Source organism: Scardinius erythrophthalmus, assembly GCF_964197995.2.
Source record: "Scardinius erythrophthalmus genome assembly, chromosome: 1".
NCBI classification, from domain to species: domain Eukaryota; kingdom Metazoa; phylum Chordata; class Actinopteri; order Cypriniformes; family Leuciscidae; genus Scardinius; species Scardinius erythrophthalmus.
Window position 1 is genome coordinate 37,901,269 of NC_138221.1, and position 288,358 is coordinate 38,189,626.

The window sequence follows — 288,358 nt, forward strand, 5'->3', positions numbered from 1 at the left end:
GTTTAGGAAAAAAAAAAAAATTCAATTCAAATTCAAAAGCTCATGTATTGTACAGAAGGCAGTTCATAATTTTTTAATATCATCCAGCCCTCTCCTAAACACAGAATGCGTAACTATCAAGAGCACGGCTACAGCACCAAAGAACTGCTGTCTTGTAGACAATTTCCAAACGAGTTTGAGAGCTTTCAAATGAATAAGCAATGTTCTTCATTAATAGTAAAAGAACAGCATAACATCAAATAACAGATTCTAGTCTCATATGCTGCATACAACTCTTTCAGAGCACCTCTCATCACACATCGCACATTGTGTAATTCTTTTATTTATGACTTTCAAACAGTGGAAGAATGGCTCAGGCTGGCCGGCAGCGGTCCATGGCCATAGGTTTACTGCCATGCCTCGGTTCATTTAGAGCTGAAAATCAGTGACCTCAGAAAGCAGACAAATCAAACACTGATACGCCCTCGTAAACTGTCAAACTGGGGCTTGTCACCCATGCAGCCTTCGGCCTAGCAGATTTATTTCTACTTTATACAAACACATTTCTCACTGAACCTGTATTGTTTTAAAAATAGAAACAGAAAGGTAGGTCTGCTGTGGCTTGCAGTTGTAAGTTTCCTGCGACGTTCTATATGCCAGTGTCTATTATGTGAACGGGTGATGGGGGGTGGGGCTGGCTGAAGGGAGGAAATGTCAGAGCCTGGCAGGGATGAGCCGAACTGCTGGGAGGTGTGAGGAGATGATTAACCACTTCCCTGCTCTGTCCTTAATATGCCTTCAAAGGCCTGGGAACACTGAATGCCAAAAAAAAAAAAAAAAGATTTTTCCTATTCTAAATACCATTCTCTTGCTGAATAGGATTTGTCCTCAAATTCCCCACCTGTCACTGTTTGAAGTTGTGCGTAGGCCAAAGAGGCAATTACTGAGCCCACCAGAGGTTAAATGGGTCCTGCCATGAGATGAATTGGTGTTCTGCTGCAGTGTGAATTTGAAAATCAGAGTCTGATTCTTATATTTGCAACAGATGGAAACACACAACCTTCCCCAGGTGGTGTCACTAGCATACATATTAAAAGCTCATAGGGACTGTTTACCAAAAACTACAGATTGTATTAGCAATTATTTAGTCACCCTTATGTAGGGATGTGCGTTATGTGTCGTTTACTATAATATCGTAATTGTTGTTTTAATGTGGAAGCTGAAAAATGGAGTATGTTACTCACTGCCTTCAGAGTGCACACTTTCAGTGCATGATTTAGCACAGAATGCAGTTAGAATGATCCCAAAATTTAATATATGGGGGCAAAAAATGCCCCGTATGAGTTTTTGTCTTATATTTATATTATCTAGTAAAGAAATATCTCACGAGCGTGCTGTTTTTCCCAAATATTAACAAATTATCCCATTTCAAATGTGATTTTATTTTGATTTTATAACAGTTGAATAAACTAGTGTTGTCACAATACCAAAATAATGACAAAAATATCTCAATACCAACACTGTGAGTACTGATACCACAGTAAAAACCTAAAACAGAAAAAGTAATTGGACAATGGATGACTTAAAATGAAAATGGACCTTAAAAATTCTTTGTTTTACTTATTAATTTTAATAAGATGAGATGGAGATGTTTGTAACATTGACAAACATAAAAAAAAAGTTTGCTCGTCACATAATAAATCACACTCGTTTGTTGCCTATTTGAGAGAATTAGCATTATTTAGGCTAATTATGTTATCAATCATATTTACAGTATTAACCCATCGGTTAGGGGTGGGTGATAAGACCAAAATTTTATTTTGCAAATTATATTTCACAATATAACCTATATATTCACTGGTTTGTGTGTGTGTGTGTGTGTGTGTGTGTGTGTGTGTGTGTGTGTGCGTGTGTGTGCGTGTGTGCAAGAATAACTTTTATATTCTTATTAATATAATTTTTTGTTGATTTACTAAATCAACTATGCACTTAATTAATCGCTTATTGTGAAATTTAGTATACATCATTTGTCTTGTTTAACGCATTTATTTTGTCATCATTTGCCATATCCAGTAAAGTAAACTGATCAGATTGAAGGATCACATTATTTTAATGTGTTTCATTTATTAATGTTAGTTTAGAATGATATGGATAAATAAATGATTATTTGTGGATGAACGGTTCCTTTCAAACTACTTCAAGTAAGTAATCTTATAATATGAGCAGTCCAAATGCACCCCATTATGCACCAACTGTGTTAGAATGTTCATTTGGTATCGCAGGGCAAACACACGTATTCCTGTTTTGTTTTTCTTCCATTCAGAACCAGCAGAGTAGGACAGTGCGAATTAACAGGGTGTGTTCAAGAGAACAGGCATTTAAATATGAAAATGAAATGCGGAGCAGTGTGGCCGTGTCCCCTGTAGATAAAGTCTCACACTTACAGCCGTGAGCATACTATTGGAAAATGGCCCAAGGTTAATGAATATTGACACAGAATAATCTTTCCAGCCAGGTCGCAGGTGCACTCTCTCCCAGTCACATTTAACTCTCTGGATCTGACAAGCACAGAACAAAGGAACACTCGGGCTCAGAGACCGATCAAAACCTGATGTAACACAGCCGCTAAAGGATTCAATCCAGACTGAGGCGTGTTACAACCAACCATCTTGCCAAAAGGAAAATTGAACCCCAAAAAGTTATTTGCTATTCGTTTCTTTTTTGTTTTCTATAAAATGTATTTCCTCAACAAAGAAAAAGCTAGATAAATCGTACTCGGTTACTAATGTAACCTCGGTTCTCTCTAGAAGAGGGAACGAGTATTGCGTAAGTAGCTTACGCATCGGGAAAGTCTTCTTTCTTCGAGATCTGAAGCCAAAAAATTATCCTTAATTTTGTATTCATTGTCAACGCAGTGCAGCAGCCGACAGACCTAGGCAGGCTAAATAAGCGTGCTCATTGGCTGCTCGGCTGCAACTGCTTAAGCCTATCGGTGAGCGCTCTGAACGCGGCAACCAATGAGGGCGCTTCGCGCCCTCCACACCCTTCTAACCGTCAGAATGGGCGTGGCCAGCGTGTATATATTCAGCGCTCACAGGCTAAAATTCTGGTTTTCGCAGTCTGAAGCGCAAAAGCTCGTGGCGCGACACGGCAGGTTACGCAATACTCGTTCCCTCTTCTAGAGAGAACCGAGGTTACATTAGTAACCGAGTACGTTCTCTTACGAGAGGTTCTCTCGTATTGCGTAAGTAGCTTACGCATCGGGAACCCTTTGTCAACGCCGTGTGCGCCGAGCATCCAGCCCATGAATCCCAGGGGAACCGGGGAAAACACTCTGCTGGGAAATGTGGCCGGTCGGAGAGACGGGCCAGCGCAGTACATGCACTTCATGCAGCATATGAAATAGAGCGGCGCGGCCGGTCTATAAACATAACAGTACAAACAGTAGGGCCGGCGGAGCGAGCCCATACAGTACATAAGCACTCATAAGGGTAGGAGAAAACAACATAGTCGGTCTCACATGAAGAGAAAAATTCCCGCGCGGCAGAGAATAATGCGGGCGGCCAGCAGCGCGGGCCAGCACCGATAACAGCGCGTAACGGGAAATAGGAAACAGAACGGATCAGCCGGTCTGAGTCAAACACTTCACCCTGAGTAGTTACCAGAATAGCGCCAGCATATGAACGTAGTCTGCACACGGGAGCTGGGCAGAGCATACATGTCACTTATACTGACAATATTTTTGCCTGTAGGGCAGGAACTTCCAGGTTATAAAACCTCACGAATGTTGACGGGGAGGCCCAGCTCGCCGCCATACAAATGTCGTGGATAGAAATTCCGCTGGACCAGGCCCACGACGAGGCCATGCCTCTAGTGGAATGGGCTCTGATGCCCAGAGGGCACTGCAGGTGTTTGGAGGCATAAGCTGCTGCTATCGCGTCCACTATCCACCTGGACAAGCTCTGCTTCGAGGCGGCAAGACCTTTGGTGCGTCTGCCGAAGGAAACAAAGAGCTGCTTTGAACGCCTGAAAGCGGCGGAGCGCGTGATGTAAACTCTCAGCGCCCGGACAGGGCATAGAAGGTTATCACTGTCCCCACTATCGGATGCTGGCAGAGCCGAGAGGGAAATAACTTGTGCCCTAAACAGGGTTCCAATCGCTTTGGGGATGTAACCGTGCCTCGGTCTGAGAATGACTTTCGAGTCATTCGGCCCGAACTCGAGACATGCAGGGCTAACAGATAGCGCGTGCAAATCACCCACTCGTTTGACTGAAGACAGAGCTATCAGAAAAACGGTTTTAAGCGACAGATACTTTAGATCCGCGGATTCAAGCGGATCAAAGGGAAAAGCCTTTAGGGCCGCCAGGACCAAGGACAGATCCCACGAGGGAACCGAGGGGGGCCGCGGGGGATTCATCCGTCTAGCTCCTCTGAGGAAGCGGATAATGAGCTCATTCCTTCCCATTGCCCGGCCGCGCGTCGTCTCAGCGAACGCTGTAATAGCGGCTACATATACTTTGAGCGTGGAAGGGGATCTGCCCTTTTCCAACAGCTCTTGTAAGAAGGAGAGCACCCGCGGGACCCCGCATGCGCGCGGATCCAGGTTTTGAGTAGCGCACCATTTAGAAAACACCGACCATTTAGACGCATAGAGCCGTCTCGTGGAGGGGGCTCTCGACTGTGTGATCGTGTTCACGACCCCTTCTGACAGGTCAACGGGTATCCGTTGATCACCCATGCATGCAGCGACCAGCGCTCTGGATGGGGATGCCAGATCGATCCAGCGGCTTGGGAGAGGAGATCCTTTCTCACCGGGATCGGCCACGGGGGTGAGTGCGACAGCCTCACTAGCTCTGGGTACCAAGTTTGGTTTTCCCATCGCGGGGCTATAAGCAGCACTGAGTGGTGCGTTTCTCTGATCCTCGAAATGACCTGTGGCAACAGGGAGATCGGAGGAAAAGCATACAGCGGGAGGCTGGGCCATGTCTGGGACAGCGCGTCCTCGCTCTTCAAATTAAAACTTCAGGCATTGAGCATTGTCTTTCGACGCAAAGAGGTCGATTTCCGCTCTGCCGAATAGGCGCCAGAGAAACTGGACTGTCTGGAGGTGCAGAGACCATTCTCCCGGGGGAATGTTGTCCCTGGACAGTCTGTCTGGACCGGCATTCAGGTGGCCCGGTACGTGCGCGGCTTTCAGCGAGCGCAGCGAGCGGTAAGCCCACACGAGAAGGCGTTCTGTCAGCCTGCACAGATTCCTGGATCTGACACCGCCCTGTCGGTTCACATAGGATACCACGGACATGTTGTCCGAGCGGACTAGCACATGGTGATCCCGTATGAATGGGAGGAAGCGCCTGAGCGCGTTCTCGACCGCTATCATCTCCAAACAGTTTATGTGGAGGCATTTTTCCCGGTCTGACCATAGGCCAAAAGCCGGTTTGCCCTCGAACAGAGCGCCCCAGCCTGAGGTGGAAGCGTCCGTCGAGATAATTTTGCAGTGTGAGATAGCTCCCATTGTCACTCCCCGCTGGTACCAGTCGGCCGCTAACCAGGGCTTCAGAGCTGAAACGCAGCTCTGAGTCACTCTGATGCGAATACCGCCGGAAGCCCATGCTCTGTGAGGCACTCGGGCATTCAGCCAGCGTTGTAGCGGGCGCATTCGTAAAAGACCCAGCCGAAGCACTGCTGCGGCTGAGGCCATACAACCCAGTAGCCTCTGAAATGTTTTGAGAGGTACGGTGCTGCCCGGCCGGAGGGACGCGGCCAGGCGTCGAGTGCAGCGCGCGCGCTGTGTCGACAGGTGGGCCGTGTACTGATATACCTGACCGTCGAAGGCGAATCTCAAGAATGGCCTGTGACGGGGTATTATCAGGATCTGAAAAGCACGCGTCTTTTAGATCGAGAGATATAAACCAGTCCCTCGGGCGAATTTGCGCGAGAATTTGTCTGGTTGTGAGCATTTTGAACGGTCTTCTCATAAGAGCCTCGTTCAAACGTCTCAGATCCAAAATTGGTCTGAGTGCTCCGTCCTTCTTGGGAACGAGGAAATAACGGCTGTAAAAGCCCGACTCGCTCATGGAAGGGGAAACCGGTTCCATAGCCCTTTTGCACAGAAGTGTAGCTATTTCTGCTCGAAGTAGATGTGCTACTTCCCCATTCACTCTGGTCTCGATACGCGCTTGAAAGCGCGGAGGGCGGCGAACTGCAGAGTATAGCCCTGTTTTACTGTGCTTAGCACCCGTTCTGATGCGCCTGGAATAGTTTCCCACGCTTTTGCGTGTGCAGCCAGGGACAGAATGGCCTCCGGGCTCCGATCGCCGCGCATCGCGGGCTCGAGAGCTCGAAACGGAGGGGCGGGCGCGGCGCGCGCGCTCTTGGTGCTTAGATACGGCAGATCGCACGCAGCGATAGCTGGCCGTTTTACACACAGTGTCCCGGTGGCTTTAGACGGGGAACATAAAGTGTGAGGCGCGACGCGCGATGGCGGCGTCGGGGCGAAAATGTTCGTTAGTATGTGTGAGCGCTCGAGGGCGGGCACAGGAGTTACATTCAGGGGCGGGCGCGGCGCGCGCGCTCTTGGTGGTTAGATACGGCGGATCGCACGTAGCGATAGCTGGCCGTTTTACACACAGTGTCCCGGTGGCTTTGGACGGGGAACATATAGTGTGAGGCGCGAAAATGTATGTGTGAGCGCTCGAGGGCGGGCACAGGACTCACATTTAAAACATGACCGGTCGTGCGAGGCCGTGTGACAGAGCGGGCAGTGAGTAGGTGTGGGCACGGAGAAGTGGACACGTGACCTACTTTTAACACTAAAGCGGCTTTTGCCTGCTTCATGAGAGTGGGCTCTGTGAGAGACACGGGATGTATAGTGCTTGTGTACAGGGGTGAGCACAGAACGTGGGCACATTCACTGTACTAGAAACACATACGGCGTCAGCCGTGCAACCAGACATTATGCTCTTTTGACATTTTTCTGGGTTGCCGTGAGAACGGCGGATGCGCGCAGGCGAGCAGGTAGATACCGGCTCGTTGACTGCGGGGTAAACAGCTGCAGTAGCCGTGGCAACGGGGACTGACAGAGCGTTAAGCTTCGACGGTGGTCCAGCCGCAGGGCTGCGGGATTTAACCGTCTTTTCTTCTCTCGTGTTTAGACGCTCAAAAAATACTCGAGCACCCTGAGAAGGTGTGGTGCGAGGGGCGGGTTCGCTTTCTGTAAGTAAGAAAGACTGGCCGCGAGCTCGGAGAAGCAAGCAGCATAAATTTTATTTTCCCCGAGAGCTGGGCTCGAACGCGGGTCTCTCGCATGAAAGCGTATGATTCTGCCACTGAGCCACAGGGGAAACACATAAGCTTTCAGTTAGCGCGAGCATATAAAAAGCGACCTCATGTGTCGCGTCGGCGTTCGTTTGCAGGCGAGCGTGTGTTTAAAACAGGCTCGTTTACTGCAATAGTAATATTTCCAGTCGCCTGAACTTAAGAGGGGACTGAGAAATGTGTGAGAATTGGCGGTTGTCCAGCCGTAGCGAGACTAACACACTCTCTTCTCTTTTCGCCGGTGAGTGAGGCGCGTACGCTGAACGCTGCTCGTGACCGTCCGCTTTGTCATCCCTTGAACGGCGCAATCTGCGCGGCCCAACGAGGGAGAGAGCGGGCTTGTTTTCTGTATGTAAGAAAAACTGGCCGCGAGCTCGGAGAAGCGAACAGCATAAACTTTAACTGCCGCGAGAGCGGGGACCGAACCCCGGTCTCTAGCTTGACAGTCTAGGATTCCGCCACTGAGCCACAGGGGAGAATACATTAGTATCATGTCTTGTGACGGCGTTTGGTTGCAGGCGAGCGTGTATTTATAACAGGCTCGTATACTGCAATAGTAACAATTCCAGTCGCCTGAACTTAAGAGGGGACTGAGAAATGTGTGAGAATGGAGGTTATAGTCCAGGCCACGGCGGGACGAAAACACTCTGTTCCCCTTTCACCAGTGACGCGCGAGGACGGAGTAGCTTTCTTGTAACGTAAAGAGAGCTCAGACCGTCCGCTCCTGCCATCCCTTGTGAGCGGCGCAGTTTGCGCGGCTCGAACAGAGGGAGAGGAAACTCGCTCCGAGACCGTCCGCTCCTGCCATCCCTCGTGAGCGGCGTATTGCACGGCTCGAACAGAGGGAGAGGAAACTCGCTCCGAGACCGTCCGCTTCTGCCATCCCTCGTGAGCGGCTCAGTTTGCGCGGCTCGAACAGAGGGAGAGGAAACTCGCTCCGAGACCGTCCGCTCCTGCCATCCCTCGTGAGCGGCGTATTGCACGGCTCGAACAGAGGGAGAGGAAACTCGCTCCGAGACCGTCCGCTTCTGCCATCCCTTGTGAGCGGCGTATTGCACGGCTCGAACAGAGGGAGAGTACGGGTATCTATCACATTCGCCTCATCTCCTGACGCGGCGGCGGCGCGGGCAGAGCCGGCGGTAGAGCGGCCGGGAGGGAGAGGGCGAGAGAGCGCTCGAGGGAGAGGTTCCGGCGAGCTCCTCAGTCACAACAGTCTCCGGTGGTCGCTGCGAGCGGCGCTTCTTATTGTGCGGCCCGGCAGGGACAGGCGGAGCGACAGCTTGGTCGAAAGCTTCAAGTCGAGCCCGCAGGGTCGACATTGAAAGCTCTTCGCACTCGGAGAGTGCGGTGGCGGCGTGCCCGCGGCCCAGGCGGAGAGCGCAGAGAGGTGGCGGTCTCCGTTGCTGAGCGGGGCGCGGCACGAGCCGCAAAAACGAGGCGTTTTTACAAAAACGCCTCGTGCTCTTTTAGAGTACACACAGAAACAGTAATAATGTAAAGGATATGTCGCCGGATAGCGTAGCAGGCACGGATGGCTGAAGGCGGCGAAGACGGCCGGCTTCCTCAGGCGCTGTCCTAAGCTTGCTGGTCGCTGGTTTCAACGGCGGCGGCTCTCAAGATCCAGCGATGCGAAGAGCGTCGCTGAAGACAAGAAAATCAGAATTTTAGCCTGTGAGCGCTGAATATATACACGCTGGCCACGCCCATTCTGACGGTTAGAAGGGTGTGGAGGGCGCGAAGCGCCCTCATTGGTTGCCGCGTTCAGAGCGCTCACCGATAGGCTTAAGCAGTTGCAGCCGAGCAGCCAATGAGCACGCTTATTTAGCCTGCCTAGGTCTGTCGGCTGCTGCACTGCGTTGACAATGAATACAAAATTAAGGATAATTTTTTGGCTTCAGATCTCGAAGAAAGAAGACTTTCCCGATGCGTAAGCTACTTACGCAATACGAGAGAACCTCTCGTAAGAGAACTGACAGAACACACTGGGAAAATGTCTCAAAGTGTGTGTAATTTCTGTGCCCCTAGCGTTACCAAAAAACTGCATACTACTAGAGTACTTAATATTTCTGCCTTATATTTTTTCCATGGTAGAACTATTTTTTTATTTTAATTTGTTTTGTATTTTATTGTTTGTCTGGGGTTTTTGTAGTTTTTTTGGCGATTTTGCTTTTATTGATTGGACAGTCAAGGAAAGACAGGACCACAAAGGACCACAAGCCAGGACTCAAACTCAGGTCACCCGAAGTGTTGTTGCTCTATATGTCAAAGCGCTGCCAACAAGGCTATGGCTCAGACAATAGGGATAAAAAAAAATAAAAAAATAAACCTTTGTTAAAGAGTAATAAGCCATGAACCAAATACCAACCAGGTAAGGTGAACCACAAACTTTGATTTGAAACAAAAAAGTATTGAAAAAAACCTGTCCTCCAACAGACATTCCACTGACTATAAGTAACTTTGTGAGTATGTCAACTTATTCTAACCCTAACCGTACCAGTCTACTGATACTCTACTAACACTCTAGTGAGAGTTAGCAGGCACGAAGGTGCAACATTACTTATAGTCAACCGAATGTGTTAAAGGGACCATATAAAGTGAAACCAGTTGGGGTGATCTCACAACGTACGTATATACAACATATTGAATATTTAAAACAGAAATCCTGATGTGAGGGGGGACACAATCCTGAGGACAAACCATACTGTAAAAAAATATGGACGGCACACTTTCACTCTCTACCATTGTAAAAAAGTGAAGCTGCCAATGTCCAAATATATGGCGCTGACATCTTGAAGCCGGAGTCGGTTAGTACAGTTTTCTGCAGAACAACTTATTATGTCTGTGTGAAATAAACAGTTATGGTAATGTCGAAATTAAATGAAATCTCCTCCCGAAGATCCCGAAAAAAGTCTGTTGATGCCTCAGTAACTACTTTGCTCTGAGAAGCTGTCAATCTCAGCTGTCAATTCCGTCACAATAGGGACTATCGCAACTTTCGTTTCATGCTGACTTAAAAGAAATGTTGAAATAATGTGGGCTGATAGCTTCAACAGAAGTACATACCATCGAATTAACAACCTCGTGGCTCACAGTAGGTCTGTCTATAATGGTTTATATACGTTATTGTTTTCATTTCCCCTAGAAAATGAATGGAATTTTTACTTCTGGAACCCAACTGTTGCATTCTACTGGTTCAATGTCAATGTTCCCTTTGGTCTGATCAGGGCTAAAAGAAACGTCACAACAGTAATTATTTTTTTTATATTTTTATACACCTAAACCTACAAATGGCTTACTGTAGTTGTCTCTGTATAAGGAGAAAATATAAAAATACACACTATGCTAAAGTGTTGTTTACCCAATCGGTAGACCACTGTAGACCAATTACAATATGCCCAGCAATCAATGTGAATTGCAGCATTCAAGACAAAGTGTGTAATCAATTCAGCTAACAAAACAACAGGCCAAACAAGTCCATAATATTGGATGAAAAGATAGTGCCCTCATTAGATGTGGCTAAATTTGTGCTCTTTGCATTGTTAATGTTCCCAGACACGTTGTTTAAATTCATCCGCATATTGGTACACGCTAATTAAACCAAAACAAGGGCATAAATAAGCCAGAATAACTGCGAAAACTACAGGGTGGGTGGCTGGAGAGCAGATCAATTCTAATGCAAATTCACACGCAAACACATATGTGAATGAATGCAAATGGGAATTTGCTAACAACAAGCTGCCTATCCTCTTATGCAAGTCTTAGACGATCTGTGTACCTGACCACGTAACCACCTTTTGTTTTGACAAACCAAAGCGATAGACGGTAACAATACCCATGGGACCTGTTCCCATGTTCTGCTTTCGCATGCAGTCTGGTCAAATTAACCAAAGCCCTCCAGACGGCACTGAGTACACAAATGCTACAAAGGCCATTAATTAAATCCAGGTACGATCTTTGCAAACTGATACAAATAGCTGAGGTGTAGAGAGCACTCAATGGCTACACATACAGCCGTGCAGTGACCGTGCCCAAGGCTTAATCATTAGTTTCTATTAGACTTTTCATTTAGCAGCACGAAGTGGACCCAAAGAGGGAGGCTGTATTTCATATTACTAGTTCCTTTGGTCCTTTGGGTGGGGAGGGGGAACCAGACCACAGCTGTTTTATTACAAGAGCCAATCTGCTGGCGATTAATTAATTTATTTCAAGAGAGGCACAGAGAATCTCTGTGGTGTAAATTAAAGCAGAAAGCAGAGTGGTTGATGAGAGAAATCCCTGTCGATCATATTGTATCCGCTGGGGCAACATCACAGGGGACCTGCAGATACCTAAAGTCACCATGAAATCAAAACTTATTGCGAATATTGCAGCATTTATTATATATGATTTATCTGTGCATATTGTTATTATTAATTATTCATGTCCCCTCATAATATTTAATCAAAATAACAATCCATCTCTCTTGCAGTGACTTCTCTTCTCTGATGACGTGTTTACTGGTGCGAGGGCGGGACAACCTGTCACTCACATGACATCACAGCAATAGCAAACCACCTGTTTTTTTTTTTTATTATTGTTGTTATTGTTAAAGAAGCTGTTATCAATTAATCAGTTGAGTGAATGATTCAATGAATCATTCATAGTCACTTGTTTCGTTATGAAAAAATAAGCGTTTTGAACAAATCCCTTGAAAGAATATTCCCTTTTAATGACAGTCACTTGTCGCCACCTACTGCCATAACAATATAACCTTCTGAAAAATCACTAACAAATCCACTAATACACAGACGGACAATCTGTCTGGTTTAAAAAAATGTAATTAAATTTACATTTACATTTATTTGGAATTCCAAACTTATAAAACAGCAGACTCTTTTATGTGCCGTTAGAACGTAACTTCCAGAAGAGCAGGTTGTGCTGAATCAGTTTAGTCAGGGACAGGATTGACCACTGTCTAATTGGCACAGAACAGAAAAAGGACATAAAAAGGATTACAGCACATCTTTTCTGCTCTTGCATCTAACCTTTGAGCTTCATTGCTGCTCCTTTCAGTGTTAATTTGTGGTGTGTTTACCACAAAAAGACAAAAAGAAGCAGAAAAGAAAAGTAAGGTCAACACAGGAGAGCATTTTCAGGCAGTCTTACCATTCAAAATAGTGTGGCCTTGATTCATTTGACAATGGAAGAAAATAAGACTGCTGGCTGATTTGTGTGACTTTTTTGTAGGAACTGTTAAAATCGAGACACATCTGTGGTAACGTGTGTGTTGTGCGTGTGCACATGGACATCTGTTGAAAGGCTTATTTACACTCTAGGACATTGGCAAAGAGACACCAGACAGTGGAGAGTTGAGTGAGTAGGTCTCTTCACCAGAAACTGGCCAGCTGGAACCACCAGTCTTTGAACTATTGGCCCACAGTCACTTAACAACAGAAATATTGTGGACTTCATCCTTCTGTAACCCTTCTACAAGTTCATACTGAAACAACTGCTCAGGCCAGTCATTCATCCATCCTACATTTTATATTATATAGTTGCATAGTTACATTTCAATGTTATAGACAGATCTATCCATGGTATGCAAAGGTTAATCATTATATGCCGATATATTTTTGGATGTGACCTGCAGTAAAATGACTAGTTGGCCTGCATGTGTACCTTGTGAATGCAATGTTCAAATTTGTTCACAATGACAACATATTGTCACAATACAGAAGGAAACAGACAGGTGTTATAGAGATAACAGTGTTGAGCAGAGTGGTCAGAAACAGCAAGAACCAGACGATGGTGAGAGGATGGTGACTTAGCTGGTGAAGATTGAAGTGGATTCTCTGTGCAGGTGACGAGTGAACAAGAGGACAGAAGACAGAGGACAGAGAACATAAGACAGAAGACAGACGACAGAATGCAGAGGACAGAGGACAAAGGATAGAAGACAGACAGAAGACAGAGGACAGAAGATGGACAGAGGACAGAAGACGGACAGAGGACAGAAGACAGACGGGACAGAAGACAGAGGACAGAGAAAAGAGGACAGAAGACAGAGGACAGAGAACATAAGACAGAAGGCAGAGGACAGAGGACAAAGGAAAGAAGAGAGACAGAAGACAGAGGACAGAAGATGGACAGAAGACGGACAGAGGACAGAAGACGGACAGAGGACAGAAGACAGACAGTGGACAGAAGACAGACAGAGGACAGAAGACTGAAAGAGGACAGAAGACAGACAGAGGACATAAGACAGACAGAGGACAGATGACAGACAGAGGACAGAAGACAGAAAGAGGACAGAAGACAGAAAGAGGACAGAAGACAGACAGAGGACAGAAGACAGACAGAGGACAGAAGACAGAAAGAGGACAGAAGACAGACAGAAGACAGAGGACAGAAGAAAGACAGAGGACAGAAGACAGACAGTGGACAGAAGACAGACAGTGGACAGAAGACAGACAGAGGACAGAAGATGGACAGAGGACAGAAGACGGACAGAGGACAGAAGACAGACGGGACAGAAGACAGACAGTGGACAGAAGACAGACAGTGGACAGAAGACAGACAGAGGACAGAAGATGGACAGAGGACAGAAGACAGACAGGACAGAAGACCGACAGAAGACTGACAGAGGACAGAAGACGGACAGAGGACAGACAGAAGACAGAAGACAGAGGACAGAAGACAGACAGAGGACAGAGAAAAATATTTGCATGCTTTGTCGATTTCAAAAAAGCATTTGATTCTATTTGGCACAACGGATTATATTACAAACTTTTACAAAGTGGTGATGGGGTAAAGTTTATGACATTATAAAATCAATGTATTTGAACAACAAATGTGCAATACGATTTGGCAACAAACATACAGAATTCTTCACCCAGAAAAGAGGAGTGTGGCAGGGCTGTAGCCTGAGTCTAACGCTGTTCAACATCTACATTAATGAACTAGCGGTGCAGTTGGAACAGTCTACGGGCCCTGGACTCACTCTACAGGACAGAAGCATCAACTGTATGCAGGCGACCTAGTGCTGCTGTCACCCACTGCACAGGGACTACAGCAGCACCTGGACCTGCTGGAGAACTACTGCCAGAACTGGGCCCTGGCAGTCAACCTCACAAAGACCAACATTATGGTCTTTCAGAAAAAGCCCAGATGTCAGGAACACAGATACTAGTTCAGTCTAGGCAGCACCGGCCTAGAGCACACGATGCAGTACACTTACCTCGGCCTGGTCATCACTGCATCGGGGAGTTTCAGTATGGCAGTGAATGCTCTCAAAGATAAAGCTTGAAGAGCTCTATACACCATTAAGAAAAAAATCCAAAAAATCTAATTACCAATTACAATCTGGTGTAAAATCGTTGATGGTGTAATTCAGCCCATTGCGCTGTATGGAAGTGAGGTTTGGGGTCCACTCAGTGATCAGAGCTACACTAGATGGGACAGACATCCAATAGAAGCCCTACACACAGAATTCTGCTAAATTATTCTAAAACTACAAAGGAAAACACCCAATAATACATGTAGGGCAGAATTAGGCCGATTCCCATTGATTGTTAATAATTATGCAAAAAAAGATCCCTCAAATTCTGGATACATCTAAAATTAAGTCCCACAGAATCGCTACATTTTAAAGCACTATAAACCCAAGAACTGAACCCTGAAAAAAGTCCCCTCAGTCAGCTGGTTCTGAGACTCACTAACCTGGCTAACTCTACTAACACTAACCAGTCTCAGACAAACATCAAAATAAACCAAATTATCAAACAGTCTAAAAATACACATCTGGAACATTGGGATTAGGAAACTAAAACACAAAGTAAATTGCAAATCTATCGAACTCTGAAATCAAATTATGAATTGGAAGAATATCTCCAGAGTGTGAGAGACACAAAGCATAGACGGATCCTGAGCAAGTACATGCTGAGTGAACGCAGTCTAGCCATCGAGACCGGCAGACATAGAAAGAGCTGGTTATCCCGAGAGCAAAGAGTGTGTGTTCACTGTTAGGACAGGGGAGATCGGGACAGAGACGCACTTCCTCCTTCACTATCACAAATACAGTTCAATCAGAGAACTCTACTTAGGCAAATTAACTGAAGTAGAACAGATAAAGATCCTACTAGGAGAGGGACAGACAGCAGCACTGGCTGCCAGATATGTATCGATGTGCCACAGCCTGAGAGACAGCAGGTGAATGTGTGTGTATGTGGGTGTGTGTGTGTGTGTGTGTGTGTGTGTGCGTGCGCGTGTGTGCCACAGCCTGAGAGACAGCAGGTGAAAGTGTGTGTAATGTGTGGGTCTGACCTCAGTGTGTTTCCCTACTGTCCACCACAGTGACCCTCTGCAATGTTTTTGTGTGTGTATATGTTAAAACACTGTGGTTTCAAATGTTCACAAATATTTTAATTTGTTACACTGTAAATTTGTACATTTAAATTTAAGTTATGTTACAATATTTTATTATTTTGATGTCTTTATAATTACTCTATGTATTCCAAGCAGGGGCGTAGCACCAAATTTTGGGCCCTGGGTACTAGTGTTGTCACGATACCAAAATTATTGTTTCGATACCGATACCAAGTCAAGTATTGCGATTTCGATACTTTTTCGATACTTTTCCTGAAAAGGGAGAAACACTCTCAAATATCATTGCTGTGCTTTATTTTAAATCCGGGACAACATTCTAATCCTATAACACACTAATAAATGAACATATGAACAGCAGATATATTAAACATTTGAACAAAATATGAAATATCAAAATATAAAAAATAAATTAGAGCAATGCCATTCAAGGTAATTTTTTTTTTTATAAATTTAGCAGCATTATCTCATTTATCATAAGAAACATAAGAGCTTTATCTTGATTCTGAACTTTGAATAAAAATATGAACAGCGATTATATTAAACAATGTTTAATATTGGTAACATATGATAAGCCTCATTGGTGATATATTTGACATGTGGGGAGAGAGTTGTGGAAGGCCTATACTTCATGTTAAACATATAGCAGCAAAGACAACGTCGGCAGTGTTCACGGTAAAATAGGCTACAGAACAATTCGTTCTTGTTTGAACCAAACATCAAAATGTCATTTATTAATATGTATTCGTGTCAAAATGACATAGAAACATCTTTTCCTATTCTATTTTGCCTGGAAACTTCCAACACACTTGCGTGTCGTGAAAAATAGGCGTCGGTTCTATTTTTAACATGCACGCGTTTTCCGCGCTCTCGAGCTGCGCCCAGGCGCGTGTGTCACGCAGGCAGTTTACATGGGAGCCGAAATAAAAACGGACACGACACGCAGCCAGTGTGTCACCGGCCTTACAAATCTGGAACGTGGTCATTCTTAGAAGTATCGATACTAATAAATTAAGGAATCGTGACGTTTTTAATTTCCGATTTACTTTTGAAGTATCGGTGCACCGTGCAACAGAGCAAGTTAGGCAACGTACTTCCGTATGTCACTCCTCGCATCATCTTTTTCAACGAGTCGTGGAGACGTGGACCACTTGTGCTCGCACATGCAGCCATCTCGCTGTAGTGTTTTGTCACATGACACTGACAGCGGCAGGTTCTTTGCTGCGTGCATCAGGAAAAAAACACAGACGTCCATAGGGAGGCGTTTTTTTTTTTTTTTTTAAGTATCGATACTGATAAATTTAGGTATCGTGACGTTTTTAATTTCCGAGTATCGCGATACTTTTCAGGTATCGGTACACCGTGCAACACTACTGGGTACAAACCATCTTGCTGGGCCCCCGTACCAAATACCATAGTGATACCAATGGGTGGGGTATTGCATTTTTATCATAAAAACACTTAAAATGTAAACAAAATAAGCCACACTCTGATTAATATATTTTTGTTTTATTGTCAAAAGTACAAGTTAATTGATGATTATTTGTCTGTTTAAAATAAATGCAGACTATAGAATCACAGGGTACACTAACCGCCAAACTAGACATTCAGTCTTTGAATTACGTTTTTAAAATTAGTCATTTTCAATCATTAAGATGTGCATTAAACTGAGAACAATTCTGTACTTAATGTAAGAGCGTGCGCGAGCTAATTTGCATAGCAATGCGGTAAAATAGGCGCTAACGATCTGTGTTTTTGCGGGTGTTAGATTTTGACAACGGAGGGAAATATACAGTGTTTTCATGTAAACATCTGATTTTTGCAGTGTAAGATTACGGTTAACACCTTTAAATATTACATAAATGTATTATTATGTATTTCTATTAAACTTATTGAGTGTAGGCCTATAAATCAGCAGCAAAAAGTAATTCTTGAAAAAATCTGCACAGTAATTTTATCAAATCTACACGTTAATAAAAACAAATTACTATTAGTACTATTAGTATAAAATTCAATTAGGCAATCATACATTTCTCAATTTTATATTTATATATTAATGTCAAGAATTTAGAAGTGTATTTATATAGCCTACGCTACACTACACATAAATAATACACAATTAAATTATGCTTATTTTAAATGCATTGAGCAGGCTAGGTATAAAAAAAATATAGGCTTTTAATAATCTTTCAGTGCGCAAAACCATGATAATATGAAACGCTTCAAAACAGAGCGCGTATGCGCATCGCGGGTGCAGAATGATGTGCTCAAAGCGACATGGAGTCACAGCAAGTGTGCATTTAAAAGTTCACGGCACAAAGCGAAGACATGTCGAGCGCACAAATCCTAGTGTTTATCCGTCCAACAGTTTATTGATCATTTGTTTCTTCAGTTTTAAATTCCAGTTATTGTGCGTTTGATGCCGATTCATAGTCCTTGTGCTGTTTGTGATCTAACAGGCACACGGTAGCGAGTCGTTTAAAAACAGCAACAAACTCCAACAAAATAAAGTCATTTTATGCAAATCCACAGCCTTTTCTCTACAGATCAAGCATTATAATGTTAATATATCATATTGGAGAGAGTTTTACCGTGCATTCTGCTGTAACCGGCAGAGGCGCGCGCGCTGTTTGAATAACGTTAGTTAGCTGTTACTGAATGGAGATTGACAGCCGCAGAGGAGGGAAAACGAGTTTCCGTAAACTTTAATGATGTAATACGACATCTGTCCCTCACATTAAGCTATGGAATGGCCTCAGATGACTTTGTCACCCAAACTGACGTGAAAAAAGCGCGAGGGGGCGAAAAGCGCGCTGTTTGCATCCCTGTGTGATACTATAAAGTATTGGTATATTATTCAAACAGAGTACGAACATAAATGTATGCTATTCTACCTGGAGTAGATATTTATGTTAAAACAATGTCAATGCTCGATGATGCATTTGGAGCTCACCTTTCTTTTAAAAAAACTGAGTGAGCAACTGCTTGCCCTCATTTGCCTTTCTCTCTTTAATCTTCTTTTCTTTTCGTTTTTGAGCCCCTTATTTTCCTTTCTTAAGGAAAAACATGACTCTTCCCCTGTCTTCCTAGTTCCTATCACAGCTCACTCCAGCTCCTCCTGTCTCTCATCAACTGATTCACCGTCCGCGGGTCCGTAGCAGAAGCACCTGACCTGCGAGTCGTACCATTTACATTCATTCGAGAGGGGTGGTGGGGCCCTGCACAGCATGAAAATGACTTCTTTATACCAAACCAGTGCCTAACTACAAGTTTAGTTTTGCACAGGAACTTTTTTATTTGTACATAAATGCTATACAAATGTTAGTGCATGTATATGTATGTATAGAAAACTGACTTCTAAGGCCCCCCCCCCCCCCCCCTGCCTCGGGCCCTGGGAACTCGGTACCCTTTATCCCCCCAGTCCGACGCCCCTGATTCCAAGCTTTGGAAATATTGTGTTATGTACAGTCATGCCAATAAAGCAATTTTGAATTGAATTGAACAGAAGACAGACAGAGGACAGACAGAGGATGGAAGATGGAAGACAGAGGACGGAGGATAGAAGACAAAGAACGGAAGACAGAAGACAGAGGACGGATGACAGAGGACAGAAGACGGAAGACGGAAGACAGAAGACAGAAGACAGAGGACAGAAGACAGAGGACAGAAGACAGAGGACAGAGGACAGAAGACAAGACAGAAGACAGAAGACAGAGGACAGAGGACGGAAGACAAGACAGAGGACAGAAGACAGACAGAGGACGACAGAGGACAGAAGAGGACGGAAGACAGATGACAGAAGACAGAGGACGGAAGACGGAAGACGGAAGACGGAGGACGGAGGACGGAAGACAGAAGATAGAAGATAGAAGATAGAAGACAGAGGACAGAAGACAGAGGACAGAAGAGGACAGAGGACGGAAGACAGAAGACAGAGGACAGAGGATGGAAGACGGAGGACAGAAGACGGAGGACGGACAGACAGCAGACAGAGGACAGAAGACAGAGGACAGAAGAGGACGGAAGACGGAAGACGGAAGACAGAAGACAGAAGACAGAAGACAGAAGAGGACGGAAGACAGAAGACAGAAGACAGAAGAGGACGGAAGACGGAAGACAGAGGACAGAAGACAGAAGACAGAAGAGGACGGAAGACAGAAGACAGTAGAGGACGGAAGACAGAGGACAGAAGACAGAGGACAGAAGACGGAGGACAGAAGACGGAAGACAGAGGACAGAAGACAGAGGACAGAAGAGGACGGAAGACAGAGGACAGAAGAGGACGGAAGAGGACGGAAGACAGAGGACAGAAGAGGACAGAGGACGGAAGACGGAAGACAGAAGACAGAAGACAGAGGACAGTAGAGGACGGAAGACAGAGGACAGAGGACAGAAGACAGAGGACAGAAGACGGAGGACAGAAGACGGAAGACAGGGGACAGAAGACAGAGGACAGAAGAGGACGGAAGACAGAGGACAGTAGAGGATGGAAGACGGAAGACAGAGGACAGAAGAGAACAGAGGACGCAAGACGGAAGACAGAAGACAGCAGACAGAGGACAGAAGACAGAGGACAGAAGAGGACGGAAGACGGAAGACAGAAGACAGAAGACAGAAGACAGAAGAGGACGGAAGACAGAAGACAGAAGAGGACGGAAGACGGAAGACAGAGGACAGAAGACAGAAGACAGAAGAGGACGGAAGACAGAAGACAGTAGAGGACGGAAGACAGAGGACAGAAGACAGAGGACAGAAGACGGAGGACAGAAGACGGAAGACAGAGGACAGAAGACAGAGGACAGAAGAGGACGGAAGACAGAGGACAGAAGAGGACGGAAGAGGACGGAAGACAGAGGACAGAAGAGGACAGAGGACGGAAGACGGAAGACAGAAGACAGAAGACAGAGGACAGTAGAGGACGGAAGACAGAGGACAGAGGACAGAAGACAGAGGACAGAAGACGGAGGACAGAAGACGGAAGACAGAGGACAGAAGACAGAGGACAGAAGAGGACGGAAGACAGAGGACAGTAGAGGATGGAAGACGGAAGACAGAGGACAGAAGAGAACAGAGGACGCAAGACGGAAGACAGAAGACAGCAGACAGAGGACAGAAGACAGAGGACAGAAGAGGACGGAAGACGGAAGACGGAAGACAGAAGACAGAAGACAGAAGAGGACGGAAGACAGAAGACAGAAGAGGACGGAAGACGGAAGACAGAGGACAGAAGACAGAAGACAGAAGAGGACGGAAGACAGAAGACAGTAGAGGACGGAAGACAGAGGACAGAAGACAGAGGACAGAAGACGGAGGACAGAAGACGGAAGACAGAGGACAGAAGACAGAGGACAGAAGAGGACGGAAGACAGAGGACAGAAGAGGACGGAAGAGGACGGAAGACAGAGGACAGAAGAGGACAGAGGACGGAAGACGGAAGACAGAAGACAGAAGACAGAGGACAGTAGAGGACGGAAGACAGAGGACAGAGGACAGAAGACAGAGGACAGAAGACGGAGGACAGAAGACGGAAGACAGAGGACAGAAGACAGAGGACAGAAGAGGACGGAAGACAGAGGACAGTAGAGGATGGAAGACGGAAGACAGAGGACAGAAGAGAACAGAGGACACAAGACGGAAGACAGAAGACAGAAGACAGAGGACAGAAGACAGAAGACAGAAGACGGAGGACAAAAGACAGAGGACAGAGGACAGAAGACGGAGGACAGAAGACAGAAGACAGAAGACAGAGGACAGAAGAGGACAGAGGACGGAAGACGGAAGACAGAAGACAGAAGACAGAAGACAGAGGACAGAGGACAGAGGACAGAAGACAGAAGACGGAGGACAAAAGACGGAGGACAGAAGACGGAGGACGGACAGACAGAGGACGGAAGACAGAGGACAGTAGAGGACGGAAGACGGAAGACAGAGGACAGAAGAGGACGGAAGACGGAAGACAGAGGACAGAAGACAGAAGACAGAAGAGGACGGAAGATGGAAGATGGAGGACGGAAGACAGAAGACAGAGGACAGAAGACAGAAGACAGAAGACAGAGGACAGAAGACAGAAGACAGAGGACAGAAGACAGAAGACAGAGGACAGAAGAGGACGGAAGACAGAAGAGGACAGAAGAGGACGGAAGACAGAGGACAGTAGAGGACGGAAGACGGAAGACAGAGGACAGAAGAGGACAGAGGACGGAAGACGGAAGACAGAAGACGGAAGACGGAAGACAGAAGACAGAAGACAGAAGACAGAGGACAGAAGACGGACAGACGGAGGACAAAAGACGGAGGACGGACAGACAGAGGACAGAAGACAGAAGACAGAGGACAGAGGACAGAGGACAGAGGACAAGACAGAGGACACGGAGGACGGACAGACAGAGGACAAAAGACGGAGGACGGAAGACAGAGGACAGATGACAGAAGACAGAGGACAGAAGACGGAGGACGGAGGACAAAAGACGGAGGACGGACAGACAGAGGACAGATGACAGAAGACAGAGGACAGAAGACGGAGAACAGAAGACAGAAGACAGAGGACAGAAGACAGAGGACAGAGGACAGAAGACGGAGGACGGACAGACAGAGGACAGATGACAGAAGACAGATGACAGAAGACAGAAGACAGAGAACAGAAGACAGAAGACAGAAGAGGACGGAAGACAGAAGACAGAAGACAGAAGAGGACGGAAGACGGAAGACAGAGTACAGAAGACAGAGGACAGAAGACAGAAGACAGAAGAGGACGGAAGACAGAAGACAGAGAACAGAAGACAGAAGACAGAAGACAGAAGAGGACGGAAGACAGAAGACAGAAGACAGAAGAGGACGGAAGACAGAAGACAGAAGACAGAAGAGGACGGAAGACGGAAGACAGAGTACAGAAGACAGAGGACAGAAGACAGAAGACAGAAGAGGACGGAAGACAGAAGACAGAGGACAGAAGAGGACGGAAGAGGACGGAAGACAGAGGACAGTAGAGGACGGAGGACAGAGGACAGAAGACAGAAGACAGAGGACAGAAGAGGACGGAAGACAGAAGAGGACAGAAGAGGACGGAAGACAGAGGACAGTAGAGGACGGAAGACGGAAGACAGAGGACAGAAGAGGACAGAGGACGGAAGACGGAAGACAGAAGACGGAAGACGGAAGACAGAAGACAGAAGACAGAGGACAGAAGACGGAGGACGGAGGACAAAAGACGGAGGACGGACAGACAGAGGACAGAAGACAGAGGACAGAGGACAGAGGACAGAAGACAAGACAGAGGACACGGAGGACGGACAGACAGAGGACAAAAGACGGAGGACGGAAGACAGAAGACAGATGACAGAAGACAGAGGACAGAGGACAGAAGACGGAGGACGGAGGACAAAAGACGGAGGACGGACAGACAGAGGACAGATGACAGAAGACAGAGGACAGAAGACGGAGAACAGAAGACAGAAGACAGAGGACAAAAGACAGAGGACAGAGGACAGAAGACGGAGGACGGACAGACAGAGGACAGATGACAGAAGACAGATGACAGAAGACAGAAGACAGAGAACAGAAGACAGAAGACAGAAGAGGACGGAAGACAGAAGACAGAAGACAGAAGACAGAAGAGGACGGAAGACGGAAGACAGAGTACAGAAGACAGAGGACAGAAGACAGAAGACAGAAGAGGACGGAAGACAGAAGACAGAGAACAGAAGACAGAAGACAGAAGAGGACGGAAGACAGAAGACAGAAGAGGACGGAAGACGGAAGACAGAGTACAGAAGACAGAGGACAGAAGACAGAAGACAGAAGAGGACGGAAGACAGAAGACAGAGGACAGAAGAGGACGGAAGAGGACGGAAGACAGAGGACAGTAGAGGACGGAAGACAGAGGACAGAGGACAGAAGACAGAAGACAGAGGACAGAAGAGGACGGAAGACAGAAGAGGACAGAAGAGGACGGAAGACAGAGGACGGAGGACAAAAGACGGAAGACAGAGGACAGAAGACAGAGGACAGAAGAGGACGGAAGACAGAGGAAAGAAGAGGACGGAAGAGGACGGAAGACAGAGGACAGAAGAGGACAGAGGACGGAAGACGGAAGACAGAAGACAGAGGACAGTAGAGGACGGAAGACAGAGGACAGAGGACAGAGGACAGAAGACAGAGGACAGAAGAGGACGGAAGACAGAGGACAGTAGAGGACGGAAGACGGAAGACAGAGGACAGAAGAGAACAGAGGACGGAAGACGGAAGACAGAAGACAGAAGACAGAATACAGAGGACAGAGGACAGAAGACAGAAGACGGAGGACAAAAGACGGAGGACAGAAGACGGAGGACGGACAGACAGAGGACAGTAGAGGACGGAAGACGGAAGACAGAGGACAGAAGAGGACGGAAGATGGAAGATGGAGGACGGAAGACAGAAGACAGAAGACAGAGGACAGAAGACAGAAGACAGAAGACAGAAGACAGAGGACAGAAGACAGAGGATGGAGGACGGAAGACGGAGGACAGAAGACGGAGGACGGACAGACAGAGGACAGAAGACAGAGGACAGAAGAGGACGGACGACGGAAGACAGAAGAGGACAGAAGAGGACGGAAGAGGACGGAAGACAGAGGACAGTAGAGGACGGAAGACGGAAGACAGAGGACAGAAGAGGACAGAGGACGGAAGACGGAAGACAGAAGACAGAAGACGGAAGACGGAAGACAGAAGACAGAAGACAGAAGACAGAGGACAGAGGACAGAAGACGGAGGACGGAGGACAAAAGACGGAGGACGGACAGACAGAGGACCGAAGACAGAAGACAGAAGACAGAGGACAGAGGACAGAGGACAGAAGACAAGGCAGAGGACAGAAGACGGAGGACGGACAGACAGAGGACAAAAGACGGAGGACGGAAGACAGAGGACAGAGGACAGAAGACGGAGGACGGAGGACAAAAGACGGAGGACGGACAGACAGAGGACAGATGACAGAAGACAGAGGACAGAAGACGGAGAACAGAAGACAGAAGACAGAGGACAGAAGACAGAGGACAGAGGACAGAAGACGGAGGACGGACAGACAGAGGACAGATGACAGAAGACAGAAGACAGAGAACAGAAGACAGATGACAGAAGACAGAAGACAGAAGACAGAGAACAGAAGACAGAAGACAGAAGACAGAAGACAGAGAACAGAAGACAGAAGACAGAGGACAGAAGACAAGACAGAGGACAGAAGACGGAGGACGGACAGACAGAGGACAGAAGACAGAGGACAGAAGACAGAAGACAGAGAACAGAAGACAGAAGACAGAAGACAGAGGACAGAAGACAAGACAGAGGACAGAAGACAAGACAGAGGACAGAAGACGGAGGACGGACAGACAGAGGACAAAAGACAGAAGACAGAAGACAGAGAACAGAAGACAGAAGACAGAGGACAGAAGACAAGACAGAGGACAGAAGACGGAGGACGGACAGACAGAGGACAAAAGACAGAAGACAGAAGACAGAGAACAGAAACAAGATGATAGAAGACAGAAGACAGAGAACAGAAGACAGAAGACAGAGGACAGAACACAAGACAGAGGACAGAAGACGGAGGACGGACAGACAGAGGACAGATGACAGAAGACAGAAGACAGAGAACAGAAGACAGATGACAGAAGACAGAAGACAGAGAACAGAAGACAGAAGACAGAGGACAGAAGACAAGACAGAGGACAAAAGACGGAGGACGGAAGACAGAGGACAGATGACAGAAGACAGAGGACAGAAGACGGAGGACAGAAGACGGAGAACGGAAGACAAAAGACAGAGGATGGAGGACGTCAAGTGGTAATTTTGAATGATAGAATTCATATCTAATGATATTTGACATGAATTGTATAATTTGCTGTGTTGTGTATATGGAAGTTAGCCTGACTACGTCAGACTTCTTACTTCCGCTCAATTTCATTTCGCTTCTGTACTCAGTCTGAGACAGCGTAATAGCTTTCCGTTTTCCTCCGGCCTGAAAACAGCCGGCCAATCAACGAACAGAGGGCGGGCTGAGAGCCGTGACATAGACACTGATTGTACCGTGGATGCGTAGATTTACTTCACATAATCTGCAAAAGTCGTTCACAGCCATGTTCACTCCGGTATTTCGCTCGATGGTTTTGTTTTTACATCAAACATGTGTTTACAGTGGAAATTAGATGCAGCTGAGCATGCGCATAACACACGCCATAACCAAACGTTATGTGATTGGCTTACGGGTAACCAATGATTTGAAACTTCAGACAAGCGCCCCCCCCCGCGAGAAAGAAAACGCTTTTCAATTATGCCATGCCAGACTCTGTCTACGAAGCAAAGCGAAGTAGCAGAGTTTGGTATTACCAGGCTATATGGAAGTAGCCATGCATGGCAGGACTGCTAAAAAGAAACATGCATTAATAAGGAAATACAACCGGGAACTGCTTTAAATGTTAAAAAGATTTATTAAGCGCAATAAACTACGTAAACCAATAGATTATGTCTTCAGTGAAGGTAGTGGGAAAAGGAATCAGATGTGTGCCAATGTCATGCATTAGTTATTAAAGTAACAGCGGCCTAATATACCTGATGCTGTCAGTCCTTAATGTTAAACAAAAATAATAATAATAATAATAATAATAATAATAATAATAATAATAATAATTCACTCACTGCACTTTACTGAATAATTTAGTAGCTTTAATGTGAATCGATGTGTATTTAATTCATACTGTGAAGGCTATGCAGTGTTTTATTTCATATTATTGAATGCTGCTGTTAGATAGACCTGGACCTGAAAACCTAAAACACTAACTATTTTTTTATCTTATATTGTATTTATCTTACTGTTTGTTATTTGTATCTTTGTTCTTGATTTTATTATAACAAAGAGAACTATCATGGATATACTGTATCTTGTTATCGTCTCACAACCTCCCGGATACTGTTGGCAACTAATTTCAGGAGAAGTTGCAAGAGGCAGGTGGATTTGTTTCTAAATGATGTCATTTCGTGGTGATGTCATTACATATAGACAAAAATTTGTTTCAAGAAAACACAATGACATTACTCAAATTGACTGGCCATCTTAATGAAAAATACATTATGATGTGAAATTTGTTGTTTTCTTACATCACATATTTTTATTTGTAAAAGTAATATAAACACAACACATTTTTGTACCCGTTGCTAGGTGCTTTTTGAAAATATGTTGCCATGCAAGGATCATTAGCGGCAGGAGGCGGGATCTGTTATTTACAATATCCATCATAGGCCTACAATTGAGAAACGTAACGCCTTTTATTTTAGAAAGAAAAAGGGGAAAAAACACAAGACTACAAAACATATGCCCCTGCGTGACAAGAATTGAAAGTTTAAAAGCATTGCTCCCAGTAGGTAGCCTAATGTTCGCATATATAGAGCACAATTAATGAAAATCATTACTTCTAATAAAATACTTAAGCTGTGTCCTGCTCTGGCCAAAGTTTCCCACATTAGAGAGAGCCCTTCAAAGTCATGAAGGTGACACATCTCTCCACTGCTCCTCCACTGGGACCATATTTAACAGCTAGAAACATCAACAACACACGTGTAGGTGGGAGTAATGAGTGTATGTATACATGTGCACACACAAAGTTCAAATGTTCACACTGAACTGGGAATCAAAATGTAGTTTAAATCTAGCAATAAAGAAGTTTTAGGTTTTTGAAAAACAGTGCTGCTATCATTACAGCAAAAGAAGTGCAAAAGAAATATTAAGACAGTCTGACATAGTCTTAAAACTACTTAAATTATGCCGAAAAAAAAAAAATAATAATAATAATAAAATGTTTGAACCCTCTGGTATTGTTCATCTGGGGGTCACACTTGTGTTGTTTGCGGTCTAAAGTGACCGAACACCTGAAATTTTACTTCTTTCTTTTTTTTTTTTTAGTCAAATCCATGTAATATATTTTTGTTAAATTTTTTTTTTTTTTTTTGAGAGTTATTATGCAATAATTATGATACATTTTTACCTTTGAAAATATACCAAAAAAAAAAAACATTTTTTTTTTACTTTTCAATTAAAGCAGTATTTCATGTTAGAGACAATGCCTTTAAAATCCAATTTTTGAAGGCAGATAAGTGCCATATGGTGGGAGTAAAAAAAAAAAAGAAAAATGTATGTAATGCTGTGGTGTAACCACTAGTTTCGTACCATTCAGATGAAGAAGCGATTTGTTTAAATTTCAAAACATTTTATTTTCACTCTAAAATGACAGAACAACACCAGAGGGTTAAATAAATAAAAAAAATACAAAAAAAATTATGAGTGCATTAACTGTATTTTCATAATGAATATTACAATTCACTGTACTGTCAAGCATGAACAAAATGTAACATTTTCTGGTGCCTTTTAAAGGAAGTAAATTGACAGTAAATAAATCCTTGAGTGAGTACAAAATCAGCTAAATCAGCAGGATGTTGGTAGACTTTAGAAAGTCTTTTAGACTTTAAAGACATTCTTTATTGGTAGACTCTAAAGAAGTGTCAGAGAAGGTTGTCTCTCTCGATCAGCAAAGGTTGGTTAATATTTCAGTACAGAAATCATTAGTCTGGAAAATGCCAGATGCCGTGAACTTCTCAACCCCTTTTCCCCAAATGGTTTTTCATTTGGTGTAGAAGAGCTTGGTGGTCATAGTGAAATGATATCAGTTAATTATGAGAGCTAGAACTGAAATCTAAAGCAAATGCCCAACAAACTCAAGCCAACATTGTCAACATTTGCCTAGCCAGAGCAGTTTTTATTACTTATCATTGGGCAGTGAAAAAGCAAGAAGAATTAAGAGTTTTTAACTTACTACACGAATATTCAAACCAACATTAGGCTATAATAAAGAACTGCAGACATATCATCATTCCCTTGAGGCTTTTGGAAATTACTGCGGGATCAATACCAATAAACATAAACAATAAATAATGTCAGCAAAATAAAGTTGTGAAAGTATGAGCATTTCCCAGAAGTGATTTAATTTCCGTCTGCCTGTCATTTTGTCGACACTTCATTAAGACGCTGTTGTTTAAACGGACTGTCTCTAGGTCTGATTTATACAGTCCACACAGATACTTGAGACATTTTCCAAGGGATCATAATGTTGTGTTCTTTATTTATTAGCGACATAAACACTGGAATCGCTGCAGCTTCAACAACAATTGCAGATTCTATATTATACATCCGAGACTTATGATATAAAAAAAAAACTTACCAGAATCAGAGTGCAAAGCATTTTACTGTATGGTATTATAATAAAGCATTGAATCACAGAGCAGCGCTGCAGCCTGGTATAGTGCAAATGTGGATTAACTCAAGATGAGGCTGATAATGTGCAGATCTCTGGGATGATAGGGATTTTGGCAAGTCAAAATCCATGCATATGTGAAGATAACATTTCAAAGATAACAAATGCACAGCAATATGAGTTAACATAGTGTTAAAAATTCAGTGATGTGGGAAAAAGGACTTTCCAACATAACAGACTTAGTTATGCAACATTTACAGAAAGAAACAAAGCTATCAGTAAGTCATCGCTATTTCTGTTAGAAAATAGAATTCCGTGAAACAGCATTTTCAGTTTAAACAAACAGGTGCTTTCCAACAAATGTTAGAGTGACTCTTTTATATTGAAGACCTGAATAATTCATTGCTGAGACAAGCCAGAACAATTATGACTTGTAAAGTCCAAAAGCTTGTAAAGTCCAAAATCATTATCATAGTTGGCTCATTTACATAGTGGAAAAGTAGCACTGTGGGTTTATTGCTCAAAATACCCTCCAAATAAAATGTCAACGTTACCTTACAAACAATGGAGGCACAGTGGCATTACAATTAGTCATGTAAATGTGGTTTTAGAATGTGATTGAGTTTTGGTGAAGAAAATGAAAATTATGAAAAGTTGGAAGTCACCCCATTGAAAGTTATCTTTGAAAAGACTTTCCTATTATTATTTTCTTCTTAATTTATGCTGTAGAGAACTGCATTTGCACTTATACTTTCTGTAGGCTTTCACACTTCACCCTACTGGTATTTCCTAAGTAGTCGTAACCAAGACATACTCTATCAGTCAGGCACGTTCGACGTTACGTCAGAACTGAACTGGCGAATTAGGATCCCTATTCCAAAGAGCCACTATTGCTGCCCCTTCCAGCACCCCGTGTAAGCCACCTGATTCCCCCCCCCCCCCTGCTGGGGCGGAAGATAGGACAGGGCTTACGCAAAGAAGGTCGATTGCTGTTGTTCCAGTTGACCCATACAGTAAGACTATTGGATAACACTGGGAAAGCGTGCCCTTTCAAAGCAGAAAGGGACGCTACAGAGGCCACATGCGAGTGCAAGTGCAACATATGAAAGGTCTCTGAGGTAGCTCAGGCCTAGTTAGGGGGGAGTCAATACCGGTAGAGACGGCAGAGCGGACTTTGCCAAGAGAAACCCAGATCAGCTGGACCGCCTGGGTTTGGAGTCCCCACTGTCCCGGAAGCGCAGGCTGTCGTGAGAGCTCGTCGGCTGCACGATTGAGCACGCCCAGAATATGAATGGCAAAAAGCGACCTCAGATGCTTCTGACTCCATAGGATGAGATGGTGGGCGAGTTGCAACATGCGACAGGAGCGTAAACCACCCTGACGGTTGATGTACGCACCGGCCGCAGTGCTGTCAGTTCGGACCTGTACGTGCTTGCCTAGTAGTGGCAATTTGAAGCGGCCCAACGCAAGTCATACTGCTAGCAACTCGAGGCAGTTGATGTGCGAATGCGGTTGGGATCCCGTCCAAATACCCGATAATCAATAATCATGCCCGTTGTACGTGGCACCCCAGCCGGTGGTGGAGGCATCCGTGAAGACAACAGCATGCCTGGACACTTGTTCTAAGGGGAACTCCTGCCCGTAGAAATGCAAGGTTCGACCACGGGCTGAAGGTTTGGCATCAGGCCGGGAGTGATTGTCACCCGGTGTGTGCCACGTTGCCACACCCATCTCGGGATTCGATTGTGAAGCCAGTGCTGAAGCGCCCTCATATGAAGCAATCCGAGCTGCGTTACTGTGCCTGTGGATGCCATATGCCCCAGGAGCCTCTGAAATAGTTTCAGTGGGAAAGCCATCCTCCCCTTGAGCGAGTTCAGGCAGTTCAGTACCGACCTAGCACATTCCTCTGTTAGGTTGTTCGCACAACTGCTCTCGCGACTGGGACAAAATGAGCCAGTCGTCGAGGTAGTTGAGAACGGCGTGTTCTCTCATGGGAACAAGGGCTGCCTCCATGACCTTCATGAAGACGCAAGGCGACAGGGACAGCCCGAAGGGGAGGACTTTGTACTGACTTTGTACGTGTGGGACCCACGGAGGTTGGCTCGGCAGGTAATGCCCCACTGTTATCCTCAGGTCACCCTGGCTATTCTCCGAAGTAGCCCTCTTCTGATTATCAGAACAGGAACTAGATCGGGGTATAGGCGAGGGGACTCCACCACGTAACTTTTAACAAACCATGATATATCTTGTGAGGTGCCACTTTACCCCACAGCAGTTCATGCAACATCAGCAATACATTGCTTGATTTTTTAAAGGAGACATGAAACTCCAACTCATTTGCATTAGGACGGTTGTATGTCACACAACTAGGGAGAGAACCAACTGTTTAACATACAACCTTCATAATGAACAGCTGTGGGAGAATTTGATGTGTTTATACTTTCCATACCCGTTACATTTATATGTTCTCAACATGGTCTTTAATAAAGTTTGCTTTTCATACTAAGAATTCTTTACTTACTATGCCATGCTTGTTATCCTTTCTCGTGCTTTCTTTCATGTAGGCCTACTTTTATTTTACTGAAATGCTGAAACTGACACAGGGACCTGTGGGATCATGGGAGTGTCAGGATGTGCTTTCTCCTGTAACTCAAAGAACACATCAGAACCCAGTTGGCTTCCTAATTAGACCTCTCAAGCATACGCTGAACTCAAAGGATTATTTTTCTGTGTTACTGCATTCCAATTCATTCTAATCTTTTTTTTAGTTTGGTTCAAACAAAATAATGTCTTTATTAAAAAAAAGAATCTGTTAATTGTTGCAGAGAGGAAATATATCAACAGTTTGCTTGCATAATCCACATACTGTTCTAAATGGAATTAGAAATGCTTTGTAATAAAAATACAACATTTGTGTCTACCTGTTCCAGAGAAGCATTAACTGCAAGAAGAAAACTTTGTGATCCATTAGAATTTTGTCTATGATGGCAAGATTTGCCCAGGGCCAAATATGAACAAAGCAACATAGTTATTATTCACACAGGCTAACAGAGAACCGTGATGGAATATGTAACCGTGTTGTGCTAGTTTGCATTTTTACTTTTGAACAGAAAAAGGAAAGATGTACTTATTTTGCTGATCTAAACTGGCTGTTTTCATTGTTCACCAAATTTGAATAACTAGAGGGCTGTTTAAATGGCCCTGCCTTTGTAAAGCACGACTGAAACAGTGAAATGTGTGCTTCATGAGGCCGCTAGAGAAATCACTTTTCAGAAAAGCTTCCATAATCAATTCAAATGGCATTTTGTTCACATTAAAACAGACATTTAAAGGTATTGATGAAGCTTTTTGCACAAAAGATTTAACATTAAAGCCACCTGAAGGCTTTTTCCATGCAAAACGAACTGCTCTAAAAACCACCCTGCTGCATATTGGGCCATTTCAAAGCCACAGACACTTTTGTGCATTTATTTTCCCAGTTTTTGGCATGAATTACCTGGTAAATTCCATGTCAAGAATACATGAACCATATTATAATACTATTTGAAGGGATAGACTAGATTGTTTAAGCAGCAAAACCTAAAGGTAAATACTAATGCAGTTTTATTCGGTATTGACAATCAATATGAAACTATTGAAGCATTTAATGTAGCATTGCTAATGAAATTTGTTTTCTTCTGAGTCTTGTTTGGCTTATTGCTTTGTTTCATTTTTTCATTATGTTGTGCAGTGTGTTGAGATTAATTTTTCTGTACAGTTATATTTCTCGTTTGGTTCCATAAAATAATAAACACAGAGGGAGCCAAGAGAGCAGCTATAGGTAGAATGAAATGCACCAAGAGCAAATTCATAATCATCTATCTATCTATCCATCCATCCATCCATCCATCCATATAAACAAACATTTAATTCATGCTTCAAAACCTAGATATTGTTTCAGTAAATTGGCCAATGGCATCAATGGTTTTTGTCATTGTGTGAGGCACACTGGTCAAAATGTTTAGATATGGTTTCACCATGTAAATATTTGTTATTGTTATATGTAAATGTCATGTTTTTTTATGTTTTTTTTTTTTTTTTGGGGGGGGGGGGGTTACTTTTTTTGTTGACACTAACTTACTATACAGGAATGTCAGTTTTGTCTGTGTATCACATTGAGCATTTTAAATACAGATTCAGACAGTGGGTAAAAATTGACTGGAAAAAAGTCAGTACTGTAGTGCACAAAAATTAAATGAACATTTGTATTTATACAGTACATTTTTATGCAGAAATGTGTTACATGTAAACTGAAAATTCTCAGTTGCTTGTTCATTTTTACACACTCTATTATATATTTCTCTAACACATACATATCTTCTTACATATCTTTCTATTGCTCTTCAATTACAAAAATTCAGTTTACATTTACACATTTCTACAAAAATAAATGTAGCCTCCTATGAAAACAAATGTATTTATACAGTACAGATGTGCAGTAGCTACTGCTGTTCAGAGTTGTGATTTTCCTCCATGTTCAAAAATGGTGGTGATTGTGCTGTCAGGAAATTCCATATATTGGTTGATTGATAAAATTGTGATTCCTGTTCATTACAACGGCAGGCCATTGGCCAATTTAGCAAACATTCCATGTCATAAATATTTTTGGAATATAACGTGTCTGACAGATTTTGATCAGTGAATGGATCATTTTGCATGTGATGGCCCAAAAGATTTTAAAAAAAGATGTTTAGAAGTTGTGAAGAGTTTGACAAGAGAAAACATACAACAACAAACCAGCACAGGACTGAAAACACAGGGAGAATAAACAGGGAGAGCAAACAAAGCAAACAAAACAAAGGTGGGGCAAATTAATCAATAATCAGGTAACAAGATGGGAGGGGCTAGACAATCGACAGGAGAGCACATGGCACAAGGAAACACATGACAAGCCACATGCTCACAACAAAAAAACACACGCACAAGGCCAGTAAAACAAGCCGTGTGTTCACACAAAACAAGACATGAACACACAGCTAATGAAAACACTCATAAGCCATGTGTTCATGACAACATGAAAGCACACAGCAAGTGGAAAACACAAGCTGTGTGTTACACAGCACAAGACAAAACATGACATGAAAGCAAGCGGCCGATGGAAACACAAACCGCGTGCTACACAAAACAAAACACATGTGGACAGAAGAGTGTACTCGAAACTCGAAACTGCACGCTAAGACAGATCGCACACACATGAACGAGTGTAAGCTCATCCTGTGCTCTCATCAAAACAGAGGCCAAACACGTGGAGCATGATAGTCCGAATCCCGACAGAACCGAAACCAAACTAGACAGATGTGCCAGGATACAAACACCACGCCCCGCACATGTAACAAGGCATACAGAAAAGAGAGAGCAAGGCTCAAGAACGTTCAAAGCTGCCTGCGCGACTGCGCGCCCACACAAAGACATGACAAAAGAGCTTAGAGTGTCAGAGCTCTGTCACAAAACCAAGAAATAAACTAGACGGAAGTGATAGAACCCTGACAATTCATGCATTCTGACTTATTCACGCTGTTAAAGATGTTGGATTCTATTTTTGGCCCTTTTTTTACAGTTGGTCTATGGTATGGCCCTGTATGATGTCATAAAGGGCTGAATTCCTTGTATGGGCACTTCTCCCGGAAGAGCGCGTGCATACATCAACTACTGGTGAGAGCCAGAGCACCCATATCAGTGTGCTTCGTTCGTTGCTCGAGAAATATTTTATCATTTTGTTTTTAGACCACGAAATCAACAATGTCACCAAAGAAGTGTGTTTTTGGTTTTGACGGGAAGATAACCTTCCCAAAGAACCCAGCGTTAAGGGAACAGTGAATGCAGTTTGATTTTTTCCGGGGCAGCAACACGTTTTGCGAGTGTGTTTGTCTGTTCCCGGCATTTCAGTGAATAATGTTTTATAAACAAGGCCCAGTTCGACGCTGGATTTCCAGATCGTTTGAAACCGAAGGATGCAGCGGTCCCAGTGATAAAAGGTAGTCCAATGTGGCTTGTCCAACAGTAGTTTTTTAGTAGTATAGTAGTTTATAATAGTAGTTGTTCTCAGTTTATCATTAATTACTAGCTTATTTTTGCTTATTTATCGCTTGAATGTGGATCCTTCAATGGTTAATATGCCCTTACTATATGTTAAGTTAACCATTAATTACTAGTGTATTTATGCTTAACTAAAGCATTATTCTGGACCATTTTAGTAAATATTTATAAGGTAACGATTGCATATTTGTATTTTTATAGTGTGCATGATACGATATGTGACACCCTGTATGTATAGTCACAGGAATAATTATTTTCTTTTGATGTGTTTGATTTATTTTATTATTTTGATGATATTGTTTCAACTACTGTGAGTATGCTCAGAGACAATTAGGTATGCTGTACTGTTGGTGCGTAATACCCTCAGCGGACATTAGGGGGAGACCATGTGCTGAGCGGAAAGTTTGAGGGTAACTTTGAGTCGCGTGGAAGAAGATGCCATTACAAGAGCGACTCGTGGCTAACAACAGCACAACTGTCTGTGTCTCTTTGTTTTAATCAAACAGAACATTTACTGCAGTACCGCCAGCCGGACGGCGGGCGTGCTACAGATTTTGGGGGCTCGTCCGGGATCTAGCGCCACCTGCTGGTATGCAGATCCAATCCAATTGAACCACAGAGCGGCTGAGTGACGGGTGATCAGCGTGAGGACCACAGAGGGCAGCTTAACGGCGGCAGGAGAACCAGAGCACGGCAGTGAGAGGCTTTCCTGGCTGAGGAGTAGTGCGGTGTGGTACGAGCCAAGTGTGAACCTATCAGCAGCTGAATTGTCGACAAGATGACTTCGAGCGAGAGAAAAGCAACGGTTTGGGAAATCAAGAAAAGACTTCATCAACTCACCCATGATGGACTGATCAGCCTGTTGGATTGCCTGGAGCCAACTGCAGCACCCGGAAAGCACAGGTTGGATACAACTGATGAGGAGTGTTGTTTCGAGTACATTGTTGAGTACATGAACAGTGATGTTCTCATGGAGTTAGAAGATGAAGGGTTGTCTCAATTGTTACTGTTAAAAGACAATGTGAATGTGTTGATTCAGAAACAGAGTGTTCTGCAGGACACTGAGTCATTTACACCACAACCACTTGCACACACCCCTGACACACAGACACAACCGATGGAGTATAACAGATTGGTAGACTGCTATGAAGAGTTAGGGCGGAAATTAGCACAATACAAGATTGAAGTTAACCCAAATAGAGCAGAATCTCCCAAAAGTAGCCGTACCTTACCTGTGAATGTAGCTGGTGAGCCCAGTAGTGGAAAAAGGGAAAGTATGATCTCCCTCCGTGACCTACAGCTACTGCCATTTCAGCATAGAGAATTCAAAGTTCAAGGGGGGCAGATTGGTGATAGTACTTCTGATATTAGTTACACAAGTGTAACCAAACAGATAGATGAGGGACTGGCAGCTAACCATAGTGAGAATGACATTATCAGAGGGGTCTTGAGAGTCATTAAGCCAGGAAACTTCAAGGACATGTTAGTGAACAAGGAAGGACTGACAATTCCAGAACTGAAAAGTTTCCTTCAGTCGCATCTGAATGAGAGAAGTAGCTCTGAGCTCTTCCAGGAATTAATGTGCGGTAAGCAGAATGACAGTGAAACTCCTCAACAGTTCCTGTATAGACTGATCGGACTAAAACAGAAACTCATTTTTCTGTCTAAACAAGCTGTCACAGATCTAGAGTACGATGAACAAACCATTCAAAACGTGTTTCTAAGGACGATTTATCAGGGCATGGGTGCAAAGTACAACCAGTTTCGCACTGAATTGAAACCTCTACTTACAAACCGCCTGGTGACAGATGAGGCACTCCTGCGCCAAGTAACCCAGATAGCTAGTGACGAGAGCGAACGACAACGTCGGTTGGGACAAGCTGCACGGCAGAGAGTGTCAAATGCCCTCAGCGCCCAGTGTGAGTCCAGCCGAGGAAAAGAGGTAGATTGTAGCAGACAACGTGATCAAACTGAGACGATTCGTCGGTTGAGTGCACAAATTGAAGCTCTTACAAAGACTGTTGAATCACTTGCAAAGGCGAGAACGACAGAGGATCAGTGCAAAGTTGATTCCCAGCTGCAGCGAAGGCAACGCCGACGAATGTGTCCCAAATGTACTAACAAGGATGTCACCTCTTGCAGTCATTGCTTCGTGTGTGGTGAGGAAGGGCATCGTGCGGTGGGCTGTCTAAGAAGAGAAAAAGCGTCGGGAAACGATCAGCGGCCACTGCAGAGGGGCGACCAGTGACCGAGAAATCACAGTCCCAGCCTAAGGAGAAAGCAGCACGGATGGGTAGGTTTGTTGATCCACCAAACCGAAGACAAAGTCCCTGTGATCGAGTAGCCCAGCTCATTGGGAAGAAAGCCACTCTCAAGTGCCACATTCATGGGTTCGCAGTGACCGCTCTACTAGACACAGGAGCACAAGTTAGTATAATTGACTGCAATTGGAAGAGTAAATACTTACCAGATCAAGCTCTGCGACCACTGTCAGAAATAGTCAATGGGGGCAACGTCAATGTCTCAGCTGTTAATGGAGAACCATTGCCATTCGAGGGATGGGTAGAATTGACAGTGAACCTTCCTGGAAATAATGACCCAAGTATGGCTATTCAAGTACCTTTCCTCGTGGGGAAGATGCCGTTAGAACGACCATTGCTGGGGTTTAATGTGGTCGAGGAGATAATAAGAGGAAAGAATGACACTGAACAGGGTTTATGTGCTTTTGCAGAACTCCTAAAGATGGCACTTGACATCAAAGAGGAACAAGCTAATGCGATAGTGAGCTTCATTCAGGAACTACCCCATGTGAAGCTAGGAGCTATTGTCACAGTCGGCCCTAGAGATGTTGTTGTACCACCCGGTCAGGTGACTCATATGAAGTGTGAAGTTCCGGTTGGCTTGGAATGCACTGAGCCAGTAGTCTTGTTCGAGACCAGTGAGGAGAGTGCATTGTTAAATCAGCTAGACGTGGGAGAAGGTCTAATGGAACTAGAGGGGACAGACCGGCCTTATGTTAGGATTCCCCTGGGAAACCCTACTGCTTGTGAGGTTACGATCAGACGACATACACCTCTAGGGAGTATTCAGCCAATCTCAAGCATTATCGAAACGGAGCAGCAAGACACGGTAAACAGAGACGACTTACCAGTGAACAGCGGAGAAGAACCAGGTTCCCTAGAACATGAGAGCGCTCGCAGGGTAGACAACTTGTGGCACCCGCCAGTCGATGTGATTCATCTTGAAGATGAACAGCAGAAACTAGTCAAAGCCATGCTGTATGAAGAATCCAACGTGTTTGCTCGCGGAGATGATGATATTGGGTGCATCCCGAGCTTACAGATGACGATTAATCTGAAGGACGACATCCCTGTTCAGCGAGCTTATGCCTCCATCCCGAAACCCCTATATAAAGAGGTGAAGGAATACGTTCAGGATTTACTGGCTCGAGGGTGGGTAGTCAAGTCAAAGTCTCCTTACGCAGCCCCGGTGGTGTGTGTTAGGAAGAAAGATGGCACGCTGAGACTGTGCATAGACTACAGGTTGTTGAACCAGAAGACAGTTCCAGACCGACATCCACTTCCCCGGATTCAGGAACTCATTGACACCCTGGGAGGCTACCGATGGTTTACAATCCTGGATCAGGGGAAGGCCTACCATCAAGGATTCATGGCGGAGGGATATCGACACCTTACGGCATTCACAACTCCGTGGGGCCTATATGAGTGGGTGCGCATACCCTTCGGATTGGCGAATGCACCAGCGGCGTTCCAGAGGAGTATGGAGGGAATGCTGGACTCCTTGAGAGATGAGTTATGTATCCCGTATCTCGATGACATACTTTGCTTTGGCAAAACGTTCAGTGACCATGTTCAGGGATTAAGGAGAGTCCTCAGGGTACTGCGGAGTCATGGAGTAAAGTTGAGACCAGCAAAGTGCGAACTCTTTAAGAGAGAGGTCAGGTATGTGGGGAGACTAGTTTCGGAGGACGGTATTCGTATCGACCCAAAAGATCTAGAAGCAGTCACCTCTCTGAAAGACCAGAAGCCCACTACTGTCGGGGAGTTGCGGCGATTGTTGGGGTTCCTCAGTTACTACCGTACTTTTATCCAGGACTTTTCACGAATTGCAAAACCACTGTACGAACTCCTTCAGTACCGGGGATCAGTAGCCTCTGGAGAGCAGAATAAGTTGAGTAAAGCTGAGAAGAGAGGGAACCAGTTACCATCTCGCACGAAAGTAGAGTGGACAAGTATGCACCAATGTGTGTTGGAAAGACTCATTGAGGCTCTAACTACTCCTCCGATACTCGCTTACCCAAACTTCGAACTCCCATTTGTGCTCCATACAGACGCGTCCGAACATGGGCTCGGGGCTGTGCTGTACCAACAGCAAGAGGGAAGGCTCAGAGTTATTGGGTATGGATCCAGAACCTTGACCCCCGCCGAGAAAAGTTACAGACTCCACTCCGGAAAGCTTGAGTTCCTGGCACTTAAATGGGCTGTCTGCGAGAAGTTCCGCGATTATCTGTTCTATGCGCCACACTTTACAGTCTTGACAGACAACAACCCATTGACGTATGTCCTCAGAACGGCTAAACTCAATGCTGTTGGACATAGGTGGGTAGGAGAATTGGCGGACTTCAGATTTGACATTCGTTACAGACCAGGCAAAATGAATGCGGATGCAGATATGCTCTCTCGTTGTCCCCTTGACATCACTAAGTTTATGACCGCATGTACCGAAGTTATCACAGAGGAGGTGGTCAGGGCTACATGGGAAGGAAGTCGGGCTGACCAAGAGAATGAAGTTGCCTGGGTTGCGGCCCTGAATGCACGTTTAGAGAATGCAGAGTACCAGTTTGAAGGGAGTCTCATATCACTTGATCGTTCTGAATTGAAAACCGCCCAACGGGAAGATCCTGTTGTTGGGAAGGTGATCGAATTAAAGGAGAGTGGTGGAGAACTGACATCTGAGATGACGAAAACTGCTAAGGGAGGCCTAAAAAGACTGTTGTATGAGTGGAGAAAACTTTATCTTGAAGAGGGACTGCTCTATCGTAAGACCAACCACAGAGCTCAACTTGTTCTTCCTGCTAAGTTTAAGCAGTTGGCATTGAAACAGTTGCACAACGACATGGGTCATGTAGGGACAGAACGAGTTCTAGACTTAGCAAGGAGGAGATTCTACTGGCCTTTTATGAAGAAGGAGATCGAGCACTATGTCACCCAGCAGTGCCGATGCGTGAAACAAAAGAAACCTGTGGTGCAGATCAGAGCTCCAATGGGGAGTCTTACCTCAAGTTGTCCACTGGATCTAGTGTCCATTGATTATTTGCACCTGGAGCGAAGTCGGGGTGGATATGAATATATTCTGGTGCTGGTGGACCATTTCACCAGATTTGCCCAGGCGTACCCGACCAGAGATAAGTCTGGAAGGACGGCGGCTGAGAGGATATTTAACGACTTTATCCCGAGATTCGGCTACCCTTGCCGGCTTCATCACGACCAAGGCCGTGAATTCGAGAATCATCTCTTCGCGACTTTGCAGCGGTTAACAGGTGTCAGTAACTCCAGAACGACGCCTTATCACCCACAAGCAAACCCGGCAGAACGGTTTAATCGCACCTTGTTACAGATGTTGAGGACGCTGGAAGAGAAGGAAAAGGATCGATGGAAAGACCACCTCCCGAAGGTTGTGCACGCTTATAATTGCACTAAGCATGAATCGACGGGGTACTCTCCATTCTTCCTCCTGTATGGACGTCATCCGCGTTTGCCAGTTGACTTGTTGTTTGGTCTGAGAGCAGAGGAAGACCAATACTCACCTCGGGATTATGCAGAGAAGTGGGCACAACGGATGGCTGAAGCGTATAAACTAGCCTCGGACAACAGCAAGCAAGCGAGCGCACGGAACAAGAAATACTATGACCGGCATCTTCGAGGTGTTGTGCTGCAGCCAGGAGATCGAGTTCTGGTCCGTAACTTAAGTGAACGGGGCGGGCCTGGAAAACTAAGATCATACTGGGAGAGAACAGTGCATATGGTCAAAGAGAGGATAGGTGATGGACCAGTCTACCAAGTGTACCCTGAGTCTAGTGGAGGTGAAAATCCAGCAGTGATACGTACCTTGCATCGGAACCTGCTCCATCTGGTTAATGACCTACCTGTAGACCCGCCACCTCTTGGAGCAAATGACTCGTGTAGACCTAAGGGAAGAAAACAGAGGTTGTTGAGATCAGCAAGGGAACCTGAAGGAGCAAATTCAAGTGATTCATGTTCAGATGACAGCGATGCTCCGAGAGCTTACTACTGGTTGCGGTCCTCTGAACAGCAGAGATCTAAGCAGAGAAGGACTATACCTGACACTTACGAAAGAGTAGGTTGGAGACGGAGAAGTGGTGAGGATGGACCTGCGAGATATGGAGAGATTGCTCGAGGGGTAGAGGAAGAATACTTACCTGAGCCAGTGACAACTCACTCCTTGACTGACTTACCTGCTGCACCAGAATCTGATGGGATGAATGATGAGATGGGAGAGATGGTACCTAGTGAGGAAGAAAGACAAATGGTTAGTCCAATGGGAAATGCTGCAGGAGATGGATATGTCAGAAGATCTAGCAGAGAACGAAAGCCCACACGGGTCTTCACTTACCCCTCATTGGGTCAGCCTAATTATGAACTGCCTACGGAGATAGGGGCTGCTCAACTTATGCAGGCACAGCAGTTACCGTATTATTCTGGGGTACAGGGGCCAGTATATGTAACTTGTGCTCACATCCCACCTACACTGCCTTATCAGATAGGGTCCTATCCTACTTTACAATCTTATGCTGCCTTTAGTGGATACTAGAGAATTAGTACCTAAAAGAAAACAGGGTTAAAACACACACACATATACATTGCGCATTGACACAGAGGTCTTTAAATTGTTTACAATGTGAGGAGAATGTTTGTGTTATTGAGAAAGATGTTTAAGATTTAAAAGGGTCAGTGTTGTTTGGAGCCATTTCTTTTGTCGGGGAGAGTGTGACACCCTGTATGTATAGTCACAGGAATAATTATTTTCTTTTGATGTGTTTGATTTATTTTATTATTTTGATGATATTGTTTCAACTACTGTGAGTATGCTCAGAGACAATTAGGTATGCTGTACTGTTGGTGCGTAATACCCTCAGCGGACATTAGGGGGAGACCATGTGCTGAGCGGAAAGTTTGAGGGTAACTTTGAGTCGCGTGGAAGAAGATGCCATTACAAGAGCGACTCGTGGCTAACAACAGCACAACTGTCTGTGTCTCTTTGTTTTAATCAAACAGAACATTTACTGCAGTACCGCCAGCCGGACGGCGGGCGTGCTACAGATACCTTGTCTGTGAAGCATTTTATAACAGCATATAAGAAAGCATGTGAAATACCCATAAAAGCTAGGCTAGTACTTAAGACAAACTGAGACAAAGTGACTCAGTTACATGTAAGATATTGGAATGCAGACAAAATAGCATGCAGAGTCACTTTATTTACTGTATTCCCTCCAAAACTATTGTTATGACCAGTATTTGGGAAGTTGGTTTCCTCTCTGCATCATTTTGCATTAATATGCAGGTGCTTGATGGGCCTCGCCTCTTGTTGATCAGAACTATTTCATACTGAAAGAAATTGATCTATAGGAAGACATGACTGCTCTGCCCTAAACTTCAAATCATTTTGAAGGGCACATCATTCATATTGCCTGCAGGGTGAAAATTCTAGATGGTTCAATTTATTTATCACTGCAGAACTTTGTTGCTCTGAAATAAACAAATTAAACTGAAATGAAAAAGCCTGCTTTCTTATAAACAGATAAATGAAACAGAAGAAAAATAATGAAGTTTGTTGTTTCTAGGATAATGTCCTTTTCCCATGAGAGCATTGACATTTAGGGTTGTTGTCAAAGACAGTTTTATAGTTTGAGAGTTAAACTTGAAAATTGAAGCATCATCTACAAAATAATGCATTCCACAAATTTTAAGATGCATACATACTATGTTCTTACTGTAACATGTCACATACCTGTATATGTACAGCACCCATCAGAATGTTGTGAGCATTTCTGGAGGAGTGGAGGGACAGTGAGGTGCTGAACGCAAGTCATGTGACTCACAGAGATAATTATGCCCGCTCTGAACAATCTGGAAAATTGCAGTAGTTTTGCCAAGATGACTGATTACAGTGCTGAAGTATGGCCATGGGGTGCCTCAAAATAAGCCAAGCAGATGTTCCTGGCACATTTTGTCTGAGTCAGGATGGTTCTTTTTTTTTTTTTTTTCTTTTTAAGAACAATAGCAGCTATGTGCAGTCGTCATGTTTTTAAGTCTTCTTGTAGCACTTCCCTTTTCTGTCTACTGTCGAACTTAAACATCCAAAAACCTGACCTTTTAAAACATGTATTGATTTTGAATAACATTTTAAAAAGAAAGACTAAAATCTAAGTAATATTCAGTTAAATGCAATTTTCAAATACAATGATGAAAACAATTGTGATGCTTAATATTTTTGTGGAAACCATGATCTTTTTTTAAAGGGGGGGTGAAATGCTATTTCATGCATACTGATTTTTTTACACTGTTAAAGAGTTGGATTCCCATGCTAAACATGGACAAAGTTTCAAAAATTAAATTGTACGTTTGAAGGAGTATTTCTGTTTCAAAAATGCTCCTTCCGGTTTGTCACAAGTTTCGGAAAGTTTTTTTCGAGTATGGGCATGTGTGACGTCAGATGTAACGGAATTTCCTTATACGGGTCCTAAGGGCACTTCTCCGGAAGAACCGCGGGCGCGCGCGCACTCGTAGACCAGAGCAAGAGAGCGAAAGCAGTACGCCCATCAAAGCGCTGTGCTCGGCTTTAGGGAAGTCAATGTCACCAAAGAAGTGGGTTTTTGGTTGCCAGGGCAAGACAACCCTGCACAGATTCCCAAAGAACCCGGCGTTAAGGGACCAGTGGATGGAGTTTGTTTTTTCAGAGCATGACTGCAAGACTGTTTGTTCCCTGCATTTCGACGATGCTTGTTTTATAAACAAATCCCAGATCGACGGATTTGCAGATCGTCTAATGCTTAAGGATCGAGCAGTCACAATGATAAAGGTCAGCGGTCATGCATTGGAACCGGGCGGTGAGTAAAACTGCTTCTATTGTCTCTGTGTGTTGTTAGCTCGGCAGCTTTAGCTCCGCCCACACGGCCCGCCTCCAGCCGCTCGTTTTTTTCCGGAAAGACTCAGTACAGCCTATCTTTCTTTTATAAATATAATAAAACTAAAGACTTTTTGGAGATATGAAGGATGCAATACTACTCTATAGGTACTCAAGATTAACAGGAGATTGAGTGAAAATGAGCATTTCACCCCCCCCTTTAAGAATTTTTTGACGAATAGAATGTTCAAAAGAACAGCATTTATTTGAAATAGAAAAACAGTGCAAAAGGTTTACTGGTAACTTTAATCAATTTAATGTGTCTAAAATACATTAAATATAAAAATATTAATTTACTTCAAAAAATTAAAATATACCTTTCATAGTTATAGCTTATATATATATATATATAAAATACACTACAACCAGAAATATATGCTGACTACCATGTATGTATATACAGTGCTATGCATAAGTTTAGACACCCATACTTAAAATAATTAACTAATTAAAATAGCCCCACATCATCACATAGCCTTCACCATAGAGTTTGGCATGGTTTTATTTCAGTTTGCCTAATAGCTAGTTTGATTTGCATTGAGAGATGATCTAATGGAAAGTACTCCATGCCAATCTCTAGGTATGGTGAAGGCTGTGTGATGATGTGGGGCTATTTTAATTCCAAAGGCCAAGGGAACTTTATCAGGATGCATATTATCCTGGATCCATGAAGTAACTGGCCTTTAAAAATAAAAATCTGCCTGCCTCTATGGGAATTTAACATAGGGGTGTCCAAACTTATGCACCCTGTATTTTAAGGAAGAACATTTATTTATTTATGATACATTATTCATTCACAAAGAAAATTGGTGTCCTTAAAGGTTGGATTTTTCCAAATTTTTTAAATTAAGGCATTAAAGGTGGTATCAGCGATTTCAGGCCCAAACATAAATGATCACATTCATCTAATATTTCGCTAGCTGCACGCCCCATAAGCATGCTGTCAAAAAAACGCGTCTCTCTAGGTAGCCTAGGCTCTGAGATCTGCACACAAAAACAGCTGTTTTCAGTCTGTTTGGCCAAATAATCAAAACCCAAACAAATAGTGTTCCAACCAATCACCGACAGGGGCGGGTGTTGTGAGGTTTTCGCGTACAGCCGTCATAGGCAGCCGTGCACGAGCGCAAAACCTCACAACACCCGCCCCTGTCGATGATTGGTTGGAACACTATTTATTTTGGTTTTGAGTGATGTTGATACCAACTGTTTTTGTGTGCAGATCTCAGAGCCTAGGCTACCTAGAGAGACACAGTTTTTTGACAGCATGCTTATGGGGCGTGCAGCTAGCGAAATATTAGATGAATGTGATCATTTATGTTTGGGCCTGAAATCGCTGATACCACCTTTAAGTTCAATTTCCAAAAGATGATTTTTTATTCCTCTTTTTAGTCAACTTTAGCATGGGTGTCTAAACTTATGCATAGCACTGTATGGTTGTCAGCAATAAAGCTAAAATGAATCACAGTCTAATGTCATCATTGTTCTTGCATTATGAAGTAACAGGACATTTTGTAATATGCGTCGCACTGTTACATAACTTGACAGATGAAGGAGATGCTTTTTATATGTGACCCTGGATCACAAAACCAGTCTTATGTTGCACGGGTATATTTGTGGCAATAGCCAACAAAACATTGTATGGGTCAAAATTATAGATTTTTCTTTTATGTCAAAAATCATTAGGATATTAAGTAAAGATCATGTTCCATGAAGATATATTGTAAATTTCCCACCTTAAATATATAAAACATTTATTTTTGTGAATGGATGCAGCACTATCGCCAATAGAAATGGACAACTTTAAAGGCGATTTTCTCAATATTCCGATTTTTTTGCACCCTCAGATTCCAGATTTTCAAATAGTTGTTTCTCGGACAAATATTGTCCTATCCTAATAAACCATACATCAATGGAAAGATTGTGTATTCAGCTTTCAGATGATGTATAAATCTCAATTTTAGAAAAAATACACATAAGACTGGTTTTGTGGTCCAGGGTCACATATGCAAATTTTCTAAATTTATCGTGCTTTGAAAGCAGTAATGGTCTGGTGACAAGCAGAGGCTTGATGTTCTAAAATATTGCGTTTTAACTATTATCATTATTTTTATTTGTCATTATGCTTGACACATACAGTAGATGTTATTGTAAACAGTTTTAAGGAAGTGCTTTTATGGTGCACTTAGCCATATGCGTCTTTATTTGAACCGGGGCTCTCTCAGCACCCTTAATAGTAACAAACAATCTTGTGAGTATGTTCCTGAAGTCCCTTGAGACCCTCCTTGAATTAATCTATAAAGTTCAGGCTGACAGTGAGGCTCATTAAAACCGGGGAGTCCATCACCTGTGATATTAATAAGGCACTTAGCTTCCCAAAGCTGCACACACAGCGGTCGCCCCACTGTGCATCCAAAAGCCAAAGACCATGAATTATTAAATCAGTAAAACAATGAATGCAGGTAGTTCAATCACTGCATAATTCATCGCAAATGTCACAACCCCCCATTCCCCACGCCGCTGCCGCCGCCGCCACCACCGTATCACACACCGTAAACATTGTAATTATTTTTTTAATCTATCGATTGAAATGGAATTTTTGCCTCAGGAGACGTATGGTGTTTATCAAAACAAGGCTTTCAAAAAATGAAACGCAGCTACAAACTGGCAGACACATACACACAAACTACTGTAGGACCTCTACAAATTGAATCATAAATATCAGTCATAGTGCTTAGCCCTCAGATGTTTAATCTTCTTTTCCTTTCTGGCCAATTAAATAACAGGTTCTTTGCCAAAGCAGGGCAACAGACCCATTGGTAAAAACATCCGGTACCCATTATAGAATTACCAATACCATTAATAAGGAAGTGAGTTGTTGTCAAAATTAATAACCTGGGGAGTAAAAAAAAAAATATTTTTGCATCTACAATGCTACAAAGCTAAAATGTTAATATAAAAGGTAAAATTGAAAAATAATAATAATAATAAAACAATAACAAAAGAACATAACAAAATTGCTAAAACTCATACTAAATTTTAAAATGAAGCATGAAATATATTCAAAAGCTAATTCTAAATATTATAATAGTATGATTAATAGGAAAACAACACTGTTATGCTGTCATATCAACGGCGTATTGAACAGTCCCTTTGGTTCCAACATTCTCCATAATGTATCTTATTATTGTCAGTAAAGATGATTATTACCCGCTGAACCCCGCAGTTGCTTTAAAGTGTTTGTCATCATTATGAACAGATATAGAACAAAATCACACTATTTAAAAGCAAATTTGTGGCGACACCACCTACTAACATATGGAGTTGCCTTTCCCTTTCTCCATCTTTTTCTTCACTTCTCATGTCACATATTGTCTCTTGTTGCACTCCAATTCTTCGTTCCAACCCACAAATCAACACCCACACACCCTCCACCCACCATTTTATAACTTCTAGTTTGCAGCATTCCAATAATAATGCTAGAGATGTGACAAAATAACATTATGATGTAATGAAAATGCATACATATTTCACAGACTTTAAGTTCTTCTCACAAAACATTAAATAAACTTAAAGTAAAAAACTTTTAAAACCTTCTATTAAGAAAACTTTCACATAAATAAATGTATTTTCTTTTGAAAGATATTTTTTAGTGTTTCGTCTGCAGAACAAAATAACTTTAAATAACAGGACAGCCCACTGAAGAGATGTACGTCTATCCTTCACAGCCTCGCTTTCATTCCCGTTAAAAATCAAAGATGGCGCTGCTGCTGTGAATGAGGTCTATATGGACAAACCAGTTGAGAAGCACAATACTAGAGCAGATAACAACATATATTTGGCCTTCCTCTCATTAGCAGTAATATATAACTGTTTGCAGTTTGAAATTGATTAAATCTACCTGTTATTTATTAAGAATGAAGTATGCATCTTTATTTACAGCAATGCTTTTTCATCTTTCGATGTCATTAAAACAGTATATTTTAGTTTTACATAGTCCTGCTCATCAAATTTACCAGCAGTGGTGTCCTGGAAAAATAATTAAGCGACTGTGCACAGCAGAGATGACAGGTCATAAACAAGCCCTTAAAAAGAAAACTATTTTATTCCTGGACTTTTCGCTGTTGCCAAGCACACAACTGTACAAGTTGATTGTTCACTATGTGCTTAAGTCTAGGGCAGTGGTGATAACCTCTTCAAATAATTGCTCTACTTCAGCTGTGATTGCAAACAATAATGCTGCTCTCCCCTTTTTCCCAAGATTAGAGCGATATGAATAAAATATAAACCTCCATTCAGCACAGAGGGTAGTGCAAAGAATAAAGCGCAATGATTCTAAAGTGCCATTTATTGTTTATTTTGTTTCATGGTAGTTTAGATAAGCGTAATTGCCAACAAGTGCCCCCAGGGCTCTACCACTGGCATTTGCAGCAAGACAATGGCTATTGCTGTTTTTCGTTTTCCTTAGAGTTCAGGCTTAGCCATGCAGCCCGATACACACACATTATAGGTCTCGGACCTTTATGTTTCAGTAGGAAACCAACTGGGGCTGTTTCTCTTTGACTCCTCTCAGGTTTGAGTTTATGTTAAAAAGTGTTGTGGTTCTAAAACAGTCATTTTCCAAAACATTCATTCAGGGTAAAATGCAATATCTACGCAGTCAAATTGAGTTATGACCGAAAAAGGGGGTCTCTAAGATTGTGAGCTGAGACAAACCATTTGTATTACAATAAATGGGAAAAGCTGGAAGGCCCAATATGGCAACTCTAATAAAAGAAGTCCCGTAGTTCTAAATAAAAAGAAAATCTGCAAATTGACCACATGGTCTTTATGACAGTGTTTGCAGTGGCAAAGAAACAGCTGTGAAGCGGTTGGTGTCATGCAACTTGTGCTCAGCCTTTGCCTTTGGCTGGACTAGCCTTATCTGAGAGTAAGAAACTGTATTTATTATACAATTTATTTCCAATTTTGTTGCTAATTTGATATATTTAATTAAAATTTTCATGTTTGTCCGAGCCCTGCACGACATGCGGACCAAAAAAATATGTATATCATGTCCACAAATGAGCAATTTGTTCCCTCAACTTAATGCGTCAGCACTTTTTACTAATTCATTCCCTTGTTTTAAGTAAATCGCGTAAACAATATATAATTTATTCCCTCGATTTACTAAATCGTTGCCGTATTGTAATAATTTGTTCCCTAAATCAAAATTATGATGCAGAATATCACTTTACATAATTGTCTACAGGCAGTTTCTAATGAACCTGGGTTGTTTGAAAATAATTTTAGTTTAGCTCAATCGTACACCGAATATGAAAAGTTGTAATTAAAATTGGGTCTAAAAAGTCAATTTCTTAGTTCCAGTTTTGGTGTAATTGCTGTTGCTGTGTCCAAAATCTGATTCTTCCCTACTATATAGTATGAGGAAGAAAGTATGCCAGTAGTATGAGTAGTATGTCCGAATGCATAGTATTAAAAAAAACTTTAAGTGAAAAGTACCTGGATGACCGACTCTGGAGTACACATTCGATTGATTCTTTACTATCCAAAAAGGGTCACGGGAGAGGGTTTGTAAATGGCAGGGAAGTGACGCAACTGACGCTGATAGGTCACATGACAGTGACAACATGTCAGATGTAGCACATCCGAAATTTCATTCAAACTACTCATATTTTTTAACACAAAGTAAATTCAATTGTACCTTCTCAGTATGCGATTCCAGACGCAGCATGTGTTGTACTTTGTAGGGCAGCAATAAAACTTGAATTCTGACATGCATAACCAAAATACCTTGAACTGGATGCATATGATGTTTCAAAGCCTAGAATTGAACTTTTCAAAGAACTGGTACCTACAATGCCCCAAAAATGCTGCCTAAGGAGCTCACTAGGTTGTGAGAACAAACACTACTGACAAATCCTATCGATCAAGTGATCGTCAGGAGCCTGAAGCTAAAGCTGGCCTCCCATACTGAGAGCTATCCGTTCAGCCTTGACAAAATGTCCTTCACCAACAACAGGACGATCAATGCAACAAAATCAAAAAAATTAAATCCAAAAATAAATCAAGGTGAGTTTCCCTTGCAGATCTGTCTTTGTAAGAGTTATAATGAGGGTCCAAGTTTCCTATTCTTTCATAATCAGCACTTTCATACACTAATCAAAAAAGCCTGGCTGTCCATTAACTTTCCAAAATTCTTTTGCTTCAATTAACTTTCATGCCTCCAAAAATGTTGTGGAGTGTAATTGGTCTTAGCTCAACTGCCTTTCAGCATGCATCAAATTAAATAGCAAGATGAAAATCATTTATGGAAGTCTTCAGCATGTCCGCGCTTTTAGCTGTCAAACCCAACTCCTCCTCCTCCTTGTGCACGTTTGGTGAGTGAAAATGTCACAGTACATCTTCCAAGATCACTTTAAGCATGGCCGCGAGCTCTCTGAGGAGGGGGAACTTTCAAACATTATGTTTCCAGACAGAGAGCCAGGTCCGGTTGTAGTCTGGAGATCTGGGCACTTTTGCAGAAGGACATCTCTGACAGACTGTCCGTGTCAGATAGCTGCTGAATGGCCATGGCTGAGCGTGTGCGGCTCCACCGGGAGCTGTCACTCCTTCCCCGCTCCTCTGTGTCACGTTTCTCCTGTTCCTCTGGGACGGCTGACCAGCAGCTCTGTAAGATTACAGAGACCACACAGCAGGATTAAACACACTGTTTATTTTATCACAGAGGCTTTGAAGCCCAATAAAAGAGCAGTTTCATGGTGGCTATAAGTACATTTCTCATGCCTGTTAACTTGAATGAGATATTATGAATGATTTCTTTCAATAAAATTATATATTTTGATTTTTACTGTAAGTCAGTGCAGAGTAAGTGTGCAAATAAAGTTACACTGTGTGATAATAGTGTAAATAGCTATGTCAAGTGTATGGTGTTTAGTGTTGCGTTTCACTGGGAACATCGTTGTCAACAATGGTAACAGGTAATTCTTAGCATAAAGTAACCATGAAATGGACAATTCTTATTTATTTTTTATGGAATATTTTAGTTCATATTTTAAATGATTTATCTTTACACACAGGAATAAGCAAACCACAACGATCCAACTATCCAATCAATTCCTGATGCACAAAATCAATTTTCGCCCCTACATTTTTTTTTTTTATCATTTGGCAAGTCTTTTCTATGGAAGCTTGTTTCCGCCACATAATAAAAAAGATAATTGCGACTTTTTATCTCACAATTCTGACTTTTTAGAATATATAAAAAGATATTATATGGTTACATCACACAATTCTGACTTTTTTAGCTGACAATTGTGACTATATCATGCAATTCAGACTTCATAACTCGCACTTGGGAGAAAATAAGTCAGAATTGTGTTTTAAAAAGTCGCATTTATCTTCAAATTTGTTTTATTCTGTGGCAGAAACAAGCTTCCATGCTTTTCACTTGTATATACATCACAACAGAAAAGAAAAGACTATCTAATTTCCAATCCTTGCTGACTTTAAGGTGTAATTTGTACTTGATCTAACCCTTAAAAAGGATTTTTTTTGGTGCATAATACAAAGTCATGTCATGAAACTCTAGATGGCACAGGCTGATAGGTCCTTAACTCAATCTGCTTGCAATCACAGCTGATTGGTTCCTGCTGTGTCAGTAGCCAATTAACTCACTGCTCATCCTTCTAATACTGGGTCAGAATTTGCTTTCAGAAACCCTCCACCTTCCCCAGATCCACCTGTATAGATCTGCTATAGCATGTACTGTTACATGGAAAAACATGAGGTTAATGATTGACGTTTAAATCTTACCACAACTTGCAATAAAAATGGCAATACTTTTTAACAAAACAGTTAACTAAAGGTGACAAAACAAAAAATATTCATGCCGCAGTGCAAGCTGGGAACCCAGTTACCTAAACAATAATGTGGCCATCAGAGATTAATCTAAAGAACCATAAGACATTTTTGTAATATTCAAATAGAATTAATTAATTGATTACTTATTATTATTATTATTATTACTATTAGTAGTAGTAGTGGTAGTAATAGTAGTGTTTTTTTTTCTAGTGATTTTATAGCAATACAGTATATAATGCTATTAATTCACACTAATAAGCAAGCTGTGCTCTGTGTAAGATGCACTAAACTGATACGTTCAGTGAATGTATAAATTCGCCATGGAAACTCGTTAAAGGTCTAAACATTTTAATGCTTTAATTAGCATTGTCAGTGCGTGTGCAATGACTCCACTCATATCTCAAAAACTGCTCTAGTGAGCCACAACATTTGATTAATCTCAGTCCATCTTTAGAAATAAAAGAGCATATTTTGGTGACAGCAAAATGCAGTTGTAACTGGATCAGCAATTCATCTTTAGGAGTAATTACAAAATTATTATTTTTTTAAATGTCACCATGACTCTACCACACCATCGGCATTTATTGGATGGAATTGGCCAGTGTAGCATCAAGCTGTGAGTTTGACCAGACTGTGTCATGGCTGCTGGAAAACAGGGTGATGAAAGTCTTGCCAGACTCATTAGTAGCTTCTTTTTTCCATTTGGTGCATGACTAATAGAGCTCTCTCAAATCACCTAAGCACAATGAAAAGATTTCCATGCAAAATGATTTTCCCCACGCTTTGAAAAGAATCCCTACCTTCAACAGTCAAGCACTGCTTTAGGCAAAATGGAGATAGACTGTTGTGGTAAATATCTTTCAAGTCAGGTATTAGAGACTGACAGTACAAGCTCTTGAAAAGTAATCCATTTTATTTTCAGTGACACTCTCCATCTGCAAGCTAAAACGAAATGGGGTGGGAAGATAAGGGAAGCATGCTTCAGGTGAACTGGGTAGAGAAAAGATGAATTAAACGTGGGGGTCAATATTAGGTGGGCAATCCAAAACCTGCAAAATTATTCTGAAAATGAAATGAAATAACATTGAAACAGTTTTCATTTTGAAGAAATATGCCACATTTTTATTAAAACCTTCCAGACTTGTCATAAGCTCTGACATCAGACCATAAACATATTTTTCTGTAGAAAAACCTTTCATTCCCAAATCCCAGATGGATTTTCACACATATATCCACAATCTAAAAGTGATTTCCACTAATTACAGAAGTTTTTACCATGGATATGGGACTTGCAGAAATCTCAAGAATGGTTTCTACAGGCGAGCTAGATGATGCTAGCAAATGTTAAAGAAAAGATTTTGCCCCAAAATAAAAATTCTGTCATCGTTTACTCACCTCATTTGGTTCCAAACCTGCATGGCTTTCTTCTGTGGAACATAAAAGAAGATATTTTGAGAAATGTCTCAGTATTTTTGTCCTTACAATGAAAGTCAATGGTCACCAAAACTTTGTTTGGTTACAAACACTCTTTAAAATATCTTATTTTATGTTCCACAGAAGAAAGTCATACAGGTTTGGAGTGATATTAGGGTGAGTAAATTTCCTAACTAGACACCTGTGCTGCAACATTTCTAAGGCTGTCCAATTAATACAAATTATCCCAGTGCACTGAAACATTCACTCCCTAAAAATTCCCCAAATATTGGAGACTCTTGAGCGAATATGCTCTCCTGACAACTCATAATCTGTATAAGGTGGAAAAAAACGTATATCTTTTGATAACTTTTTACTTTTTAAAGAGGTCATATTATGCCCTTTTAGAACATTTTGATTTTGTTAGGTTTGTATGCTTGAATGTTTAAAAAAAAAAAAAAAAAAAAACATTGGTGCAGCACCTCTCTTCCCAGTCTATCAGTAACGCTCAGGGGTACATTTCGAAAAAATCATTGTTAGCTGTTGTTAATGACGGAACTTGCGACCATAGTTGCTTTTGGGAAACACACCCCTGTTTAGTTCCTGTTTCTATGAAGCCCCTCCTTCCGAAAAGCGCAGTGTACCCTGATTGGTCGACTGGACCATTGAGTTTTGATTGGTCAGTCACTTTGAGTGTGTTCCGGAAATGTCACGCCCATTACTATAACCACGAGTCACAGGGGGGGCAGGATCCCAAACCCTGCTGTTTAATCACATGGCCGCCATCCAACCCAAACAGAACACTAGTGTCCAACAATTTCGCTGGACATATTGCACAATATAGCGGATAAAAACCCTGATGACATTTGGGAGCATTGAGTCTCTGTGCATCAGGTTGCAAATCTAGATAAGTAGATAAACCTGTATTCACAAGAGAGACAGGAAAGCAAGGGCATCTTAACTGCCTGTTTAACAGAGATGAGGTGTGTGGTCGCTGTGATAGAATTTAATGGATAGAATTCGCTTTTTTCTTTTATCTGTTGTGATGAGTTGTCTTTAAAGGGAGAGAGTGGGCAGAGAAAGCAAAGCTGTCTAGTCTGCGAGTTGGACGAGATCCACACAATGATTCATGCTCATTGTCCAGTCTAAATGTGCGAGACTCCCTAATTAAAGTGCTGCATATGCTTCCAAATCCAACAGGTCAACAGGCTCTCAGATTTCTCTGGAGCATTTCAAAAGAAAACACTATTTGAATTTACAGCTCTTCTTTATTGCATGAAAAAAGTTCAGAAACAAAGACTTGAAAAAAAATCACACATCACGAGTTGGCAGCACATAAGCGGTGCATATCTTTCGGCACCCATTTTAAGATTGGCACACAATTTACAAGTACGCATAGTGCCCACATTTTTTAATTGATGTGATATTTGACTTGGGCTTTGTAGACTGATTAATGATTCAAAATTATTAGATAATATATGAGCACTTGAATTTTGCTCTGTTTAAAGTGATCGTATCACTTAAGAAGTTGTATGGATTCATTTCATATCACCTTTATGTCCTTTTTGGACGCAATTGACTTGCATTGTATAGACGAAAACAGATAAAACATTCTTCAAAATAACTTCTTTGGTGTTCCCCAGAAGAAAGTAAGTCACATGAGTTTGGAACAACATTGATGAGTAAATGATAAAAACTTCTTCTTTGTTTTTTTTTTTTTGTTTTTTTTTTTTTAGGGTAAATTATCCCTTCAAATCACTTTAATTCAGGCAGATAGAACATGTTTATGTGCCTGTCACTGTGTGAATGATGTAATTTGCTGAAATAAATACATTTCATGTGATGTGTGAAGGTGCCTATACATGTGAAAAAAGTGCTCTCAATAATATTTAATGTGCACTTCTAGTGTACTTCAAATATTAAAATTATATATTTAAAACACTGTACTTGGAGATAATATAATGTTCATGAAATAAAAGGCCACTGAAGTATACTTAAAGAGAGTATATGTATGGCTATGTTTCTTAACACACTTGAGGACATTTACAAAGGGCAATTTATAATGATGTCAAATTAAAAGTTATGACATTAAAAATGACATTAAAGAATAGTTTAGTTTACCATAAATGCATGTCTGTACACTTTAATCAAATACAATTAAAAAAATACAGCTAAATTAGTCCCATCCCAGAAATTACACATAGGCCTGGTTTCACAGACAGGGCTTAGATTAAGCCAGGAGAAGGCATTAGTTAAATTACGACATAAGTAATTTTTATTAAAGTGCATGAGAAAAATAAAAACATTACTGGTATCTTATGACAAAACAATGGCACTGACATATTTCAGTTAAAACTCAAACATGCATTTCTGGGACTAGACTTAAGCCTTGTCTGTGAAACTGGGCAATATATATGTACTTTAGTCCTACTTGGTTCCAAAGAAGCATTATGCTACCATTGGTTTGTAAATGTTGTCCTCCTCCTCGTGCAAAATATATATATATATATATATATATATATATATATATATATATATATATATATATATATATATATATATATATATATATATATATATATATATATATATATATATATATATATATATATATTTTTTTTTTTTTTTTTACATTTGTCTGCTATCCAAGGAAATACTTAATGAAACCATGCAGAAATGCTGTTATTGTGAAAACGTGTACCTGATGTTGCTTTTTTGCAATGACATACAGATGCATGATGCGTGAAACAGGCCAAAGACATGACAAGTGAGCCACTAATTTAAAGAACTGTATGAAAAATGAGATTCAGATACATGACTATCAGCCCCTCAGTGAGGGTCCAATTAAAGGAGGTTTAGTAACAGACAACTCCAAATCTCCTGTCTGTTGATTGTAGCAAGTACCATCTAAAATAGATTCGATGTCACATTAAGGTGACAGCAAAGTATGGATCACACTTACAATACTGCATCAAATAGGATTGTATGGAGGAACAATTTTCCCAGAACTCTAAGTTCAGACACAGAAAGTCCACAACCAATTTTAATTGCAGTCACAGCCAGAGGGAATAATCCATATATCCAGCTAAGCTTCAGCAGATTTTTCCCTATTATTTTAACAAGCCCAACAATGTATTGTTCCTTAAAAGATTTTATTTTGTATTCTTAAGCTTTCAAAGCCAGTCCATCATCTTAAATATTTATGAAAGTGTCACATTAATTTTATTGTCCTATATGGCTGTCTAACATACCTGTAATTGCATTATTCCCATGTGTGTTTGCCCATTTAGTGTGTCTTTATTCCTCTCAACATTCAGATTCCTGTATCTTCATTCATGTGCAGAAGATACAAAAAGCATGTTAAAGGGTTAGTTCACCCAAAAATGAAAATTCTGTCAGTAATTACTCACCCTCATGTTGTTCCAACCCCGTAAGACCTTCGTTCATCTTCGGAACACAAATTAAGATATTTTTGATGAAATCTGAGAGCTGATCACTCCTCCATAGGCTTCTAAGGGATTGAAACTTGAAAAGTTATTAAAGAGATCGTTAATATAGTCCAAGTGACTCCAGTGGCTTAATCTTAAGTTTATCAAGCGGCGAGAATACTTTTTGTGCGCAAAAACAAACAAAAATAACGACTTTATTCCACTATTCATTTCCTTCTCTCTGGGCCTCGAGTTAGTGTACGTAGTGTTTTTGCGCTGCGTGTCTGTGTTGCACGTCATCACGCATCACACACATGACAAGCGTCGACCAATAGTGAGCCTACGTGGTGACGTGCAACACAGACGCGCTATGCAAAAACACTATACGTACACTAACTCGAGGCTCAGAGCGAAGGAAATGAATAGTAGAATAAAGTCGTTATTTTTGTTTGTTTTTGCGCCCAAAAAGTATTCTCGTCGCTTGATAAACTTAAGATTAAAGGCCCGTTCACACCAAGCACGATAACTATAAAGATAACGATAAAGATAACTATATATGCGTCCACACCAGCGACCGATAACGGTCTTTTTACTCTAAGCACGCGCGTGCCCGGATGATCCAGATCCAGAGACCTTTAAATTAGAATGGATTCTGATTGGCTGTCAGTGTTTTATCGTTCGACAGCTGGAAAAAAATCGTTCTGAAAGTGATCCCAACTATATCGTTCCTCATATCTTTATCGTTATAGTTGTGGTGTCGACTCTGTTATTCTTTAATATGGAGAACGATATTTAGAATTATATCTTTATTGTTATCTTTATAGTTATCGTCCTTGGTGTGAACGGGCCTTAAGCCACTGTAGTCACTTGGACTATATTAACGATCTCTTTAATAACTTTTCCGGGCCAGCAAGTTTCAATCACTTAGAAGCCTATGGAGGAGTGATCAGCTCTCAGATTTATTTAAAAATATCTTAATTTGTGTTCCGAAGATGAACGAAGGTCTTACGGGGTTGGAACAACATGAGGGTGAGTAATTAGTGACAGAATTTTCATTTTTGGGTGAACTAACCCTTTAAGCATGAAGCATCAACTGCATGTTTGCTGAGTGAAATTCTGCTGATTAGTGACTCAAAACTGTATAAGGACTCAATAGAAAATATTTCAATAAATAGTTAAGATATTAAGTTATTAATATATATATATTCCTTAAACATTCAACATCAATATGAAACTGTGATACTGTGACACTAAATGTGCAGAACACAAATCAGCAGGGTGTCTTGTTTCTAATAGTTCTTTTTTCTTTAACCGTCTGTTTGATTGAATCCTCAGGTTCATTACAATGCGTTGGCTGCCCTCATCTGCTCCCCCCTGGTCAAAACCCAGAGCCCTCCCTGTCTCTGCAGCTTCCTCGGTGAAGTACACATTTCACAGTGAACCAAGCAGAAACCGTGATTCTTGCTGTTTTATCACCTGCAGAATAGCAGTCATCAAAACACATGCACAAAGGAAAATCTGGACACAATCTGAGCGTTTAGAAAGTCATTTGTTCCCAGACCTGTTGTCAACACAATAGAGCTTTTTTTCTATTCTCCAACTACCACATAATCAGAATCACTCTATGTTTCTGATGTTTTCTTTTTAAAAAAAGGTCGTTGGAAGATCAATTCACTGGGACTCGAACACATGCTTGTTTCAGTGACCCATTTCACTAAATTAGATTCAAGCCATTAAATGTACCAATTATCATCTTATTATGCTTTCAAAGTCACTTTCTCTATGAATTAAACTGTACGACATTAGTGATAGACAAATGCATACGTGGCTTCTCAAGCAGATAATTGTTGGCCTAAGGTTTTGTTAAAATTTGTTCGGTCAAATTTAATACAGTGTTTGTTTCAACAGCATTTTATTTTATTTTATTTTTTATTTTATTTTTTTTTTTAGCAGTGAAGAGCAGTTTAATATTATAATTAGGACATTAGTGCAGTAATTTTTGCAGAATGCAAAGGTTAAAATAACAACTTTATTGTTAGACTTTTCAATTGAGCTGTTAAGCTATGTCTGATTATCTCAAGCAACAAATAAGTTCTTCATCTATGTATCTTCTTATCAAGCTCAGAATAATGGGTTCTTCCCTGAAGGAAAACATGCCACTAGTTTAAACCTAATCTTATTGAACTTGATTTTGGAGAGCTACATTCCCAGAAAAGATGACCTTTTAAAAGGAGAGTTCATTCATAAAAGTCAAAAACAGGGGTTATTTGCCACCTCAGATATTTGAGCCAAGTGCATTTTAAGTTATTATGAAAATTTCTAAGCCTTTCTTTGTCATACAATAAAGTGCGTATCATATGCACGCGAAAACTGTGTATCATGCTCGTAAAAACTAATTTTCGCATATAAATTGCACGATAAACAATGTGTGCTATACAGACGCATTTTCATGAAATCAGGCTTATATATACAGTATATATATATATATATATATATATATATATATATATATTGTTTGTGTGTGTGTGTGTGTGTGTGTGTGTGTGTGTGTGTGTGTGTGTGTGTGTGTGTGTGTGTGTGTGTGTGTGTGTGTGTGCATATAGAAATATATAATATAAACATATAACCTATAATATAAAAGAGCGACATAAAAAATAATAGAAATGGCTAACTGAAATAAATAAAAAGTTTGTTAAAAAATTAAATAAAATACATTAAATAGAAATATAAAAAAGACTAATTAAAATGAGAAAAGTACATAATAAAATTACTAAAGCTTTTGAAGATTTTAAACAATTCAATTATTTTGACTTGAAATTATTTTAAAATTTGAATTTTAACAAATATTATAATAGTATATAAATAACAGTAAAATTGCACTGTTTTGATCTTACCCAGGACTACCACTGGTGCCCCAGCAAAAAAAAAAAAAAAAAATTGCATGACGCCCCTGAAAACAAATGTGCAAGTTTCATTAGGATTGAAGGGCAAGCTATAGAGACTTGTGTACATTCATCAAAATCTCAACTCATCTGAAGCGTACAGACGGCGTCACTCCAGAGAGGTCCTTTCAACACCTCCCAATTAAATAACATAGCGTCCACAGAACGCTGCTCTTGTACATCCTTCAACACAGCCATCCATATTTAGCACTATAAACATTACATCATATGACAGCAGTTCTTGGACAGTGTAACAGATGCTAGTTGTTTGCAAATCTTATCCTCAAAATTGCTTGGGATAGTAAAGAGATAGTTCACCCCAAATGAAACATCCCGCTATTTTTTTCTCATCCTCTTGTCACACAAACCTGTATGCATTTCTTTATTCTGTGGAACATAAAAGGTTATAATTTGATAAATCTATGTCTCAGTGTTGTTGTTGTTTTTGGTCGATACAATGGAAAAAATGTTTAATGGGGATCAATAAAACAGATGTTATGCCCCATTGTGTCATCTGACGCGGCGTCTCGTTCCTCTCTCAGGGAACCATGGTTACATGCGTAACCTGAGACGTTCTGTTCTAGTGATAAAGCATGTTTACGAGCTATAATTTATCAAATTAATTGCATTAATTTCATTACAATTAAATCAATAAAATGATTCCATGAAGGGGAAGGGTCTACATATGAAGTGTCTGACAGAACCCTTTAAGATTCTTAGAACCTTTTCTTAGAGTGTAGCTTTAAGTGTTCGAATCCTTTCGGGGCCAATGTATACAGTATAAGACCAAATGAGATATCAACACTGGTATGCAAAGTAATGATTATGTTGAACTGTATTATTACGGATAGTCAGTTGAGCCTATAAAACAGGTGGTCAAGAGTCATTGTTATCTGGCTCATATGATAGCACATCAACTTGAGCTGTTTGGAACGTGCTATTCGGTTATAATGTGGGAATATTTCATTGCCTTTGTTTACGGTGACAATGATGATCATCTGGTCTCCAGCTGTGTATCTAAACACAACGTATGAGTAATAGCGCCATCATTACCCAAACAATGGACGAGAATGAGCCCAGTCATGCATGTCTTTACAGCCACGCTCTGATAAATATGGATCTGTGCCCGCTGCTCTCAAACGGGTTATTGAAGTGCCTGCCGACCTCTTTGTTAACTTGATGTCACCTTTTAACAATGACAGATTTTCAGCTGTTGGTCTTGCCACTGTGCTCATGCACGAATTTGCTTACCTGGTTTGATCGAACAACACCTGCCTGAGATCTCAGAGGAGAGGGTACAGAGAGGCTTTTGACACATGAGCAATTTGCAGGCACAGAAATCAATTCAAAAATGATGACGGCTTCTGCAGTGAGGTCCATCATGGCAGCTGGCATGGGGGCAACTTGCCCTCCACTGTCAAACCATCTGAAAAGTGAGGGGACACATTAAAAACCTTATCGATATGGCTTATGAATATTAATTTGGTAACTCTCTTAACAAATCTGATTTGACGAAAATGTATGCAAATATTTAACTAAAGATTTTTTTATGACGTGACTAAATAGGACTTTATTTGTGTTTGCCGATCACAATTTCCCTTTTCATTGAGCTGCGTGCTTTTACCAAAACGTTTGCAGTGACCTATACAGCAATGACATTACACCTGCATTTCCATCACAGGTGCTTTCGTTTCAAAGTGCCCTGCGGTTTAAAAAAAACAATTTAAACGGTCGCAATTAATTTAAAGATCTAGCAGAGCTGCTGATTCTGAAGCATACATCTACTCTACCAAGTGTCACAGATGTGGCTACTGCTCTGAAGCAAGTGGTGAGACGTCTTTTTCTAAACTGAAACTAGTGAAAACCTTCCTGAGAAGCACAATGAGCCAGAACAGACTGTATCTTGCAATTCTCAGTATTGAGAGCCAGTGCTTACGTCAGATGGACATAACAGACACTGTGAGGGAATAAAGCTAAGAGAAAGGGTGTTTTCTGGTAAGGTGCTTTATTCTCAAGATTCAATGAATCAAGTAACTTTTTATAGTCAAGTCAAGTCATCTTCATTTATATAGCGCTTTTAACAATGTAGATTGTTTCAATGCAGCTTAACAGAGATAAACGTATAATTTAAGGTAACATAGATTGTTTTGGCTTTATAGCGGTTCTTTATTAATAAAGTTATTTTCCAGCTAAAGTTAGTTTTGATTGATTCGCTTCCGTCGCAATGATCATTTGTTATTAAATTTGGGGCCACTAAGACGACACCATTCTCTCTACGCAGACTTTAAACGCGAACCTGTGAGAAACGCAGATGGCGGTCACATGCGCATTAAGAATTGGTTCTATAGTTATGTGCGTTTGAATATATGTGCGCAGGTTTGGAATTCCCTACAAACCAAGCCTAAACAAAGTACTGGCGTTTCCTTATAATTTTGATACAGAATTTTATTTTATTTAATCAATTCGGGGTAGGTACGCGAATTGAGTTTCCCGACAACGCTTTATCTGTAGAGTGGTAAAGGGATCCTCCATAGGGAGAGACTAGATGGCACTTCAGCACTGCGTTGGATCGGGTTCAGGCGAAGGTCCTTCATCAGATCTGGATACTGCCTGGATCCGGCTGGCTGCGGGAAAACCTCGGGATAAACAAAGACACTAAAATTAGCGTAGATGCCATTCTTCTTATGATGTAACGAGTACATCAGGATTTATGGGAAGTGTGCCTGGTTCCGGCTGACCTAATCTATGCAGCCTAACATTGAATTATAGAAGTCTATAATGTATTATGTGAAAGCTAGGTCAAAGAGATGTGTCTTTAATCTAGCTTTGAACTGACAGAGTGTGTCTGCTTCCCGGACAATGGTAGGAAGACTGTTCCAAAGTTTTGGTGCTAAATAGGAGAAAGATCTACCGCCAGCAGTCGATTTTAATATTCTAGGCATTATCAACTGGCCGGAATTTTGAGATCGCAATAGACGTGAAGGACTATAATGCGTTAAGAGAGCTCGCTCAAGTACTGCGGAGCTAAACCATTTAGTGCTTTGTAAGTAATCAGCAATATTTTAAAATTGATGCGATGTTTAATAGGCAGCCAATGCAGTTTTGACAGAACCGGGCTAATATGGTCATACTTCCTGGTTCTGGTAAGAAATTTTATAGTTAACTTGAATGTAAAAGATTGTCATGAGCACATCCGATCCCTGTTTGTAATAGACAAATTCATTGTTTTATCAATAACAGATAGCCGAAAATATTTGACACCAGATATACCCGTGCAATATATATAACACTTTATTATTATTATAGGTTGTTTTATTGTTGGTATTTTTTTAAGAACCTGAAAAGTTCTTTCGAAGTAAAATAAATGAAATGCATTAAATATAGACTATAGTAAATGCCATGGCACTGGTACATGATTTTGAAGGAAAGGGTGCACGAATCCCACTAATTTGATTATGTGGTGAGGTGCCCCACCTCCACTCTTGCAGGGGGGCCAATGCAGTTTGCTCTACACCACTGCTGTAACGGTCACCAGCTGGAGTGCCCTTGAGAGCCACCAGAGGGTACTCCACATAAGACTATTATCACTCACAAACTACATTTCCCATAACTCACTGCCCGGACTCATCATCACTTATTACTGATCACATTCACCTGTACCTCATTCACTGATTGCATTCACCTGTGTCTCATCATCCTGTTACTCTCAGTCTATTTATACCATGTTCATTCACTCACTGCAAAGTCTTAAGTGTTACGCTGCAATTCTGAGCGGTTTCCCTGGTTTCTTGTCTTTTGGTTTATTTGGATTTCTTGCCCTGTTCCCTGGATTACTCTTTTGCCTCTGGTCCCTGCCTGTTTTGTTTGTTTCTTTGTTGGTTTGTTTGGACTGCCTACCTGTGTTTTGACCTTTTGCCTGTACTCTGGATTACGCCTCTGGATTACCCACAATAAAGCTGCGTTTGGATCTTAACCCTCGTGTCTCGGAGCAGGTTCGTAACAACTGCTCTCGGCCTGTGGTTATAAGTAGGTTCTTGTTAGTATGACATGTGGACAAGCATGCAGTACAATCTTTTATTCCATAAACAGTATATACACAAATTTCATTCTACATCTTTTAGTTTGTCAATAGAATGAAAGCAACGTGTTTGAAAAGTGCACATGTGCGAATATGCTCTAGCATACTGGGGAACCACCAGAGTTTGATCTATGAGGGAACCAATTGAATCAAACATCTGGAAAACAACAGATAAAGCAAAACAACAGAGAACAAAAATATAGCGTATAAGGAGTCCTCATACAGCTTGTTCATTATTTACAGCAATAACCTGCCATTAATTCAATCTCAAACCAATTATTTGGCAGAAGTTATTAGTTCACTACCTGCATGATGTCATTAATGACAGTTCACCGTGGTTCGAACAATGGATGTGCAAGAAAGTTACAATGGTTTTGCTGAAGTAGTCATGCCTAGATAACAATGCATTTTTTATTATTTTACAATGCATTTTAACAATTGCAAGTAAACACACTCAGATGCAGTTCTTATATTGCATGTGATGACCTCATGCAAGGGGTTAATCTGGTTAATCTACATTTGCCCATAGCTGAGGGGGAGTTGGCAAATAAACCCAGCCCCAAGTAACCTTGCAATAGGCATAGCTCACCTAAGAGAGGTCAGCACAGGAACCAATCTTCACTCTCCGCATGGCTTTCAAAGTGGATTTGGACCTGGAACCGCAGACTCAAATAGACATGAAAACAAGTGCAGGCCTGGGGTGATCCTGCTGTCTACTGCATTGTTCCGGCAGGAGAGTGAATGCGCTTGTATGCTTGCATGGTAGAGGGCAATCGTTAATATTCATGGTAAATGTCAACAATACCCAGAACCGCTTCTGTCCTCAAGTCTGTCTGAATATACCTGGGAAGTTTTGAAGCATTTACACATGATTTCAGTGTTTCCTCAGAAAACTCTGGTCTTGTTTTCATGACGAAGATGAAGAAATTCATATAGGTTTAGAATGACATGAGGGTGAGTAAATGAAGACAGAAGTTCCGAATTTATATTTTTGGTTAAACACTAGTCTAGAGCCTGCATCATCCTCTCTGGAGGTTTCTTCAGGATCAACAAAGACCAGAATTGACATCATGAATGATAAATTATGAAAATAGTTACCATTTCTTGATGCGCTCCTGTTTGAATTGAGTTATTGGATACTGGCATGATTACAACATAATTACATGCACAATCACGACCACCAAGGATTAGATTAACTAACCAAAGGCTTAGCAATCAACTATCCCTGTCAATTGTGTACATTATTGTCCATGCTTCATTTGATATGAAATTAATTTAGCACAAAGGTTGAGAGCAGCTTATCGTCTGGTGTTATGATTGCTAGTTAACTTCACTCTAGATGTATAATTTATTGTATCAGTGTCCATCTGCTCACAAAATTAGCTGCTTCTGAGGGGGCATGTGCCCTCTGTTGAATGGGTACAATCCTTTTGCTAACTTGTACATTACTAGAATCCGTGATGGAATGGATTGTTTACCGAATTTGTTCAGTTTAAGCTACACTTAAGAAACGTTAATATTTTTTAGACTGTTAACTGTATATGGCAAATGATATAGATAGGTCTGAATTAAAGAAAGGGAAAAATCACAAGAGCCAAGTTCTTAGAAATGTACTCTTTATATTCATGTTAGATTCAATAAAATTACAAAAGTAAAAAGTATTTTCAAATTGCAACCCGTATATTTTAAGAAATGTACTGACCTGAAAATTTGAAAAAGGCAGTTAGTTTGGTAGTAGAAACATATAAAACCAAATTGTGTGGATGTTGTTTTGTATCAGCTTGTTTTGCAAATGTAACGGCACATTTTCATGTTACAGGGTTCCCCATTTCCTGCTATCAGCGTAGTCTATTGCTGTAATAAACCAAATCGATTGATTTTAAGGCTCTGTGTCGTTCTGCAAAAAGAGAGCATGACTGTCTTCTGACAACACGGGGAGTCCAAAAACAGAAATGCTGTAATCATGAGTGGAGTCATTTACATCCCAGGGCTCTGAATCTATCAGGCATTCTAGCACATGATTGCTATTGTGTTTATGCATTGCGGGCATTGATAATCCGCTGTGCTGCCTGCAGGAAGGAAGAAGCTGCACAAATTAGCTGATTAGGAAAACCTCTGCACTGTTTTTCCAAGCGCACATCTCAGAGTGGAAACAGGTCTATCCAGGATGACATGCCCCATCAGGGTTGTCATTTAAACTGCATCAAATCAACACAAACCTTTCTTCAGATGAACAATAATGCTTACAGACTCTTGAAGGTTTATCTAAAAAAACAGAGTGCCATATAGAACATTGATATTTGCTTATTTTCTTGGTTTCTTTGCATTTTTATTGGACATACCAGGGGGTCAAGCTTTGGTTAACACGGTCCCATTATCCCTGGTCCCATCATAGTCCCATCAAGCTTTGGTTAACATGGTCCCATTAGCCCTTGCTGGTAGATATTGTAACTACACCATCTACCTGCATTGGACATATCATTTATCTGTGCAATTTCTAGGGTAAAAAAAAATGTTCATTGTCAATATAGTCATATAGACTTTTCCAGATTTAGTAAATGTCCAACCATAATCCTAGATGGATGGGCCCTTTTTTAAACACATGAACAAGTAACAATGTTTAACAGTCCCAGATTTTCTCTTGCTGAAAGCTGATTGGTATTGCAAGAGCAGAATTTGCATCAGTATTGTAAATGGAGCATAGTGACTACAACAATGGCAACAAGTCCTGATGGTTTTGCACTCCCAAACCAGAGTAGTTATGGGGGAAAGTGCTGTGCTGGCAGTAAAGGAAAACATAAAACCATTTTGTGCAAGCAACATCTAAAATCATTACAGCACAGTGGATGATTTACCAGTGCCCAATTCACTTTTGGATGGTTATTAAAAGTGAGAAATGTCTAATCAGTGTTGTCATTATGTAATTTTGCTGCCTCTCTAGAGTGATAAACAGCTCAGGTGATCGACTCAAAAGGTTCTGTGGTTTCATAAGATTTCAAATCATGTACTGCCATTTGAGATTAATGGGAATGTCATCGTACGTTTTTTTCCAGGTATTACAGACCTCCGTGGTCAAAGCACAAGAGCACAGACAGAATACAAAACGCAGGTAGACTCCCATCGGTCAGCTTGTTTAAAAACACATTTGCGCTGTATGTGTCAAGCACTGACAAATATCGAACGGGATGAAATCCATTGGGAAACATCACACCCTGGCTCAAAGCTGATATCAAAAGACATCAATGTCGTTCGACATTTCTGTGGTTTCCTGTCAGTTCGAAGTCATACAGAGAATTTCATAGCATTTCTGATTACTTCACGTGGGTGGTGCAGATAGCTCTGCAGTGCAGCACAATGAGGAAAACCTGGCAGGGCTAGAGCTCTCCACAACATTCAATGATTTAGTGCTGTTCCAAACCCATCAGGCACCACTGCCATGATGTACGACCCTCCATTCACGTGCCACTCAGAAAAACCTCGGCTTTTGCAATCCATGCAGAGGCCCTTCTCGCAGCCGGGGTGAATGAATTACGCTGTGAAATATGTTAATAGCCCCTCTGCATGATGTATGCATTCCAAATCCATCGCTGGGTTGTTTTAGGGAACTTGAGGCAAAGCTGTAAACTATACTATTCTAAATTAATCTATTAGCCTCCACGTATTTCTGTCTGTCTGCATTTTCCCCGAGCTCATTAAGCGCTAAGTGCGGGAAGCTCTTCATAATGGCAAGTTCCTTAAAGAGAGCCAAACCGCCTTAACTATACAAAAGAGTGGCAACATTAAAAGACATCTCAGAACAAAACACTTCCCTTTAATGTCATGCTCTCAGGGCTTCGACAAATCCCCAGCCCAGACTAAGAGCCTCATCATTTTGTCCTCACGCAGATGGTTTAACAGCCATGTGGCATGCAGGGTCGATGGTTAAAAAGTAGATATCTTGCCGTTCGAACACCCTCCTCCCAACGCTCTGTATCCATCTAACAAACCTGGTGCTACATACTTGTTAATGCATTAGCCTGCCAACAACAATAACATGTAAGGTGCGAAAGCTATCCCAGGCAGATTGCCGAGGCGTTCTGTGCCGACAAGCTGTCTTTTAGCACTGGGTAGGTGAATGATGGACGCTCCCTGAATAGCAAGATTTGAACACTTTAACGCACTTTGCCTTTTTTTCACTTCCTAACACAAAGAGTAACATATGCGATGATTTACGTGCTGAGAATCATCCATATGACTACAGTCCAAAAATAAAATTGTAAACGTTCTTATAGTGTAAGTGTGAGATCATCTCAGATGTTCCTCCTTCAGATGTTCATTATTTGCTAATAAAGAGGATATGTGGCAATGTAAACAGCCTAGTGAAGAACCTGCTTTTGAAGGAGTTTGGACAGTTTCATTGAATTTTAGCAGAAGTGAAGTACAGTTCAGAACAGTATGGGGGGGTACAGTACAGTCCTAGTCTGTCAGAAACTTCTATGTCTGTGCAAATTTAATCTGTGGATCCATCGAAAGTATCTCTGAATTTGTGCCTCAATATTGTATTGCAGGTTCAATACAAGTTATGCTCAAACAACAGTATTTAGATGCTGATTATTACAAGTACACGTATTGACACATCCATTTTTCTTAAAAAAAAGCAGAAATGTAAAATTTGTAATTTAAAAAAAGCACTTACATCAATTCTACTTTTAAAAATATTGTATAATTTGTACAGTAAAGTCATTTGTACAGTTTTAGATGATGTTGTTGTTTTTTTCCACACATAAATCCTATCAACATGCATGTTGCTTATCATGGCTGTACTATCAAACCTGTAAGGACTTTTACATTAAGGACATTTTACATTTAAAGAAAGGAAGAGAGAAGTAAAAATAAAATGATGTTTTGTTTTTGTGTGTGGTTTTTTTTTTTTTTTTGGTAATCATCATTATCATCATTACCCCCCCCCCCCCAATATTTATACCATGATCACAGGCATACCCAAACTCCAACCCCCCCCCCCCCCAATGTTCAAACCAAATCTATGACCTTGATTTTGAACAACTCAACATAAGCTTAATCAGAGCTTTATTTGCCAAATCACTTGTGACTAAATCAATTGGAAATTATATGACAAATCACATGCAAACGTACAATTATAAAATTATAGTAAAGATGTCCTGTCCCTGTTTATCTGCTCTGTTATAATATTTATAGGAAATTGTATGTAATATTTCATAACTTGTTTACTGCTCTCTGCAACTTGAGAGCAATTAATCGCCATTAAGGAGGAATAGACTCACCTGTCCACAAAGTTGTTGGTATGCAGAACAGCTTAAACGGTCATCTCTTGCAATTTGCTAGTGAGGCTTTAGTTGCAGACAAATACTAGCATATCTTGCCTTTAGGTTCATCACTTAGTTGAAATCTGTGAATGTTTGAAGGGTTGATCTAATCCCAAAGGACTAATGCTGATATTTTAAGAATTTCATAACATCATCAATCAGAATCTTGAAGAGATCAAGACATACAGCAGCAAGAAATGCAGTATGACTCATACATGTTACGAATTGCAGACAATTACTTATGATATTACGGGCACAGAAATTCCATGGCTTTTGTAAATGGCCATGCCAAATTTTAGTTAAATGTATTTTGAAACTCACAAGCCACAGTGTTTAACAATCCCAAAAATCGTGTCCGAATGTTGAATGGTATTACGACAGAGTAAGGACAGCAGAATTGGCATCAGCATTGTAACCGGAACATATAGTGACTACAGCAACAATGGCAACAAGCCCTGATAATGGTTTTGCACTCCCAAACCAGAGTAGTTATGGGTAAAAGTGCTGTGCTGGCAGCAAAAGAAAACATAAAATCAGTGTTGATGGAACAAACCAGTGAAAGAAAGCTGACATGTACAAAGAACTTTGTCGAGGGTGTACTCAAATCCACACTCCAGATTTAACTCAACTGGAGCAACAGACGGCCAAATGCATTTTACATGAGGGAGAGAAGTGGAGTGCTTTGGGGCACATTATCCAAAGCACAAATGGACTTTCAACCAGATGTCAACCTCCTCAAATATTTACAACAGAGATTTTGTTTAATAACTTTCATTATAAACTATGATTGGTCTGGATATGTATGTGCTCAATACCATCCCCTGTGTCTGTACAGTTCATTTTTCCTGAAGAATGAGACGTATCCCCTTGTAATAAGACAATCAAATCTTCATGACTATTAAAATCAGTATCAACCAATGTGGCTATAAGGATCTTGCTTGGATGGGTGAAATGGACCTAAAAGTCTTCATTTTATATATTTCTTTTGCAAGTTTTTCTTAATTTATGTTTTTCATAACCAGGACAGATATTTTTTAATCTACTTCAGTGGTTTTATGAGAAAACCTGCAGAATGCATTAAACATGATAAAATGTGTTAAACAGAGCAGAGTATGCACTCTTATTGAAGATGGAAAACATGATCAAATTATCCAAAATATTTTATAATCGTGTATGTAAGAAGTGTGCAATGTGTGGAGCTTTGTGAATGAGGGCTTTTCAAACTGCAATAAAACACAAGATGCTTCTTAAAAAAACAGCTAAAAAAACAGAGAATTAGGAAAATAATTGTTGTCTGAAGTATCCAAATATCCAATCAAAAATGGAAGCTCTCACACCACAGATGGCAACAAAGCATTTCTATCATGACATGTACTTAATTATATGAGGAAAAGCTGTATTTGCAAATGTTTCTGAGGTGCTAAAGAGTGTTGAGAAACAGATTTTCTGTTTGAAAAATCACTGAAAATCTGTCAGTTGAAAATTGCAAAAAAACAATGACAAAATATATTTAACCCTGAACTGTGCTGTTACATCTATTAAAGTAGGCTATCTTACATGAGACATATGAAGTGCTGAACAAAGATTTACAGATTTTAAATTGGTACTAAACAGGTTAATATTCACCAGCCTTAGTACAACCGCAACCATCACAAACTTTTAGACGTGTTGCCTGAAGGGCACAAACCCAATTACAATCTCATTTAGTGAACTAGACTAGACATTAAGCAAATTTAAGTTTTTGTTGTGATGAACAACATCATGGTTTCAAATGTTTCCATAATGTACAGCTTTCAATTTCAACTTGCATTCTAAACCTAATTCAACCTGTAATGATACCCTCACAATGCCACACACAACAATAAAAAGATAAAGGACTTAAACATACTTTGAAAACCTTGCCTCATGGGCATTTTTCCCTTACCTAGTCATGTGTATGACCTTTATTGAAATTGCTTTTCACTGGAATAGGTCACCAGATTCAAAGGCACGAAATGGACGAAATAATAGGTTGGTCTCTGTTCAGCACACATTGAATACAGCAGGTTGAGCTTTTACTTGGCTTTTGTAAAGCTTTAGGGCCATTTGCAAAGGCCAGCAGCAGGAGTCTTTCTGTGCTCTGCCTGGAAAGAAGCAGGAAGTGAAATGGGTGGCATATGGATAAAAATAAAACAAAGAAGCAGAAAAAAAAAGAAAGAAGTAAGATGTGTATATAAACCTTTATGCATGTACATTAATTGAGGCATTGCTACTACAAAACAATAGCCTGAAACTCGGCAAAATCTGCTTTTTTTATGGAATGTTGTAGTATTTATTATAAACGATTTAACTGTGCACATTAATATATGAATTTGCCCTCATAATTTAGTAAAAAAAAAAAAAAGAAGCTTCCTCTTCCTCTCACAATGACATCTCTTCTCCAATGACTGATGATTGCAATTTCCATTGCGGTTTTTATTTTGTTATTCAACAAAATATTCAACAAATATTCATGCAAAAAATGGGACAGAGCTATATATTGTCACACTGTAGTAATAACACGATGCAAGAGAATCCAAACAAACACTTCTTTATTAATCCACAAAGATACACACAGGAGATCGCAGGAGAAAACACACAAATACATGAAATAAAGACGATACCGGACAATGAACAGAGGAAACCAAGAGAGACATTTGTCTCCCTAAATACAAAGGGAGACAAATGATTGACAGGTAAACATAATCAGTAACCAAGGGAACAAACTACTTATCAGGACTAAACTGAACCACCAGAAACAAACACATGGGAACAAAAAGACAACTAAACATACAAAATATAATCCTGATTATGTTTTTGTTAATTAAAATTAGTTAATTAAAATATGAATTTAATATAAACTCAGTAGAGTATGGCAAAATAATGGCACTGTGTGATTTCAAATGATAGTCAAAGGAAGGTTGGAAAGAGGCATTTGATGCATTTAAAATGAGCTATTTTTCATGATTAATTTTATTTTACATAATAGTTTAAAATATCTAATAGTTCTCCCAAAAAAAATGGAGTTTGAGCTTAAAGTCATAATGAAATCAAAATTGACCATTGTTATGTGGTGGTGCTTTAAATTGCTGAATGTTAATTGTTCTATCTGAGATCGCAGGTGCAGTCATGAATGACGTCATGGGAAACCCCGTATTTAAGCCGGTCCGGAATTGAGGCGGGTCTCTCTCGGTTCTCTCAGCTCTCGGGACGCTCGCTGCTCTAGCTGCCTTCACCCTTCTGATCAGTGACAGCTGGGGTTTCTTGCCTCATGGCGAGCAGTCCACGATCTTCGCCTCGGCTGTTCCAGATCATGGACTGAGTTTTTATTTTGGTTATTTTCAAGCCAGGTAGTGGGTATTTTCTTTAATCACTTTTGTTATTTGGTTAATACAGCGTAGGAAAGCAGTGGCCCGGAAGACTCACTCTGTTTGTTTGTTTCTTCGGGAGCAGATAAGATCTTGCCTACAGAGTTAGATAGTCAGGCTTTCTGTTTTCCTTTTGCTGCCCTACCTGTGCTATTAGTTTGATTTATTGTTTATTGTTGGTGCGCTCTCTCATATGTTTCATTAAAAGAAACGATGTACACTTTGAAACTTCACCCAATCGTCTGTGATTCTTAATATGTACGGTCCTTGTCTTACATGTGTTTTAACGAGCCAAATTAGATAAAGGGCCGTAACAACCATTCTTGTTTTTTTCCTGAATATTGCAGTATTTATTATAAATGATTTATCCATACACATCATTATTTTTTTTTAATTCATGTGCCCTTGTAATCTTTAATCAAAATTACTTCCCCTTCCTCTCACAGCATCATCTCTTCTCTGATGATGTGTTCTGAAAAATTTCTTTTAGACAAGCCCCCAATTTCTCTTACGACCACCAGGGGTCAGCCGTAACAGGAAAAGGAAAGAGTCTCACTATACCAGAGAGATACCAACAATAAAAACGTTTATTTTCAAAAGGGTTTAGCGTCAGGGGCAGACAAGGCCAAAATAACAAACAAAAACTATATATTCTTGTTTTACCTCTACAATTCCTAAAACAAAAATAAAGAAAACAAAATACAATTTAAACTTACCTGCCTCCCTAAACCAAAAACAATGTGAAAAGATAGATATACGAAATAAAATGGCGTCAAACCCCTTCCCTCCCTTAAAGGGATACTTCACCTCTGGAAAGATGAATGTGTATTTAAAATAGGTCATTTATGTAGAAGAAATGTGAAATTATTTTTGAATTTGGAGCTTTCTAGACTAAGAAAAGCCAGAAAATGTATTTTTGGCTTATGTGGATGTAAGATAACAACTCCCAGAATGCACTTGCTTCGCTGCCCTAGGAGGCCACTCCCAAGCCACGCCTACCGGTAAGAGAGGGCAGTTGAAAACAACAAAGCTAAGCTACTAGCGAGTCTCCGTGATGAGTTTGCCCTGGATTTCGAGATCGCCCAAAATGTCCGGGATTCGGCTTTTGCGTTCTACAGTCGCCATTCATCATGTTTACTGTGGCGAGCAGGACGAGGCGCGGGAGAACGGCGCGAGGCTGGTGGCGTCATTACTGATAAGTGACACCTGTGAGACGCACCGGTCTCTCATCTCTCACGGAGGAGCGGGAATTTTCTTAGCAATGTTAAAACGCACATCAACCGATCACTTGTTTAGCGTTCATGTAAACACTACATTCAGATTCACCAATCGGAATGAATTCAGTTAGATTGAAACAAAAGGTGTGCATGTAAACAATGAATGGCGACCGCAGAAAGCAAAAGCCGAATCCCGGACATTTTGGACGATCTCGACGGCTGGACATGTCTGGGAAAAAGAGGATGGCATTGGAAATCAAACGCACTGGCACTGATCTGTGATAGGTCTGTTAGCGCATTAGGTCCAACCCCCGATGGGCGAGTTTGAAAGGGTGGGAACTAGTGCTTGTAGTCTAAACAGAAATCCGCCCCTCTTACACTTCCTCCGACAATGACGCAAAATGACGATTTTTGCGTCATTGTGGGAGGAAGTGTAAGAGGTAAATACGGATTTCTCCCATCTCAGGGGAAAATGAGAGAGTGTTGCACGACCATTCAATAGTATGACTGGGTTTCTAACAATGCAAAGCTTAATGCAAATGGGTGGAGTGTTCCTTTAACTTGGCAGAAATATACACAAAAAGATATTTACAAGAGATAAATGTACAAGTCTGTAGCAAACAATGCAAAATAGAATCCAAAATCGTAGTCAAACAGGCGTGGGTCAGTTAACAAGAATAACCCAGGTCCAAAATCACAACTACTTGCACAACTACTTCCGCATTCTAGTTAGTACATATCGGGAGTTTCCGGTTTGAGCGTTCAGCGCACCTACATACATGCGAATGCAGATTATCACTATGTTTTATGACTGTCAATTGATTAAAAGAATGAATAATGATCTGTGTATAAATTATCTTGAGCCTGCTGAAATGTTCCTATACATACATTTTCTTTCCAACTGTGCATTCTGAATAATAAATAGTCTAAATATGCTAGGCAGCCTGGACACCATGGACCAGATTTTCCCCTCAAAAAGGGAACCAATCACAGAACGGGGAGGGAGCAGCAAGACGATGATGACGTCTATGCGACACACCGAAGCAGTTTGTTTATATCTATGGATCCAACATGGCATCAGACGCGAAGTTACCTTTCGATGCAGCCTTAGATAGTGTTCGAAGTAGTTTAGAACGCAAGTTTATTTTGTCTTGTTCCTCGTCGAATTTCTGCCGCTCTACATACGTCATTTGGTATAATTGAAACGATTGGCTATGAGCTACGTACAGGCGCATTTGATAGACATTCGTAGCGCCCAATAAACGGCTCTGGGCATTCGTAAACCACGCCTCAAATACGAGAAAATGAACACGTGGTTCCCAGACCACGTCTCAATGAGAAGAGGTCTGACGTTAGCCAGGCTACCTTCTGTCAATAAAAATTGCCTTTTTTTTTTTTTATCTTATTGCGGACACTCATTTTAGGTGCTGTTTGTTCAACTCATTGACCACAGTACATTGAAAGTAAATATAACCGGAAATACTATTTTCAAACGGAAGTGTGTCACGAAGCTCAGCGCAAGTGGTCCATAGTGGCCTCTTGTTGAGTGTTTGGGGCGGTCCTTATATCTGGATCAGGTGTGGAGGAGAACCAATCGCAGCCTCCAACAAATTATCACAAGGTATCGCCCACCTGTCACACAAACAAGCACATGCACATACACAGAGATGCGTTTACACTGGCACAACAAATCCGATCTTTTACTCACATCTGACACAGACAGATCGGGATTGGTTGTCCACGTGTAAATACAAAAATCCGCATGAGATCCAATTTTTCCGCATCGATCTGATCCACTTCCAAATATGGTTTTAAATCAAATACATATCCGATATCTGTACATCCGACCTATGTCTAAACATGCATATCCGATTCCCCTTTGAATTCCAAGCCACCACAAGGCGAGGGTGACACGTTTATTCACAAAGATAGCTTTTTAATGTTGTATTATGAGGCAAACATGCCTGTATGCGCTCGCTCACAGCTTTTTATTGAGGTGGGGACTTTATTTATCTTTGTAAAGAAAAGAAATTGCGCAGACACCGAAACATTCAAGAGCTGGTTTTTAACCTCTGCCCGTGACTTTTAGAAACAAAACAGCTTCACTACTGAAAGCAACATTACTGTATATTTCTCAGCAATGAGGTGATAACTTAACGCTGTAGTTACCACAACAAGTTTCACTACGACTTAAGTTTCTCCCAAGGCTCATAACAACTGGCGTGAGGGCAGGGCAATCTGTCACTCACATGACATCACAGCAGTAGCAAACCACAACCATCCAGTCAATTCCCCATGGACAAAATTAAGTCCCGCCCTATACATGTTTTCTTGTTCGAGAAGCCGTTTCACTAGGATATACTTCAATTAGGGAAGAGTAAAGACTTTTGAAACTTCCGTTTCATTCAACTTAAAAAAAAAGAAAGAAAGTAATGAGACACCAAATATACTGTCTTTGTGGTCCACATTCAAAAGACTCTTTAAAAGACAGTCATTCTAGTTAATTTTTTATGTAAAATGGCAAGGGATTTTTGTACACAATGCGTGACATTGTTTTGTCTCACGGTGGAAGTATAATAATGGTGAGAAAACTATAATATACTGTACAGATACGCACAAAGCCCCATGTTTAATTCCATTACACCTCACTGCACAATGGCAGTTCTCCTTGGATTGAAAAAATACCGTTTCATCACCTCCGCGCAGTGAGTGATTGTTCCTGTGGGTCTAGGAACCCATTCAGTTAGCCACCCTTGGGTGGAACAGGGTTTCAAAGTGAGAGATTAAAGAGCCCTGCTAGGACACTGTGCCCTTCCTACCCAAAACTCTCTCTGGATACAAGCCTGCTGAATCTTGCATATAGTACAATAACAAACGCTGTTAGATTTAATATAGAGCAACAAAGCACAGAAACCCAATATGCATTATTCAGGAAGGACATTAATGAAGCCTCTCTGCTATTACTGACCTGCATACAAAAACATTGTTTCATGAAGGGTTATCCTAGGTGACGTTGTCTTAAACTGGGCCTCAAGTATTTTCTCTCTTTTTAAATGATGAAATAAACTTTAAGAAAGGTAATGTTTATTGGTGATTTAAAATGTGAAATTTAAAAGGTTTGGTTAATGCCATCAGACTGACATTTCTGAAAAATAAAGGAGCTCATTAAAGCTAATTAACTGAAAGCCGTGAAAACACTATTCATCTTATTCATTAAAACTAATCTACAAGAGATCATTAAGAACCAGCTTGTATGTTTTAAATTCTGTATCAGTTAACAAAACCAAATCCTTTTATATCATGATTTCTGATCTTTTAGAAAGATGTAAAAGATATTCTTTAGATAATAAATATCTAGCCTATAATAAATAAATGTGGACAGACATGTTTTCTATTTTCTTGGAGAAAACATAAGGCTTTATCACTTTGAATCGATCAGATACCAACCAAAACATGTTTTGACAAGGGACCGAATGACAGAAAGATAATGTGTACCATACAAAAACATTAGATAAGCTCTTAACTGAAAATCTGACACTTGATGGAATTGATTTTCAACTGAAATACAGAGATGTCAGTAATGATTGTTTATCATTTGCTGGCTGCCACTTACAAAAGCCAAAGATGAGTGCACAGGCTTATTCCGATAAGTAAAAAAAAAATCTTTATGACCTGTGGGACTTTGAGAGAGAAACTGTATTTCACAGAAATGTTACATTTCAGTAACACCACAAAAATACGCCTGTCTAAATCAGAAACAAAGCTGAGGAAATTGTGTTTATCCACAGATTAATTGGTTGGTGATTATAGAAGCAAATCTCTCTGGATGCATTTATGTTTTTGAAAATAGCTATCCTGTATCACTGCTTCTGAGTCTGTCACGTTGTAATATGGCAGTTAAATTAGGCTGGTGGGGTAAGTCAATCTCATTATTTTCAATCACAAAAACAATCGTGCAACTAAGGGTACAGAAACAATGGACGTGTCATCCGCTATGCCCTTAGGGGACATTAAACTGAGAGTGGATGGTGCATATGATTTCTACGATCATTCAAAAACACTTTCTCTGTGTCTGATGTCTTTTACGGCCAACATGAACAACAGTATCCAATTAACACCCAGACAGGCCTCACTCAGATAAGAGCACATATTGGCAGAAGTTCATTGAATGTGTGTCTCGTCACATTATTTCCTTTATCCTGTTCAGTTTTGGCTTTCGTCTCAATCCAAGTGAAACTAAATAATGGGGTTTTACGGCAGGAATGTTAAATCAGCAGCCATTGGGAGACTGCAGTCTGAAATATGATAACATTTAAGCAATGAAATTGGTTGACTGCTGAAGTAAACAGAACATTCATTCTTTTTTTTTTTCTTCTTTTTTTTTTTTTTTGCCCTCTAATGTGAAAAGGGCAATTCACTGGATGGAAATGTATTCAAAACCTCTCAAAGTCTCCCCTGAAAATAAAGCATTGTAATGAAAAAGATAGTCTTCACTAATTGGCTGAAGCAAAATTGCAAACAGCACCTCAGACAAGAGTGAAGGGAAATTTGACATGTGACCTTCACAGGCAGTATGCAAGGCATCAAGGAGTCAAACATCTCTTTCAATGATGGTACGGACATGACCAGCTCAGCTTTGGAAAGCTCAAGGGCCCACAACACTGGATCTTTAGCCTCAAGTGCCACACTCCTACACATAGCAATTTTTTAAAATTCATTAGGAGAGGTTGTATCCGAACATGCATGCTTTCAATAAAGTTGGCAAAAATCAGTATGTTAAAAAGTAAAGACTTTAGATTTACAAATCTGCACTCATATTACTTATGAATGGGAGTACGAGCAACGCGCAATATGGTGAAATTAGTCCCGCCTTCTTAATAAAAGAGCCAATCGCTATTTTAGCTGCACGATTAATCGTGTTTTAATCATGATAATGATTTCTGCTTTTCTCAATTAATTAAAAATAATCATCACAATATATGCCCCACTGATAGAGCTGCATATCATTGCTGAATACAACTCATTTTATAGCTGATAAATTTTTCACAGTTCACTGAACTGAATCAACTTCATATAGCAGTAAGCAATAACCTACCTAATCCTGTGAGATTCTGAAGTGCACATCAAATGGAAGCTTTATGAAGCCACATGAGAGGAATTGTGAATGGGAATGAAGCAACGCAACTGATGCCGGAAGTCATATGACAATGACAACATAGCGAATGTAGTACATTCAGATTCATACTACACACATTCATTCTACCAAGAATATACTTTTTTAACAGTTATGAAGTAAGTACTCATTCAAAAGAAATACCTACTTAGAGAGTATACGATTTTAGATGTGGCCCATGTGTGGAGAAAGACCAACATTGTATACCTCAGTAAAACTGTTATTAAAATAACTTGAGGGTTGCATGCAGTTAACATTGCAAGTTATTATATGTGTGCATTGCTTGTTATCACTGTGTGAAGTAACAGACGTGCCAATGAAACGTTGGCAATCAATGGTGGTATACATGGTGAATAGCCTATACTACTAATAGTTTTCCAAAGAATGAAAAAAACTCATTCCTCATCTCTTAAAGGTGCTGTATGTAGGATCCAGCGGCCTCTAGCGGTGATGTTTCAGATTGCAACAACAGTGCTCGTGCGCGTGCTCAAACTCAAGAGCGCGAACTCACTACCGGCGGCCACACTTTTCAACACAACGGAGAAAGCATCACACAACATGCTGGAAACTCATGTAAACTCCCACTGCAACATTACCATAATAGGCTACTTTTATCAGCTTGACGTAGAACTAATGCTCCATGCTCGTACCATGATAACGTTACATTGACTGTATTTTGCCGACATGTGGTGTTATCTAGCATTATTTTACTAACTATTTGTGTATCTTTCACAATCAGCAATGTCAATATAAGGTCAATGAATGAAAACGAAAACGGTTAGTCAACTAGACTGGACAATTTCAGTGTAACAATAAGACAGTAAGTAATATTACTGTACTGAACATGTCTGGAAATGTGTATTATAAACAATATGATAGTAGTGGGATGAGTGACGTTAGTAGATCTAGAACATAAAATAAAAGTTACATCCTAAAGCACCTGCTTTTTGTTATCATGGAACAGTCTTTTGTATTCATTTCATGTCTTATGTATGTTATATTTTACCTTGCTATTTCAAAACGGAGGTCTCTCCACAATTCAAACGCTCTGCCGATGTTGATCCGTGTTTTCGTCCTGAGTCGATCCGATTGACGTTTGGCCTGACGAGCTTCAGCAGATATATATATATATATATATTTTTTTTTTTGGAGTTTGTGTTGGAGTCTGTGTTGTGCTGGAGGCAGGTCGTTTTTTGGTGTTATCAGACTCCATGTCGTTAGCTGCAGTGCAGTTGCAATAGACTGTAGGCTCGGGAGCGCGCATGCACGTCACATCCGGTGGATTTCGCAGAAAATCCGACCCGGAGACTTCACATAAAAATAGGAATACTGGCCTTCAGAGGTAATAGCAAAACACGAAAAGTGGATCAATGTAATGTGTGATTACAACCCCTTCACAGACGGGCAATAAAAAAAGGATTCATTTTATAAAAAAAGTTACATACAGCACCTTTAAGCATGCAATATCATGTTGGAGCACTCTCCTCCTCTGCTCGCTCTCAGCATTAGTATGTAAATAGAAAGTGGATTCATGGATATGACAAGTAGGAACATCCCTTTAATTAACTCTAATCCGCTTTAGACCTGCTTGGCAATCTGTTCCCAGAGTCTGCTACATGCCGCTTCATTCATAACTCAAAGACACCTGCATATTTCCATCATGCTATAGATCCATCCATAAAGAAAGATTTTTTTAAGTGGCATGTGCAATTCTGTCAAGATTTTTATAAGTAGTATTTTTTTGTTTGTTTTTTCAGTAATAGGCTATATCTAATAATTCTTAAAACAAGATTTAAGTTTAATTAAATGTACTTTAAAATATACTTTAATTCAGAAGCAAAAATTGATTTACCCCAAATAGTTCTGTTTTATTATTTTAAAAATATATTTTCTTATAAGCATACATCTAACAAAATATATTGAGGTTTGTGATTTAAACAAAAAAAAATATATACTTATTGTAAGATATATTGTCTGAAAATATGAGGATTTTAGATACTTTGGCTGTAAAGCAGATTAAGAAAATGATTTTACTTGTTTTGCAACACATAATTAAGCCTAAAGTTGTTCCATCTTCATCCCCTCAATTATACAATTAAAAGTGACCTTAAGTTTAATCTTTGCTGTTGTTGATTTCTAAGCTCATTTAAAATTCTAAACCAGTCACCATGCATAAACCGGGCTCTTAACTTCAAAATGACAGGGATACAGCTTTTTCCCTAATTAACACCTCAGTTTTGTAGCCAAAAAGATCTCAGACCGTTAGGTTGGATTGCATTTCATATCCAGGTTCTGTGGTTTCGCAATCCCAGGGTTAAAGTCAGAGGTGAGGGAATTCATAAATGCCTTTCTCTTAATTATATCCTTTGACAACTCCTGGCACCTTGCTGACATTAGGTTATTTAACTGTGAGCAATAATTAGAATATAGCCGTTGCAATCAAGAACGGTGCTGAGGTCTGCCAGTGTGCAATTTGCTAAGAGAATTCATAAATTGATTCCCATGCCAAACATGTGATAGAGCAGGCTATCTTTAGTGAGCAAAATTAGTCTAGCCTGATATCATCAGCATAATGTGCTGTTTAAAAACCACCAGCAAAACAAGCTACTTGCAAATTTATAACCTCATCACATTTAGGCAATAGGCTGTACAAACTGGCCAACTGAAGTCACAAAATCAGACCGATTAAGACTAATGAGATTCAGAATAAAACATTTCAGTGACCCGAATTCTTGAAAGCATCTATGATGAGAAGGATAAACAACACCCGCTAAAAGCACTTTATTTATGGCATGAGTGTTGTGCACAATCAACTGAATAGATATTGACTTGGAACAAACATACATTGATTGAGCTATAAGAAAGTGAAAATGAAACACCATGGCTCATGCTCAATTTGATCACATCAAACCTGAAGACAGATAAAGCTTTTCAATGTTCAGACACATCCTCCTTGGCATGGGCTATAAATAGGGAAGGATGTAGTTCGTATGTGGCAGATAATAACATCTCGGATAATTTTTTTTTTTAAAGTTGTTATATCTCAGAAACAGCTGCTAAAAGCAACTGACATTAACCCTGTAGAGGGTAAGGTTTCACCTTACTTCCATGCCAGAGTTGCAGAGTTGCAAGGGGTGTCGACATTTGTGTAGGAACGGCATACGTCTAAAACTGGATTGTTGGATATGATGATTAGTAGGTATAGTTAACTGATACTAAAACCAAAAACAATGTACTTGTTTCAGCTAGTTACCAAGGCTTGATACACTAAAATAACTAAACCTTAAATAAAAATGAATAAAAACTGTATAGACATATTAAAAAAATACACAAATAAAATGACAAAAGTGACAAAAAAAAATGTAACAAGCCTACAATTAAAATGAAATGACTAGCAGTAACTCAATGATCCTAAAATAAGAATGGTCTTAAGAACACAGGACCACATAATGGACATGTGTCAAAATATTGTATTTGTGAATTACGCACTGCAGTCTTACAGCCTGATACACCTGTTGCTGTTTATTATGTAATTAATATTAATTAAACAATATTGACCAAAACAAAAACAAGATCAATCACTGTTCTTAATGTATTGCTTTGTTCTGTATTATTGACTGTTTAATTAAATTAATTATATGAGAAGCATAACGCAATGTTTACTTAATTGTGAAATATTGCACTCTATGTGTAGAGTGCAATAGAGCTATATCTTCACACACACCTCATCCTTTTCTCTTATAGTGTGCTTAATGAGGAGAAGTTTCTTGATGAACTTTCTTGATGAGTCCCAGTCTGCTGAGAATGCAGAGTACTAGGATATAACGTAGTTAGCATAGTACAGTTAATTTTTTAATGATGTCTGTGTATACCTGGCCCACAGTGACCACCACTACTTTATTACTGTCTGCTGACGTCTAACTATAAATTTGGTGCTATTTTAAACACTTCTTGCTGACGCTTTGAAACAAAGAAAGCTACATGTGCAGAGTAACAAATGTTTTGATGATTGTAAAACTCTAGGTCAAAAGATAAGTTCAGATCAGAATTATTAAAAATACGAGTTTCCTAGTTAAAAATTGGACATGAATGCCCTCTCAAGTCGAGCTTGGGATAATTTTGATACCCAAGTTTCCGAGTTGGACAGGGCATATAAGAATTTACCACCAGTGGTACGAGGAGGGACAAACCACAAACCTAAGTCTCATTGATGCATTAGGGCAAAGACTGCTATCCCGTCTGGTCCAAGCAAAAGGTGTTCTGTGGCACAAGTCACAAAATTTTAATGAGGGTGATGGGAGGAATGTGTCACAATACACAATGCATCGCACTCTGCTGAGAATGGGGCCTATGATGACCCACTGTCGAAAGCGCCCACAATGGGCAATTGGGCGTGCGAGCATTGGAACTGGATTTTGGAGCAGTGGAAGAAGTCCGATGAGTCCCGTTTTTACATCACGTGTACAATTCCCTGGGGAAGTGGTGACAGCCAGATGCACTCTGGAATGACGCCAAGCCGTTGGAGGGAGTGTGATGCTCTGGACAATGTTCTGCTGGGAAACCCTGGGTCCGGCCATTCATGTGGAAGTATATTTGCCACCTGCCACCTACCTAAACATTGTTGCAGACCAGGTACACTCCTTCATGATAATAGTGTCCCCTGGTGGAAAATCAGAACGTCAATAAATTATGGAGAGCCGAAAGGATCTGTGTTAGGCCCTCTGCTATTTCCAGTATATGAAGAGTTCAGATGCAAAAGCCTCTAAGTGCCATCTGAAATTTTCTTCTAGAATGATCATTTTTATCAAGCTTGTATATTTAAGTTCAGTAATTTCACTTAAATGGCCATGTAAATTACCTATTAATTGTCATTTAAGTGTAATTACTGAACTTAAATATACAAGCTTGATAAAAATGATCATTCTAGAAGAAAATTTCAGATGGCACTTTGCATCTGAACTCTTCATATGTATATGCTTCAACTTGGTAAGAAAACATGGAATTAGTTTCCACTGTTATGCTGATGATACACAGTTATATATTTCATCACAACCAGATGAAATCTCTAAATTATCCAAGTTGACAGTGTGTAAACAATATAAAATATTGGATGACTTGTAATTTTCTTCTATTAATTCAGATTAATTACAAATTACTTATTGGACTAAACACCTGTACAGAGTCTCTTAGAATACAATTTATGAACATTTATGCTGTTCATGCAGCTACACTAATTATTTTTCATTTGCTTCTCTGTTTATCTTGGGATGCCCATCCTGAGGTAACTATGTGTCAGCTCCAGTTTGGATCCAGCCTCTTACGAAGACTTCAGATGCCCAACTCCTGCAAGGACTTCAGATGAAGCATACTCTTAATCAGCATGCACCAATGTTACATTTTCTATCTATTCTAATCATTTGTTAACAACATATATTTATTACTTCAATTAGATCATTGTTTCTACCTTAAATTAATACATTGTTAGCTAACTGCGTGATTTGTATATATACATTTCTGAAATGCATAACTTAGACAGTTACCTCTGATGATGGATCACTCTAAATTGTAATGTAGACAATTAATTATTTTATTTTATTTTATTTTATTTTATTTTATTTTATTTTATTTTATTTTATTTTATTTTATTTTATTTTATTTTATTTTATTTTATTTTATTTTATTTGTGGAAGTGGCCTATTTCAGCAGGATAATCCACACTGCACACATTGTTCAGGAATGGTCTGAGGAATATTATGAGGTATTCAAGGTTTTGCCCTCTGTGTATTTAGATAATAAATAAAGGTGGTCATTTGTTGTAGCTTGACAAACACCATCTTAGGGCCCTATCATACACCCTCCGCAATGCGGCGCCATTTTTTGATAGTTTCAGCCCGACGCAGTTATCATTTTCACGTCCTGCGCCACGTTGTTTAAATAGCAAATGCATCCATTTTGCGCCCATAGGCGTGCTGGTCTAAAAACAAGGTGTGTTCAGGCGCATTGTTGGCGCGTTGCTATTTTGAGGCAACTGAAATAGACTATGACATTGACCAACTGAAACCTGGTCTAAAGTCAATGGCACAGTATTTTAGTGCGCACTTTGTCCCGTAGATGGTCCGCTCGCACGCTTTAACCTCGGATCTGTTTTCTCGCTAGAGAAGCGTTCAGTTTTTCCACTTGCAAATTCCGTTAAAATAGGACCCTAAAATTTGTCCTCCACAAACAAGCACAGATGGTGCTTTCCAAGACACATTGCGACACGTGCAGTTTGTGTAATAGGACTAAATGACTTGTCCAATCAATTTTCAATCACATCATGGTTAAGATAAGCCTCCAAAAACACCTGTGAGCTTTGCAGTAGCACAATAAACACATGTGTGCAGCCTAGTTTCCACCAGCATCCTCATGATTTGCACTTTGTCAATATTGCAGTGGGATTGCGTATTCTGTGCTGTGATGTAGGCTGAGCTCATTTCAATTTTGTCACGGATAATGCTGCTTCATTTTCTGCTGTAAAATTCCAAACAAAACATCCATCAAACTCCCCCCCCTACGATATCGTACTTGACAAGGCATTTAAAAACAAAAACACTTTACAATCTGAAGTGGAGGACCACTGGCACAGTGGAGCTCTTGTGGCTGTGCTAGTCAGCGGGCTGCAAAACCACTTTCTTCATGTGCTGTTCTCCATATTAATGCAATTCTATCATAATCCAAGATCATGCTGATCACTGTTGACATTCCATTCTGTTTTTTAGATGACTCTCAATTTGCAGTGTTGCAGCTGAAATAAGCAACTGTGCAAAGTACACCAACAATGAGGACCTATTTTTGGCACAGCCATGTGAACATGCCTAAGTCATGGGATAACATTCCCTCATCAGCTTCACACTACCAGAGAGAATGTGATTTCTATTATTTGTACAGTAACAAGCATTTCATACTGATATGTATGCGTGATGGAGGAGATTTTCAGAGAGATTTTATCAATACATGTGCAAATGCAAAAGTTTGAGTGGATTGTCACTACTCCAAGTTTGAGTGAATTAGACCCAGTAATCCATTCAGCACAGACTGGAGCAGTAATGAAATGGAAGGAGGGCACCGCTGAGCATGTTTCGTGAACTGACACTAATGGATTCTCTGTTAACATTTAACAAACACTGCTTGAAATATAAATTAACCCTATTCCAAACATTTTGCAGAATTAAACAAGACATATAATTACAAGCTATGTTTTTCTAAAACACAATAACAGGTGTACAATTCTGATAAGACATTCTAAGCAAGTAGACAACTTCAGCATATTGTAATTGTGTTATTTATCTTTAAATTGTTGACAGGCGGTGAAAAAATGAATGTGTAAGTACATGGTGAGGCCTAATCTAGACGGACATGGATTTGCTGTGACTTTCCACAATGAGATAAAGCGTTCAATAGTTATCGTTGTAGGAAAGCTGTTAGTCAGTTTTGACTAAGCCCAGTTTTCACGACATGGCAAATTAACTTGTCACCTCTGGTTCTTGCTCTCCATCGATGATTGAAAATCACAAACTCTCTAAAACAGGCAATAACACTTTATATAGATCTTAGCCCTAAAGCTTTCCACAGGAGTTGTTTAGGTCTCTCACAAAACCAGTGAAAATCTCATCAGCTCCAAACTAAATAAGATTTTAAGTTAGCACTTTATTTTACAGTGTCCTTGTTATATATGTTACATGTAATTACCATAGTAATAGCAGAAATGTATGTATAATTACATGCAACTAACCCTCAAACAAAGTTTGAACTTAAATATAATTACACTGTAACAATGACACCTTAAAATAAAGTGTAACCAATTGTAATGCCAAATTCATGCGGAAGCAAAATAAACCAGATTTGTAAACAAACCGTTTTAAAAAGCCATGGGAAGATATGTTAAATTCTGTAAAGCAAGTCAACTTATTGTAAACCAACTGAAATTCTGATAGTGTTGTGAAAGCTCATTATTTATTTAAAGTTCAAAGGCCACTGTGATCACAGCAATGAATAAGGAAGAGAATTGCCATAATTAAAGAAGAATTCTGCTTTTGATTTATGGTTCATCGATAATATGGACAATGTGTCTGTGCCCTCTGATAAACATTTCACTCCATTTCTCATGGGTTTTCTCTCCAGCATGGACTATATCATTATGAGGCTTTTCTGTAGCATCACCAGACATTATAATATGAAGATTTGTGTGCCTATTGTTTCTTGTTTGATGTTCTATATTGGTGAACTGCTCCGGGGAGTCTAACAACAATTGCTATTAGAATAGATATTAGAAACACTTTTTCATCTTTAAGATAAGCCTTTTTAAGTTCCATACTGTTTAATAAAGAGGTTAGAGCTGACTGTTTAATATCTGGGTTCTCTAGACTATTGTACCCTGGTGGGTAACTAAAAAAATGAGAGAGGCTAGAGCGTTCATTAGAAACTGGAAATGCAGTCTATTTCTGGATTCTGATGCGTCATTGATGTACAAATGTCCTGGGCTGCGTTTCTCAAAAGCATTGTGAGCTAAGTTGATCATTGGGACCATTGGTGCCAGTGGTTCTACGATCTACTTACGCCGCCTTCACACTGGCAGTTGAAATCAGCTTCGTAATACGCAATACGCCCCCAGCGGACGTCGTACACAACGGTGAAAAGCGTCGGAAGCACTGATCTATATAGAATGACATTATATATATATATAGCCTATATATATATATATATATATATATATATATATATATATATATATATATATATATATATATATATATATATATATATATGTCATTATGGTCGGAAGCCTCGGAAGCGAGTATATTTAAATATTGAATTATTTAATTGTATTAACTGCCCTAATAACGTTAAAACATCATGAAAATAAAAAAATGACATGACAACTAATCGTTATAAAATCATTATTTATTTTATTAAAGTTAAGAATCCAGGTTTGTTTATCAGTACCATAGCAACGCTAACTTCCGTTGGGATTTTCGGATAGAAACCGTCCGTAGCCTTTCGCAAGAGTTCAATTTTTTGAACGCATCCGGATGGCCAACGGACACGATTTTTTTCGCAACGCACTCGTTCGCACCTGGTTCTGACCCATTCGCATGCGGTCTGCGAATCTCCATAGGAAATGAATGACTTCCGGTCGTTTCGCTGCCGTATCGGAGCTGATTTCAACTGCCAGTGTGAAGGCGGCGTTAGGCCTACGATGCTTTTGAGAAAGGCAGCCCTGGTACAAACCAATGTAACACAGCCAAAAACACATTTGTAGATGATAATTTGAATACAATCATCCAAAACAGATAAAAGTATCCAGCAGAGTTAAGACAGAAATTCCAATTAATTCACAAAAACAGACAAAAAACGAACAAAACAAAAGTGAAAATCAGGAGAAAAACCCATAAAACATATACATTTCAGACAGGGCTGAAAAGTGTGTGAGTATAAACCACAGCATAACAGGAAATAGAAACCAGGTGGATGCAATCAGTTGAATGAATATCGTCAGTGACTAATTCTATTGAGGGCTCCCTATGTTGGGCCGGTGGGTGGGCCGCAGGCTCAGATCTTACAGTCAAGAGGTCATGGTTCGGCTGGTTAGCATGACACCGTTAGTCCCTGGTGGTAAATGCCGTAACTACACCATCTGGACACACTGATTGCCATTCAAAAGTATTCTAATCAACATATAAATCACTAATAAACAGTAATTGCTTATATTATATAAAAGGTTGAACCAGTGCTTGCTGCTGTTTTGAAGGGCTCTCATTGAAAACATAAGACTTACATGTCTTTTTATAGTTCCATTTTATTCCCTGTTGACAGAAATGTATTGATCAAAACATGATAAAACATATGCAGATCAGGTTGTGGATAAGATAAGATAAGTTGTGGCCCCAAGATTTTTCAGTGTTTTTTAAAAAGGTCTCTCTCTTATGCTCACCCAGGCTGAATTTATACAGTAAAAGCAATAATATTTTGAATAATATTTCAATTTAAAATAACTGTTTTCTATTTTAATATATTTTAAATTGTAATTTATGCCTGTGATGGTAAGCTAAATTTCCAGCATCCAGATCATTACTCCAGTCTTCAGTGTCATGTGATCCTTCAGAAATCATTCTAATATGATGATTTGCTGCTCAAGAAAACAGTTGTGCTGTTCAAAAGAACATCATTTATTTGAAACAAAAATATTTTGTTACATTAATAACATAATGTTGCAACAGTGTATCATAATTGTCTTTACAGCCACTTTTTATCAATTTAGTGTGCTTTAGTGTGTTGTTGAATAAAAGTATTAAAGGTCCCATTCCATGGATTATTTTATTATTTTATAATGTTTCCTGGGGTGCCCTTATAATGTTAGTATGTTTTTTAGATCAATTTTTTTTATCATTTAGAAATAAAAGGCATTTTTCCTAGCCTGATTTCATCACCTGATTTGAACTCTCTGTTTGAAGGGGCGTGTCTGCTGTGAGACTTCAATGTAAACGCCCTCTGCTGTGATTGGCTGACATGCTTGCATATGAAATATCTGGCATTACATGTGGAACTATCTGGAAAACTTTTACTATTACAGCTATTATACGTTTTTACTATTACAGCTATCGGGATTAACGAATCGTGAGAAGTTTTTAAGTATTTAGATCTATTTCAATCACATAAAAGGTTGCAGTGATGAGCATTGAGCAGATGACAGCCTGTTGATCGCATGAAAAAAGATCTTATCATTGCAACGCAGTTTCTGCACTCACTAATGATTTCACCAATGCAAACATGAGGTATATAAATACAGTAAGAGATTCGTTGTGCAGTGTAACAGCGTCATTGATTTCATAACGAGTTTTGGCAAGTGTCCAGATAAACTCTCGCTGTGTGATTGACAGCTTGGGCGATTGGAAAGGGATTGTTCTTTGATCGCTTTCTGTATATTAATCACAGTTTAAGTAAGATTATTTTCATCCTAAGAGAAACGATGTGAAGTTGATCGCTACTTCCATAGTAAATCACTACTTACCGCTTGCTGCAATATAGTTGAAATTGTCCCCTTCTTCAGTATGAAACGCTGAGAGAAGCCTGCTTGATATTATCCCAGTTTAGAAAAACAGTCCGTGGTGAAATGGACAGAGCAAAATAACAACTTTGAATTAAACTTTTGCGGTATCCGATTATAGATAAACATCAACCACGTCTTTTGACATTTCGCCATCAATACGCCTGTATTCCTGTGGGCGGAGGTTAGTCTAAACACGGTTTTAATGACGTCATTAAAGAAGGAAGTAGAGGGGTGTAGTCCAATCGAGCCGTTTTTTGTAGGCGACTTCTGTTAAATAAAATATCTCGCTTGGCATTGAACTTTGAGCTTTATAATTTTACAGATATTATTTATACTCTAACAACAACATTACACACTAACTAAAGTTTGAAACATGGGATCACGAAGAACGGGACCTTTAACATTTCTTTAGATATGGTCCTTTAAATAAGGACATTAAGATTTGATTGCCAAAACATGCTCATTTTAGTTTTGTTCAAAAATTAGGAATGCTAATCTTGACAGTGTAGATTATTAATATTTCACTGCCATTAATGGCAATGATCACTTACACACACAAAAAAGAACTTTCATACAAACAATGAATTTGTAAATGTAATCTTTCATTTTCAGATATGCAAGGTTTTTTGATAAAAAAAAAAAAACCTTGAATTAGTTTTTTCCTATCATCAAACCGAAGTAAGAAAAATGCAATTAAAGAGAAATAAAGCCAAGGTTTCCTTTACGTCTTGTTGGAATGTTCTACAAAGAAATCCCATTTCAATTTTGTGCATGGCACCCAAAATGAGTCACCGTTGCGTTGTATTCAAAGAGGGTTGCCTCTGTCAAGAAAAGGTCAGGTCCATTAAAGCAAGATAGGCTAATTACTTCAAAACATTCTCATCGTTAACTGGCCTATACCTGAGACAAATGAGCGCCCACTTTATTGATTTCCCTCAGACAGCTGTTCATTTTGCAGTCTGAGCATGAAAAAGCAGAAAGCCGTGTCAATATTGTTTCATGCAAAATACTTTCTTACTTCTCTCCAAGTGTTTGCCCACTCCTTGTTTAACTTTATCATGTTTATTCCAGACACTGGCACTAATTATCTTTTACTTTCATGCTTCAACAGGGAGAGAGCCTTTGAATTACTTGCTCAACTCTTGTCTGGCTTGGCCTATCAAGAGGCAACAGCATACATAATTCATTTGCACAGATTTCCCTGCAATGTCTCTAAGCCATCATCAGCCGTTCCCCAGTAACTGCAGAAATTACAGAGATGAAGCTGTGTGGCGGTTTTTTAACATTGATCTGAAATACATCACAGTTGAAAATCCATAACCCAGGTGATTATCTGCCACTGCAGTGTCATCAACCTCTATATCAAAAGAGAAGTAATAATCGTTCTTGCTTGAATAGATACAGATTAATTAAGAAAATCTAATTCAGGTCCTTGAATGCATAGTCCATAAAAAAGATTATATTTAAGAATTTGTTCATGGTATTACAAAACAGAGATCCTGTTCAATTCTGTCAATCAATCATTGATTTAAAGACCCATTCACACCAAGATGATAACTATAATAACTTTAAGTATAAAGTTTTTTATATTCATTCTATTTTTATGAAAATATTACCTACTTAGAAGGTAAGTAGCCTATGCATATTCAGATGCAGCCAAGGTCTTTATAAATGAGTCGTTGAATCATTTGTTCAAAAACACTGAATCGTTCAGGAAGAAACACCACTGTTGAGTGTTGCTCGGTGTTGCAAAGTTTTGCAGTGACTTTATTTTCATTAGTGGAGCAAAAACATATAAAAGTAACAGTCAGTATTGTGTCTGAAATGTAAATTACTCAATATTAACTTGTTTATTGAACTGCTGCATACATGCATCACAGTCTCCATCGTACTTTAGCTCTGAATATCAGTTTTAGAAACAACAGCACTTTTGCTCCTGTGATATTTCTAAAAGAAACTATCCATTCATTCGTTTGTTTGTCTAAGGCTATTTTTAATGAAATATGGCAATGACAAGCTTTACCTATAAAAGCTAATTAGAAAATGTAGATATTGACTCATGAAAATTAAATTGTTTTGATTTTCTTTTGATTTTTAGTGCTTTAAAACACATTAAAGTGTTTCCCTATTGCTCTTTAAGTCATTCCTTGAATTCTTGATGTACTTATCTGTGTACCATTATGGCAGTCAAAGACTAGTAGTTGGAGGGTTTGCATCTTCTCGGGCTCTCCCTTGTTTTTTAAGTGATGTTTTCAATTATTTTCCTAGAAATTTCCATAAAGAATCCAATGAGATTGTTGTTAAAAACTGTCAAATCAATCAGGCCACATAAAGATAACTCGGGAATTGGTGTAACACGTCTGTGCCAAAGGCTCTGAAAAATACCGAATTTTAGATGTATTTCCTTCTTATTTTTGCACTCAATTAAGGCTAATTAGCAAACTGCATATTCATGAAGACAAGAATCACCAAGGGACTGCAATCTGGAGAACATCACAGATCTATGTGCAGTATCTGGAAGAACACATTTTCCCAGATCAATGCTTCGTTGGGGAAATAAGGCTGTATACCACTGGTGGCTTGACTTAGATGATAGCTTGACCAAACAAAAGCTATGGTAATTGGATTTAATTATTTAGTTTATGTGAAACTTATTAACATACTGGATGTACAAAACAAGACATTGGCTTACAATATACAGTATTCTTAGTCCAAGACTGAGTGTCTTTGTGGTTTTCACCTGTAGATTTTTAAGGTTTTGTAATCCAAACAAATTCAACAAAATAGCATTCCTGAGGATGGGTTATCCATCAATTTTGGGACATCATTTCTCACATTTTGGCAAAGGAAATTGCATTTTGTTATCTACATTAAGCCATACACCTTTCTTTCACTCGCTCATTGCACAAGGCACAAATCTCATTTTTCAAATCACCAAACACAGACACATTTAGAGCAGATGTCAACACTAATATCTTTTTCTCTTTGTAGTCATTAAGTATATTAGGTCTCATGGCCATTTTATGTTTTTATTTACATCTTCCTTTTCGGATATCCACAAGGAACTGCCTTTTCAGCAGATGGCTGATAGGATTTTTAAATAATCAGATTGTTTTTGTTGCTGCAGAAAATTATCTTAGAGGCAAACAGCTTATCATCTTTTCTTCTGTTCTGTACAGATACACAGGGTCCAAAACTCTGAGACCACACTGAAAAATATGAGATAAAAAAAAAATGAAAATAATGAAATAATTCAAATTAATTTTTAATTAAAATTATGGTAACTCTTTATTTTAATGCTCCACAACAGACATTCCACTGACTATGTAACTTTGCAACTACATGTCAACTTATACAACTGATGCTGGGGCCACACCAAAATATATTCAAAATCTTATAAGATTTTAAAAATGTGAGAGATCACAAACATTAGGGCAAAAATACTAAATTGAACAGTTTTTCTCCTATAGTGTGTAGTGTGCCGCGATGTGAAGAAGACAACTCAACCATAGTGTAAGAATTGAGAAATTAGAAAATGCTGGGCAGTCTGGTTGAGGAATGACCACTCCCCAAGAAGACAGAGGACCTTCCTGGAAATTAAAGGGATAGTTCACTTTGAAATTAATTTTTGATATGTTTTAGCTTACCTCAAGGGCATCCAAGATGTAGGTGTCTTTGTTTCCGCAGTAGTTTCAATTTTGATATTTTTAGGTCAAACCGTTCTTGTCTGTCAGTCATATAATGCAGGTCGATGGTCACTGTCTCAAAACACAAGCACAGAGTCCAAATTAAACAATTCCCCATCGTAAGTACACATTGATGGCCTAAGACACGAAACGAGCGGTTTGTGTGAGAAAACGAACAGTATTTATATCGTTGTTATCCCTTGAACACAGCACACGTCCAAATGATCTGACGGCGCGGGCGGGTATAGATATATACATAGATGTCACCTTGGCTACGGTTTCGTTCCAATGAACTGCAGTAGCCAAGGCGACATCTATTTATATATCTATGCCCGCCCGCGCCGTCAGATCATTTGGACGTGTGCTGTGTTCAAGAGATAACAACGATATAAATACTGTTCGTTTTCTCACACAAACCGCTCGTTTCGTGTCTTAGGCCATCAATGTGTACTTACGATGGGGAATTGTTTAATTTGGACGATGGGGAATTGTTTTAATTTGGACTTTGTGCATGCTCTTTGAGACAGTGACCATAGACCTGCATGAAATGACTGACAGACAAGAACGGTTTGACCTAAAAATATCAAAATTGAAACTACTGCGGAAAAAAAGACACCTACATCTTGGATGCCCTTGAGGTAAGCTAAAACATGCCAAAATTTTATTTCAAAGTGAACTATCCCTTTAACATTTGACTCTCTCTTGAGAAACTAGCATCCCCGAGTCAATTTCCATTTAGAACAGTAAAAATGCTGTTTGACCAATCTAAATTTGGGTGTGTCTTACCTCTGTTTTAATTTAATGTTACGTTAGATAAGTATATGTGGGAAACCATGGCATGATTAATCCAAAGCTATTATAAGAGAAGTAATGTTGGTTGACTTATATCTGTAGTAGTGGCCATACCTCTACTGAAGTAAACGTTACTTTAAATTCAAGTGTATGCGAAACCACGGGGGCTATACCAAAGTATCTTTGATTGTCTAACCGTGAATACGACCATCTCAGATATATAGCCAATTACCTCTGTTTAATGACCAAAAACTGACGAGTTTGTGATCGTGAGACCCGCGTTAAACAGAAGGCTTGAGGACCTCAGAGCAACATAGCTTCCTAATATGAACGGGTAAAATAAAAGTAAAGAGTTGAAAAGAATAATCAAACATTCGCTCACATTTAATGATGCTCAGATATCATTAAAACCTTTTTCATTTATGGAGTCAGATGAAATAACGAGGTAATACATATGAGAAAATGTGTTTAATTTAATCTTGTTGTGTTGCGTGAAAGGAAAAACAGTAACACGCAGAGATCCGTTCTATCGGATACCGCCATTGGACCGATTTAGACGGGCTTACAGTCCCGACTGTGAACACGGGAAATCTCACAAAATCTCTCGAGACTTCAGAATGAACATGGCAGATGATTGATAGTGTTTGGAATGAACAGAACATTGCCACAAATAGACAAGCTGATTCTCTCTCTGGTGTCCATATCCATTTCACTCTGTGTTGCACCATGACTGTGGTTGTTATGCTTCCGTCTTCTGTCAGCTCGCTTTCTGATTAAGCATCGTTTCGTTCCACCTGACAATCAAAAGAGTAGGTGCGTGTTTTTCCCAACTTATCAGGATAACATGTTGAATATTTACGATTCGCGATCCGGGCGGCTCCGACGTTCTTCCAAGCGGGTTCGGTCACTCTTAACACACCTCACACCACAGGAAAATCTGATAAGATAATCTGTAGAGCCATAAAGATGATCGGGATTTCACTTAGGATTGTCGGAAGATGAGAAATCTGCCCGAATATCTTGTGGTGTGGCCTCAACATAACCCTAACCCTCACACCTAACCCTAACTACAGTCTACTACTAATACTCTATTGAGAGTTAGTTGACTTATAGTTGCAAAGTTAGTTAGAGTGTCCAAAGTGTCCAAAGTCTCAAGACTTGTTGACCCTACTGCATGTTGCACTGTCAGCTATACTCTTTAAATTCTTGTTTCAACTGCAAAAAACTATAAAGAAATTCTGTTGGCTCAAAAAGCTGTCTTTGAGTGCTAAAATTTTCCACCAGTAAAGTTTCTTTTTCAAATGTCTAATTGGTGTGCTAAACCCAAACCTGCCTTGATCACTCATCCACATATATTGAGCCAAATGTGGTCTCTAAACAGTGTCAGTCAAGCTAGACCCTCATTTACTCTGGGGGGCTCGTAAATGACATCCCTACCAGTGTAGAAAACAAAGCTGAAGCTGCTTGGCAAGAGAATATAGATAGTAATTGTGCCCCATGGGCTTTAAGAAACCCTGAATCTATATATAGCCAACAGCACTGAATTATGAAAGGCTTCAAACGCAGAATCACTAGCTCCGGCAGAAAGGCAGGAGCAAGGCTTAAGGATGAAAACAATGCCCATGTCATTGGACACAAATGATCAGATATTGTAAATCAGACAATTTGTTTTGGAGTACTGGTCTCAGTCATCCTTTAAGATTTCAAGTGGTTTGTTTTGTCTTATATGACATATTGATGACATGACATTTGACGTTTCCTACTTAACCGGCTGATATGTCAGTTTGAATCTGCCTGGGCACAATTTGCCAAGACTTCTCAACTCCAAACTCCCTGTGCTCTGTTGCTGCACATTGATTGACAAGCTTTCAATATCACAGTTAACAGCTGTTTCAGTGTGTTGCCTGCGGGGAAACACTGTAGGCCCCACATCCTAAAGTGCTGTGACTTCAACCAAGCACTCATTCATTTTCATTCAACCAAGATAATACTCTTTGACTGCTGAATATGAAACCAGACTCATGAGGGACTGCTGAAACTTTTAGGGTGACGATTTCATCCAGATCAGTTGCCCACCCACAACAAAATGTGTTTCAGTTCCAGTTCCTAGGATCTTAGAATGATAGATCACTTTATGTGAAATATTATTCAGAAAGAAAGTTGGAATACTACTTTAAAAAGAAGCAGAGCTGTAAAAAGTACTATGAATTTTAAAATGGAAAAAGTGCAGATATTAAGTAAAAAACTGTTACTCAATTAAAAGTATTTTTTCTTAAAAACTCACCCACTGTGTCTGTCGTTTGCTCCTCCCTTTTTCTTTCCTATTTTAATTCTCAACCTCTTCCTTGCTGTCTGAGATAATCTGTGTCTGTTCTCCCAAAGACATTCTCAATACTGACATGTTCAATAGTTCAACCTAATCCTAATTGAAAAATGAACCATTATAGACAACATATCTCAACATGATAAATGTCAGTCTGATAAGCATGTCAGCAGTCTTCTCATGTTAAGAATAACAATCATTTTTTATTAATTTTCTTATTTTTTTAATTCTTTTTTTGGCAGATACCCAGAGCCAAAGTAATATAATGTCTTGTCTGTTAAACAAAATATTTGATAAAAGCAGATAACCGCTGGTTAAGACTTTATTATGGGACCTGTTATTTTTATACCTTTTATACCCATTTATTGGTTGTGCCAGTTGGAAAATATGATATGATTTATTAAAGATAATGTGTTCATTAACTGAAATATGAGCTCAGTCATGTGCAGCAAACGGGTGATTCCCAAGAGGTTCAAGATTTAGCTGCTCCAACCTTTCTCGCTCATTGTGAAGAACTTAACCTAACCTGTCACTCACTATACAATGGAGCAACTTTTCTCTATTTACGTTTATGACGAGAAACGCATGGGTGAGTGAAGTATGAAGGCAAGTTTCGTACGAAAACCATCCCAGCAGGTCTAAAATGTAAACACTTATTATAGGTTTACTATAGTGAATCAGGGTAAGACAAAAACACGTTTTAGAAGAAGGCTTGATGATGTATTGACTAATTATATAAATTTTGTTATAATTTTGAACAAAAAAAGTTACATTTTGTACCTTTGTTATTTCTGTGGAAACTGATACACTTTTTTCAGAATCCTTTGATATATATAAGAAAGTTCATTGCCGAATAAAAGTATTAATTTCTTGAAAAAAAAATAAAAAATAATAATAATAATAATTTTACTGACCCCAAATTTTTGAATAGTAGTGTAGAAAACTAACCCTGAGGTAGCAAAACGTCTATTGAATCTTGCATATATCGCCAAACTGCATGCATATGGTAATGAGGCACCTGTGAAATTGTGTAAAACCACTCCATATACATTCATGGAATCGTTTCTTTGGATTTTAGATACTACAGTGAAAGTCATTATTAGTGATATTTGTTCATACACTGTGAAAACAGTAACGTGGTACATGGGCACAAATTTTAACAAGTCACTTCAATAAAGATGTCTTGGCACTCAGGATCAGCAGCTCCTGGGATTCCCCGATTATTCTTCAAAAGCCATGTCACGAAAGATAACTGATAAATTTCCAAGTGAAACGTTTCATGAATTTAAATCAAAACATTTAACTGGAAGCTATTTTTCAGTAGCAAGATCAGTCATACTCCTCTTGTGTGTCTTTCCCGCTGTTATCCATCATGAAGGAAGTGTTAGACACTTTGCCAAAAGTCTTGTCTTTGGCCTCCTGCTGGCAGATGAACACTCACTCCTCAGGTGAGACTGCACTTGTCATGAGAATGGCAGCAGCCGAGAGATTACTTTCCCGGAGATGTTGGAAGGCCTGCCGGTTATCTGAATAGACTGCCCGACCCTGTGAAAAGCAAGTGGGAGGTTTCATGGCCTCAATGTGTGACAAACCCAGCTCTCTCCTCTCTAGGACCCCTGTGGACCTGACTACAGCGATGTGTCAAACCATGCCTTCAGCATCTTTAGAAAGATTAATGACCATGTGCTCTAAAAAGACTCCCCAGCCTCCATCAGGGCTCCTTAAGCAACCCGGAGGGGAATTCAGCCAGAACTGGAAATGCTAAGTGGATGTGGTGGACTCTATGGGGTTTGAATTTAGCCGTCATTGAAATTATGAGCCTGCGTGAGGTGATGAACTCTGATCTGATTTAGTGAGATGTTAAAGAAAAGCCTTGAAATGTAATTATACTTTTTCACATGGGCTTCTGGAAATCTAGCACAGGGAATAACAGACTATATGTAGGGTTTCCATGTTTCATGGGGACTTTCCATAGACATAATGATTTCTATACTGTACAAACTGTGTATTATATTCCCCTACCCCTAAACCTACCCATCACAGAAAACTTTCTGCATTTTTTCTGCAAAAAAAAAAAAAAACTTCACTTAGTATGATTTGCATGGGGGCCAAAAAAAAAAATTCCCACAAGATTTTTGGTATTACTATCCCTTACTAAAATGTCCCCACAATAGGGAATCATATGCTTATTCAATGCTCAAGAAACATTTGTTTTTAACATCAGTGTGCTGCTTAGCATTGATTTCAAATATAAATCATCTGTAACATTATAAAAGAATTACTGTCACTTTTGATCAATTTTACTGCATCTTTGATGAATGAAAATATTAATGTCTTAAAAGTATTTAAATCTGTATTCAAATCTTAGTGACCCCAAACATTTGAATTGTATATACATCATATAACATCAGACTGTATATACACTTACTGTATACAGAAACAGAACTATATATTTGTATTAGTATTACAATGATAAATTTAGAACAAATGTAATTCATGCAAAAAAAAAATAATAATAATTAAATCGTCCTTGTTTTATGGTACTCTGCAAACAACAGATAAACCATGTAGGCTACTTTTTGATTGATTGGTTACAAAAACATTTCGTTCTTGTCTTATCCATGAGTCTAGATCATTTCCTCCTGTTTGACAGGTTATAGATTAAATAAAGACATCCCAAAATTACTTTGTGTACCATCATGCATGTCATGCAGTCTCTTGCCATTGTGTCCTATTTTTTAACTTCTTGTTTCTCTGCTGCCCACCTAGATTGTGTTTTCTGATCCCATGCACCAATCCGCACCTGCCCTGCATGATAGAATTAACCAGTTTTGGATGTAACACATTAGAAGTAACACAAGTTCCCTTACGAGAACGTTCTCTCGTACTGCGTTGCAAACGCTGTGGGAAAACTCCTTTTCTCGAGAATATTGAAGCCTTTATTTTAAAACGCATTGCTGCAGCATAAGCGAGAGCATCAGGCTCGCGCGAGCTAGCTGATAGGCTATGCTGCATGCAACTGCACGAACCAATGGCGAGAGAGCAGAGGTGCACGAACCAATCAGAGAGCTTGGCGCCCTGCCATACTCGAGCGCGCCAAATAGGGCGTGGCAGAAGAGTATAAATACAGAGAAATCTCGCCATAAAACAGATCTAATCTCCTTCAGCTTCGAGACTCACCTCTTCGCTGAAATCTCCAGAGAGAAGCCGCTCGTCGTTGAGAAGCCCTTCAGCGGAACAGCTTCAGGTTTTGGCAGATCATCCTCGCAGATCGCCGGCTGAGCGTTTCCCTGTGGCATCCGACGAGTATCCTTTTTGCACTATCTAAAAGAGCATACCGCTGTTTTCACAGCGCGCGAACAGCGTTGTTTCAAATGTCTGTTTGCGAGTCCTGCGGGGTTTCCCTGCATGTGTCTGACAGACACACACTGTGCGCGGTCTGTCTCGGTCCTGAGCACACCGAGGCAGCGCTCACTAAAGGCGGCTGTCCACACTGCGACAGCATGACCATGGCGGTTCTCCGGTCACGTCTCGCCCTCGCTACTTCAGAGGGCGAACCCGCTTCACTTCCGTCTTCGGCGCCCCACGAGCCCCGTAGGAAGAAGCGACGAGATCAGAGGATCCCCGAAAGCGGTGAGGTTGAAGAGCTCACGCCGGGTCTCTCCCCGCGTGCTTCACCCGCCTCCCAATCCCCGGTTCTGTTCGCGAGAAGCGACCAACGCCCCTCTCTCGAAGCGGCGGGACTCGTTTCTTTTGGCGGATCGGCGGATGAGGATGACGCTGTTTCTGTGGCGGCATCCGAGAGCGAGGAATGGTCGGGCTCTGTGGACCCCGCCCCCTCTTCTCTGAGCGATCGTCCTGACACACGTGCGAACATCGACGCCGAACTTTTCCGTGTCATGTCTCGCGCTGTCGACGAACTAGGACTCAACTGGCTTTCCCCAGCTGAACCTGCAAGAGGCCGCCTCGACGAGTGGTACCTGCCGGGCCGCCAACAGGCCCCCCGTCAGCGCGCCGCTCCTTTTCTGCCGGAGGTCCACGAGGAGCTCACTAAAAGCTGGCGCGCGCCCTTTTCAGCGCGAACGCGCGCTTCCGCTTCTCACACGCTCTCCTCTGTCGACGGCGCTGAAGAGAAGGGCTACGTGTCTCTTCCCCCCATCGAAGAAGCGGTCGCCGTCCATTTATGTCCTCCCACTGCAGGCAGTTGGAGGTCTAAGATGACGCTGCCGTCTAAGCCCTGCAGGGCCACTTCAGCTTTGGCCGCCCGTGCCTACGCCACCGCTGGCCAAGCTGCCTCTGGGATTCACGCCATGGCCACACTTCAGGCGTTCCAGGCCAAACTCCTCCGCTCCATGGATGAGTCAGGCCCTTTCCCGGACACCCTGAAAGACCTCCGTAGCGCTTCAGACTTGGCGCTTCGGGCCACGAAGACCACCGCTCAAGCTCTCGGCCGCAGCATGGCCAGTTTGATTGTGCTTGAGCGCCACCTGTGGCTTAACTTGACGGAGATCAAGGACGCAGATAGAACCGCCTTCTTAGACTCTCCGATCTCCACATCTGGTCTCTTCGGCCCATCTGTCAATGGCTTCGCGGAGCGCTTCACCGAAGCACAGAAGGCTTCTAGTGCTATGAAGCACTTTCTCCCCAAACGCTCCAGCTCGGCTTCACGGCGTCCCAAGAGCGCGCCGCGGCCAGAGAAGTCAGTTCCTCAGGTTCATCAGCCCCGCCCAGCGGCTGAGACCGGTCAGCGCTTAAGGCCAGCGAAACGTTACCCTTTCCCTAAGCGCCAGGGACCCAGACCGAAGCTCACGCTCGACCTCGAGCCGAAGAAGCCGTCCTAACCGGCAGAAAGAGGGGTTCATGTCCCGCCGCGGCCGGACCAGCCCCGAAGATCGCTCGAACACTGCTCACAGCCCCCTCTTCAGTTCAGGCGGCTGGAGTAGTTTTAAATGCAGAAATAGGGCCTGCTATCTGTCATGCACCTCTGCACACAAACGCTGTTTTAACAGCGACCCACAAAAAGCACAAATCGAGCAAAATTTCACTTTCATGTCTAGTCGAGCCCCCGTCTCCGGGCGCTCAGTCTTCAGATATGATCATACCTCTGGTTCATCGGGCTCTGGCATGGCAGGCCATACCCGGAGTCTCAGAGTGGGTAATGAACATCATAAAGCGCGGTTACTCGCTTCAGTTCTCCCGCAGACCACCACGCTTTCGAGCGGTTATTCAAACTTCAGTAAGGAGCACACTAGTTCATGTCCTCCGCACCGAAGTACAGGGTCTGCTGGCAAAGGGGGCTATCGAGAGAGTTCCCGCTGCACTATGCGAGTCAGGGTTTTACAGCCGTTACTTCCTCGTTCCGAAGAAGGACGGCGGCTTAAGACCCATTTTAGATCTCAGGCATCTGAACAAAGCCCTCATGACACGGCCGTTCAGAATGCTTACAACCAAACACATCCTGGCGCAAATTCGCCCAGGCGATTGGTTCTTTTCAGTGGATCTAAAAGACGCGTACTTTCACATCCAAGTGAACCCCCACCACAGGCCATTCTTTAGATTCGCCTTCGAGGGGCAGACATACCAGTACACAGTTCTACCTTTTGGACTGGCACTGGCACCTCGTACGTTCACGAAATGCATGGATGCAGCTCTTTCACCCCTGAGACAGCGGGGAATGCGCATCCTGAACTACCTCGACGACTGGCTCATTTAGACTCAGTCAGAGGCGGAGTCCAATACTCACAAAGCCTGGCTTCTCAGTCATTTAGAATGCCTGGGGCTCAGGGTGAACTTCTCCAAGAGTATTCTGTCCCCCAGTCAGCGTATTACGTTCCTGGGAACAGTTCTAGACTCCGTACTTATGAGAGCGTGGCCCACTTCTACCCGCGCTCTCTCAATCCAACAGCTCGCCGCGTCGTTCACGAAGGGCACTCATGTACCCCTTCGAACGTATCAGAGGATTTTGGGCCTTATGGCTTCGGCAGCTTCAGTACTCCAACTAGGTCTACTGCGCATGCGTCCTCTTCAGCTGTGGCTAGCACCTCGGGTACCCCCTCACGCTTGGCGTACAGGTATCCTGAACATCAGGGTGGACCAGCATTGCATTCTAGCACTGGCCCCTTGGATGAACGCCAGCTGGTATCAGCAGGGCGTGAGCATGGGAGTGGTCTCAGAAAGGAGGGTCATTTCGACAGATGCCTCCAACTCAGGTTGGGGAGCCCTGTACGAGGGCAGGCCTGCCTCCGGCCTCTGGTCGAGCTCGGAGAAACGCCTACACATAAACTGCCTCGAGATGAGAGCAGTTTTTCTGGCCCTAAAAACCTTCCTTCCACACCTGGCAGGACACCATGTCTTGGTCCGGACGGACAACATGTCAGTGGTGTCCTACATAAATCGCCAGGGCGGTCTCAGATCCCGCAATCTGCTCGCCATAGCTACCCAGCTGCTACTTTGGGCTCAAACCAATCTGCGCTCGCTCAGAGCAGCTCACGTGCCGGGCACGTTGAATACAGGAGCAGACATGCTCTCTCGGGGCAACGTTCCCCCAGAGGAATGGTCTCTCCACCCCCAGACAGTTCTCCTATTATGGGAAATCTTCGGACAGGCAGAGGTAGACCTCTTCGCCTCAGAAGACAACTGTCACTGCCCAATCTTCTTTTCGAAGAAAAAGGACGCGCTGGCCCACGACTGGCCCAATCGTCCCCTTTACGCGTTTCCTCCGGTCTCGATGCTGCCTCAGGTCATCGAACGGATCAGGAACACGGGGTGTGCGATCCTCTTGATAGCTCCTCTCTGGCGGTCCCAATCTTGGTTCCCAGAGCTGATGCAGCTGTCAGTTTCAGACCCTTGGCCAATTCCTCTGAGGAGCGACTTATTGGCTCAAGCGAACAGAAGGATATGGCACCCCCGTCCCGACTTGTGGGCCCTTCATGCCTGGCCGCTCAACGGCTACCCCAGGACCTCCCAGAGGGCGTCCTGAATACTATTCTGGAGGCTAGAGCTCCGTCTACTAGACGTCTCTACCACCTTAAATGGTCAGTGTTTTCCAGCTGGTGTCAGGCTCGAAACCTCGACCCTCACTCTTGTGAAGTACCGTTGGTTCTTTCCTTTCTCCAGGAGCTGTTGGACGCGGGACGTTCCCCGTCCACACTCAAAGTTTACGTGGCAGCCATCGCGGCTTTTCACGTTTTGGTGGCTGGCTCTTCTCTGGGAAAATGCGACCTTATTGTTCGCTTCCTTAAAGGAGCCAGGAGGCTCAACCCGCCTCGGCCTCCCTCAGTGCCGGCCTGGGATCTTTCTCTGGTTCTACGGGCCCTCAAGGGACCCCCCTTTGAACCCTTGGGGTCCACGGACCTAAAGTCCCTTTCCCTGAAAACTGCTCTGTTACTGGCACTGGCGTCAGTCAAAAGAGTAGGGGACTTACATGCGCTTTCCATAAGCGCTTCCTGTCTTGAGTTTGGCCCCAACGACTCTAAAGTCCTTTTGAAGCCAAAACACGGTTACGTGCCTAAGGTGCTCTCTACTCCGTTCAGAGCGCAGGTAATTTCGCTGTCGGCCCTCCCAGTTTCGGGAGAAGACAGTGATGCTCATACGCTCTGCCCTGTTAGAGCGTTGAGATTATACTTGGAGCGTTCGGCCTCGTTTAGGCAGTCCGAACAGCTCTTTGTCTGTTTCGGGGGCCGAACCAAAGGGTTGCCGGTCACGAAACTCACGCTATCCAGATGGATAGTTGATGCTATTGCTTTAGCATACACCTCACTGGGCCTTCCTTGCCCCATGGGTGTCAGAGCTCACTCCACGAGAGGCATCGCCTCCTCGTGGGCTTGGACTAGTGGTGTCTCTATTGAAGACATTTGTGCGGCGGCAGGCTGGTCAGCTCCGTCCACATTTGCGAGATTTTATAACTTAGAGGTCCCTGCTTTACAAGCACGGGTTCTCTCAATCTAACCTCGGCTCTCCGATCCGGGTTAAATTTCTAAGTTGTATGGGAACTTTACATGGGCTGGCCCCTTTCGCCCTAGCCTATGTACACACCAAGTATCTTTAGACCCGATGTTCTGGTCTGTGGTATTCTGGCTACTTTCTATCCCGGAAATTCCTGGATTAGAGTAGCCACGAGACTTAGCACGGCGTTTTAAAAAGTGTTCCCACAGCGTTTGCAACGCAGTACGAGAGAACGTTCTCGTAAGGGAACGTACTTGGTTACTTACGTAACCTCGGTTCCCTTAGAGATAAGGGAACGAGTACTGCGTTGCCCTGCCGTGCTATCCTCGAACATCAGGTATTTTCGTTCAGTCGATTAGACCTGTTTTATGGCGAGATTTCTCTGTATTTATACTCTTCTGCCACGCCCTATTTGGCGCGCTCGAGTATGGCAGGGCGCCAAGCTCTCTGATTGGTTCGTGCGCCTCTGCTCTCTCGCCATTGGTTCGTGCAGTTGCATGCAGCATAGCCTATCAGCTAGCTCGCGCGAGCCTGATGCTCTCGCTTATGCTGCAGCAATGCGTTTTAAAATAAAGGCTTCAATATTCTCGAGAAAAGGAGTTTTCCCACAGCGTTTGCAACGCAGTACTCGTTCCCTTATCTCTAAGGGAACCGAGGTTACGTAAGTAACCAAGTACGTTATGTAATCAGATTACTTTTTTCAAGTAACTAAAGTAATGCATTCTGAGTTACTTTTTCGAATAAGAAAAACAAGTTACTTTGTTTCTCCACGCATTGACTGACAGCTCTCTTGCCCCCATGTTGAGAGAAATCGTAAGTTACGAGGCGTTGTGTGCACTTTGTGAACATGATGGTTATTGCAGTTCTAGACTAAATGTGAACAGGCATTTACTCATCTCACATGCACAAAAACAGATATAGTATGCCTCAAAATGAATATAAACAGTACAACGCAAACTCTGAATATTACACAAACCTGCAATAATTAAATGAGTGATCAATGATTAGGGCAGGTTATGGTTAAGGATAGAAAATGCAGTGCATCATATTCCGACTTTCCCCTTTTTCTCCTCTAAAATTGTGTAGCTTTTTCTCACATGAAAAGGGATAGATGGATTGTTTCACATGAAATCATAAAAGTTTTTGTTTGTGTTTATATGCAATAAGGCCATTGAATCATTATAAGAGGTCACTGAGTGTAATCGCAAATGTTCAAGAGGAAATTAGATACAGACACACACCTGATTATTTTAGACATGTGCAGCTATATGTGGCAGGTCTAATGAGATATATCCTGCCTGCAGGTGGCTGATTAATTCATTTGAGCTCGTCCTATCAGTGAGCTGTAGTAGCGCATATAAAAAAGCTGGTTAGAGTGTATGGTGCCATGAGGCACCGCCCCTTCTCGTGTCGTCATTCAGGTATGTTGGGTGTTGTGAGCTGGCCGATCAATGGCATACTGTAGCTAACATTAGCTTATTTCCAGGGCGACATGCAAGCTTTCGCGGCTGGCATTCGGCTGAGGTTGTACTCTTGATGGTCAGAGTATGGTTGTTTATACTTCATGTCCGGAATGCTTAGTTATTGCCGACGCGCACGCTGTTCACCTGATAGATGGGATGAGCCCACATGCATGTTGTCTGCCTGACTGAGTTAGTCCCCAGAGATCGCACCTAAAAGGTATGTAGTTTTAAATTTGCGCCTACGTTAAATGGCAATCTGTTGAGAAACAGCTTTTATTAATTGTTAGCAGTTAAATCACAGAGTTTGTCTGTTTATTTGTAAATTTATAGATGTAGTACGGACCAATGGGTCACATCTGCACCACCGATTAGTTTCTGTGCGGTTGACTGCGTGGGACTACTTCTGGAGGCTTTGCTGCTTTGCTGCGCTGCTGCTTTGCTGCTCTGCTGCTTTGCTGCTTTTGCTGTTGCTTTGATCCGCGGTGGACAAAGGACTGAAAACACTGTCCTTTGTGTTTATTTTAGTGTGTGTGTCTCCATGTGAGCCCTTTATTTCGGGGTTGTCTCCGTGTCTTGTGACACCAGGAAAGTTTTCTTTTCATTTGTATTAGTTTTTATTTTGTATTTTGACGCAGAATTTTGTAATGTTTAACGTGAAACTGAACATCTCTACTCCAATTTCTGTCTCTTGGAGTGACAATTCTGAGTGTGTTTCAACAGTGACAATTCTGAGTGTGTTTCAACAGTGACAATTCTGAGTGTGTTTCAACAGTGACAATTCTGAGTGTGTTTCAACAGTGACAATTCTGAGTGTGTTTCAACAGTGACATTTCTGTTCCAGGAGCTGAGTGCACAAAGCAGGGGCGGATTGTTGGTGGTGGTCTCCCTCACGAGTGTGGTGTGCTGAGTGGTGTGAGTGTGTGTACTGGTGTGAGTGTATATGCACAGGCGTACGGAAAAGGTGACTTGTCGTGGAGGCCTTATGTGCCCTTATCCACTGCTCTGCCTCGGCTCCTGTCCTGCTGACTCAGGTCGCTCCATGTGTGCTCGTGGAACCACAAAATTGTCTACATTGAGTGCTGTTGATGTTTGTGCATTTTATATTGATTATTTATCTTTAATAAAACAAATTTATATTTTTGTACCCACGTCTCCTGCCGCCCTACTGTGGACGAACCTGTGTTTCCTTAAATAACAAACTATATTTTATTGTCCCTGGCAAGATTCCAGGGTGGCGTAGTCGTTAGCAGAGATCATTTATGCTTAAAATCATTCTATTCCATCCTCGTGCCGCTACATATAGAAATAAGCATTAATGCCTGCTGCACATTTGCAATCTTGGGAGCCAGGAGCTTCATCAGAAAACCTCTTTGCAATTTAGAGGCTCTTCACAGACAGAGACCTCTCTGAATGTGACTCTAGCAACCTAATGTCTGTGAAGCAATGAATATTCAGACTCATGCTCCACTTCCCATTCTTTCTGACGAGAGAAGGCCTTATAGCTTTGAGTGTGCAAAGCCACTCATTACTAGTGTCACATATAGCCAGACTTAAAACCGCCCACTTAGATGGGAAAAGACTGTCTAAACAACATAAAGCGAACAGCTACAGTCTGTTTAGATTTTGCCTGTCGTTTAGGGGTGAAGTTAACTGTCACAATTAGTCTGTTTTTGGTTTAGTTTTCAAATTCTTTGAGTATGTTTCTCTTTGTTTCCTGTTTCCTTTATTCCTTTTCATTAGTTGTCATGGTTATTCATTATGTTGCTAGAGCACACCCATTTGTATTTGAGTTCATCACCTTGTGTGTTTAAGTCCCTCACCTTGTGTGTTTAAGTCCCTCAGTTTCTTTAGTTCAGGGTCCGGTATTGTTTGTGTCTTTGTGGTCTGTCTAATTGGATTACCCGAGTCCACTTTGTTTAACAGATCCTCAGTAAAGACCACAAGAACCAGACAAGTCCTCTGCACAGACCTATGACCAGCTTTGTCTTCATACTGGCGTGATGAATCCGATCTTTAAGCAGGATTCATCCGACGCTGGTACCGACGCTGATCTGAATTCTGACTTGTGATGCAGCCTGAATCATAATCACACCTTGTTCGTTCATTGGCCAATGGAAAACTGGCACCCTGATTAAGCCTGGTTTCTAAGGTTTTTGGAGTTTGGGTTCCTTGCCACTGTTGCTTCTGGCTTGCTTAGTTGGGGACACTTAATATTCAACAATATTACTGATTTGACTGTACTAAATGATTTTTAACTAAATAAAATGAAATAAACAAATAAAAGTCTTAAACTTTGCATTCGCTCGCAAAACCTTTGCGTTCCCTCACAAAACTTTTGTGTTCCCCCGAGAAACTTTGCGTTCGCTCGCAAAGAACACAAAAGTTTTGGAACACAAAGGAACAAAGTTTCTCGGGGAACGCGAGATAACTTTTCCTCCCATCTCATAGTTTTTTTTCCATGACTATGTCCCTTTAAGGGCTCCATACTCGCTTCCTCGACCATTTGAAACTTGTCATTCAATCATTCCAAATCCTGTCAAAATAATCTGTTTGATTCATTTTCCCATTCAATAGGCCTTCATGACAGACCTGTGAGAAGAAAACTCTCTGAGAAAACATTCTAATCTCTTTCCTCCAGGCTCACAGAAAGCAGATTTGTGTTCATTCAGCGCTGGAAGGTGCAAGTATCTGTTCATATCTGAGAGATTCATTGTCAGACTCTGCAGTTTCATATAGAGCATTACACAGCCGCTGATCAAATAAGCCGGCACTCCACTCAAATGTTTTTAAGCGTATCTTTATTTGTATATCACCAAACAAATCAAGTTTTCAGCAAGTTAACTTTATTTCTGCTAGGCTGGTTTGCATTTTTGCCAGAAGTCATAAGATTAAAAAGCTGATCTCGTTTTCTCATAATTCAATTTTTGGAAGTATACATAGTCTCTGCATATAATTTCTCTTCCTTAATTGACTGATATTTACATACAAGCCACCAGCTGTCTTAACAAAAGTAAATTAACCTGACAGTGCACCATCCCCTTGGAATGCTCTTGGAACAGATTCATTTAATATTGAAGAGTGCAATTCTCACCTGTGCGAAACAGCACGCCAACTGCCAGGGAATTGCTTGATTAAATACAAATATATTTTAGCATTTATTGCCATGGGAGTAGTATCAAATGTGATCAAAACATTAAAGAAGGGAATTAGTGGAGGGAAAGAAGTCTTTTACTCTTCTTATGGTTATTACAATCCTCCCAGAATAATAGACAGCTGTATTTATTTATTTATTTTTATTTATTTTTTTGCAGCTGGGGGGTCATTATCACATTTGCTGGAATGACAACAATTCTCTAAGTTCATAAATGCATGCAAATTCTATTATAAGTTTTACAAACTACACTGTATGGCTTAATCAGACTTCAAACCCCCCTAATTTTGGGGTTTAATCAGATTGCAACAATAGATATTTACTATGTTCATTTGAAGGGCATTTATTCATTTATTCATAGGTGTGTTAATTGAGGATGTTGAATTTAAATTGGGATGACAGGAAAATTAATTTACTGAATTGCTGTTCAAATAAATGTACAACATTGCACAAAAGAGGCATATCATTTATGCAATACTTGCATCATTAAATTTTACTAATTATGCATAAATATTCCCTAATTTAGAGAATACAATTTGGTCAACTAGACATATTTCACTAAACTATTTTAAATACTACAGTCTAAATAATTAACCTCATAATTCTGTTTTGTCATACAGTACCACAAAATGTTCACCACATTGTTTTGTGGTTCACACAAACCCCTTTATCAAAATAAACATTTGTAATTAAATTTTAATTTGTTGATCTGGAGAGATAATTAATTGATTTTATTTCTCTAATCAATGAGTCAGTGTTCTCAAAACAGATAAAACCGTCATCCAAACAGACTGAATTTAGCAGTTTAATTTCACTGCATTGTCTTACTAATGAAGTACTGCATCCTGGGAAACATTTGTTTAAAGAAAATACTGTACCAGTAATACTGGATGGTTATCTGTTGATGTGACCCTGGACCACAAAACCAGTCACATGGGTAATAAATAAATAAGCTGAATAAATAAGCTTTCCATTGATGTATGGTTTGTTAGGATAGGACGATATTTGGCTGAGATACAACTACTGAAAATCTGGAATCTGAGGGTGCAAAAAAAACGAAACATTGAGAAAATTGCCTTTAAAGTTGTCCATTTATGTTCGCGATTGTGCTGCATTCACTCACAAAAAGAAATGTTTTATATATTTACGGTAGGAAATTTAGAAAATATCTTCATGGAACATGATCTTTACTTAATATCCTAATGATTTTTGGCATAAAAGAAAAATCGATAATTTTGACCCATACAATGTGTTTTTGGCTGATGCCACAAATATACCCGTGCCATTTGTGACTGGTTTTGTGATCCAGGGTCACATATACTGTAGACAAGGATGTCAAGTAAGTCTACATGTTGCATATTGCAAAAAAAAAAAAAAAAAATGTGAATATAAGTCACAGTAACTTGACATTGAACTGAACCTTCTGTCCAACCATGTCAACCAATGGTCACTTAGAGTGACTCTCATCTCATTGTCAGAATCTTCTTTGCTCTCCTCCTCTCACCATCTCATCTTGCTCTTTCCCCCACTGTGTTTCTCCCTTGATCTATTCTCAGTGCTACACAACCTTCTGTTTCATTCTCCATGGTCCTCCATTGTTTCTTTACTCTGGGTTTTCACTTTTTATGGACAAAAATGTATGATTGAACATTTTAGTAAATTGCACTTGTGCTGTGTGTATTACAGCAAAAAATCAATGCGACAGCATTTGACAACATGATGTGTATTCAGGCTTTTTATTATAGCTTTGCTTTAGTTTTTCTGTGTTGGCTTGTGGACAGCATGAGCCTTGAATTGGAAACTGATGTGTAGTATGTCAGAAAAACATTGTAATTTGTATCAAATAAATGAAAACGCACAAACTGTTTAAGAAAATTATGAACGGGTTAGATGTCTGCGTTAATAGTTTTGAGAGTACTGGGAATTTATCTTAGTTTGGAGAAATGTGTAAAATTAGTTGAGAAATACTGTTATGATAAACATGTATATCAAAAATCCATAGCCCATTAATTCAGTAATTAAATGTACAATTTGTAACTTTTGGCCCTCTAGCATATAAAAAAAAACATGCATGCATTTTTGCGAAAGAACATTGTTTTGGTTGTGCTTTGGCTCTCTGCGAGTGTGCAGATGAATATGGAGAGAGAGATTATCTTACTGCTCATAAAACATTTACTAATAGGCTTAAGACATATAACCAGTTTAGATGGAAAGGATCTCAAGCTGACTAGCTAAAGATGTTACTGTAGCTTTAGCCATTAATAGACACGGTACTTCCTTAAAATTAAATTCACTGAAATGACCCTTCACAATAGTTAATGCTTAACAATGCACTCTATTAGAGAGATATATGGCAATTTATCTGTCCAATAAAATACCTTATTCACCTGTTGAGTAACAAAACGCCATCTCCGTGTCGCAAACGTTTCAGAACATTTCAAATCCCTCAGTTCTTGCCATTTCCATGAAGCTAATGCAATGTTGATTATTTTTTATTACGAGCTCTGTCTCGTTCTCTTTTTTCCCAGCAGGCTCTCCACTGTTCAGCGTTTTTTTTTAAAGGGGTGGTTTATTATGATGTGTGTATAGTGTGTAATGCTGCTGTTTGAGCATAAGTAACATCTGCAAAGTTACAATGCTCAAAGTACAAAGCAAAGGGAGATATTTGCTTTTAAAGAAATTGCTTTTTAAGGACTACAACAAATGGCTGGTTGGGACTACACGACATTCCTCTCGGGTTAGTGACATCACTAACCCTAAAATTGACATAAACCCCGCCCCCAGGAACGCGATTTAAAGATTATCATGACAGAATATGCTAATCAGTGACTAGAAGATAACTACACATAAGCTACATAAATTCATCAACTAACCATTCAGAAACGTCCTGTTGCTTCTACATGTTGTAACTTCTTCTTGAGTCTCTCCATCATTGTCCGACTCCGGTTTGAACATAAAAGGCTAAAAGTTTTTGAAATTTTCAGTGCATGTCTGTGTGAGGTAAAAGGACACAAGCTGTTGAATAGGGTTGGGTATCGGTTGGGTTTTATCCGATACCAGTACCTACTCGGTATTTTTCAAACGGTTCCGGTGCTTAAACGGTTCTTGAAACGGTACTTAACAAAACTAAACTGCACACACTTTATCAAAAAAATAATACCTCTGTGTGTGTGTGTGTGTGTGTGTGTGTGTGTGTGTGTGTGTGTGTGTTTGATTTTCTGAAAAAGATTTTCTGATTTCTGATTAAATGAAAAAATGTGCCCTTTAAAAGGCTACTGATGTAGCCGAAAAATATTAGACTTATGCGAAGAGGAACACTGGCAGCTGAACTTGAACTTTAGTCAGGCATGTCAGAGGTTTTGGGTTCTAATCCGCATTCGTAGTTTATTTTTTTATTTTTTATTTTTTATGATTATGCTCATCAGTGGTTGTATATCAAGCAGGGACACTTTGTGTCCATTATATTTTGTGATTTCACCAGAATGAATAGATAGGTGTTGTCTAGGGCTTAAAGGGATACTCCACTTTAAAATGAAAATTCTGTCATCATATACTCACCCTCATGTTGTTTCAAACCTGTATGAATTTCTTTCTTCTGCTGAACAGAAAGGAAGATATTTAGAATAATATCAGTAACCAGACAGTTTCTGGTCTCATTGACTTCCATAGGCTAGTAGGAAAAAAAAATACTATGGAAGTAAATGAGACCAGAAACTGTCTGGTTACTGATATTATTCTAAATATCTTCCTTTCTGTTCAGCAGAAGAAAGAAATTCATAAAGAATTGAAACAACATGAGGGTGAGTATATGATGACAGAATTTTCATTTTAAAGTGGAGTATCCCTTTAAATCAAACTTCATTCACGCACATATGAAACCCTTGCATACACATAGGCCTACTAAGTAGTCATACATGTATACTGCTGAATGCTCAAACTAATATGAAATGCTCAACATCACATCTAAAGTCGCTCACGCACAAACACGCAAACTCTACACACACGAGACGCGCGGAACTCTCCGCGCATACTCATCTGAGACGCGAGCACACACACACACACACACACACACAAACTCTCCGCGCACATAATCATATAGACGGCGCCTCATAAATAGATCGATCTCCGCAACGAAGCGCGTGTCGGAGTGACATTGCGGTGGGCGCGAGCCACAAGAGAAAACACTGTATCCGCGCCACTGATCGCAGCGGCAACGAGCACTTTGATCACTTGATTTAAAAAACGCATTTCAGCGCTAGATCGCCTCTTATTTAACAAACGAACTAAATTAATGCTGGCTCTGCTGGTTTACTGGAGATGTTTTATTATTGGATCATTCGTGCCGCGAGATGTTTTATAGGGGGCGGTAAAAAACGTCAGGCACCGAAATCAGGCACCGAAAGTTTCGTTCTTATTCGGTCTGGTTACTACCGTTTACGTCGGAACCGGTTCCCTATTGGAACCGGGTCTCGGTACCCAACCCTACTGTTGAAGCTCCGCCCCCTGTACCAGGAGCAGCAGCTCAATTGCATTTAAAGGGACAGACACAAAAATGGTGCGTTTTTGCTCACCCTCAAAAAGTGACAACTTTAACATGCTATATAAAAATATCTGTGGGGTATTTTGAGCTAAAACTTCACATACTGTACACACTCTGTGGACGTCGAATACTTATTTTACATAATGTGAAAAGGGCATTATACCACCCCTTTAAAGCTGGTGATTCCCCGGAGGTTCGAGATTTAGCTGTTCCCTTTCAGTCAGTCACTAAGAGTTACGTCAGTGACTGACGAATAGGGGTTTCGCTTAGAAGACGAGTTCTTACAAAACGAGCCAATGGCAAGACAATGGCATGGGTCTGCGGAATTTGCATAGCACAACTCCACCCCACCTCGTAGGTATATAAGGAGCTGCGCATGCAATCTCACATTATGTTTCTGCTTCAGAGCCGAGTGTACTTCACTTCTCTCCACTGCATATGGTCTACGAGTTCTGTGAAATACGAGATGAGCGACTCTTCAGCGGTGTTGGTATTACAGCGCGCTACAGCGAGATCACATTCCTGCTGCTGGTCTATGCAGTGATCTGCCAACAGTTTTTCCCTGGTCGCTTCAGCAGTCTTTTTGTGTGTCTCGCCCGTGTATATCTGGGTGTGGTAGACAGATTAATTCTGCTAATGGGCACGAACGCTGCCTGGTGTGTTTGGACTTGAATCACTCTCAGGCAGCATTCGTGGATGCGTCATGTTCTCATTGAGGGAACATGACCATCGCAATGTTGCGATTGAGACTCGATGACCTTTGTAGAGGTAGTGTCCCCTCGGCCACACCCCAATCTATTACCTCCATGATAGGGGACACTTTGGCCGGTGGCCAGGGTCATTTGAGGGTGACGGTGTGGAACAACCTGAATCCTCCTCGGGCCACACCCCTCTCTAGCACATTGCAACCCATGAGGTTTCCGGATGAGGTCGCTGGCCAGTCTTGTGGCAGGCCCAGCGTTTCATTCGGCTCCCCGGCAGATGACATCATGTCTATTGCCGCATCAAAAGGTGGGCTTGAGTCATCTGGAGATGAAGACTCGGCTGTGCTACCTCCTTTGAGGGTGCCAGCATTGCCCGAGTCTGATCAAGAATTGACTGCCATGCTTTCCTGGGCAGCCGCGAGCATCGGGCTTGTGTGCCATGTCCTGAGCGCTCAAGGCTTAATGATTGGTTTTTGGGGGTGGCGCCTGCTGACACCCGTCAGCACCCACCCCCAATTCCTTTCTTCCCGGAAGTGCATGAAGAGGTCATGAGATTGTGGAAGTCTCCTTTGACTTCTCTCGACCACTCAGTGGCCTCCTCCGCCTTCTCTGCCCTCGATGAGGCTGCGGCCAAAGGGTACACTGGGGTCCCCCCGGTGAAACGTTCTGTGGCGATGCAACTGTGTCCCCAGAGCGCCTTCATCTGGCGTGGCGACCCTAAGCACCCCTCCGAAGCCTGTAGGTTTTCGTCCACACTCGTAGCTAAAGCCTGTAGAGCTGCGGGGCAGGCTGCCTCCTCTTTGCATGCTATGGCCATCCTGCAAGTATATCAGGCACGGGCACTCAGAGACATGCATGAGGGCAGGGCTGATCCAGGGCTCATGCAAGAGCTGCGTACCACCACTGACCTCACTCTATGAGTGAGGAAGGTGACGGTGCGCTCCCTGGGTCAGGTGATGTCCACATGTGTGGTCCAGGAACGCCATCTGTGGCTCAACCTGGCTGATATGCGGGAGGCTGAGCGAACATGTTTCCTCAACTCTCCCATATCCCAGACTGGTCTCTTCGGCAGCGCAGTCGAGGACTTTGCCCAACAGTTCTCGGCCGCCCAGAAGCAGACTGAGGCCATCAAACATATTCTGCCCCGGCGGCCAGCTGCTGCCTCCACCTGAGGCTCCCGTCCCTCCCGCCCCGTGGAGGTGGTCGCAGGAAGGCGCCCCAGCCCGCATCTGCCCCACAGCCTGCCAAACACCAGGCAAAGCGGCGCCCCTGATACGGGCTGCTCAGAGATAGACCGCTGTTCTTTCAAGGAGGTGGTTGTAGGGCTACTCCTTCCCCCGGAGGAGGGCCGGGGGAGAATCTTTTGTTCATTTTCGAATGCGTTCATCCATTGGATTGGTTTGCAGTGATCGACCTGAAGGACACGTACTTTCCTGTCTCCATTCTTTTCTCCATTCTCCATTCAGGTTTGCGAGCACAGTGACTTGGTGCTCCGGCACCTCACCCGTCTGGGCCTTCAGGTCAACTGGGAAAAGAGCAAACTCTCCCCCATGCAGAGGATCTCTTTTCTCGGTATGGAAGTCGACTCGTCGCCATGTACGCGCAACTTACGAGTGAGCGCGCGCAGTCACTGCTGAATTGCCTGAGTCAATTCGAGGGCAAGAGTGCGGTTCCACTGAAGTTATTTCAGAGGCTCCTGGGGCATATGGCATCCACAGCGGCAGTCACGCCGCTCAGACTGCTTCATATGAGACCGCTTCAGCACTGGCTTCGCAATCGATTCCCGAGATGGGCATGGCAAAAGGGCACGCTCCGGAGTGCATGCCAGTGGCAGCCTTTCGTGTCAGGCTAGGTGCCTCCGTGTGCATGGTTCCCCCGTTGGGCAACCCCTACATGGGTATTTCCATGGTAAGTCTCTTTGAGCATGTGTCTTTCCCTTGGCAAGACCACCTTGCCACCCCTGGGGTTGAAACTTCCACCCTGCGGGCTGGATACCTCAGTGTTTTCTATATGCATCCCGTTCGCGGGTCATATGTGTATTCTGTAAGACCTCCCTGTGGGCAGGCAGTGTGTTGCATATTTCCACGGGGATATGCTTCCCAGTGTACCTTGGTATTCCTGCGTTAAGCCTTGCCCTTCGTCAGTGCTAGTCTCATGGCAGCGAGCTCTGACTTGCACAGGGCATTGGAAGACAGCCACTGTGGCGTGATTAAATAGGGGCCTCCATTCGTCAGTCACTGATGTAACTCATAGTGACTGATTGAAAGGGAACGTCTCGGTTACGTATGTAACCCTCGTTCACTGGAACAGCCGGGCATTCAGTCTCGGCTCCTCAGCAGGTAACATAATGCGAGATTGCACGCGCAGCTCCTTATATACCCACGACGTGGAGCGGAGTTGTGCTATGCAAATTCCTCAGACCCATGGCATTGCCTTGCCATTGGCTCGTTTTGTAAGAACTCGAAGGTGATAGGCTTCTAAGCGAAACCCCCATTCATCAGTCACTGTTCCCTCCTTCAGGGAACGAGGGTTACATACGTAACCAAGATGTTTCATGTCAACCTTTCTCGCTCATTGTGACAACTAACCACTCCCACGTTTTTTTGAGTTTAAAATAAAATACTGCATGCGAATAGATCCAGCCTTTATTTCTCATCTGCACTTCAACCAGCCATGACACCTTTACCCCCGGTATCACAGACAAGGATACTTAATTTAATTAATCAATCAACAATACTATTGATCAGCATTACCAAACGTGGACGTTTTACACTAGAAACAAACACTGATGTACTATTTTATTTAATACTGTGAAGCTGCTTTGATACAATCTGTATTGTGAAAAGCGCTATATAAATAAAGTTGACTTGACTTGACTTGACAAGGCTTAAGGCTAGTCCCAGACTAAAATGCCAGTTTGAGCTGTCTTAACTGAAAGCAACTTGCACTGATATATCTTAAAATATGTCAGTGCCATTGTTTTGTCTCAAGATGCACACCAGTAATGTTTTTTTTTTTTTTTTTTCTAAGGCACATTTATAAAAGCAATTTAAATGTCCTAATTGAACTAAAGTCTAATCCTGGCTTAATCTTAGGCCTATTTGTGAAACCAGGCCATAGTCATTTAGCTTTAGAGTTATTTCACCATACAAATTAAAAAAAAATGTAACATGAAATTTAATGCTGACATTAAATATCGACAATATTTTAGAAAGGCTGCATTACCAATACCAGACTTGCTTGCTATCAGTTAACATGAACTTATAGACTGCACATCCCTAGCTGCAAGAAGTGAAAGTTGAGCAAGTTATTACAATGTGATGAAAGATTAAGAAGACCATTGTGTTTTTATTCTTTGGTATAACATACAAAGATGAATCATTCGCTAATGAAAGGTGTAATAATAAAGTAAATGGGGTCAATTTGTCAACTGTGGAAAGGAGCTTTCTATACCCAGAGCATAATGGTTTTGTCTAAAATTATATAGTAGTAGGATATTGGTCAGTTGCTTGAACATTATGTTAAGACTGTGTCTTTAAGAACTAGTACAAACAACAAGCAGTTAGTTAGGGGTAATCAGTCTTACTTTAGGGGATCAAAATAAGTGAGTTTTGAACATAGTTTTAAATTCAGAAATAGTATTAACATAACAGAGTGATCGGGGGAGAGAGTTCCTTAGTTTGGGTGCAACAACACTGAATGATCTGCCCCCCACTGAAGCTAGGCGATGCCAAGGGACAACGAGAAGGCTCACAGGTCAAATTGGTAGGAATTTTGCTAGTGAGTGACCAGTAAAAATAATCTCAGTTTTGTCCATGTTACGTTTTAGAAAATCTGAATGAAGCCAATCTTTTATTTCATGCTCACAAGCAGAGATTTTGTCCATTGTGACAGATAGAGCAGGTGTACAGATGGTATATAATTGGATGTCATCAGCGTAAAAAATTGTAATTAAAACTGTGACGGTGGAAGATCTGACCAAGAGGTATTATGTAAATTATGAATAATAATGGTCCGAGAACGGATCCCTGGGGGACACCTTGCTTCAGGGTGACAGTAGGTGAGCGAAAATCTTGTACTGAAATGTAGAATTGTCTGTCAGAGAGATAGGAAGAGAACCAAGAAAGAGCAGCACCAGAAATACCCACATCCGAAAGGCGAGAAATTAGTAGATCATGGAAGACAGTATCAAAGGCAGAGCCGAGGTCGAGCAGCAGGAGTATAGACAGAGAACCAGAGTCACCAGAAAGAAGCAGATCATTCAGTACCTTGACAAGTGCAGTTTCAGTGCTATGAAGGGGGCGAAACCCAGATTGAAAGGGATCAAAGAGATTATTTTCGACCAGAAAAGACTGAAGCTAGGAGGCAACAGTACTTTCCAGTAATTTTGCTATGAAGGGTAGATTTGAAATAGGACGATAATTAGATAAAACTGAGGGATCAAGGTTGGGTTTCTTGAGAACAAGGTTAACAGAAGCAGTTTTGAGTGGCAGAGGTAATGAAGCAGAGGTAAGAGACGCATTGATGACGTGAGAGATAGGTGCAGAGATAAGTGAATGGCAGAGTTTCAGAAGAGGAGTAGGAGCAGGGTCAAGACGACAAGATGAAGGGTTGGATTTCAAAATAAACTCAGACACAGAAGATGGAGTAGTCAGAGAAAAGAAAGTCAGGGACTGACCAGATTAATTCGGCAAATATCTAATATTTGTAGCATCATTAGAGAAGCACTGGTGGACGGCATCTGTCTTTTCTAGCAGGTATTTCAGGAATGAACAGTTTATTTTTTTATTGTGTTAAATAATGCTTTTGGCCTGTTGCTTGATTTGTTAATTGTGGCAGATACTAAACTAGAACGAGCCGAGTTCAGGGCCGATTTGTAATTTCTGACATGTTCAATAAAAGCTAAATAGTGGACAGTCAGTTTGCATAAGAGAGTCAGCCTTCAATACCATGTATTCAAATGTATTGGTGTCGTGAAAGTCAAGTTGCTTGAGTCGGAGGTTATCACAATGGATGAAAGCGAGACCACCCCCTTTACCATGCATTCGAGGTCTAGACAGATACTTATATCCATCTGGTGTAAGTAGATTTAACTGCAGAAAATCTTCAAGAACTTGCCAAGTTTCAGTGAGAAGAAAAATGTCAAGCTTATTGTCAGCGATCATTTCATTGAGATAAGGGGCTTTGCCCGAGATTGATTGACAGTTCAAAAGTGCAAAGTGATGATGCAAGACATTCAAATTAGAGGTATGTTGCTGATCGCTATCAATGAGATAGATCAGAAAGCACTGAATAGTGTGACTGGCAGGCAATTGTCTAGGTATGGACGACAGTCTGTAGTTGGTCCAGATGCATGGAAGAGCATCAGGCTTAGAGCAAAAGGTACTCTTGAGTGCACGCTGCGAGCGGTGTATGTATCGTGGGCGACGGAGAATCTCTTGTCTCTGACAGTATTCATACGTCATCGGATCAAGACGCAGGCGGCAGTTCAAGGCCCTTAGTTGTGATGGTAAATATCCAATATCCATTACAGATGCAAGACAAAAAAATGAGGCAAAAGAAAAAAGAAGAAAGATTTTTTTTTTGCCCAAAGCATGTTGATACCATCTGAAGAGCCGAGTGTGGTAAAGATGTAACAGGGTAGAGAGCTCGCGGCAGCCCGATGGCAAACTTATAGACAATCCAGTTCAGAGATCACCACTGAAAAATGGAGTAATCCAACCAGGTGCGAAGCAGCTGCACAGCATTCTCGAGGTCAGACTTACAGACAGCAGAGGTAGCTAGTAACAACAGTCCAGTTCAGAGATCAGCAGTGAGAAACGGAGTAATCCACACAGAGTTCCGATAAAAATGATTTGACCAAAAAAAATATGCAGGCAAAACATACAAACAATCCTGGTGCGAAGCGGAAGCACAGACATGCACAGCGTACTCGACCCGGAAACGTTTTTTAGCTATGCTATATGTAATATCTTACATTTATATTTGAATTTCAACTTTGAATTGTTTTCACTACCTAAAAACAAATTCAATTCAAATTCATGAATGTAGAAAGCTTTCACATAATTCTGAATGGAGCACAAATCCTAAAATAAAGATGTTGCTATCCAGTATTAACTCTCAAGTCTGTCACAATAATAGACAGCAAATTATTACAGTCCCTGAACTTCGACCTCCGAGAGTAGGTATTTGAGAAGGTTCCAAGAAACCTGAAGGATGTGAATTAACACCAATGAACCATAAAGAAATAAAAAGAAAGAGAAAGAAAACTTTAAAATCAAGTTGATAACCCCTTCAAAAAAGCTATTTATAAATTTAGCACGATCACTTGTATTTCCATATCACTCAGTGTTGCTGAACCCCTGTAGACACTATAGTCTCCACTTTTACAACCGTTAAGAGGCGTATAAAACTAAGCTCTCAAATAAATTCCTTAATCTTCTATAATGAATTCTCCAGGCTCTTTTGACATGTCACTGACGCAGGAGTGGATTGTCCCCCGAACGTACGTTTTTGATACGTCAGAGCGATGATCAAAAACCACAGCATTCAAATTGACCGAAGCGGCACACATTAAACATATTGCTGACACAGACGCTCAGATTAAAGAGTGAGGTTGCAAGAATTTCCATACTGTATGGTACACGCTGCAGCTCAGTCGAATATGAAAGCGCCGGAGCTGCCGGCAGAATTCATTTAGGTATGTTTGAGTCTCTCAGCTGAAGATTCCCTGAGCTTGAGATTAGAGCAATCCAGAGTCGGACCTGACATTCTTTTTCAAGTGCTTTCAAATCAAGCATGCAGCATTCAGTTCAAGCTACTTAAAGTTTTAGAGTTGAGCATTATAGGCAAGGAATGTATAACCATAAAACTCCCAACTCCATGAGGCTTTAGTGATTAATACACTCTGCTCTAACCTCTATGAATCATTAAAACCCCTTTTATTATTTCTAACATTTATATTTCACATTTGAACAAATGTTAGATCTAAACTGTCCACGTTAGAAGCACAAGCTGGATGTCATTCACAGCTGGACTGTAGAAAGAGAGTGATAATAATGTGTCAGGCTAATGTCTGTGAGACTGCACTGCTACAGGGACAAAGGATTCTCATTAGTCATGCTGTCTATAAGACACTTATCCATCCTCTCTGCAGCTCCTCGCTTATAATGAGAGAATGATTGCATCTTTCTATGCAACTGGAAAAACGGTTTTTCGGTATTACGCAAACAATTTAGCTTTCCGGTTAGAGAAACACAAGATTAAAGCATTGTCAAATAAGCCACACTTCAAGAGTTTGCTAAAAATGCAAATGACAATGCAGGATTTTTAATTCTTGAGCACTCGACTCCTAAACGGTCGGGAAAAACAGGGTTCCAAATAACAGCCGGTCCACGCCACCTCTTCTTCAAACTGCTGGGGTGTGTGTGAGAGTGTGTTCAGCTAATTCTGCTGCTTTCGTACTGGCAACTCAAGAGCACCATCTTCAGGCCAAGTGAATATTGGTCAATTCAGTGTTAGAGGGGGAACAAATTCAAGAGTAAAACAGAAATTGTGGGGTACCCAGAGGTGTAAAGAAGAGTAGCCTACCTGAAAACCATACTTGAGAGTAAAAGTACAGATACCTTACAGCGAAAATGACTTCATCACAAGTTACAAGTCACCAATTCCAATACAGCTTGAGTAAAAGTCTTAAGGTGATGATACACAGGGCAACTTTTTGAGCAATGTTGCACTCGACGTCATCGGCCTCAACACCAACTGCAGGCACGTCCTCATCTCGTATATGAAACACCTGCGATTCAGAAACTACCAGCTAATGCACTTGTGTTGGAGTAAATTAGCTTTATTGACAAGTTTGGGTGAGTAAGAGCAATAATGCACAAGATATAATACCTTCAATGCCCTGTAGATGGAGATACTTCGTCTTTTCTAGCAGAAATGAACTGCCTCAGAAAAAGCTAGACCATGCATTACTCATCACAAATGTTTCGGAGTAAAGAGTAGGCCTACATATACTTATTCAAAAATGTAGTCAAGTAGAGTAAAAGTTGCTAATATCTTTTACACTCAGTCAAAAAGATACTAAAGTACAGTAACTGATTACATTTACTCCAGTACTGTGGGAGTACCTAACACCATTCTAACAAATTAAAATATTGACAGCAGTCCACACATAATTTGGCTAAAATCAGGCCGAACACTTACACTGATGGATAAAAGTGAGTGACATTATTTAAGTATTTATAACAACAGGAACTTCGACATGTCATGGGAAGAACCAACTTCCTCAAAACAATGTTTTTAGGGTTTAGGCTACATGTGTACACAATTCATATCGTAAATATGAATCATGAAATAAACTTGATTCTTGCAAGTCTGCCATTTTGTTAAATACATTGCTACTTTTTTTCACTAATAAAGGTTAGCTGGTAAACCCTAAATGAGCCACCTGTTTGTTAGGTCAGCAGTTGGATTGTGAAGTTAGAGAACACAAGCGTAAATTAAAATATTAATGCAAACACAATCAGTTAATTTTAGTCACTTTTAGTCAATTCTAAAGATTTTATTTAGTTTAGTTTTTACACAACTTTATACAAATGCTTCACGGATGGCCATTTGAGAAACACTGATCTAATCCAATAAATAATACATGTTGCACGTAAGGATATAATTACTAATAGGAGGAAACTATACACTATTATAGTGTAAAATATACTATAAATATGAAATTACTCACTGAAAAGCATTTAGATGCATGCCAATCATGTCTTTATAAAATTAGGCCTTACTGATAAAATGAAAATCATATGCAAATCTGACTTCATATTTATTCTGCTATAGCTTTTTTTATGTTCAGGATACGTATTAGGTTTCTAGTTTCTAATGCACTGATCTGGTTGTAGGCAAGCAATAAAAACCCAACTGCTTTCTTTTATTAAATATATATTTATTTATATTTCATATATTACAATGAAAAATACTTCATCCTATCTCATTTTAAACATCCTCGCCAGGAAGAAAAGCTCTGCTGACTCCTTCCTGCTTGCTCTTGGCTTTACGGTTCTTACATCTTGAAACATAGAGGAAAGTCTCTGCTGGAGCTTATGGGCCAGAGCTCCATCCCAGTATTTACAAATCAAAGAGCCCCCGGGACGCAAAACCTTGTCAGCTAAGTCCAGCGCTGATAGACACATGGTGACCAGTCTTTCATGATCCAGTTCCCTGAGCCCACTGGCATTGGGGGCCATGTCACTGAGGATGACATCTGCTCGAGCTTCAGGGAGGAGCCTCTCCAGCGCCACGTGAGTTAAAGGAGCAGTGATGTCGTGATTGGACAGAAACTGAGCTCCATCCAAAGGGGCGATGCGTAATATGTCTATTCCTACTACGCTTCCTTTTGGAAGATCTGCACCTGGAATGAACAAAGGGATGGTGTTTAGGCTATATCAGCTTTGAAAAAAGAATGTAATAAACATTTAATGGCCTGTTCACACCAAGAACGATAGCTATACAGATAACAATAACTATATTTGAAGAGTTCAGATGCAAAAGCCTCTAAGTGCCATCTGAAATATTCTTGTAGAATGATCATTTTTATCAAGCTCGTATATTTAAGTTCAGTAATTTCACTTAAATGGCAATGGAAATTACCTATTACTTGTCATTTAAGGGAAATTACTGACGATTTTTTTGACGATTAAAACGATTTTTAGAACCTTATTTTTACCCATATTTATACACTACTGTCCAAACCTTTGGACTAGGTGAGGCATTTTTTTTAATTAAATATTATTTGAAATGATATATCAAAATACAGTAACAACAGTAATATTGAGAAATATTATAACTGTTTTCTATTTTAATATATTTTAAAACAATTTATTCCTGTGATCAAAGCTGTATTTTCAGCATCATTGCTCCAGTCTTCAGTGTCACATGATCCTTCAGAAATCATTCTAATATTCTGATTTATTATCAATATTTGAAACAGTTGTGCTGCATAATATTTGTTATAACATGTGCTGTGATACTTTTTTCAGGATTCTTAGTTGAATAAAAAGTAAAAAAAGAACAGCATTTATATAAAATAAAAATATTTTGTAACAATATACACTACCATTCAATTCCTTTTTTGAAAGAAATTAATACTTTTATTCAGCAAGGATGTGGTAAATTGATCAAAAGTAAAGACTAATTAGAAAAGATTTCTATTTTGAATAAATGCTGTTCTTTTTAACGTTTTATTCATCAATAAATCATGGAAAAAATATCACAGGTTCCAAAAAAAATATTAAGCAGCACAACTGTTTCCGACATTGATCATAACTGAGTATCAAATCAGCATATTATTATGATTTCTGAAGGATCACGTGACACTGAAGACTGGAGTAATGGCTGATGAAAATTCAGCTTTGAATCTTTTTAAATTGTAATATTATTTCACAATATTAGTTTTTTTTTCTGTATTTTTTAACAAATAAATGCAGTCTTGATGAGCATAAGAGATTAAAAATAGTAATGTTTTCAAACTTTTGACCTGTGCTAACATTCTGATTTGATGCTCAAGAATCATCTAGTTATTATCAATGTTGAAAGCAGTTGTGCTGCTTAATATTTTTGTTGGGACCATTCAGGATTTAAGCTAATTTATTTGAAATATATTTTTTTGTAAAAAAAAAAAAAAAAGGTAAAAACTTTTTACTGATTAATTCATTTCAATTCAATTCAGCAACTCACTTACTTTCTGCTGTTGAATTGACTCTCTGGACGGCAACTTGACTCCACGCACCAGGCGCAGCACCACAATCTATGACGCTTAAACCAGGTTTCAGAAGTCTGTATTTGTCATCTATCTCGATCAGTTTAAAGGCGCTTCTACAGCGGTAATTCTGCAGGTGAGCAGCTTTAACGAAAGGGTCATTTAGCTGCCGCACCAGCCATCTCTGATCAGCAGCACTTCTCCCCTTCATGTGCAGAGGCGTCTTCTTTAGCGAGACCGCTGACACGTGAATGCACGACCTTTGTATACATTTCCACATCATTTACAAAGAAGTGACCTGTAGAGGAAATGAATGAAGAAGTACATGAAAACAAGAAGACACATGTGCGTCTGGTGTCCGCATGATGTCAAAGATGCGCGAACATTGCGCAGAACTTTTCAAATCATTGAGTTATACATTATTGTGCTTTATTTGTCTTCAGGATAACGTGTTAATCATTTAGATTGAATGCATTAACCTATATATCAGATACTCTCACAGTTTTAGATGGCCATCCTTGAATTTATTTCTGTCTAATATGTTTTTCAGTCGAGAATATTTGACTGTTGCACACTACGATGTCCGATTCGTGAAGGACTCGTTCTTTTGAGTCGGATCTTTTCAATGAACTTCATGTGACGGAAATAATAGCCTTTACTAGTCGCATAGCAGAAATGTTACTAAATAATATATTTTGCAAAAACATAAAAAAAACGATTAATTGATTTTTGGTTTACATGTTTTTAAGTTCGTTTAGTTCTGTTCGAAAGAACCGATTCACAGAAACGAGTCGGATTTCCGACCGAGAATATTTCACTGTTGCACTCTCGATTACATTAGGTAGGCGGAGTTTATATATTTTGCAGATCTGGAAATCATCTGTTGAAAAACCTGAATGTGGACGTCAGTCACTATGATGACCAAATTCACTGTTGTCAATCTGAAGCCTCCATGTGATCGCGAGCAACACGCGGGAAACAAGCTCGACCGACTCATTGAACTCTAGTAATCACGCATCTGTCTTATATGTTATTATTTTTTATGTTACATTTTTTTGTCTATACTGATTTCGTTGGACAAAGTAAGCAAATTATTTGGGTAGAATCAACTTAAGAAACTGCACTGTACTGATTTATATTAAGTTAATCATTTAACGTTACCCTATAAGTTGCCATTTGTCGCTTGTTGTTTAACGTCATAGACTCTTAAGAAAAGCTAATCATCTTTTGAATGTTGCAGTGCTAGTGTAAATAAAAGTAAAAACTTGATCTGTACAATGAAATATATTATTTAAAATACAAATCCTCTATATTGCAGGAAGTAATATAATATTATGATGATATAGCCCATATATAAAGACATTGTATTACAGCACGTTGTATTATGTGTACAGGGTGATGATGCTGAGCTCTAAACTGCTGACCCTGGTGCTGGTGGTGCAGCCCGGCCGGGTGTTACTGGGCTTGAAGAAGAGAGGCTTTGGAGCGGGCAAATGGAATGGGTTTGGAGGGAAAGTCCAGACAGGAGAGACCATAGAGCAGGCTGCCCGACGGTGAGGCCAACACACAGTCACTGATGTGTTCTTCTGCAGCAATGCCACACACAACAGTTCAGTGTCCTTCATACGCTATTGTGGATTTTGTTAACATTTTTAATTAGAATTTAATTTTTGTTTTCATTCTAATTTAGTTTGAGTATAGTGTTTGTGTCGTTTTTATTAGGTGTTTTTATTCGTTTTTTTAATGTCTATATAGTTATTTATTACAAAATTTAGTCCTTAAGTTTAAACTAAACACAAATGAGAATTGTTGCTTTGGTAACTAGCTGAAATAAAATAAATTTGAGTTTTTATATTTAATTTTATTTAATGTTTATTTTATTTCAAGTAATGAAAATTATTTTTACTTTATTTTTTTATAATTTGTTAACAATAATAACACCGGTTAATATAACGTGAACAGATTTCTGAAATGGGACCCGTGGACATTTCTTAGTTCAGTGGTTAAAATATTAAGATCGAATTTTTGTTTTTTAATTGTTGTGGGTTCCATAATACTGTTATTATAATCAGTGTTGGGGAAAGTGACTTTTAAAAGTAATGTGTTATAATATTGCTTTACTCCCTAAAAAAGTAACTAATTGCATTACTTGGTTACTTTTTATGGAAAGGAACGTGTTACATTACTTTTGCGTTACTTTTTCTCACCTGGGCTGAGCTAATGAAAAAAAAAAAATATATATATTTTAATAAGACCAAAACGCAGGAGAAGAAAGTTAACACTCTAACATCAGCAATAAAAACAAACGAAAAAGAAACACAAATGTGATGTTTATCTAAAATCATATTTGCTTACAAAAAAGGTTTAATTGGGTCATCGAAGGTTAGCGGCAAAAACATTGGTTAATAAAGTGAGAATAAATGCATAAAGTAAACATTTTTGCAGTGTATTTGTTATAAAGTTAGACATTTCCAGGAACTGGACACCAAAAATGGTCACACATTAATATAATTGCGTTACAGTTCCAACACTGAGTAATAGCAGTGTTTTTCAGGTGTAAAAGCATTAAGAATGGTCATCTTTCTGGTACCAAGAGACTGAAAGTGAAACATACTTTAGAAAAGCCATACTTTTCCCTCCAGTGTCTGTTTTTTTCACTTCCTTGAAGCTACACATCAAAGTTAAACAGTTTGAACCTTGTAACGCTGCGAATGATTGATATTATTTACTTCTCTGTTGAACTTAACAATGCTGTCCGCGATTGGTCATGTTCAATCTTCCCCGCTTTTATTGGTTTCCAGCTGAAACAAAATGCCATTTAATTTGACAGGGAGCTGCTAGAGGAAAGTGGCCTCACTGTTGACACCCTTCTCAAGATTGGAAATATCAAATTTGAGTTTATTGGGGAAACAGAACTGCTCGATGTCCACATTTTCAGAGCTGACGCCTATAAAGGAGAGCCAACCGAATCAGACGGTAATACAGCTCCACATCTTTTTATGATCCAGTTTGTGAGACATGCTGAGACAGAAGGTCTAATAACGTGTCACTGAAGTGGTTTGTTTTGTCTTTCAGAGATGAGGCCACAGTGGTTTGACACAGACAAAATACCTTTCAGCCAGATGTGGGCAGATGATGTCCAGTGGTTCCCAATGATGCTTCAGAAAAAGAAGTTCTTGGGATATTTTAAATTCCACGGTCATGATGTGATAGTGGAGCATAAACTGGAGGAGGTGGACGACGTTTGATTGGGGTTTTAATACCATTGATGGACATTGTCATTGTATCAGTGGAAATGATCCGGCAAAATCTGATGTTCACACTACTGAGTACATGACTCCATGGAGCACGACATGCATAAGAAAATAACGTTATCCATTAGTTTGATGTTTGATTTATATTTTGGTTGAGTCCTCAAATGAATCATGATCTGTATTCTGATTTTTTTGTTTTTACCTGTTTCTTTGTTCCTTATTCTTACAACTGATTTTCCATCAGTAGTGTACATAAAGTTCTTTCATATCCAACTACCTGTCCTCTAAAAAACAAGTTTAATCAGAAGAAAACAGAAGTTTAACTTCATTAAATATTCTGACGTACATCTTTGTGCATTCTTCAATGATTTCAAATTATATATGATAAATATATCTATAAATAAACAAATATATATATTTTTAGGCATACTTTCATATCTAGAAAAAAAACTGGCTGCATAATATGAATCAGTTTCAGAAACATATTTGTTGAAAACAGTTATGCTGCTTTTATTTTTTGTGGGAACGGTAATCTTTTTTTATTTTATTTTTTCATTATTAAAAAGTTGAAATCGAAATGATACATTATGAATGTTACTGACACTTTTGATCAAACTTCTCAAACTTGCATTTACTCTCTGTGCCAGCAGATGGCAGAATTGAATATGCATTTGAGTACAAAACAGTTTCCACTCCTTTATTGCTTTCCCTAACCGAACCATCAAACATGAACAACTGATAATAATAATAAGCTCTGCAAAGGGGTTTACTAGAATGTTCAATAATTAAGACAAAATACGCATGATACATGCGTTATCAACAACAGCAATGTGTCAATCTATACAACATGGAAAAACTGGCAGACATATTTCAAAGTAAAATTCACGTAATAGCTTACAAGCAGTCTTGAGAATTTCAGACCTTTGTGATTGATCAAATGACTGAAAACAGGTCTGGTGTAGGCTATAGAGCAGCTAGCGGCTAACAATTCCATGCTAATGGTAGATATTGCTTCATTTTAAGACCCTCTCGATCCAGGAACAGACTTAGTTACAGAAAATATAGAAAAGAGTTTAGTGTAATAGAATATAGAGTAATAGAAAATACATTTCACATTTTAAAGAACTGTTTGACAATTAATTATAAGTGTGTTTCACTTATATAGCCTACACTACCGTTCAAGTATGACTATCTCACGGTAATGTTTTTGAAAGTCATGCTCACCAAGGCTGCATTTACTTACAGTAAAACCATTTAAAATAACTTTTTTTTTTTATTATTATAAAATGTAATTTATTCCTGCGATGGCGATTCTGAGTTTTTATCAACGATGAAAACGGTTGTGTTGTTTAATGCATGATGCATTTATTTCAGGATTCTTTGATTACAGAAATCCTAGATGTCTTTGCTCCTTACAGTCACTTTTGATCAATTGAATGCATCCTTGATGAATAATTAAGAAATAAATGAAATGAATAAAATACTAACCTCTTTTGAATGGTAGTGTATAGCCTATATATTCCTTAAAAATGATGAAATGTAAAAAACAAAAAAAAAAAACAAAGCTGGAAGCACATGGAGTGCAGATCACAAAATACACAACAGATATCAGAATGGCAGCTGAAACCACAAACAAATAATAATATAGTGCCTTTGCAACTAATAGCATAATCTCTGCATATTTTCTGTGTTTGATATGTATATTCAACTGAACACGGCAACCTCTATCTCTCTGGCTATTAGCTTCTCAGCTCATTTCTTATTGCACCTAAGATAGCGTCTAGAAAAGGTAATTTTTCATGTGTTTTGTACAATGTAAAAATTCTTCTCTTTCAGATTAGCTTACATTTCTAAATAGCAATATCATCTTTGCATAGGCTACATGTAAAAACAGTAATACAGTGTCTTCCTAAAATGATTCTCTACAGCATAGCCATTTATTTTAATCGTCCATTTGCTCAAACTGTAGGAAATCGAGAGCTTTCTTCGCCTCAGTAAGACATTAAGATCTGCTGAATGAACAGATGCAGTTTCCCATAATTCTTTGCAAGGTGCTTTTATATACTGACTATCTGTAACTCCAGTAGAGATCCTGCAATTCAAACCAGGCTAGAGTTCATTGTCTTCTTGAGATTCTGAAGGCACAGAAGGGAGGCTATTTTGGGCTGAGAGGCGGAGACCGTCCATTACCGCCCCCAAAAAGACTTGTAAGCTTGGAATGAAGATCTTGCCACACCTCACCCATCTAGATCAGAGCAAAATAAGACACATCAACAAATATGACAAGGTTTTGTTAACATCTAAGTAATAAAGAAAGCAGCTTTGGCACTTATTGAAAAGAATAACTCTTAACACATATACTGTTGATACTGCATAAAGGATAAGCTTACATCTTTATGTCCCAGCACCTGTGAGTCTACAAATGCTCCCAGGATGAGAGACGTGATGGGCAGGTATGTGAATATGAGCTGGCTCTCCTGGTGCAGGCAGAACAGGGAGAAGTAGTTGCGCAGCTCCATGACCTGAATGGCGTTTTCTTGCTGCCGTGAGTCAGAGATTAGAGTGAGGTCACGGTGCGGTCACATCATCCCACCCTAACTATCATCATCATCTTCCCTGTAGTGACCAATTTCTGCTACTTGCTCACAATGAGCCATCCAGTAGTTAAAACCCACTGGATCATGACATGTTATTTGAAGGTTAAACAGATACAGTATGTGCCTCACATGACTTGGCACTGCATCATGTGACATACTTTCTCTCTTCCTCCAGCTGGCCGGGCTTTTATCATAAAAAGAGGACAAGCCTTTATAAAAGTTATTTTTCTAACAAAATTCAATTGATAAATCCTTAAAATAATTTTAAAAAGTGGTCAAATAAAATAATTGTGCAAAATGGCTACTCAAATGATCAATTAAATGCTTAAATGCAAATCTGGCCAGTAAACATATAGATTATAAACTTGCTTGGAATTACTTGGTTGCTTTTACAATATTTTGAGTGCTCTTGATGCAATGAAATTACATTAGAATAGTGTTTTTTTATTTTTTTATTTTAGTTTGGTTCAATTTTACATCAAATAACTACAATATTTTCTATTTTAATATATTTTAAAATGTAATTTATTTCCTTTATGTATTTTAGCAGTCATCACCCTAGTATTCAGTGTCACACGATCCTTCAGAAATCATTCCAATATGATGACTTGGTGCAAAAACAAAAAAAACAAAAACGTGTTTTATTATTCTCAATGTTGAAATCAGATGCTTAATATTTTTGTGGAAACTTTGATACGTTTTTTAGGATGCTTTGATGAATAGAATGTTCAAAAGAACAGCATTTATTTGAAATAGGAATCTCTTATAACATTATTGTCTTTACTGTCACTTTTAATCAATTTAATGTGTGCATGTTGAATGAAATTATTAATAAATAAATAAAACATTTTACTGACGCCCAATTATTTTTTTTTTGCATTTTTAAATATCTTAAGCTAACATTTTAACTGTGACATCACAAAAAAACATCTAACATATTATTTTATATATTTTTATACATATTCTCAAATCTTTATCTAATATATAAAGATTTGAGTAATATATATATATATATATATATATATATATATATATATATATAACTCAAATCTTTCACAAACCCCTGGTCTAAACCCAAGATGAAATAGAGGCCTCCTGCTAACTCTCTAAAGTGGCATGGCAGAGATCCCAGTTCATATTCCTGCGGCATCCCTAAAGGGATTTTGAGGACACAGATTTTGCTCTAGGGCTTTAGTTTTAAGTCCTTCAGATCAATTTCACCTACTAAATTAAAGAGATGCATCAGCTCCCCTGAAGCTACTGGTCCCCACATTTCCCTTCTGCTGATTGTACCTCACAAGCTGCTATAGCTCTTTGTATTGTGTGTGTGTGTGTGTGTGTGTGTGTGTGTGTGTGTGTGTGTGTGTGTGTGTGTGTGTGTGTGTGTGTGTGTGTGTGTGTGTGTGTGTGTGTGTGTGTGTGTGTGTGTGTGTGTGTGTGTGTGTGTGTGTGTGTGTGTGTGTGTGTGTGTGTGTGTATGTCTGAGTGTTTTAGGGCTGACCTGGACGATGCGGGACTCCAGCTGCTCTACAGAAACCTGTTCTTTAGGCTGCACGGTGGCGCTCAGCATTTGTCTCTTCATGACACTGTACTTCTGTAGCGCTCGCTGATGTTCGTGCAAGACCCCTTTCTCGTGCCGTTCACATAAGTCCTGTATGACAACACACATATTTTTTATTTGAAACAGAATTTGTGTAACATTATAAATGTCTTTACTGTCACTTTTGAAAAATGTAATGCATCCTTGCTTAATAAACTTACCCCAGACTTTTGAATAGTAGTAGTATATCACAGTTTCCACAGAAATATTAAGCAGCACAACATTGATAATAATAAGAAATGTTTCTTGAGCAGCAAATCAGAATATTAGAATGATTCTGAAGGATCATGTGACAATGAAGACTGGGGTAATGACGCAGAAATAAATAAAGGTAAAACATATTAAAATAATATTTGTAATATTTCACAGTATTTCCGTTTTTACTGTATTTTTGATCAAATTAATAAATGAGTTTGTGAACATAAGAGGCTTCTTTCAAAAACATTTAAAGAAATCTTAATTATTCCTAACTTTTAACCAGTAATGTGTAAAAAAAAATCATATTTCAGTTTATTTCCTAAAAATGGACAAAAAAAGAAAGAAAAACTTCTCAGCTGAGACAAAAAATTGAAATGCATCAGTACTCACCCTGTATGACTGCAGCAAGTCCAGAAACAGATTTAGTTTTTCCACCACATCATCCTCCTCTCTTCTGCCCTGTATTAAGCAAACAAATTAAATTCCTCTGTAGCAGCATGCCACCAATTCACGTGGTATGTGTGGGCGGCACAGTACCTGTTGGGCAGCTCTTTCAGACAGAAGTGAGAACTCAACAGAGAGCCCTTTGACAGACTGTCTAAGAGCAGCCCAGGGACTCTTGCAGGACGCCAGGACAGGCACAGGTGACTCATCTGATCCCAAACAACTGGAGTGGAGAGAGACCAAAGCTTAAATCTATACAGCCAATAGTCACAAACATCTGGCAATCAAGCTCTCTCAAACCACTGCAATAATAAATATTACAGTACTTTCTAACTATTCAAACAGTTAATGTTACATGTACTATTGTGTGTAAGAGATGTACAGTCAAAAAGTCAACACTGCAGGGTGATTAGTAGACTTGTGTCAATGTAGGGAGTAGGGGACTCTTTACGAGAAGTGCCATGGGATTTTTAATGACCACAAAGAGTCAGGACCTCGGTTTAACGTCACATCCGAAGGACATTTAGTACATTTACTAATCTCATTCGCACAAAAAAAAAATTCAGTATTCTTCAAAATGAATTAAATCAGTGAAATGCAAAATCAGAATTCTATGCAAACCTCCAATAATTAAATATGTTAAATACAACAAATATTTGTATGTATTTAATCTCACTTTATTGACCAATGTACTTGCTGCTGACCTTCGATGATTCAGTTAACCATAAACAAATATGACTAGATTTTTTTTTTTTTTTTTTTTTGTGAAATAAGTGTTAAACTTTCTTCTCCTGCATCCTTTTCTTCTGCAAGCCAGAATGGCAGCACAGCCCTTAAAAAAAATTACCCTGTCATGATTTCCACTGTGTTTTGTGTTATAGGACCCTTATTTTGATGTTCTGTTGCCTTGATGTTTCTGATGTCTTTTCCAGTGTTTAGAAAGCTGTTTAGCTTCGGCTGTGTCCGAAATCACCCCTTATACCCTTAAATAGTGCACTACATAAAGGGACAGCTATTTGTAGTGAAGTCCGAAACCATAGTGGACGTTATCGAGTGCACTCATTCAATCCCATAATGCACCGCAATAACGAGTGTACAACCAATGTATGCTCAACGGCTATAGAGTACCCATAATGCACTGTGAGTCACACCACGAATGAATTCCCGCGTCTGACCAGAAGATGGTACCCGCATGTTAATCATCCATACATCTATTTTCCAAAATGCTTGTCCAATGTGGGTACAGCATAATATCATACTGGCATAAATTGTTTTTTAAATTGATTATGAAATTGCTCAAGTAAGGTTTATTACAGAGTTCAAGATAAATCTTTTCATTACTACTGGAGCTTCCAGTTTGCTACGTGTCAAATGATTATTAAACGATAAGCACAAACTATGCAAAAGCGGCAGCTCAGTGTCAGAATGTCTGGACTATATTAATGGACTAATGTAAGGAAAAGTGAATGAGGGTATAGGGGGCGATTTCGAGCACAGCTTTTTGTTACCTTAGTAACCCTTTTTAGTCACCATAGCGTTTAATCAGTTTCACCTGTGCCTTGTTATCCTCTTGTGTGTATATAGAAGTCCTGTGTTTGAATCTTTTGTTGTCAGTCATTGTCTTTTTTACATCTCTGTTGTAGAGCTGTTGTGTCTCCTGTTTTCCCATTCGGATTTTGTTTTTTTCCTTTTTTTGTGTTTGTTGAATAAATAATGTTTGTGTATAATCCTCGCCTCAACTGTTCCATGCTGCATATGATATACCTAGACAATTTTAGCAAAACCCTTCACAGTAAATTAAAATGTAAGATTAAACTAATAAAATGATCTGCAGCTCATACTTTCTAATGTTTTGGTGCTGTTTTTGTGAACCATTGGTCTAAGAGACACTGCAAAGATTTAGGCACAACAGTCAGGATAAGTTGGTACCTGAGCTCCTTCCCAAACATCAGCAGATCTGTGGCATTCTCCTTTGAGCGCTCGGCCATCCTCTCTGCCCGGTCTCGTAACTTCTGAAAACTGTTATGGATATTTCTGATGAGCTCCCTGCTGGATGAAAACTGACTTTGGATATCTGCTGGGAGGTAATCCTGGAGGAGAAATCACAATACAGGCAATATTGATAAATAAATTTTTAACAAATGTTTAACATACGAGTAAAATAAAGCTGAATCAAACCTTGGCCTGCGTTGCATATTTACAGGTCATGAACTCATCCCCCAATTTTTTGCAAGCATCTCTAAGCTTAGGTTGGACATCCTGTGGGACATAAATAAGGGAAGGTACAACCTGATGAACATCTATGAAAAACATAAAAAAAATATACATACTGTATATTTTCTCAACCCAAAACTGGCATATCTAATTTATTTTTCTTGCACTATAATATATTATAAAATTCAATCCTGTTTATCTAGAACTTTGAATTAAGTTGGTGTTCAGGTTTGGCAAAAAGTCCATACCGAGCCACTGAAGGTGAGGAATGTTTTCACAAGCTCATCTTCGGAAAAGACAGGGTGTCGTGCCACAAGATTTAGAAACCTTCCCAGGGCTCGTCTCCGCCCTTCAATGAACTCTCGCTCTGACATGGAGGTCAGGACTGCAGCGGGGCCAAAGAACAGAGAAAAGATTAAACTTTTCCAGAAACAACAAAACATAGTCCTTCCATTAATACAACACAGCAAGGAGTTTTCTGGTACTCAGTTACTATGGAAGTACAACTTGCTGAAGTCTGCAGAAAATCAGAACAAGTTTACTTTTTTTAACCTTGGCAGAGCCACGATTGTTTGTCTGGTGGATTCCCAGAAAGCACTGACTGTCACAGCACAGCCTAAGTGAGAGGTGAACAAGACTATAATCTAAAGGTTTGATCACAAACCCTTCACAGGCTGATATTTTACAGTGAATAAAACAACGGCCTACCTCCTTTCAGCGCCCTTTTGGGAGGAAGCGCCGGCACGGCTCTGTAAGCATATCTCTGAAGCAGGAGCTCATGGAAGACGTCAAAGTCGCTGTATCGTCGATAGACCGATACTGTAAAACGCTGGAAAGGGCACATGGCACATGAACTGACATAATGACATAAAAAAGACATACTTTTATCATATTGAAAAATAAAGGACCTGCTGAGGTCCTTATATAATACTAATTTGCACCAGAAATAATTTTCTCTGAAATGGCTTTTCTTTTGTGTCAAATATAGATTTTAATTTCCTCATTTTTCAATAACAGCCTCTTCGCAAAGTCTGGATTACTGTGACAGGATCACAAATCAGTCTGCGCTGAAATGCACCACTGGTTCGCCACATTCCTTTTTAGACTGGAGAGGATATGTTGATTTGCTCATCAAGCTATTTTATATCAAATGATCAGGGAAACTGATCCTTCATTATATGAACCCTTTAAGATACTGCACTCTTGAGAATAAAGGTTCTTTATTAGCATTGATGGTTCCATTTAGAACATTCATGGAACCTTTCCATTCCACAAACAGTTCTTTATAGTAGAAAAAGGTTCTTTAGATTATTAATACATGGTTCTTTTAAAGGGATAGTGTCAGGATTGTTGGTTTCTGTTTCCTGTTTTATTTTGGTAGTCTAGTGCTGCGTTCCAGTCCAAAATTGACATGCCCTTCACTCGCTAACTTCCCTCAATCTCGTTCACTCGGATGTACGTCATTGCTTACGTTGCACGAGTGCCCACTACTGGCGAAAACTGCAATGGGCTGAACTGGAACGTCCTAAGCCCTTGATCACTTGGAATCAGCTAAAGAGTTGATTTATTTATTTATTTATTTTCCCCTTTAAGAATTTGTTTAATGCAGCATCCAAATGTTTATAGGTGTGTTTGGGTTGTTTTAAATTTGAAAAATTAGAATTAATATATCATAGAGTTGTTTTTTGTGCTGGTGATTAGATGAGATCTGTGGGGACGTCACAATCGTACTGCATTGTGGGACTTATAGGTGCCTGAAGTGTACATATGAAGTAGACTCGCTCCCTCGGTCAAAATCGAGGGAACAAGGGTCTGTCCATATAAACTTCCCTCGTCCACTTCACGAAGTGGAACGCACTTCAAAATGGCGGCAGGGGTTCCCCCGAGGGGAAGTGCTTAGGGAAGTTTGCAAGTGCGTGTCTAAAAGTGGACTGGAACATAGCATAGTTCTCTGTCTTGTCTTGTTACTTCCTGTCTTTGAGTTTCCCGCCCTGGTGATTGTCTAATGTGTTTCACCTGTTCCCCAGCCCTAGTGTAACCTGTTCCTTATTTTCTCATTACCAAGTGTATTTAATCTCTGTGTTTCCCTTGTCTGTTGTCAGATAATATTAGTTTCTGTGTCAGAGTGCTGTGTATTAGGCTATGTTTACACAGAAACGATCTGAAGAGAAAACGCAAAAGTGGTGTTGCGTTATCACTTTTTATTCTGTGTTTAGACAAGCGTTATAGGGGGGAAATCTGCATGCATATGGTGACGCAAAAGTGTGTGAAATTCTATGTAGCTTGCACTCCAGGCAGCTAGGTGGCAATGTGACGAGAGCCACCGTGAGCAGATCGGTGCCTTCACTGTCTAGCAGACTTTTGCGGTTTTACCCTTTAGATGGGAACGCGACGGTGGAGCATTTTTAAGATTTCCACTCTGGAGGGTGGTTTCACTTTTTTTGCATTTTTAAGCCCCAAAAACGCCGTCGCCGTCTAAACGAAAGGCATATCTGATAAAATATTTTTACGTTTTCACCCGCGAGCGTTCTCGTGTAAACAGGGCCTTAGTTTGCCTGTTTTTGTTACTTCGTTTTTTGGAAATCCTTGCCTGCTATTTTTGTAAACCTTTCGTTGGATTTTTGTTTAATAAATATTCAAGCTCATCACATCGCCAGCCATCTCTGCATTTGGGTCAATTCAATTCATTTGGATTAGTTTTACAATCTTTTCATGAACTTTTTGAAGCATCAAAGTGGCAGTTGCGTAGCTGTCAATGGAGGACAGAAAGCTCTCCGATTTTATTAAAAAGATCTTCATTTGTGTTCCGAAGATGAACAAAAGTCTTACGGGTTTGGAACGAAATGAGGGCGAGTAATTAATGACAGGATTTTCGTTTTAGGGTGAACTATCCCTTTAAGAACTGTTCACTGAAAGGTTCTTTGGGGACCTAAAAATATTTCTTCAGCAAAAACCCCCTTTTGAAATTTTTTTTTTTAAGAGCGTGATCACAAAGACTCAGTGGTCTCTGTTTACACATTTATTTTAGGGTGTCCACGTGTGATGGCATCACCCAACACGAATGCTAATGCTGAAGTGAGCCATTTTTTTTCAGCTTAATATGGAGAGAAGAAAATGTTAGGCTCATTTCCCCAACATTTTAGTCTGATTTTTGTTTGTTTATGCATCACGGCTAGCATGACACTGCAACAATGACTCAACTAATGGTTTAGGGCCTAAACCATTAGTTAAGTCATTGTTAAGGTGTAGACTTGGACCAATCGATTTTGTCTGATTAATGACAGAAAGCTGTAAACTTGTAATGCCGCCTCTAAACTCACTCACCTCACTGGTGACCTGATACTCCACATGTTTAAGAAACAGTCCCTTCTTCTCAGGAATGAGGTCAACTTTGACGGTGTCCTTCTTCAACAGCTCTGCCAGAGTCACGGACAAGATCAGAGGACTCTCCTGAACCGACTGCATCTTTAGACTCTGAAGCTCCTTCAGCTCTCCAAGCTGAGGCTTTGGGAACTCTTAAAAAAACATGACATACAACACAATGTATTCAGCGTGGTGTGACAGCCACATGTGACTGACTAAACATTACATGTGTGGGTGATCACAGTCTCATAGTTAATCACTTTAAAGAAGACAAAGAAGATGACTTTCTTCCCATATCTGTTTCACGACAGTCTTATGACAGCACATTAATAACACAGCATGAAGGAAATCTCAAAAGCAACGAGAAGGAATGAGAGAAAAACAATGAACAATGTTGAGCTATGTGGCACACCATATTTTTTCCGGTGGATTTCTGTGGTTTGTGTGCCACATTTAGAAAAGAAAATATGGAAAAGGGGAAAAAACAACGTGACTCTGCATAACAAAAAGTTGTCTCAGCAGATTCAAACCAGGATCTTTGCTTTTGTTTGGTAAAATGCAAAAACAACAAAATATCCTTCTTGGCCATTCCATAGAGAGATAAGCAGTTGGCATGCAATGGACGGGAAACTTGCTTTTGCTTAGAGGAGAGAACAGGATACCTCACTATTAAAGTGCACAGTCAACTGTCATACTAGCAACACCTGAAATAACACAAGAGGCCTGTATTGAATAGAAACTTTAACCCTTTAGAGCTGATGAAAAATCATTAAAATAAGCCATCGAACAACCAACCCAACATAATCATAGACCCGAGGAATGTAAATCATACACACATGCTGTAAAGGTGCCCATGACAACAGTGAAAAGTGCTGAAATGTTGAAAGCAGTAATATAAAACCTCCACTTATTAAGCTTTGCTCTTGCGCAAATCACTGCACACAGATGGTGACAGTGAAATGCAGCTTGGATGTAATTCAGTTGGGATAGCATGTGAGAGGCAATACAATATCACGTGATATGTTGAACACAAGACAGTTTTTATGGAGACTAACTGGGGTAACTGACTCTAAAATGACATCTGATTAAGCTACACATTTACTACAGTCAGCTGAGGAATTGATCTGCTTTTGCTTACCTTGTATGAAATTCTCCAGCAGTTTGGGGCTTGGTGGTTTTCCTTGTTGAGCAAGGGCAATGAGAGCCAAGCCTTTATACAGCGAGACTTTACTTAGGAATCCATCACTGTTGTTTACATGTTCAGTTATCTAAAATGTAAATGACATATCTTTCAGTCTATGCAGAATAAGTCATGGTTCCACAAGAGAACCCAACAAAATCATGATATTTATCCTTATCCAGGTCACTGAAAAAAAAGCCTGTGGGATGTAATTTAGCTAACTGTCAGCTACGGTCTTCCTAACCAATAATAAGACGTAATCCTGGTGTAAGTCTCACCTGGTTTTGAACAGTGATGGAAAGAGATGTTCTGCTGAGAACTCTCAGGAATACACTGATTGGCACTCGTTCATCAGTTCTGGAGCAGATGGCTTGATGCACTTCACGATAGTATGAAGGGACGGATCCTAGATTCAAAGGACTGTATGTTAAAGGAATAGCAGTTCATCCAAAAATGAAAATGCTGTCATCAGTTACTCAGCAGCACCATGAGACTTTCTTTAATCCTTGGAACACAAATGAAGATATTTGTATCTATCTTATAAATTAAGATTTCTGTCCCTTCATTGAAAGTCTCACTCAAAACTCAGAGGGTTCAAGAGTAGGCCTAATAGAAATCCATATTAATGGAGTGGTTTAGAGACATGATCGCTTTAAACGATGAACAGATTTAATTAAAGCTTTATTCACATGAAAACATTGATCAGCGAACAAATGGTAAACGGCAGCTCAAGCATGCTTAAACTGTCTGAGTTTTGGGTGAATGGAGGGAAAGAAATCTCTCAGATTTCATTAAAAATATCCAAATGTAGAAGATTAACGACAGACTATGTGTTTAGAATGACTCATTGATGCCATTTAAACATTAAATTGACGACACAGATTTTTATTTTGGGTGAACTATCCCTTTAAGAGCTCTCTTTTAAAATAACAAATTGACAGAAGAATTATGACTAGGAATAAACAACTACGGTCAATTTCATTTCAACAAGAGAACACAGTTGTTGTTTTTTTTTTTTTATCCAAAAAAAGCTTATTGCTAAAACACTGACAGGACATTGTAGTTGCGCAATACATTTGTATTTTTTACAGATTTACTTATTATTTATTTTTTGAATTCAGTAAGTTCTCAATGTATTTGGCAAGTAGTGTAAAATACACAACAGAAACTAAATAAAAATAAAGCAACGGAAATTAAAGGGTATCACAAACAAACATATTAATTTTATTTGACAGAAACCGTTTTAGGGGGCTTTTTAACATTTGATAAAATACATTTCAAGGGGTAAATTGAGTTCCCATTCGAAATTTAAATTGGCCTTCGCAGAGATAAATTATTTGATTGGCTTAAAAGCAGATTCTCGCGGCAGCACTGACAGTCTCTATGGCAACATTCAGCCTATAGGAATGGATATTCACTGCATGCATAAGCATTGCAATCAAACATTATGCTGTGCCAACTCGTGAACAAATCGATACAATGTTGTCACACACACACACACACACACACACACACACACACACACACACACACACACACACACACACAAAACCTATAGCTATAGTATTATAAAGACATGTCAGTTTAAACTCTGAGTCGTCAATCTGGGCAACTTCGATGAACAAGTCAGTAAACAGGAGAAACTGGTGAAACAACAAATAAAAATAAACATTTACGCAACAAGACAACAAAGTAAAACGCATAGCTATAACTCGCGTTAAAGTGACTAACGTTTTTAGTCGCGAATATTTAAAACATCATCAGCGAAATCAAGAAAACAAATTCGCATATAACCGTTCAAATACATATATAAAACAGCATAGTAGTACAAAGGTTCAAATACATACGCTACATAAAACAGACAGCAAAACATTATCTAAAACTGCGATATTTAGCTTAAATGACCGTAATTTCTATTCCCTACCTTCATTGATGTCCCCTGCCATAGTTTAGATGTCATGTGAGAGCGATAGCACCTCCATGTGATTTCCTGCAGAAGAGAGTAGGAATGTCCCTCTCCTTAAAGTTGTAGTGATGTGGAAACACATGGTACAGTAAAGGCTATGTGTGACAGACATGGGTGGGTGGAGCTAGAGACTCATCAGGTTCGACAGGCTCTTTGAGGACAAACACATCTTTATATGACTGGATTTGTGTGGTCAGAATATGTAATTCACCCATGGGAAGTGAGAAAGCAAAAAAAAAAAAAAATTCCCTTCAATATTCTTAAACAAAACATCCATATTAGACTCAAAATGTGTCATATTGTAACATTATACTTACCATTATAATAACAACGTTTTTTGTGTGTGTGTTGTGTTGCCCACCTGCTGCTGCAACTTGCTTATAATTTTTTTGCCCTCTAATACAGAGATTTCTGAATAAGAAAAATGCACAAACAAGGAGCATGAAACCTCTAATCTCTTTCCAAGTTCATTGTTCCTCTTTCAGTCAAAAATATTTTTCTGTTGAAGACAAAACAACACATCCTTAACTAAATCCAACTTAACTTTAAGGAACTGAAAATAGTCATGATGAATTGATTTGTCATACATGATTGAGTTGAAATCAAATTAAGTAAATGTTTTCCCTCTGACGGAGAATGTTTTTTAAGACTTCAAGAATTCAAATGCAACCAAAATAGTGTAATTATTATTATTATTATTATTTTTTATTTTATTTTTTGTGAATACATGACAAAAAAATGTTTGAGGAAAGCTGAGGTCACATTACAAGCAAAAAAATATTTGGAGTCTAACTCTTGATGAATCATTCCTTGAGACATAAACAGCCTTTGTTTTATCTGTATTAACATTGCATTAACATTTCCAGTATAGCATACTGTTGACTAATTATCATCATGTAAGTATACTTGCTCCGTGAAGCTTAAATGCCTAAGCTCAAAATGACTTGCAGGGCTTATGCAAATATCATTTTGATCCCAGTGCCTCCATAGTGGAAGTGAAAGTGAAAAGGTGCAATTATTTAGACTCAACCAAGGCAGTATTTTAAAGTTGCCTGCTGCTACAGCACAAGTTAGTATGCATTGCTGATTATTACCAGATTTACCAGTTTTTGGTTATGGCACTGAAATGATGCAATTGTTGATTCACAAAGTAAAGGTTAATAATTTCACTGCATCATCTGTATTTGCAAGACAGCCTTTTCCTTAAGATAAATGGATCTCTAAAACATGTTTTTACTCCTTAAATCTGTATGTTCTATAAGTTTGGTGTTTCTAAAATCACTTTCATTTATATATTTTTAAGATGCAACTTTGAAGCATTATTTTATTTTATTTATTAATTTTTGCTCATTAGTAGTGATAGAGTCCTTAAAAAGTATATTCAGATAGACTTTCACACTATTTCAAGGGCCAACTAATTAATGATTACTTTGATTACATTGTACATTGACATATTGACTCATTGACATCTTAAATTTAACACCAATTTATTTTGTATTTGTTTTATTGTCAGTGATTATGTCTCATTGTATTGTTCTGGTTCATGGCATTAATAATAATAATAAAAAATAAAAAAAAAACACCAATTGAATTTTTGGGATATATCTTTATGTTCAGAGATGCATTATTTATTCTTGGATAAATTGCATATTCTATTACATAACAGCAGGAACCATCACACAATTTTAGGTTTCATTTAGGCTTATTTTGAGAAATTGTTTTGGTTGTCTTGCAGGCACAGGGACAGAATCCAGATATTCATTTCTTCTGCCATGAACAAGTCATTCACCAACAAACCAGGTTTTGCTTAGGTTTTAATTCCTTAAGCTTTTGGTCAAAGGTCATTTTTATAGTTTCTTCCTGTGAGGATGTGCATTAAAGGGACAGTTCACCCAAAAATGAAAATTCTGTCATCATTTACTCACCCTCAGGTTGTTCCAAACCTGTATGAGTTTCTTTCTTCTGCTGAACACAAAAAAAATATCTTCAAAAGTATCTTATTTTGTGTTCAACAGAAGAAATGAACTCATTCAGGGTTGGAACAACTTGAGGGTGAGTAAATGATGACAGAATTTTCATTTTTGGGTGAGCTGTCCCTTTAAGGGGACTTTTTAAGCACATCAATGTATCATTGTTTGCTGAGGCTGTGAATGCGATGTTTTAACATTTATTTGTCACCTATTACGTATTGGCTACTACGCAAAATATTACGTAAACATTTCGTTTGATTTAATTTTTATTTTCAATTTTATACTTCATTTTAGAAACAAAATACATTTGATATGTATTTCCTCAAGAATGACCATCCTCCTCTTCCTAAGGATTTTATTTATTTATTTATTTATTTCTAAAATATTCATAAAAACGGAATATTCCTAGTTGAATACAACATGAGAGGTGCGATCCTAATAGGTGGTTTCTCCAAGTAAGCCTCGTGTGCATTATTGTGTCTGACCACTAGATGTCCCTGTTCTCAACAGTTGCCTCATACCGTGATAAACCTCCTCACTATCTCGGTGTGAGTTTGTTTCGGTGGGCAATCTGGGCATACGGCTCGGTTGCTTGGCTGTTCTTCACACACTCACACTGGTGATTAGAGATCATCTCACCGAGTTTTGTCGGCAGGGAGGAGTCGCGTGGCGTCTGCTAACCCACACACGGACATTTTGACTTCATAAACACCTTCCCCGGTCATTTATGACTAATAAGGACAAAAGGACGGAGGAGTTTCACCGTGGGAATGACGGAGCCGCAGACAAACGCTTGGCATTAATCTCGACCAAAGCAAGGGAGATACATCTCGTAACTGGCTGGCATTGCGAGCAACCTGAGGACTGAGTCTTGGATCTAGGAAGGTTTCAGCTCTAAATTAATGCATATCTCAGGGTTGGTGTGCATGCGTGCAGTTTTAATGTATCCAGACAAAAGGCAGTTTTGAAAGGGGAAGTGAGATCTTGTAATACACGCTTCCCTTGTGTTTACACAGTCAGCCGGTAGGGAAAGGAAAGCTCAAGTCCTGTTTTATACAGCTGAAAGCTTCTAAGCGGAGAAGATTCTCTAAGTAACGTTAATTAGCTCTTTGCCGTTGCGTGTTGTCGTTTAAACCCCTCGTTTTACTTAACAACCAGCTTTCTGTTTCTCTCCAGGCGGTTTAACTAATCGCATTTAGCTCCATATCACTATGGGTGAAGGACGATAGACGTGCATTTTCCAGGGAAGAGCAGATTTATGTGTCACTTTGTAATCTAATGACATTGTTTAAACCCCGACAGAAGTTTTAAACTTCCTGCTTTAGTTTCTCTGGGCTCGGAGTGTTATTGCCATTAAGATTATGGCTGCCGTTGTGAATTACTCTCCTCCGTGGTGGGTTAACTTGATGCACAGACTGCCTCACTTCAATCTGCAATTTGAACAAACCAGCAGTGATTTTCGCCCAGAGGACTCATCATACCAGCAGGTAAGTCCATGCATTAATCCTGCTACTGCACTGTGAAAGAAAGAAAAAATTATATGATCAATAACTTTTTAAATATTGTGACAACATATGTTTTTACATTGCTTCAACTCAACTTTTATTTATAAGTTATACAAGACTCAACTCATTTTTTGTCAGTCTTATGTAATTTCAGTTGAAATGACTTAAACATCCAAGTTGATTGTACTTAATTGAACTATTCAACAATTTTTACACTGTGTTTGATACTGCGACTTGTGCAGATGAAATGCTGTTGTGTAATATGAAATGCTGTGTGTTGAAAAGGCAGATAACAGTAAGTGTTGCTGATATTCAACATGATTCTGCTTTTAGGCTACCTGTGAATTAAGTAATTTGTTTGAGACATAAATTGGCTTGTTAGTTCCTATATTTCGTTCCTAGCCACTGAGACATGCAGACACAGAAAGAGCTGGTTAAGTTAACACAAGAGAAAAGAGTATGTGCTCACTGAGACAGAGATGCACTTCCTCCTTCACTGTCACAAATTCAAATCAATAAATTTATAAACTTAATAAAGACCTTTACAGCCATTACTGAAGTAGAACAAATTAAGAATACAAATCCCATGCTTTGGCAATATTGTAATATTCACAGTCATGCCAATAAAGCAATTTTGAATTGAATTGTTTAGGGGTGGGGTTAGGCTTCAATGAGATGGGGTGACAATTTGGCTGGGAATCGAAATTTGGCACAACACCTGTCTGGAGTATGAGTAGTTTTCCATTTTGCACTTTCCAGCACAGTAGTGAGATAACTGGTGTCAAAAATATAGTTTTTAAGGGGAAACCGCGAAATGTGAAAAACGCTTAACGTGGCTTAATGTGCTAATACACTGACCAAGGAAAACCAAATTTCTGTTACATTTTACTGCTCATTTACTACCTAGACAGTGGCACTGTGATCCATACAGAAAGACAATAAAGTGGTGCTGGTATGACGTCACTTTGTAGGCCAATCAGCAGTTAGCATCACACTGGTTCCCTTGACAAAAATAAAGATGAAAAACCGCACTCTCAAAGTATAATTTCATAGATTTATTGTTACCATGTCCACACAGACGCGTTTCGGCCTATGCCATCATCAGTGTGTACTGTGAAACACCAAACACCAATCTTTTTCTATGAATCTATGAAATTATACTTTGAGAGTGTGGTTTTTCATCTTTATTTTTGATAACTTCTTTATTACTCGCACCCATTAACGATTTGGGAGTTGAGCGCGCCTGTTCTCAATATCCCTTGACAAAAACCCAATAGGATTTTTCCATTGGCTTTTGGTTTATCGCAAAAAATAAGCTCTGTGATCAACAAAAGTTAATGAAACTTATTACTTACGTTTTGTCCATCAAGATAATTTTCATAGATGAAGACAACTTTTATGAAATATTGAAGCCTAAATGCAGTTGCCAGAAGTAAAAAGCTAAAGGTAGGCTATAAACGAACTGCACTACGGTCCCACGACTTCAACGTCACCATCAATAAGCTTCCGACAACTATTTAAGTTTTTATCTAAAAACATTTTTCCTGAAAGTTTTAGTTAGAATAGTTTGTAAGAGCACAATTATAAGCATAAAGAGGCTGTAAAAGCGGACTGAGTTTAACGTTTAATGTTCCCGACAGCCTCTGTTGTCCAGTTTAACCACATGTTAGCAACCGCATTTTTCAAGCCATAACACGTAACAGCTTAAAAAAATCATGAGTGGTGTAATGTATTTTATGTTGTAATATAAAATACATTACCCTGTGTTAACCACAGATCTTATTTAAGTAATTTAACCAAACCCCCCCCCCAAAAAAACACTGACTCTGGGAGGATGGAACCGGAAGTGCTAACATGCTAACTCGTTTCCAAGTTTTTGCCTACAAAAAACGCATCATACCTGACCCACTTTATTTTTTTACATTAAACGTTTTTTCCCCCTTAAAAAATCTATATAAAGAAATGCTTGGTGTACCAAGACATTAATATTAAAAGCAAACTCAATGTGCACCTTATTGTTGATGCGTTAAAGGCAAACGTGAGCCAAGAATATGGATGCAAGTTTAAAACACTTAACATGAAACTTAAATCGTTTTCTTTAAAACAGTTTTCTGTGGAACAGATAATGCATAATATGTTGGCCATAGAAATGTGAGAGAATTGGTTTTCCCCAGTTGTTGTTTTAAAAAGTACATCATCATCTTGCTTAATTTGAACGCACCCGACGTCGCAACTTCCCAATTTGTAAATACGAACTTCCCAGGAGGACTTCAACGCACCAATAAACCCTGATACTTTGATTTGAAACATTTCTTTGTCTATCGCATTATAGGACAAGAACGAATTGTTAATTTTAGCTCGAGTTAGTGGGTAGCTTATCTCTTAAAGAGATTACGCAGATGTGCATTTCTTTGTGCCATAAAAATGCAATAGCGATCATTCAATCTTTATGATGACTTCATAATTGTTATTGTAATTCTTGCATGTCTCTAATGTTGAACACACCCAGTTGTGCCTGTTGAAGGTAGGCTTCTGAGGACCCTTTGAACTTCTTGGCTGTAGGGTTTCATCATAGAGACAATAGATGGCCTACAGACAAGCCAGGAGTGCCATCAGCCTGGTGACATTGTCTAATCAAAGCTCCTTAAATCAAGTTTGGCCTTCCCTGTTGTTCGCTTTTATGGAGTTTTGGGTTAAACCAGTTGGTAACATAGAATACTAATGTAAAAAAGCCAGAATTGTGCCTGGCCATCAGAGAGCAACTTCTGGATGACAAATTTAGACATTTGAATGAAATTGAGAAGCCAGGTGGTACCATATATTGTCAGAACTATAGGCACAAAATCATGATTTGTTGTTGCGCCTATAACAGGGTTATTCAAGGTGTACAGTCATTACACAATAGCTTTACACATTACACAATAGCTATTTGATGTCTTGTAAATGGTCCTCTTAATGGTTCACTGTTTTTTTTAGACATCTCTTCACAAAATATGGTTTCGTTTTTATATGTATATATTATGCAATAGGGCTGTCTATACAATTTTACGGTTCTCTGTTCCAATTTTGGTACCAGAGCAAAAACTGTTAAATTATATATGTTAAAAATGTTTGTCTCGTTTTGTCTCGTCCGTTGGTTATCACTGCCAACAATCGCAGTTTCCGATTCAAACGAGCATTTAAACATGGTTGTCAATCTATAAACTTTGCGGTGTACTTATCAGCATGAAAACTTAACTTGCATTCAGATTGTGAATGGGTAATAAACAGAAAGCAGGAGAAAGGCTCCCTTTATAATCACAAAGGCCGCTTGTCCACCAAAACGTTTTTAGCCAGCTGAAAACGCCTAGCTGTGGGCTCTTGAGAGCGGAAGTGTTAGTATCTCATTTCACATGATAGTTTGTTTCTTGTTTCTATATAGCCATTGCATTCACAGTCACACGCTCAACAGATATGATTGTGATTAGCTACCTACATGGCTAAATGCATGTACACACTGTAAATAGAAACCTGTGATGCTCAAACAAACACAAAAGTGTTTGAAAGTAGCATCTATTGGCTGGTACCGAATACTCAGTAATACTGGTACTGCAGAAATGCTGGTACTGTCAAAATGTTTTTTTTTTTTTTTTTTTTTTTTTTTTTTTTTTTATCACCGGTAGTACTGCCATGTTTGACAAGCCTATTATGCAGTCATACAGGCATAGTTCGAATTACAGGGGGTACCGGGGGGTACTATACCCCCCAATGAAGACCTAGTACCCCCCAAAGGGACAGAAATATCAGTTTTGGGGGGGTCAGATAATTTTTCTGATATTGTGAAAAAATATAATTACAGTTACAATACAAGTCAACTCCTATTTTCACTGTAGGAACATTTTAATGTAAAGCCATTTCAGACACCCCTATTGTGGACCATACCATTTTACCCACCTTGGCTAGAAGCAACGGAGATAGAGAACGACTTCAACTTCTCAAGCAAGTGTCAACGTTGAATGACAAAACGCTAGTTTCATAAAGCATCATTCTTTTCAACATTCCTTATTTGTATATTCAAAAATATTTAAAATAATCTAATTTAATACTGTTATAATTTTTCAATGTAAATTATTTAATTTTATTGGTAACAGCCTAATGTCTAATTATTTTAATTGAATATATTTATCAAATTTAAGAATTTGAAATGAAAGATGGAGCATACATTTAATAAAATTAGTGAAAAATGCCCTTTATAAAGAGTATTTTCAAACAGTGATGTAATGAAACATTGACAATTTAAGCTTGAAGGGAGTAAAGCCTCTGTTTAGGCTATTAAGAAAATGTAATTTTTCCAAAAGAAGAACTTTTATTTTAAGTAAATGTTCATTTTAAATCAGTCTACTTCAGTGTGATATGTTACCATATTATCATGCTTAACACTGAGAATTTGAATAATTGTAATGTGATGATCAGATGCAGATATCTAAATCAAAGAATATAGGCGGTTTTGCGGGTGGATTATTTATTTTTAATAGTGGATTCGGGTGACTCAAAGTGCACCAGATTAATGAATTTATCTTTAAAATGTACAAAATTTTCTTACGGGGGGCATGCCCCCGGACCCCCCTAGAGGTACAAAGCTCCACCAACAAAAAAATGTCCTAATGTTAGACCTTCTATGTGTGTTGCACAACACATGTTGCACTTGGCGATCACGTGGGGATTGATATGGTAGTGGACCATGATGGTCATAGAAGAAGTGAAGGAGCAGTACCCCCCAATTATGGTGGGGTAATTCGCACTCTGCATACAGGTGATAATTTGGTGGGGTGGTGATGACTGATTGGGTACTGTAGTTATAATTTAGGCATAGTCAATACAGTTTTGACTTCAGGATGCATTGCATACCATTCAAAAGTTTGGTTTTTGAAAAAAAGTTTCTTATGCTCATCAAGGTTGCATTTATTTGCATAAAGATAAGGTTATACAGCAATATTGTGAAATATTAAAAATATTTCCTATTTTAAAATAATTGGAAATGTATAATGTGCTAACCTACATGTTATTAGTCATAGCCAACATAGTTTTTGACTGTGCATCCACAAAAAAAACACCATGACACTGTTTGATTGAAAGTAATTGCAAAAAAACTAGTTAGTAGTTTAGTTAACAGATGCCATTTTTAATGAATTGCAATGAAAGTTACAAGTGTGACTTATGTGTCTAGACACTGGCTTGGGGCCAGTGTATACAGTATGTGTACATGATAAGAATCACCTCTCTTTCAACTAGAAGCTACAAGTGTAGTGGAACTAGATCAAGGGATGAGTGGATTAATTTAGACACAGCAGTTGCAAGCTGACAGCCCACATAATGCTCAGTTCCTGCTTATCTTCTGGCTCTTTCTACTGAAAAGTTGGTCACTGAGATGTTAAGTTGCACGAGAAAGCAAATAAGATGGAGAACAGAGGTAAAGTCAGAAAATTCAGTGCTTCTAGATCATAAATCCCAGGATAGACTGTCAGCTGTTTGAAATTATGTTTCACCGAGCCAACAGGATTGGAAGAGTGTCTTAAAACAGCATGGCAGGAGTCTTAAGCAAGAGACTTAGATGAAGCACAGATTCTCTGTTTTTACAGTTGTGCTAAGGGGTCTATCCCCCTCCTGTCAAATGCCATTGGCAGCATTACAGATAACACGTGAACTGTCTAGAAGCTCATCTGCCATGGATGGAGAGGAAGGTCTGACTCCTAGCCACTTGGTTTTATTTTTTATAATTTATGACAAGTGCCCTTTTGCTGCACCAAGTAGTTATTTTTCTGTTAGCAATTCAATCATATAAATGCTTCTTTTTTTTCTCTTTTTTTTTTTATATATATACAGGAAACCCCCCCCCCCCCCCCCCGTCCAACTGATATCAGCTAAAGAATATGATCAGTTTTCTTAGATTTAGAATAATACAAATAAATATCTTACAATTTTAGGCACATTTTTGCTGATAATATTACAGTTTATGTCAGAAAAAAAACATTTGAATATATTTCAATACATTAAGCATACAAAAATATTACATTTAAATGATTTATTTGCTAAAACCATAACTCTGTAAATTCTATCACAGATAGATTACTGATACGACCAATCATTCACTAATTTGATTGAAGAATTTTTGATTTTTTTTACTTTCCTTAATACACATTTGCAATTGACAGGACGCTCAAGCAGCTTGTACTAGCAGCCTGTTCTCTGTAACATTTGTCTTGGAGTCACAGCACACATAGTTGAATGATAAAAGACAGCACAGCTGAGGATGGAGGATGGGGGAGAGCGAGAGAGAGGACACCTGCTGTCCATTGAATGGCGCTTGTTCACAGGATTGGAATTAACTAGAGATGTCATCTCGTTTGGCCACTAGTTAGGGGTTAAGCTCACTCCTGATGCCCCAGTTGGGATTTCCTTGATGCGCTTATCTGGGAACTTTGTACTAGTTTTAATTTCAGCTCAGTATTTTTTACTTCTGATGGTCTGGTTCCAGTAAAAAGAACAAAGGCAGAAACGCTTTTAGCATAAAATCATTATTTATTAATGCTGCAGCCTAAATATTCAGTTGTTGGGGACTGCTGGACTTGTAGATGACAAGTTATGAATGTTGCTCTGTAGACTGTCAAGAAATGTGAAGTTGCAAGCTAATGCAATCTAATACAAATGCATACTAATACAAGTTAATGCAGTAAATGCATACTGAAGATAGTTTGGGTCATGGGTCTTTAACACAGGAATTACACTACTTTTCTTACATTGGTGTTAGTCTGTGTAAATATGCCATATATTTAGTTGTAACTGTATCTTCAATGAACCTTTGGGAAAATAGTTTTTCATAAAATTAACTGTATTTTATAGCATTAACAACATACAGTAGTTGTGCTTGCTAAGACATGAATTATGAATTATTTTAAAATAAATTTTTCTAAACGTTTAACTGTAAGTACAGATAATAAATTAAGTCTCTTATGCTCACCAAGGCTGCCTTTTTTGATCAAAAATACAGTAAAACAGTGTTTTGCTAAATATTATTACGAAATAATCGTAATATGAATATTCAACAAAAAAAAACATTTATTAGAAATGTTAATTAAACAAAAAATTTTAACAATATATAAACGTCTTTACTGTCCCATTTGATCAATTTAATTTGTCCTTGCTAAATAAAAAATATTAATTTCTCTCAAAATTTTTTTAAAATAAATCTTTTTTTATGGTAGTTCTGCCCCAAACTTTTGATATTAGTTTACATGAAATCATGTCAATACCATTTTTTTTCTTCAAAAAACTAAAGCTATTTTTAAATACTACAAGTGAATTTAGGCATCACAACGTGATGATGTAAAATTCATTCTGAGTTTTGCTAAAATTATAATTAACTGTTATTTATAGGCCAGATTAAATAAAGTATAACAATCGATAAAGATAAATGAAAAATATATGTCATATTGGCCGATAACTCTTAAATCTTTGTGGCCACCATTCCGTTTGTGAACTCAAGTGCACTGAATCAATGTCTAATATTCTAGTTGAACCTCACCCTTTCCCATCCCCAAACAATTGTCATTGGCCATCAGTGGGTATTGCATTGAGAGAAGCATGTCTCGCATGTTTACAAAGGCCAGGACTGTGGGAGTTTGAGCAGTGCTTCTCACGAATTGTCGTGGATGAAAGCCAAGCTGTGAAGGGAGGGAGATCCAGTCAGCTGGATGATGGATGAGACTGGAGCTCTGGGTTTGTTTGGGTGAGGACAGATCTGCCAGCGGATGAGGAGGGCACACAAGGCTAACTTGAGTGTGCCGCCACTGGGTTGTCTGCCACAAGTTGATTAACCTAAATGTAGTTTGGGAAATCTCGTATAGTACAGTATATGATTTCCATCCAGAGTTGGGAATGGGTATGTGAACAAGTTAAGAGTAAACAGACTTAGTGTAATTTCATATTGACTTGTAAAAAGAGGTGGTATTTTCATATTCAGTCTTCAAACCATGCTAACCCATGTTTTTACTTGCTTTACTTGATTGGACTGTTCTTTCTAAGCAGATTTTTCTGGAATTTAAGTGTATTTGAATTGAAACAAACAATGGCAATATAGGTTTTTTTTTTTACATTTTACATTTTTTTTACAAAATATTGTTTTTCTGGACATTTGAAGACAGATTATTAGTAAGAACCTTGATTAGATAATAATTGTATTCAGAGACTCTACTGGAAATTTGTTTAGCATCACCTACCCAGATTCTCAGGTCTGTAAGAAACTGGGTTTCATCCCGTCCTGACCGCATCGAGAAAGTCTTGCAAACGTTCTGCAAGCACCAGATTCAACAAAATCAAACGTTTCTACTTGATGAAATCATTTGTCAAGCGCAGTTTCTTTCCTGTGTTGAATGGTTTCTCATTATCTCTTTTTAATTTAAATTAGTTGACGTAGCCCTTTAAATCTATAGACACTATTGAAAATGGCCAGAATTAAAAATTAGGGCTGGATTCTGGAATGTTCCTAGCCTGGCTAACGTCAGACCTCTTCTCATTGAGATGTGGTCTGGGAACCACAAGTTCATTTTTTTTTTTTTTCTAAAATCGCGCTGCGCGCAAGGCAGCATGGGGAAACCCAGGCTAGAATGTTCCATAATCGAGTTCATAGATCACACACTGTTTATGTTCGTCCCTAATACCCTGTCGTGATTCACACAAAACAAAACTCTTGGGATACTCATAATGGATAGTATGGCAGTGCCGCTTAGTATGGTTGCGTTCATATTAGGACTGTGCGATTTGGGGAAAATATCTAATTGCGATTTTTCTGACAGATATTGCGATTTGATTCTCAATAGGGTTCAGCACACACTTTAGGAGTAGATGCAGATGCAGTGTGCCTTTCTATTAGTGTTAATTTTTTCAGCCATTTTTATTTATTTATTTAGTCTTAGTTCATATAGCGTTTTGTTTTTTTACAAGCTTAACAACCTATAACCAAACTCATTTTCGGGACTCACTACAGCATTCTCGACAAACCCTCGCTGAATTAACCGAACTGCAGTGGACAACTATGTCTGTCACGCCATATAATGCGCAAGCCATAGTGAACTGTATAATAATGACGAGTTTAGTTTACTCACGGAGAGCCGGAGGAATATGGATGAACATAAACAGTGCATAATCAATGTAATCAAACAAACCATAATTTGACTCTTGTTAGTGATAGTTGGAAAGAGATTGTATTTATAATTAGAGGGATAAGACATTTCTCATTCTAGAAACATATTATTTGACAAAATTAACCCCTGTGAACAAAAAATGTGCAAAAGCTGTCACTGGGCAGTACTCACCTTTTGTACCTTATTTACCCCTAAAGTAGGCGTGTCCAATCATGGTCCTGCAGGGCCAACGCCTCGCAGAGTTTAGCTCCAACTTGTCCCAAAATACCTGCCTGGACAGGGAACTACACTAACCTTTTCCACTGGTGGCACTTGCGCTACTAACTTTTTCAGTTACTGGCGCAAAACATGATTTGGTCGCACAAATTATTTAAAGTAAGCCGCTCTGGATAATAATGAACAATAATGAAACTATTACATACAGATGTGCTTTTTATTTTACTTGCCATCTTTTAAACCACATGCCTTCTTGTTTTCTTTAACATTGGTTGGGAATGGGATAGATTTTCTGCTAAATGGATTTCAACAAGCTATGGGCACAGATGGGCAGACTCCTGAACTCTTAAGTAGTGATGCACCGATGTGAAAATTGTGGTCGATACCGATAATAACCGATATTAATATTGCTGTTATGGCATAAAACAGTAAAAAATAACAGGAACATTGTGTACAATTAAGATAGGCTACTTAATTTATTATTCCAATTAGGGTTGGGCGATATGGCAAAAATATCGTTTCACGATTTTATCACGATTATTTTTTATGTTGGTTTTACTATTTAGTGACTGAGCATTACAGCCAAACTAATGTCCATATTTTAAAAACAAAGCCTTAGGTAACAAAACATATATTAAAAAATGGCAGACAGGGGCAAAGATAAAAATATTTGTCATTATTTTCTTTGTTATTAAATATTAAGATCAAAGATACACATTACACATACACAACTTAATATACAAATTAAATAAACAGTGTTTTATGTTTTCAGCTTCAGTAGGTGTATTTAACAGTAGCATTGAAGAAAGTAATTAAATTAACAAATATGAAAATAAAACAAAATAGACTTCACTGTATAAATTATACGTTGATACTTATTTTATTAACGTTAAATAGTTCTCCTAAAAATTCAAATTGTCATAATTTACTCTCTCAAGATGTTTTAAACTCGAATAAGTTTCTTTCTTCTGTTGAAAATAAAAGATATTTGGAAGAATGTGGGTAACCAAACAGTTGATGTACTCCTGTGACTTTTCTCCTATGGAAGTCAATGGGGACCAGCTACTGGATAGCCACATTCTTCAAAATATTAATATTAGAAAAATATTAGAAGGAAATTAATACAGGTTTGGAACAACATTAGAGTGCGTTAATGATGAGATATTTTTTTTATTTTTGGGTGAACTATCCCTTTAAGGACAAGCGGCAGCGTGTTTATTGCTACTGTCTCTTTAAGAGTTGCGCGCAAAGCGCCTAATATACACGCATTTGACAAGCAGATTTACTCATTTTTCTCAAGTTTTCTTTCACTTTAGACATAACCGACTTTGTTTATGTAAACCTTGTGTGTATTTAACAGTAGGCTATAAGCACAATACGACTCGAAAGATAACTTAAGCCGCCTTTCCACTGCGCACGACATTCGCATTCGATTGTCGCATTTCGCCCCCTGCCCGGTGTCAGTCGCACGGAACTTTGAAATTGGGCGTGAAGCAACCGTTACCCTCGGCTATTCACAATGGTAAAATGAATGATTTTAATGAATGTAATGCATGCATGAATATATCCACACAAAACGAATGACCCTCAATACATCTAATATAAAAAACAGTCGATTTTATAGAGCTAATCAATATAAATATTGATTTAATAATGATAAAAATATTTTTTCAGCCATAATTATTAATAACCGTCATTTTGCAGGAATAGCGTTTACATTAAAGTATTAAAATATTGGTAATTCTAGCTTTGCGCTCATAGTTTTGATTATAATACATCACATCCGGTCGACCGGTCGCATACGGTCTAGCCGCAGAAGTTCAGATATTTCAACGCATCCGAAGCTCAAATCGGATCCGAAATTTCCGCATACGAATATGATCGGAACTCCCCGCAGCTCCCGTACGCGATATTTTTTTTCCCAGGATGGTAGGGGAAGACTCATTAATATTCATTAGGGAAGTCATCACTGATTGGTCTGATGACCTACCCCTAACCCCGCCCCTAAACCTACCCGTCACTGGGGTCTATGTGATGACCTACCCCAACCCCGCCCGACTCTCCATTGGAAATGAATGACTTCCGGTCCGACGGCTGTCGTTTGTCGTTTGCAGTGGAAAGGCGGCTAGAGCCGCTCGCGCAGCACCATAGACGTGCAGCACTGGCTACGTTTTAATCTAAGTAACGGTCGTGGGGCTGAAGTTTTGAATGCGCAGAGCACGTTATAAAACGTAGGCCTATTCTTAAAATACACATTTCTGTTTTAATAAATGCTCATAGTAAATCATAGCATATTGCCTAAAACAGGTACAAAAATAATCAGTGATACATTTGCGACCCATTCAAAATTAGGGTCGCAATGGCATTTCAAAAGGTCGCATATGCGACCATTTTGGTCGCAGTGTAGTTCCCTGCTGGAAGATTTAGTAATCCTGAAGACCTTGAAACCAAATTCTGCAGGACAGTGTCCCTCCAGGAGCAGGATTGGACACCTATGCCATAAAGGGTGGATATTATTACCTAAAGTGTACATATTGGTGCCTAAATTGTACACATTAGTACCTTAATAGTCAATTTTAGAACCTTTTGAAAGGGTACCACCCTAGTGACAGCTTTTTTCTTTCCTAAAGGTGTGTGTGTGCCAGAAGAATCATTCATATTTTTGGCCAGTTTTGCCAGAAGAGAAAGACTGTAAAAACTATGTGAATTTTGAATCTTGAGTCACTTTGAGTCACTATGTGACTTTTGAATCTTGAATTTGACTTCCAAGCTAACAGATGTGGACTAAAAGAATCACAGTTTTGATTTCAACAGTTTTCACCACTATTTTATTAAAAACATCAGAGCATGGTTGTTAATTTGCCTTTTAGTGGGAATGTGGGTTTGAGCACAGCTTGAAGTGAAAATTTGAGAAACACAACCCCTACATGCTTTCCCACACCCACTCCCCAGGCTGGCTGTGGGGGAGGTTGGAGAAATTCGTGACTGGCCTCTTCATGACGTGAGGGGAGCACTGGAAACATTTCCATTTTTGATAATTGTATCGCCGGTGTTTGTTGAATAATTTTAGTCATTCTAGCGCGTCCTTCTCAGGGTTGTCGTCGGGCACACAGGAAGCGAGAGCAAGGATGCTGCTAATCTGTTTTGTCAGCGTGTTTGCATGGTGCGACACAGACTGACGAGGCCGTCCTGTCGTCAGGCCAGGCAGGAAACACAAGCTGTCTCTCATTGTGGCTTACTGCCAATAAATTCATCACGTGGTTGGCTAGTTATGAAGGATTTGTGAGGGAAGCCATTCATGGAACGATGTAAACACAATCCTATTTGAAATATTAATGTCTGCTTTGGTTTGACTCCAAATCTGATCTGCGTGGCTGTTTCTTTTACAGTTTACATTTACAGTTAGGTGTTAACTACTGACTTCCTGTGCATGTGTGTGGGACAGTTTATTGCCTCCAGTCTGCCTTCAAAGGCTGAAATGCTTTTAGCATCCACTCTGAAAGTGTTTCTAACCCCTCCCCAGATTACTCTTGGTTTCCCAAAGAAATCTCTGACCCAGATTTGGCCCCTTGCTGCTCCAACAGCAAATGAAAAGAGCCTCACTCTTTTCCATGACAATGTGGAAGCTATATCGCTCCCTGAGGAAAATCAAATCATTTGAAAGTGATGCTTTGGGATATCAACATTTAAATTTTGGGCTTTAAAGGAGAACTCCGGTCAATTTTAACATTGAGCTCATTTTTTTGTACATTTGGAGTGCTGTCAATACAGAGAAAAACGACAAAAATCGGTGTTGCCTACACCGAGTTATTCTATTTTTAAAATTTGCACCCTGTTGACTTCAATGGGGCAATGTTTAAACCTGCTTTTAGCCTCTTAACATCCTTGATGTGTCATTACAAGTGCACAGAAAATGTGAGTGATTCCTTCTGAGTGAACACGAGTGGATCTGACTGCAGTAGATTTAAAAGATATGTATAAAAATTATGTTATTTAAGCCAGCGCAAATACCTGTTTACATCCTGTTTTTCGGTTGAAGTCCAAAGTAGTCGATTGCCGAGTTCACGCGCATAGGTTTAGTTACCAATGATCACGCGCGTGAACTCGGCAATTGACTACTTTGGACTTCAACCGAAAAACAGGATGTAAACAGGTATTTGCGCTGGCTTAAATAACATAATTTTTATACATATCTTTTAAATCTACTGCAGTCAGATCCACTCGTGTTCACTCAGAAGGAATCACTCACATTTTCTGTGCACTTGTAATGACACATCAAGGATGTTAAGAGGCTAAAAGCAGGTTTAAACATTGCCCCATTGAAGTCAACAGGGTGCAAATTTTAAAAATAGAATAACTCGGTGTAGGCAACACCGATTTTTGTCGTTGTTCTCTGTATTGACAGCACTCCAAATGTACAATAAAATGAGCTCAATGTTAAAATTGACCGGAGTTCTCCTTTAAGGACAGCAGCATTTTTCTTTGTTCAGTGTTTGATTTGCTTAAATATGAAATTAAACTGCTTTGCTTTTTCAGAAGGAACAAATATATCTGCCTATGAGATGCTAGTTTGTCATATGTGGTTTTTTAAATACGGTTTCCTAAAATGGCAGCTATATAATTTCATATACAGTTGTGGTCAAAATTAATGGCACCCCTGGTGAATATGATCAAAATCGGCTGTAAAAAATAAATCTGCATTGTTTATCCTTTCGATCTTATCTTCAGAAGCCTACCAAAAAAATAAATCAAACAACCCCTACATCCCCACATGTTGTTTGGGAGGGTTTCAAGAAAAATCCTCCTCGCTGACCTAAAACCAAACTCCAGCAAATTCAGTTGTCAGACACGACTGGAACTTCAAACGGTACAGGGTTCTGTTGTCAGATGAAACGTAAAAGAGAGCTTTCTGGCTTGTTCATATAGCCTACATGGCATCGTGGATTCTGCTAGAAATCTTATAATGGGCCGTGGTTGGATCTTCCATCAGGACAACGATCCAAAACAAACATCTTAATTAAAACAAAAATGTGTTAGGGAGCACAAAATGAAGCTTCTGCCATGACCGTCCCAGTTCCCTGGCCTGATGAGTGGAGTGAACTGAAGAGAAGCAGCACCAACATGGATCTGGGAATCTGAAGGATCTGGAGAGATTGGAGGAATGGTCTCTGATCTCTTGTCAGGTGTTCTCCTAACTCATCAGACATTATAGGAGAAGACTCAGAGCTGTTATCTTGGCAAAAAGAGATTGCAAAAAGTATTTAATAAAAGGGTGCCAATAATTGTGGCATTTATTTCATAATGTGATTCCCCCGCCCAATTCTACATTTTCAATTCTTTTGCTTCAATGAAAGATTAGATTTTTGCAAATTTTTGAAAGATGAAAGATCAAAAGGATAAACAATGCAGATTTATTTTTTTACAGCCATTTTTAATCATATTTACCAGGGGTGCCATTAATTCTGACCACAACTGTATAAACTCAAGCGTTTTTACTTTGTTAAATTTTAAGGTGTGTTAAGCTTTGTGCATATCTATTTTTTTTTTCTACCCAATATTAAATTTACAATATTCAAATTTAAAATATAAATGAGATTTGTATTTTATTTCTCACTATTTAAAACTAGGGCTGTCCGTATAATAATCAGAAGTGGTCTCATGAATTTAGTCTTTTAGACTTAGCCTATAGAGCTGGTAAGTCCCGCCCCTTCCGCTAATCCCACTGGACCTCTAGGTTGAAAAATCATCAATGCAAGTGAATGGGAGAAAATAGTTATTTTCTGGTCCCGTTTGAATTGTGCCATGAATGTGAACATATGTTGTCTGTGAATTTTTTATATAACTTTTCATGTTACGAGTTTGACAGTATATGGTATGATTCTTCGGCTAGCAGTTGTGGAAAAGACATAACGAGAAAGACTACATGTCGCCTATGTGACGTCACCCCATAAAGTTGACTTACCCGTGGTTTTCGCCAACCTCAACGATTTTGTCCTCTCCCTGAAATAAGGCAGTGAAGTGCACCAAAGACACAGCCATGTTTAGCGGGATCCGTGAGCTAGTGTCCGTGTGCGAGTGGTGGTGACGTTTCAAATGCGTCGAAAGCAGCGAAGAGTTGTAGTCCACAAAGTGCTCTCACACAAAGTCTAACCGTATCAAACTTCTACCCGCTAAATTGTAGCATTCTTTACACGAAAAGTTATATAAAAAATTCACAGACAACATATGTTCACATTCATGGCAAAATTCAAACGGGACCAGAAAATAATTATTTTCTCCCATTCACTTGCATTGACGATTTTTCAACCTAGAGGTCCAGTGGGGTTAGCGGAAGGGGCGGGACTTACCAGCTCTATTCTTTTGCATGAATAAAATGTGCAATGGTTTCTGTTACCCACATCTGTACCACACCACCCACAAAGATGCTTTTTTTGGAAACTAAATGATCTTTCAAACCTGTAGCTTAAGTTTCTGTTTTGTTTTTGAAGCCACATATTTGTATAATACAAAAACGTGTCATTTCCTGGGGCAGTTGTGACATTTTCCAATGTAATTTCCTAATATTTCCAATGACATTCACTCAAGAGCTTAAGGCTGAACTATCCTAGACTCTTATCGTAGGTTTTTTTTAGAAGGTCTTGAGCTTCAGTCTCTGCCAGACTGAATGAAACCATCTGTGAGTTTGTTTGCTGTGCCACATTCATTCAAAAAACCACATCCACCATCTCCTATAGGAGAATTAAGCCCTTTCATAGACAGTTCTGAAATTAAGATTAGGTCAATTACGTCACTTGATAAAGCCGTTTTTTTTTTTTTTTCTACTGATCTTCTGAATCAAATCTCAATGAGTGATTGTTTATAGTGTCCCATAGAGAAGATATCGATGAACCTATGTCTCCACAGTTATTACCATTGTAAATCTAGCAATGTTTTTTAATATTCTAATTAAAAAAAAAAAAAAAATATATATATATATATATATATATATATATATATATATATATATATATATATATATATATATATATATATATATATATATATATATATATATATATATATATATATATATACACACACAATGATGCTTCGCAACGTCCTGACAGAAATACTAGTATGTTTAATTTTTTCTCAGTCCTCCACGACTGGTTCCATCACATCTGTGACGTTGACCAATAGGAGCACAGAAGCTCTACTTGGCGAAACAAAAAGAGAGACGATGCATTAATGCTGAATTAGCATTAAGCTTAATAATAATTCATATTATCCTTCACAGCTGCGGTAGCTCTTATTTCCTGAAATCAATCTCTAGCTCCGCATTCTCGTTGACATGACGCATATCATTAAAAATGGCATGCGATGATTGGTTGGGAAACAACGTGTTGTCTCTCCAGACATTTCTTTTCCACAACACAAGGATTTAGGAGTTAAAATCACATAATCTGACACCGAGACTATCGTAACAGACAAAAATATTGTGTAGTCTGAACCCGACATAAGGGAGTGGTGGCAAATTTGACATCTCTCCTCTGACCACTGTAATCGGTCACTCTATATTTTTTTCCTGTTTTGGAAAGTCATTGAAATGTTCTCATGGATTTTTTATTTTGCTTTTGTGGTAAATCAGAACGCAAAAAATATATTTGTCATAGTTGGGTGAACTGTATGGTTCTATTGTGGTGAACGTAATTTAAATAGTAAATAAATGAAAAAAAGTGTATTTTCTTAGTAGAGCACAGTGAGATTCCATTTATGGCGAAAATCTATTTTCTCTGATACCGTAACAAAATAAAGGGTGGTGCATATTTTGCAAATATCAGGAGGATGGCCTACAGCCAGGAGCACATTTCAGCACAGTGACCTTGTGTTTGAAATGCTGCTGTTGTTTTTGGGCAGTGGTATCGCTCAGCGGGGTCTTTCGCTGTGCTGCGTCCTGAATCAGCATATGGAAAGAGGAGATCCATTAAGATAATCTGCTGAAGATTACCGTCTGTTTAGAAAAGCTGAGTCTGGGTCTTTTCCTGTTAGCAGCAAAAGGAGAAACGTTGCAGGATTGAAATCTCTGTAATTGCAGTGACCTCCTTGGCACAAGTTCTCACAGGAAAACACGATCATGAGCCGCTGGCAAAGGCCAGTTGTGTTTCAAACCTCTATCCGGCGAGGAGGCCTCTCGAAAACATGTAGATCGTATAAAATTTGCATTTACGCATTTGGCAGATGCATTTCTTCAAAGCAACTTGCATTGTATGTACACATTTGATCAGTTTATGCATTCCCTTATTTGAAACTTGGTTTTCTTGTTTGAAACCAATTTTGTAGATGATAAATTGACCTCCAAACCTCTTGTTTATTCTACCATCATCTTCTAGTGCTGATTATTCGATTGCATTGTATGTTTATAAAGCCACAGCATTTTGCCAACACGCTGAGATGATATCATAAGCACAAAGGCTGTTAATCACATTCTCCAAACACATTATCAGAGATTGTCAGCTATGCCATTCTGGTTAGAGCTGTTATTCTTTGTAAATGAGAGTATTTAAGCACTGATTAATCATATCAAGAGTGCTTACTGGCCGTTCTGCCAGCACCATTTCCTGCTGGCACAGATTTCCTCATCCTGAGTCGTCATTTCACCCATCATCATCATCATTCACACCTCATTTGTCTCCGATGAATTCCTGCCTCATATTACCTATTGTTGTATTGGATGGTTTTGGGTTTGAGTCAGTACAAAATAAGAACAAATACACTAATTACAAGCATAGATAAATACAATATAACAAAGTTACAAAGTAAGGTCTAACTGTAGTGTATTCGACTATGGAAGTAATAATTAGGCCTAAATATAAAGTAACACAATAGTGTTCACTCTATAAATTAAATATAGATTAATCTTTTTGTTGTTTGATTAACATTAATGACTTGGACAGTAGCAGGTATTTATAGGTTTCTGTCACTTTAAGAGTGAATGCACTGAACCAATATAATGATACACATCCGATTTCTTTCTCAACTGTGTACGTTAACTTAAGACATAACCGACTGTGTTTACGAGAATACTTGCAGAGACTGGTATTTTAAAATAAGTTTGTGTGTATATGTCCATTCAAGCACATGGAGATGCAAAAGAGGAATAAAATTGCTGTTCTCTTGCAATCTGAAATGTGGCACGTACGGGCAAGTACCGAATTGATGGTGAAACTTAGCAGTTAATCTGCGAAACACACATGCGTGCCGAATCGTGGAGCCTGGCCCGTACGGATCATGGCTCAAATACGATCTGTTTAACCCCTATAGTCATGATAGTCAACTAATCATCTAACAAATGTTTAGTCGGTTTGTGATTTTGACCATGAAAGAGTTTCAAGCTCCATCTTCTATTTATAAGAGATAGTCATCATTAAAGTTGTCTCGGTTGGTTTGTTTATCCTAAACATGCATCTATTTGGCCATTCACCTGTTGGGCTTAAAAAGATTCTTAAACGTAAACTAAAGTCCAGGTGTCTGTTGCCAGTCGGCATAACCTTCACTGAATCTTTCACTGTGTGAGAGTTCAAAAACAGACACAGAAGATTCATTTTTCTTGAAGTGCCACTGTGAATAGTGGGCATTGTGGTTTGTGGACAAGTGGTTTTCACAGTCAATACAGTACAAGGCTTAATTGTGCTTCTAAAATTAGATCAGGATTTAGCATTTGCCTGCAGGGACTGAGTTGTCTTGTTTTTTGGAAATAATTTGTCATGTTTCTCTTAATGTAAGTCAGATGGTAATGAAGTAATAGACATTCTGAAAATATAATCTAGTGGTCTTGAATTTAAATCTATGCAGAACACAGATGTATTGATATTTTTAACTTTCTGCAATGGCCAAAGGCCCATCAGCTGGTGGACCATCGTGACTGATCCTTGGTAACCTAATTAACATGGCTTATGTCTAGTAAAGAAGAGCCGTGAAGCATACTTGTTATTCTGTTGCATTACCCTAACTCAAATTTTAACTGGTGAAGTGTTATAATTGATATAATTATTAATCTAATGGTGAGGCAGACTTTTACCACATATCCTGGCTGTCCACTTAACAGTCCACTTAATCTGGAAAAGACCGAATGACTGACATGTAAAATAACCAGCCAGTGTCCGGATGGAGCTGAATTTAATGATGCCACAATAATAGACCAGTGTGCAATGTGGTAGTTCATTCAAATAGCTTCAGCAATGACAGTGACAAACAAATGAGTAGAAAATACACTAAATCCAAAATTGTTGGGGTTGGTAGGATTTTTGAATTTTGTTCTTGAAGAACGTCTCTTATGCTCACCAAGGCTGCATTTATTAAAACAGATTTTTCTTTTGTAACATTATAAATGTTTCAACTGTCATTTTTAAACAATTTAAGGAATCCTTGCTGAATTTTCTAAAAAAAAAAAAAAAAAAAAAAAAAACGGTAAATCCTACCGACAGCTTTTGCTGGCCCTGCTTACAGACCACAGATGTTAATGATAGTGTATATGTGTAAACTTTGTTAAAAATCTCCCTTCACCCAAAAGTACCGAATACTGTCTATTTCATGGACATTAGACAAAATTAAATAGTTATATTCATATAGGCCTATATCTTGTTTACTTGTTAGCAGCTGCCTAAAACAAAACTCTTGAACTCTTTCATTTTCAAGACTCACTGACACAATTGTTAATCCACAACTTCCAGCAACTAGTTGTTCCTCGGAAGGTGTCATTTTGGCAGTCTGGTACAATGTAAACTTTGTTTCATGTCTGATATACCTTCACACTCTGGACCAAATTCACCGGACTCATCTGAGTCTAAAATGCCTAAGTAATTACCTTGAGATGAACAATTACCTTGAGGCTTTGAACAATCAGGCTTTGTTTTAAAGTAAATGCACTGAGCATTTGCCCTTTAAGTATTACAGACTGTGCTTTTAGGACCTGTTCGCTTTTCCAGTCTGACTTGCTGGGCCCCTTTTGAACCGACACAATGGTTTTCCCAGCTCTCCTGTGATCACACGCTGTGAGCTTGACGGACACTTGGCACAGGTTGAAAGCCGTATGGAAACTACTTGATTTGGGAGATTTGAAATGCTTATATGTGAAGAGGGGTTCAGTGAGTCTGTCCAGATTAACTGATTGGATACCAGGCCAAACCCATCATGGGTGTCTCCATTTGACCGATTCCTCCGGTAATCAGGCGCGACCAGAATTGGGTCAGTTTTTGAGGAATTTGAGTGCGGATGATCTTAAAGTGCTTAATCCCTGTGTGGTTGTCACAACAAGATTGTCAGAGCGAAGTGTCTGTCTTACCCGAGAATAGCTCTGACCTCATTATACACAAAACTTCCCCTGCAGGTTATTTGTCACGTGATTTTCAGCGGGAGACTCGGCTTAGAGCAACCCACACAGACGTCGTTTCAATTGTTTCAAGGTGCTTATGAGTTGTCTTAGTCATATTCTGAACTCGAGAGTCATAAAAACTGAAATGAACAGCTGCAAAGAAATCTAACACAAACTTGGTTGGGTTCAACAAATTAGGTCATTTATCTGTTGTAACATATTGCTTTTTTTACATTTATGAACTAATATCAAGGCACACTACTTTCCTTTATTTTTACAACATTAGATGTAACATTTTTTTATTATTTGCTTTGGAGGCTAAAGCCTGAAGTATACTTCAGTTTTTGTTTCTTTATTGGATTTATCTACACAGGAAAAGTGTACAGATACCAAACCCATTCATCACAAGTTCAAATTCCACAAAATGATTACCCTGTCTAACAGAACAATATAATTATAATTATTGTAGTGTTTTATAATACAATAAAACAGACAGTACAATAAAACGGTAAGATAAAATACCTAACAATAAATAAAAAAATCAGAACAGTATAATACATAAATACATACAAATACATCATTATAAAATAAATGATTAAATAATTAGAAAATGAAAATAAAAAGGGGGTGGAAGAAAAGGTGGTGCCACTGCCCAGCTTAACTGTTTGTAGAGTAAGCCAGTACTTTATCCAAAAAGTCAGGCCATATCATATCTAAAGTCTTTTCGGATCATGTAAATGAACATTTTTTTAATACAAGTAAATACTTAAATAAACATTAACTCTTTCCCTGCTATTGACAGACTTTTTCATCATTTGAGAAAACGCTTCCCCGCCATTGATGGAATTTGTCTTGTTTCGCTATTACACATCTTTTGAAAGAGTAGATATTCTCTGGAATAAAACACAGACAAAAAATGAGCTGAAACAAGTGATAAAAGCATTGATTATGTACGTTGTAGTCTTAAAGTCTTGTAGTTTTCTTCTTTTTTTTTTTTATGGACTTACCCACATTCAAGTGTTGATAAAAAAAAAAAGCATGAAGACAGAACAAAAAGTTAATTTGTTTAAAAGCAGAGGCTCTGTTCTTTCTTTTGATGTATTGCATGTTCATATATGCCTTATACAACAAATGTTCTGGGGGTCATTACATTTTTGTAAAAATTATTAAAAACGCTGCCGGTGGCTGACAACTTTTGTTTTTTTTAACGCTGGCAAGGAAAGGGTTAAATGTAGAGGGTGACACAGGCTTCCACTTTAAAATAATAAGACATCTTGCTAATGAAGTTGTGAAGGCCAGAACCTTTTGCAGTGATGCTGAAAAGTAAATTTCAGATGGTACTCCAAAGATAGCTGGCCGTGGATTTGGATCAGGGTTTATACTTCAGTTAAGAGCACTTTGGTACAGCTGAACACGTATACTCTATTTGATAGTGTGTGTGAACACAAGCGGTCGACACACACGCACTAGAATATTTCATCCGTGTCCATTGTCTGCACTATTATTTATTTTTTTTCCATTTATGACATAGTTAATCAGTAAACGTACCATAAGGATGTTTTTTTTTTTTTTTTTTATCAAATGTCTGCACTATTTCCCTCTAAACATGATGACTGAAAAAATGTCCTTGTATTAATTTTAACTAGAGTTGCGTGGTGTCTCTTAACCCCATAACCCAAGTGCTCGTCAGCACAGGCGTCTTTTGTTGTTGCGCCTAGTTTTTTGTTTTTTTCTCATCTCTTCTATTTCTTTTTCAACTGTGAAAAAACAGCCCGGGCCAGTGTCGCCACCGAGAAAATTCAAGGCGCATACACAAACTGAGCGTACAGTTTATGCATGGGTTGAAAAATCTGGCTACGCACCTACTATGCTGCTGAGGAAATTTGCATCATGCTAATTGTACGCATAGCTTAGTGGATGCATGAAAAAAAAGATGTTTACTTTGAGTTTAATGTTCCAAAATTGAAGGTTCATTACCAACAGTTGACTTTCGTGAAGAATGGCTCTTGTCTTGAATATTATGTATCCAGAATTTCCCCCATCTCTAAGATTATTTTCTCTTCTCCTCTTGCAGTCCATCCTGCTGCTGGGCAGTGTAGCTCTGGCATGCTTGGCTTTGGACCTCCTCTTCCTCCTCATCTACTCCTGTTGGCTGTGTTGTCGCCGTAAGAAGAGCAACGAGCAGCCGAACGCAGACTGCTGCTGCACCGCCTGGTGCGTCATCATCGCCACCCTCGTCTGCAGGTGAGTCTGAATGCATTCTTCCTCATATCCGCTCTGTCAGCGTCATATTCAGGCAGAAGATGACGCATGTAGTCACTGCTCACTTAGTCTGGTCTCAAGTGAGATGCTTTTATCAAATGTTCCCGCCGCTGGAAAAACCCATCTTGTTGGAGTGTAAAGAATGTGTTGCATTGTCTGACGGGCTGCAGGGTTTCATTTCTGGAAGGGAATTCATTTCTGCACTAATCTCTGCAGTTTATTTGGAGCTAGCTGCAGGCGTGGGTTTAATTTAGGGATGCACCAATACTAAATTTCTCCACCGATATCCGATTATTCAGAATGATATCCGTCAATGCCAATTTTGGAGGTAGTCTGATGCAAATTGAACGCAAAAATGGGCAGTTCTGGCTGAAATCAGCAGTTCTAATCTGATTGACTGGCTTTATGCAATTTAAGGGATTAACAGCCCTGATTTTGTTGTTCAGTACGTCTGGTAAAGAATCTGTGTTAAGAAGCAGGTAAAAGCTGAATATGGTTAGTGCTTTTGAAGAAGATCTAATCTCTGGATTTGCCAAAGATGGTCAGGTTAATACATCAAAGTTTTAGTAGGAAATGAAGTGTATGTCCATGAGCCATTCAATTTGTTATTCAGGTAGCTGAACTTGAACCTGTGTGCTTAGCAAGATTCTCTTCAGACCATTTCTCTGCCATGGCAGAGGAAGTTCAAACCCAGAGTTTGAAAAAGACCTGAAAATTCTGAATATGTGACCCTGGACCACAAAACCAGTCACATGGAGCAATTTTATGATATTGAGATTAGGGCTGAACGATTAATCGCAATAAAACCGCACGCGATTTGGCAAAGGCTGCGATTATTTTATGCGCAGCTTGTCAGTGGAGCGCGGCTGATTGGTAGTAAATACTGCCCCATTTGTACGCCAGAGGGCGCTCCCATGCAAACACGATAAATATGCCCCGCCGCAGAAGTACAATAATGCGCATCATTCCAGGAAATCCCTATATAAACAGAAGATTGAAACGCTTTGATTATACATGACTTATAAATACACGACTGCCTTATTCTGTGTAAGAAGGCACATCATCTCACAGAAGGATGCTCAACTGTCGTTATGAAGTGAGTTTGGAGTAAATGCATGTTATTAAATGTTGTCTGTTGTTGGACGAGGTTCATAGATGCTTCTCATGTTTTGGAAAGATGTTTGACGCGTGTTGTTTTTTCAAATGCACGTTATAAGTGACTCAAACTAACAGTGCTTTCAGATGGAGCAGCGTTTACAGAGCCGTACATCAATGACAAGCTGCGCATAAAAAATAATCGCAGCCTTTGCGATTTTAAAATCGCGATAAACCATCTCGATTTCAGTGCGATTACATGTAAAGTGCGATTAATCGTTCAGCCCTATGTATAGGCCTACATCACATGAAAGCTGAATAAATAAGCATTCAATTGATGTATGGTTCATTAGGATAGGATAATATTTGTCCGAGATACAATAATTTGAAAATCTGGAATCTGAGGGTGCCAAAAAAATCGAAACATTGAGAAAATCACCTTTAAAATTGTCCATTTATGTTCGCAATTGTGCTGCATTCAATCACAAAATGATAATGTTTTATATATTTACAGTAGAATAAAAAACAAAGAACTCAAAGATCCGTACTTGCAAAAAAGTATTAATTTTTTTATTGGCAACGTTTCGGTCTCATGACCTTCATCAGGCATATGCCTGATTTACTAACAATAAACAGTGGGGGTGCATTGAAATTTATGCTACACAAAATATTTCAGTCAATTTTTTTTTTCTAGGATACTAATAATTTAATAATACTGTTAAATGTAATCGTTAGTAAATCTCAAAATGAATTTCCATTTTTCATTCTGTACATTTTTAACGTTGTGACAAACATTTAAAACAATCAAGGTTTTATTTTTTAAGTGTAGACAAAATATATAGAATTTTAGATTACATTTTATTTTAAGATGCCGTTTTTCTGGAGTCTTGAATCCCCTCTGGGTCCCTCCACACACACTAGTGTTGGATTGCTTGGATTAATCACGGGATGTCTATTGATTGGTTGGTAAAATTTGCTGAGGTGAAACATTGACTGTTTCATTGGCTATTCCTAGTGTAGTGTGTCAGAGATGACAAAGTGCTGAGCTGCAGAATAACGTGGGTTTGTGCATGAGAAAGCCATTACTTCAAATGCAACATTCTCTCTAGGGCTGTTGCTCTTATACAGTACATGCCATCACAAAGAGTGTTTCACTCTAGTTTTCCTTCAATGTCATCTGAATCAACCGTAGTGCTGCTGTTTTATTTCAAGTGCGTTATAATCCATTAAAATTCAAGATGTCAAGACGTTTCTTTGAGCGAATGCAAACAACTAGAAGGATTCGTAAACAGATTGCATTAGTAATGCTGGCCTTTGTTATGATGATGTTCGAAAGCGAAATGGACGGACAATGAGAATAAAAAGATTTTGGTGGGAAAGTTGAGGCTTGACTATTATCCGGCCTGTTGCTATGGCAGTGTCTTTCCCGGCAGCACCTAACTTGTGTACTCACAAAAAAAAAAGACCACCAGCCTTTTCCACCACCACCACTACCCCCCCCCCACCCCCCCCCCCCCCCGTATCTCATGACCGCTCCTCATGTTTTGTCCATGTTAACGTGCGCAAGCTCTACAGGGAGTCCGCCTGTGATTGTGTCGGCATGACAGAGGGCCTACTGTGTGGTTTTATGGGTCTCTCTCCTTCAGTTCATGTTCTTAGCTGTCAGGCTAGATGACAGGTGAGAACTTTATGGTCACTATGACTTAAACACCAAGCAGTAAATCCTGTCTTTAATACATGGTCCATTTTTCCCCCCAGCTCGGAAGTTATAAAGAGCTCAAAGACAAGTCAAAAAGACAAAGGAGTGTTGTTGTCTCTTCATATATTCTTCAAAGCCACCATGGTAGCAAAATGTGCCCTAATACTAACTTAATACACAATTACATATCCTGGTATTATTTTGATTGATTTATCAGTGCACATTTAAAAAAATATACAAAACATAACAACGTAGCATAGCATAACATAACACACAACACAACACAACATATAACACAACGTAACACACAACTAACACATAACGTATAACATAACTCACAACATTTAACATAACACAATTTAACTCACAACATATAACACACAACATAACAACATATAACATAACAACAGGTTTTGGTCTGTTTGTTTTCAGGTTTGGATAGTTTTTTTATTTTATTTTTTTTATTTTATTTTTTTTTTCTTTAAGAGAGGAAAGTACGTATTTCATGTGGGCCTAATTTCATCCGTGAAGAGCTAGTCTCACACATCCTCTCACTTTCTTTACCTACTCACCAAGAGTGTCTTGCTCTGTCAGTCTCGCACTCAATCCGTTCTCTTGCTATATCAGTTACGGAAACCTCTCTCTCTCTCTCTCTCTCTCTCTCTCTCTCTCTCTCTCTCTCTCTCTCTCTCTCTCTCTCTCTCTCTCTCTCTCTCTCTCTCTCTCTCTCTCTCTCTCTCTCTCTCTCTCTCTCTCTCTCTCTCTCTCTCTCTCTCTCTCTCTCTCTCTCTCTCTCTCTCTCTCTCTCTCTCTCTCTCTCTCTCACACACTCACACACTCACACACACGCACGCACACACACACACACGCATATGCTTACTGCTGTGCTTATCTTCCCTTCTGTGAAAGTCTATCCATGCACATCTGGTCCTGTGGAACTAGAAATACGGAGAATCCTCTCTCTGTCGTCTTCACAGACTCCCTGCTGACTTTTCCCCCCACGGGGAGGAAGATGAGCTCATTTACAACACAAACACCATTAATAATCATCACACCTGCGAGGGACATGACTTTGGATTTCTCATAATATGTGCCTGCAGTCATTAATGCTTTAGGCTGGCTTCATTCTCACTTGGTACACTTAAAGTATCGGAAGAAACTTTACTTTTAAAGCTACTCGAGTAAAGTTTTACTGTTCTTCCCACCGTTTACATTCCTGAAGACGATGGATTGACTGTGTGTGATGCTAAGCTTTCGTGCAGACGCTTGCAGAACTCTTGTCATGCTGTCTGATTTAGACTCTACCTGTCTTATCTTCCTGAACAACAACATAGTTTATTTTCTGATGGTCCGAGTCAGACTAATGTTCTTGTTCATGATATTGATGTTGGTAAGAGCCTGCCCATTAATCCTGCTATAGTTGAGTATTTACTCCAAAATTATTTCGCAACACCTAGCGTAAGTCCCTGGGGCTCATCTTGCTTATTAGTCCCAAAACCAGATTCAACCTTTCACTTTTGCACAGGCTATTGCAAAGTGAATAGTATTACTAATCCGGATTCTTTTCCATTGCCCCACTTAAAAGACTGTGTGGGCAGAGTCTGTTCTGCTAATGTGAACAAGCTTGATCTTTTGAAAGGCTAATGGCAAGTTCTTTTAATGCCAAGAGCTTCAGAAATCTCTTTTTTAAATAATTTCCTACTGTATTCTGTTCTCACCTTTGGGATGTGAAATGCACTGGCGACGTTCCCGATGTTCATGCATAAGGCTAACATTCCAAATTCTGCAGCATAACTGGATGACATAGTTGTCTTAGAATGTAATCTTGTAAATGTGTTGTGTATTCCTGTTTGTCTACTTGTTTCTGCTCTCCTAGAATGAGAAGCGATAATTGATGTTAATCAGAGCTTATGACTGTCTCCCTCTTCTGATTCGCTCTCGTGGCCTTGTGCTCCCATACAAAAGCCGACCAGGTTTGGAATGATGCGGAGACGTGAGGCTGGATTTCTGTTGGGTCCCTTACTCCTGTTCCAAACATTTGTTACATTTTCCTTGTGTTTGTGTAAGGTATTTTAGTTTTGTGTGAGACTATCACAAGGGAGATTTGTTTCACTGATTGTTAATTGGATATTCATTTTATCCCTGAGTTTGTTTGTTTCTTTATTGATTATTGAAATTTAAGGAAGCTGTAGGGAGGTGGGCTCCATTTTATTTAGTTGTCTTTTTCTCTTGTTTATAGTTAGAGAGGGAGTTATGTTTAGAACTGCGTCTTTATTTTAGGTTATTTATTTGACTAAAACAGGTAGGTTGCTGTGTTCCTTAACTTTGTCGATTTGGAATATTGTGGTGCTTATTCAAAAGTACTGGGACAGGAGACAGGGGCTCTGTAACATTAATTAGTTTAATCTATTTAGTTTTCTTAGCTTTCATTTTAAAACTGTTCCTTCTCCTCTACCCTAGACAGGGAAGGATGTAACAGTGACAACAGAAATGGTATTCCACATAAACACGCCTGCATGATAACGGCATCATCAGAATTCCACTGAAAGCTCTGCAGCTTTCTCCATGTAATTCTTTTGTATGTTAGTCATACAAATGCCCTCTCCCCTCTTACCATATTTGAGATTATTCTGCAAAACTATGCAGATATTCCTCCCCAATCAGCGCATAAATGTGTAAAAGTGCAGATTCTGCATGGACTACTCATCACTTATGCATGAGGAGGAAATGAGCTCATGGCGTCCGTCCAGTGGACAATTTTGCTGTACACCCTGTGGATCTAGACAGCCTATACAGGAACAGGTTGTTTTGTAAGAAGCCCTTGTAATAAATTAAGGTTTTTTTTTTTTGGTCTTTCTCTGAAGTATGGTGAAATCTCCTGAGAATTGCTGATGAAGGCACATATTTTGAGATCTTTACAAGAAATCTCAGTGGATGCATTGAGCGCTCAATAGAAACCAGAAAGTACAAGAATGCGTATTTACAAAATGTGGTTAAGACATGCAACCCTCTGTCCTGCATCAATGATTCATGAGGACGCAGAGGAGCGATCGTAAACAGCAGAATTTAAGGCATGTTACTGTAGATTCATCTACCGTCCAATCAGTAATGTAGGTCAACACCTACTCTAAATGTTTCCTGTTGGTTGTAAGTAACATTTAGTGTCTGTGTTGGTATTTATTCCTACATAGGAGTGTTTCTTTGACGTCTATTTTGAGTTATGTTGCACCACATGCATTATTTAGTCCTGATGAAATCCCATCAAATGCACACTGTTCAGTCAGAAGTGATACAGTGGAGGCTTGCAGGTCAAGACACATGAATTTGCTTTGATTAAAGGCACTATGCAGTTTCCGTTTTTCTCAAACAGCGACCCCTAGAGTCGCTGTGGATTACTAATATTTAGCCTAACTTAAATGTCGTAAATGCCACTCACGCAGAGCCGTCTCTGCTCTCTTCCGACCGCGCTTTCTTCGTTTTCTTCCTCAACTCTGCCATGATTCACGTCTGAAATGCGTGCTAGTGTCTTCCATAGAGGCTGCTTCATATCTTGTTGATGTATGTGACGTTGTGTCGTAAAGCAAGTTGTGATTCTCGTGAAACTTGTCGGAGCGCGACACCTCTCAAACTTGCATTGCTGGTTTTGCCAGCAGTTTTGAATGTAGTTGGTGTGAAACAGCCTGGAGAACTCATTTCAGATGCACAGCACCTAAGTTTCATGCATGGACTTCTGATATCTGTAGCTTCAGGCACATTTTAGCTTTAGCGCTGCATAACTAAAGATTATGGAAATCCAGAGCAAGACTCTGAAACCTTTACAGCGTTTATGCTAAGCAGCTCATGACTTGACATTGAAGCCACTTCAAAGACTTCGATAGCATCACAGCAGCTCATTTGGGAATTCTGAAGACCCTGAGACTGACACATATAATCTGTGTCCATCCAACATTTTTATGCCTTCAATATGATGGATCTGTCCAGCTCTACATCACTGGAAAATATACAAATTATTTATTATTATTATTATTATATTATATTATTATTATATAAATTATTATTAGAATTCCTTTTTTCCATTCTGATTCACAAGCACTTGATTCCAGTTTTGATTAAATTCTGATTCATTTGGGTATATTTCAGTTATAACGTCCATATATTCTGTCTCTGCTAATATTGGGCAGTAGGGCTTGGGAATGCATTAAATATTAGCAATGTTATCATGATCTCTTTGCTGACAATATAAAATTAGGGAAAATAGTTATAATGTTCAAAGTCAATCTCATGTGTGATCTGTAAAAACTGTAAAAAAAAATTCACGCGTGTTTGCAGCATTGTAACCAATCTCAGATATGTCTGTTTACGGCATGAATGCAATGGCCAATCAGACGTGTTTCAGTTAGTGAGAATCCACTCAATACCTGCTCTAGATGCTGGAGTTTTCAATCAATAGACCTGCCACTTGTTCTGTGTAATGTGTTTCTTTGTTCTTCATATGTTTCTTTGTCCTTCAATGACCTTCAAAAAAGATCAATTTATATACACTTTAAAAAGTATTGTACTTGGTTGATGTGAGGCTTGCATGCAGCTGCTTGGCCATGGAAACCCATTCCATGAAGCTCTTGTCGCACAGTTTTAGCGGTAGTTGTGGCCTAATGGTTAGAAGAGTCAGACTGTTGTGAAACAGGATATGACTGAGATGCCCTTGAGCAAGGCACCTAACTCCCAATCGCTCCCCGGGCGCCACAGCAAATGGTTGCCCACTGCTCGGGGTGTGTGTGTCCACTGTCCACGGTTTGCAGTATGTTCACTACTCACTGCTCCTAAATGTGTGTTGGATGGGGACATAAATCCCTTAATCAACCCATAAGAGAAATGGCAAGCAGAATGGGTAGAATGTCAGAATAACAAATTAGCCCGGTTTGAAATAAATTCTGTGGTTGGGAAGAGATGTGTCTACCCTTTTAAATCAAGACATGAGCAAGGTGTCGGATAGTCCATACTAGCACCAAAATGTCAATACTGTAGTACCAACTTGTCTGTAAAACATATTCTTTTGGACTGCCCAATCTTTAATGTTATGAGACGGCGCTTTTTATCAGGACAAACTTTTAAGGACTAATTTATGGATCCAGATTTTTTTTTTAAGCACAAAGAACATTTTATAGAATTGCATTCATTTTGATTTTTTTTTTTTTGTTTTTTGTTTTTTGTCAAAGTTTGTTTTCATTATGTTGTACTTATGATATTATGTTGTTAAATGCTTAATGTATCTGCCATGTAATAGCCGGTGATGCTGATATGTCAATAAGCTCAAATACTACTACTACTACTACTACTACTACTACTACTACTACTACTACTACTAACTTGGATGGGTTAAATGCAGAGGACATATTCCGAGTATGGGTTACGATACTTGGCCTTCACGTGATGTCACTGTCAGTTTTGTGTTGTTATTAATGCCAGTGGAAGTTTGGAACTCTTCAGCTATGGAATCAGCAGAGCGTCGTCACCACATGCACCATGTGCCTCAGCACTCGGTGACCCCACTCTAACTTTATAGAGTCAGTGGCAAAATTTGCCAAAATATTGACATATACATTTTTTTGCCCTGTCCTATTGAATAGTGATTCAAACTGTTTTTAAATTAGTCATTAAATGAATCAGCACATGAAATCCTTTTGTTTTGGGAAGAACACCAAAGGCCGCTCACTCTTCAGGCACATTGTGACCAAACCTGTCTCGTCTTAACCGTGTGACACTCCACTTAGCCAAATCCCCACTGATTCAGGACGCTGTGCTTCAGGGGGATGGGTGCACCAGAATGAGCATAAGTAATGAGATCGCTCAGTGTGATCTGCCCAGTCAATGGAGTGTTATTCTCTAAGGAGTGTTTAACCCCGTTCACATCGATCAACATTCACAGGTCATTACTTATTCTATATGTTACTCAAATAAAGTCTGCTGCTTAGCAGCGAGCCCTGGGATAGATTTCAATGAGTCATGTGGCTTATTTTTTGTTATTTATTTGTTTGCAGTATGTCTGTATTGCCCCGTGAGAGCTTAGGCTCAGAATAGAAACCGTCTAACAGACTGAACTTTAATTAATACAGGATAGCATTGATGTCGGCCCACCATAGGCCACATCTGCGGGACCACTGATTGATCTGTCCTCGGGTCACATCTTGCCTTAGAGCCCACGATCATTTCCCATCTCTCAGCATAACTATTATCGGAGATGTATCTTGTATGGTTGAATGCATCTGATCCTATAAACTACACTGCTTCCCTCTTCTGCTTTTTCTTCAAGTTTTATTGACACTTCTACAATGGTAATACCATAGTATTCTTTGAAGTACCTTACGTTATCATTTAAGTACCATGGTATATGATAATAAAACAATAACATGGTAGGCTATATAGTTGCTAAAGTATGCCCTTTTTTTTTTTTTTTTTTTTTGCATTTATATAACAAAATATAAAACCAAGAGGTATTTATTTTGAAAGAAAAATGCCAACAGTACACTTAAGTCAAAACAGTTAACAAAAATAAGTTAACTTATTTTTCTTCTTTTTTTTTTCCTTCTTTTTTTAGATTGTAAAACAGCAGATACAATGTGGTGAACTCTGACTGGACACCTGTTCTTGAGGAGAACTGACTTCATACATAATTAAAAAGTCATTGCAAAAATGTTTCCTCTGAGAAAAGCTCAAGCACTTATTTTCAGATGCCATTTGGTTTTATTTTTCTTCTTCTAGTGCTATGAGATTCAAACACAGTGTCCAAAATTGTACAGATCATTTTCTGGGGCCACTCTGTGTGCAATCTGAAACCAGCATTGTACCACCACACTAACTTTTTGTATTCTTTGATATTTTACTCTGAGCAGCAGTAATGGCTAAGCAAATATGAACCTCTGCTTCTTACAAACAAATAATTTCTTAGTGAAGTCATTGCACAGTTTTGGTTTTTGTGTAAACACACAAGTAGCATTATAATTTGAGCAAATAAATTGCCCACATTTCACGGTCTAGTCATTCATGACCTGGTATGAGAGATTAGACTGTGTATTTGCTAGTTAACTTTGCTATTGCAGATTATCAACCAGATTTGCAGTGTAGTAGGAATGCTCGGAACTCCACTGAGCCCTCTCTAATGTGGATCACATGACCGTGGCCTCGGGGGGGAACGACGAGGTGACATCTGCTTCCTGATCCGCACATTCGTGCCGCAACACGCCCCGGCTAAACACGACAACGCTTGGAGCATAAAACCAAAACACCATGCATCAGTTTAACACAACCAACTGATTGTTTAGAAAATATTGAGCTAGTTTAAGAGACTGTCACTCGATTCAACTCAAGTGACTTCCTTCCTGCACAGTGCCTCACTGACAATAGGACCTTCAAATCCACGTTATTGTGAAATCTTAATACTTAGTCTTTGGCCTGTCCACGAAACAAACAATAAGACTGGCAAACGCATGGAATGCGTCTTAAATGTACTTTAGCTGAGAGCTGCGGGCCTGTCCTGTCGTGAATAGCTCTTTGTTTAGCTCTTTGTTTAGAACCCCCCGTAAATGGGGTGGCTGCTGATTGTAGCTGCCATTGAATGCTTTACAATGGAGTTGGGTGAGATGCTTGAGCGAGAGAGGGTGGGGAATGGGAATGAGTGGGATTAAAAGCCCCACTGGCAGGTTGTACTGTTGTGCCACCTGGTGGAGAGGCAACAAGTTCAAGTCAGATGTGTTAATGGTCTTGATCTGTATCTTTGGTTCAGATGGTGCAGGTGGTCCGCTGCTGTGAACGGCCTCAGTGGGTTTGTGGGGCAGCGAGTGTTTGTAACCTGATTCCCTGTCGGTCAAAGCTGTTAGCGCAATCGATTCGTTTTCATCTCTCTTTTCCCAGCGCTGTTGTAGTAGCCCAACAGTCTGTGGTGTCAGTGGTGTGTTGAGTTTCAGTGATATCCATCTGACCACTATGTTTCTCTGTGTGGATCTCTGTATAAAGCCACAGACAACATTGTGTTAGTTGTTAACTCTACAAATGAATAAGCAAGCAAGTAGTCATTTAGATTATACTTAATTTTAGGGACCTCCCCTTGGAGCAAAGTAGGGATGCACCGATATGAAAAGTTTGGCCGATACGATATTTCTTTATATCTGAAAGCCTATGACCGATAGGCTAAATTGGCCGAAAACATCTAAATCCAAATTTTTATATCATTTTTGAGAGCATTACAAAAACAAAAGTCTCACCATGTCCCAAGCACACTATTAAAATGATGTTCTCATTATAATGTTATGAAGCCTGTATGACAGACTTGCTCTACACATGTTGTACTTAACTGCATTTGCCTTTTCAAAGTGATTCCAATCATATTTCAAGCATTTCGATAACATCATGGCAAACAATGCACATCTGAAGTGTCTCAGCTGAAGGAAATAATCCATTATGTATCAGCTTTTATATATATTGACCAAATTTTCTTATCGGGCCAATAATGATAACGTTAAAAATGAACATATATCGGCTGATACCGATATGGTGGCCGATATATCGTGCATCCCTAGAGCAAAGAGTTTGTCTTATTCACAGGCTTTCATGAGGCTTAAAACAGCAACCTTTTGGTTGCCATATATAATAGCAATAGCAACTTTATTTATAATGCACAGTTAAAACAACACAAGTTGACCAAAGTGCTTTACAATGTAGCCTAACACAGAACACAAAAAGAGAAAAAGATATAATCTGAAATAGAAACATCACGTAGGCAACACATATACAGTAGAAAAATTGTCACTGATTAAAAGCTATTGAAAACTTAATTATCAATGTTGAAAACAGTTGAGCTGCTTAATATGTTTGTGGAAACCATGATTTTTCAGGATTCGTTGATGAATAGAAAGTTCAAAAGAACACCATTTATTTTAAATGGAAATATTTTGCATATGCTAGGCAAGTTTATTTATGAAACACATTTCATACACAATGGTAATTCAAAGTGCTTTACATAGAAAAGGAGTTAAAATAATCACAACATATACATAAAAACTAAAAAATAATGCATTTACAAGTATTAATTTCTCACAAAAAAAAATCTTACACGCCCCAAACGGTGGTTTATATAAACACATTTGTTGTATTTCCAGTAGCTGAATGACTGTTATTACTATCATGACAGACTTTTCATTTTTGGGTGGACTATCCTTTTAAGTGCCTCTGGTCGGGAATGACTGCTGATTATCAGTATCCTGAATTATCTGTGATCCTTAACTATTATTTAATGGGTCATTCATATCATGTGTTGTTCAGTTGTGTTATCTTCTTCCGGCTGTGTGCAGGGTTTTAGAAATTACTGACCTACTCCTCAGGGTTACCACGGCTCTACTTAAGGCCTTAATTTTTTGTGTCCTTACAGCGCCGGCATTGCTGTTGGTTTCTACGGGAACGGAGAGACCTGTGACGGCGTGAATCGACTTACTTACTCCCTCCGCCATGCCAACCGCACCGTGTCAGGAATACACAGACTGGTGAGGCACTGATGCACACTGGGTTATGTTGAAATGGTTCTCCATCCCTCCAAAACACACCAGAGCTTGCCATTCTCACTGACTTACCGTTGTTACACTGATCCTTAGCTCATGAGAAAAGAGCTTATAAAGCAAATGTGTGTTTCTGTAGGTGTCAGAAAGTACATCAGCTCAGAGCCAGACTGTGGATGAGAATCTTAAGCTACTAAAGGACCAGTATGCAAAGCATACAGACTACCTGTCCATCATACAGAAACTCCAGGCTCAGCGGGGTGAGCTGGTCCATCAGATGGCTGACATTCCTTTTTGGAACAATCTCAGCATCTCCCTGGAGGATCTGGCAACCCAGATTGAACTATATGACTGGTACAGGTACGTACATTCATATCTGTCACAGAAAGAGATCAGTGAAAGAAATCTGTAGGGATGTCAAACTTTCTGGTACTTCAGTGCCAAGTCGATACTAAAACAATGAAAAAAATACAGATTTCAGTATCCAGATGCAAGAATTTATACATTTAGTTCTTTTTAATAAAGGAAAATAGCTTGCTTTTGTTTAAAATAAAAACAATAAAAATAAAAACACTTATTAAAAAAGATGAAATATGTTATTACTAGTTTAAGTGTTATTGTGGGGTGTTATCGCAATATAAATTTTTATCTTCCTTATATTGGTTACTGAAATGTTGGTGTTGTGACACATTTTGTTTGTGAAAAACCTTTTTAACATCCTCCCAAATAAATTGGGAGAAAAAAAACGCTCAAAGGATTTCTGTGTCACAAAAGTTGTGAACAGTGCATTCTCTGAGAGAATAGAAATTAGTATTCTGTTCACTCGCTGTCTCTTTCCACCTCCCGTCAACCATTTACATTTCTCAGTGAAAGAAATAGCCGTGGGGGTCTGTTAGTTTGCCTAAAAAAGTCAAAGAAGTTGCATTCCAGGCTTCCAAAACAGGATAAGCCTATAAAACTAAACATGTTTGGTATGGATTCCCAAAATGTTCATTTTCTAAACATGTTTTTTTACAAATGTTGCCACCTTTATGCCATCTAGCAAAAACCCCTATCATCGTGATGGAAAGTTTGCACGAGTAAGCTTCAATAAAACTTTTTAGGTATATAGTATATACTACTGTTCAAAAGTTTGGGGTCTGTCACCAAGGCTGCATTTATTTGATAAAAAAATACAGTAAAACAGTAAATATTTTAATATTTTTGTGGAAGCCGTGATCACATTTTTTTGATTGTTTGATGAAAGTTCAGAAGACAGACATTTATTTGAAATAGAAATCTATTGTAACATTATAAAAGATAAATGTAATGCATCCGTGCAGAATAAAGGTTTGGTAGGGTACAATAGACAACTGATCTGTTAGTGTTATTGACATTAATGCTGTGGAATTTGCTGCGGTTGAAATGTATTATGTTAATGTGTTGTCCTCATTAGGTGGCTGGGCTACCTGGGTCTGCTGCTGTTTGATGTGCTTATTTGCCTTCTGGTGCTCTTCGGTCTCATACGCAACTCCAAAGGAACTCTGATTGGGTAAGAAGGTTCCTCTAGATGTGTCTTTGAGTCATGTGTGGTACACCAGGGAAAATAGAGCTTCAGTGCTTCTAGAATTTGGAATGAATTAATTATGATTGAAGCAAAAAGTATCCATGTAAACGTAGCTATTGGCACTGACATACAGTAGTCAACATTTGAAGTGGATCAAAAAAATTCATCAATGTTGTCCTAAGACGAGAACGGGTGTTGTTCAAAATTCATGTATAACTTTGATGAAAGGTTTCGATCCACTTCAAATGTTGATTACTGTATTTTAAGATATGTCACTGCAAGTTGCTTTCAGTTAAAACAGCTCAAACATGCATTTTAGCCTGGGACTAGCTTAAGCCTTGTCTGTGGAACCGGGGGACTGAATCGTTTGTCGTAGTGCTTCATGGGAGTGGGCGGGGACAGATTTAGGTGCAGATTTCTTTAGTTTCTCACAAGGATTTCTTCTCTTGAACACAATATTTAAAAAAATAAGTAGAAATGATGTGGGCTGATGGCTTTAAACAAAGCAAATACCATCAATTAACTGTGTAGCTCACAGTAGGTCAGTCTTTAAAGGTTTATAAGTAATCGTTAAAAATTAATTTCTCTGTGGAGGCAATTAATGGGATTTTTTTAATCTGGGACCCGGCTGTTGCACGCTATACTAAAAGAATAAAATATATATATATATATAGTTAACTCATGTTGCTCATCTACCTTTTGAAACAGCCTTTGTGTCAGGAGCAAACCAGGTTTTGAAACAGAGATATTGTCTGTGTACGTTAGAGAGTCACCCTTGTGGGTACACCGGAGTACCTCAGGTGCATGGTGTGGGACCAATCATGACCATGTTTTGTCATTTAGTAGATTGTGCAAAACAATTCCACTAGCCCGGCCAAAAAACACGGATATAGCCGTCTCATTAGCCACTGATAACCTGCCGTTTCTTAAAGAAGGGAGCAGTGCATTGTTTCCCCGGGCTAGAGCTCACATTAAAGCCTGGTGTCTCCATCCTGTAGCTGGCTTACCGATTTCCTCTGGCTTGTCTTGCCCATTTGATATGTTCAGACATTTAACATTTTGCATTCACATTATATAGCAAAAAAGCCTGTTTGACTTGAGGCCGTGTCAGAAGGTAAATGTCAGGATATTGATTTGCTCAGTAATAAAAGTTGCTACTTGCTAAAATCACGACAGCTTGAGGTTGCTATAGTTCACTCCTGACTTAAGGCAATTCATGATACCAAGATACCATCCTTTTGTTTGATTTGGCCTTAATTTAAAAGAACAGATGGAGCCATAATGTTCATTAATGTACGTTTAATTAATCACAAAAAAAATCCATTCGATATGTTTTTTTCTAGAAAAGAACTTGAGTTTTATACAGCAAACTGTCATTTTTGTTCAGATTTTTTGTTTAAAATATATAAACATTCATAAGATAAATAAACTTAATATAACTAAATATTTAAGATATATTAGTTTTTAGAGAAGTATTTTAGTTAAGTATTAAATAATATAAAAAAATCAAATGATAATAATTAGTGTGTGCATATATACTATTTATTATTTCATTTTATTAATATTATTTAATACTATAAATTATTATTATTTTTTTTTTTATTATGTGCAGTCTGCTTTTCTGCAGTATGTTATAAATGCTCAGATATGGCCTTTAGATGTGAAGATGAGCAGATGTTTTGGTTGTTTTAGACCAAGATGATACTCATAACAAGCTATATGGATGATGGTAATAATAATACCTCCATAATTTTACCTCCATTAAATTCTAATTATATTTGAAAGTAATGGAAATTGTTGTGGGATGAAGGGGTTTCCCTAGCAAAAATAACCCTTTGAGGGGTTTCCAACCATTTAAATGTTCATAACATGTATAAACTGTATATAATGATGGCTGAGATAATCATTATCTTTGTTCTCTCAGGGTGTGTTTTCTGGGTGTGTTGGCGCTGGTGATCAGCTGGGGCTCACTGGGTCTGGAACTGACTGTCTCCTCGGTGAGTGTCTCCATGGCAACACTACTCCACACAGAGGCAGGGCAGTATTATACTGATGCTTCCTCTTATGATCTTTCCTGCACAATATTGAATTATATCTGTGGAATTACCTAAATCAGCCAGTAATAGCTTATCTCTGATTAGCAGCCTGTTTAGCACAGTTATACCTTATTACTGCTTTGAAGGGGAGATATCATGACATTTTCTTTGTAGATGTACTCTAAAAGGTACTTGCACATAGAGTCCGAAATTTTTGCACGTTAAAAAATAAATACGACCGCTCGTTGTGTCAATCACGTTCACGTTCAATCGATTTTCTGCGTTTTTCGCATCTGTAGCAAGCAATTTGAGAAGTGTTTTGACAGTTCAGAGCCACCAAATGACGAATACGAAAAAACGCATACACAAATTTCGGACTCAGTGTGCAAGGACCTTAACACTCACAATTCAAAACTCCCTCCCCAATCCACACCGGACATTAATAGAAATTGCCATGGTTGGGACATCAGAACCATTAGCACATAAACAACGACCACCGGTTTTTACATATCAACTCCTATTTATCATTAAGCAGCTTCATAAAACAATTTCATGGTGCTGCTTTTACTAAATTCACATAAAAGACAGTTACATATTAGGATTGTACAAACCTCAAAATCACTACTAGTTGGCAAATCAATTGTATGGAAGCCCCTGTTTGATTGGGCTAGTTTCAGATTGACCTGACCCTGATTGCATGCATTTCTTGGGGGGAATTTAGATAGGATGTTTTCTTGCTGGTGCAAAATGCAATGAAACAGAAATCAGGGATCTCAAAGGTGCAATTTTTATTTTATTTTAATTTTTTATTTGGACTTTTTAACTTGACATGCCAAAATACAACACTTGTCAAACAGCTAAAGCACAGCAAGCTGCCAGGACGCTATTTAAATCACTGCCGCTAAAAATAACAACTTAAAATATATACACTACCATTCAAAAGTTTGATGTCAGCAGGATGGTTTTGAATGTTTTTGAAACAGTCTCTTATACTAACAATAGCTCTTTATTTGATAAAAAAATACTGTATAAGTACTTTTTTTACAATTTAAAATAACTGTTTTCTATTTTATTTTTTTAAATGTATTACTCCAGTCTTCAGTGTCATGTGATCCTTCAGAAATGAGTCTAATAGGACAATTCACTGCTCAAGAAACATTTCCTATTACACTGTAAAAAAAATTATATGATCAATAAGTTATGACAACATATGTTTTTACATTGCTTAAACTCTTCAAAATAAGTTTTCATAAGTTATACAAGATTCATTTTTTAAAGTTTTACTGTAATTGTCAGTTTAATGTAATTTAAGTTGAAATTACTTAAGTATCCAAGTTTAAGGTACTTACAAATATAAGGCAGAAACTTTTTTTTGTCTTTTGTGTTTCAATGTTCAAAAAAATTGGGCTGCTTAATATTGTGAAAACTGTGATTAAAGAAAAGTCATGAAACTTTAAAAGAACAGTGTTTATTTGAAATAGAAATCTGTCAGTTTTGATTAATTTAATGAATAAACTAAGGCGATTAATTGGTCTTGAAGAATATTTCTGAACTTCAGTGGAAAATAATGCTATAAAGTGTAGAATATACTCTATTTAATTGCTTTTCTCTCTCATTTTAGGGCTTCAGTGACTTCTGTGCGGCACCTGACATGTACATTACCAAGGTGTCAGAGCAGTACACACTGATCAAGAAAGGTACGTTTTATTCAGTTCTCTCTACCATTTTCTTTCTTCCACCTCCTGCTGATTTGTGAGTAAGACGCTTAATCTAGCAAGTGTTATTGTGAATCACTCGCGAGTCTGTCTGAATATAGACTGTCCTACACCTCCTGACGGAGGAGCGTGTTCTCTGAGGAGTGAACAGTCACACAGGCTTTCATTTCCTGTTGGCTCAGAGAGGAAGCGTTCCATCTGACTTTCTCTTCCTCACTTTATCAGCATTACTCAACACAGCAGTTCCTCTTCAAAGTGACCTTATTATCCACAGGAGGCTGGATGCTCTCAGTAAATCAGTGGAAAGAGACAACTGTGTGGGTGTTTCATCCACCAGCCTGTGTTTGTTTTGTGTGTCCAAGCCCTTCCTCTTTGGGTGGCCGGAGCGAGATCATACGTTCTGGTCAAGCCTAATCGAGGTGGACTCAGGTTACGGCCCATTGAAAAATGGTCTTCCTGTGACTTATTCCCTGGAAAGGAAGCATTTTCACTGGCTTGAACATGTGTGAATCCTATTGAAGAGGACATATTATGCTGCTTTACATTTTCAACTTTCTTTAGTGTGTAATGTTACTGTTTGAGTGTGAAAAAGGTCTGCAAAGTTACAAAGTCACTCCAAACTGTTTCTGAACTCCCTCAAATGCCTCGATTGTAATCTTGAGTTTTCTTTTAGGAACGTACACATCACAATATTCCTCATTTAAACAATCCCCATCCACAAAAAAAGTGCAAGGCCTGGCTGAGTTGCATTAGTAGTGTGTTGAAACTCAGTTATAGTAAGGGGCGTGACATTTCTGAAATACGCTCGAAGCGACTGACCAATCACAACACACTGGTCCAGATAGCCAATCAGAGCACACTGCGCTTTTCGGAAGGAGGGGTGTCATAGAGACAGGAACTAAACGGAGCGTTACTGTCAGACTGGGAAGAGAGGTGCTGCAACAATGTATTTCAAACATTCAAGCATGAACCCCTATTCTAGTAGACCCAAAGACAAAAGCAAGACTTTGTGAAAGTGGCATACTATGGCATCTTTAAATGCTTTTAAATGGGTTTCGTTATGTTGGAGCTATTGTCATTAAGATGCAGAGGTTATATTGGGGCTCAGTGAATGACTCCTAGCATTGGTGCTTTGCAGTAAGCAGAAGTGTAATAATGAATGCATGTGGATCCCTGTATGCTTTAGTGTAGCATAAGCAGGTTCGATATGTCAACTTTGGCCTCTGTTATGATTAATCAATTTGTTAGTCGGCTGTGAAGAGAAGAGCTACAGCAAAGAGAACTTCTGAAGAACAGAAAACAGGAGAGAGATAAGAGGAGAGGAAGAGAAAACCGCTGAAGGATGGGGATGATAAACCGTGTGACTCTCAGCTTCACACACCCATGAAATTGTGTGTCTTCTGGGCTCTATTCTTATCTTTGTTCTTCCTATCTTCAGTCTTTCTCTCATTTGCTCTAAATAACTCCTTAAGGGGATAGTTCACCCAAAATTGAACGTTGTGCTGTTATTTATTCACCCTGATGTAATTTCAATTTGAAACTTTTTTGGGTTTACCCAGACTTTTTTTGTCTAACCCAGTTCATAGTGTCCATGTGCAGTCAAGCACCAAAAATTCACAAGTGCTCCATATGACTTGTGCACTATATTCTAAAGGCCTGTTCACACCAAGGATGATTACTATAAAGAGAATAATAAATATATAGTTAAAGAATAGTGAAGTCCACATCACAGCTATAATGATAATGACACAGAGGAACGATATCATTGGAATCACTTTCAGAACTATTTTATCCAGTTGATGAGCCAATCAGAATCCATCCTGCTGTAAACAAGCTCACATATTTAAGGTGAAAGACCAGTACGCGCTTAGAATAAACAGAACGATATAGTCCACTGGTGTGGATGATAATACAGGTATCATTATGGTTATCTTTACATTTATAGTTGTTGTTATGAATGGGCCTCAAGTCTTTTGAAGCAGTGTTGTTGTTAATTAAAATTAACACATCAGATTTTAGCTCACACCTTTGCACAAGTTACGTCCCTTTAATCCAGAAAAAGATTTGGAGCAGTGATTCAGCCGGAAGCATTAATGACTGTAGATGGAATCCACAGAGAAAAAGTGATCAGTGAAGCTTTAAGTGTGTTCCCTCAGGCCATCACTGTCCTAGACTGACGAATCATACTGCGTTTCCCCAGAATAGAACCCAGACTTCTGTGCTTACAAACAGTACGCATGTCCCTGTGCCATCATGTGTCTGCCTTCTGTGAGGAAAACCTCTATGTATTCCAGCATGTCTTCTGTGCTGTGGTGTTTAAAGCACAGTCTAGTTGTTTACAGATGTTTTAGACTTTTTACAGACTGTTATGCATTTATGCAATAATTAAAATCTAGCAAACTTTTTTTATTATTATTATTATAGTTATACAACACTATACTTTTTAATATTAGCCTGGCATTACAACAACAAAAAAAACTAGTAAACATTGCTGTGAGTTTGTAATGTCATGAAAAAACAATAGTGGGGGGTTTTAGCTTGGGGAAAATGTACATCTTTAACATTTTGAAATGTAAAAAAGGATCCTTTTTTAATTTCCTTACTCCAAAAAACTTTTATAATATTGGCGCATTTACATGACAACGATGTACTAAAAACAGAAAAGTTTTTTTTACTTTGTGCCTTTTTTTTTTTTTAGACCAACGTTGTCAAATTTTTTTTTTACACCATTTACACTGATCTGAAAAAAAAAAAAAAAACGACAAAAAAACGCTGTATTCATGCCAGGCCATTAGTTGGCGATGTCACTTTGTAAAGAAACACTACATACGTAAAGAAAACGCCTATAGACTGAACACATAATACGCATACACACGACGTCACTGTTTTCACAAATTCACATTTTAGTAGTTTACACAGAGACTATAACTGTATCATTTTCAAAAACATTTAAACAAAGTTTGCGTTTTCAGGCACCCAAATGTAAATGAACGGCCAAAACCGATGAAACGGTTTCTATTTTCTGTGTCGTTCAAATTGCCCCTTAGACCGAATGCTTTTGCTACTTCAATATGTAAATCTCCTAGCCTGGATGCCAGCTGAACTTAGCCCCGCCCACAACATTTGAGGTCGGGAAGTTCGGTCTGGACTGTCTTGATCCATTGTGGAGCAATTATGCTCGAACCAGAGCTGTTCGGACCAATGAAATGGTCAGGGCGGGCTTTAAACGATGATGGACAGATGATCAACAGTAACGTAATGATCCACGTCACCAAAGACCGCTTGGGTTGAATTTGTTTACAACAAAGACAGCTGCTGCTGGAGAATTGAGATGTGTAGATTCCGCCATCACATCTGTTATAGAAGATATCGACGGTGCATTCATTTTAAAAGAGGAACAGAGAACCGCCATCAAGTCATTTGTCGATCGGAAAGATGAATGAAGAACATGCATCAATAACTCCTATGCTCTGATTGGTTGTAGGTCTATCCAATTGAGTGCAGAGGCATTTTCTTTCCTGGTTCGGTTGAAACATGCCCCTTAATCACTGCCCAATGGAGTGGTATCAAACTCATATTCTGACTAGAATCTGAGCATGACGACATCAGACTATAAATCACCTGTTATTATTGGCTAACCAATAATAATTCACATTGTTTCTCACAAGAGTGTCACAGTGTTTATCCTCATCACTTGTGACGTTCACTCAATGTTGATATCAAACCCAGAAGATGAAAATAGTCCAAACATATCTCTACTTTTAATGGTGAAAGTGTTTAATTTAATGCTATAATTGTCTTCCATGATGTACACGGTTTAGTCATCTGTAACGTCTCAGAAGATTCATCATTGAAGAAAAGCAGTGAAACCCTTCATAAAGAAGATCTGGCGTGTTTCCTGTCTTGCATGAATCAGGATCTTTTACAGCCTGCAGTCATCGCAGAGTGAGAGGGATTTAAAGCTCGGCCTCCTCTCAGAACCGCTTTGGAAGTCGCTACGTTGTCTTTGTTTCATAAAGGCATCACCAGTCAACCAATATTGCGTCCAATTACTGGAGGTCATTCACACATGACATGTGAGACTATGGGGCCCTGACACACACAGCCTGAATGCTATTACAACCTATAAATCCAGCCATAAACTACACTATAAACCAATGCTGCTCACTTCAGCCTTTTGTATACAGCCATCCATGGGTAGAATTGAGAGGCTACTTTATTCCCCTCATTATTGCTATAATTATACCGTTTATATGCAGTCAGGGAGGCCGGTTGTATGCGATGGGAGAATTTGCTTGTTCATAAGCAGGTTTTACAGACACCACTGCTGGCACTTTTCCCTGTGACCGGTGCCATGCGCTTGTCCACGTGTGTAATGATACTGATGAAAGCATCACTCCTCCTCAACAAACCCACTGCTCTGACGCATGTGTCTGTTTTTGATTCTCATCCACGCAACCCTCTGCAAGCTGCGTATGAAGATGGCCCAAGACTCCATCTGCGTTGGCGTGTGGAGGTTTGTGAGAGGACTGTGTGAATTAGTATTTCCGGTGCAGAAATAGAGAAGGTTTTTTTTTTTTTTTAACCATGCAGTGTACATCTTCACTGCACTCTTCATCGTTACAGTCACACGTCAGATTCATTGCTCAAAAGGTTTGGGTCATTAAGAATTATTATTTATTTTTTTTTACATTAAGCAGCACAGCTGTATTCAACATTGATAATTAGAAATGTTTCTTGAGCAGCGAATCGGCATACAGTTTCCATATTATGGGAATCGAACCCATGACCTTGGTGTTACTAGTGTCAAGCTGTCAAACTGTTTGAGGTACTAACCCTAGTGCTTCTTTTTAGGAGGTCTTAAGGTCTCGTCTTTCTTTCAGTCGTCCTAAAAATCGACACTCTTCAAATGTGTGATTGTGATTTTCTCTTCACCTTTGCTAAAAGTAGTAGCTGCATTAAGCTGTCTGCTGTCAGAAGCTTCTCTCCTTTTCTACCATCTCAACACGTTACACTCTAGTGATATTATAAGTGTTAATGTAAACCTGCTACCAAATATGACAACCATTACTGATACACATACTGACGAGCATATGCAATTAAAGGGGTGGTAAAACACCTTTTTTCGAAGGCTTGATTGTGTTTGTGGGGTGCACTGTAACATGTGTTCATGCTTCGTTTTTTAAAATTCGCATTATTTTTCACATATTTAACCATTATTCTACACTGCTCTGTCCCTCCTTGTAAAAACGGTCGGATGATTTCCTGGTTCTAAGAAGCCCCGCCCTCAAAAATACGTAATGGGCTCAGATTGGTTAGCTGGCCCAGTGTGTTGTGATTCGCTAACCGCCAAGTTCACGTTGTTTCGGAAACGCCCCTTACCCTCACCGGTAGTTTGTGCTTCAGTAAACAACGGCGTTAATATTCCCATACCAGTTTGAGCCCGAATCAGACCCAGAGAATGTTAGTGGAGAGGATCGAGCAGAACCTGTTCAAGAACGGCTGTTAAAGGACGTTTCAGAAAGGTATGTTTTTTTTTAAAGACTGCAGATCTATTGTGATCGCTATATGAAGCTGTTACTTTTGTATATTTAAAACGATTGTAGCTAAATATCTGTCGCAGAACTATTAACCCAATACGAACACTAAACATCGGCTTTACAACAGTAGCCAAATCAAACACAAACCATGTTTAGCATGCCTGTAGATAAACAATACATAAAAGCTATTAATCAAAGAATAATTTACAGTGATCACATAAACGACAACAACCACGAACATTCCAAGTTCGCTGCGCTGGTGATATTAAACAGAAGTTTGTATGTGTTTGTCGGATAAGTATGAATTAACGTTAGCATTTAACAAACTGGTTTGTGGAGACAAACAGCGTTGTCCTTCGTTTACTTCCTCACTACAATGTACAATTAACAATACGAACTATTACAGGAAAACTCATCAACGAAAAAATCATACTTACAGCTTGTGGCTCGTAAACAGCTTCTGTTTTTAAAGTTGGAACTGCTCGATCTTTCAGGACAAGCCGTTGTGTGAATCCTGCATTGTAACTCGTAGATTGAGGAAGCTTTCCTCCGGAAAATGTGCAGCACAGAGAGCGACATTTGGATTATAATTATGAGGGACCGAGTTAAAAATAAATTGTAACTGTCCTTAGGAAGACTGAACAAAGTGGACCTGCAATCTGGGTGAAAATAACAGCGTTTCGACGGCATAGCGGCAAAGACTCTCTACTACCACAACAACTCTTCTCCAAAGCAACATAAAATGGCCTCGCCCCCTCTATGTATTGTGTTCCCAGAGGAGAGGTTTATGTAAATGTTGGGCTTAGTGATGTCAGCAAGCCCACAGGAATGTCGTGTAGTCCTTCTCAGCCGTTTCTGTAGTTCTTAGAAATTGATTTCTTTAAAAGCAAATATCTCCCTTTGCTTTAAACTTTGAACGTTGTAACTTTGCAGATGTTGTTTATGCTCAAACAGCAACATCACACACTAACTAAAGTTAGAAAAGTGAAATCGTGTTTTACCACCCCTTTAATAATGTCCAGTTGAGTGAGATCTGAACTTGCAACCTACTGCGCCTGAGGCAAGAGTTATTCTTGAGCACCCCTAAGACTGAAAGCCTACATTTATTCAATATTTTGGCTATTTTTTAATGCTTAAAGCTACCAATGAGAGTGTTCTCAGCTTAATTTTAACATGTTTTAGCATGTCTGAATCCGTTCCACAGATTTTCCTCTAATATCGGTGCAAAAAAATCTGGTCTAGTCTAGGATTAGTTATTGATTCTTTTGCATTGACTGGGAAATTGTCCTCTACAGAAGAGAAATTATATGTTAGGCTTATCTTGGTTGAGTAAGGCAGTCGTGGACTGAATCTAAATTGCCTCGTGGTTGGAAATATAGCTATTCAAATACCTGACATGGCTGCTGTGGGCTCTCTGAGGTCAGCAAATGATAGTGTGTCAGTGTGAGTTCTGCTTAGGGCGGATGTGAAACGGAAAGAAATGGGAAGATTTTTAGGTTGTTGCAGGTTTGTAATGACTCACAGTGCTTGTGAAATAGTCACAATTTGTTGTTATTCACCATGAAGTCCAAATTGACAATTCTGAATGATTATTTTTTAACTTTCGTCAAAACTTCACCTCCCCCTTTCAGCAACATCTCGTCTTCTCTGGTGACGTGTTTACTGGCGCTTGGGTGGGACAACCTGTCACTCACATGAGATCGACCATTAGCAGACCACAATCCTCCAAACAATTCCCCATTGACAAAATCAAGTCCCGCCCTACTTTTTTCTTGTTTGAAATCCCGTTTCAATTGGAAATAGGACACAGAAGTAAAGTAAAAGTCTATCGCAACTTCCGTTTCATGTCAAATTTTAATAAGAAGTTTGTAGAGGCAAGCAAATGGAAAAACACTGCCATGAGTGGATCTTCATCTAGATGTTAAATGCTGATTTCTTCTGACCTAACACCTCTCTCGCTCTCTCTCTCTCTCTCTCTCTTTCTTCACAGATATCCTGCAGTATTACCTCACATGTAACGTGGGTCAGGTCAACCCCTACCAGCAGGTAACCATAGATATTAAATTGTATCTATTTAATTCTTTGATTCAGATTTTCTCTATGAACTAAATCCCTCACCTTCAAACCTCTGAGAAATGTCCTCAAGAGTGTATATCGGCTCTGTTCCAAACCCTAGTGGGCTTCCTAACTAGACAAATTTGGCATCTTAGGTACATTTCCAATGCAAAGGCTTTTGAGAACTGTTAAAGTAAACACCCTTATAGATTCCTCTTTTGGCTTAACTCTAACACATCATTACTGGTCTGGTTCAAGGAAAAGGTAATTCCAGAATGCATTGCGATAAGGTTAGTGAAATTATCACAAATAGTGACAATTTCACTAACTGACAATTTTTTATTTCTTTTTTTTACATTTCTGTAGTGCAAAAAAAAAGGCTTTTTTAATAGGCTTTATAATTATCTGTTTAGCTGTAACTTATTTTTATTTAACTTTTAGTAATTGGTCAAATTTTGAACATTTTAGGTTTTCATCTGATATTTATATTTTAATTGATTTCAGCTTTAATTCAGTTACTGAAAACGATTCTGAATAGTTTTAGTTAACAATACCATCACTGATGCTCTGGGAGAATTAACTTAGACCTATGCACGTAACGTGAGGTGTGAGGAACCATTAATGTTGTTGTTTCTATAAAGAGTTTGATTTCGTTGTGGTAAGGAAGCTGCCTTAGATGGTAGTTGCCAGTGTAAACAATAGACAGCGAGGCATCTCACTGGTCTTTGGAAGACAGCCAATCTTCTCCCTCCTCACACTCACACGCCCCCTGCTTCATTTGTCCCTGTACATTAGCATTCCCCTCGTTGCAAGAGCTCGATGGAAATGTGTGTTCCTTTTGCTTCCTGCCTCTCCCTTTAGTTAATGAAGTCCTTCTCCAAGTCTTTATTTGACTAATGCATGTGCATAATTCAAACAAATCACAGCTCTTAACTGATCATGATTGATCTATTATGTCAGTGACAGCTCCATTGTCTTGATATCACTTAATTTGAAGGAAGGGTAATGCCCATATGGAGATTGAACGTTGTACTTTGTCAGCTGATGCCTCAAAATGGAGTTCCTCCAGTTCTCATGCAGCATACAGATGAACTCTTCCTGATTCACATCTGAGACAGCAAATAAGTGGAATGGATATTGATTTTAGGCTTAAAATGTCATCCAGGAACATTTAAAGAACATTTAAAGAGAAATGTTGAAGATTCTGCTACCAATTTAATGCTTTATAGTTCAAACATCAGAGCTACTTTGCTATCTACTGTCAGGTACCTTTTAAGGGGCTGTTCACACAAGACATGTTCTTGTTTTAAAATAACAACACTGTAAAAAAAAAGTTGCTGCCTTAAATTTAAGTACAATCAACTTTCAAGTTCGTCATTTCAACTTAGAAATTATATTAAACAGACTTTAAGAAATTAGTTGAATCTTGTATAATTTATATAATTTATTAACTTATTTTGATGAGTTAAAGCAATGTAAAAAAATATGTTGTTATAACATATTGATCATATAATCATTTCTGGAATTTCCTTATCCTTAATGGACTAATGTACACTACTATTTAAAAGTCTGTATGATTCGCTTAATGTTTTTTAAAGAAGTCTCTTATACTCACCAAGGCTGCATTTATTTGATCAAAATATTCTAGAATATTACAATTGAAATAATGATATTTTCTATTTTAATATGTTTTAAAATATAATTTATTCCTGTGATGGCAAAGCTGATTTTTCAGATTTTTTTTTAAATTGAAACCCTGATAGATTTTTCTTCTAGATTTGATTAATAGAAAGGTCAAAAGAATTTATTATTATTTTATTTTTTTAAATAGCAATGACATGTATAATGTTACAAACAATTTCTGTCACTATTGATCAATTTATTGTGTCATTGCTAAATAGATGTTGTAACTTCTATTAAAGAAACCCACACTTTTGATCTATGTATACAGCGCTGCCTTAGAATTTGAGCAACACAAAGTGTATCTTCTAAGGCAGCATCATTTTGGAATGAATGTTGGAACAGCGTTTGTCATATTGCTTTTCATAATTCCTGCCCAACTTCCTGCTAGCAGCACGCTTTTCGAATTTGCGATCACGTGTACTCTGTGTATAGGCCTATAATTTGCTGGCATAAAGGAGCCGCTATCAATATGGTTTTGAAATCGCATTTGAATGCACTCTCGAATTTGCTATAATGCGTAAGCTCTGTGTATTGGAAGCAGCGGTACTGACCGCACATTTGACAAGAAAACTTTCATATTTGTCAATGACCAAATCCTCTGCCACTGTTTTTTCAGTTATCTCGCCTCACTCTCATCACGTGATAAGTGAAATCTGACTACTGCTGCGACTCTGCAGCTCGTGTTGTAGAGCAGAGCAGAAACTTTCAGTTTATAATTGTAGCGTCGTTTGTCTAACTGAAATGAATGGTTTTTATTTCCATAAAAAAGCAAAATGACAGTGGGGGTGGTGCCATGGTGAGAACACTGTATAACACCGACAACCGCAGCAAGCCCACCTTAAGCTTGTCCTAGCTGCTGGCTTTTGTCTTCAGAAGTTAGTTTCTAGCAATGTTGCCCGCACGTAACACTGGAACTAAAAGTCTCCTGTGTTCTCTGTAAAGAACGTACTTCCACTGCTTCTTTCTCAGTGAATGTCAGCAAATTTTCCAGCCTATCATTGTAGAGCTGTTGACAGACAAAGCTGACACAGTGGCCATTTGGCATCTCAAATATTCATGTTTTCAAGACCTCTGCTCTCGAAATATTCCATGACACTTTAAAATGTCCTTAATGGCCGGGTGCCAGAGCCTGTACTGACTTTTGCTGCTGGGTGTAAATGCACTGTTGCATTATGCAAGCAGCTCTGACTCCTGAAGCAGTACTAAGAGTGGAGTGCGCAGTGGTGAATGAACTCTGAGGAAATACTTCTGCACGGCAGTTGTACAACCCAGTTTGTCTAGCTCTTAACAGTATTTTTTGTATTTTTCATAAAATAACTACGATCAAACAATAACAACGACTGATTAATAATGTGATAGTTTCATTAATTATGCTTAAGGATGTGATGAAGTGGTTCAACTTTTGTAGGACTTTTAATTAAAAAAAAGAACAAAAAATGTTTTGAATCAGTAATATAAAAAAAATCACATTTGTATGCTGCAAAGATGCATTACATTTAAAAAAAAAATTACAGTAAAGAAATGTATAATTTAGCAAAATATTTTTATTTGAAATAAATGCTTTTATTTTAAACTTTTATTTATCAAAGAATCCTGAAAAACAATTTATTACAGTTTCCACAAAAATAGTAAGCAGCACAACTGTTTTCAACTTTTATAATAATTAGAAATGTTTCTTGAGCATCAAAGCATCATATTAGAATGATGTCTGAAGGATCATGTGACACTGAAGACTGGAGTAATGATGCTGAAAATACAGCAATGACATTACAGGAATAAATTACACTTTAAATTGTATTCAAATAGAAAACAGTTAGATTTAGAAAAAAATCTTACAAACCTCAACATTTTGAACAAAATTGTCTATGCCAAGCTATACGGGAAGTCTTATAAATATAGTTGCGTGTGTGTATATATATATATATATATATATATATATATATATATATATATATATATATATATATATATATATATATATATACATACACATACATACATACGTATATATGTATATATACATATGTATATATACATACATACGTATATATGTATATATACATATGTATATGTGTGTGTGTATATATACATATGTATATGTGTGTGTGTGTATATGTATATATATATAGCAATATGATGTAAGCAATAATGAAAATTATCTTTTTGAAAATTACTAATTTTGTTTATTTTAGTTAATTTTCAACCAATGTCTTTAGTTTCAATTTATTTTTATTCTTATTTGTTGTATGTTTGAGTTTAACAAAAGTAGTTTAGATAATATTACTTTTAGTATATAAAAAATACTGATTCCTATCATTTATCTTCCTCTCTGTGATCTTGTTGTCCAAAAAAATGGAGTGAACTTAAAAATGCAGAATGTAAATGTTAAAAATGAAAATATTGATTTCTGAATCAAGTTTTTATGAAGAGTAAAAGCTTATATATAAGATAACATTTGCACAGATCATATAACTGATTTCTTTTGTCTTCTTGTAGAAGTTGTCAGGAAGTCACAAAGCACTGGTGGAAATGCAGGACGACGTGTCAGAACTACTGCGCTCTGCAGTCCGAGAATACCCCAACACAAAGGTGAGCACTCGTATGTTAGTATCTACACGTGTGTGTGTGTGTGTGTGTGTGTGTGTGTGTGTGTGTGTGTGTGTGTGTGTGTGTGTGTGTGTGTGTGTGTGTGTGTGTCAGAGCATGCGTGCAGTATGTACGGCCCATTTCCCACAATTCCTGATGTCCCAAAGTGTGTGTGTGTGTGTGTGTGTGTGTGTGTGTGTGTGTGTGTGTGTGTGTGTGTGTGTTCATTCTCCCCCTGGGCCTCTGTCATTGTGCCGCATCTGTGTGTGTTCTGGCACAAAGTAATGGCTGACATTCAGTACATGTGAGAAAGAAAGCCGTCCTCTCGCTGGAACACAAGCAGTTGAGAGAAAATGCTGAATCAATGGAAATATTTCACCCTTAGAACCAGATAAAATCTGTTTACCACTGCAGCTTTATACAACTTAGACCTCACACAATACTGAGCCTTTAAAAGAAAGAAAACAAGCCGCTCTTCTTTGACATCCTTCTATGTGAATGTTTTTGTTTGTCATGTGTTTGCTGCCATCAAGTGCTGAACTCATAAAAACTGAACAGAGCATTAAAATTGTGAAATGTTTGAAAATGATTATGCTTAATATATACACTACAGTTCAAAGGTTTGGGGTCAGTACATGTTTTTTAAAGCAATGTATTACTTAATGCTTTTATTCAGCAAGGATAGATTAAATGAATCAAAAGAGACATTTCTATTTCAAATAAATGTTGTTGTTTTTTTTACTTTCTAGTCATCAGAGTTCACAGTTTCCATGAAAATGTTAATCAGCACAACTGTTTTCAACATTGATGATAAGAAGAAATGTTTCTTGAACAGCATATACTGTATTATAATGATTTCTGAGGGATCATGTGACACTGAAGACTGGAGAAATGATGCTGAAAATTCAGCTTTGCATCACAGGAATAAATTACACTTTACAATTTATTCACATAGAAAACAGTTATTTTGATATTTCTATGTTGATTAAATAAATAAGCAAGCTTTTGAACAGTAGTGTATAACTAACATATCCATCTAGATTTTACATTTAGAGTAACCATGTTATTGTGCCTGTTTTTTAGGGGAACCTTGAGCAAATTCAGGGGGCTTTGAACACCACTGAGGTTGGACTGCACCAGCTCACTGCCCTTGTGGACTGCCGCAGTTTGCATATGGTGAGAAATAGTGTTTTGTTTTTAGAGTATATGACCACTTTGCACATCCGGTTCCACTCAGACTCGAAGTAAAGCACAGCTTGCAACCTCAACCTGTGGGTTTCTGTTGACATGAAAAACCAAATGCTTGCAATCCACTCACAAACAAACACTCGTACACACGTATGTGTTTCTATCTTCTATCTGCTTTAAACCTCACCAGCACTTACTGCTGCAGTCTGGAGCCTGTCCTCTTCTCCAAGATGGAAATGTCTGATATTTCAGGATTCAGCATGACTAGAGTTCCTCCTCATGGCTGAAAGACAGAGACCTGCTGTGTGGGTGGTCCTGAAAATGCATCTTCTTCCCATGAGAACAGAAAGTAACGGATAAAATATGGACTTTTGGAAATGTATTATACATTATTAATGGTGTTTTCATACTGCAAAAGCAATAACACCCTTCACAGTCGTCCAAGCCGTACATCTGGGCTGTATGTGGGAGCGTTTGTGCTGGAGATACAGAACAGTGCCGGCAGTAATTACAAATGGAGCAATTTTGCTGTTAATAATGGCGGTAATTTGGAGGAAGGAGCCGCTGCCATGTTTCTCTGATAGCAGCATGTGTAGGGCTGGTTGCAGTTCAGGCAGCATTTATTATTAAAAACCCCTGTTTCTCTCTGCAGCATGTGGTGCCATCTACTGCAGGAAGTTCTCAGTTAGAGAGTCTAGCACTGGATGTTATCATTTCTTCTGTTTTTATTATTCACATACCCAGCAGAGATAGGCTGGTTTCTGTATCCGTTTGGTTCATGCAAGCAGTGCTGAAGTGGATCAAAGAAATTCATCAAAGTTGTCCTAAGAAAAGAACGGGTATTGTTCAAAATTCATGTATAACTTTGATGAAAGGTTTTGATCCACTTCAAATGTTGACTACTGTATATATTCCATTCTTTATCGACTACATGAAGTGAATTAAACATCACATTAAATCAGAGTTTCCCAAACTGAGGTTCATGAAGGAACGGCAATTAAATAATATATTTAAAATAAATCCAAAATATCAATACGTAATTAAATGACTTGCTGAGTGATAATTCAAATAATAATTAATGTGTTCGACAGGAGTTGATTAGATATGCAATGTGGCAATGCTGAGAAAGCGCTTCTTAAAAGTGAAATTGTTTATGTAAATTCAGTGGTCAAATGCTGTGTCTGTGTAGCCTCTCAATTTTTCATGGAATTATAGGCACATGACCAGTGGCTGGTCTGTGTGTGCAATTCAACAAGACTTTCTGAACATATAAAAGTGACAGGCTTTTTAGAAAGAAAAATGGAAAAGATGGGATAAAAGAATTAGGGAGGATCAATAAATTGTGATTTACTGCCATTGTGTGAATAATATTTTCTCAGCATCATGTCATTCAAAACCTATATGCTACTTTTATGCTTCCACCGATGAAAGAAAGTCAATGATGGCAGTGAGTTAATGACCAAATTTTCATCTGTTTAATAACAGGCTGCGTGCAGTGCTGGGATTGTGCGTTTAATGCTGCCTCTGTCTGTTTCTGTGCAGGATTATGTGCAGGCATTGACCGGAGTGTGTTATGATGGGCTGGAGGGTGTGATCTACCTGGTGCTGTTCTCATTCATCACAGCTCTCATGTTCACCTCTGTCATCTGCAGCGTGCCGCACACATGGCATGGCAAAAGGTGAGATCTTTATAAAAAATATATATATAAGTGGCCCAAGTGATGTTTATTACGTTTAATTATAATTTAATAAAATACAGTGATAGAATGACAATGATAATAGTTTATTTATAGTCAATAATCAATCTGTGTGAATAAGTTGCTAAAGTTGTGTAAATGTAAATAAGGCTTTTAATCAGTGAATCACCAACCTTTTTTACTACCACAACGATATTCAAAGAGCCCATACATTTTCAAGTTGTTTGTGATTTACTAGATAAAGATTATGGAAAATATTTTAACAGTTTCTACCTGATAAAATATTAAATAGCTTGGCATAACTAAGAAATGTTTAATGTTTATTAAAAAAAAATTACAGAATTACCCATGGAGTAAGATTCATTAATTTACATGACTTTCCCATATCTAGAAATCACATTTTAAAATTAGTCTACCTCAGATAGGGTTTTGTAGACTGTGGCGGAGCCCTGGTTCTTCAAAGAAAAAAAGTTTTTGAAAAAGTTTTTAAATTAAAATTAGTTTGTTTGTTTATAGTTGTTTTGTTTTAATGTTTGTTTTGTCTCATTTTATTGTCTCATTTTAAATGAGAATAGGATTCTCACAACATCAAAACCCTTTGTTTGTTGGAAAAGGAATCACCAACCAATAAGCAGTGCGGAGTAGTAACTGTAATGTAATGTAATCTGGATTACATAATCAGATTCCAAAAATTAAGTACTGAATGAAGTAATTATTTTCACAGACAAGACTTAAGCTTGTCCCAGACTAAAATGCATGTTTGAGCTGTTTCAACTAAAAGCAACTTGCAATGACATATCTTAAAGTTTTCTCTGAAGTTGGTGGTAATTTTTTTTAAGAGTAATTTTTTTTATTTATTTTTTTATCTTTTATTTAATGTATTTTGATTTTTTTTTATATATATATAGAAATATTGGAAACCCTGATATGATGTAACGTAATGCACTTCATGTTGTTGATAACAAAGAAAGGAATATATTTTCTTTCTCTTTGTATTTTTATATCAATATGGTACAATATTATCCTATTACTAACCACAATTTTTGCCTGTAATTTGGAATCAATTTATTAATAATGTACCCAGCACTGCCAAAAGATATGAACTTTTGTTTAATGTGTCCAGAAGTGGTATTCCAGTCGAACAAACAACCGTTGGTCTCATAGTAACAAACAAGCCAAGCAAAAAGTGAAATTGAGGTGCTTGTCTACCTACCATTTTATAATGACAGTATGCATCTGTTAGTGACATTATGCTACATATTTCTGTATTCATATCACTAACACACATTAAATCCGCATTATCTGGCTTGTATTTTGCTTTACCGTGAAATGTGCAGTTTTGTTATTGTCATAAAACTTACTGTTCTTTTCCCATGCATACTTTTGGTATGACACGTTCATTCAGTGGAACATCCTAATTTTTGTAGTTAAATACACTCAAGAGGATTAAACCAAAGATAAAACAACAGTGGAAATGGTTAGTGGTATGTTTGTGTATCCGTGGGCATTGTTGTGAAGACTATGGTCAGACACCTCGTGTTCCCATCACACTCTTCGGTCAAAAGCAAAACGGAAACAGCTGCCTCGCTCCATCTCTTCCCCCCCTGTTCCTTCCCTTTAAGCGCACTGTGTGGGAATCGCTCACATCTTCCTCCCATAATTACATAAAATTTAATAATTCCCCGGCCTAGACCCATGCAGTTGCTCTGCCAGGACAGGCTTGCATCAGGCAAACAGGATTACACTGGGAGAGATAGAAAAGACAAAGACGCCAGCTTAGGCACATTATGTAATTATCATCACACTCATAAGTGTACGTCTCATGAGACACAGCAATTCACGCTACCTCTTCATTATAGATAATTAGCAGTTTCTGAATATGAGTTTAGGCAGGCTGTTGCAGGCAGTGCAGTGTCGAGGAGTGTTGGGAAAAGTCGCTGCATGCGTTTTTATATTCAAATAACTTTTTGTTGGCATTAAAGGTGCACTTAGACATTTTTTTTCTTGATTAAAAAATTAATAATACTTTTTTAATAATAAAAAAGCTTAAAACAATGTGCAGTCACTTAAGTAGCCTAATAAAAAGAGAACACCATTATAATTGTGTGCTTGGGACATAGTGAGACTTTTGTTGTTGTTATGCTCTCAAAACCTATATAAAAATTTGGATTTAGATTAATCGGTTATCTGCATTCAAATATAAAGAATTATCATTTAATTAAAAATTATTTAAACCATAGTGGGTCCCTCATGGGGGCAGACATGTTGGTCAAATGACCAATTAAATACTGCCAAAGTCCCTTTAAGGCAAGTCATTTCTCTCGGCGGCCATCTTTGAAACTCCTCTCGGGCAGCTATTTCAGTAATGGAAGTGCAGCTCCTATCTCTTTGAATGGGGAAACATCAAATTCATCAAATCAAAGCTGTTCACCAAACTTACTATTAAATTTCAAATAATTTTCATTTGAAATCACCAATGAAATCTGACGACAACCGTCTCATAAATTGTTTCGAAACTCTCATATCATGACACCAGACTGCATTTTCCAGGCTGGTCCAGCAAATGTAGCAACAGGAGTTTCTTCTAATGGCAGCTGCAGTGATGCGATGACTGAACTAGCTGGCGATTGGCTCTTTTACTCAGAAGGCGGGACTTATTCCGCCATATTGCGCATTGCACTTTCTCCCATTCATAGTAATATGAGTGCATTGTCTTTCTATGTCTATAGATCAATGATTAGGCTGTAAATCCACCAGCACATGTTACAAAAAAGGCAGTGCCCCTTGTATTAGGTTAAAAATCTGGGTTCAATCATTTAATAGTTAAGTTTTAGCATTTTAAACTCACACTTTACAAAAAAATATATTTAAAATTGTATTTAACAGCTATTTTTTCACAAACTCATTATACAACAATATTGTACCTTTTCTACTGTGTTTATTTTTAAACATTTACAAATTTTAAATAAGGAGTGTGGAAAAGAAAGGAAGTTTCTTCAGATAAAAGTATCTGCCAAATGCATAAATGTAAATGTCCTCAGTGTAGTCGAGAAACTGAATTTATTTTAAAATGTATTTTTTTTTTTTTTTTGGGATATGCAATATACGCTCAAATTAACCATAAAGAAATTGTACACACATTTCCACAACAAATGAGGGAGTCGAGACTTTGCACATTTGTTCATGACCCTTAATTAAAAATGTCACAATTTCAATAAAAGACATCATAGGTTAGCAAGTAGGCTATTTCTGGCAAATCAAAAATCGAAATGGGTCAGATTGACCCACAACATGATCTGCTGCAAATAAATGGCACAAAAGTGTTAAACAAAAATCTAATTATTATACAGTTGTCATGTTTTTCTTTCTGCATGGAAACGAAAAATGTATAAGTATTATTTTTGTCATCAAACCTAGTACTGAAACCTATGATTTGGTGTAAACAAGTCTTCATATTGTGCACTGGATCACTTCTGATAAGCTCACCTTTGTGGACGTAACGCATCCACACTTTATACCAATGATAATACTAAGTTATAAGTGTTCGCTACACTAGTACAGAAGCTAAACTATTGTGCATTGAATAGTGATGAATAAAATCAAATTTTTAAACAATTCATGAAACTTTATGTACCATCAATGACCAGCAGGGGGCGGCCCAGATCTGTATATGTACAGCGCCACACTGTTTTACAGTCCTGCTGATAGTGTTTCCATCAGCTTTTTCATTCACATCCATTAAGCTAAAGCACTCTTGATGCATCCCATTCTGTTCCCGATCATATGCAATCACAGCAGACACAAGAGAACAGACTGTTAAGTGTAATACAGTCATTGATGCAGGTATTTGTGAATGGTAATATGTCCTCCCTCTGAAGAGGAAATGGAGAAGAGCGGATCACACACTGCTGTCTTGTTCTCTGTGGCTGAAACAAATCAGATTTAGGATGGCAAACACATGCCTGTGTGCTCTTCCTGTTTGTCATCAGAAACACAGCTGAGATCGCCCTCTGCTGTCCATACCACAGTGTGATGCTTTAATGGTGAACATCAGAGAGAATTTATTAATGCACAGTTGGACATATCTCTCAATATTTGAATATGATTCATCCTTTCTTCCCTATTTTTAATGGAGTCATCCATTTATCTAAATTGTTGTTGTTTGCTAATTTGGTATGTTCAGTGACTTGACAAAGCTGAGAAATGTTATACAGAGCAGTGAGGTGTGAAGTTCATGTTGCAGAGTTACACTACGGTTCAGATCAGATCCTGATACACTTCAATCATTCTAATAAGCTGATTTGATTGTCAAGAAACATGTAGTATTATTATTATTATCAAAGTTGAAAAGGGTGGTACTGATTAAGCTGGAATGAATAGAGAGTTCAAAAGAACAGCATTTATTTGAAATATAAACTGACGTTCAAAAGTTAATGTGTGCCTAAGTATTAATTTCATCAAAAAAAAAATTACTGTTATTTAATTTAATTTAATTATATATATATATATATATATATATATATATATATATATATATATATATATATATATATATATATATATATGTATGTATGTATATGTGTGTGTGTGTGTGTGTGTATATATATATGTATGTATATGTGTGTGTGTGTGTGTGTGTGTGTGTGTGTGTGTGTGTGTGTGTGTGTATATGTAATTTAATATTAATTTTAAGCATCAGGAAAACTTTATTTCTAATAAAAAGTCAATGTTTTTGTCACCTACTGTTCTGGACATTGAGAACTTTCTCTGTATGTTTCCTCTGCTTATCTGTAGACACAGCATTGTTCTTGCTGGTGCTAATCTACAGAGAGTATTTCACTTGTTTTGTATACAGAAGACAGCTTCCTCTAATGTCTTGAGGGTCCTATCTATGTTTGGCAGTGCTTGTCTGCTGTCTGCAGTGTCTAACACTACTAACTGGCAGTTTTACTCCAATTCACACTCCCACCGCGCTCATGGCTCGCACTTTCAATGAGGCAACTTCACAGCAATTCACAACTTGCGTGGCATTGGGTTCTGTTGAAAGACTAAACAACAAAGATGTGGGAAAGGATGTCCTGTGAAATCTATGAATTATCACCATTGAGCTCAACCCAGTTTGATCTGATGGATCTGTCCCGGGATTGAGTCACTTTGAATATAAAAACAGTTGATGCGATGAGTAATTTGTATGTTGTGTGTGTTTGTGCGAACAGGCCTGAAGAAGACAGTGAGGAGGAGTCCGTGGCTCATGGAGGCAGACAGAATCATGATAACCTGTACCGAGTGCACATGCCAAGCCTTTACAGCTGCGGCAGCAGTTACGGCAGCGAGACCAGCATCCCTGCAGGAGCACACACTGTCAGCAACGCTCCCGTTACTGAGTACATGTGAGTTGCACACACACACACACACAACATCAACAACCCATGCACAGTCTTTGAACACATTCAGGTCACCTTTACCCTCCTGTGAAGGATCCATGGGGTGTGTGTAGAAATAGCTCAATCACTTTGACCAATGTTTCTTACTGATCCCCACATTTCTACTCGATCGCTCTTTGATTCTTCCATGTGCCACCATTAATTTACATGTGAGGAAAAATAGTCGTTTAAACAAAAAAAATTTATCAGAACCTAAAGAAATATATGAAAATGTATTTGGGACTATTTAGATCACTAAACAACAATGATGATGCTTAATAATAATAATAATAATAGTGGTATTATTGGTATTAATTATTTTTGTTATGGTAATATAGTAGTAGCACAATAATATGAATTATATTGTATGATAAAAGTAATGTTATTGTTATCATAATTCTACCTATTTATTATTGTAGTTATTGATCTTGTTATAGAAATATAGTAGTAGTATAATATGATGTATACTTAATAATAATAATTATTATAGCCATATAGTTATGTAATAATATTTATATAGTATTATAATAGTTATTATTATTATTATTATATTATTATTATTAATAATAATAATAATGTTGGTAGTAGTAGTTGTTGTATACAAATTCATGATTTATAATAACAAGTATTATATTTATGAAAATAATGTAATAACAGCATCACCAAACGTGGACGTTTTCCACTAGAAACAAACATTGATGTATTATTTTAATTTAATATTGTGAAGCTGCTTTGATACAACCTGTGTTGTGAAAAGCGCTATATAAATAAACTTGACTTGACTTATTATACTTTTACCACTTAATAATAATTATTATTATTATTATTATTATATTTTAAAATAATTAATAATAGTAGCTATTATAATAATAATTAAAACCATATTGTTATATTATAATAATAATTATTATTATTATTATTATTATTATTATTATTGGTCAAAATAGTCATAGTTTTATAAAAATGTCTTGTTTATAATAACAAGTACTATTTTATTTATTTTATTTTCTCAAATAATCAGATATAAAACAACAATTTAGTTCTACATATTAGTTATCAGACACCGAAACAAACGTAATCAGTATTCATCCATCCTAAAAAAATAGTTGGCTGATTTCATCCCATTCAAGCTGATCGCTGCCCTGCCTGTCTCTCTCACACACCATATGTGCTGCACACGAGCAGGACTGAACGTTGTTCGGGATCTGGTGTGCGCTGCCATCGACTGCTCCATATGTGTGGTGTCTTGAACTGAGGATGAGAGATCCTCAAACAGCTGCTCCTCTCCAGCTGTGTGTCTCTGGAGGAGTGATGGGGGAACGGGGTGATGCAGGGGCTAGGAGAATGTTAAGGGGTGAAAAAAACAGCAAAAAGTACCTAAAAACACAAGACTAGCAGTACTGTTCAGGAAGAGAGAGAATGCAATGTAATCTATAAAACCCCTTTGTTTTCTATAAAAATTGAAGTAGTGCAATATGACACATTTCTATTAAAAGTAAGTGAGGTAAAGAAATTAATAAAAAAAATGTTTTGCCTGTAATGCATTAGGCTAATCAAAAACGACAGTAAATAACATTTATAATGTTACAAAATATTTCTGTTTCAAATAAATGTTGTTGTTTTGAACTTTTAATTAAAGAATCCTAAAAAATATATTAAGCATACAAATCACGCACAGTTTTCAAACTTTATAATAATAATAATAATAATAATGTGCCAAATCATTTTAAAATATATTGAAATTATTTGAACTTTTAATAATATTTCACAATATGACTGTTACTGTATTTTTGATCAAATAAATGTAGCCTTGGTGAGCAAAAGAGACTTCTTTCAAAAAAAAAAGAAGAAAAAAAGAAAAGAAAATCTTACCGACCCCAAACTTTTGAAACGTAGTGTAATTAAGCGAGTAGAATAAATTTTAAATTGATCTGTAACATTAATGCAGGAGTGTTTTGGATCTTTGTAAAGTGTGCGTGTCTCATTTCCAGGACCCAGAATGCAAACTTCCAGAACCCTCGCTGTGAGAACACTCCTCTGATCGGGAGAGAATCTCCTCCTCCATCTGTAAGTATCTGCACTCGTCCAACACACACACAAATCACAGAGTCATTTTGACAGCCTGAATGCTTAAATATTCACCTTATATAGCACATTTAGTTACACTTTATTTTAAGGTGACGTAGTTACATTGTACTTACTCAAATAAGTACTGAGTAATAATAATTAACTACATGTACTTACTGTAGAGTTACCGTTAGGGTTAAGGTTTGGTTTAGGGTTAGTTACTTGTAATTATGCATCATTTATAGTTATTACTTTAGTAAGTACATGTAGTAACGTGTAACTACGTCACCTTAAAATAGTGTTACCGCACATTCTTATAGTTTGCCTGTGTAAATCAGTGATCTCCCCCACTGTAGTTTCGTCACTGTACACAGCAAGTCATTACAAAGAGGCGAGCCCTGAACTCTGTGCAAGTAAATCAAGTCTTTGTGGATGATTGAGTAAGAGAGAACCGACCACAGACCTCTAAAGCCAACTGTTGTTGGGCAACACTTCTTGCCTTGCTTGACCAAGCTTACAAAACTGGAGATTTATAGTCATAGATCGATGTCGCATTGATTTTTCATGTGTGAGGAAAAGGAGAAGAGAGATTATGAGCCAGCTGAAACACTTGGGTAACGGAAGCTAGATGTCAACACGGTCACCTGTTGTTTGTGAAATCACGCTGTTACGCCCGACGTTTAGAGATGATTTATTAAACGAGTGCCTCCGACATTTAGACCTTTCATGTGTTTTTAACACCTTACTTTGGCAGCCGATCAATATGATTCTTCCAAAATAAGAACTGGAGCGCAATGCAAATGTAAGAGAGCACCATGGACACGACAGCACGCTTTCTGGACTGTTTGCAATTATCATTTTCTGCGGTAAAAAGTAAAAACAGGATGTAGCTTGAAGTTCAGACACTATTTTGGCAGTTTCATTCTCGTCTACAAAACAACAAAACAAACCACGCTTGTACAGAAACAAACCCGTCAGGGAGTTGATTTGTGGTGGGACTGTTAGCGTTCGCTCACTGATACACGCTAAGAATGTGTGCACATAATTAACTAGTTGAGTAAGTGTTCTGCACCTCCTTGTTGACTTGTAAAAACATTATAAAATAGATTTTCCTTTGCACCAAAATAAACATTCCCATTGAGTTCACTTAGCCTATCACCATTGCAACTGCACACATTAGTTGGCACTGTGGATACGTGATGTTAAAGTCAGGATAATGACGTGTGTTTTCAGACGCATCCAAATGCAGTGTTGGGGAAAGTTACTTTTATAAAAGTACTGCATTACAATATTGAGTTAGTAACTAATTGCATTACTTAGTTGCTTTGTATGGAATGTGTGTTACGTTACTTTTGCTTTTTCTCACCTAGGCTTGCTTGTTTGTTTTTTAATAACAAAAAAAGGCTCTTTCCCACCAAAAGTGAATTGAATAAGCCTCAGGCTGAAGGAAATGCAAATTCACGCCTGTACAGTAGAGGGCGCAGTTATAATGAACCTTTCTGCTGTGCTGTTGGATTGCAGACGAAAAAAGACGCTAGAGAAGAAAGTTTAGCACTCTTAGTTTAGGAATTAAAAAAACACACATGGGATGTTTATCTAAAGTCATTTTTTGCTTATTAGTATGGTTGAATTGGATCATATTTGTATTATTTAATTAGTGCAGGTTTGCGTAATATTTAATATTTTGTTTGCATTTAACTGCTTTTATTAATTCTGAGGAATACTAAACCTGTTTTTGTGCAAGTGAGGTGAGTAAATGCCTGCTCAGATTTAGTCTAGAACTACAGTAACCATCATGTTCACTCAACACCTCGTAACTTATGATTTCTCTCAACATTGGGACAGGAGAGCTGTCAGTCAGTAAAAAATGTACTTGCATACTACTTATCTGAAAATGTACCAGATATTTTATTGTACATTTTAAAGTAATGCGTTACTTTACTAGTTACTTTAAAAAAGTAATCCGTTGTCCCAACACTGTTCAATTATGACAATATTTTCAATAGGATTCCACGTGAGCTGGAATTTTGATGCAGAAACATTTCCCCATGCTCATTTTGCAACAGGTTCAAGTTGGTGACACAGATTTGCCATGCCGACAAACAGACAACTTTATTATATGTGACATTTTGGTGAAATTTCACCAATATAAGCACACTTTTACTGTCATATTTGCTTCTCGTTAGAGTCATGCATCCCACTGGAAGAGAATCCGCTTTTATGAGAAACTCGATTGCATATGAGACCATTATCAGATTGCTTACCAGATTAGTGTATATTTTTTAAATAGATTTTTATATAACTTCTGGGTGAGTGGCAATGTTTTTGTTTTTTTGCTAACAGTTATTGCTCGTTTAACATTTGTAAAGTAAAACAAAATCTAAATTTCATGCACATATACTTTGTAGTTTACCTGTAGTGTAGGCGAGCTACAGATTATCTGGACTTGCTGGTGTAAGTTATTCCCACTCACACCGTGTACCTGTGTCCCCCCACACCTTTGTGTCTGGTCTTGTGTCCTCTAGACCCTGTGTGTTGGTTTGTGTGTGTGTGTTGGGAGTTCATGTGTGCGTGTTTCTTGAGCTGGAGATGTCAGTGGTGTCTATCTGCTCTACAGTTTCTTGTCGTTTTCTTTTCTGCAAATCCACACAGTTGTATTTGACATCCACGGACAGTAACAGCCGTCACAGCTGGCAGTTAAAGCCATCGGAGAGTTCCCGCTCGTTTTGGTAACGGCCTCAGCTGTTCCAACAGGTACTCAAATGCCCCACTCCCACTTATTGGCCCACCTCCCTCCCTACAAAAACAAGAAAACAACAGCGTGATTCCTCCCCAAACCACCTTCATCCCGACCCAAGCAAGCTGCCCTCGCCCCTGGTGTTTCTGTTGTGTGCTTCCCTGGTCTTGTCATCTGTGGGGCAGCATGTTCTCCCTCCACCAGTATTAACTCTTCATGTATCTGACATAGAATCCAATTTCCAAGAACACCGAGAGGGATAAATGCATTAACACAGACATTAAGGGAGAGAACCGCTTTTTAATTTAGTTTAGCTAATGATTAGCATCCTAAAGGTGAATTCACACTGACAGTTATTAAAACGTCGGAGGTCATTGAGCCGCAGTGCTAATAGATTCAAGTCTAGTTTGAATAAATTTGAGCTCTGTCTTCTTTATAATGGTTCCTGGCAGTCATGTTGCTAAAAATCAGCGCTGTTTAAAGTCGTCATGAAACGGAAGTTACAATAGTCTTTTCTTCCCTATTGTGACGTATATCTGAGTGAAACGGCTTCTTGAACAAGAAAAACTGGGCGGGACTTGATTTTGTCCATGGGGAATTGATTGGATTGTTGTGGTTTGCTGCTGTGATGTCATATGAGTGACAGGTTGTCCCGCCCTCACGCCTGTAAACACGTCATCAGAGAAGAGAAGAGATCTTGCTGCAAAGGGTAGTTATTTTGATTTAAAGATTACAAGGGCAGTTAAAAAAAAAAAAGTGCACGGATAAATCATTTAAAATAAATGCTGCAATAGTCCATAAATGTAAGAATGTTCATGGTGACTTTAAAGTGACAAAAACATTCAAGAAATGGGCATGAAAAGCTGTGGAAAAGGGAGTGGGAAGAAGGGATACAACAACCAATAAAACACAGACCTACAACGCTCTCATTATACAGAGTAATGAATATTCAAATGTGAATGGAGAAAAAAATCAGGAGTTTGGGCAATTTACTGTATTTTAAAAAAATATATAAACCTATGACCACAAACTGATAAGCATCTTATCATTAGAGATTAACAACTATCATGAACAAATCAAATAGGTTTTGGTAAATCTTAAGAAATATCAACAAACGAGCATTTTACCTTTCCAGAGATATTGGTCTTTATAACAAATGATCAACTTCTTATCGCTTTGCCATTGCAAAACTCTTTCAGTGTGATTGCCCGTTAAGTCTTGTGAACGAAAGTAACTTCATGTAGCTCGATAGATTGCAACAGTAGGCATGTCATGCTTTGATTAGTACTTTTTATCTTTCAAAAGTACATATTAAGTAGTCCTATTAGGGATGCATTAATACTGGAGTCAGTATCGGCCTCATGTCGTGTTCAAATTTAGGTTTTAACTAAGTGCTGCCAGCTCCAGTCACTGTTGAGGATCAGTGTACATTGGACTTGAATGCACAGATTGGACAGGCTTTTCGTTCATTTAGAAACAAGGGTACGTGACTGAGCGTGGTGATTTTCCAACTGAAGGAATAAGTTATTATGCTCTAAACTATATTGAGAACTGTATTAAGTTTGAACAAGCCACTTTGCAAAGGTTATAGGCAGACAGAGTACATTCATGCCACAGTCAAAGACTTCAGTGAGAATAAAATTAGCTCAATGGAAGCAAAAGTGGCTTTACGTTAGTTTTGGGGCATTTTAGGACTAGAAGTATAAAGGAATATATCTCTTCATTCTTGACTATTAAGTCACATTAGTTGTATATTTCATAGTGTAGTTTAACTGCTTGCTGTTTAGTGAACAGTTGAAATTTGCAATTTTTGCAATAGTGTGCTCTTTACAAACCCAATAATATTGCATCTACAAGGCTGTCTAAATGAGTCTAGGTGTGCTGTGGCAGTTTTATTATTTAATTTTTTTAGTTGTATTATTATATGTTATTTTATTTTATTTTTATTATTTAGCACTTTACAACTGTTATTAACATCCACCATGTGTGATTCACTCAAAAGTGAACCGTGCTGCAAACAATTGTGAATTTAACTAACACTGTAATTGTCTCAAAACAAGGATATCAAATCTTTAAGTACAACTCTGGGGGGGAAATTTGCAATCTAATCATAACTTTTGGAAACAATGCATTATACAGTATTGTTAAAAAGTCCTTGGCACGTTAGAATTTTCACCCCAAAAAAATGGTTTTAAGCCAGTTATTTATTACTTTTGTTGTATGATGGTGAGATGAGATCTCTGTTTGGATCATACCGGCTGTTTTCAGACTCCTTGTGCATACAAAAATCTTACTGGATTATTATAATTAATGGCAAAAGGGATGTTTGGAAATGTAAACTGATATTCCCTACTGACACACTACAGCAAAAGATACAAATAATTGTCTTAAAACCTTTCTTTTTTTTGCCATTTGTTATTAGCTGATGTTACAGACCTTTTATAGTTTGTAAATATCTTAATTTTCTAATTTTACATCTAGATTACCAGTCATTCTTTAAGATCACTAATAATTTAATAACGAGCGAATCTCAGAGTGAAAATCCATTTTTCATTCTCCACATTTTAACGTTATAATGCCTAAATGCACTCGTGGCATTTAAAATGACTGATTTTAGTTTTTCTTTTGGTATTTGGCCACAGTTTTAATATCAGTGGCTGTTCTTTGTGTAAAAGCCAAATTAAGTCTAAAATCAAAATGATTTTGTATGTTTGTTTGTTTTTTTGTCTCCCTCCAGTACACATCCAGCATGAGGGCCAAGTACCTGGCAAACGCCCGACCCGACCCCAACAGCAGCTCCGCAGCAAACTAGAGGAACACTGTCTCCTTTCCCTTCAGTCTAAAGCTACCCCTCATCCACGTCTTGTTCCCACAGCCCAGACAAGTTTCACCCCAGGCCTACTCATTTAGCCATGTTGATCTTTGATGCGTGCTCTCCTACCCAGCTGATAAAGGACGTCCTTGCATCATGTAAATACTGCTGTCAGAGGAATGTTCCAGAGGCCTCTTGTGCTGTTTCCAGTTGGCCGGTTCAGTTCAGGCAGCTAGTTCAGCGTGGCGGCAACAGAAGGGTCACTCTCAGCCCTGAGTGTTTGTGTGTTTGTGTGTTTGTGTGTGTGTGTGTGTGTGTGTGTGTGTGTGTGTGTGTGTGTGTGTGTGTGTGTGTGTGTGTGTGTGTGTGTGTGTGTGTGTGTGTGTGTGTGTGTGTGTGTGTGTGTGTGTGTGTGTGTGTGAGCATCTGTGCTGAGTATGAACTACATTATGTACAGATACGTTGAGTGACGTGTGTGTATGTGTGTGTTGATCCATGCTGCCCTTGCTCAATTGTGGTGCTCTTGCCAGAGGTTCAGAAAGGTCCAGAACTGAAGAACTGGACAGGGTTTAATGCCCATAACCCTACATTCCTGATTGGCCTCTGTCCTCTGGTCATTTGAAGAAATGTGACCTTCTCCACTTTCAGGACCTACTGCCACGTACAACTCTATACCGTTAACATCAGTGGCATCTACTGTAATATAACTGGACCAATCTAATCATAATAGCGTGAGAAACTCTTGAGCATTGAGAATTTCCTTAGAACTCTAAGGAAGAGTTTAAGGGTTTCTCTTATTTTTGGCTTGGATAGCAATGAAATGGTTTGAGAAATAAGGCCAGAAACACACTCTACGCTAGTACAGAAATGCAGTATAAATGTATTGCACATCCTGTGGCGCTAACCTTCATACTCAAGGGGGTGATAGAGAGCCAGATGTGTTTTTTTATTTTTATTTTTTTTATTTAGGTTGCTAGCTGAGTAAGGATGTTTCTGAAATGTCCTCCTATACACTCATTCACTACTGACTGCTAATATACTCCACTAACATAAGTGAATAATTAAAGAGTGAATTTGGACACTTAGTGCACATAAAGTGCGTCGAGTTGCAGAAGTTCATTTGGCATGACGCTTGTTGTGCTTGTTTTCTAGTGGCCAGCTGTTGAGTGTACATCGATTGCAGTGCATTATGGGATTGAATGAATACACTCAATAATGTTCAAATAGTGCACTATATAAGGCTATAGGGGGTGATTTCGAACACAGCCCAACTTTCTCTTCAAAAAGTTGCTTTGTCATGAGAATAATGGATCTTAAAGACAAAAATTTGAAATAAGATAAAAACAAATGCTCGCTTTAGCAAACTTTAGTTTAGTTTAGCTTTTACATTTCTGTACTTGCGTATAGTACGTTACAGGCCTAAATCTGTAGCATACGCTGGTTGTGGGAAGAATAGATCTTTTCATCTCATTTAAAGGCTTTAGTTTTTGGTGTGAGATTAAGGTTTGTAGATGCCGTGTAGCTAATGAAATCCTTGTTGGGTTTTTTTCTCAATATACATGGACTGCATTAAACAAATTACTCATTTAACTTGGCTATATCCACTGCCATTGCTGGAAAACCTGGAAAAAACGGAGCCAGACAAACCAGCCTAACAAAAAGGAAATTGAGAGAATTTCAGATTGTTGACCAAACCCTGATGATCTGGATTTTGACCAAACGCTGATGATCTGGACAACCTCGAACTGCATTTGTGTCTGAATATCTTCAACTCCATTTAATCTGAATTCAGCAAACATCTAAAATTGCTTTGTCTGATGCTGGGACCTTATCTGAACATTACATTTGTCCTAATACTGTACAAATACGGAGACACTGGGACCAGCTCAAAGACGATTCATCATCGCTCATCAGTTCCAGGCAAGAGGCTGGGAGAGGAGTTCATTGTACTGTACACAATGTAAACTGAACATCTGAACCTTAATTTTGCTGATCGGTGGAGTCCTCAGGGAGGGGGACACCAATATGTCAGGAAGTGAAGTCATCAATGGCCCGTCTTGTTTTTTTCTTCTTCTCAAAGAAACTGAAGAGAGACCGCAAGCCTCAGTAACTTTTGCTGTAATTCAGTGTGACTTTCAAAAGCCCACAATTTCCTGGGCTTGTTGCTTCTGTACCACAAATTGCTTCCATTCCCAGAGTTGAGAGGAATCTTGCCATCCCTGAAGAAGACATAAAAGTGATGTGCTGTCAAACTGAATATTTTCCCCTTGATGAGAGCACAGACGCACATGAGACAAGGCCAGCAGCTGGCATCTGATCCGGTTGGACTCCCTGTCTCCTCAAAAGACCTCTCTCTGGTGCTCTGGACCTCATATAAGGGTGCCAATGTTTTCAGACCATAGGCATCATCTATCTCACATTCACACACCTCAGGACCACATTCTTCCCTCATACTGCCAACGTCTGGATTTCCGGACACCTAGTCCATGTCATGTCCTTACCACATATTCAGGGCTCAACAATACGTTTTTATTAGTCCAACATTTTCACTTGCCCCCCCCAAAATTACTGAAGATATGTGTGTATAATTAATTTTTTTCATTAATATATATTTACATTTTAGATATTGTTCACATTAAATATGAAGTGTGTATGTATGTATTCATTTAGAGCTGTGAATAGTGACAGCTCTAAATGAATGATAAAGGTTCATAAGTGAAGTTTCATGCTGACCCCGGTCGAGTGGGTCATTCTTATTGTTGAGTCCTGATTTTCCATCTCACAGAAAGTCGTGTGGGAATGCGGAATTGCATGCATGCTTTGTAAATGTGGATGGGGATGTGGGACTTAAAACAAATGCCAATGTGACAAAGTTGCTCAGAGACTCCCAGACTTTTATGAAGACAAGCAAGAACTTCATGGTTAGGAGAATTAAGGGATGTATCACAGCTATAAACAAACAGAGCTCATTATTTGACTGTGAGCGTTTTATTTCATTTTCTTTCTTTTTTTCTTTTTCTGCTTCTCAAAGCACGGTCATCCTATAAATGTGGAATGGAGCCATGTTGTGTGCTACTGACGCTTGCATTGGTTTCTCGGTTGATGCTTTTTTTTGATCAATGAACGAGGTCTGTACATCCTTGACTGTGCCAATAACCAACAGCTTTGTACCTTCTGTGAATCTCTAAATGTTTTTCATCTTTAAAGTGGACTTTTTTTCTCATGAGCTCTGTGTGGCCTGAGCAACCAAATGAGACACCTGTGAACATGAGCCTGACGTTGTGGGAGTATCTTTATTTTTCTCTGTAAATGACCACGTTTGTGATAATGCGATCTCTGAATTTACGTCGCCATTTACTCCTTGGTAATGTCATACTGCAAAAATAATGTGTATACAGTACATTAAGGAAATATTTGCAAGAAAATGGCCCATTAAGGACATGGAATTGTTGTAGTACAAACAGATCGTTTTTAATTATCTTTTTTTTTTTTTTTTGTCTGGCATATTTTTAGACATATTAGCAAGCACAAAATATTTTGTCTCTTTCATGCGAATAAATGATTTTGGTCTTTTATCAAGATGTTTTTATATGACTTCACTGTAGGATGACCTTTTTCAGTTACTAAAATGTTGTACATGTTTTACTGAGCTTGAACTTTAAGATTAAACCTAACATTAACTGATACACGTGTCTTATGTTTAACTATTAGCTTGTTGATCTCTCTGCTGCAGAACTTTTATTTGTAACTATGGTGAGTATATTAAATTACAGTTTTAGAATGGTGTTTATTCGGATTAATCCAACATCATGAGAAGTGTGAAAGATCATTTAATTATTCAATCATCTTTAGCTTACTTGTCATTAACTTTTTTTAATATTGTAATTAGGCTATATCACACCACATAAGCCGCACTCTTTAAAATAGCAAACTGGCCATGGACATCTTCTGTGTCACTACAGCAAAGACTGTACAGAGAAAAATACATTAAAAAATACATTAATATATATATATATATATATATATATATATATGTTTATTTATTCATTTAGCCTATTATGAGTGTACGTTCTCCATTAATCTTTTATACTCAATCACTCCCTCTATGGCTTGTGGATAGAAGAGCACAGTTGACTTCGTTCTAGCGTATAAACCTAAACACAGGAGGGCAGCATTGTGTCATTCAAAAGAGAGGACTTTACTATGGACAAGTTCGGAAGGGTAGGCTATAGCTTACTACTTGCTATATAGCCTACCACCTAGTATTTAAAAAAAAAAACAGTAAGTGAAACAGTTTATTATTCCAAGAACGTTTCAAACGCTATTTGTTAGATATTGTTGTCACGTGACATCACGTATCACGTTTACTTTAACTGTTTCCGGTGAGTTGTCTAGTAATTTAAAACTTTTAATCAAACGTTGTGAAATAATAATAATGGCTTTTGTCAGTCTCATTAAGTAGGCTAATGAGTTAAGAAAGAGATGGAAAAAATTGCAACAGATTCATCAAATACACTGGAAATGGACGGTCGAGAGCATTGCATCGTGGGATGCAATTTTCCACATAAAAAGGTCTATTTACTGCTAATTTTTTATCATGTAGTTGGTCTATTCTATAGGGAATTGTTTACGTAGGCTACTGAAAATCTGTATAGCCTACTTACTATATAACACTGAAGGCTGAGAGTAGGCCTATGCGGTTTTGAATTCCACTACATTAATAATGCATTTAATTAATAATTTCTGTTTTTCATACATACATACATACACAAAGATATATTAGCTACTGTTAAAAGTTATTTTTTACCAAATTTTTCATGTGCCTTAGTAACATCTAATCAAAATTTCCTACAACTTCACTGTTGTTTATTTCTCTGAATGTACGAATGTTTGGAGCTCCGTGCGTTACGTTTTAAAATGTTGCCTAAAGATTTTTCAGTCAAGTCAAATGCATTGAATGCTGCCTGGGGGCTGACAGCTAGGAAAACAGAAATCAGAGTGTTGTGTTTATGACCTCAGTCATGGGGGCCAGTGTCACAAACAGGACAGACACCCACCATAGTGGCTTTCCTGTCAGCCACCGCCTCACTGGCCCTGTGTGTGCGTGAAGGGGAAGAGGGTGGACTTCTGGGAAAACACAAAGCACATAATCAAGGGATTTCTACACAGAGCACACCCTGCTTGTCTCCTTCCATTGTCCATAAAAATGTAATGCGTATATTTTTTTTGAGAGCCAGACAAAGTCACAAACTCAAAATGTGAACAGGCATCAAAGAAACAAATTAGCTTACCAATCCACACAAATAAAACGCTTGCGGATGTGTCACAGGACCCCTTTTCCATCTAATACAAAATGCCACAGGTTTATTCCGTAACTGGGATCGCAAATGGAATTCTGCACAGCCTAATTGGAAATTGAGTTAGGCCCCTATTGTTGAGCCTCAGGAATGCATTGCGAATGCAGTGGTGTGGTTAAGTGAATGGAAATGAGGGTGATGCCATGCAGGCTCCTGTGAAACAACCCTCCATAGCAGATTTGCTTTTATTAGACGCAGGGCTTAATGCCAGCACATTTAGTGTGGCTTCCCCTCGCTTCACGGTTGGGCCTTTTATTTGTGGACATATCAATGTGTCTGATCATAGGTGATATATCTTCAGGGGTTTTATCATCTGCAACCATCTGCTTGAAAAATGATTTCTGTTTGTCAGGAAACTGTTGGGGGCTTTCCTAGCAGATGTTAATTTTGTTATGCTGTCAATATTGGAGAACTTTTCCAGTCCCCACATTTTTTAAACCACATTCTTGCATAATTTAACAATTTATTTGAAGAACTACAAATGGAAATAAAAACTGCTAACATTTTACAATAAGGTTTGTTTCCATTAGTTAATTTAAAGAAACAGTGAACAGTACTTGTACAGCATTTATTAATCTCGATTAATGTTCATTTCAAAATTTAATTTTTTTAAGATCCAAAGTTGTATCAGTTAACGTTAATGCACTGTGAATAACATGAACACGTTCATTTTTATTAAGGTTAATAAATGATGTAGAAATATGTAGCTCATTGTTAGTTCATGTTATTTAATGCATTAACTACTGTTAAGAAATGAGATGTTATTGAAAAGTGTTACCTAAAAATGTTTTCCGATATCAAAATTCAATCCGGCCCGTGTAAGAATAAAGAAGAGAAAAGGTCAATTTCAGTTGTCTTTACACTCCATCTAGATGGAAAAGATTTTGAGTCACGGTGACAGGGCAGATTCCTCAGATCCATACAGAGGGGCAGCTGTCTTCAGGGGGTCTGCATACCCATTCCTCACACCCCACTGGCTCTTTTTAACATCATTCTCCACCAGCAGGAAGGAGCAGGCCACTCTGAAAGACTCAATCCTGTTGTCCCCTCTCCTTTATTTAAGAGCAGTGTGGAGAAGCAGGCATTCCTCCAGTGCTGGCTTTGATTGTCAGTTAACTTCTCTCAAACTCCACCCATTGCTCTTCTCTAATACCCACACCATTCAGAAACATCTAAGGCTGCTTATTCTGAGCCTTACGCTCTTTTCTTACCCATTTTGTCAGCTTTATTCCCCCTCACTGTCGCAATTTATATACCTCTGTGTTCTTTCCCACCACAGCGCAGGGACAAGGGAAAGTTAACAAGGTATAACCCACATTAGTGCACCACGTTGCCTCTGAATACCCCAGAATACCTCAAGAATGAACAACTGCAGGAAAAGCTGCTCTACACCAAAACAGCATTGTGGTAAAGGGCTGGAGAGCTGAGCTCTCCAGTTATAGTGAACATGACTCATTTCCTTTAAAGGAGGTTCGGTCTGTTGTGTCCGTTGAAGATGACATGTCAAAACTGAAACCTTGAGGAGGAAAGCAGTTGGGTTTATTACTCATAACAGTTGGTTGTTGATATTAGCCCCTTTCACACATACAGTCTTTACTGGTAAATTACTGGTAAGAGATCATGTGTAAACAGAACCTTTTCAAAAATCCTGACAAATTGGTTCCGGCAATTTACCAGTAAGGGAAGTTGTAACATCACCGGTAAATTACCGGTAATGTGCTCTGTGTGGGCGGATGAAGCCGACGACGCGGCGTTTAAAGATCACTTCTGATGACTGACTTCACAGAATTTACCGATATTTTGTATATTATTGTATATATCTGGGAATGTCCCTTACCTGTAAAAAAAACAGAACGCCGTTGGTTGTGTGAACAGCATATTTGTGTATTTACAGGTAAAGTCATTCTGGCAATTTTACGGTAATTTACCGGGATTTCTGTGTGAAAGGGGCTAATTGATTACTGTCCTGTCACGCACCTTTGCAGGATGTTAAACAATCCAGTGGCTGATTGGCTCAACTGAAGATGTTAGAGTGAATAAACTTGTTTATCAGTTAATAGCACCATCCTGTCCTGTCCTGCCCTGAGAGAAATCTTTGAGTTTAACTGATTTGCATTCTGCTTTGCATCAGAGAATCACCAAAAGATCACTTTCCCCTATAGCCTAGTTCACGCACTCATCCCAGCTTTGGGGGAGCACAATTCTCATTCCATTAGATGAAGCTTAGTACCTCATATGATTTTAGTAAGATATTTTGATGTGTCTGTGTTACTGTGTGATAATAATTAACTATACTTACTATTGGGTTAGGGTTAGTTGCACGTAATTATGCATAATTTATAGTTATTACTACAGTAACAATGTGTAAACCAGTGTAACAAGGTTTTATGCTTAATTATTTGTGAAAATGCAACAACAAGATTGCTTGATTTTCTTTTCAAAGTTCAATTCCATTTTCATTGAATATTTAGATTTTATTTTGTTTCTGAAACTATTTTTAATAGTTTTAGTTTAGTTAACATTAGCATCACAACAAGCTCTTTTATAATAACTTTCCTTCCCTCCCTGTTCAACATAACTTTTAAGACTGTAATGGTCTGTGCTGGGGAATACCTTCTTGCACCCTCTGTTTTAGTTACTTTTTGGTAGTTAACTACTTTTTCAAGCTCCTTGATTGTAGTTGAACTTCTAATTTAAAAAGTACACATTTAAATAATGCAGCTTCCTCAATAACCAATGTAAAATATGACAGAAGGAAATTTGTAGATGCTGTGTGAAGTAAAGCTTACTGGCTGGTGTGTGTGTGTGTGTGTGTGTGTGTGTGCGTGCGTGCGTGCGTGCGTGCGTGCGTGCGTGCGTGTGTGCGTGTGTGTGTGTGTGTGTGTAGGATACAGTCCCACCCAATTTTTGTTTCAACTGGAAATAGTAAAATGTTAATTTATGCAGATGTAGCCTTTGCTAGACACTGATGAAAGAAAGTTAAAAGGGCCCAAAGAAAGATCACATTTTCCAGAATGAGCCATTGGAAAGATCTGCTTGTAGGATGTAGAGAATGAGATCACACATAACATTTTGCCTTGCAATTGGCAGAACATTGTCTCCTGGTGTTTTATTTCAAATGTATGCTGGTTTCTAAAATGTGGAACAAAACCTTGAAATGAGTTGACTCTGTTTGTTGTCATCCAGGTGAGAGTTCATCTTGGCAGTTTTGCCAAGGAAGTCAACAAAAAAATGTACAGACAAATGAACTGCTGAATGAATGAATGTTCAACACGTGGGACACCCAGGAGACATCTCTCAGCATGCTTGATAACCCTCCATGAGAATCCCTGAAAAAGACATTTTTGCTCTGTGAGGTAAAGGCTCTATGGCCGAGGATATCTGATAGCTGGATTAGGAGATTGTCCCTCAGTTCCTTTGAGCACATGTTCATAGGGATTACAGATCCAGCCAGTGGCTGGGAGTCCTGGAGAACTGCTGTGGTGTGCAGGCGCTCACTCGCTGTAATTATATCCTCTCAAAAGAGTTGACTGAAGAGAATTACCGGTAGGAGATCATGTGTGAACAGGACCTGTTAAAATCTCCCAGTAATTCAGTTCTGGCAATTTACCGGTATGAGAAGTTGAAACAGAGTAAATTACCGGTATGATGCTGTGTGTGAACAAAGAATGAAGATTAGAGGTATGAGCACATACGAGGTCCGAAAACGTTTTGGGTCAATCATAAAAGTTCAGCTGCTTTTTAATAGTTTTTCGATGTAAATATGCGCTAGATGGAGATCTTTGACAGCTTTTTCAGCATCGCGCTATTGACCCTGCTTTCTTTTCCAATCATCATCAGCGCTACGGCTCTGCAGTTAGATATGCGCGTCTCACATTTTTAAGAGCAAAAATGCGTTCAGTGTGATCATACCATACAGCTGTCAGATGTAAATAATAACATGTCAAATTGACCAGACTGTAAAACTAAAGCGCTTCTCCTCTCCTCTGCGTTTAAAGATAATTCCCAATAACTACAGAATTTACCAGTATTGTTGTGCTGATGTGTCAATGAAAAGCCAGAACTCTGTTACTTTTGTAAACAGCATATTTGTGTATTTACCGATAAATCATTCTGGTAATTTTACGGTAATTTAGTTCTGGGATTACTGAGTGAAAGGGGCTAATATAGTGACTAAAAGTAAACATTTAAGATTAGCATGACAGCGGTGACTAGTGTTAATGCTAATCTTAAATGTTTACTTTCAAATTGAACATAAAAGCAACCTTGCCATTGCTTTCTTTTTATTAAATATTCAAACTTTTATCTGGTACCTCACTTGAACGAACCCCTAACCCTAAAGTATTGAACTGTGTAACTTTGCAAACTACATAAACAATAACAGTGCTCAAAACACCTTTATGAACGCACAACAACATACTAATAATGCTCAGAACATTTTAGTAACCACAAAAGATGTTACAAAGATGATAACGCTAGTGAAAGTAACATCTTTATGAGAGGAGTTATTTCTGTAGAATTGGCAGGAAGCCTGTCTGATCGCTATCTAACAGAAGCTTTCACTATGAGTTTGCAAGCCCTTTTACTTCACTGAACACGGTTTATTAATCGAATATGGCACTCAAAAACGTTTTGCACAGCACTTTTTTGCATGTCTTTTTGAGGCCTCTGTTGAAGTAATAAACAAACAGTTGGAGAGCTTTTGCCTTATTCGTTATGTGCGGATCCTTTTGTGCTACTTTTTTACTTTTCTGCATAAGTTTTGTGATGTTGGACTGTACACATTTGGCGCAACATAATTTCTTTCACCACATTTCTTTTAATCGGACATAGAATATGCCACTGGATTTGAGTAAAAAAAAACATTTCTACTTAAGAGACAGATAATATAAAGTTCGAAATGAATGTAGCTTGAACAAAAACGGGGAAAAAATACAGACCGTTTATTGCTATGATCAGTTTCGAGAGTTCAAAAGGTTTGAGTATGTAAAGATATGAGGAGCTGCAGGGCCCTCTGACTCATAATAAAAACATTGCCATCTTCTTTTCAAGAAACCATGCAACGGTCACTTTGCTCAAGCAACAGTTTATTTGTCTGGCGAACCGCTATGTGGGTTTGTGGTCTGATGTTTTTGAATTCGGTAAAGCTCTAGTGTTTTTGTTGGGCTCTCTGAAGAGGAACTGGCATTGCGAGATACATCTAGGTCAAGTGTCAAAGGGAGCGATCGGTTGTGTTTTAATCCAAGAGTTTTTTATTTTTTTACTTTTTTTAGTCATTTTCCAGTCTCTTTCGGACCCAGACATTGTGTGGTCTGACTGTATTTCACGCATCAGTGCAGAAGCAGTCAAAACAGACCTCGAGGTCTTAATTACAAATGAGAATTTGGCACGAGGATGAGAACGGAAATGGATTCTATTTCTAAAGCTCGGTTCTCTGTAATGTTTGTCATACCAACTAGCTAAGTGGTTAGCAGAACTCATTAATAAGCCCTTCAGGTTGATGAATGGCATGAATGTTTGGGTGTAGCTTACACATTGATAACCCTCACTATAATTTTGAGGTCATAAGCAAGTAGTTTTGGTTACGGTACAGGCAGCTTTGTTTATATGCCACACTGAAGACGTAATGTTTTGGGTGTTTTGTGTACAGTCGGGTTAGAGGCACCTGGTGTCTCTTAACTGATAACTACCTCAGTAGTGTTTAGGCAGTTGTCTTTCCTTTAGGCAGATTACCTCTCTCTGGCTGTCTGCCCTGCAAAGAGTGCTTTGCATAATTCAGTCTCGCAATCCACCTTGAGTGTGAATTCAGCCTAAATAAAAAGCTTCTTGGAATGCAGACTTGAAGACCAGTACCCATAATCATAGCTTTGGTTTATTACAGTATAGTGAGAGCGAACACATGCTCAAATTTGTCTGATGCTTCGGGTCTTGCAGACATGTTTTCTGACATCTGCAGCCACATATGACACATGGACAGTGTGAAGTCTTGAAAGAGGGTTTTGGGAGGAAGAAATATGATTCAGGCTCATTGAAGTAAGTCTTTTCGGTGCAGTGGTTAATTTTGGGGTGATCCGTGTCTCAGACTTACCCTAAAGAATGCAGAAATCCCCTCTCTGCCCTCAGACTCATGGGAAAACAGGCAGTCGTGGCTTAAGAATATAAACTCTCACACCATTAAAATAGGCACAGATGTGACTTAATAAAAACATGATTATGTTTGTTATAGGATCTTTGTGATCTGACTGGAATGTAAAAAATTGTGGTTTCAAAAGTATATTAAATAGTGTCATCGGGGTGTGGAATTAATGTTTGTGGTTGAGTTCTCAAAATATGACCTCAGCCTGTTATTAATGTTTGAAGGAATAAAAGGATTTGTATCTACTTGCAATAACATTTACAACATCTCTGTTGTTGACCTCCCATTTATGAGGAGGAATTCCTTCATCCGAAGGAAAATAAGTCTTCAAAATGTATTAATTCATCCAATGAAAGAAATTCAGTTTCTTTTTCTAGGCTGCTGCACATATTACTGATTCTGATTATGTAAATCATATTATATTTTTTCTCTGTTGACGTTTTCAATGAGACCAGACTAACTAAATCTAACTTTATTTCATGCAGCTGTGACCATCCAACAAAAGTAGAGCAGAACAAAATATGCTTTCTAATATTTGTTGCAGTTGTTGTTGTTATTGTTGTTACTGTAAAAAGTGACTGGTTAACTTAACCTAAAATAGGTGAGGAAACCTGTTGCCCTAAATTAATTAAGTAATAAACTGCATGCGTAATTGAAAAAATTAAGTTATGTGAATTTGTCAAGTTCACATAACTTATTTTTTTCAATTACGCATGACGAATAATTTAAGTTTATTTACTTTATGGTTTCCCAACTGATTGCTTTTTACAGTAAGATAAAATTCTGACAGTTTATGTAATTCAATCTTTTTAGCAGACTACTTGCGTAAAATGCATATAAATAGCAGTTGTCACTCTATATCTCACAATATGACACTCAAATGTGTCATATTTGATACATTTTAACATGATTTTTCTATAAATTGATGAATAGATTATCAAGTAACCTAAATGCTTCGAAACACAATAAATGATAATATTGAAATATAACAATGTAAAACGTTATTCTTATGTTTACTTTATAAAAATCATTAAAGATTAATGTGCCATGACTTGAAGCTGGACATTTTAAGAATTATACTAAAAGGCCTTTTACTTGCTCACTTACCAGCAAGAAAAAGTTTGAATATTAGAACAACTATATTAAACATCTAATATTTCTATATTAGAATATTTTAATGGTCACAGCTTGCTAAATTAAGGTGGTGACACATCTTAACTCGTTCTCCCCTATATATGCAAGGCCTCAGATGGCGTTACTTATATAGTGTGTTGAAAGAACCGGTAGTGAGGAAATGATCTTTCCCATGGCATTTGTTGTAGAATAATAAATTATGTGTGAGTGAGACTAAACTTTCAAGTGTGTTTCATTAATTCAGCAAGCAACACACAGCGGGTCAGTGCCAGCACTCGAAACCCACGAGAGGCCAAGTTTGTTTTGTTTGCATGCTTCAGTAACAGTTCACAACAGTTTTGACAGAGTAAGAGACACTGGCCTCTGAACTTCTGTGGTCTGGCAATGATTTTACTTCCAGTGATTGATGCAAGTCGTCTGTGTTGCGCAAAGTTTGTCCTTTTCACTGTTAGTCTTATATGTTGTTGAAAGTGATAGATCACCAAAAAAAAGTGAAAATTATGTCATTTTGTACTCGTTACCAGTATGATTTTCTTTCATTTGAGGAACTGGAAGGAAAAGTTTTTGAAAATGACAACGCTGCTTTCTTCCATACAGTGAAAGCAGATTGTCAGCACCTGGTCACCATTCATTGTGGGTAAAAAAAAAAAAAAGTGGTCGCTATGAATCATATGTTAGATTTGTGTGAGAAACAAACAAAAATGTAAGTTTCTAACTACTGAAAATCTGTTGTCACCATTCAACTGGATTGAATGAAAAAGATGTTCTAAATTTTTCCTTTTTTTTTTTTTTTACAGAATAGAGAAAGTTGTGTAGGTCTGGCACAATGTGAGGGTAAGTAAATGATGGCAGAATTTTCATTTTTGGGCCAATCTTCCTTTAAATCTGAAATATGTATGTAGTGTGTCAGAATGAAAACAAACAACAGTGCAGCAAAGTTTCTTAGCAAATATGCTGCTTTATTCAAAAGCTGAATGGGGAATTACCAAGGTAGCCCATGGTAAAAATATCAGGATTGTGATCCCTGAGAGGACAACATTTGAACAAAGAATCCAGATACTGGACTATAAATTACAGCCATTAGCAAATTTCAGAGCATTTAAAAAAGAGAGAGACATTTTAAAGGACTCATCAACTAGGCCTGATCCATAGGTGACCAAAATGCATAGAATATCTAAACAATTATGTACAATACAATTGTTTTAAAATGGCACAGTACATAAATACTGCTATTACATAATATATACAGACTCACCCAATATGGGTCATTTCCCACAGAGAAACCGAAACTCTGTTAGGATCACTGTTGTTGCTCATGTAAAGCTCACACTTAACATGTTTTGTATAGTCGGCATAGTGATGTCCAACTGCCAGCCGTGAAGGAATGGGAAAAACTATGGCTCTAGGCCAGACCACTTTGTGCAAGAGGAATCATATAACTCGGATCTGTGCTATAAACACGTCTTAAACTTTAGCTTCCATCTGTTTTAACAATGTGCATTGTGTTGACAGTGGCCCTGGTGCCAATTCAAAAGAGTTAGCGATTGCTAAGCGATACTTTACTTGAGCAACCAACAGTTCATTCAAACCAAGCTGTGCAACTCCCACTTCTTTGAGCTAAAGCTAAATATATATATATATAATAAATCATGCCAGAAATCTCATATCTATCAGCCAAGATTGTGTAAATGCATTGGCATTAAATAAATTTGGGCCACTTGGTGCATTTTCACACATCTTTAAGTTATAACAGTTCAATCACCATAAAATGCCCAGAGGATTTAGGGAGAAAAGTGCTTAATCCTCATATGCCACAGATTAAAATAACCTGACAGCATATTTGGAGAATTTGCCTATTGCCAGCACAAAATATCATAAAAAAAAAAAAATAGCAATAATAATTATAATAACACTGACATCAAAGAAATAAATTTGCAAATAAAAGACCTTCATTTCACTCAATTTGTCCGGAGTCCTTTAGAACTAAATAATAAAGCACCCATGTTACTTATCTGCTCCGACTATTTTAAAGATTTCAATCGTTAAATCAAACCTGAGGGAAAGAACATCCTGAATGGTATTTGGAGAGAATAAAATATAAAGTATGCTCTAATTTGCTAATTAAAATTAAAACTAAGCACATAAAGCTGGCAAAAGGCTTGGGTATACTAGAAAGTTACATTCTATGAGAATTGCAAATGGGATACAAGCAACAATAACGACATAAAGCACAGTTGATTGCCTGCAAAGCTTGGCGCTGAAAGCGTCCTTCTGAAAGCCGGGCCCTCCGTCATGTCTGAGTTGGACAGGAAGATCAGGCACCAGGCAGGAAGGAACAGTTTAAAGGCGGGCCGCACAGCAGCCCAGTATAACCACGGAATGCCGTGCGCCACTGCAGAGTAAATGCAGAGGCCACACGGCTCAATAACACACTGGTCCCTCATGCCTTTCAGATACCGAGGCAGTGAGGGACGAGGATACAACAGAGGAGCCAGTTGCCTCAATAGGCAACCTGAGGAGGGCACCATGGAGTGTCTGGGTACAGCAGACAGTGCACTGACTTAAACCTGAGAGAGATTAAAAAAAGAGATTATATTAGTACATGCATGCAGACTTAAATAAGAGAAACATCCAAATATGATCTAGAATGTTAAGAAATTTGTCTTACCTGGATGGATCCTCCTCAACGGAGAAAGCCCCTTTCATGTTGATGATATTCCTCTTGTTCTCAAACATTCCATAACTCAATGTAATCTAAATGAAATCGAATGAAACAGTGCGTTAATACAACTATACTGTATTTTACAGAACCAAGATGTTCCTGTATCAAGCTTTCATTAAAGCGCATTACCTGTTTGTGTACTTCTGATTTGGACACCTGTTGCAGGTTCTCCAAGTGTGAGTGGAACAAGCTGCTTCGAGTCAAAGGAACCCCAAGAACTGACTCGATGATGTATCCAATGGTACAGTCATCAGGAAGACGGATCTTCTCAGCAGTGTTCATGAAATGGCCACCACTGTCAACACAAAGTCTATTAATATCTTAAAACATTGTGTTCTTAGATGCTGCATTACGATAGTTGAAAAGTTTTTGCACCTTGCCCAAGGGCTCATCTTCAAAGCTAGCCCACGGCTGATACAGAAGCCTGCACCTCCCGTGGCAAACCAGAAATTGACGGGTCTCTGCAATGGAGAAACAAAAACATCAGCTTCTGTTCCTAACTCGATTCTCCTCCTCATCTTAACAACCAATGTATATAAAAATTGAGGATATTTTGGAAAACCTACCATCTTGTTGTCCCCAAGTCTTTCTGTGGCTTCAATTGGCCTGTCCAAGCTGGGTTTGCCAATGTACATATCCTGAGTGTGAGGGTAGTTGGACAGCAACTTCACCAATGTCTTCACATTCACATAGTTATCATCATCCACATGACAGAACCACCTAAACCAGACAGAGATATCATTAGAACATCCAATATGGTTTGCTTTGACGCTAAAACAGGTACTCATAATGTAACAATAATCAAACAATGCTTACTTTTTTCTGGACTCGATGAACTTGTCATACTCAACTGCCATCTTGCAGGACAGAGCCTGGCGGCTGTGGGCAGCAGAGCAGTTGGTGTTGATGGCATGGCTTCCTGATTGGACAAGAAGATGGATACTTTGTCAGTGTTCATGTAATACTCCACTTATGTCTATCACTTGAGAAATGGCCATTATCTGATAGGTCAGGTGACTTTGCACGCGCCCTATTACCATCTCCCCCCTAACAGCCCAGCCGCCGTAGACTAAGCACAGGATTTTTAAGAGGATTAGAAGACTGAGTCCAAACTATGCGCATATCAAAGAGGGAATGTCTGCTTATTTCTAGCCTTGTGACTTCTGCTTGAGGAAGCTGCACTCACCAATTTTCTTCTTTAGTTCCTCATCTTCGCCGTCCGTGAAGATGTACGTCTGCAAAAACAAAGACAAAGCCCGGTTAGCTCTTTCAATGCAGTCACACAAGTTCGTCAATTAATCACTGCACCAGAGCAAAGACGAAACAGGAATTGGCGTGTTCCAAACTGGAATCGTGCTTTCGAGAGCTATTTATCCCAAGCGGACTGATTAGGAACCATTGTCTGAGTTTTACGCCATGGAAAACTCAGCAAGTTAAACAAGCCAAACTCTACCCCCAAAAATAAAGGCCCCTTGTTCTTGTTGTCAGTCTCTCCATGGCAACTGCTCTGCGCCCCAAAGCATCCCAGGCCCAGAACAAAGCGGGGAGCAGACCACCCCAATTACCCCCACCACCCCCAACACTCCACCCCCATTCCATTGCCCCTCACCGCCTCCCAAGTCTTTCCATTCTTCATCCCTCTATCCACTTCAGACATGTTAAAAATGTCCCAAAAAAGAATGGCCAAGTCATTTGGAAGAAAAGAAAGGAGCGCCATGTCCTATTCTCCCAAACATACTCGGATTGATGAATATACATTCTCCCCAGTGTGCATTCACTGACGTCTGACCCCTCAGGGTTTTGTTAACGTTAAAATAGAAGGGGTGGGATCAGGATCTCATTGTGGGAGATAAGACAGAGCAGGTGCAAGGCAGCAGCCCCAGCTCAAAGGAGCCATTGAGAAGAAGACGCCACACGCCTCAGACAGACTGATGAAAAGGCGGCATGCCCCTGGTCATGCACTGTCGTTAACCTGTTTGCTTTCCACCTCAGGTGAGACAGCACCTGCCACCCGCCGCCTTATCACAGCCACGTGTCTGAACAGATCAACCTGCCCACACCCAACTGGCCTTGAACATGTACACCTACGCTACAAAACTATTCTCTTATGAGCTTCAGCTCTTTTGTGATCTTTATCTCAACAGTGGATTCATGTTTTGTTGCCTTTCAAATGCCAGCACGCACACACACACACGTGGACTGGTTCCCCCTTTCCACAGTCGCATTTTTTTGAACGTTCAAACATTGCAAGATAATGTCTGATTGGTTTGCAGAACAAACTCTAAGCAGATGTTTAGCGCAGCACTCGGGGGCCAAGGCCCAAGGCCTCTGTTTGTTCAGGGAGGGCTGGCGGTTGGGCCGGGTAAAGGATCAGAGGCAGGCGCTGTTTGCACAGAGTTCCGCTGAAAGGACAGACTAATCACACAGGCAGCTGCCAAGGCAGGCCGGGCACTGACAGAGAGAGAAACCTCAGAGCTGATTAGTGCATTACAATGTGTGTGTGTGGCCACTCACCCCCAACCCTTCTCCCACTGTCCCTTTGCATTGAGACAATGAGGAGTGGGTAAAGCTGTCACTGGGTAAAGCCTAAATATGTTTGCCTGGATTTGCATACAGCTGCAGTGGTTAACTAAAGAGAGGCCTCTCTTGGTGCAAGGCTTTGTTTCTCCGTTTCCCTTTTATTGAAGATATTGTGAGCCAAAATGACCCTTTTGTGGTTTCTTTCATAAATGTCAAGTCTTGTCTTCTAAATGCACTTTTCCCAGCATTCTCGGCACACAAGAAAGGATGAGGGTTATCGTTCGGTTGTTTGGAGTTCTGATGAGCGGGCAGAGGTTGGTAGGACTTCCCACCCCCCCAAAGGCAGGTCTGGCATAGGGCAGGGAGAGCAAGGAGCCTGGCTGTCTGTCTCCTTCTACCCAGGAAGGAAGTGGAGAGATGTCACTCCCTCTATTAAACACCACACAGCCCTGCTCCCTCTACCTGTGCCAGTAAGAGACCAGAAACTTGCACAGACTCGTGCCACAATAGATCTGCACAGCTTTTACCATCTTGTGCTTAAGCCAGAGAAACTACTGCCTTAAACAGCGAGTAATTATGCAGTTAAGTATTTCAGATAGAAGTAACGAGGTTGGTCATGGTACTTCTTCTGCGTCAACCAAGTGTGCATTTGATCTTAATGGCATTTGGTAGCTGTCTGTGTAACTGGACACCGGATACCACAGCCGCGGCACAGGCTGTTCTCTCATTGTTGTGAATTTCTCTCACTGGGGAAGCTGCATTGTTCCAGGGGGGAAATTTAGAGAAACAGCGGAAGCCAGAAGCTGCAGCGTGAACAATTCAAAATGGGGCAGATCTGACTGAAAAGAATAACACTATTCAAGAGTCCTGACTCATCAAGTCAATATAATTATAAAGCATGCTTTTAATAATCAGAAACAAGTACTCAGAAAGCAACAGAGCTCTAGGGTTTCATTCTCTCAGAGAAATACTGACAAGGGTAGGGGAGCTTCTAGCTGACCGTGACTAACTCTAAACAAAGACAAGACAGTTTCCCACCAAGAAGAGCCACAGGCTGCCATAAGTGTCAACAGCAGACACAGATTGGATCTACTCTCAGTGTTTACATGTAAACAGCCCAAGACAGTGAGTTGTTCATCACCCGTCAGGGCAGCATTTGAAGTAGGTAAGCAAGTTAGAAAGATCCTTCTACACAAGATTCTAACCCCTATGAACATGTTCACAATGTCAGTCACGCAACATCTCACTTGGCATATGTGACAAAGTTCCCATGCTGTAGGTCTAACAATGCCTGGCCCGTTGAAACACTTGTCTGGTGCCAGCCATTGTGGCAAGTGGCCAAACAGTACACCGGAGTCCTTGGGATAATCCCCGGCCGTTCAGATGACAATAACTGGGATTTAACATACTCAGGTGTTGCACTGATGAATGTTAAAATAATTTGAGAGCGGCCCTCCATGTGTACATGTGAGGGTTCATATAGCTGGCATTAGGGCCATCTTTTGTTCTTTGAGACCAGGCCACCTGGCACTCATTCTCCTAGAACTCCCCCTTGTATTCTGGTCTGCACTGGTCTTTTATGTCTGCACTGCTCCCCACCAGCTGCTGCTATTAATCCCTGCTGTTAACTCTCTCTTATGTGGGTTAACTTCCATCGACTCTTAGTTTTCCAATCTCGCCTGAAGCCTGGAGTGGTCATATCAGTTTAGCTGGATAGTGAAAGACAAATCTGAGCTGACTGAATGAGTGCAGAAGCTAAAGTTGTCTGATTTAAATTTTCACATTCCACATGCTCTTGTATTCAGAGTACCTTCACAGACATAATGATCTTTGTACTCAGACTCTGCAAGCATATAAAAGTGTTGCTAGCTGTGTCATATTCAAATGACAAGGTGTGAGAGAAACTGATTGTGACAGAGCCCCGAGGCAAATTAAACGGACTTTTATAAAAATGTTTAAGCGACCACTCTAGGTGGTGGGTAAAATCACTTTGACTGCTCTGTGCTTGCTGCTGTCGAGGTGCCGAGAATGCTTTTGTGCGGGCTGCAAAAGAGGCCTGTTTCTCAGAGCTGTATTTTCATACTGTGAGCCACTCGGCATGCTGCTGAAAAGCCTTTCCTTGCCTATAGATGCTGTCCCTTTGTGCCACCCAGCATCTCTATAACGAAGACTCTCTTTTCCCACCGCTTGGGTAGCTTGACCCAGCCTCTGCTCCAGATCCCTGGTTCCCATGGAGAGTGGGAGACAAGGGGCTGGCAAAGCTTTTCTTTCCCCCTTCAGAAAGACGCTTTGTTAGTGCTGAGAAGGGGACAGCTCTGAAGCCGCTGCTATGATGCATCCTTAGCCCTGGCGTATTCACGAGGACACCCCAAACAATGGAGCAGGAGGGGAGAAGGGGGGACTTACAGCCACCCATCGCTCTGTGAGCAACACAGCAATTGCTACAGACAGCACAGAGAGACTATGAATATGATTTGTTTTGTTTTTTTATGCCATGCAAATAATACTATTGAAAAACTATTTTAAAAGTTTTAGGGTCCTGCTTGTAGATACACTTTGTTAGTATTAAGACCATAGATAGGCTGATAAGATATTTTCCCACACATTTTTACTTAATCAACTGTATATTATTATTATTATTATTATTAGGTATGTTAATAAATGGCATTATCCAAAGGGTCTCTGAAGTGGAACACCATTATACTACTGTATGTTTAACATGAAACAGCAATGTTCACAGTTAAAGTAATTTCATTAGGTAATGTAAGCTGCAAAAAGGAAAATAAACTTGCAACAATTATGATGGAAAAATATTCGTGCTACATTTTATATATATAAATCTCAAAATAGTACTATTTAAATTAATTATATTTACATATAATGTATAAAGATACATACAAGCGTGACTTGATATTAAACACTCGTAGCCATCACGACAATAAAATCCCATTTATTTCCAGCTGGTGAAATATGTAGCCTATATGTAACCTAACCAAAACCGTCAACAAGTTATGGAAACATTTTGTAACAGTGTAAACTGACATACCTGCTGCATATTTCTGGAGATCCAGGTGTCCAGCAGTAGATCCAGCCTGGACCGGTGAAACTTCTTAGTTGTCTTTACTGCGATGAAGATGTCATCCGCGCTGATGTCCTCAGCAGGCGGCGCGTCTGTCGCCGCTCCGGACGCCTCGGTGGGCTTATCCGCTTCCCTCCTGCTGCGGGTCAGCTTAGAAAAATAGGCAGAGAATCCTTTTTTTCCATTCTGCTCAGGCTGAGCTCCATCATCAGCCTCTGATTCCCCCAGACTCTGCAGTGAGCGCAACCCGATCTCACTCTCGTTCTGCATCTCATCCATCTGAATCCGCTGATGCTGCGACAAAAATAACAGTAGCGCGAGACAGGTGACTGTCGCTCCCGCGAGGGAGAGCGCAACTTTACTACCGTACGTTTTCAGCATGTTTATTAAACTCTAAGAGAAGGACGTTCTCTTTGTGATATACACAGCATTAATCTAAACTTCGCTCCAATAGCCTCCTCTAAAAAACAAGCGTGTCATACAGCTGCAGCATACTAGCGCTGAGAGAGTCTCCTCATTGTAACTCGGAGGGGCTTTTATAAACTGCCCCTCAGCATTGGTCACGCCCAGTAGGCGGGGCGTTGATGGCTATTGTGCTGTGGGAACCGCAGAGAGACTGTCAATGGGAGGACGCGTTAAAGGACAGCAGGCGAGGGACAAAGAGGGGGGAGGGTGAAGAGGACAAACAGGCCTAAACATTTTCAAAGTGCATGCTCTTTTAAAACAAACTATGTACATGTGCTAGAATCACAGCTAATTGCATATGTTTCATTATCAGGAGCAGGGCTGAAAATAATTGTACAAATATGTAAATATAGATTTTTATTCATTGCAACATTACATCCTGTAAGCATATACTGTTTACATAATACTTAAGTGGGGTCTTATTTTCCCCAAAATTAAAAAAAGAAAATAATGAGAATCTATTTATTTTATTTTTTCCATCAATTCTATTAATCAATTTGTTTCTTTATTTTTGCATGAAGTAAATGAAAATGTAAATGATTGAGTTTTCTGTAAAGTTTATTGCTAACTTAAATTTAAAGTCACAGCCTACAGTAAAGAGTTCACTGCACTCTTTAAATTTGCAAACCTCTTACATTTACAGTAACGAGAACATGACTGTCACAAAGCAAAATTGTCCCACAAACAGACATCAGTTTGTTATTGCAAAATAAAGAATTAAAAACATGTCTTTGTTAGATTCACCTCTGAAGAATAAGACTGCTACTGACATGGAGCATCAACTGCAGGCATGTTGAATCACATCAAGTACCAGCCATTTCTCAACGTCAACATTCAAATCAAGCTCACAATGATGGCGTGCTCCAGTCAATCCACAGCAGCTGACCTTGTGAGGCCTTCAAACAACCGCATGATCCTTATGCTTGCTTTAAAATGGCGCCTCTTCTGCGATGAAGAGCCTGTAGAGCTGGGAGCACGACCCTGACCATGACTTCCAGCTGACAGCTCGGCAACTGCTGGTGACAGACTTAAATGCTTTAGATCCTAGCCATCTCAACAGCTTGCTTGCAAAACAAGCAGCCGACACCACATTTTAGGCCTCACTCTCAAGTCAGGCTGAATAACTAACTTGGTTTTTGATAAAAGAGATATTAACACTCAAGAAATGGTCATTTGGAACATGTAATTAAGAATAATTTAAAAAAAAGTGTTGCTCATTCAGAAATTCTACAGGTCCAAGACAAAGCGTGAAAGTTTCCAGTGCTGCTAACAGACTGACAGCATCTTTTGTTAATCTTTTGAAGCAGCCAACAAAAAAATGTGTTAAAACAAGTATAAGAAACCAGGCAGAGGGTTCAACCTCCCCCGGCCTCTGTTCTTTTTTAGGATCAGCACCCTTTTTTTACTCTGGTATGGAGGAACACTTTGACAGGCTCCTTGTCAGACTCCTCAGACAATCTGTGCAATGAAAAGCAGGACTAAACCACACAATGCGAAAGTTCCGCTTGTTTCCCAGATTCATGCCAGTCACCCCCTTCCCCCCCTCCTCTGGTAACAAAAAAGGGAAGAAAAAAAGTTTCTTTTCTTCCATCCTCTCTTTCATTCTCAAAAAAAAGGCTCCCCCATCTGCCCTCCATACCACATCCTGGATCTTTCCCCGTTTGAAGACATTACCGCCGAATTCCAATTAAATGAAATCTCCCATCAAGCGCAACCCGCTTCCCCACAAGAATGCCCAGTGATCCTGCTACAACCCCATTCCTGTAACAACCCTGCAACCCCTTCCCACTATCCCACCATGGCATATGGAGCTGAATGATGGAGAATTTCAGATGAATGGATATGATTACCACTATGCTATTTATAGTCACTTAAATTTGTGTAGCACAAAAGAGAGGTGTATCAATGCGTGTGGCAAGCATCCTTGCTAAATGAGACTGGATGCTCCCTGTCTGAATATCCCCCTTTCCCGCCTGCCAAAACACAAACTCTAAAGGCTTGGCGCAACTGTTTGATTTGGGATTTGAATGTTTGCATAGGGTAAACAAAGCAATTTCAGCATGTTAGCTGTATTTGAGGACAGAGTTGTCTTATCTGGCCATTCAGTTTAAACAGTTCCCTTGATGCAAACTGACTCGCTTTGATCGTAATACCCACAAGTACAAACATAGATACTCTGGGTAATGAGAGCGGTCTGTTCGGAGTGGTAAAATGGCATCATGTTGATAAAGGCACATCCTTCCTTCATCCGTTCCATATATTTTTTTTTATCTCTGTCTTTTCTTTTCCCTCCAACCATTGGGCAAATTCTTTGAAGATGGAGGTTAAATTCACAACAGCTGTATGTGAGGATGACGGCTACAAGGCGTCCCACTGTATCCTTGTAAAGTGGATATATACAAGGATGCAGTGGGATGGTTAGTGGTTGTCTGTCAGTCTACAGTCTCCTGTTTATCATTTTGATCCACATAATGTAACATTTATCTGTTTTTGGGGGTCATTTCTTCCTTTTGGCCAGTTACAAAGCAGAACTTTCAAATATTGAATACAATAGATGACATACAGTCATCTCTTTCCCCAACTAAAGGGGAAAATGGCTCTTTGAGATGGTGGTCATGGCCATTTGACATATTCAATGGGGATCTGTGAAATGTTCGATTGAATAATACAAGCACCAATTCCTGCCAAGTGTGAGACTGTCCTTGGAGCTTCAGTGTTTCACTGTCTTGTTTCTTTCCTTCTTTTTTCTCCAAAGCTCTTGGATGAAACCGATTTCTAGACAGTGATGGCCCTGGATATAATTCTTGTAAGGACACAGTGATACAATGAAACTGTATTCATCCCATCTGGGTAAAATCTATTTCAGTTGATGGAAAAAAGTATCTATGTACTCTAGCCAGATGAGGGGAAAACATTCTCTATTTATTTGTCTTTTTTGGGGCTATAAATCCCGTGGAGCATATCCTCTACGGTTGCATCCAGAGCAGGGAAACATAATGCAGCTTCTGAGGGGCCGCGGAGTCCCCTGGCTCTCACTTCTGGTGTGACCTGTAATCCTATCAATGCTAGCACAGCCATGCTGGGAGAATAAACAGAGCTATTGGCTTCTGCCACGGCCCTTTTTATACATCATGTCCTTCTCTCTCACGGCGCATTTATTTCAGCCTTGGAATAAATATTCCTGAATGAGAAAATGCACTCGGGTGACTTGGGTTTGCACCTCTGCTTTTCTGCAACTTTAACAAATAAACATTGTCTGTTTTCCCAGGGCTCATCCAAGCATTTGATTCACCCGTCATTCTCGCCAGATCCTACGATCCTTTAGAGGAGACTTAATTTTGTTATTCTGAGAATTGCAGATTGTTGGACTGTCATTTATTGCAGATGTTGGACGCCAGGGTCTGTGTCACAGTGCCAGCTGCTGTTGCTGTAACTTGTGCTTTGTTTCCACCATGTCAAATGGATTATGGGAAATTTAGCAATGGATTAAATGGCCTTTCTGTAGCAGTGGGGGGTCAGATTGCACCCCTGGCTAGTCCGGGCTTGTCCTCAACCACAAATGCTCAATGTACGTAATGTGGCAAAATTACATAACACACGTAGTGCTCCCAGAACTCTTCTAAGTGATATTAAATATTTAACTGACACGAATGACCAATCATAATTACAATCATAAGGAAAACTTTAATTAACTGCTCATTCGTCTCAATGGTGTCCTGTGTAACCATTTGTAACCGCAATTAAACACTTTTTTTTGAGAAGCATTGGAACCATATGTGGGATTTACATACAAGAAGCAGAAGCAAATCATCTCCCCAACCTTTTGAAAGTAACATTCTGTGGCTGATTACAGTTTGGGGAAGAAGTGGGAGGTGTAATGATGGGAAAGGAGCTGCTTGGCTCTCTTTGTATAGTGCTGGAACAGTGAAGTTGGGACAAGGACGCTGCTGTTTGTGGGAGAATCAGGCTCTGGATCACTCAGCCTCTTTGAAAGAGTTCTCTTCAACCTATACCCTTCCCTTTTGTAGCCTGCCACTACCTTGCTGAGCGAGACAATGAACCAACCATTGAAAACTGAGACATGTTTCTGTGCTGCCCGAAGCCCATTAAGCTCTAAAGCACTACTGTAGGTCTCTCTCATCAGGCCTCTATTCTCATTCTAATAGCTCGCTGCATGCCAATAGGCCTGTCACTAGAAGCACCCATCACATTCCAGCCACAAATTCGAGTGGGTTTTTGTAAGTTGGGTTTCCCCACCTTTGGGTTCTGAGAACGCTGCTAGATTTTATGATGTAACCCCATGTCCTTTGTAATTGGGTTCATTGATCTTATTCCAGCCATGACTCTTCCAAACTGATCTATGCAATGATGCTGTTGTCAGAGTGACCACATTTTAAACTTTATCTCATATGTTTTGATTTCCCCCTTAAATACTTGGTGTTCTATACAGCTGTATTGTAGCAAGTAGCTTTAAATGGCCTGGGGTATCAGGCACTGAGATGTTGAACAGTTTCCTTTGTTTTCTTTGAAAACAATGGGATATTGCAGCTGTGGGGTTTGGGTGGGGTGACCACTGTTGAGGTGAATTACCTTTTCTCCAGCCTATTTTGGTTATTCGAATGCTAAATGGCATTTGGGAATGCTGAGATGGCTCCTCTGGGAGAATATCAAGAGATCTCATTATGTGGATCTCCTGGTGCTTTCAATGGTAATTAATGGAGAGATAAGCCACTGTTGATATTCAAATGTTAACCTGGATGAATGTGCTCAGGATAGCCATGGTGTATTTGTGTTGTTTAGTTAGCCTCATTAAGTGTGTTTACATGCAATTTAAATTATTGGATTTCAGACAGACTGAAAAAGTAATTCTTTTTTTTGTAATGTCACATAAACATTTTAAACTTGAAATACACTACATGACCGGATTTTAAAACACTACGTATCATACATTTGTTGGATTTGTAAATGGTCACAGATAAAAACTCAGCATCATAAACTAAATGACTGAGGATCAAACCATTCCAGACTTTCAAGTATTTCTGAACACAAGAAACTCACAGAAACTGTTGCTAGGAAACTGAAAACAATATGTGTTCTAAAATCATTTCAAAATATCAACAGGATAGATTCATAGTCTGAAACTAAAAAATCTAAGTCTGTGCCCATAATACATTATTTGACTTTCTGTGAAATCTATCAACTCCGACTGGCCAAAATCACACATTCCAAACAATAGCGTTGGCTCCTTCTGACTGCAAATCAGTGCAAAAGTCTAGTGTATTCCAGCATTTAGTGTGACTAAAGTCATATCAGTCTATTTTTTGCAAATCAGAATAACAGACCTAGATTATACACAAAAATACAAAAGATGCCACTGGGCCAGTACCCTTTAAAAAGCTTCTAATATGTACCATTTTGGTACTAATATGTACACTTTTGGTCTCAATATGTACCTCATGCACTCTTTAGGTCCAGCCCCCAGTGACCACTTTAGTACCTTTTTTTTCTGAGAGTGTACGAGTTTAGCTCTGCTTCATTCAGCAGGTATTGGTCTACAATTGGCCTCTGCATTATGCGCTTGCTCAGAAAGACAGAGATGATGTGCAACGTGTATTTAATCCTTCTTATATTTGGTTATGCAATGCGTCATGTATACCTGGAAAGACAGATGAAGACTGTAGTTTAACTAAAACACTGCTGTAGTGCTATTATGAGTGTTGAACATGGTGTCAATCAACAGTTGGGTGTGAAAGCTCAGCACAGGGTTTAGGATGTGAAGATGTCGCACTAAACTGGTGTGTGGCACGGACGTGTGTAAGTTAAACACCATAAAACGTCATTTCAGGCTGATGATGAAGGCCACACAAGTCATACCTGCAAGCGTGAAAGTCATTGTCTAAAGTGTCAAAAGCCTCAGCGCTGGTAAGTGGGAGACAGCTTCAAACACAAAACCCCTGTAGACTCTCATTAACTCCAAAATGAATTCTTGATCTGTTTGTTTTCATGTCTATTTGTCACTGTAACAAGAACAACATGTTGCCCAATCAGGCTATAGTTTCTAAAAGTGCACATCCCAAGAGGAAAACACAGTGCCTTTTAGTTGTCAGTGGTCCTGTTTTATTGCTTGGTTCATAAAAGCAGTATGACATCTAGCAGCCCAGAATAATCTATTGTGCTAATTGGTGTCTGTACTGTCTTGTTATCTGGACCCACTCATTTGCATAACTGTTGACCCCCACCCCCACCTTTCTTCTCTCCTGTCCTACTTCCACCCCTCCCCCACTTCCACTCTCTTCCCATAACTTCACCTTTGACCCCGTCCTGTTATCCTGAGAACCTGCTAATGAGTGACTGCCTTACAGCCCCGTGAGACAGAGAATATCCACTGTATATTAGCTGGGGCTTTAGTTTATGAGAGGACATGGGGGTGGATCTGGAACAGCAGTGAGAACAGCGTCCCTCCCGGGACCGTACCAATTAACACAGTCGAGACCGAAAGTGCTGTCCTGCTTGATTTTGTTTGTTTATTGTGTTTTTTTTTTGGCCCATGTCTTCTCGTTTTTTTTCTTGTGTCAGCTATGTTGAGTTTCGGATGGGCTTTGTGATGTGAAGTATCTGTGTAGTCACAGGGGACACAATCTGCCAATGCGGGACAAGGGGAAGAATGAAGCCATTGGGAAGCGATACTGTAGGCAAACGTAAGACAGAGAGAGAGAGAAAGCGTCTGTGGAGGGGTATGATGACAGAGCGCTGCTGTGTGAGAATCTCACGGGGAACTCTCACAAAGTGCTGAGCAGGAGAGAGCAAGTGTGCTGGGAAAACGCTGAGACTCTTTTTGTGTGTGTGATGCTAATCGCAGTTCACACACTGAGGGAGAAGCGTGAGACGTGGGAAAAATAGCACTGACTGATAGGACTGGCTGATGAGCTCACTTGTCCTAATTATTATTGTTTTGTTTTTTTGTCTCATCGGACTTAGTGGGTGTTTTCAAGGTTAGATAAAATGTGGTTTGCCAGCTTCAGTAGTAATCCCTAATTAAACAGCGCACTGTAAAAAATTATATTACAGACATCAGACGAATTAGTGAATGATTCACCAGTCTGATTTGCAGTCTTGGGGTAATGCATTATGTAATCATCTTACTTTTTTTCCAAGTAAAGAGTGAAGTAACTGATTACCTGTTAAATTAACAACGTAACATCCAAGTGACTTTAAGAAATAATAACAATGCACACTGCTTTTCTTTTAACCTCTCATTTATCCATGCTGGAAATAATAATTTTTTTAAAAAGAAATGAATACCTTTATTCAGCTAGGGCACATTCAAACTGATCAAAAGTGGCAGACAGACATCACAACTGTGTCCAACATTGATAATAATAATAAGAATAAATGATTATTGAGCAGCAAATCTGCATATTAGAATGATTTCTGAAGGATCATGTGACTCTGAAGACTGGAATGATAATGCTGAATATTCAGCTTTGCCATCACAGGAATTAAAATATATTCAAATAGAAAACAGTTATTTTAAATTGTAATAATATTTCACAATATTACTGTTTTAACTGTAGTTTTAATCAAATAAATGCAGCCTTGATGAGCATAAGAGATTTACAAAATGTTACCAACTCCAAACTTTTGAATGTTAGAGTAAATACTGTTATTAAATAAAAATAAAACTTTAGTGGAATTAGCAGACCAAATAACAGGAGCTCATTGCTAATTGATGTTTGGAATGCGTTGATGTGCGGTTTGCTTATGACATACCACCACACCAAGTCTCTCTTTTTTATCCATTTAAAGGATCAGAACATTAAAATACTGTCTATGGGGAACATTTACCTGAAGGTTAGTCTCACAGATCAGTTTCACAGATGGCTACCATTTTACTTTTGGAAAAAGATGTGAATTGATGCAAAAAGTTTGTACTGGAAGTCACTTGACCAGTATTTTTGCTGGTCAATATTTTTCTCAGAAATGAGACTCATTCACTGTCCCAACCTCTCGGATCTTTGTATTTTTGCTTAAGAGCAACTGGAGCACATTTGAAATATCTGCAATTGTTATATGATATAAATGATTGTTAAATGATTGTTAGTTTAGCAAATTTGATAAGACAGACCCACAGCATTTGATAAAAATTAAGCCGTTCTTCATATTAATGTTTTAAATATTATTACAAAGCCAGCTGAGAGGAAATATTATGTACATTATTAGCACGGACAGAATCCTTTTTCATGGTCATGTTTTGTTTTTATTCAAGATCTCACATTTATTGTGAGGTCTGTCTGTTTCCCATGCTTTGGTCTGGGTCTCAGTCTTGTGTTAGTGTTCTCTGCAGGTAAGAAGTATTAGAGCCGGTCTCAGGCGCCTCAATGTCACCATTATGACCTGCCTGAGTCCCTCAGAGCTCATAAAGGTCCTGGGCCTCGCACTAGCCCGATACCTGATCTGCTTCCCAGTGAACCCGGCTTTACGACCCCCTGACTTCCCTTCCCTCAAGGGCTCAGGACACACCAGTGGCCCCATGGAGTCAATCTGTCTCTGGTACAGTAACCGCTGGCTTTTGAAGCCCAGTTTGACAAATTTTCCCCATCAAGAGAGGCCCAAAACATGTGAGTGCCATGCCTGGGCCCTCAACCCTGCTGCTGCTCCATCACTGTACACACAGGAAGAGAAACCATGACAGATGGGACGGCCATTCAAGGTCAGCAATCTAGCCAATCTGTAATAATACACTTCTTGTATAATCCATTTTAGATTTCACAGTTTTGGCTGCTTTTATTTCCCATACGCAGTCGGCGTCTCAGGTTTCAGTCCCTTGTGGTGTCTTTTAACCAGATTTTCGGTGTTTGATTTATTGAAGTTTGACGGTTATGGGTTCAATTCACTGAAGAAAAGGATATAGAAAAAAGCATCAATGAAACAAGACACATAGTTCTAACAGTCTCTGTGAGATAATCTTCTAGTCTGTGTCTTGTAAAGCAGTCTTCGAATAACGTTAAGGTTGTCAGCACTAAGAAAACCCTTCGCATGGCCCGTGTTAGGATGTAGAGTAAGGTGTCTTTTATGTGGTGGTCCATGGGGGCCAGAGGAATTACGTCCTTTCAATGTGAAGCAGATGTGACTGTGAAGTTGTTAAATTACTTTACAGCCTTGTGAGACATATGCTGGAATGGATACACAACACAAAACACAGAGCCCGGCCACGATAATCACCAAAGACAAACTGCCTTAACATGGGTTCTTATGGCTTCACTCGTCTGCCTTGCGTCACAGGAAATCATATTTTGGGGCTGTAATATGCTTTGTGAGGTTGAAGGTTTTAACCGTCATCAATCTTTCAGTCATCAACTATAAATTTGATTATAATTCAGTTCCGCTTTATTTCATTTTCTTGATCCAGATTCATTCAAAGCTACACAAAATCGGTTTTCTCTCATGAATCCAAAATTATTACTTAATTATCATTATTTATTTTTTGAAAAACAAAAGTGTGTTTTGTTTGTTTTGAATGTTTTTCTCAGCTCACTTGAAAGAGAAATTCAGTCGAACCGAACTATCCAGGCACTGCAAATATATAGACAGTGCCATTCAAAACTTTGGAGTCGGTAAGATTTTTAAATGTTTTTTTTTTTCAAATAAGTCTCTTTTGCTCACCAAGGCTGCATTTATTTGATCAAAAATACAGTAAAAAGTGATATTGTGAAATATTATTACAAGTTAAAATAACTGTTTTCTATCTGAATATACTTTAAAATGTAATTTATTCCTGTGATGGCTAAGCTGAATTTTCAGCATCATTAGTCCATCTTAAGTGTCTCATGAGCCGATTTAATGCTCAACAAACATTTTGTATTGTTATCAGTGTTGAAAACAGTTGTGCCAATTGTATCTTTTCTGAATTAATTAATCAGAGCAGTAGCAGTAGCTCTGTGACTACGACAAGTCAAGTCGGGTGCATGGGTAGGGTCAGAAACGCCACACGATACCAAGACCACCACCTGTTAGACACAAATTTAGTCTGTCTGCTATCAGCTGCCCCCCTCTCATTACACACACAAACACACATGCACAGACCCCCATCCCCTCCTGCTCTCTCTAGACGTGCTGCACTGGTCAGCTGACTCAATCTTCTGCTCTATTTGGCTCTCTATAAGACTGGCTCATTCCCAGGGTCAGTAGTAAACATGCCAGCCCATGTATCCACCTACCGGGTCACAGACCTGCTCTTTTCTAGTGGGTGGACACCAGCGTCCGTCCCAGCATTGAATCGGCTCAATATGACCCGACGGCTTCAGTGAGGGCCTTGAAAAGGCTTTTAGAGGCAGAGGAGGCATGGCCCGACCCCTTACTTAAACAGGACCTTGTTTAGGTTTTGTCCACTTACCATTATCATGCCTCATCTCTCCAGGACATTATCAGATGAAAAACTACACAGGCTCTTACTGAATGTTCTCACTCTTTCCATAAAAATATTACAGGAATATTCCAGGTTCAGTACCATTTAAGCTCGATCAACCGCATTTGTGCCATAATGTTGTTTTAAAATGAATTTGCATGTCCTTCCTTTTCTTAAAAAAACACTTACTATGAAAGTGAATAAGGCCAGTCTGTAAACGTTAAAATACTTCTTGTTAAAACTGTACATCCACAAGACGTGAACAACATGCATGTTAGCATGATTTTTAGTGTGATAAATCGCTTGCTAACTTTTTCTGTGTAAAGTTACATTCAGTTTAGTAGAAAAGACTCTAATGTCTAAAACCTTAAAATAATACATATAAGAATACAAGTTTTAACAGAAGAATTAATAAGGAGCTTTTATTTTTCTCAAAAGAATCTCTTATGCTCACCAAGACTGCATTTATTTGACCTAAAATACCAACGCTATCTCACGACCAATTCGTATACGAATTCGTACGAGTGATTAAAAAGTGGCTAATTCGTACGAATTCGTACGACCTCACTCGTACGAATTTGTACGATTTGTCTAAACCCACGTGATGGGTAGGTTTAGGGGCGGGGTCAGGGGTAGGTCATTCGTATGAATTCATACGAATTGGGCAATTCGTAAAATGTGTACGATTTAGCAAAAATCGTACGAATTCGTACGAGTGAGGTCGTATGAAGTCGTACGAATTAGCCACCTCGTAGAATTCGTACGAATTGCCGTGAGATCAGGCTGAAAATACAGTAAAAAAAAATAAAAAATGTTGTGAAATAGAAATTATAATGTAAAATAACTGTTTTCTATTTTAATTCATATTAAAATATAATTCAATCCTGTGATGTCAAAGCTAAATTTTCAGCATCATTTCTCCAGTCTTCAGTGTCACATGATCCTTCTGAAATCATCAATATGCTGATTTGCTGCCTCGAAACATTATTAATAATGTTGAAATATTTTTTGTAGAAACTGATGCATTTTCTCATGATTCTTTGATGAATTGAACGTTCAAAAGAACAGTATTTATTTGAAATAGAAATCATTTGTAACATTATAAATATCTTCTTTGCTGTCACTTTTTACCAATTTAATGCATCCATGCTGAATAAAAACTTTTTTTAAAACTTTTTTTAAATCATACAGACCCCAGAGTTTTGAATGCTAATGTATAATGGACAGAGACTCGTGGTATGATTAGATTGAGGTGGAGGTCTTACGGAGCCAGCCGAGGTTGGTGAGTTTGCCAAACTCTTACAGTGAGCGTGGGAACAGACTGCATTTGCACAGGTTACAAGGATTCTGATTTCCCACGAGAGGAATCACAGAGGAGCAGGTTAACTCGCCACAGTTGGACTCATTTAAGAAACTGCTCTAAGCATATGGGGCTATTAAAAGAAGGAACTAAGTGGCTCAAATGAGCTGTAAAAAGTGTTGTGATATGACAGACAAACTCCTTTGAGTATGGCCATTAAGACTATGATTAGTCTTTGGACAGTTGGATTAAATGGATCCTTTAATTCATTTTCCCAATGACAGACATGTAGGCTACTTCTCAAAGTGCTTGTCTTGTTTTCTCTCTGTGTCAGCTTGCTTTTCATGTTTAGTTCAGCCATAGAACCTCTTTTATTATTTTACCACAAATGTTTTTGTGGTAAGACATCAGGAGTGTAATTCTGACCACATCTAGAGCATCTGACTGAGAAAACAGCATCTTGGGTATCCCGTAAAGACCAGCGTAACTGGGCACCGGCATATGTTGTGTTTTTGATGCCAACAAGGTTGCTTAAACCTAACAAGCAGGATTACCCTAGTCAGCTAGCTTCATCAGAAAGCTGGCTGACTGATTTACCAGTTCATCTTTGCTGTGCTGGTCCACCATCACCAGACCAACATAAACCGTGTTTTTCATAACACTAGTGTTTTCATCAGAGTTAACTCACTGTCCCGAGCAAAAACCCGAGCTCAATATAAAACTCTATGGTAAGGATAAATGAAAACCCATTATGGTTTCAGTTAGACTTATTCAGTTAGGTTTGCACACACCTGTTTCTGTTCTCTCTGATTACGTTCCCTGTGTATTTAAGCCTCGAGTTCTTTCTGTTCAGTGTCCGGTATCGTCAGTATTAACGTGGCTGTTATATATTCTCCTGCGAGTGTTCCTTGTTTATTTTTATTAAAGACTGTTTTTGTTTTCTACTCCTCCTTGTGCTCAATACAGCCAGTTTATGACACTTTACAGTAATAAAAAAAATTATAATATAAATAGAAAATAACAATATTAAAATATTTATCTCTTTGAAAATTAAGTTGCATAACTATTTAAAATAAACAATAATTTATAAAATATTAAGTAGATGTTAAGTGTATTAATAATATAAATTATTGTATCTGAAAATGAAGTTGCATGATTAGTTTAGGTAATCAATATATAAAGAATTATATATATAAATTATATAAAGAATTATGGTACTCTTTACAGTAGTATTAATAATATAAATAATAAAAAAAAGAAATTATAAAATTATTTGTATCTTTGAAAAAGAAGTTGCATGATTATTTTGTTTTATGATAATTTAAAAAAAAAGAAAAATAATTGAAACCATTTTAAATAATGTTCACCTTACAGTATTCTTAACATTGCATTATGAACTAACAATGAACAATACTTTTACTACATTTATTAAGATATAGGTTATATGTTAATTCTGCATGTATTAGTACATTTATAAGCATTAATAAATACTGTAAAAAATAAAAAGATTTTTAAAAATTATACAAATTGGACATTAATTCAATTCTCATTGTAAAGTGTTAAACAAAAACTGTTAAACACTGTACTAATAATTAGTTAAAAAGTGTACTGGCCCCGTCTGCATGCTCTGAAAACGCGTAGGTCTCCTAAAAGAGTGTGGTTACACTGACAGAAGTTATGGAATGATGCCAAACACATGTCCTTTTATCCACAAGGACAAGTTTGAAGCTCGTGCAAGTGCCACCTGTTGTCCTCAACATTCACCCTTCTCTATCCACATAGTCTTTGGGCTCTTGAAACCACTTGATCTGAGGTATGAGACTTATGTAAGATCTCTCAACTCTGAAGAAATCCCTCAAACACCCCCTGTACCATCCAGATTAACTGGGGTAACCTCATGTCTCGATCCTCGTGGAACCAACTAGCATATTAGACCCACTATTAATAACCTCTGATTGTATAAAGTCCGGTCGGCGGCAGCCATAGACAAGGCCACACTTGCACCACGTCTCTTTCCCACAACCCCCAGGCACCTCTGAGGAAGTCATCCATGCCTAAATGTGCCTCCTTAATCAAAGGCTGAATGTAGAAGTTGTCCTGGAGGTTGGCTGCAGTGATTGCAGCATTAGCTAAGCACATGCTCGCCTTTCAGGGCCCAACAATGAGGCCCATTGTGCTGCTCCAGAACTGTCCGTTCTAATTTAAGATGGAGCTCCAACAGAGACAATACAGGGGAGATGGCATGGGCTCTGAAGAGACAGCATGTCCTAATGAGCGAAGGAGAGGAAAGGATGGTACATGAGTGTGGACACATTGGCGATAATGTACGAGAGGCCGTGCTGTGTTGTGAATAGCCACAACTAGGCATTTTAGAAAGAGTACAGAGACACCGACACCGTTTTCTAAAAACGCTTTGACTGTTCATTTACACAACAACAGTGTTTTGGGTGCATGAAAATGCAAACCTTTGTAAACGATAATCGCCTACATGTAAACTAAAAAAAATTGAATTTGCGGAAACGATGACGTCATGCGAATGCGTATTATAGGCGCGTAGTGTTTCTTTACAAAGTGACATCGCCAACTACTGGCCTGGCATGAATGATACAGCGTTTTTAGTTTTTTTTTTTCTGTGGATCCGTGTGAATGGGGATCGTTTTGACTAAGTTGTCGTCTGCGCAAGAAAAACGCAAAGGAAAAACATTTCCTTTTTTAGTACATCGTTGACTTGTAAACTACATTCACAGAACACATTTATTTTTAGAGAAATTATTTCAGCAAGGGCACAAATTAATCAAAAGAGACGGTGAAGACATTTAGAATGTTACAAATAATTTCTAATTTTAATTAATGCTGTTATTTTATACTTTTTTTATTGATCAAAGAATCCTGAAAAAAAATGTAGCAGGGTTTCCACAAAATATTAAGCAGCACAACTGTTTTCAGCACTGATAATAATATAATAGAAATGTTTCTTGAGCAGCAAATCAGCATATTAGAAAGATTTATGAAGGATCATGTGACTAGACTGGAGTAATGATGATGAAAATTCAGCTTTGACGTCACAGGAATTGAAAAATGACATGAAATTTTAGTGCAATACTATTAAGGATCTCACTAATTTCCTCTCGGCGTCTGTTAAAATGTAGGCCATGTTTTAATAACTGGGGGTTGGGGGGTTGGGTGGATCTGATCCCCTAATTAAGGCATGAACCCCCAAAGGAAGTCAAATTAAAGGTTCAGACCAAAGGGCCTTAAAACTATTTATGTTTCAACAGTGTTTTCAAATGTTTCAGTAATAACAACAGTTAATTACAAGAGTGATTTATCATTATCCATTGAACCATTTAGAAAACACAAATGCAGTCATTATTATAGATTTACATTTCACAATTATATTTTCAAAATATTTATTTTGTTTTGTTCTGTAATTGTTTTGTTTAATACATTCAGTGCTCTGGTAGCTAGCTAAAAGGACAATTTGGAGACCGTGAGATGAACCTCAACAGATTGTGCTGTAAAAAAAAAAAATCCTATAAAAATGACTTTTTTAAAACTGCAGACCTCCCTGAAAGTCATTGTATAGTTTACACTCCGAGTTAGACTCTGGCTCTGGTCATGTGGTGTATATGAGATATGACAAATGAAGCATGTTACCCCATACTGGAACTCAGTTCAACAATTAAAAACACATCGCTCACAGCAAAAACTTTCCATGTGGAGTGTTTTTCTTTATGCTAAGACTGATTGTTTTTGATGTGAGCACGACTCCAGAACAGCATTAGTTGATTTTATTGACTTTGGTAAAACGCGATTCGCTTATCACCATTTGTAATCCTAGTCTGTTTTCCTCATGCTGTCAAAAAGTGGTTAGTATAATCATGTTATTTTGTCAGTCGGAGCCCGGTCGTATTTGCTCGGATCTGTGGTCTGATAAATGTTATCCGCTCACTGACCTCACATTCCAATTCATCTTAATTGCTGAATTAGGAAGCAAAACAGGCCTATGCTTAAACAATTAATATGAGTGTCAGTTGAGGCAAATTAATGCTTAAGCATAGATACTATAGCAACAGTGATAAAAATACAGTATACACTGCCATTTGTTTTTTAAGTACATTTATACTTTTGTTCAGCAAGCATGCATTAATCTGATTAAAAGTGACAGTTAAGACATTTAAAATGTTACATAAGAGACTTCTTTCAAAAATCTTCCCAACCCCAAACTTTATATGAAGAGTTCAGATGCAAAAGCCTCTAAGTGCCATCTGAAATTTTCTTCTAGAATGATCATTTTTATCAAGCTCGTATATTTAAGTTCGGTAAGTTCACTTAAATGTCAATGAAAATGAACTATTAATTGTCATTTAAGTGAAATCACTAAACTTAAATATACAAGCTTAATAAAAATGATCATTCTAGACGAAAATTTCAGATGGCACTTGGAGGCTTTTGCATCTGAACTCTTCATATATTCTATCGAATTGAAAACTTCTGATTTACTTTGACTACCAGGGTTTTAAATTATATTAAGTATATATATATATATAAATTCACACACACACACACAACAGCTAACTATCTAAAAGTGCTAGCTGTCGCAAAGTCTTACACATTGTATTTATACCTGGTTGTCATCCTGAAAATGAATGTTCCTTTGAAGGAAAACATCATGACCTACCCACAACCATAGATAAGATTTTTTCCTTATGCAGCCTCATCACATTCTCTCACGCCAAGTAAGATTATGAGGATGTAACTAAAAACAAGACTGACAAAAAAGATAGTTGCGTTTGTACTTTGAAATAAACAGAGTATGTAAGACCTTGGAAACACGCACAGCATGTGTCTGATAAAAATTAGATGTTTGATATGGACTATTTCAAGGGTTTCATAATTGCATCCAGTTTTCTGTTTTCCTTGGTCGTTCTCCCGCTAGAATAACTTCATGACATTAGACACGGTCTTAGTCCTGTATCCGTGATTCAAGCTGGTACTCTCAGAAACGCAGCTTCTGATTCCCAGCTGTCTTACATCATCGTTCCTATTACGCATTGAGCCTAAGCAAATTAGGACTGTCCTGTCCTGCCAGCCCTTGTTATCTTGTGTTATGTTCAAATAAGCTCGCTTTGTGAGGTACAACCACCTAAATACATTTCAGATTCGTTGCATGTGGACAAAATAAAGCTGTTTATAACGTCGCCTGGATTTAGCCGTTTTTATTGTGGCTGTTTACAGTGTGTCATGGCAGACATGTTAAAGGAAGAGGATCTGTGCTTTAAAGGCGTATAAAGCCTAAGGCTGGGACACAAGCTCTTTTCTTTCTCTCTGTATGTGATTAGGCTCAGTATCAGGCTGTTTAAGAGAACTCTTTCTTCTTGGAGAGAAGGCGGCTTTTAGGGGCTTTACACAGGGGTGCGCTGGAGTGGTGCTTCTCCTTTCTCTCTTTCGGCGGGGAGGCTATTTTGATTTAAATGAAGGCTATCTGTCAGAGAGGGTGGGAAGGTTCTTTCAGGTCTGAAGAAAGGAGATGCTGTCAACAGACCTGTTTGTGAGCTGTACGGACATGCACGCAGCAGATGTGTTAAAGAAAGCGCAGCCTGTCGTTACAAACTCTGAATAAGCTCTCCTCCTTTTCTTCAGAACAGCTTTATGCTAATTTCCAAGCAGACGGTTAGAGAACTTGAATTCTCCTGGCTTTTAGGCCTGTGGTGAGTGCACTCATGACACAACTTAACCACAGTGACTAACTTTCCCCTCTTGTTTTTACAGCAAACTGGCACAGAGAGCATCATGTGCCAGTAAAGTCTCCATAGCTCCTCAATGTTGCCTCTTAAAACATCTGTTCTTGCCATATCAAGACACAGATCTGGAGAAGACTACAAAAAACAATCTGCTGTACTGAAGGTTGACAGAAGCATGCAGCCGCCATAATCCTTAATGGAAGAAGTAAGGAACAACCAGGACTGTTCCTAGAGCTGGCCTGGGTTTAAACCCAATCGAACATCTCTGGAGAAACCTGAAAATGTCCGTCCACCGATGGTCCCCATCCAACCTGACAGAGCTTGAGAGGATCTGAGGGAAAGAACGGCAGAAAACTGCCAAATGCAGATGTGTCACATCATACCCAAGTACTGAGTTAAGTGCATACTTATGCAATGTGCTTATTTTACTTTTTCCTTTTTAATACATTTTCAAAGTTGTCACAAATCTGTTTTGTCATTATGGTTTATGGAGTGTAGATTTATGTGGGAAAAAGTCATTTAAAGTTGTTTAACATAGGCAGCAACATAACAAAATGTGAAATAAATGAAGCCTAGACAGCAAAATAGTGTCGGCACAGATCCGACCCGCATCTGGGCCAAGTGGAATCCACGTGTACCAGATGTGGGCCGGATCTGGGCCGATACTATGTTTCTGTCTGGGATGGGTTTGAATACTTTTGCATGGCACTGCATATAGTTTGGTCTATTTAAACAATTATGTATTCCAACCTCTGCACACAAATCATGGGACATACTGCTAGTTTTTATTTTTTGTGTCATGTATTGTCTTGACCAGGTAAGCCACCAATGCCCCCTCAGAAAGAAAACAACAACAGGTGCATTACAGTCAACAATATATTACTATTGTATGAGTTTCTGATTCTGAGTTCAGAGTTGTAAGATCTCCCTTTGATTTCACCATATCACAGTTAAGTGTCAGTACAAGGATTTGAGTATTACAGATTTCTGAGACCATGCATGCTTCCAGCCAGCCATGTGCATCTCAGTGCATGAATGGAAGGCACCAGTGGCTCTCTGCCATTGCGAATTCAGAAAATCCTCTGCTTTTTGTATGACAACGTCTTCTAGGGTAAGATCTATGGCTCATCTCCCGGTATGGTGCTCGGAGTGACAGAAATAGAGTGAAAAGGATGACTGATAGTGTGTTCATCGGGCCCAGGGGTAAACAAAAGAGGCTTGGCTTGGAGAGCCCGAGGCGAGCCATCTGCCAGAGTCAGAGAGAGCTGCTATTGTCCGTGCTAAAGGAATTTTCGGACAGATTGAAGAGGCTTTGCATGGGTCATTCCTACAGGGACTTGCAACAGGGGTCAGACTCTTTCCACGCAGGACGCAGCAGATGCGGCCTGCGTTTTCAGCAACATGTGCCCTGGACATGCATGCTTTGATAACCCGCAAACTAGCCCGTTTTGTCATCTTCATTAGGGCATCGCACACGTGGTGCGCCAGACTAACCATTAACATCAGGAATGTTTCGGAGTTCAGTTTTGAAATAGGCCACCAATGTCGTAGATCAAAGCAGCTTCAAAAGTAATCCTCTTACAGTCATCGTTCATTTCAGAGACTTTTTCTTAGAATGATATATGCTCTTTTCAGAACGAAAGCACAAATTGCGTAATGCGGTTGACTGGGCTGTTGTTCATAACTGGCATTGCCTCTAATATCGAGATGAATGAGAAACCATCTGAACGAGCCTCTGAACCCCAGTTTTGAATTATTAACTGGGAGTTTGTCATGCCTAGTGGAAAATTCTCCTCGAACAGAGAGACAAAGGCGAACCACAGGGTCACGATTGGATGGCAGCGAATTGCAGTCAAGTAAAGAAGCATTAATGTGTGCGTGCTTGGAGGGCGACCTCTGACCCTCTCAGCAGGTGTGAGTGACCGAGCTTTCATGGGAGAGGCCCGCAGAGCATGTGGGGCGGGGACTTGAGAGGGACAGATGTTGTATGGGGAATGCCCTAGGGGAAAGTGTGGCGCTATAGAGGGACAAAAGAGAAAGACTCCTACGAAATCACACAGCCCAAACAGGCTTGTCTCCTTGACGACCGGTTGCTGTGACAGCGACAGTGAATGCTCTTGGAGATGAATGCTATTGGTCCTTCCAGCTCTACATACTTTCAAATACTCAAGTCAAAACTAAAACCTTACAGGATGCCAAAAATAAAATCTAATATGTGCTCAGTGTTTTAAGTACTTGGCTGATGGATTTACAAGTGGGGTGGTGCCAAGATTGCTTTTAAATATTTTCCTTCATTGAAGAAAAACAATATTGTGGCAGTATCATATAAATTATAGGTACTTGGACACTTGAGACACACTTCACATTGAGTTTTTGTGCATTAGATAAAATATTAAAATTTATATAAAAAAATCTGATCTTTTATCAGAACTAAAATTAGTTTCAGATCTCATATTCAGTTTTCACATTTGATAGATTTAAGCTATAAAATATTTTCTATCTATCTATCTCTATCTATCTATCCATCCATCCATCCATCCATCCATCCATCCATCCACTATAAGATCGTTTCCACTTGCTTTATGTTCTAATTTTGAACAGTATAGTTTGAAACTTAAAAATTGTTATAATTAATTAATTAATTATCAAAAAAATGTTTTGCTTTCTTTTCATTTTTATTTTTAACATATTATGTTAAATAATACACTTAAATTCATGTGTTGTTGACTTGCGTGTCCAAACATTTATTAAATTGTATTTCAATGTACATGTTCAATCATCAATTCAATCATATACATGTTCAATCATCAATGCATTTTTAAAAGTGAATTAGTGCCAGTATTGCTGTTTAAAATAATTTGCTTCGTAATCTGCCTAATGAAATGGTCTAAACAACAAAACAGCTCATTGCCATGTGTCCTGTTTAACATATTTAGGAGCTGAAGAGCAGCTAAAGGCACTTGTGGCAGACGGCAGGGCAGTCTGGGAGGAGACGGGGCTCTGCTGGAGGCCTGCAGTCAACTCACTCTATGAAGTCACTGGCACTGCTTTACACAAGAAACTGTGGAATTCACTGGCCACAGACCATCCCATCATTGGACTGCAGCAACTCCAAAACCACAGGGAGCTGCAGACACAAGATAAGAAAAAAAAAAAAACTGCTTATTCTTAGTTCTGGCCAGATGTTCCTTAGTTAATTGTGGTTTGTTGGTGTCAATCAATTAATGTAAGTTCCACAAAGACGGCAACCAAGGAAAGTACATTGTGTTCAACCACAGCTTGAGTTTGTACAGAATACTTTAAGACATTGATTCTGATGTGATTAAAACAATCAGATTTCCCACAGGAACACACAAATCCTGTAACTCATTGCCAAATTTGTCATAATTCAGAAGTAACAAACAAACTCGAAAGACCAAGTCGTTTTTTGGCAGAAAACATTGGCACAAATCACAGGAGATAACTATTTGAGTCTGGATTACTTCAGAATGTTTTATTAATAATGCTTGAAACAACATTGCAGAAGGGAAAATGGGGTGAGGGATGAATTGAATTTGTTTATTAATCATTGCAGTAATTGAAAATAGTGCTGGGAGATGGAGAAGTACAGAAGTTCATTATACTGCTGACCTGGAGCAAAGTCAAAGCGTTTCAGTGCGTTTAATTCAAAATCACAACAGAATATATAGTGACAGAAGAAAACTGACACAAGGTGGAAAATGCATCGCTTAAGTGTTTATACCTGGGCTCAGTGTAACATGACTGCCTTGAGAAACAGAGCATTAAAACACGGACAATAATCAACGGGCCTCATTTATAAAACGTGCGTACGCACAGATTTGACCATACAGTGTGTCTAAACTCCACGCCAACGTTCATATTTATAAAAATGGTCTTTGACGTGGAAAAGCGCCACGTCAGGTTCTGATCAGACGTACGCACTTTTCCTTGTGGCAGAGAGTCGGAAATCTAAGCCATTTTTGCAGCTCATTCTCAACCAAAGCATTTGGACTGCTGCTATTTTACATGTTAATGATATTAATTACACTGTAAAAAATTTGCTGTAGTTTTGCAGCTGTTTGCCAGTAACTTACTGTAGATTTAAATTTATGTTATTTACTGGCAACAGTTTGTTCAAAGTTAAATGAATATTAAACATTAACAAGTCTTTGTCTTTAAAGAATAAAATTATAAAATAACAATCTAATGCAAAGCATTCTGGGAACCAGAAATCTTCATCAACCTTTTTCTGTTTTTTTTCCTTCAGATTTTGGTTCCCAGAATGCTTTGCATGAGGATGTTATTTTAGTTTTATTCTGTAAAGATAAAGACTTGTTAATGTTTAATGTTCATTTAATTCTGAACAAATTGTTGCCAGTAAATAACATCAATTTAAATCTACAGTAAGTTACTGGCAAGTAGCTGCCAGTAATACTGTAATTTCTACAGATTTTTCTAACAGTGTAGGTGCCATTTACAAGGTGGAGATCTGAAACCATTCAGCTGCGCACAATTTCAAGATCATTCACGATTTATAAATTTCACTTCTGGAAGAGAGGCATACGCACTGTTTTTGTGCTCTGAATCATATGTACACACATTTGAGAAATGATCTTAGATCAAAGGACGGTTTCTACGCAACATTTTATAAATGAGGCCCAACATCTTTCGTTGGTGATAGATACATTTGATGAGATTGTATTATCAGAATGTATTCTTTACGTTTCTGGCAGAGGGACCCATAAATACCCTTTCCATGGGACTAGTCAGTGTATTATAGCAAATCAAAAAACTTCCCCCAGAAAAAAAACAGCAACATTATAAAAGGGTCATGAAAGATTCAGAAAAGCTGTACACTGAAGCCGAAAAACAGGCCACTTTTTACGTGACTTTGCTCAACAAATGCTATTGTTCAGTTTGTTTAGGTCTCCACGGCTGGTGAATACGCTTCCCGACAGTCCGGAGTGACCATTTGTACTGCATCGGTCAGTCTGCTGATGCTTGACATTAGTTGAGTCTTAGGTCAGAGAGTGCAGGAAAGCATTGGTCCGGCCTCTGAGTAGAACGGGGCCAAGTCTTAAACTTTAGACTGAAAAGCCCAGGTCAAGTCAAAATATTTTAGCCGTGAATGAACCATTCAGCTTTAATCATGTGTTCATCTGGATTGTTTTCAACACATCCTAGACCTGCGAAGGACTCTTTCTGGGGATATGACAGAGACTTTGGATGATGCTGGTTAGGAGAACATCTTGAAGCATTTTGAGCCATGATAGGTCTTTGATTGTGTTATTTACTGTGGGATTGCTCTAAATTGCATATAAAATTTCATCCATTTGTATGACAGTTTTAACAGAAACTTAATGTGAATACATACAGACCTAAATATTTTTTGAGTGCTGTCAGGTTAGAAAAAAGCACTGATATTTCATTAATTATATGCAAAGTCATAGATTGTGGCAGTGCTTACTGGTTTTCATGGTGGTCTGAGAGATCTGTGTGGATTAAGTGGTTCAAAAGATAAATTCTCTCTTTGTTCTCTTCTGGAGCAAATAAGCTGCTGACCGGGGCAAACCGTGGCCTTTAACAGAAAAGACATTAATTGCTCACAGTTTTATTCACAAAGTAAGGATGTGTTCCGAACATTCTATAAAACGGTTTCAGATTAGAATGCAAGATAGATTCTATCGAGACTGGTAGATTGTTTATCTTTAAATTTTTTTTTTTAAATCCATCCTCAATTCTCAGTGTGATTGGATGAAATCAGATTGAAATGTCAGGATTCTGAAGGTCAACTTCAGCCAGAGGTCAACGGGAGCCTAGCTGCAGCATTTTTTAAATGTTATCCTATGGAAGTTGATGTTGTTGAAAATGTGAGTCCGTCAGAGGTCATGTGGGCCTCTTTTATATGCTGCAAGTGGCAGCTGTAGCCAGTGGGTCTGTTATTTGACACGTTTCAGGCCTCTTTTATGAACTTCACCCTGCTTTATTGGTGAGTGTGCTCACACGTGCTGCTTTTTACATCTAAATCACCCAAACTGACAGTGAGGTGTAAATGTGTTCATGTGCAATTAAAAAGGACACGTCTAATTTTTTGCAGCGAGGAATTAGGAGTGCATTCGGAAAAATGAGGAAACCTCGTGAGCACGAGGAAACCTATTATTATGCATAACATTTGGATATTTTTTAAAAAACTGTACTTGCAGACAATGTAATATTAATGTAATAAAAGGCCACTTAAAGAGAGTACACTTTCATGACAAGGTTTATTACTGTAACACTTAAGTACACTTTTAAAAAGTTTTAATCCCTTGCACATTTTTAATCATTATGCTTTCATAATCTTTTGGCATGCTTTAAAGACGTACACTTATTTTGATGTTTTGACTAACATACTAAATCACATGTAGTACTTAATGTTTATAAATGTACTAAAGTGCAACTTCATTATAATTGTGTAATTACAAATATATTTAAATACATGTCATACAAGTTTTAATAGAAGTGACATTCATGTATATTTTAGTTGAACATAAATGCTTGCCAGTATATTCGGCACACTTTAACCATATTTCATAAACACTAGAAGTATGTATGAAATTAGACATCAAGATATACTTAAGTCCTACTTAAGAGTGTTAAAAAAGCCCTGTAAAGTTCAGTTAATTACATTTAATATAAATTAAAACTATTAAACTGTCATTCAATTGAAACTAAATTCAGTTTGCACAAGTAGGCTGTATTCTTTTAAAGTATATTATAGCCATACTCTTTTTTTTTTAAAGTATGCTAAAGTAAACTTTCTTTCACAAGGGCAAGAGGACAAGAGAAAGGATTTTAACAATATAAAATTGTTTATGAAAATTTTTGAGATGTAAAGATGTACAACACTCATATTTTGATAATAATTCCTTAAGTCTTGTATCCGCGGCGCTATTGATCTAATATTACAAACAAAAGTCTATGCCAACACACACTAAGCTTGTGAAATTGTGTGTTTCAGTTGGTCTACAAATAGTCCACATATTATGTGACAGATTTGAAAGAGATTGAGAGGGATCACAGTTCAGTCATTCATAAACTGTCTACATAAGCAGATCTACAGGATATGGCGATCAATCCTCTTCACCATGTTTTCAATTGTAAGCCAAGATAAATGTAGAGACCTTATCATAGGGTGGGGGTCCATGTTTTGGGAGGAGGTTTTTTCCTTCCAGCCAGCCAGAGGCTGATTATTAGGGCAAAGTCACCCCCCTCTGACATCTTTTCATATTCTTCTGAGGGGTAAAATGAAAAAAAAATGAAAAACATCCATTTCCTTTCAGGTTATAGGGTGTCCACAGGAAGCTCTGTGTTTTCAAATCAACCTGACCAGCCACTGCTCCTCTGACCCGAGGAATGCAAATGTGTTTAAATTTCCAGGAAAACCCCTGATCACAAAAACACCCAGTCGTTTGCCTGGATTCCACCCTCCTTTCCCTTTCAGCCGGGACGTGGAGCAGGACACTCAAAGGTCTCTGATGTCAGAGAAACATTCCTCATGCGCTTCCTACCGCGCAACAATCATAATATCAGTCATCCTCAGCTGAGACAGAAGCTCACAGAGAACTTGGATGGCTGTCATGATTTTTGGTGTGGGCAGTTGTTTTCGTACACATAAGCGCTTCATCATCTACGGTGAAGATTCCCACCATTGTCCACAGTTTTTCATGGGCTGTTATGGGAGTTATTTATCACATCCCTACTGTCTCTTGGACTGCTTACACGGAGGCTCAAACATATCTGCTTGAAACATAAATCCTATTTGGCAATGTATTAAAGGCCTTGAAGGAGACAGTGTGCTGGCTGTTATCACGTTCAACGCACCATGCTAACTTGCTAGTTAGTATAAAGTAACATTCAGCATGTTCAATTAAAGAGCTATGAATGCTTGTCTTGTTTTGACGTATGTTGAGTTACTAACTAAAAGTAGTGATGCTACTAACTCAACATCTTTCAGTAGCATGACAGTGTTTGTTGAAAAACAGCTGTTTTTGCTAAAACTTAGCACTGTAGCATCACAAAAATACGTTGCTGTTTATTGTGTTGCGTTGTATTTCCCTGCTGAAAAAAAATCTAAGATGGTTGACTGGTCTTAGCTGGATTAAGCTGGTTAAACTGGTCTCCCAGCCTGGCCAAGCTGGCATTTAGCTAGTAGGTCAGCTGGTCTTCTAGCCTGACCATCTAAAGAATTGGCCAAAACCCCTCTAAAGCCTGCTAAACCAAGTATGAGCAGGCTGGAAGATCAGCTATAGACCAGCCATACTTTTATAGAAATATACTTTTAAGATTTGAAATGCACATACATCAACACAATTAAGAACCTTTCTTTTTCTCACAAATGGTAAGCAATCTAAATGCCTTAAAGTCAACATGAGTTCAAAATGGCCTCTATTTACTTTATTAATGCACATTCCTGGTCTTATTGTGCACATTTCTTCAGTGCATGTTATTCTAAAGGAAATAAATTGTTTGCCTTTGCAATCTTTGCAATTCAGGAGAATGCCCACTTTTCATGATCCAATTAATTCCCATTAGATAAAATCAAGTCCTGCCATACGTTTGTTTTTCTCATTGAATATCCTGTTTCACTTGGAAATACATCAGATTATAGAAGTAAAATGGTTTATAAATGTGGTTTCATGTACAACTGCTTTTGTGTGTGTGTGATTGTTCATCAGAGAAAAGAGTGGAAGCCATTTATAGCTAAGAATGAGACTGATCTAAGTTCTTCCCCTTATTATCTGACTTGTTTTGCTTGCTGATGCTATGTGTGGGAACATGGCGTACGTTTATTAGTGTGCGCTTTGATCCAATAAAGTCTTACTGTCTGTCTCTGGCAAAGGAGCGAACAAACAGAGCGAGCACTGTGAGCGAGGGCCCGGCGTGTCTGACCACCCTCCTCCACTCTTCCTCTTCCCTCTCCATGGGTGGGACTCCCTCGGGCCTCCAGAGCCATACACACCATCTCTCATACTGAACATTATCATTGTTCCTCTAATCACACGAACCGTGAACTCTGGGAACACACGAGTGGCGTGGAATCGGGGCTGAAGATCGTATCGTCCGCCGTGCCGCAGATACTGAGGGAAAACATGTCAGTTTTGTTTCAGTTGGGCTTACGCCATATCTGATACGAAGCTGCCTCTTTGGACAGGAAATGAAAAATAACCCTGCAAAATACTTAAAAGCACTGATTAATAAAGTGAAAATTGCCATTGAAGTCGACCTCGGTTGAAAAGGGCTTGTTTGTGCTCCAACATATGCGGCAATCTAAATAAAGCGAAGCATTTTAAGATAAACAAATCGTAACTCCTACTGGTGGTATGATATATTTTTAAAGTGCACTTTCCTGAAATACCCATGCCAAGGCAAGTGTTTAGATAGCCTGCTAAGTGCAGCTGAAAAGCTTCTTAAATTTGTCTTTTCAGCGCACATAACCTCTATTCATCCTTGTAATTATGACTTCCCACCAGATCTACTTGTCTGAAGCACCAGTTCAGTCAAAGGGACTGAGAATCAGTGCTAGGAATTTTTTAACTTTCCTTCAGCAGGAAATGTGTTTGCATCAATGCATAGTGGGAAATTAACGCAGGGCTGCTGAAGGGATCTGTGTTTATGTTGCGGCCTGCTCAGCAGCGAGGCCAATAGCGTCGGTGGGCTCCCCAAGCCACACCATGAGTCAGTTTTTCCACTCGATAGCCACAAAGCAAACAGAGCAGCGCTGCTGGACACAGATATGCAGAGAACACAGGATGTGCTGTTGTGGAACATCCAGGGAATTTTTCGGTTTCCATTTGGTAATGCTCCATTGAATGTCCACTGTGCTTGTGTCTAATCACGCTGGTCTGAAAGGATGAATTAAAGCTTGAGCATATTTGTTGGTGAAGCATTAAATCGGAAATCTTCTACAGTCATCCGACAGTTTGCACAGTGCAGTTCCCCAACGTGCGGGTCAGTTCAGAGGAGTCAGTTCTTAGTGCTCTTAAATATCTCCTAAAATGTCCAAAAATGCACTCATCTATATACTAATACACGTATGCAGGGTTAAGTGCCTTTTATGCATCATTCCATCGTCAATTGATCAATAACTGCTGCAACGATCAACAGAAAATGTACACAAACATCTCTTTAATAAAATTGAATTTACTGTGAAAATTCTGTCATCATAGTTCATCCAAATAGTTCACCCAAAAATGTAAAATTCTGTCATTATTTACTCATCTTTATGTTATTCCAAACCTGTATGACTTAATTTCTTCTTTCATTGTATGGACAGTTGAAACTCTTTTATGTTCCGGAGACAAAAGTCACACAGGGTTGGAAGGACATAAAAGTGAGTAAACGATCACAGAATGTTAATTTTTGGGCGAACTATCCCTTTTAATAGAAAGAACGTGTCTGTGCTGAAAATAATACAACAAATGAATGACTTCAGAGTTTCATAAATACACTCATTAGGATGAAGGAAAACATATTTGGCTTGTTGTCGGTGTTGGAGCGTTCGTTCACATGACTGAAATTGTAAGTACCTCCTGCACCACTTATTTAATTAAGATTTGTATAATACTTAAATAATATTCAATACATAATAAAGGTGGAATTGATGTGGTGATGAGATGTTGGAAGGAGTGCGGTAAGTGCCTGTTTAAATGTCCTTGGTCAACATGATTTGATGAACATATATAATATTACTGTTTTTACTGTTTTTTTTATCAAATAAATGCAGCCTTAGTGAGCATAAGAGACTTCTTTCAAAAATCTAACAGACTCCAAACTAAGAAATTCTAGTTTACACATTCTAAAAACCATTTTGAACTCAATTGAAATATCCCTGTTATAGTCCAAACCAGCACAGATGAATAAGTTTTTTTTTTCTTTTTTCTGAAATGCCACCAGCTCTTTAGTGAATTCACCCTTATAGTATCCAAAGCTATTTACTAGAAATACTCATTAGCAGAATGTTTCTGCTCTCTTTATCTGTACTGATTAGTCTCAGATGGTTGCTGTTTGAGGGTCCTAAGATTATAGCTCTCCTTAGAAAGTGGTGTAAATCTTCACTAATTGCCATTGTGACAGCTTTAGGGAGAGTGTGTAAACAGAAGTGCTCTGGCTCACGGACTGAAAGCATGTGTGACCCCCTCTGACTGCTCCGGGTGGGATGAGAGCTCCTGGCTTGGGTGAGATAAGAGCAGAGAGAGTCTGACTGAGACCCACTTCCTGTCCTAAAGCTCTAGCTCATCAGTTTCATTGTTAGTCTGTGAGTCAATCGCCAGTCCTTTCTACTCTCCCTTTCCTGCCTTCTTTTGCATGATTTTTCTTTCACTAGAATTGCATTGTGATCTATCTTGTATTAAGAATTAAGAAATTGTATTTTTGATATCCTGAAATTTGTTACCTGAAAATGTTTATCAGCATCTGATTTTCTGCTTGTTTGACGTTTGAATAGTTACCGTGTTCACACTTGAATCACTTTTTTTTTTGCACGCTTAAAAGGATAGTTCGCCTAAAAATTCTTTCATTATTTACTCACCCTCAAGTTGTTCCAAACCTGTATGAGTTTCGTTCTTCTGTTGAACACAAAAGAAGATATTTTAAATAATGTTGGTAACCAAACTGTTAACGGTATCCATTGACTTTGATCCAACATTCTTTAAAATATCATCTAAAATATCTTCTTTTGTGTTCTAATCGTTACACCTATTTTGTTGACTGAGAAGTCTCTTCACAAGGTCTAGTTGCATCCAAATGCAATTTTCACTAAAAATGGATGTGATTGGTTATAAAAGTTCATATTTGCCATTTACATTTATGCATTTGGTAGACATTTTTAACCTCAAAATAATACTGAAGCATTAATGTCCTTCTCAAATACTTCACATTCCTGGCTACAACTTAAGTTTGTTTTTTGTCAACAAAAAAAAATATATTCATAATATATAATTCAATGTTAGGCTGCATAGATTAGGTCAGCTGGAACCGGGAACACTCCCCATAAATCCTGATGTACTCGTTACATCATAAGAAGAATGGCGTCTACGCTAGGATTAGTCTCTCTGTTTATCCTGAGGTTTACCGCAGTCCGCCTGATCCAGGCCGTATCCGGATCTGATGAAGGACCTGCGCCTGGACACGACGACAACGCAGTCCTGAAGTGTCAACTAGTCTCTCCCCTGTGAAGGCCTCCTTCCCTTCCCTTTATCTCTGTGCAGATAAAACGTTGTCAAAATAGTTCCGGTTCACATGGCTTCTCGGAAGCGATAAATAATTCTGCGAATGAGCAGCCGGAGCGCGTTAAGGGTTTTCTGTTAGAACGGTGTCGTGTTAGCGGCCCCTAAGTCAATAACTAATGATCTTTGCAACGGAAGTGAATCAAAACTAACTTTAGCTGGACAACAACTTTATTCTAGATCTGCTGTAAAGCCAAAACAATCTCTGTTTAATTTCCTACTATCACTGTAAAGCTGCTTTGAAACAATCTATTTTGTTAAAAGCGCTATATAAATGAAGGTGACTTGACTTGACTTGTTTTTGATATGTGAGTTTTGTGTGTTTTGATTTTCAGTCTAAGATAGATACACAAGTATCGAGGTCATTTATACGTGCCAATCAGCCCTTGAGTACTGCATTAAGATGACAGGAACCGTTTTATCCTACTGTTTGAGTTAGTGTGCTTGTAGATGTATCATCTAAAAATAACAGGGAGAGTTGTTTGTTTTGACATCAGTAAAGAGCAAGGCTTTGTTTGCTCTCTCTCAAGCAAGTTTGCCATGAGTTTGTTTTTTGTCCACAAGGGCGGTAGATAAATGTCCAGCGTGGTTTGGCACAGAGGCACAAGTGATCTCACCTCAACGTCGAGGCCTTTCTGGTATAGCAGGAGAGACGGGCTGATGTCAGGCATGGTTCAAAGCATGGCATTGAGCTCTGATTACAGCTCTCATTTTCATCTGCTGCCAGGACCAGCCCGTTCTCATCCTATAGGGCTTCATATATTGACGCTTTTGACATTTCGTCGACATCAAAACGCACATGGCAGCCTTTAGCGTCAATATGAGACGCAGATAGAAATGGGCCAGAAGGCGCCTCCTAGCGGTCTAACCCTAACCCTACACCAGACCTAAACCTACCCATAACCGAACAAAGCTCTGTGCGTGTCATATTGACGCTAAAGGGTGCCATGTGCGTTCGATGTCGACGAAATGTCAAAAGCGTCAGTATATGACGCCCAAGGATGAGAATGCGTTGGCCAGGACACATGGTGATCTCCAGTGTTGGGTGTTATTAATTAAGAAGTCATCTAATTACTGTAATTTAAAGGGATTACTCTTAATCTTTCAGTAATTTAATTACAGTTACTTCTGATGTAATTGCAGTAAATACTGTGTATACTATAGAACAATTCTATATAAAACAATAGTGGATTTAACATCAACTTTTAATGTTAAAATGTTTTTAATGTAACCTTCTCCAAGCACTTTGGTCAGTTCTAGAATCATTTATGCAATTGTATTTTGTTTATTTGAAAAAAGTTAAAAGAGTAGTTTCCTGTCTATCCTTGTATTGTTCAACTGGTCGAGGTTGATATGGGATTTTTGAAAGTAACTAATAAGTAATCCTATACTTTTTAGAGAGAGTAATAAGTACAGTAATCTTATTGTAATTAGTAGCTAGCAATTAATTCCTTTTTTAGAGTAACTTACCCAACACTGGTGATCGCACAGGACCAGGGCCTGTATCAGTAAAAGATGCATTACAGCTTTATAAGATGTGACTGTAGTGATAGCCTTTTTAGAAATGTCATCGAAACTATATCTCTGAGAATAAGCCAGTTTAAGAACCACAATATCCCAGTCCTCATTTTGTTGTCAGTTGAATTTTCATCCTCTGTGTGAAAAGATCCACAGGGAGACATTGTTTTAATTCAGTCTTACTGCGGCGAATATTCGCTGAAAAGGCCTTTACTTAGCCAGAGATATTAAGAGCTGACAGAACTACTTACACATCAACATCTGTTTATTCCATTCCCAGCCCATAATGATCCTATGCACGGGTGAACCTCAACCAGTAAAACTGCTGATCTGCAAACCCATTATAATGTAAATGAGATAGAATGGTATGTTGTTAAAAGCACATTATAGTGCATATTGGGCATTTGATTGATTAGATCTGAAAGTATCTGAAATGTGATTGCTGAACTCTGATTTCTTGGCTTTCCCTTATGGGAAGGATAATGTAAAGTAAGGCAGGGAAAGGGCAGAGGGTTGCAGTAAAGAGTCTTCTCTAGAGACATTTAGATAAGAGGTAGGACAAAGCTCTGGGTTCCAGTTTCCTAAGAACATTCCCTCTTTGTGTGCTTAGATGTGTATTGGTAATGGCAGTATCAGTTCTACCTGTAATTATCTCACTTTCATTGGAGTGTAGCCTGTCATAAAATATGCATTACATTTTTAACTATTTGAGGTGGAAGGGTTAAAAGATCAAAGACTTTTCATAGATTTATGTGAGCTGTGTAGCTTGTGTTGTTAGCTAAAATGCAGCCTTCTCTCTTGGAATCTAATGTTCCATGAAGAACCTTTAAAGCTACACTGTGTAGGATTTTCTCCCATCTAGCGGTGAAATTGTTTATGACTACTGAATCTTACTTTCAAGCCCCTACCATTCCGAGGGCGTTTTAACTCCTACGGTGGCCGTATGATTTCAAATCTGCCGGCAGTTGCGAGTAATCTCCCCCTCGCATTCGTCACGGTGCCACTGAGTGTAAAAACGCGAAAGGCGAAGCTTGAATTTCCAGGTATGTCCCTCTTTGGCACATGTATTTTCAAGATGGAGGTGCAACATGGCTGCCGCCATTCGAGCGACTCGCTCGTATGTATTCTAAATGGCAGAATCTACGCTTACGGGAATACTTGGTTAGTTGGTAGAAGCAATTACACATTAATGAGCACATATCATTTTGAAAGAACAAATTGTTTTTTGCTAAGAATCAACTTAAAAAATTACACAGTGTAGCTTTAACATCAATGGAAACTTTCCACCGCACAAACGATTCTTCATAGTTGAAAAGGGTTCTTTATTATTAAAATGTTCTTTGCACTAAGAAAAATTATTCTTTTAAGAACTGTTAAGTGAAACAGGTTCTTTGAGGAAGTCATTTTTCAACCTTATTTTTTAAGCGCAAACAGCAACATTAATTCCAGTCCACAAGATTAACAAAAAAGTGACAATTTTGTTACAAAACCAACTAAGTTAGTGAAATATATGGATTTTTTTCTCTTTATAAACCCTAAAACAAGTCCTACAAATGGTCTCTGTTAGCAGGCAGTACTTTTAAGAGGTACTTTGCTCCACCTGTCTCATGATTCATTTGTTCTCAGTAACGGTACAGTGCCCCAGGTGCTCTCAAGAAACCCCTCAGCACATTGAAAGCATTTGAACCACTTTGTTTCCTCTTAGCCGCTTCTTTTTTGTTGAAGAACAATGAGCGTCTTTGTTTGTCAAACCTACATTGCAGATTAAAGTCTAACACAATGATTAGCACTGTTATCAGGAGGACCCGTGAATAAAACCCCCATCAGAAGCCGCTGGAGATTACTCTCTCAGCATTGCACTGGTCTGGTGCTGTGTTACAGAAGAATAACACTGTAAATCATTCAAGAGAGATACACCCAATAAAACCGAGGGTCAGATATTCTGTGTGTTGGCAGATTATGTGAAAGTTTACTTGATTGCTATTTAAATATCCGACGGGACCCTTGTTTTGGCACATTCCAGCCCGGGTCAGTCACATTCCTTGTGTGGATTTAAGTCAGTGGGGAGAGTGCAGGGATTTGGGACAGTGCCTGTGTTTGGATTGATAAGGGCGAGTGTTAAGGCGTGATGTGTCTCTGTCGGCCTTAGACTAGTTTAAATGGTAGCTAATAAACTTAGCAACAGTGTAGCCTGTCTTTGGAAAGTTGTATCAGTATTAATCAATGCATTAACTTTATGAATGTCAAAACGACTTCATGGTGCATTACATATTAGACTTCAGAAAGTATTACAAAAATTAGTCAGAGACCTAGGGGTAATTCACATGCTCCGACATTTTAGCTTGTGTTTGGGTGACCTGAGTTCAAACCCGGCTAGGGTCATTCCCTGATCTCACCCCTTCCTTCTCCCCATCGTTTCCTGTAACTGATGTCCAATCAAAAAAGCAAAGGCCCCAAAATTAAAACAAATAAACTGGTGGTCATGTTGAGACAGCTAATTGCTATATCAACATATGGATCCATATCTCTACATACACATTGAAATATATGCATATAAAGTCTGCTTTTGCTTTAGATTTTACAGTGGGACATCAAGTGGTGACACAACACAGGACCAAAATACAAAAGTAAACAAAAAAAAAAACATATTAAAGTATTAACCATTGTGAAAAAGAAGTGTAGTTAAAGGCTTAAATATTATATTTAAAAAAACTGTATTTGCAGATAATATAATATTAATTACATAAAAGACCACTTAATTCTACTTAAAGAGAATACACTTTCCAGACTATGTTTATTAACACACTTAAGTACACTTTTAACAAGTACACTTTGTAATACTGTAAAATGAAAAGTTTTAATTTAAAGTTCATTTTATATTCGTTATGTTTTATTAATATTTTTGTAATGTAATGTAATTTCCACTGAAACTGGAAGACAGGGTGGGGCACATCAAACAGCTCCTCACATTTTTTTCAAATAGCCAATAGCATTTTGTTTATCTCACAGCTTTCTCGGCCAGAGCCGTTGGGTTCGGCAAAGTCGCAGTTTCCTCCTAATCTCTAGCCATTTCTCCTCCTAATCTCCTCCATATTGCTTTAAAATATAGCATTCTGTGTAGAATTCAAATGAGTCCGATATGTGTTCTGGTCTGCGCCGACTCACACATATGATCCGCTCTGTGCTGCCGTGTCTCTGGACCGTCTATGTTCGTGTGACACTAACATGAAACCAGACTTCATTCGCCCTAATGGAAAATATAATTCTGAATTGTTCCCTATCCTTAGTTGTATAAATGTTTGAACAAGTTTAGCAGCAGCTTTAGCGTCTATTTATAATGTAGGGGGCGGGATGCTTTAGATTCTAGAGAGCATTTGATTGGACAGAAAATCTGAGGAGAAGATGAAGTGCAGAGTGATGTCATCAAAATCATTGATCCAAATTGGCAGAAGTGAGAGACTGTAAGTTGTGAACGCTTATGTCTTCTAAATGCGAATTTTGTCATTGTTTTGGAGCACACTAGCTTATAGATAACAGTAAGGCTAATATATTCATACTAAAAACCAAAAAACTTCCATTTTGATTTCATTTCATGGAGACTTTAAAGCACATGTAAAGCACTTGATTGTGATTTGTTGTGTTATTTGATATTACATTTAAAGTTAATATAAAAAATGTAAGTGTACTTTATTTCAAATTAATTATTACAAATTACTACATGACATTTCAATATAAACTACTTAATAAATGTGCATAAATGTGTACATTCAGCCATATTTAAAAGAAAAAAAAGTATGAAATTACATATAAAGACGTACTTCAGTCCTAGTTTAATGCTTCAAAAGATTGAATATTTTTCCATAATAAGTACTCTTTTTAAAAGTATGCTAATGTATACTTCTTTTACATAAGGGATGTCCAACAGTATGCAAAAAGTAATCATGACATGGGCAGAAAGGCATTTAACCTTGCTGCAAGTGAACCCATATTTACAGTAATTTAATTTTAACCTTGTACTCAAGCTGTCCGTGTTGGTGTCTGTCTAATTTGGCTGCTTCTATCAAATGACAGATCAATTTGATTTTTGATTTGAAGATATGAGAAGCATTTTTCCCCATACTTTTAATGATTGACAATCCTATTTATTATGCTATCCTAATCCATGATTATTTGGTTGCATTTTGTTTTTTGCAATTGGTCCTTTTTGGATCACAACCAACCAGGTATAAATCACTGTTCAGGAATATGCAATTTGCATGTCTCTTCATAGATGACTGACCCTCGAAGATCTCTATCTCGTCTCTGTGCATTGGTGGTGATTTTGATTGTCGGGTGTAATGGGGAGAATGCATTGATTGCAGAGCCGTTCCCAGGGTCCATCTCTCCAGGGAGAGATCTGGATTGTAGTGTGGATCTCTCCACCATCATTACAGCCAATGAGATGCACAATAGGTCAGGGAGATGAGATAACATTGTCTGTTGGGGAGCCGCAGGTGGGAAGCTCAACAGGGCATTATTAGGTGTTCTGGTCTCAGGGTATAGCATTGCTCTATAGCCTCAGGGGCCCTGCCCCACCATCTGCCATGACTCTCTCTCTCTCTCTCTCTCTCTCTCTCTCTCTCTCTCGCTCCTCAGACATGATCTTGCACATGCTCTGTGCACATATGCATTCAATGTTCCATTGGTCGCTCTGAGTAAAAATGTCATCAAGCTGTACACATAGATAAATTAAACGAGAGGTCTATTAGACTGTTCATTTCCTGTATCCAAGCACTTCTGGTTCTACAGAGCCTCTCCTTTTTCTGAACCCGGTCTATCTCTTATGAGTTTTGTTCATTGAAACAAATACTGTCCATCAAATAACAAAGGAACAGCAACAACATCAGAACAGTAGATGATAAAGGAAGTTGTAAATAATATCGCCACATAAAGCCTCTCGTTGCAGTTTGACCTGTTTCCGCAATTGTTCTCTTTGTGGCTCTTTTGAATATAAAACAGTTGGGAAACATAGAGTGATTGTGTCTGTTCTCAGGTTGCCTCCGATTAAGTTACAAAAAATGAAAAAAGTGAAAATGAAATCCTAAAAGCACTTCAGACAGCCTGGAACTTGAGAGATATCTATAGAAAGTAACAACAATTGCTGAATAATTATTTTGTCGACTAGCACCATGCTGCCATGTTGTTGAGAGAAAAGGAAAAAGTCCCTTTCCCTATTTTAATTGTAAATGTTCTGTAAACACTATAAACATCAGGTCGCTTTTAAAAGAGCTCTTGAATGGTGGAATAATTGTCTGATTGGAAATCAATTAGTTAAAGGAAAAGGAGGCACTCTTACAAGTGAAAGACCATTATAGAAGAACAAAAGGATGTGGGAATGTGTGGAGGAGGAGGCTTTCAGGGCCAAAATTTACATTCAAATGGCTAACAGGGTGAAGACAAGAAAGCACCTGGAAACATCAGAGGAACACCATATCTCTGTCAGTCGTACCTTCCAACAGGTTAAAGCAATAAATTAAAATCCAGGTAGTCGAAGGACTCAGGGACTGGGATACTAAAAACATAAGGGGAAAAATGTATTTTATCATCATGAATAGCGAATGCTTATATTAGAATACATACTGTATATTAGAAAATGTGATATTCCAATGAAACTTAAGACATATATAATAATAATAATAATAATAATAATACAAATGTTGGGGTTGGTAAGGCTTTTTAATCTTATGAAATAAGAATTCTATACTCACCAAGGCTATTTGAATACATATTAAAATGTATTTTATTCCTGTGATGTTAAAGCTGAATTTTCAGCATCATCACTGCAGTCTTCAGTGTCACATGAACCTTCAGAAATCATACTGATATGATGATTTAGTGCTCAAGAAACATTTCTGATTATTATCACAATTGAAAACAGTTGTGCTGCTTAATATTTGTGTCGAACCTGCAGTGCAAGTTCAAAAGAACAGCGTTTATTTAAAATATAAATCTTTTGTAACAATGTAAATGACTTTAATGTTGCTTTTGATCAAGTGAATGCATACTTGAAGAAAAAGTACATATATAAACTTACTAACCTTTTGTAGTGTATATTTGTGCATGTATATACATAGCTTTCTTCATATTTTGGGAAGGTGGTCCCTCTTCTTCACTTGGCTTCAAAAAGATTGAAACCCCCTTGAAATAGTGTAGATGAGCCTTTGTTATGCTTGAGATGAAGGATGATGGTGATTTTCGTCTCCAGTTTTTGGTGCATGGATCAAATTATCATGGGTGTCACTCAGTATAATATGTGGCTCATCCTGCACAAGCTTTTTCTTCAGGAAGAACGGCTGGTCAGAGCGTGAATCTGTCAACGGACTGCTTTGTACACGTTGTGCCCAGACCTCTAGTCCCGGCCTACCTTTGATCTGAGGCCAAGGTGTCAAATCAGAGATGATTCCTCTAACACACGTGTGGACCATCACTCCAGACATGACACACACAAGAAGAACTTCAGGGCTATTGAATTAAGGCTTGCCGTCTGGCCTGCAGGCTTCAGAGCACGAGGGTCATTATCTCCATGTGGACAATCACAACATAACTTCCAAAAACCACCGTGGGACCTTTATGACATGATGGTCACATGTTGACTTTACTTTAAAACTGGCAAAACACTGTCTTCTGATGTGTCGTAATGATTGTACCCTTAAAAGATCTCACATAACAGCTGTAAGTGCTCTTACCTGTTTTGACTTTCAACATGCCGTGCACATTTTTCTTGTTCTCAGTCAAATTTTCCTGTTTTCTAAACATCAAATTTGCAGACTTGCTGTCTACAAGACCAAAATTTGGTTACACTTTATTTGATGGTGTCCTTGTTACAGTGTAATAATACATTTAAGTACTGAGTAATATTCATTTACAACATGTACTTACTGGGGCTAGGGTTAGTTGTGTGTAATTATGCATAATTATTTATTACTGTAATAAGTACATGTAACGTCTAACAATGAAAACTCTTTACAATAAGGTTCATTAGTTAACATTAGTAGTTAACATGAACTAAGAATGAACAATACTTCTACATTAATTTCAACATTTACTAACACATTATTAAAATAAAATGTTGCATTAATGCACTGCAAACTAACATGAACAATCAATGCACAGCTGTATTTTTATTAACTAACTTTAATAAATACTGTAACAAATGTATTGCTCATTGTTAGTTCATATACTGTTAATACATTAACTAATGTTAACCTTATTGTAAAGTGTTACCACAAAGTGTTACCCAAAATTGCGCAGCAAAATGGTAGCAGGGATGCATCTGTGAAAATACTCAAAAATTATTAAAGCAACTCACCTCATGCTCCCACACATGGTATATTCTTCAGTAACAGACACCGCGAACCTGATCTGTGACCCCTGAACCCTGGCTAACATGCTTAGAAATGCTAATTATCAACATATCCCACATTTGAACCATGTCGCTATATATCCTGAGAGTGCTCTCTGCTTCTTTCCATTCATTAATCTTGCAAACATGTTTAATATGTCTATGGCATATCTGCTGTCTTGTTTTAAATGGGTGAAATGTATAAGCGGCTAGTCGCATGAGTGGTGGATGCAAGAGATGCGCTTGTGCACGTCCAAAAGGCTAATGATTTTAGCAGATGACCCTGCTCTGACCCTCAACACAGCCCTACGCCCCCAGAAGACCTCCAATATCATGATTTACGCACGTCTGGTAAACAAAACTGCTCAGGACGGGCTAAAGCAGCACAGCACATTAGCGTATAGGAATGACACTGCACAGACTATAAACATAGACCGGTTGTCATTTATATAAAGAACTCTTAATACTTTGTTCTTTATCATAATCTAATACTAATACACAAAAATATCTCATTTTAATACACAGGTCTGATTATACATTTTTGTTGGATGAGCCGTATTTTACCATATACTGTAAAATAGCGATAAAACAGGTAACAGATAAGACAACTAGCTAAAACAGATAAGACAACTAGGACCACATTTGTAACCCTGGATCACAAAACCAGTCACAAGTCGCAAGGGTATATTTGTGGCAATAGCCAACAATACCTGGGTCAAAAGTATTGATTTTTCTTTTATGCCAAAAATCATTAGGATATTAAGTAAAGATCATGTTCCATGAAGAGATTGTGTAAATTTCCTACCGTAAATATATAAAACATTTATTTTTGTGAGTGAATGCAGCACAATCGCGAACATAAATGGACAACTTTAAAACTTTTTTTGCACCCTCAGAATCCAGATTTTCAAATAGTTGTATCTCTGTCAAATATTGTCATATCATAACAAACCATACATCAATGGAAAGCTTATTTATTCAGCTTTCATGGTATGTATGAATCACAATTTCCAAAAATGTACCCAATGTGAGTGGTTTTGTGGTCCAGGTTTCCACATATTATTAAAATGATCTTAGTGGTAGATATTACGATATTGCACAAATTGCTATGATGTTTGGCAACCATAACTATGAACTATATTACCTTGTCCATTAAGAGGGATCATATAAATTGCATTTTATTTTGTTTTATTTAGTACTGTCTGAATAAGCCATTGCACATAACAGATGTTTAACTTTTGAACTGGTTTCAGTTATACATTTTTATGATCCCTCTTCCTCTGTTATAATCTTGCATATTCTACAAGAGATATGTTAACCTGTATATAAGCAGAAATGAATAGTTCAGCCATGAAATGATGAAGTGACGTTTCCCGAAAGAATAGGAATTATCATCAGCAAAACTTGAAATGGCTCCGCGATTTACTTCAGAGCAAGTACTGAACGCAGTCAAATATTAGTGTCACTGTCACTTGATTGGTGGATCAGGTGAAGAAGCTGTCAGCGATCAAATGATTGATTTTGAAGATGCTAAAAAGTTTGAGATCGTGAATATGAGCCAGATGCTGTATATACTGGGAAATGAGCTCTGACGAGGACAGTGGTGATGGTATAAATCATCTGCTCAAACTGAATTCTTCCAAGCTCCAAAAGGTAACAAAATATGGTTTATGTTATTCTTCTGTAATTGTTACACCAATATCAGGAGAGTTTTATCGCGACAGTTAGAGATTCATCCGCGCTATAGATCTGGGGTTACCCAAGACCCGAATATGTAAAAATGATTGGAGAAACATTCATGCATTTAAGTGTTAATATAATGTGTTTATAAACTATCCCGATAGTTATCATGACTAAACTATAAAACATTGGTGTCACCAGCTCTGTATGACTACTGGTCGCTTTACCAGTGATAGATATTATGTTTTTTAAAGGAAAATATGATGATCATCTCATGTTCATATAAAACAAGTCTTGTACAACAAGTCAACTGATCCTTTTTAGGCTACATAAATCTAAATTCTGTGTATATAATTTTGATTAAATGTAGCCTAAATGTAAAGGACTATTGTACAAGACTGGTTGTAGGAATTGACTGAAGAGACACAATATCTTCAGACAGCAGTGACAGTAGTGCACTGCTTTTGGACACAGAACAAGTCGACCTGTCAGGTTTAAGAGGCCTAATCTTATCAAAGGACTTAAAATAGAGGGCCGGGCGACACTACGACTGTCTCGACGGGTGTGAAATGTCACAAACACAGCGTTATGTGCCACACATTGTGGCTGGGAGTCCTTAAAAAAAGTCCTTACTTTTCGAGATTTAGTTTACAGTTGTAGTATTACCATGCTCTGCCTGACAGTTTGCTTTATTATGCAACAATTAATTAATGAAGTACAAATTGAATTACTGAATGAAGGTTTAATTTACACAATTCCTATTTGATTAAATAAAAATATTAATATAAATAATCTATAAAAAAAATCTGAATCTGAATTTAATACAATCAGATATGTTATTATGAAAAATGCCTCATGTCCTTGACATTATCTTTCCCTCAATTTGATGAAGTCGGCTCATGTTTATGAGGTGAACGTGATTTCACCAAGTACAACATGTTCCGGGATCAACCTCTTTGTTGATCCTGGAACAACATTCCAATCAACCAATCAGATTTGATGGACAAGTTTACAGTTTAAATCAAGTTTAGACTTACAGTACAACCAGGGTTAGGCTCTTCAGTGTTATTCATCATTTCCCTATGAGTTAGGGATAAGTCATGTATAGGTTAGTGAGTTCGGACTAAATTTTCGAGTCAACATGTCTTGGCAAAATCCCAATGCCTGCTGTTTGCTGTCCCGGTGCTCTAGCACCTGTAAATGTCATTAATATGACAGTGCTGCCAGAAAACAGTTTGCATGTGCCCGGGGTCATTGAAAATAAATAGTACGAAAGAAAGACAGAAAAAACAGAACGGGGTCCACAAACCACTTGTCCCTGTTCCTGTAGGAGCCCTGCTGGGCACCATAAGGCCTCTGTTTTGTTTGCTGCCATTTCGTTCTCTGAAATGTGGCCAATAAAAGCTGAGTAAACACAGAGCAGCCCCCCTGTACTAACAACTCACTCACTAATACACAGATTGTCAAATGAGCAGAATTATGAGCAGGATAGATGGTGCAGATCTGGACTGGTAATTATGGTAAGTGCTGCATTAGTGCGCAGTGTCAGTGTTGTGACAGAGTGTGCTGGTTCTGGGTTTCTGTGAAGACAGGAGAGAGCTTTGGTTTCTAAAGGAGAGAGGTCGGTCCTAATGATAGGAGTAGAGCAGAGGGCAGGTGACATGCCTCTTATTGATGGGCCGTTCAGTTCAGGACCCTCATGTACTGCTTTACCTTTCGGGAACTGCATGACATAAATGTTTTTTTCTCTCTTACAAAAGGTTCTTACAAACATTCACAGTTTTATTTTATTTTAAATATATCTTGCTTTTCTCTTCTCACTGTTCTCACACTTCTCTTATCAATTTGTTTTATTTCTTTTTGCATCATTTCATCTCCACTCTTCGTCTCATTTGGTCTCTTCTCGTCTTGCTCATCTCGTCTCATCCCATCTTTTTGTATCTTCTCTTCTCTATTCTTCTCTTCTCCTCTCGTCTCTTCTCTTCTCGCCTCTTATTGTCTCTTTTCATTTTGCCCTTTCTCGTCTCATCCCATATTTTTGCATCTTCTCTTCTCTATTATCCTCTTCTCTCGTCTCTTCTCGCCTCTTATTGTCTCTTTTCGTTTCGCCCTTTCTCGTCTCATCCATCTTCTCGTCTCATCCATCTTCTCTTCTCTTCTCTTCTCTTCTCTTCTCTTCTCTTCTCTTCTCTTCTCTTCTCTTCTCTTCTCTTCTCTTCTCTTCTCTTCTCTTCTCTTCTCTTCTCTTCTCTTCTCTTCTCTTCTCTTCTCTTCTCTTCTCTTCTCTTCTCTTCTCTTCTCTTCTCTTCTCTTCTCTTCTCTTCTCTTCTCTTCTCTTCTCTTCTCTTCTCTTCTCTTCCCGTCACTCTACTCCCCTGTCTTGGGGATTTACTGGTTCAGTAGTAAGACACCATGATAGGGTCTGTAAGTCTCACCAGACCATGAAGGAGTTTGTTTAACTGAGATTTAGAGCTTCAAATCCTGTGAGTCAACAAATGAACGCGGTAGAAAGTTACTCCAGGGTCTCTGTCTCCCCCTCACAGTATTCCCTTGAAACAGAAGGGAGCACAGAGGAGCATTACATCATCACTGAGCAACACTGACTAAAATAGAGGGGAAACATTTGCCAACCTTTTTATTCCTTAAGTGCAAAAACGTGTGTTGGATTTATTGCTGTTACCAGTGAGAAAAATAACACAAAACACACTTCCAAATGTGATTATTTCACAACTTCCAAATTTTCCAAATATTTAGCTGTTCCTGCCAAATTACAGTGTAATATTAGTGTTTTTGGGCTGCCTTTCAAGTGTTGCTTTATCTGTCAAAGTTTCCTTATCATTGGCTTGTCATTGTCTTGCATTTCTTGGGCTGACTTCAAAGCAGAGAGCCTAGCAGAGCCTGACTGTGAAAAAACACAGCAGCATTGTCTGAAATGCCTAACGAATCCAGGACTTTGGTCCAAACAGATAAGGCGGACCGCTAACAAACTAGAACGCTTACAACTTAAGTATGATTTATATAGTCAAAACCTGAAAGATCAGACACCTGTGCAAACAACCCCGGTGTATGATAAAGAAATGTTAACTGTGCCGCATTATCTCACCTCCTCCAGAACAAAAACGTTCATTTCCTTTCATGGGTCCTGAGCAGGCCATGTTAGGTCTTTATTGGTGGAGCCAGGGCTGTTTATGGTCCCTAATAAAACCATGGAAATTAAAATGTGATAGATTTTACACTGTATACTGTGTATCTCCAGCTGTTTTATTCTTTCTTTTAGCAAATGTAGTTTATCTTTGAAAAATCCAGCAGATATTTTCATTCCTCCACCAACTCCAACTCCCGTTCAGGAGTTCCAGCTATGTCTCATTATAGTCTTTATGACTTTCTCTCAGGTGTTTCTCTTAATATTCTTATGCTTAAAAAGAGGAAAAATAAAAATGAAACAAATAATATTGACTTAGCAATGTTGTTGACATACAGTAAAAAATGTAATAAAAACATTTAATAAAACCATAAAAAATTAGACAAAGGTCAGAAAAAAAGTTATAAAACTTAAAATGTCTGTCCCCCTTTACTTCTTAAAAGATGACGGCCCTGATCTGTGGAACACAAACGAAGATATTTAGAAAAAAAATATATATGGTTCAATGTTGTTTTGGTTCCTATTGTATTTCATTAAATGGATAAAGTGATACAAGTTAATAAAGTCGTAATGTAAATGAGGACAGAAATATCATAAATCTGCTTTAACAGAAGTCCCGACAGCTCTTCAGTGGTGTGAACATGTGAACAGTTACTGCATTATGCTTGTGAGGTTGATCTTGAGGGCTTAGTTCCTCATCAAAGGGTCCGTATTTGATCAGAGCTGTGGTCACAAGACTCACCACAGCCTCCGCAGCTGAAGGAATGTGTTTCTGCAGGGGAGGGGGGGGGGGGGTCTCCCCTGGGATGTCTATCATCTGTGAAGGGCAGGCATGCCACATGCGCTGCTCGCGGACAAACAAACACACATGAGCCCTCCTCTCCTCTGCCCCATGATTTGTGAGGAGTCAAGAGTGTGTGACCTGGTGAGGGTCAGGGGCGGTCTCTACATAAACAGTAGCTGAGCCGGCATGCTGCCCTTTTACTGGGCCCTCATGATGGCTTAGTCAATAGGAAAGACATCTCTTTAATATCTCAATTGTTTCCCTAGAAAGCACTGAGAGACTTCAGCTTGAAATGTGACAATTCTGTCATCATTTACTCACCCTCATGTCGTTCCAAACCTGTATGACTTACTCTCTTCTGATGTGGAACACAAAAGAAGAGATTGGATATCTGGTTGTGTTAATTCAATACACTGACGGTGCATAGTGTCTTGCTATAATGCTCAATAAAGCACCCAAGATTGTCAGCAAAAAAGTATATGCAGCTTACTGATCATTTTCAGCCCGTTCTCATCCTAGGGCATCATATATTGACGCTTTTGACATTTCGTCTACATCGAACGCACATGGCACCCTTTAGCGTCAATATGAGACGCAGATATAAATTGGCCAGAAGGCGCCTCCTAGCGGTCTAACCCTAACCCTACCCCAGACCTAAACCTACCCATAACCGAACAAAGCTCTGTGCGTGTCATATTGACGCTAAAGGGTGCCATGTGCGTTCGATGTAGACGAAATGTCAAAAGCGTCAGTATATGACGCCCAAGGATGAGAATGCGTTGTCATTTTCCAAGTTCTCAGATTGGTTATGGTTGGAAACAACCAAATATTTAAGTAATTTTAATAGTAAAATCACAACAGATGACATTTCTCTCCTGTGCGCCATGCAGTGCTTCATACTCCAGTCCAGTAGGTGGCAGACGTTTTCACCTGCTTTTTTGTTGTTGTTGTTGTTGTTGTTTTGTTTTAATGGCAGTGAAATGGGGGTAAAAATATCTAAAATAATGTTTCTCTAGAGTTAAGGTTCAGAGTTAAGGTTGTTTCACTCATGTTCTAGCTTGTCATACAAATTCACCAGGCTGACCAATAGAAAAAAGCTAGGTTTGACAGTAACACGTGAGCAGTGCTTCATACGTCTCTACACTATTGACAATAGACAATTTTTTTTTTGCACATCAAATTTAGAGTTGCTAATTAAAAGTCATACATTTTAATACGAACTCAAATTTTTCTAAAACGAAATTATTTAAACTATGCTATCTGCATTCATTTTAGAGCTCTGCAATTTTACTTTAATTTGAATCTGCTTTTATTTCTGCTACAGATTTTTAGGAAAAACATCTGAGACAAAGTTGATAATTAAATGAAACCTATCTGATAACTTAATTTAGTCAGGTGAGCTATAAAGGAGCAACCTTTAAGCATTCAAATTCAGCTCTGGTGCCCTTTCGCTCTGCGTGTCATGAGAGGTTAAAGGACTGTCATCCTCAAAGGATTCCCAGACTTTACCCCATAGAGAGACACAAACAGAGCTGAGGAGCAGGAGGCCTGTCAGCCAATCAGATCGCTCGATGCATGCCCCTTTCTCCGTAGGCACATGTGGAGGTACCGGCCGAGGCAGTCGAGCTGTTGCCATGGCTATGAACAGGCCGATGTCTGTTAGGATAGGGCAGCTGATGGATTTTGTATAGTCATGTTCAGACAGCAGCTGGGGCTAGTAGAGCTAATTTGGCTCCCATCTGGACTTAGTTACCCTATTGTATTGATGCATCTGTCTGTTGTACATGTATATGCGTGTGAGCGCATATACTTGTGTGAATCTGAGCTTTTTGTGAAAAACAGATCCACATGAATGTGTGTTTTAAATCCGGATTTGAGTCAAAAAATTGCTTTGGGGAAGATATATTCATAAATAGCTTCATATGCTGTCGACTGTGGCATCATAATGGATTTGGTGGGGAAACAACTGGTGTAATGTGATGTTTTCTGACGTATTTAATTGTTTCTTATGCAAAAAGGTTTCATTTGCTAACATTATTTAACTACATTAGTTAACATGAATTAACAATGAGAAAAAAGCATTTATTAATATTAGGCCTATTTAATGTTATTTTTAACATTTAAAATCAAAATTTGCATCTGTTTGCATTCATTAGTTAATGGACCTGAACTAACATGAACTAACAAGTAGTGAAGTTTAGTAGTGCATGTTTTATGAGCAGTAGAATAATCATATTCATCTGCACAGTCACACAGAGCCGAAGCACACAAAAACAATGTTTATCCGCAAACTGAAGACGTGCAAAATAAGCCAGAGCCCGACACTGTTTCCTTGTCTGTCCTTCTACACATTGAAAATCATAGGATCCTCTCGTTCATATGGCACAAGTGGGATGATTCATGATGCTTTGACTGTCACAAAGAAGGGTCCACAAGAGCAGCCTGTTGTGTGACCTCTGTCAGGCGAAGGGTGAGAAAATGCTGTCAGAGCTCCATCAGGCTGCCCTGCTTGTCATGCTGTAGTCTGGCGCACCATATGGCACATATTCACAAGGCTCTGAGAGAGTTGCATCGCACAGCATCAATATGTAAATGGAGATCCTGAGATCGGTGGGGGCCAAAACTTCAGCCTCTTCTCATCATTATGCACACAGGACGGAGCAAACAAAGACACGGCATTATGACGCAGTGAATAATGGAGGCCTTTTAAAAATGGAGACATGCTTGATGCATGTTTGTCTTTTTTTGTCTAGACTCTCTTGGGAATGAGAGCTTTAAACCCTGAGACAGGACTGAGATGTAAACAACGAACTGGGGTTTGAAGGAATCAGGCCTTGAGAATCATTTTATGGGGTGTTTTATGAAGGGGTAAAACTGATCTGTGACATATACTGGTATAATGTATAGCCTGCTTGTTTATACTGTAAGTGGAAGTAGAATTTGTTTGGGGCCCTTTTAGATTTCACTTTTATTTATGGAACGTAATATCGCTTCAGCGGAGACCAGGGTCCTTTGCTTTTAGTATAGTGGGAGTATCGGTAGTACTGACGCAGTTCACAGGACTTTTCTCCCAGGCCCTGACGTTTGGTAAGTTATTCCATATTAAGCTCCATCTTGTGTGAGTGAAAGCCTATTAAAGTGGAAAACACATATATTTCACTGCCCATGCAAACAATGACATTAGGTTATGGGTATGTGCATCTCATGGCCAATGGAGAAAGAAAATGGTGGTGAAGTTGATAATGATAAAAGGGGCAGACACTCTACTGAATGCACTTAGTTTTGTGGTGTCTATTTTGGTTTCATTACCAATAGCAACAGGGTTTTTCATTTCACACAATGGGTCTTTCCTGTATTCGAATGTAAGTTAATCTTTGTCGCCCTCTCCTGGCCAAGTGTATACCTCCATAACTCTAATATTCTGACAGAATTGACTGTATATTTATTCTTGCAGGGCAGGGCTGCATGCAACATTCACAAAATGAACCATAATTAATTAATGTATTACAGATTTAGAGAAAATATGCTCTTTTAAAATATGACTGTAAGAAACATCATAATGTTGCTTGTGTTTGAGAACAATTTAAAAGTATTTTCAATTTAATTCAATTGAATTTGCCCCCTGAAAATGAAAACAGTAAGTGAAGTAAATACCAGTAAGACAGTCTTGCCACGTAAAAGTTTATTGCATTTATTCCTGTTTTATATCCAGATTCACTGAGACCCCAGACAGATATAGCATGTTATCAAGTTTGTGATCAGTAATAAAGATGCTAAACATAAAGGTCAGTAAAGGCTTATCTGTGCACAGCCTTGCACTGATGAAATATGTAATATTGTGATCACACACACACACACACACCACATAATGATGCCAAACAACATCTGAACATATGAAGGTTGCCAGCGGAGATCTACAGCATATGTGTAATGTTAGCATATGTGACTCAGACGTTCATCTTCTCCACAGAATTCCCCCGGTGGCTTAGATTCTCAATAAAAATGTATGTATGGTAATAAATGGATATTGAAATTTCAGTCCATTCTGATGTGTCTCCACAAGTGATTTTCTGTAATGAGAAAGAGGGCAAGCAACACAAACAACGGACTCATACATAGGTAATTACCTAATTAAACCATGAGTATTATAAATAACGTTATTCTAAAAAGAGATAATGGTGGATCATTTGTTCTCACTGCATCAGACAGTACAACCTTCCCCCATCCTCCACAATATAACCTCACTGGACAGTTCATTTCACACTCTTTGACCCAGTGCATTCATGCATGTGTGTATTCAGAGATGCACTTTATGTAACGCATTCAACTGTTTAATTACTACACTATTGTATCTAAGTGTGAATGTATCTGTCTGTCTTTCTGGCTGTCTAAGTAAATATTAATAACTTTTTTCACAAGACACACTTAATTTCTAAAATTCCTACAAGCGTAAAGCTGACTTCACCAGAGAGTGTTTAATATGTCACTACAGCACCGGCATTAGAAGCGACACAATTTGTCACAATGCTTTGTGATAGTTCAGTGTAGTTGATAGTTCATATTAGCATTCTGTTTAGACCCGCACCCAGTTACAAGCCATTTGTTGTCACTGTGTGTCTGGGCTCGAGTTACCCGAGAGGCACCTCACAGCCTCATATGAGATGTAATCTAGCAGGACGGAGCCCCTGGCGTGCATGGAGATGACAGTACTGTGATCAGAATATGCTGCTGTGTCCTTCTCTTCTATCTCAGAGGTATAGGGGGTGCCTGGCCAACTGATGAGAACTGCAGAGGAGCCAGGGGCCATGTATGTAAACACACACACACACACACTGAACTATACAAGTTATATATGATGTGGCTGAGAGTAGATTAGGTACTTTTGGACATTCTCCAGTCTCCAAAGGCCATAGTAATAAGAGTCCGCTTAGAAGATCTGCCAGGGTTTTTCACTTGCAAAGACTGTACACAAAACCGTGAAATTTTATTTATGAATCCTAGTATCGGTCTGGCCTAGGCGGTATTGAAATTCAGAATATTTTGCAGCTGTAAGCAGGGACATACACTCGGCCCCGATGAGCTTTAGTGAGCCATTGTGACTAAAGGCAGACAGGAAATTCCTGAGGGCTGGCAGATTTGATAGGCTATAAAGCCAAACAGACACCCACATGGATAGTTGTTTAATCCCCAGGATCAGCAGCCAATCGTTTACCGCTACGAAAAAAAAAAGTCACATGGCACCTCTCGCTCATTGCTGATGTCAACAATTCCTCTGCGCCAGCTCCTACGGGAGTCCCGAACGGCTGAAATACGGTCATCAAAATCACATTATCTTCCCCCGGATAATGTATACACTCCATTGGCTGAAAAACAAATCCCGTGATTCATTTCAAAATTGATGTTTTGTGTTTCATAATGAGCGATGGATCATTAACCACATCATTATTTCCATATACGATATCCATTATATCTGCAGTCGTGTTTATGCAACTGGTGAAGTACCTGAAATTCTCAGCCGGTGATTTTGACCTAATGTTATTTATTTCTGGCTGTCTATCCCGAGCCTCCCATGTGGCCAAAGGCAAATCTATTGTATTGCGTTGCATTTCTACACTTAATTTTTTTTCTATGCATGAACCTGCCACACACAAAAGCTTATTTTGCCACCTTTATCCTGCTAAGCTCACCCTCACGTGGTGTCCCACTCTCTTTAAATGACCCCTCGCCGCCAAAACACATCCAGCTGGAAGCTGATCAAAACACTGGCACTGCCGACGAGATGGCATTACAGGTGAGCAAAACACCCTCCGCTAACATGCGAACAGAGTCCGCTCAAGTTTGCTTATTGTGTTGAGTAATGCCAAGATTTTCAAGATTTACTGATGCTAAAATGCACTTAAGCATTGAAACAGAAAGGTGCTGATGTGATTACAGCAGTTTGTGGTCTGGCGTTTAAAATTTTAATCACTTAAACCAGGAGCAGGTTTAGATGATAAATATTTGATTTAAAATGCACTTTCTTCTCCAGTGAGATGAGAAGGTGACTCTTAATTCTTCTGCGTAGCGCATTGCCCGCTCTCTCACTCTCTGCAAGTTAAACTAATGATGCTTTAATTATTTTCCATGTGGCTGCACTCAAAGTAATGGGGACATTAAAATAGGCTCAGTTTCGATCTTAAGAACAATCCATCACTACCTGTAAAACACCAGAAATCAGCTCATTTTCCTTTCTAAAGTCATTGGGAGGCTTTTAAAAATCAATGGCTTTTGGTGCAGCTCCAAATCTGCACTTTTAACGCAAAAAGTTCACAGATACTGGTTGCTGCTTGCACGCTCATATATGCTGCACGACATCTCGCGCATATCTTTGCAACCAGTTATTGGAGCCTGACGCTCAGCGTTGATGTGTCGATTTTTTGCAATTTCCCTTCGGTTACGCAAACACCCTGTGGCACCAAGCTCTTATGAGCGTGGTTCATAATCCAGATAACAGAGCATGTGGCACAGAAGCACATCTAAGTCTCAGATAAAACAGGTGCTGGCCAATGGAGTTGAACTGATACTGCGGATGCGGACTCTCCTCTCATGTTTTTCCAGTCATCACTGAGTTTATTCTCCGTCTACCTGATTTCTATCTTCATATTGCCCCGTTCATGTGTCATCTAACCCGCTTTGTTTTTGTTTATGCTATGGCTTCATACATTTAGCAATTTGTGAATTGGGATTTTGCTGACCTCACTGGGCAATTACTATTTTGCCTACCACTGCCAAAAAAAAATTACCGTGGGATTAGTTACTCAATCAGTTATCTGTGTGAAACACAACTGCTTGTTAGATTATTAATGTCACAGATAGCTGCAGGACACAGAATATTGCTTTAACATCTTCATTTCTTTCTTAAATGGCAATTAGCCGTGCAGTAAAACAGCGATTCCTGAATGGACGCCTGTCGTAATTGCACGATTGTAGCCCCTAGACTAGACCATGATAGGCTTATAAATCTGCTGATATCTGGTCATTCAGACATTATCAGCATCTCCTTCCACTTGGTACAGTTCCTAAATTTACCAACAGCCTTGTCAATAGACAAAGGCTCAAATATTATACATTTGGTACATATATTTGTACATATATTTTATATGTTTAGAATATTTTGTTTTACTGTGGATTTTGAGAAAGTACTGCATGTACATACTGCATACTGAAAGTACAGTACTTGCTGTAAGTGAATTATATTTATCTATATCAGAGGTGTCCAATCCTGTTCCTCGAGGTCCACTGTCCCAATTAATCACACTTGAACCAGCAAATCAATGTTTTACTAGGCATGCTAGAAACTGTGCTAAACTGTGGCCCTCCAGGAGCAGGTTTTGACACCCCTGATCTATATATAGTCTTACAGTATCAACCACCCTGCTCTCTAGTTATCAGTATCGTCATAAACATCAGCCTTTGGAAAAACCCTAAATGGATTGACCCCCACTCTGTACTACTTAGTGAAATTGATTATGCTTGATATTTTGTATATTTTTATTCAGTTTGAGGCGTCCTGTCCTAATGGATTATGTCCAGGATGGAGTGTTATCCTGAAAGGAGAGACTCCAGCAGAGGCCACCAAGTAAGTCATCAGCAGTGTTGCCAGATTGGAAATGTCCAAGTATCGTACCAGAAGCTCAAAATTATCGTATTTGGAAGAAAATTATCGTACACGAGTCAAACCTGTACAGAATACAGCTATTTATTGACAAACAAGTTTTTGAAACGACATGAAAATGAGACATCCCAACCTGCACAAAGTCATTTCTGGGAGTCAAGAAATCTCCAACGGGGTGGGGGTGGGGGGGGGGCTATCGGTTCTGATTCGGTTCGGGAGTATTAAAAGCCCGCCCGCACTTACAACTGATTGGGTCCGTACATGCGCTTCGTGAGGCACACTAGCACACACACGCAAGGTCTCTCGCTCCCTCTCTCTACACGTTCTTCCCCCGGTAGACGTAGAATCCACAGCTAGATCAAAGAGAAGCCCTATGATTACAACGACCATCATTTGAAGTGTCACACAGTTCTGAAATTATCGTACATTATAGGATTTTTTCCATTATTGATCGTACATCGTACAGAGGTCAAAATTATCGTACAAATACGATAATTATTGTACATCTGGCAACACTGGTCATCAGCCTCTGTAAAGAACATGAAATTAAAATTATTATTATTATTTTACTTTTTATGTATTTTTTGCTGATCATTTTCCACACTTGTCTGTTTAAAGCTGTTAAAACTACACTTTCTGGCTAGGCTTTTTTGTCTACAAACTTTTTAATAGTTGTTTTGTACTAGCCTACTCTTCAATTATAAAATAGTTTACATTGCAGTTATTCTTTATAAACAACCTGATGAATGAGTCATTCATCAATATGAGTGATTTGAGAGCTTCTGGATGATTCTGTTTTCAAAGAGAGAGAAAAAAGAATATTGCTACTAATATTTTCAT

At 39.1% G+C, this 288,358-nt stretch overlaps 6 protein-coding genes across 10 annotated transcripts in view; 3 read left to right on the forward strand and 3 right to left on the reverse strand.

The window, feature by feature from the left end:
* Positions 1 to 123,701: 123,701 nt before the first annotated feature.
* On the reverse strand, positions 123,702 to 125,789 carry mrm2 (mitochondrial rRNA methyltransferase 2; the record flags this gene model as incomplete). Its single annotated transcript, XM_081358436.1, has 2 exons — positions 123,702 to 124,162; positions 125,492 to 125,789. The coding sequence occupies 2 exons, from the start codon at positions 125,787 to 125,789 to the stop codon at positions 123,738 to 123,740; spliced, it is 723 nt and encodes a 240-aa protein (XP_081214562.1). The 3' UTR covers positions 123,702 to 123,737.
* On the forward strand, positions 125,484 to 129,116 carry nudt1 (nudix (nucleoside diphosphate linked moiety X)-type motif 1). Of its 4 annotated transcripts, none has more exons than XM_081358575.1 (4): positions 125,484 to 125,645; positions 126,904 to 127,062; positions 128,340 to 128,485; positions 128,585 to 129,109. In XM_081358575.1, the coding sequence occupies exons 2-4, from the start codon at positions 126,908 to 126,910 to the stop codon at positions 128,755 to 128,757; spliced, it is 474 nt and encodes a 157-aa protein (XP_081214701.1). In that variant the 5' UTR covers positions 125,484 to 125,645; positions 126,904 to 126,907; the 3' UTR covers positions 128,758 to 129,109. The 4 variants fall into 4 exon arrangements, with proteins under 4 accessions (XP_081214701.1, XP_081214699.1, XP_081214698.1 ...); XM_081358573.1 differs by lacking the exon at positions 125,484 to 125,645 and adding an exon at positions 125,866 to 126,515; XM_081358572.1 differs by lacking the exon at positions 125,484 to 125,645 and adding an exon at positions 126,464 to 126,591.
* A 138-nt stretch (positions 129,117 to 129,254) lies between these two features.
* Positions 129,255 to 142,397, reverse strand: snx8a (sorting nexin 8a). Its single transcript, XM_081357334.1, has 13 exons — positions 142,284 to 142,397; positions 140,638 to 140,765; positions 140,318 to 140,447; positions 139,141 to 139,331; positions 136,525 to 136,645; positions 136,065 to 136,201; positions 135,781 to 135,861; positions 135,532 to 135,692; positions 133,696 to 133,825; positions 133,549 to 133,617; positions 132,862 to 133,011; positions 131,154 to 131,303; positions 129,255 to 131,008 (listed from the first exon to the last, which is right to left on the reverse strand). Exons 1-13 carry the CDS (start codon positions 142,303 to 142,305, stop codon positions 130,919 to 130,921), a joined length of 1,560 nt encoding a protein of 519 aa, XP_081213460.1. The 5' UTR covers positions 142,306 to 142,397; the 3' UTR covers positions 129,255 to 130,918.
* A 2,448-nt stretch (positions 142,398 to 144,845) lies between these two features.
* ttyh3a (tweety family member 3a) lies at positions 144,846 to 215,546 on the forward strand. Its single transcript, XM_081380319.1, has 14 exons — positions 144,846 to 145,782; positions 168,620 to 168,789; positions 181,023 to 181,134; positions 181,286 to 181,506; positions 182,582 to 182,677; positions 184,617 to 184,689; positions 186,350 to 186,425; positions 193,974 to 194,029; positions 198,218 to 198,310; positions 199,391 to 199,483; positions 201,038 to 201,174; positions 206,409 to 206,582; positions 208,607 to 208,682; positions 214,157 to 215,546. Exons 1-14 carry the CDS (start codon positions 145,657 to 145,659, stop codon positions 214,229 to 214,231), a joined length of 1,578 nt encoding a protein of 525 aa, XP_081236445.1. The 5' UTR covers positions 144,846 to 145,656; the 3' UTR covers positions 214,232 to 215,546.
* A 12,246-nt stretch (positions 215,547 to 227,792) lies between these two features.
* lfng (LFNG O-fucosylpeptide 3-beta-N-acetylglucosaminyltransferase) lies at positions 227,793 to 235,690 on the reverse strand. Of its 2 annotated transcripts, XM_081366524.1 has the most exons (8): positions 235,147 to 235,690; positions 230,767 to 230,815; positions 230,397 to 230,499; positions 230,147 to 230,300; positions 229,956 to 230,041; positions 229,710 to 229,875; positions 229,527 to 229,612; positions 227,793 to 229,425 (listed from the first exon to the last, which is right to left on the reverse strand). In XM_081366524.1, the coding sequence occupies exons 1-8, from the start codon at positions 235,558 to 235,560 to the stop codon at positions 229,359 to 229,361; spliced, it is 1,125 nt and encodes a 374-aa protein (XP_081222650.1). In that variant the 5' UTR covers positions 235,561 to 235,690; the 3' UTR covers positions 227,793 to 229,358. The 2 variants fall into 2 exon arrangements, with proteins under 2 accessions (XP_081222650.1, XP_081222649.1); XM_081366523.1 differs by having other exon boundaries at positions 229,956 to 230,300.
* Positions 235,691 to 285,496: 49,806 nt separating this feature from the next.
* grifin (galectin-related inter-fiber protein) overlaps positions 285,497 to 288,358 on the forward strand; it is a gene marked incomplete at both ends in the record, with an annotated part of 6,910 nt that continues 4,048 nt past the window's right edge. The window contains 2 exons of the mRNA XM_081374320.1: positions 285,497 to 285,655; positions 287,403 to 287,482. Coding sequence (XP_081230446.1) covers positions 285,497 to 285,655; positions 287,403 to 287,482 — 239 coding nt within the window. The remainder of the gene's footprint in view (positions 285,656 to 287,402; positions 287,483 to 288,358) is intronic.

What these genes read in the sequence shown, in the direction of transcription:
- ttyh3a (XM_081380319.1), top strand. Translation starts at nt 145,657, where the DNA reads ATGGCTGCCGTTGTGAATTACTCTCCTCCGTGGTGGGTTAACTTGATG. An exon ending in AGGTCAACCCCTACCAGCAG is followed by an intron (nt 194,030 to 198,217) that starts GTAACCATAGAT and finishes GTCTTCTTGTAG; the next exon opens with AAGTTGTCAGGAAGTCACAA. An exon ending in ACTGCCGCAGTTTGCATATG is followed by an intron (nt 199,484 to 201,037) that starts GTGAGAAATAGT and finishes GTTTCTGTGCAG; the next exon opens with GATTATGTGCAGGCATTGAC.
- nudt1 (XM_081358575.1), top strand. Translation starts at nt 126,908, where the DNA reads ATGATGCTGAGCTCTAAACTGCTGACCCTGGTGCTGGTGGTGCAGCCC. An exon ending in ATAGAGCAGGCTGCCCGACG is followed by an intron (nt 127,063 to 128,339) that starts GTGAGGCCAACA and finishes TTAATTTGACAG; the next exon opens with GGAGCTGCTAGAGGAAAGTG. An exon ending in AGAGCCAACCGAATCAGACG is followed by an intron (nt 128,486 to 128,584) that starts GTAATACAGCTC and finishes TTTGTCTTTCAG; the next exon opens with AGATGAGGCCACAGTGGTTT.
- snx8a (XM_081357334.1), bottom strand. Translation starts at nt 142,305, where the DNA reads ATGGCAGGGGACATCAATGAAG. An exon ending in AGTATCAGGTCACCAGTGAG is followed by an intron (nt 136,646 to 139,140) that starts GTGAGTGAGTTT and finishes TGCCCTTTCCAG; the next exon opens with CGTTTTACAGTATCGGTCTA. An exon ending in AATATGCAACGCAGGCCAAG is followed by an intron (nt 135,693 to 135,780) that starts GTTTGATTCAGC and finishes TTTCTCCTCCAG; the next exon opens with GATTACCTCCCAGCAGATAT.
- lfng (XM_081366523.1), bottom strand. Translation starts at nt 235,560, where the DNA reads ATGCTGAAAACGTACGGTAGTAAAGTTGCGCTCTCCCTCGCGGGAGCG. An exon ending in TTCATCGAGTCCAGAAAAAA is followed by an intron (nt 230,301 to 230,396) that starts GTAAGCATTGTT and finishes TGTCTGGTTTAG; the next exon opens with GTGGTTCTGTCATGTGGATG. An exon ending in AAGATGAGCCCTTGGGCAAG is followed by an intron (nt 229,876 to 229,955) that starts GTGCAAAAACTT and finishes TTGTGTTGACAG; the next exon opens with TGGTGGCCATTTCATGAACA.